The 280,525-nt window shown below is 49.6% G+C and overlaps 11 protein-coding genes and 2 long non-coding RNA genes across 31 annotated transcripts in view; 7 read left to right on the top strand and 6 right to left on the bottom strand.

The window, feature by feature from the left end:
- Positions 1-16,391: 16,391 nt before the first annotated feature.
- Farsa (phenylalanyl-tRNA synthetase subunit alpha) lies at positions 16,392-27,047 on the bottom strand. Its single transcript, XM_027406246.2, has 13 exons — positions 26,846-27,047; positions 24,232-24,369; positions 24,048-24,146; positions 23,835-23,953; positions 21,242-21,334; positions 21,032-21,160; positions 20,843-20,958; positions 18,183-18,267; positions 17,995-18,094; positions 17,740-17,908; positions 17,571-17,648; positions 17,305-17,419; positions 16,392-16,785 (listed from the first exon to the last, which is right to left on the bottom strand). The coding sequence occupies exons 1-13, from the start codon at positions 26,990-26,992 to the stop codon at positions 16,647-16,649; spliced, it is 1,527 nt and encodes a 508-aa protein (XP_027262047.1). The 5' UTR covers positions 26,993-27,047; the 3' UTR covers positions 16,392-16,646.
- Positions 27,048-27,085: 38 nt separating this feature from the next.
- LOC103161435 lies at positions 27,086-34,195 on the top strand. The gene is made up of 3 exons (XR_003483462.2): positions 27,086-27,370; positions 29,152-29,285; positions 33,814-34,195. It is a non-coding gene; the product is annotated as an uncharacterized LOC103161435 (long non-coding RNA).
- A 2,689-nt stretch (positions 34,196-36,884) lies between these two features.
- Calr (calreticulin) lies at positions 36,885-41,241 on the top strand. The gene is given in 9 exon segments (NM_001244122.1): positions 36,885-36,975; positions 37,326-37,427; positions 37,622-37,825; positions 38,615-38,709; positions 38,801-39,010; positions 39,097-39,210; positions 39,372-39,515; positions 40,860-40,952; positions 41,041-41,241. Coding segments are annotated over 9 exon segments (1,254 nt in total).
- A 710-nt stretch (positions 41,242-41,951) lies between these two features.
- Rad23a (RAD23 homolog A, nucleotide excision repair protein) lies at positions 41,952-49,051 on the top strand. 3 transcript variants are annotated; one of them, XM_027406242.2, is made up of 9 exons: positions 41,952-43,424; positions 44,923-45,084; positions 45,227-45,408; positions 45,534-45,589; positions 45,728-45,855; positions 46,075-46,153; positions 46,241-46,374; positions 47,993-48,157; positions 48,239-49,051. In XM_027406242.2, exons 1-9 carry the CDS (start codon positions 43,353-43,355, stop codon positions 48,350-48,352), a joined length of 1,092 nt encoding a protein of 363 aa, XP_027262043.1. In that variant the 5' UTR covers positions 41,952-43,352; the 3' UTR covers positions 48,353-49,051. The 3 variants fall into 3 exon arrangements, with proteins under 3 accessions (XP_027262043.1, XP_027262044.1, XP_027262045.1); XM_027406243.2 differs by having other exon boundaries at positions 46,244-46,374; XM_027406244.2 differs by having other exon boundaries at positions 47,993-48,092; positions 48,239-48,294.
- Positions 49,052-49,504: 453 nt separating this feature from the next.
- Gadd45gip1 (GADD45G interacting protein 1) lies at positions 49,505-52,433 on the bottom strand. Its single transcript, XM_027406245.1, has 2 exons — positions 52,050-52,433; positions 49,505-49,869 (listed from the first exon to the last, which is right to left on the bottom strand). Exons 1-2 carry the CDS (start codon positions 52,397-52,399, stop codon positions 49,551-49,553), a joined length of 669 nt encoding a protein of 222 aa, XP_027262046.1. The 5' UTR covers positions 52,400-52,433; the 3' UTR covers positions 49,505-49,550.
- Positions 52,434-66,484: 14,051 nt separating this feature from the next.
- On the top strand, positions 66,485-73,675 carry Dand5 (DAN domain BMP antagonist family member 5). Its single transcript, XM_027406240.2, has 3 exons — positions 66,485-67,219; positions 68,189-68,991; positions 72,507-73,675. Exons 2-3 carry the CDS (start codon positions 68,683-68,685, stop codon positions 72,750-72,752), a joined length of 555 nt encoding a protein of 184 aa, XP_027262041.1. The 5' UTR covers positions 66,485-67,219; positions 68,189-68,682; the 3' UTR covers positions 72,753-73,675.
- Positions 71,889-73,287, bottom strand: LOC118238586. Its single transcript, XR_004769243.1, has 2 exons — positions 72,992-73,287; positions 71,889-72,915 (listed from the first exon to the last, which is right to left on the bottom strand). It is a non-coding gene; the product is annotated as an uncharacterized LOC118238586 (long non-coding RNA).
- Positions 73,676-113,672: 39,997 nt separating the features above from the next.
- On the top strand, positions 113,673-182,619 carry Nfix (nuclear factor I X). Of its 6 annotated transcripts, XM_027406234.2 has the most exons (11): positions 113,673-114,677; positions 115,719-116,250; positions 158,900-158,962; positions 159,132-159,206; positions 159,554-159,674; positions 161,126-161,262; positions 163,936-164,058; positions 166,160-166,335; positions 171,574-171,721; positions 173,713-173,804; positions 178,668-182,619. In XM_027406234.2, the coding sequence occupies exons 1-11, from the start codon at positions 114,675-114,677 to the stop codon at positions 178,680-178,682; spliced, it is 1,485 nt and encodes a 494-aa protein (XP_027262035.1). In that variant the 5' UTR covers positions 113,673-114,674; the 3' UTR covers positions 178,683-182,619. The 6 variants fall into 6 exon arrangements, with proteins under 6 accessions (XP_027262035.1, XP_035298438.1, XP_027262034.1 ...); XM_035442547.1 differs by lacking the exons at positions 113,673-114,677; positions 171,574-171,721 and adding an exon at positions 115,014-115,088; XM_027406233.2 differs by lacking the exon at positions 113,673-114,677 and having other exon boundaries at positions 115,680-116,250.
- Lyl1 (LYL1 basic helix-loop-helix family member) lies at positions 182,611-184,604 on the bottom strand. The gene is made up of 3 exons (XM_035442548.1): positions 184,260-184,604; positions 184,077-184,168; positions 182,611-183,424 (listed from the first exon to the last, which is right to left on the bottom strand). Exons 1-3 carry the CDS (start codon positions 184,583-184,585, stop codon positions 183,012-183,014), a joined length of 831 nt encoding a protein of 276 aa, XP_035298439.1. The 5' UTR covers positions 184,586-184,604; the 3' UTR covers positions 182,611-183,011.
- A 2,694-nt stretch (positions 184,605-187,298) lies between these two features.
- Trmt1 (tRNA methyltransferase 1) lies at positions 187,299-199,686 on the bottom strand. 8 transcript variants are annotated; one of them, XM_027406225.2, is made up of 17 exons: positions 199,548-199,686; positions 196,510-196,701; positions 195,848-195,903; positions 195,475-195,617; positions 195,029-195,216; positions 191,776-191,891; positions 191,564-191,676; positions 190,132-190,280; positions 189,893-189,979; positions 189,739-189,808; positions 189,513-189,647; positions 189,341-189,426; positions 188,791-188,899; positions 188,614-188,690; positions 187,813-187,932; positions 187,596-187,725; positions 187,299-187,477 (listed from the first exon to the last, which is right to left on the bottom strand). In XM_027406225.2, exons 2-17 carry the CDS (start codon positions 196,650-196,652, stop codon positions 187,322-187,324), a joined length of 1,878 nt encoding a protein of 625 aa, XP_027262026.1. In that variant the 5' UTR covers positions 196,653-196,701; positions 199,548-199,686; the 3' UTR covers positions 187,299-187,321. The 8 variants fall into 8 exon arrangements, with proteins under 8 accessions (XP_027262026.1, XP_027262023.1, XP_027262022.1 ...); XM_027406222.2 differs by having other exon boundaries at positions 196,510-196,787; XM_027406221.2 differs by lacking the exon at positions 199,548-199,686 and adding an exon at positions 196,971-197,575 and having other exon boundaries at positions 196,510-196,787.
- On the top strand, positions 198,392-216,726 carry Nacc1 (nucleus accumbens associated 1). Of its 4 annotated transcripts, none has more exons than XM_027406231.2 (6): positions 198,392-198,584; positions 209,714-210,622; positions 210,712-210,885; positions 212,156-212,261; positions 212,361-212,458; positions 213,857-216,726. In XM_027406231.2, the coding sequence occupies exons 2-6, from the start codon at positions 209,722-209,724 to the stop codon at positions 214,138-214,140; spliced, it is 1,563 nt and encodes a 520-aa protein (XP_027262032.1). In that variant the 5' UTR covers positions 198,392-198,584; positions 209,714-209,721; the 3' UTR covers positions 214,141-216,726. The 4 variants fall into 4 exon arrangements, with proteins under 4 accessions (XP_027262032.1, XP_027262031.1, XP_027262033.1 ...); XM_027406230.2 differs by lacking the exon at positions 198,392-198,584 and adding an exon at positions 199,078-199,189; XM_027406232.2 differs by lacking the exon at positions 198,392-198,584 and adding an exon at positions 199,672-199,808.
- Positions 216,727-222,954: 6,228 nt separating this feature from the next.
- On the top strand, positions 222,955-225,246 carry Ier2 (immediate early response 2). Its single transcript, XM_027406220.2, has one exon. It carries the CDS (start codon positions 223,600-223,602, stop codon positions 224,494-224,496), a length of 897 nt encoding a protein of 298 aa, XP_027262021.1. The 5' UTR covers positions 222,955-223,599; the 3' UTR covers positions 224,497-225,246.
- Positions 225,247-255,242: 29,996 nt separating this feature from the next.
- Positions 255,243-280,525, bottom strand: part of Cacna1a (calcium voltage-gated channel subunit alpha1 A) — a 233,803-nt gene continuing 208,520 nt past the window's right edge. The window contains exons 38-48 of one of the 2 annotated variants that reach the window (XM_035442551.1): positions 277,573-277,678; positions 266,329-266,436; positions 266,149-266,249; positions 263,042-263,151; positions 262,805-262,943; positions 262,585-262,698; positions 260,786-260,821; positions 259,714-259,900; positions 256,664-256,917; positions 256,121-256,258; positions 255,243-255,971 (exon numbers count right to left, since the gene is read on the bottom strand). In XM_035442551.1, coding sequence (XP_035298442.1) covers positions 255,759-255,971; positions 256,121-256,258; positions 256,664-256,917; positions 259,714-259,900; positions 260,786-260,821; positions 262,585-262,698; positions 262,805-262,943; positions 263,042-263,151; positions 266,149-266,249; positions 266,329-266,436; positions 277,573-277,678 — 1,506 coding nt within the window. In that variant the 3' untranslated portion in view covers positions 255,243-255,758. Of the gene's footprint in view, positions 256,259-256,663; positions 256,918-259,713; positions 259,901-260,785; positions 260,822-262,584; positions 262,699-262,804; positions 262,944-263,041; positions 263,152-266,148; positions 266,250-266,328; positions 266,437-277,572; positions 277,679-279,748; positions 279,846-280,525 lie in introns of both variants that reach the window. The other variant, XM_035442550.1, reaches the window with a different exon arrangement.

Raw genomic sequence — 280,525 nt, forward strand, 5'->3', positions numbered from 1 at the left:
CTAGTACTTCTACCTCCCAAGTGCTGGAATCATAAGGATGTGCCATGATGTCTAGCTTCTTTTATTTATTAAAATGATACAAATGTGCCGGGCGTTGGTGGCGCACACATTTAATCCCAGCACTTGGGAGGCAGAGGCAGGCGGATCTCTAAGTTCAAGGCCAGCCTGGTGTCCAGAGCGAGTGCCAGGATAGGCTCCAAAGCTACACAGAGAAACCCTGTCTCAAAAACACCAAAAAAAAAAAATTGAAAAAAAAAGATATGTTCAATTGGTTCTTCATCTTAAATCTAGGAATGATTAAAAATCATTTTACAGGGGCTGGACAGATGGCTCAGTGGTTTAGAGCCCTGGCTGTTCTTCCACAGGACCCAGGTTCAATTCCCAGCACCCACATGGCAGCTCACTACTGTCTATAACTCCAGTTCCAAGAAACCCAACACCCTCATATAGGCATACAGGCAGAACACTAATGCACATAAAATAAAAATAAATAAAAATTATTAAAAAAAATCATTTTACAGGAAAAGTAAAATCTGTAGGAAATCACGTGTAGTGGTACATACCTGTTATCCCAACCCTTGTAGAGGCAGAAGGGAGGGTCTCCTGGGGCTATACATTGAGTTCCTGGTCATTTAGAATTACATAGTAAGATCCTGCCCTAAAACCCCAAAATAATTAAAATGTACAGAAAGACATGCATTGTTCTAGGCAAACACTACCTCATTTGAATGAGAGACCTGAGCACTACTTGTGAAGACTAGCATCCATGGGGTTCTGGAACCAGTCCTCTTATTTGATACTAAGGAAAGACTATCCTTAATTAGAAATAGAAAAGGTCTGACTGAGGGCAAAGACCAGTGCAGTTCTTGGCTCTGCTGGCTATGCATTCTCAAGCAGCACCAGGCATAGCCATGGGTACTTGCATTCCAGCAAGCATACCGTGAGGCATGAGCTCCACACGTGCTGTAGGACCAACTACTTCATCTCAGACCACAGCTACCTTCTAAGGACACATGGGTAAGAGAAGGCAAACCATAACCAGGCCTGTCGGAGCAGGCTGTAATGCTAGCCATTTAGATAGCTGAGGCAGGAGCAGTTACAAGTTCAAGGCCATCAGGGCAAGTGAGACCCTGCTTCCAAATAAAGCATAAGGCTCATGGTTAGTATACTTATCTAGCATGCTTAAGACTCCTGAGTTGGATAGATCTGGGTTCCTGAGCCTTGCTTCCTTACTTCATTTACCATTTTTTAAAAAAATATGAGTATCTTGCCTACTTCTCTGTCTGTGTAACGTGTATACCTAGTGACTGTGACAGAAGAGGGCATCTGATCTACTGGAGCTGGAGTTATGGTTGTAAATTACCTGACATGGGCGCTAGGAGTCAAACTCGGTCCTCTAGAAGAGCAGTAAGCGCTCTTAACTGCTGAGCCATCTTGAGCCATACTTGTTTTTAAAAATTTTTGAGACAGACTCTCAATATGTAGCATGGTTGGCTTGAAACTCACTCTGTATGCCAGATGGTGGTGGTGTACACCTTTAATCCCAGTACTCAAGAGGCAGAGGCAGGTGGATCTCTTGTGAACTCAAGGCCAGCCTGATCACAGAGTTAGTTCCAGGAGAGTCAGCACTACACAGAGAAACCCTGTTTTGAAAAACTTAAAGAAATTAACTATGTATACCAGGCTGGCCTTGAATGAACAGATTCGCCTGCCTGTGCTTCCCAAGTACTGGGATTAAAGATGGAACTACCATATATATGTGGTTTACCACCTAAAAAATTTTGTGTATGTATGTGTGTGTAAATGGGCATCAAACCAATAGTTGTTTTCAGTTTTCTACCACTAAGCAACACACACATCCCAAATCATTCATTTCTGAGCCCTAGATTTCTCATTTATTTATTTGTTTCGGTTTTTCAAGACAAGGTTTCTCTGTAGCTTTGGAGGCTGTCGTGGAACTCGCTCAGTAGACCAGGCTAGCCTACTCACAGAGGTCTGCCTCCTGAGTGCTGGAACTAAAGGCATGCACCACTACTGCCCAGCATAATTTCCTCACTTATGGTATGAGCCCAGTCTATTGACTATTCTAGAGTAAAATGAGAACTATGTGCAAAGTGCCTCGCAGGGTCCCTAGAACCTAACAGATGTCAGACCATAGGTCCTTCCTTCCTCTGAGGGATTGTCACCTTCATCTTCAGGCTGTCCCTGAAGTTGGTCATAAGTGCATGGTCCTTCTGTCTGCTCTCATTGATGTTTTCAATCAGCTCCTGGGCTTTCTTCTTCAGGATTTCAATGCTAGAGTCCAGAGAGGAGAAGGGTCCTGGCAGCTGGTAGTTGGCACTAAGGTGGAAATACAAGGGTTAAACTCTGACTTCTGAAAGTACTGAAATTAGCATCATGTTCTCCACAAAGTGGCTGACCTGCACTGGAACTCAGTGATTAATCGAATAGCATACACACACACACACACACACACACACACACACACACACACACACACACAGGGCCAGGGAGAATGTGACCTAATTAAGCTGTGTGGTATAAGTGAGGAAGGAGGAAGGTGTGAACTGCCTTTGTGGGTGACACCCAACAATTTCCCCATTTCATTCCTACCTTGAGACATGGGGCAGCCTCCCAACCCTTGTATAACACAGATGAACTAGGGTGTAAGCCTAACATGCCTGCAGTTCCAGAACACAATCTGTGCAGCCCAAAGCCACTGTTCATATGCATGAATACACCACTGGCTACTCTGAAGTCAGCATTATGGTAGTTTGAATAAGAACCAATACTCCCCTCCACCCCTGGGTACAGGAGAAGGGGAAGAAAAGGGCTTATATGTTGAATACTTTGGTCCCCAGTTGGTGGGACTGTGTGGGAAGGATTGGGAGGTATGGCCTTGGAGGAGGTATGCCATTGGATTTGATGTTTCCAAGGACTGGCACCGTTCCCAGTATGCCCTCTCTGCTTCCTGTTTTTGGGTCAGACGTGAACACTCAGCTGCTGCTCCAGCACCAAGCCTGCCTGCCACCATGTATAACCTCTATGGATCTTCACTACTGTGTGCTTGTCATGTGTGATCAGAAACCTCCTAGAGGACTGTGTCTTAGCTGCCTCTGTACTCCAGCATGCAGCTTTCCTTAGCCCGTTTTGTTGTTGTTGGTTTTGAAACAGTACCTCATTCTCTTTTTTTTTCTTAATTTTATTTTTACATTCCAATCCAGTTCCCCCTCCCGCATCTCCTCCCACTCCCCTCACCACCACCCCCACCTCCTCTCTGCTCCTCAGAGAGGGTAAGGCCTCCCCTAGGAAGTCTACTAAGTCTGTCCCATCATCTCGTTGAGGCAGGACCAAGTCACCTCTCCACCCCCACACCCCTGAGCAAGGCCCATATAGAATGGGCTCTACTAAGTCAGTTTGTGCATTAGTGTTAGGTCTTGGACCAGTGGCCTCATGTATTGCCCCACTCACACCATTGTCACCTATATTAAGGAGTCTCGTTGGGTCTTACGCTGGTTCCTCATGTGTCAGACCTGAGTCCCTGGTCTCTCACTAGCCTATCTGTCTGTATGTGCATCATATGCAAGCCTGGTGCCCACAGAGGACACAAGAAAGTATTAGATCCCCTGGAACTGGAATTGCAGAGTTGTAAACTGCCATGTTGATTCTGGGAATCAAATTCCATCTTCCTGAAGAACAACAAAGGCTCTCAACTGCTGAGTCAGCTCTCCAGCTTCTGCTCTTTTATGTTTAGCCTGTTTTAGATTGGCTTTTTTCTCTCTCCTTTGCTACTTCAAATCTCTTCCATCTTTAAACCATCTCTTTCTGTGTATCTCCTACTCCATTGCAGACTACTCTCATCCAGCCAGTTTGTAGAAAGAGCTACGTACACAGCTAATATGTATTTTCCAATCTCCTATTCACTGGCAAGGTATCCAGTAAGGAGACCCTGCAGTTAGACCCTAGCACATTCCACACTAATTCCATTGGCAACTGCTGCCATGTGTCCCTGTGTGGGCCCACACCACCATACACATCTGGAGGCCAGAGGACAATTTCCAAGAGTCTGCCCTCTAATTCCACCACGTGGATCCTAGAGATCAAACTCAGGGCACCACGATCAGGGGCAAGCACCTGACCCCACGAGCCATATCACTCACTGATTTTGCAGTCTTCTAACTGCTGATGTTCCTATCTATACCTTCAGGCCTTTCCAGCTGTTTTCCACAGTTCAGGCTACCTGCCTTCAAGGGCATCCTGATAGTGTGGGGTGCCCAAGCAGTACCTTTCTTACCTAAGTCCTGGATTCTCTAGAACAGTGGTTTTCAACCTGTGGGTTGCAACCCCTTTGCAGGTTGAGTGACCCTTTCACAGTGGTTGCCTAAGACCATCAGAAAATGTATTTTTATGATTCATAACAGTAGCAAAATTACAGTTATGAAGTAGCAACAAAAATAATTTTATGATTGGTGTCACAACATGAGGAACTGTATTAAGGCTCACAGCATTAGGAAGGTTAAGAACCACTGCTCTAGAAAGAACTCCTGGCTGGCCTTAGTGCACATATCACTTACAGTGTTACTGTCTTTGTCTATAACCCAGCCAACTGTAGACTCCCGGAGGACTAGGGCCTCATAGAAGTCATCTTCTCTATCTCCATGTGCAACATGCTTGTTGTTTTTGTTTTTCAACACAGGGTTTCACTATGTAGCCCTGGATATCCTGGAACTCTGTAGACCAGGCTGACCTTGATCCCAGAGATCTACCTGCCTCTGCTTCCAGAGTGTTGGAATTAAAGGCAAGGGCCACCAATGCCCAGCCCAAATGAATGATTATTAAATTGGGTGTGGTGGTACATTTAATCCCAGCACTTGGGAGACAAAGGCAGGTGGATCTCTCCAAGTTCAAGGACAAGTTGGTCTATATAGAGAATGTATCTCAAAACAAACAAAAAAATGATTGATTCTTTAGGGCTTTCATTACCACTGATACTTCGGTTACCCCAAAATTTATTCCCAGCCTATGACTCCCTTCTGATCTCCCACCAAAATGTCTCCTTCCAGATCTCTCTGCAATGCTATCTCATGGCATTTAAGTTCCATCTTTGCCCACCAATTAGCATCTCCCTTCTCCCCCTACACAAGATCCCATCATCCTTCCTCTTCGTAAATGATACAAAGCCACCTGATCACCACACTGGAGACTTAGCAGTCAGTCTAGAGTTGGATTTCTCTGGCCCTCCATGTCCTATGAAGAAACCTTCTAGTTTAAATCTTTCTAATCACTCCCCACCCCCCTTTGCAGCTATGTTTTTCATTTCTCACCTGGACCATTGTGACTTTCCAAACCAAAATCTGATCTCCTAATCCTGTATGACAGCCTAAGAAAGACCCATGGGGCCACAAGGTCAAATCTAAATTCCTTGTATAGTAGACAAGGCTTTCCAGGACCTGGGCCTGCACCCTTTTCAGCCTTATTGTTTTGTTTTCTATGTGGGGATGAGCCCCAGGCTCTGTACATGCTAGTAAGTGCTCTGAGCTATACCCTCTGACCCTTTAACAAAAAATTTCCCCAAAACCACCAGCCTTCTGCCAAAGCAAGACCTAAACCTCCCATCCTGTTCTCGGTCATGACTCTCTTAGATTATGCTTTTTGCGCTCATGTGCTCATGGTGGGAACAACAGTTTTCTTCTGTGCTTTTCAGCACTTCAAAGGCTTCACTATGCACAGAATTCCTGAGTGTTCTTCTGACAGAGCTACTCTAAGATTCCTGCTCTCATGCCTTCTTGCACTCAGCTTGTCTCACCCTCTCCTGGATCAAATCAAGTTTCAGGATTTCAAAACTAGACTTAGGGCTAGAGATGGCTCAGAGCACTGGCTGCTCTTCCAGAGGTCCTGAGTTCAATTCCTAGCAACTAAATGATGGCTCACAACCATCCATTATGAGATCTGGTGCCCTCTTCTGGTGTGCAGATATACATGGAAGCAGAATGTCGTATACATAATAAATAAATAAATAAATAAATGAATAAATAAATAAAATCTTAAAAAAAAAAACTAGACTCAATCTTGCCAGGTGTTTCTTTTTGTGTAATTCTCTGCAACCTGACTGAATTTCTAATGGCTCCAAGATGCTCTACTCCAATACTCAAGAGATTAGGTGAAAAATCACTTGAATTCAACTAATTCAAATTTTGTGGGGGGACAAAGGCCTGTATCAGATGTCTACTGAAAGCTCTTTTTTATTTTTCCAAACCCATCTTTTGTGGATTTCAGCTTTTCCATTTCATTTTCTTAATACTTAGCAGCTGCATATTAATCAAGATGCTAATGAATCTTCCCTGGGTCTGCACTCACCAATTAGCTTTAATAAACAAAATGTGTGGTGTCCTCTCTGTAGGATTTCTCACTTCCTGGGCTGAGGCCAGAGATGGAAAAGAGCCCATTACAGTTTCAGGGTGTGCTTGGCCTGTGTGGGGCTTGGGATGGGGACTTGTAAGCATATCGATGCGCACATCTATTTTGTCTGTCCTTTTAAGAAGCCCCTAATCAGTTCCAAGAATTAGAAGAGTTCCCAAGCAGGGCCCAAGCTGGCAGGGGGCCCAGGAAATAGGTCTAAACAAAGAGACCATCTGTTCGCTCCAGGTAAAGCTATGATTGGCAGGCGTATGAGCCAGAGCTACCCACTGATGGGGCCTTTCTTCCATGGCCTCTCACAGATAACACAAGTAAATAAGCCACCAGCCACTTATGACCCTCTTGGGGGGCAGTCCCAGGAGAGGGACCCACAGAATCTGGCACTCAGGCAAGGCAATGTTTTGCTGAAGTCCTGCCAGGAAGCGGGAAGGTTTGAGTGGAAGCTGATGAGCCAGTTCCTCACCTACCTCCCCTCCAGAAATGTGTTAATATTTCAATCATGTTGCTGAGTGTTGGCTGTTGAGTGCATTAACTGGTTCCTGTGATGCTTTTCATCCATCTGGTTTTTGGCTCCTGTAGTTCTTCAAGTCTGTAAATGCTTTCTTTGCCTGTGACTGGTCACCACAGAGATTCTGGTCTAAGTGTGCTATTTGCAGTACATTTATCAAACGAATGATTCACTCATATCTGCCTGTTTTCCTGTTTCTGACTAATAAATAGTACAGGTCTAGAAAGCATTCCACCCTGTGGCCTGCTTTCCTACTGAGAGACGGGAGAGAAAAGGGAAAGCTGGCTTTGTCTGGATCCTATGGCTCTGGCCTCAAGTGCACTCATTCAGTCCACAACTGTCATCACAACAGCAACTCCCACAGCATCCTAGCAGTTCCTTGTACTATACCATTTTGAATTCTAGCTCAGAAATCCCAGCTGCCATTTCTCACCTTGGCTGTACATAATCATGAAAATGTCCCCTGCCCTCCCCCCACATCTCAAAAAAAAAGGGAGGAGAATGTAAAATGGAACTTAAGATCTTGCCTCTGTTCTAGAAGTCAGCACCTGTGGAAAACCATGCCAAGCAGATAGCAGTGATGTCCTGGTAAGCACTGAGCTACTACTGGCTCTCTGAAGGATGGGGGAAAGCCCTGATTTGTAGTTTGCCAAATGCCTCTGTGCAAATATTCCCACTATAGCAAACATCAAGCTTCCAACATAAACTTGCCAAATTGAGAGGGATATATAAAATCAGTTCTTGCAAGCCAGTAGGAGCTTGCAAGATGGGAACAATCTTTTTCCTCTTGCCTGTTCCCCAAGGGCTTTTCCCAACCTCTCCTGATAAATGGCACCCCAGACAGAACCCCCAACCTGACCCATGTCCACTCACAACTTAAAACCATCTTCTACATAGTACCCAGGCCCTTTCTTATTTATTTATTTATTTATTGATTGATTGATTGATTGACAGTCTCACTATGTACCTCAGCTGTCCTGAAACTCACCATGTAGACCAGCCTGGCCTTGAACTCAGATATCTGCCTGCCTCTGCCTCCTGAGTACTGGGATTAAAGCTGTGCACCAAAACCAACCAGCATCATATTATAACAGGAACCTGAGTCTGTCACTTCTCTGGCCCAGCAGTTCCCACTAAATATAACCACCTTTCTCCTAGTACCTATTAAGATAACTAAATCTGTGGATACTCATATATAGACCTTCTGTAAAATGGTGTAGAATTTTTTGTTCATTGTTTTGATCATGAGGATATTCATAGATGTACATGTCTCCAGTTTACTAAAATTGTATACTGTAAACATATTCACTACTATGTGCAGCAAGATTTGTCTGAAAATGTGAGGAAGGTTTTTAACAAGGAAAAAACTTTGTCAGTTCTTTTCAATTTAAATTACTTGGACATTTTCAAATTTTCAAGTAGACCAATACATACCAATTTACAATGGAGTACTGTCTGACAATTTTGTGTGTCCATGAAGTAACATTTGCAAGAACCTACACATATCCTTCTGTTGCAAGCCAGGAGTGGTGGTGCATAGGAGGTGGAAGCTGCAGCATCAATTCAGGACAATTTCAGCTATGTATCAAATTCAAGGCTGCCTGGATTACATCAAAGACTTTAAAAAGGACAAACAAAGCCTAACAGTGGGCCAATGAGATGACCCTATAGGTAAAGGCCACTACTAATCAAGCCTGGAGACATAAGTTCAATCCTAGGAACCCAGATAAAGATGGAAGGGAAGAAATGTGCCAAATCTGTTGGGCGGCCTGGCAATTTGGAATCGGAATATACAGAAAACTATATATACTATATCCCTATAAAAACTTGTATATAGATGTTCATAGCACCACTACATATATTAATTATCAAACATCCATTTGTATATTGGTAATAGACAAAATGTGACAGATTCATAATATGTAATTTTATTCAGCCACAAGGAGGACTGAAATTCTGATAAAGGCTATGGTATATAATGATATGCCAAGTGAAGAAAGCTAGACCCAAAGGAGCACATGACATATGACTCCATGCCCATGAGATGTCCAGAATAGACAAATATATGGAGACAGAAAGAAGATTAGTAGTTACAGGGAATGGGAAAGAGGCAGGGACTGGGAGTTAAGGCTAGGAGGTATGAGACTTCCTTTCAGAATGATGAAAGTGTCTTGAAGGTGACTAATGATCGCTGTATGGCTCTATGAACACGCTAAAAACTATTACAGCACACGCTTCCACAGGTGAGTTGCATGGCTCTATGAATACACTAAAAACTATTACAGCACACGCTTCCACAGATGAGCTGTATGGCTCTATGAACACATTAAAAACTATTACAGCATATACTTCCACAGGTGAGTTGCATGGCATGTCACAGGATGAGCATTCTTAATCCCAGCACTGAGGAGGAAGAGGCAGGCTGATCTGAGTTCATGACCAGCCTGGTCTGCAAAGTGAGTTCTAGGAGCCAGAGTTACATATTGAGACTTGGCCTTAAAAAAAAAAAAATAACCCCAAAACCAAAAGTGCATGACGCGCAGAAAATTTCAGATAAGCAGGATGGCACATGCCTATAATCTGAGCACTGTGGAGGCTAATGCAGAAGGACCTTGAGTTCTAGGACAGAGCTGAGCTGTACAGCAAGACCCTGCCTGAAAAAAACAAGGGCTGGGTGTGGAGACTGGATGAAGTCCTGAGTGAATGTGCATTGTTGACACACAGTATTGAGAACTTCAGTCTCAAATTCCTAGGAATGGCAAAATCTTCCCCTAGTCTATCTTCAGATGTTGACAGTGTCTGTAGAAACTATGGACCACAGTTGTTTTCCCTCTTGAATGTTTACAGCCTGAGACCTCCCCTACAGAAAATGGCTAAATCTGCCTCCTCAATATGCACCAAGTTTCAGAGCTGCTGCTGGTGTGCCTCCAGAGCACATAGCCCACCCAATCCCAGCTTTTCTGTACATGCACCTGTCCTTTCTTCATTCCTTTGTCACACCAGTTGGGTTCAAGTTCAAAGTGCTACAGTTTCAGCAACTGGAAATGTAGACTCAGTGACAGGGTGCTCATTTACCATGCATAAGGCACTGGGTTCCTTTCCCAGTACAGCAAAAAGCAAGAGAGTAAACAAATGCAAGATCCCAAAACTAGAATGTAGGCGAAAATCTAAGTGACTTTGGTTTTGGGTTTTTTTTTAACTTTTTTTTTTCTTTAAGATTTTATTTATTTATTATGTCTTCTGCCTGCGTGCCAACAGAGGGCACCAGATCTCATTCAAGGCAGTTGTGAGCCACCATGTGGTTGCTGGGAATTGAACTTAGGACCTCCAGAAGAACAGTCAGTGCTCTTAACCGCTGAGCCATCATCTCTCCAGCTCCTAGAACTCACTTTTTTTAAAAAAAAAAAAAAAAAAAGAAAAGGATTTTATTTATTTATTATGTATACAGTATTCTGCCTGCATGTACCCCTGCAGGCCAGAAGAGGGCACGAGATCTCATTACAGATGGTTGTGAGCCACCATGTGGTTTCTGGGAATTGAACTCAAGACCTCTGGAAGAACAGCTAGTGCTCTTAACCACTGAGCTATTTCTCCAGCATCTAGAGCTCACTTTGTAGACCATGCTGGCCTCAAACTCAGAGATGAGCCTTCTTCTGCCTCAAAGTGCTAGAGTTAAAAGCATTCACACCACTATGCCCAGCTTTTTTTTGGGGGGGGTGCTTTTGATGTCTTAAATAATACATACACACAAATCCATGAAAAAACAAATTAAGAATCTGGACTTCATTAAAATTAAAAACTTAGAGCCAAGTAGTTTATAGCTGTTTTATCCATAACTCCTAAAACTTAGAAGCAATAGAGATGTCCTTCAAAAGTGAAATGGATATATACTAGGGCATATCCACACAAAGGATATTATGAAGCACTAGAAACAAATGAGTTGTGATGCCACCAATGAGCTATCACAACTCCATACTGCTAAGTACTAAGGAACCAGAAGTGCTGGTTTGGTCATTGTTGCATGCACACTATCTAGACCCTAAATAAACATTTGGTGAACAAAAGTGCAAGGAAAAGACATTTTTAAGTTATCCTTGACACCTGCTTTCTTTCACTCCAGAATCTAATCCTCTATCAATTTTTCAGGTCTATCTTCTTAAGTATTTCCAGCACCTGACACATCTCACGGCTTCAACATCACCACAGACCAAGTATACGCATCTTGGATTATTCACGTTGCTTCCTCACTCCTGTCCTCCTTCATGACACAGTAGCTGGGGGAGCCTTTTACTACTTTCTTTCAAAGAGAATAAACTTCTATAAAGGGCCAGACAGTAAAAAAAGAAAAAAAAAATTGAGACAGTCTCTGGCTTGGAACTCAGAGATCCATTGGCCTCTGTATCCCCAAAACTTTTTAATATGAAGTAGTCAAATGGTGTCAGTCCTCCCATTTTTAAACCTCTGGGAGGCATCTAAAGTCTGACTGCAAAGCTAGGGATGGAGTTCAGTTGGTAGAGTGATTGCTTAGCATGCACAAAGCCTGGAGGTCAGCCCCAAGCACTGTATAAACCAGATGTGGCAGTATAAGCTATAACCCTAGTAGTTGGGAGATGGAGGGCAAGAGGGTCAGAAATTCAATTCAAAGTCATCCTAGCTACATTGCCAGTTTGAGGCCAGCCTGGGATATGTAAGACCCCACTGAAGGAAGGAAACCAAAAAGAAGGAAGGGAGAGATGAGGTCTAATTGTGTCTCTTACTATCTCCCTCGGTTTTTTGTTTGTTTGTTTTGTTTTGTTTTGTTTTGTTTTGTTTTTTGAGACAGGGTTTCTCTGTGTAGCTTTGAAGCCTATCCTGGCACTCGTTCTAGAGACCAGGCTGGCCTCGAACTCACAAGAGATCTGGCTGCCTCTGCCTCCCGAGTGCTGGGATTAAAGGCGTGCGCCACCAATGCCCAGTTTATTATATCCCTCCTAACCGGTACTGTTCAATAATCTCTGCTTTCTAGTGGGACCTCCATATCCATGGATTCAAACCACAAGTCAAATTTAGAAGAGGTGCTGGGGATGCGACTGGTACTGAGAATAGTAAGCATTACCAGTGTGTGGTGGCCTACGCCTTTAATCCCAGCACTTGGGAGGCAGAGGCAGGCAGATTCCTGAGTCTGAGAACTTGGTCTACATATTAAGCTCCAGGCCAGCCAAGCATACATATTGAGACTCTGATTTGAGAGGCGGCTGGAGAGATGGCTCAGTGGTTAAGAGCACTGCCTGCCCTTCCAAAGGTTCTACGTTCAAATCCCACCAACCATATGGTGGCTCACACCCATCTATAATGAGACCTGGTGCCCTCGTATGGCCTGCAGGCATACATGCAGACAGAACACTCTATACATAATAAATAAATCTTTAAAAACAAAACAACCCCCCCAGAACAGTATGAGATAACAAGAGTCATGAGGAATGAGATAACAAGAGTCTAAACATGAGGATATTATGTGGTGTTATGGAAGGGACTGGAGCATCTGTACATCTGGCTTTGGGCGGTGGTGGTGTTGGGGGACCCTGAAACTAAACCTGATGCCTATCGAAAGGACAGCAACATATTGCCTGAACCCAGAACTGTTCTGGGCACCTGGAAGGTGTTCTATCACCTGTGGATCAAGGCCAAGGGCAGACCTCGTAAAAGGAACCACACAAACAAGGACGGGCCCCGGAGTCCGAAAAGACCAGTTGGACCTGTCACTCCTCACCTTGCCGCCACTGCCTCTTCCTCGTGGTTCTCATTCTGCTGATGCTCCCCGCTCTCAACAATGTCCTGGGGTTCCTGGTCCCTTAACTCCACGGGAAGTGCGTCCACCTGCGAGCACAGCCAGCTCTTGAGGGGGGCGTGGGAAGGCGCCTTCCTTCACCTGCGTGTCTGGGACCCTCACGGGGACGCGCTGACAGGGAGGTGAGGACGCCTGAGGCGCGCTAACACCTTCGGGCCGACTGTGAGAAAGACCAGGCGGCGCGCGCCTCTCGTCCCCTCCCCAGCCTCGGGCGGCTGAGGCAGGAGACGGCTGTGAGTTCGAGGCCGGCTTGGTCTACACACTACAGAGTAGGCGCACCGCACCCCTCCCTCACAGCCTTCTCCATCAGGCCCCAGCGCTTCCGTTAGAGGAAATCTCGCCTGGCCTGTCAGGAGGCGGGACCAACAGTGAGGAACAGCCCCCGGACTCAGGTGTGTGTGGGCAGTGGCGGACCCAGCCCGCCCTTGGCCGCCCTTCGCCGCCCGCCGAAGGGGAAACAACGCCTCACGTACTCCCTGGCGCTCCATTTCGTCTTTTCCCGCCTCGGCCTCCCGCCCGCTGCGCACGCCCCGCTCTCTGCGCACGCGCCGTCCCGCCCCGCCCCGCGCACGTGCTGAGGCGCCCTGGCCCCGCCCCTCCCGCAACAGCTCCGCTCGAAGCCCTGCGAGCGCTTAGGGGCCGTGGTTGGGCTACGCCGGTGGTGCGCGCAGTGGCTGCCTTGTGCGTTTGTGTGTGTTGCAGGTCTAGGTGTGCGTGTCTAAGGCTATAAGGAGCATTTGCGGGATTCGGGGGTCATCTGTGGCACTCATATCACAGGGAGTTTGATGAATTCATACTGTGCATCGGAATTCCACCCCTCTGCACTACATTTCTTCCCCCAAATTCTTTTGAAACAGGGTCGGTCCCATTATGTCCTGGCCTAGGATTCTTTGTAAACCAGGCTGGCCCTGAACTCACAGATCAGCATACCTCTACTTCCAGATTAAAGGCAGGTACCTCCCCCCCAAAATTAAAAAATTAAAAAAAAAAGGCAGGTACCCTCTCGGCTAGTGACAGATAACCTGCAATATTTATTTTTCAAGAGGGTTTCTCTTTTTTTTAAAAAAAAAAAGATTTTATTTATTTTATTATGTGTACAACATTCTGCTTCCATGTATATCTGCACACCAGAAGAGGGCACCACAACTCATTACGGACCTCTGGAAGAGCAGTCAGTGCTCTTAACCTCTGAGCCATCTCGCCAGCCCGAGGGTTTTGTGTGTGTGTGTGCGCGCGCGCGCGCGCATGTGGGGGGTTCGAGACAGGGTTTCTCTGTGGCTCTGGAGGCTGTCCTGGAACTAGCTCTTGTAGACCAGGCTGGTCTCGAACTCACAGAGATCCACCTGCCTCTGCCTCCCAAGTGCTGGGATTAAGGCGTGTGCCACCACTGCCCGGCATGGAACTCGATTTGTAAATTAGGCTGGACTCGAACTCAGAGATCTGCCTGCCTCCGGGATTAAAAGCATGCACCACCACACCAAGCTCTAATTTTTATTTACATTTATAAACTACTTTTAGGCACCTGCCAGCTAAGGCCAGAAGAGAGTGTCAGATTCTTTGATTATAAGCCTCTTGGCATGGGTGTTGGGAACTGAATTCCTGTCCCCCAATGCTCTGAATTCATGAGTACTGCGTTTTGTTTTTATGCATTTAACCTATTTTCTGTGCGCATGCACTTCTGACTTCCACACAGAGAGGAAGTCCAGCTTGGAGGAGTCCACTACTTCCTTCCAATTTGTGGGTCACTGGGATGAAGACTAGGCAAGTGCCTTTACCTCTGAGCTGTCTGGAGGGACCTCTTTTTTTTTTTTAAGATTTTATTTATTTATTATGTATATAACATTCTGCTTCCATGTATATCTGCACACCAGAAGAGGGCACCAGATCTCATAAGGGATGGTTGTGAGCCACCATGTGGTTGCTGGGAATTGAACTCAGGACCTCTGGAAGAGCAGTCAGTGCTCTTAACCTCTGAGCCATCTCTCCAGCCCTGTAGGGACCTCTTTTATCTTTAAATGTTTTCCAACTATTTAATTATGTGTATAGATGTTTTACTTGCATTCATTTCTGTGCCAGGTGTATGCCTGGTGCCCACAAAGGCCAGAATAGGGCTCCAGATTCCCTGGGACTGGAGTTACAATGGTGAGCCACCATGAGTGCTTGAAATTGGATATGTATCCTCTGGAAGAATAACCAGTGCTTAGCCACAAAGCTATCTATTCACCAACCTCCCACCCCCTCTTTTTTTAATGCCACAAACCCAGCAGCTTGGGTCCTGGAACCCTGGCTATGTAAGGGAATGAAGAATGGTCAGGTAGGGTTCTTTAGTGCTATGGGTACAACGGGAACCTCAGCTATTTACTATGTACAGCATAAGAGTTAGCTATTCATTTGTGGTAGGAGGTACCTGTGAGTGTTCTTAGCCTGTAAACATCAGGAGAGGAAGCCAAAGCTGCTAATCTTTACACACACACACACACACACACACACACACACACACACACACACACACAGTCATACTGGGACTCTGGAGGAAGGATTTGCCATTTCTCTAGAGCCTGGCCCATATAGGTAATGGCATTGACAGTTTCCAATGGGTCAATTGGTCTTAGACTCCTCCATGCCCACGTCAGAATACATAGAAGTTTCAGCCGGGCGTTGGTGGCTCATGCCTTTAATCCCAGCACTGGGGAGGCAGAGGCAGAGGCAGGAGGGTCTCTGCAAGTTCAAGACCAACCTGGTCTACAAGGGCTAGTTCCAGGACAGCCCCCAAAGCCAAAGAGAAACCCTGCCTCACAAAACAAAAATAAATAATACATAGACGTTTCCTGTATTTCCTTCTCTATCTCTCTTTTTTGTTGTTGCTGTTGTTTTTGAAGACAGGGTTTCTCTGTATAGCTTTGGAGGCTATCCTGGCACTCCCTCTGGAGACCAGGCTGGCCTCAAACTCACAGAGACCCACCTGCCTCTGCCTCTCGAGTGCTGGGATTAAAGGCGTGCGCCACCAATGCCCAGCTCACTGTTTATTCTTGACTAGACAAATGCTCTACCTGAACTAACTATATCCTTATGGTTAGCCCACCCCCTCTTTAAAACAGGGCTTCTGTGTTGCCCAGACTGGCCCCAACTCCTGGGCCTAAGCAATTTTGCCTCACTGTTCCTAGCCTCAGGATTTTAGATTGGATTTCTTCTTGAGTCTGAGTCTGCCCATTTTGTTCAAGTTGGCTTGAAATTGGAGATCCTCCTGCCTCAGCCTACAAATGCTGGGGTTACAGCATGGCCTGAGCTACATATTTTACTTGAAAATGTAGGGACCCGGGCAGTAGTAGCGCACATCTTTAATCCATGCACTCAGAAGGCAGAAATAGGTACATATCTGTGAGTTCAAAGCCAGCCTGTCTCAAAGGACATGGACAGTCTTCCAATCTTGGGTGACACCCAAGATTGTTTTTCACATGTCCCTGAACAGAGACCCACATCCATTAAAAATGTTGAGTGGAGCCATGGACCTGCTTAGGCTGCCCAGGACCCCTGGGAGCCCAGAACTGTCACCCCATTTCCTCCCCACCAAGCACTGCATGGCACTGGAAGCGAGGCAAGGCCCACAAGTCACCTATTGAAATGAATAACAGAGAATCCTAAGGAAAGGAACCACGTGAGGCAAAATGCCCACTTTATTACAGCAGATGACCTGCAGGGCCCAAACCCACCTTTCAAGCATACTATAGGCACCACTAAAGGCCAGCACAAGAAACCTGCTTCCTGTCCTTTGGACCCTGCTCCTGTGTGTGTGACGCAGAGGAGTGAGCTGGCCTCACAGAGGCCTCTTAAATATCAGAGGTCACTTCTGGGGGATACACAGGTACTGGACAAGGCTCTCCAGAGCAGCCTGTATCAGGCAGCCTCCTGTGTTTGTGGGGACCTGGGCTCAGTATCCAGGCGGCACACAGGGCTGTCATAGACCATCTGCAGGTTCACCTTGTGGCCCACCAGCTCTCGGATGTTATTGATGCCATACTTGATCATTGTCGGGCTGAGAGGAGGAACAGAGTTTAACGCTAAGTCAGATCAGGCTATCTTTTGCTTCTCACAGGCTTCTATCTTTCTCAGAATGGATATCAAGGTCTTCCCCACGGTGAACAAGATGTTGCACCATCAGCCCAGACTTGTCTCCCATTTTCCCCTCTGTTCCCACACCCCATGCTTAGTCTAGCCTCAGAGTCTTTGCTCTGGCTGTGCCTTGTGCCTGGCACACCCAACTAGAAACCTTCACTGTTCCTAGGCCTCCATGAAGCCTTCCTGATCAGCCAGTCTCCTAGGTCGTACTTTATCCTCTCTAAAGCACTTCCTGCCCATCGACATTCTGGCCTTCTGAATTTCCTTATTGGCTGTGTGAGCTGCCCTTCCGTCTCCACTATGACCCAGGTTGCATGGTATTGGGGAAATATGCTGTAGTGTTCACAGCTCAGGGCCAGGCACAAAAATTGGTCATTCCAACTAAAGAATTGTCAGAGTCATCCCAATCAATACAAGTTCCAGCCTGGGCACTCACCGCTCCAGAGAGAGACCCCAAGCAATAACAGACACATTCTCGGGGAGCCCCATAGGCAGGAGCATCTCAGGGCGGAAGACCCCAGAGTTGCCAACTTCTACCCACTTCTTTAGGCCTGTGGGGATAAAGGGGAGGCTAGAGCACACATGTGGGTAACATTGTCCACAAAGCATGGGAAGATGGGGTAGGAGCTCAGCAAAGAGGATGACCCAGGCCAAATGTGAGGCCCCCAGACCTCCCTCTGTATCCAGTTTCCCATCCCTGACCTTGGTGGTAGCTGAACACTTCCATGCTGGGCTCTGTGTAGGGGTTGTAGGCTGGTTTGAAGCGCAGCTGGGTGATTCCTATAGGGGTTGGCCAAAGCCGGTTGATGACTCCAGAGGCACCCTCTCAGGGACCCCAAATGCTGCCTACCGTAACGGTTTGCCTGCTCACCCAGCTTGGTGAAGAACTCCCTCAGCACACCCAGGAGGTAGCCCAGGGTCAGCCCACGGTCAGCTATGACACCCTCAATCTGGTGGAACTCGGCCAGGTGTGTGGCGTCCAGCGTCTCATTCCGGAACACACGATCAATGGAGAAGTACTTGGCAGGTGTGAAGGGCTTCTGGGGAGGAGGGGTAACAGCCAGGTCAGGGTCAGAAGGTCTACAGGACAGCACCACCCACCCACCCTGACCAGGCTAAGCTGAACCTTCTGAGCTAAGCAGTAGAGAGTTCGGGCGCTGGCTGCTGTGGTATGTGTGCGAAGCACGTTTTTCCGGGCCTCTTCTAGCTTCCAGGTATACTTGTAGCTTCAAAAGAAAAAGCAACAAGTTTGCCCTGTGGTCCTGGAACCCCAGCCTCCTGACCCACCCAAGCCCAATCCTGCTTCTGTCTCACCCCTGTGAGCCATAGCCGCCCTGGGAGTGGGTCCGTTTCACCCGCTGGACATAGTCCATTGGGAGCTGCAGGGCTTCAGCGGGATCTAGGCAGGATAGAGTCATGTGGTCAGTGCACATTAGTCAGGCATGGCACCATGGAAGCTCCTATGCCCCAGCGATCAAGGTACCTGGCACTCCTCAGGTGATGACATCTCCCTCTTCACCCAGAGTCCCCAGTCCCCCACGCTTTCCTCTTCACTGTGTGAAAGCCCAAGACTCCCCTGGCTCTGACCCGTCACCTCCTGTCTGGTCTCCTCTCATGCCTACTTGACCATGTCCTGCAGTCGCAGGGTCCCCAGCTGACATTTCAGCCTAAGAACCTTTGCACCGGCCACTGTCTCCAGCTACAGCATTCATATAGCTCTCTCCCTTACTTCCTTGTCTTTGCTTAAGACTTAAAAAGAAAAAAAAAAAAAAAACTGGAATAGACTGTAGTTCTGTAGTTCAAGGCTAGCCTTGAACTCAGATCCACCTGCTTCTGCCTCCAGAATGCTGAGATTAAAGATGTGTGCTATCACGCCCAGCCTTGCTTAAGATACACACCCTCCCTATCCCTGGGAGCATACCCCTGTGGTTCTTAACCCCTGTCCCACTACAGATTCCTCAGGAACTACCTAGTCAGGAAGAGGACCTCCCTAGGGCAGGGACTTCTTTCCTACTTAGGGATGACTCAGGGTTAGCAGCAATCTTGCCACTCAGGAGGGTCTTCAGAGAGACCTTGCTCAAGAAATACGTGACTCTCCCCCAGTGCTTCCTGGAGCCCAGGGTCTTCTTCAGGGTTGACAAGTGTTCTAACACTAAGGTGCACTCTCAGAAGCAAATAAGCAAAACAATTTTTTCTCCTTTTTTTTGGGAATGCAGAATTTCTCCCACTCAGCATCCAGAGTACTGGTGACAGGTAAGAGCTCCCACACCCAGCTCAAGCATGTGAATTCTTTGGGAATATTAACAACATAGTTTTGGTACTTCGTCATAAGTCTTTAGTATGTACGAGCTGTGTAGCCCTAGGCAAATGATATTCTTTCTGTGCCTAAATTTCCTCAACTGTAAATGAGGGGCAAACAGATCCATTTTCCTTAGTTGGAAGGTTTACAATAAAGTAGATGAGTTTTGGGTATCATGACAACAGCAACATCACTGCTATTAAATTGGCTATAGGCACCTAGAGAGCTCATCTGCTCACTTGAGCGGAGAAGACCACCACTGTGAGAAGTCACTCACTTCAGAGGGATTAAGGACGGAGAAATAGAAACTAAAGGGGCTGGCCTGTGACCAGTGACAGAGAACTTGCTAGAACTAGCAGCAGCAACAGCACGCACGCGCACGCGCACACACACACACACACACACACACACACACACACACACACACAGGAAACAAACAACTGGCCATGGTGGCTTGTAATCCCATCATGCAGGAGTGAGGGCAAGACTGAGATCAGTCATGACCACATAGTGACTTGCAGGCCAGCTTAGGCTGCAGAGTGGGACCCTATCTCTAAACAAAACAATAGTAAGGCAAGATGGTCTTAGCACTTCAGAAGCTGAGGCAGGAGGACTGACACGAGTTCAAAGCCAGCCTAGGCTACAGTGGAAGACTCTATCTGAGAAAAACAATAATAATGAGAGACAGAGTGAAAAAGAGACAGACAGGGAGGAGGTAATGGACAACATGCTTCTATTTAAAGATTTATTTTTTCTTTTTCAATTATGTATATGCCTGTGTATCTGTATGTAGGTTATGCACATGAGCTTAGGTGCCTGAGGAGACCAGAAGGCATCAGATTCCTTGGAGCTGGAGTTGGAGGCTGTTATGAGCATCCAATATGGATGCTGGGAACTCAGTTAGGGTCATGTGCGAAAAAGCAGCAAGTGCTCTTAACTGCTAAGCTTTTCTCTAGCTCACATGCATGCCTCAGTTTAGTGAATAGGACTCTAACCCCAAATAAACCCTTGAGAATTTAAATGATGGTGTGAAAGGGGAAGTGACAGAGTCAGGGTGGCATTTGGTTATTTATTTATGCCATACTGGAGACAGCTAGGACCCAGGTTCCCATATGTACTAAGTAAGTGCATTAAAAATTTGAAACACGCTAGGCATGGTAGCACATACCATTAGTCCAAATACTAGGGAGGCAGAAGCAGGTAGATCTTTATGAGTCTGAGGCCAGCCTGTTCTATATGGTGAGTTCTGAATAAAATAAACATCTCTGTGCTTTGTGGCATATGCCTTTAAGCTCAGCCTTAGCAAGGCAGAGGGAGGGGAACCCCTGTGATTCCAGGCCAGCCTCGTCTACATGAACTCCAGGCCAGCCAAGGCTACATAGTGAAACTTTCTCTCTAAAACAAACAAACAAACAAACAAACACTGAAATAAAACAACTCTGGGGGGTGGCTAGCACAGACAAAGGCCCCAAGGCAGGCAGCAGCCTGGCATGCTGATAGCAGGGAGTAGGCACAAAGGAGAGAAATTCACTGGGTGAACGGGACTGGCTGCCAGGCCTTACTGGCTACACTGAGGGCAGATCTCTTTTTATGAAATGAGATACCCCCTTCCTTAAAACTTTCCCCAGGCCTGGGACCTCTGCTGCCACCTTGGCCAGGCTCCCAGGCTACCCACCTTTCAGGAAGAATGTATCATGTTGGTCACGTGCTGGGTGCTGCTGAGGCTGGAAGAGTGCGTCAAAGTTCCAGAAGGAGCTCTCAATGAAGTTGTCGGTAGGCATCTCAGTGAACCTGCAGGAGGCATGGGCTGAGGGCCCTGTCTGTGCTAGTAGCTGCCACACCCATCCCTAGGCCCTGTGCTCACCCCATCTCCAGGAAGATCTGTCGGAACTGGGAGCGGACCTTGAGCAAGGGGTGCAGGTGGCCACTGTCTGGGAGCACACCTCGGGCAGAGAAGTTATAGGGCTTGAAGGGCCTGTCCCTCCAGGAGCCACTGTGGGGAAATTCAGGGAACAAAGACATGAGGAGGGCTGCCCAGCCCTCCCTCACAGCCTCTACCCTTTCCTTACCCTACCTGGAGATCATCTCTGGGCTCAACTCTGCCTCCTGCTTAGATATGCTTGTGCTGAAGGCCTTGCCCTTGCTCACCCAGTAGGTTTTCAGGGTCCTGTGAACAGAGGAAGAGAAGGGACATTGCTGCCACCTCGAGACCCTTCCCTTGATCTTCTACTGGGTGGGAATCCCAGAACCAACCATGGACTCTGGTTTTAGGTTGTTTATTGTTTTAAAGGACTTCATGTATCCCAGACTGACCTGGAATTTGCTATATAGTCACGAATGATCTTAAACAACTCCTTCCCCCTCCTATATGCTGGAATTAGTTTATGTGGTGCCAAGGATCAAACTCAGGGCTTAGTGCATACTAATCAACCAAGCTACATCCCCAGAACCTGCTCTACTTATTTTTATTTCTTTGTTTTTTTTCTAGAGAGGGTCAAGTTACATTGTAAAGACTGAAATTAAAGGCCTTAGGCATTGCAGTCCAGAGTGTCCTTATTGGGTTTGCTTTTTTTTTTTTTTTTTTTTTTTTTAAAGACAAGGACATTATGGAGTCATGGCTGGCCTGGCCTTAAACTTCCAAAGATGCATTTAATCCTGTGCTGGGATTAAAGGCATTCGCCATTATGTCCAGCTGCTTTTTTCTCTTTGTGGTGGTAGACATCAACACAGGGTCCTTGGGCATGCCAGTCAAGTATCCTACAACTGAGCTACATCACCAGTTTTGTTTTTATTTATGTGCATTTTATGTCTGTATAAATGTATATCATGTATGTGGGTGCCTGTGGAGGCCAGAAGAAGTTATCGGATCCCCTGGAACTATTCCTAACAAGGGTACTGGAACTAGAGTGACAGGCAGTTGTGAGCCACCCAACATGGGCACTAGAAACCTAACACAGGTCTCTACAAGAGCAGCAAGTGCTCTTAACCACTGAGCCATCTCTCTAGCCCCTCCAGCTTTTAAAGTTTTTTAAAATCATTACTTTTTGTTTGTTTGTTTGTTTTGGTTTTTCAAGACAGGGTTTCTCTGTACTGTTTTGGAGGCTGTCCTGGAACTCGCTCTGTAGATCTGCCTGCCTCTGCCTCTGCCTCCCGGGGGCTGGGATTAAAGGCGTATGCCACAAACGCCCGGCCCAAAAAACATTATTACATTCATTTATGTGTGTGTTTGTGTGTGTGCAGGTACGCACATGCTGCAGCTTATATGTGGAGGTCAGAAAACAACATCAAGAAATCAGTTCTTTCCTTCTACCATGTGGGTCCCAGGTGTAGTAGTATGAATGTAATTGGCCCCCATAATCTCATAGGGGGTGGCACTATTGAGGAGGGGTGGCTTTGTTGGAGTGAGTATGACCTTGTTGGAGGAAGTGTGTCACTCTGGGGGCAGAGGCAGGATACTGCCCAGTGTCTCAGTTGACTTCCTGTTGCCAGCAAGACAGAACTCTCAGCTACTACTCCAGTACCATGTCTGCCTAAGCCGCCATGCTCCCCCATCACAATGATAATGGACTAGACATCTGAAATTGTAAGTGAGCCACCCCAATTAAATGTTTTCTTCATAAGAGTTACTATGGTCACCATATCTCTTCACAGCAAAAGAAACCCTAAGACATCAATCAGGCTTGGTGACAAGTATCTTTGGCCATGAGTTATTTTGCTGGCCTTCTTTTTTGTCTCCTTTTTTTGACTGTAGCTCAGGCTGGCCTTGAATGCCTAATCTTCCTTCATCCATTCTGCTTTATCTATTGTCTTGAAACTGTCATTTGAAATTTTCTTATGGGGCCACTACCCATCTACCTGTTCATGCATTTATTCACTGTATAAAAAAACACTAAGAAACTAATTTGTGCCAGGGTCCATTCAAGTAGTGACACATTCAGATGGGCATGATGATATTAGGCAAGTATTGAGAGTTACTTTGGGTCAGGATCTGTTACTTCACAACCCTAAGAGAAGGGATTTTATAAGTAAGAAGCTGAGGCTGGGGAAGGACAAGTTGTAAACTTTAGCTAGCCAAGTGCAGAGCCTAGGTTTCCATCAGTAGTCAGTCCTATAACCCCAGGCTTCAAAAGGGCCTATGAGCAGGTTTTGCTTTATATGCCAGAGTGGCCTGGAATCCACCTGTCTCCATTGTATAAGTATGCAGCACCAAATCTGGCTCAGTGTGGCCTGTCTTGAGTGACACATGAGCAGGATTTTAATTGGCTGACTGCCTGGAAAGGTATATAGGAAGCCATTTCTCAGTGGCCAGTGTAGCTACAGCAAAGGCCCAAGGGCTGCCTGAGCCCAGCACACTTACTCAAAAACCCTGGGGCTAAATTCATGCCTCTGATCCCAGCACTAGAGAGGTAGAGACCAGCAGATCTCTGGGAATTCGAGGCTAACCTGAACTACATAGTGAACTTCAGGCTAGCCAGAGCTACATGGAATGACCATGTCTCAAAACCAAGGAACCAAACAATTAAACAACAGTAACAAAACCCTGTATAAATGGGGTAGGTCTGGTGAAGACTAATGGCAGCAGCAACTGGATATGGGCTAGGTGACTCCCTTCCTTAGTTCTCACAGTACCACAGAGGTAAAGAGGCTTAGGCATTGCATTCACGCACACTTCAGTTAGCAGCTTCCTCTTCCGGAGCTCATTCCTTTCCTTTTCAGCCAGCTTCTCAGCCTGGCCTGCCTGGACCAGCTGCAACCGCCTCTGTACTTCATCCTCTATACTGTCCACCTGGCATAGGACAAAAGGAATGAGGGATAGTGTCTGCCCCACTAACCCTTCCATCTGCCTCCAGCCTGCCTGGTCATTTACCTACAGGACTTACCACTTGGAACACCCGGGGCCCATCAGCTGTATTCTTGTCCACTCGGATCCACTTGTTGGACATGGCTTTGCTGAAGCCCACCTTGCCACTGGGCAGTCGCTAGGGAAGTGGGATTGTGATGAGTGCTATATGCCAGGGCTACCTGCATTCCATTACCTCCCTGGAACCCAGCCCTGGGCCCTACCATGAGCTCACTCTGCACCAGGCCCTCGAGAGGGATGCTTCTAAACACACGGGCCTCATGGCTGCCCTCCCGGGCAATCTCCTCACCCTCAGTAGTCAGCTCCCAGCACTTGGTGGAACGAAGCTCAGCCTCAATGACCTGCAAGGAAAGAGTGGCACAAGTGTATGTAGGGTTTAAAGCCACCACCACCTACAGCACTGGGACAGAGAGTCAAGGACAGCCTCAGAGCTAGGGAGATGCCTCAGCAGTCAAGAGCATGTGTTGCTCTTACAGCACATTGGGATAATGCTCTTGTACAGATTTGTCACTTGTATTGGTGGCCAGGCAGGAAATATAGGTGGGGCTACCAGACTAGGAGAATGCTGGGAAGAGGAAGGCAGAGACACAGAAGAAGCAAGATGAGAATGCCTTACAGAGAAAAAGTACCAAGCCATGTGGCTAAACACAGGTAAGAATTATGGGTTAATTGTAAGGGCTTGTTAGTAATAAGCCTGATCAATAGGCCAAATAGTTTATAATTAATATAAGCCTCCGTGTTTATTTGGGATTGAACAGCTGCAGGAAACCTCTGTCTACACTACATAGGGTGGCTCATAGCCACCTCTAACTCTAGTTCCAGGGAATCTAACTTCTCCAGCTTCGTGGAGCATCTGCACTCACCTGTACTTACACACACATGCATATAAATAAAATAAAGCCATTAGTGACAGAGCACACCTTTATTCCCAGCATTAGGGAGACAGAGGTAGGTTCATCTCTATAAATTCAAAACCAGCCTGGTCCAAATATTAAGTTCTATACCAGTCAGAGACAAAATGAGACCCAACCTCAAATATAAACAAATCAGGCTGAGTAGTGGTACACTCCTTTAATCCCTGCACTCAGAAGGCAGAGGTAGGTGATCTGTAAGGCCAGCCAGGCTAAACAGAGAAACCCCATCTTGATAAAACAAAACAAAAATAATAAATTAAATTAATTTAGCCTCATAGCTATGTTACAAGTCAACTCAACTATACCATTTTCCATTGGGTGGGGGAAGAGAGAAGAGAGGAGAGAGGGGTGATGTGGGGGGGGTGTTTCATTCAGGATCATGCTTTGACATATATCCCAGGAGAGATTCAAACCTCTGGACCCATGTAATCTTCCTGTCTCATTTTCTCCAGTGTTGGGACTATAGACATATACTAATGTCCCTAGCTGAAACAATTCTTTTCTTTTTTCAGATTCATTCATTCATATTTATTTATTTGTTTGTTTATTTTTGAGGCAGGGTTTCTCTATATTGCTCAAGGTCATCTTCAAACACTTCAGAGATCTACAGAATATGGCATTTAACATGTTTTAATAACATAGTTTTTTTTTTTGTTTTTTTTTGTTTTTTTTGTGTTTTGACAATGAGACATGTCTGCTCCTGGAAGCAGCAACCTATGTTACAGAAGATGATGGGCATCGAAGAAACTCCACATGGAGTTTTAAGTTCTTTGTGGTAAAACTAAGTAACTGGGCAAGAAAAGTACTATCACCTCAACTGCTGAGTTTAAGGCTAGCCTGATTTACATGGTGGGTTATAGGATAGCAGGGCTATATAAAGAGACCCTGTCTGAAAAAAACAAAACAAAAATAAAAACCCACTGGGGCTGGAGCAGTCAGTGCTCTTAACCACTGGGAGGACCCAGGTTCAACTCCCAGCACCCAATGGCAGCTCACAACTGCCTAACTCCAGGATCCACCACCCTCACACAGATGTACATGCAGGCAAAACACAAAAGCACACAAGATAGAAATAAATAATTTTTTAAAGAAATAAAAATCCACAATAAAATAAAATGTGGGCTGGATAGGTGCTTCAGTGGTTGAGAACGATAGCTCTTGCAGAGGAACCAGGTTCAAATCCCAGCACCTCTATGAAGCTCACAACCATTTGTAACTTAGGTTCCAGGGGAATCCAATACCTTCTTCTGGCCTCCTCCTCAAGCAGGGACACACACACAAAAACATAAAACTAATATGGGCCAGGTATTAAAGGCGTGAGCCTTTAATCTCTCAGCCCTCTGGAGGTAAGTGGATCTAAGTTGGAGGCCAGCCTGGTTCACAGAGCAATTTCCAGCAAGGTCTGGAGCTATATATCGGGGTACAGCTTTTGCCTAGGGCACAAGGAGGTCCTAATATGGAGATGGGACGAGGGAACCTACAAGTCTATACAATTCTACCCTGATGGCCACTGCGGCCTGTAATTACGATACCAAGGAATGCCTGGGCACTGATGTCTCGAGGGCCACCCTTTTCTTACACCGGACCTGACTCAGTTATCATTTCCACCGGATCCCGGCTCTATCCCCAGCACTAGGTCAACTGTCACAGCTGGTTCTGCGCCTTCATTCACATCACTCAGGTCATTTGCGCCTCCTCATTAGATTGCAACCCCTTTCCGGGCAGCGATCTCGTCTTGTCGCAGCCCTACATGGGCCCTGCTTTCGCCTTCATCGGCATTGGTTGCTTGAGTAACATACTTCCCACTTGCGCACCGCACGGTGCGCCTCTATCTAATTTCCCCTAACCAGCCAGAATGGGCTCCAGGTGTAAAAGCCAGGCCGGCGGCACGCGTGGAGCTCACCTCACCCAGAGCCTGCAGGCTCTTCACTGCGCCCACCACCACCTGGTGCTCCACGCCCAGCTGCGTAGCCAACTCCGCGCTGTCCAGGCCGCCATCCGCTGCCTCCAGTCGCCGCAACAACAGCTCCAACACAGGATTGTCGGCCATGCCGGCTCTCAGTATGCTTGGGCGTGCAGGCCGCCCGACGGACTGGGGAACCGGAACCGGAACCGCGAGAACGCGTGAGTCGCCATTTTTAATGTGGCGTACAGTGCGATTTGGGGGCTGGCCGTCGCCATCTTAAATGTGGCAATTAAGCCCCAAATGAAACTAGGGGATTCAGGATGCTTTAAGTTGTTTCGCCCCAGCGGCCTTTAGTTAACTAGTGAGGTAAATTTGATGGCATGGAGGTAGTTTTCTTTTGTTTGTTTGTTTTTTAACGTTTGTTTTATATCGTGAGACATGTCTTATCTAGCACAGGCTAGCCTTGAACTCCTCATCTCCCTGTATCTCCCAAGTGCAAGGATTACAGAGAAATACTATAAGGTCTGACTAAAAATAATTCTATCGATCCCGCCCCCCATAATTTTCTTATTTTAAAAAATATTTTTATGTGCATTGGTGTTTCACCATGGGTGTCGGGTCCCCTGGAACTGGAATTGCAGACAGTTGTGAGCAGCCATCTGGGTGCTGGCAATCGAACACAGATCCTCTGGAAGAGACAAAGCACTTGGTGGTGGGCTTCAGGCATGGTCATTCTACTGATTTTTTTGTTGTTGTTGTTTTTAGCTTTATTCATTTTATTTTATGTGTGTTTGCCTGTATATATGTCTGTGCATGATGCCCTCAGAGGTCAAAAGAGTCATTGGATCACCTGGAACTGAAATTATGGATGGTTGTGAACCACCATGTGGATTCTGGGAATTGAACCGTGGTCCTCTACAAGAGGACTTAACAGCTAAGCCACTTTTCCAATTGCTGACTCTGGGGATGTTAACTATTGTTTTACAATGAATGTCCAAGGAAATATGGATAGGGACCATACCCATTTAGGGAAACGGGATTCAACTAGGAACAGTTACAAAGTGTGCTGGCCTGCATGGAATACTTCAGGTTTTTTTTTTTTTTAAGTTGACCCCAAAATTCATAATATAGTTACTATATAAATCTTCTTCCATTTCACAGGAGAAAAAAAAATGAGGCTCAGAGGCAAAAATGACAACCAATAGAGAATTGATCAATACAGCCAGAAACATTATAAACCCTCCAGCTGCCACACTTTCCTGTGCTCTCGGGAGATCAAGACAATAATATCAAATTGATGCTTCTTTAAAACTGTGGGTCCCATCCATATGGGGTCTTGTTACTCAATATAGGGCTTACCAAAAAACTGGCAATAGTAACAATAGGTTTCTGAATGTTCAGTGACGAAGTGAACCCAAGGTGTGTCAGGCGGCACTCGGACATGCTGAACTGTGCTATCACTTCGTCCTTGGTTCTTTCTTTGCTGGCTTATGTTTTTTGACAGGGTCTCAATATGTATGTGTGCATGTGTGAATACAGGCACTTTCATACCATGACACACATGTGGAGGTCAGAGGCCAACTTTTGGGACTCAATTAACTCCTTCTGCCCTGAGTTATAATTTAGTTCCTCAGGCAACAATACTTCTACTCACCAAGCCATCTTACCAGCCCTAGCCTTGGTTCTGAACACAAAACATGCACACTGTGGTGTGAATACTTCATGTCATACCACACAATGCTCAATAGATACTGCATGGTGGTGGCACACGACGTTAGTCCCTGAATTCAGGAGGCAGAGGTAGGTGGATCTCTGTGAGCTTGAAGCCAGTCTGATCTCAGAGTGAATTGTGGGAAAGCCAGGGCTACATAGAGAGGCCTTGTCATGAATAAACAAAATAAAAGGAAAATAAATAAAATCTATTAATGAATAAAAATACTGCTTGAAATTCCAAAACTTGGGGCTGGAGAGATGGCTAAGTGGTTAAGAGCACTGGCTGTTCTTCCAAAGGACCTGGGTTCAAGTTCCAGCACCCACATGGCAGCTTACAATGTTATGTAACTCCAGTTCCAGGGGATCTGACACCTCACACAGACATACATGCAGGCAAAACACCAATACATATAAAATAAAAAAAGTCACTTAAAAAAATACCAAAACTTTCTCATGTTTGAGACTATACTGTTTGTTGTGTTTTCACTATGTGTACAAAGTTTTCTGCTCTGGTGGGAACATAAAGTCTTGACATGCTAAACAGGGGCCTTTAAAAGGTTTTAATTTTTATTATTTCAAATTAATTGTAGGTATGTATGTCTGCATGAGAGTTCAGGTGCTCGAGAAGCCAGAGACATCGGGTCCCAAGAGCTTCAGTTACAGCTGGTTATGAAGTCACCTGATATGGGTGCTGTGAACTCAACACTAGTCCTCTGGAAGAGAAGTAAGTGCTCTTAACCAATGAGCAATCTCTCCACCCTTGTTTTGTTTGTTTGTTTGTTTGTTTACAGGTCTCACAATGTAGACCAGGCTGGTCTGAAACTCACAGAAATCCACCCTACTCTACCAAGTGCTGGTACCAAAGGCATGCACCATACCTTATTTATTTTATTTCTGTGTGTATAGAGAGATGTGCACATGAATGCAGGTGCCTGCCAGGGTAGTGGCATTTGGTCTCCTGGAGCTGGAGTTACAGATAAAGTTGTAAGTTTCTCAATACAGATGCTAGAATCTGAACTTGAGTCCTCTGCAAAAGCAACAAGCTCCCTCTGATTTATTTTTATAAATGTCTTGCCGGGCAGCCAGGTGGATGGTGGCCCACGCCTTTAATCCCAGCACTGGAGAGACAAAGGCAGGCAGATCTCTGTGAGTTCGAGGCTAGTGTGGTCTACAAAGGTAGTTTCAGGACAGGTTCCAAAGCTACACAGAGAAACCCCGTCTCAAAAAACAAAACAATACAAAATAAAACAAACCACTTGCATGCAGTGCCAGGAGATGCCAGAAGAGGACATCAGATCTTCTGGAACTGGCAGTACAGACAGTTGTTAGCCACCATGTGGGTTCTCGGAAACAAACCCAGGTCCTTTGCAAAAACAAGCATTCTGAACTACTGTGCCATCTCCTCAGCTCCAGAAAACAACTTCTCCCTTCCTTCCTTCCTTCCTTCCTTCCTTCCTTCCTTCCTTCCTTCCTTCCTTCCTTCCTTCCTTTTTTCAAGACAGGGTTTCACTGTGTAGCCCTGGCTGTCCTTGAACTCATAAAGATCCACCTGTTTCTGCCTTCCAAGTTCTGGAGTTAAAGACATGGGCCACCACCGCCCTGCAAAAACAACTTTTAAATTTTTCCTATTATTCTCAAGTACATAGGAAGTTAGTGTACCTTCGGTTATATTGCATTAGAAGTCTTGATTTTAAAAATTGCTCTTTGGGGGCTGGATAGATGGGTGAGAGAGTAAGATCATTGGATGTTTTTCCAGAGGGCCCAGGTTTAGTTCCCAGCACCCACATGGTGGCTCACAACCATCTGTAACTCCAGGTCATAGGGATCAGGTGCCCTCAGAGGTCAGAAGAAGGTACTGGATCCTATATAGCCAGAGATATATATTGAGACCTTGTGCTCAGAGATGGAGTACACACTGCTTTATAAGAGCTCTGGGAACACCTCCTCATTTACAATTACCTAGCATATAGAGTTCACAAAGCTCTCAAAGCCTTAGACAACCACCATGCCCATTTTTATGTGCTTACATCTAACCATAATGGAGACCCTTTGTGCTGAGCACAAAAATCAACCTAATTAAGATTGATTACAACAGGAAACAAGGTAAAAGGGTAAGATTCCGTAGCAGGCTTTCTTGAACCACTAGCCCCCAAATCATGACACAGAGACTTATTATTAATTATGAAAGTTCTGCCTTAGCTTAGGCTTGTTTTGTTGGTTTGTTTGTTTTGTTTTTGTTTTTTTGAAACATGGTATCTCTGTAGCTTTGGAGCCTGTCCTGGAACTCGCTCTGTAACTATAACTATGTAATCTTCAACTCCATCAAAGACCCTATAAGGATATTATATTACCCAAGTAAACAGGAAGTGCAGTTCAAGCCACTTCCAGAACTATAGAAATGACAAAAACAGCTGGCTGCCTGGACAGTTACCCAGGCAGCCTCTGCAATGTTGGGGCATCCATCTTCAGCCCACAGGGTTAGAATATCTGCCAGACTCTTCTATGAAAAAGGAATTTTTGAAGGACTGTCCCATCTTGTCTTGACAAAGTTAGGCAGTTGCTTTCCTTTGTGTCCTGCATGTCCAGTTTGGATGGCATACATCAGCAGTTGAGGCAAGGGCAGTTTCTTGCCCAAATGGCTAGCTATGAAAGAAAACTCCATATGGAGGTTCTTCAATGCCCATCATCCTTTTGTAAAGTAGATTGGTACTGCCAGGAGCAGACGTGTCTCACTGTCATAAAAAGCTTTAGGTTGTTAAACATCTTAAAGGCCATATTCTGTAGGTCTCTGAAGTATTTGAAGATCATCTATCTAAAGTATATCTGTTTAACCTCGAAAACATACCTAACATGACTACAAGTTTATTACAGATGACTAACTGCTAACCTTAATTATACACTATATTTTAAAATGAGCTGCATAAGCACAATACCCCAAACAAGAATAGAAACATACATACAAAAATAACTTTAAATTTATATCAATGTAGGCAGATTATATACCAACATCCTTATCAATGTAAAATATTTGAGGTTGTTATCTTTTTATCTTATATTCCTATATCACCCCTAAACAATGACAAATATCCATAACCCACCAAATGACCCCAAACTACCCACCCCACCTCTTGGGAATGTGGGCATTGTGTTGTCTAGACTGCTTCCTGCTGCTGCTGGGGGGGCGGTGACACCATCTCCAGGAGACCCCAAGGAAACTGAGATAATGGTCAAGTCCTGGGAAAACAAGTAGTAACATTTATTATTGAGTCTCAGAACTGACCCTGTACAGAGGAATTAGTATATATGTCACCTGTCTTGTAGTTTTTTCTTGTTTTATTTCTTTATGTCTGTAGTGAAGATTTTTCAGGGTATTTCCCCTGATCAAACCTAATCTCAATTAACCTTGAAGGAATCCATGGCCTTTTCCTGTGGAAACACAATCTCCTCCAATGCAATACATTTTCTGAATTCCATTTTAAAGTTAAGACATAGTTAAGGCATGTAGGCTGGTTTAATTCAGCAGTCTCTTTTACAATTCATTGTCTTTTTGCAGCTGGCATTCACTCATGGGCATACAAAAAATTCAAAGTCAACATAACACCATATAGGATCCAGACTCCCTGTCTATTTCCTATCTTTACATGTCTTATTTTTTTTTATATTACTTGACTCTTTCTTTACAGACCTTATTATTTTAAACTGTTTTTTCCTGTGACTGTCTATTCCCATTTTCTTGTCTTTCTTAAGCTTACTCACATTTTTTAACACACTGTAACCTGTTTAGAGGTTTTTTCCCCCATCTGGAACTTTAAAAAAAAAAAAAGATTTTATTTATTTATTATGTATACGACATTCTGCTTCCATGTATATCTGCATACCAGAAGAGGGCACCAGATCTCATAATGGATGGTTGTGAGCCACCATGTGGTTGCTGAGAATTGAACTCAGGACCTCTGGAAGAGCAGTCAGTGCTCTTAACCTCTGAGCCATCTCTCCAGCCCCCTGGACCTTTCTTTTTGTTTGTTTGTTTTTTGTTTTTTGTTTTTTTGAGACAGGGTTTTTTTGTAGCTTTGGAGGCTGTCCTAAAACTAGCTCTTATAGATCAGGCTGGCCTTGAACTCACAGAGATCCACCTGCCTCTGCCTCCCAAGTGCTGGGACTAAAGGTGTGCCCGCCCCCCCCCACCACCTTTATAGTGTGTCTCTAGCCTTTTCTGACAGCATAAACCAAACCTTAAACTGCCTCTGCTGGGACTCTGGTGGCTGGCCCCGCCCCCTCTGCCTGTCCATGAGAGCTGAGCCTTAAGCCTATTTAAGAGTGTAACTACAGCCAGGCGGTGGTGGTTGTCTTGGAACTCACTAAGTGCTAGGAATAAAGGCATCTGCCACCACCACCTGGCTGATAACAATAATTTAAGTGTGGACCATGCCTTGGACTTTTTTCCTAGTGTATGAATGGAACCCAGAACCTCATGCTTTCTAGGCAAGTTATCTATCACTGTAGTGCATCCCCAGTGCTGAGACACTCTAATCAGTAATGTTCATCAGCATTGTTGCTTGAGCCTGTTACACGTCAATTCTAGTACTTCCCTGTTCCAACCTTACAGCAAAGTCCTGCATTCAGGATTCATCCATTTAGGCCCTCTCTCTCCTCAGTTCAAAACAACTTTTTTTTTTTCCCTAAAGCTTATGTTAGTTTTTTTCTTTTATGACAGGCTGTCACTATGTAACCCTGGCTTACCTAGATCACCAGGCTGGCCTGGAGCTTATAGAAATCCACTAGAGCTCCTGCATCCCAGTGCTGTGATTAAAGGTCTGCCACCATACCTGGTTTTTCTTAATTTAAGAAAAATGTTAGTCTAGTTTCTGTGCACCAGAGCACATGTGTGAAGGTCAGAGGACAACTCTGAGGACTCGGGTCTTGCCTTTCACCTTACCTGGAGTCGGCTCTCGTTCTTTTTTTTTGCATGCTAGCTGGTCTGGAGCTTCTGGGTGACTCTCCCGTCCCTACCTTCCGCCCCCCTGCAGTAGTGCAAGCTTGACAGGTGTGTATCACCACATTCAACTTCTTTTTTTGTTTTGTTTTTCGAGACAGGGTTTCTTTGTGTAGCTTTGTAGACCACCAGGCTGGCCTTGAACTCACAGAGATCTGCCTGCCTCTGCCTCTCAAGTGATGGAATTAAAGGTGTGCAGCACCACTGCCTGGCCACATTCAACTTCTTTAAAACGTTTGGTTTCATTTTGTTTATATAGGTATTTTGCTGTGTGTGTCTCTGTACCACTTGCCTGCTTGGTGCTCACAGAAGAGGCTGTCAGATCCCCTAGAACCGGAGTTACAGAGGGTTGTAAGGCTTCATATTGATGCTGGGAATGGAACTGGGGTCATTTGGAAGAGAAGCCAGTGTTCTTAACCACTAAGCCATCTCTATAGCCCCCATTTCTGGTTTCTGGGAATGAACTGGGGGTCCTTAAGCTTTCCTGGTTAGCACTCTTACCTACTGTACGGAAAAGGGGCCAGCCAAAGAAACACACCCTGAGCAGAGCCAAAGAAACACACTTTGGCCCTGCAACCAGAAACAAAGAAATGTACCCTGACCCCAAACCAGTGCCAAAGAAACACACTTTGTCCCTGGAATCAGAGCCAGTGAAAGAAATATACCCTGGCCCTAAAACTAGAGCCAAAAGGCTAAAAAGGACCAGAGGAAGAAACATACTTTGGCCCTGAAACCAGAGCCAAATCTTACCCTAAACCTGTGCAGAAAACTAACCAATCCCTGAGCAGGGGATCTAGCCATCCTGAGCTCAGGGATTGAAATCTGACCAATCCCCACCCTGGAAATCTCCCTGGAAAAACTCGGCCCCCTAAGAAGCCCTATATAAACCCTGTGCCTGTTCAGCTTCTGGCTGTTCCTGCTGCCTGGCTAGCCTCTGCCATTCTGGCAGAGGGCAGCTACTCTCCTGGATTCTTCCCTCCCAATAAATCTCTTGAATAAAGTTTGGATGAGACCTTCTTTTGCTGGGGCCGAGTGGAGCAGGGCTCCACTTTGCCCTCTCCTACCAGAGCAGAGCTGATACACTGGGGAAGCCTTTCCCTGAAGCAACTATGCTTACTGTGACCTGTGGTATTCCTTGGCTCCTGATTGCCAGAATATCTTTCCATCCCAGCTATAACACTCAGTATTCTCTGGCTCCCAAGTGCCATAATCCATCCCATCTCTGACCATTCCATCCCATCAGAGTGTCAAAATGCTTATACCTACTGCACCATAACTCTGGTTCCTAATTTTCTTTTTTTGAAGTATTTTCTTGTTTGTTTCACTATGTAGCCCTGGCTGACCTGGAACTCAGAAATCTACCTGCCTCTGTCTCCTGAAATTGTGTGTATGTATGTATGTATGTATGTATGTATGTATGTATGTATGTCTATAGAGGCCAGAACTTTTGATCCCTGCTTCAACCACCTGAGTTTCAACCTGAGTGCAAGGCAATAGGCACACGCCACTACATTTTGTTTATGCAGTGCTAATGATGAACCCCAGGGCTTCATGTATGGTAGGCAAGCACTTTACCTATTGAAATACACCCCCAACTCTATGTAACTTTTATTTTTTGAATGTGTGCATGCATGTAGAGGCCAGAGGTTGACCTCAGCTGTTGCTCCTCAGATACGTCTAACTTTTTGTTTTTGAGACAGCGTCTCACTTTGTAGCTCTGGCTGGTCTTGAACTCAAGAGTCTCCTTGGTCAGCCTCCTAAAAGCTGGGATTACAGATGTGCCTTTGAGGGTAGTATGGGTTACCTTCCAGAGTAAGGAGGTATCTTAACCCCTAGAGCGCATGCACAAATTCCTGGGTTCCATTCCAAGCAACAAGTGTGTTAACCATAAAGCAGGAGGCATCAGGTGTAGGAGTCAGCGGCACAGGACAGGAGGGAGGGTCAATCACAGGTCTGTCAAGATCATTCTGAACTTGGGTGTCCTCCAGAGGGACCAGCAATACTTAGTTATGTACACTGCCTGGGGGATGGGGTGGAGCTCCAACTTCTTTATCTCAGTGTCATTCCTTTCAGAGAAGGAAGCTCTCCGCTTTTGGAAGGATCCCCACGCCCCAGTCCATAGTCTGTCCCAGTGTTCCCATTTCCTCAGTTTGGAAACACCTCCCATCCCCCACCCCCTACAGGTGCTGTCCTTCCTCCTAGCAGCAGGCAGGGAGCTGGCCACAGACACATGACTTGAGTCAGAGAACTCAAGATTCATGGGTCTGGCTTATCGGCCTAGGGCTCTATCACCATAGCCATCTTGTGTCCTTTTTTTCCTCTTCAAACCGTACCCCTAGTCCTCTGCCTATAGCCGTTTAATTGCAAAAGCCAAGTCGTTTGTGGGAGACCACAAAGAAGTGACTCCTTTCATTTCTCAGCTCAGAATAAAAAAAGATAGTAACCGTACCTCTCACCCGAGGAAATACCCTTACGGCCACATCTCTGAGACCTCTGTGTTTCCTGCCCTCAAACCGTGGCTAGCCCTAGAAGGTTTAAAAGCATTTCTGCCAGACAGCTCAGGGTCACCCTTTTGGCCTCGGTTAATTCAGAGAGGCAAAGCAATTTGCATCATGCCACACAGTAATCTGACAGGTTTCTAGGGCACTACGGGACAGAGTAGGAGAAAGCTGACACTTTCTCTACTGGCCTGGACAGCTGTGACACTAGAATGCAGCACAACGCCCTAGCCCTTAATTCTTTACAGGAAAAGCTCGCTCGGGTGGGCGTTCCCTCAGAGCAGGACAGACAGAAAGTGGCGAGGAAGCCTCCCTCCGGCCCTGTGTCCGGAGGGGATGGGAAGTGGGCGAAGCTGAGCCCGGGTGTGGGTCCCTCACGGCTGACACCTGGGCTGGCTCGCGCGGATTCTTTAAACGACTCGAAGCAGAGCCAGGGAGTCGCACTAGCAAGGGCGGGGTTGAGCGGAGGTCCCGTCACGTGACCGTATCTGAGTGGGCTCGCGGCCCCCACCCCACCAGGGGGCGTCCCCCACAACGCGTGGTCGACCCTCATTGGCCCGTGGTGTGACCAATAGAAATCGGCCATCTGGGATCCCAGCGTTCCGAGCCACAGCCTAACGTGCTGAGCCGGCTAGGATGCAATGAGAAGGGACGGCTGTGGGGCTAAACCAGTCAAAAGGGCCGAGGGGCGGGCTCAGCGGCTGTGTCAGGTTGGTGTGAGAGGTGGGTGCATATAAATCGGAGCCGCGGCGGCCGCATCCGTCAGTACCGCAGAGCAGCTGCCTGAGGATCGTTTTAAAGGGCCCGTGCGCCGCCGCCCCCTCGGCCCGCCATGCTCCTCTCCGTGCCGCTCCTGCTCGGCCTCCTCGGCCTGGCCGCCGCGGAACCTGCCGTCTATTTCAAAGAGCAGTTCTTGGACGGAGGTAAGGTCTGGGCGCGCCTCGAGGCCGCCTCAGCGACGGCTGGGCCCCGAGCCCGTGTCTGCTTCGTCGTGTGTAAATGTAATTACGGTTCAGAGGGCCAACACTGTGGCCCCGGGGGACTAGAGCCGCGGGCGGTTCCTGCTGTGCGTCCTTGGGGGACGTGGAAGGCACAGCGGCTTCCCGCGCCCGGAGTTGGGGTTCGCGCAGGGACCTGAAGCGAGGTGTCAGGATCGAGGTTGGGATGGGAATCCCCTCCCCCGCCCCCACCTGGTTGTGACTTCTGACAGACGTTGGGTATGGGGGCGGGGGTCAGCCGGCCAGCTGATCTGACTCTGTGCCCCCCCCACCAGATGACTGGACCAACCGCTGGGTCGAATCCAAACACAAGTCCGATTTTGGCAAATTTGTCCTCAGTTCTGGCAAATTCTACGGGGACCAGGAGAAGGATAAAGGTAAGAGGCAGGGAGTGGGATGTTCAGATTCAGGGCGACTTCCTGGAGGAAGCTGTAGTCAGCACTCAGGACTTGGGCTTTTCCCAGCAACACGGGAGCCAAGGACAGGTGGTGGAAGGAAGGGGAGGTCATCTGTGCCCCTTGAGGGCTAGGGCACGTGGGGTCCACCTGACGACACTCCCATCCCATCACAGGGCTGCAGACAAGCCAGGATGCCCGATTTTACGCGCTGTCCGCTAGATTCGAACCCTTCAGCAACAAGGGCCAGACACTGGTGGTACAGTTCACGGTGAAGCATGAGCAGAACATCGACTGTGGGGGTGGCTATGTGAAGCTGTTTCCGGGTAGTTTGGACCAGAAGGACATGCATGGAGACTCGGAATACAACATCATGTTTGGTGAGGGGGACCCCCAACCAGTGCTGATCTCTGTACAGTGGGCACAGACTGGTCCCTTTATACTCAGAAAGCTGATCTTCGCAACTATAGAAAGCACTTGGATGATGAGGATTTTTGTCCTGAAGGGACAACTAAAGGGTTTAACTATATGAGCTGTAGGTTTTATATTGTTCATTTGTATGATTGTTTCTAGATGTTTCCTAGTGTTAGAAATTAAGCCAATGACCCAATCTAAATCACAGGAAAACCTTTTGAGTTCATGCATATGTATATGTATGTATGGGCGTGCTGCTGTGAAGGTCAGAGGACAACTTCAGAAGTCTCTTTTGTCATCTAGATTCTGGGATTGAGTTCAGGTTGTCAGGCAGGCTTAGTGGAAAGCACCTGATTTACCGCTGAGCACTTGCCTGCCTCAAAATGGTGATCTTTTTAGATTTGTCCTGAGTGTAAGAATCAGGTCTGTTTGAGCCTAAAGTAGTAGCACACACCTTGAATCCTTGTACTGGGTGCAGTGAAGGCAGGTGCGTCTTTGTGGGTTCCAAGACAGTCAGGGATATGTAAAGAGAACCTGTCTATGTTAGAGACAAAATAGGTGCTATAGAGATGATTCAGTGGTTCCAGAGAACGTCAGGATCCATTATCTTTCTGGGTGTCGATCCAGTGCCCACTGCTAACCTCTGCAGGCTCCTGCATATGCATGATACATGTATGCACACATAAATAAATAAAGTTAGGTCCCTCTTTTACAAAGAGGAAGAGGGATAGAGCCTGCATTTGTTTCTCACATAGGTCCGGACATCTGTGGTCCTGGCACCAAGAAGGTTCATGTCATCTTTAACTACAAGGGCAAGAATGTGCTGATCAACAAGGATATCCGGTGTAAGGTGTGCCTGGGGTAGTTATTTTAAATTGCTATCATGGGAGGCCCAGGCAGTAGCCTGGTGGGAGGGGCTGCTCACCACCTTCCCTCTTCAGGATGATGAATTCACACACCTGTACACGCTGATTGTGCGGCCAGACAACACCTATGAGGTGAAAATTGACAACAGCCAGGTGGAGTCAGGCTCATTGGAGGATGATTGGGACTTTCTGCCACCCAAGAAGATAAAGGACCCTAATGCTGCCAAGCCAGAAGACTGGGATGAACGAGCCAAAATTGATGACCCCACAGATTCTAAACCTGAGGTTTGTGCTGGGACAGTGGCTCCACTGCCATCATAAAGTGGAGTACACTTGGGTCCACTCTGACCTCCATGTGTGTGTACTCCTAGGACTGGGACAAGCCTGAGCACATCCCTGACCCTGATGCTAAGAAGCCTGAGGACTGGGATGAAGAGATGGATGGGGAGTGGGAACCACCGGTAATTCAGAATCCTGAATACAAGGTAAGCTTGCATGGTGGGGTGTGGCTTACTGGTAAGATGCTTCCTGTGTGCTGTAATTAATATTGCATCAGAAACAAAACAAGATGGGCTTTGGGATTCTAGGCAGAGTTGTTTGTACTGAGGAATATGTCCACCTCTACTCATGTGGTTGTCTTCTGCAGGGCGAGTGGAAGCCACGTCAGATTGATAACCCAGATTACAAGGGTACCTGGATACACCCGGAAATTGACAACCCTGAATACTCCCCAGATGCCAACATTTATGCCTATGACAGTTTTGCTGTACTGGGCTTAGATCTCTGGCAGGTAAGGCACAGGAAAGACAAGGATCCCTGCCAGACCTAAGTTGTAGGATCACATTCTCGAAGATCTGGAGGGAAAAGCAGGCATAGACACCAACCTCAAGGTGACCAGATTCCAAAATGGTACATTTTATGAGACATTCCTGTATTATCTCCTTTTTCTTCACTGCACAAAAGAAAGTTTCGGGGGGAGGGTTTCTCTGTGTAACAGCCCTGGCTGTCCTGAAACTCACTCTATAGATCAGGCTGCCCTCTAACTCAGATCCGCCTGTGTCTGCCTCCAGAGTGCTGGGATTAAAGGTGTGCACTACCACCTGGTGAGAAAGTTGGTTTTATTATCAACACATTTTTACTTAGTTTGTATTTATGTGGGTGTACATATGGAGGTCAGAGGAAAACTAAGAAAGACTCGTTTTCTTCGCCATATGTGTCTTAAGAATCAACTCTGGCAGCCGGGCAACGGTGGTGCACGCCTTTAATCCCAGCACTCGGGAGGCAGAGGCAGGCAGATCTCTGAGTTAGAGACCAGCCTGGTCTACAAGAGCTAGTTCCAGGACAGCCTCCAAAGCCAAAGAGAAACCTTGTTTCGAAAAAACCAAAAAAAGAAAAAAAAAATCAACTCTGGCAGCAAGTGTCTTTATTTACAGAGCTGTCTCTCTCTGGTCCAATGAGCACCTTTCTTCAGGGCTACTTGCCATGTGCTGCTGATCCTTTGTTGAAGTACCTGTGCAAAGTTAGCTCAGGTCACCCTATTAGAACTCTGACTGCCCTGGCTACATAATGAAACAGGAATTTAAAAAAACAAAAACAAAAAAAACATTGGTACTGAATTTTTGTCATTGGTGTGTTTTTCTGCCCAGGATGGTTCTTGGCATGTGTTAGGTTGGTACCTGGAAAAAGAAAGTGAGTTCCTATTATAGAGGGAGTTGTATGAAAAGTGAAGTCACTAGGGCAGAGGTTTGAATCCTGAAAGCATGGCTTTTGAATGGTGTTACATCTTTTTTTTTTTTCCTTTTAAGAGTTTTGAGGCAGGGTGGTCTTGGTATGTGTCCTTGGCTGTCTTGGAATTCACCATATATCCAGGTCTGGCCTGGGATTCCCTTCTTGCCTTCCCACTGCATCAACATACCTGTCCCTCCCTCCCTTTTTAAAAAAAGTTTTGACAAGAGTTTCACTGTGTAACACTGGCTGGCTTAGAACCCCACAAGTGGTCTGCTTCCTCAGTGCTGGGGTTAAAGGCATGTCCTGCCACCACACCTGCTGCCCTACAGGGTGGAAGTAGAGTCCTGTCCAGAGCCAGGGCTGTCAGAAGTTACTGCTGACCATATGTCTTTCCATTCTTCCCCAGGTCAAGTCTGGCACAATCTTTGACAACTTTCTCATCACCAATGATGAAGCCTATGCAGAGGAGTTTGGCAATGAGACATGGGGTGTCACCAAGGTGAGCTGGGTTCCTGCTTCACTGGGGGTCAACTGGGAGAACAGGCAGGCAGGCAAAAGCCAGGTACTAAAAGGTGTCTGTGCCACAGGCTTCAGAAAAGCAGATGAAGGACAAGCAGGATGAGGAGCAGAGGCTGAAGGAAGAAGAAGAAGACAAGAAGCGTAAAGAGGAGGAAGAGGCTGAGGACAAAGAGGATGAGGATGACAGAGATGAAGATGAAGAAGATGAGGATGAGAAGGAGGAAGATGAGGAGGATACTACCCCTGGCCAGACCAAGGATGAGCTGTAGAGGCCATACCACCTGCCTCCAGGGCTGGACTGAGGCCTGAACACCCCACTGCAGAGCTGGCTGCTCCCAATAATGTCTCTATGAGACTCAGGAACTTTTCAGTTTTTTCCAGGCAGGTTCAGATCTGGGGTGAATTCTGATTTTGTTTCCCTGCCTCCCCCCAACCTCCCCCCTCCCATTTTTTTCTTTTTTTACTGGTGTTTGTCTTAATTCTCCTTTAGCCCTCAACCTCCTGGCTTCTCATTTTGAATCAACATCTTTCCCTATGTCCCTTTTCTCTATCCAACCCCTGGTCACAACCCTCCCAACTTCAGGAACGGGTGTGGAGGAAAAGTCCTAGGCTTGAGATTTCATCTGCTCTCCTTCTTGGATCTCAGAGGAGTGCAGGAGAAGGGGGTGGTGTATCCCTCCCCCAGCACTGAGGAAGAATGGGGGTCTTCTCATCCCCGTTCTCCCTTGCCCCCAGGACTGGGCCACTTGTGGGGCAGCCAGTTCTAGCACAGCTCACACTGAGAGTGTAAGAACTACAAACAAAATTTCTATTAAATTAAGTTTTGTGTCTTCCCTATCGTGTCTCCTTCTCTGGGAGGATTACGTCAGGGAATCAAAGGTGGCCTTTTGAGGTGCTGGTGGCTCATGTTTGAGCTATTGGAGTTGGCGGAGTCCAACAAAGTGACATGGCTGCATATGATATGTATCCTGTAATCTTAAGTAGGAACGCAGCTGTCAGGTTTTGATGCCAGGTCTCCCTGTAGTAATTCCCTTGTCCTGGCAACAGACATGTGATTGACAGCCTGGTGCTGACTACTGGGGCGGATATTTGAACCTTAATCTTAACCATCTATTGTTGGTTTCCTTTCTGAAACTACTACATAAGATAGTTGGGCAAATTCAAACCTCACATTAGTGGAGTAAATGCTGGTAGCTCATTTTATAGTCAAAGAACTAAAGTCAAAGATAGTGAGTGGCTTAACCCAGCGGCCAATATTTCTAGGACTAAGCTGATAGAAAAGGGATTGGTTTAAAGATTGGGTTGTGTTCCGTTGGAGATGGCTTACCTGGCATGCCCTACCACAGGAAAAAAAAGAAAATGGGATTCGGGTGACTGATGGGGTCTCAAGGTTTCCATTTTAAGCTCCACTGAGTAGGTTGGAAGGTGGGCAGGAGGCCTGTGTTATTAGAAGGAAACTGATTCGCCCTTGGCAGAACCTTGCTCAGGTGACCAGAGGGAGGCAGGCCTTTGGCAAGTGCTTTGTCACTGGTGTGGCTAGAAATATGGCAAAGCAAGCTCCAAAGTAGTGAGTATTAAGTGTTGATGCCTATGTTGTATTTACTGAGAACTTTAGCTTCTTAAGTCACCCTCAAGATGCCCCAGCTTCCCAAGTCTGACATTTCATTACCTTTTAGTATGTGGTGGTAACCTAAGGCTTGTAATACCCCTTACCTCCCAGAAAAATAGGTGCAAGCAAGGAAAGTCTATGGGAGGAAGAATGAAGTATTTAATACAAAGGAGCCTTGCACATATTAATACTTTTGAGGTGTTTAATAGTTATTGCAGGACCATGAAGAGGTAGGGGACCCATGAACTAGAAGTCAAAGCTTATTCCAAAAGTGATGATAGTCTTGAAAATGGAGCCACATAAGTTACCATTTTTACCTTTGAGATTTATAGTAACTTCACTTTCTTCTAGGCTTGAGTAATTAACAGTGCTCTGTGGGATTTTTTAAATTTTTGCCATGTCCGAAATAGGTCAATAATCCTATAACAAATACCTTAAAAACTTGGAGGTGGAAGGGGGGTAGCTCAGAAGCCATTTTACAGGCATATGACATCACTATTAGGCATGACATCACCCAGACCCTATGATGTCTGTTCCCACAGCAAAAGCTCAAAGCTGAGTTTGCGCATGTCTAAGGTAAGGAAGCGTTGCCGCGCATGCTCTAGAGGTCGAGGGGGTCACAGGCGGGTCATATACACTGACGATTTGCGCGCGCTTCCCTCTTGTCCCGGAAGTGCTTTCCCTACGGCACAGCTGGGCGCTAAGATGGCGGCGGCGTGAGTTGCATGTTGTACGAGGATCCTGGGGCTGCCGCATTGCTCCGGCCCCGCCATGGCCATCACCGTCACGCTTAAAACGTTGCAGCAGCAGACCTTCAAGATACGCATGGAGCCTGAGGAGACGGTGCGGGCCGGAGCCCGGGGGCGGGAGCGACCGGCTGTCGGTCGGGGTGGGTGGGGGCAGGGAGGCCCGGATCCAACGGGAGGGGCGGGGAGGACTTGCGGCCGGGCCCTGCTGCCCTTTCCCAGCGACCCGACCTCCTCGCACCCCCCTTCCCATCGCCCCTGCCCTGCCCCGGGGCTCAGGCGCCCTTCCCGGGTTGGCCCCAGGGCGAGTCCCCAGTCCCGCTCCTGTGCCAGCTGCCGACTCCGCATTCCCAGCCTGCAAGCCGCTCGGGTGACCACGTTTGGCGTCAGTGGCCAAGAGGTGCCAACTGGTGACAACAATGTTGATAATAATAAATGGTCTTAATCTTAATAGTTTTGGTGGTCCGTGTTTGTTGGCCGTTTATTCTTTGCCAGTGTCGTCTTGCTGAATCTGCAAAATAGTGTTGTCCTTTGGGGACTCCTAACTTTCCCCGTTTGACAACCTCAGAGTTAAGGAAGTTTGCCATGGTCACAGCAAGTAATGGAAGAGACGGGATTAATTTTTTTTTTGTTGTTTTGTTTTATGTAACAGACAGCAGCCTAAACTTGCTGCATGAACTTTGTTTGCTTTTGCTTTTTGAGAGTGAGGTCTTGTTTTGTTGTCCAGTGCTGCTTTGAATTTCTGGGCCCAAGTGATAGGTATTGCCTTAGCCTCCCAAGTAGGTGATACTATTGTTTGAGCCACCTCCCCTGAATCTTCTCAAATATACTATGAAGCCACTGCTATACCCTTAGTGAAGTCTAGGCATAGTGGTCATGTCTATAATCCCTGAACACTGAGGCCAAGATGGGGATTGTTTTAAGTTCCAGACCAGCCTGAGCTATGTAGTTAGGCCAGCCTGGAGTGCAGAATAAGACCATTTCAAAAAAGGAGGGGGTAAAGGATTTCCTCAATAATTACAGAACAGTTAACTTTTTGTGGCCAGCAGTGGGTATACCCTTTCATTTCCTTTTTACTGTTTCCCTTCTCAACAACATGACATCTGAAATACAAGTTTGCTTTTTTTCTCACATCAAGGTCTTCTCCATGAGAACAGTGACTGAATTCTGTTTTGTTCTGTTCCACAGGCTGTTGTAAAACAGGGTTTGGGATGGAGCTCTTGTAGAACAATTAGGCCACCACAATCACACGCACATACACACACAACGAGCAGCATAAGTGTCTGGCCTGTAATAGATTGCTGTCGACTGGCCACATTGAGTAGGAGTCTCTTATGATTGAGAGCAAAGCTTTTCCCCTAAGGTAAAAGGGTCAGGAAAGGTGTCTTTATTTTATCTGAGACAGTTTCACTATATAGTCCTGGCTAGCCTGGAATTCAAAGTGATCCACTTGTCGTTCCAAAGTACTGGGATTCAATGTGTGCACAACCATGCCTAGACTTCACTGAGGGTATCTTAGAGTGTTAGTGCTATGTGTAAACATACACATCACACTATTAAAGCCGTGTTTTTAATGCCTGTACTCCTTATTCCAGGTGAAGGTGCTGAAGGAGAAGATAGAGGCTGAGAAGGGTAGAGATGCTTTCCCTGTGGCTGGACAGAAACTCATCTATGCTGGCAAGATCTTGAATGATGATGTCCCCATCAAGGAATACCATATAGATGAGAAGAACTTTGTGGTTGTAATGGTGACCAAGGTGGGTAGATTAGCTGGGATGCTGGCAAAGGGCTTGTGTGCCCAGGAGAGATTAGCCATAGGCAGGGTGGGGCTGTGATGGGGCAGGATGTTGAGGCTTGATAGGGATGCTGCTGCCTGATCCCTTTTTCTTGCTGCCACAGGCCAAGGCTGGCCAAAGTACCCCAGCACCCCCAGAGGTCTCACCCACTGCTGCCCCAGAGTCCTCCACACCCTTTCCTCCGGCTCCAACATCAGGCATGTCCCATCCTCCACCTGCCAGCAGAGAGGACAAGAGCCCATCAGAGGAATCAGCTACTGCAACATCTCCAGAATCCATCTCTGGGTAAGGAAGGGGCAGTAGCCTTACCTGTGCCCTGTCCTCTGCACTTTCCAGTGTGGTCCCATGCACTTGTGGGGAGGGCAAGCCACCAGAAGCCAGGGTCCGATTTCTCTCTCTTGAATTTGCAGCTCTGTTCCCTCTTCAGGTAGCAGCGGGCGAGAGGAAGACGCAGCTTCCACATTAGGTGGGTGGGTGGTCCTCAGGGCAGAGGCGACTGGGAGCCCCAGCCATCCGCCTTTGACAGCCTTGTCTGGGTATGGGAGGGTCTGGGAGCAGCCCTTCTGTGCCCCTGGTGACCCAGGCCCTGCTGCTCCCTCCACAGTGACTGGCTCTGAGTATGAGACGATGCTGACTGAGATCATGTCCATGGGCTACGAGCGGGAGCGGGTTGTGGCCGCATTGAGGGCCAGCTACAACAACCCCCACAGAGCTGTGGAATACTTGCTCACGGTGAGGGAGTCTCCAGATCTTGGTGCCTCAACAGGCAATGGAGGTGGAACCTACCCCATAGGCTCATGGGTATCACGTGTTGCCACTGAAGGCTTCTCAAAGAGGCTGTACGAGAGTGTGGAAGGCAGGCATGAGGCCTTCCTGTCTCCTGTCAGGCTGATCAACTGGGAGGGGGAAGTGGGTCTGTTGGAGAGAACTAAAAAGCAGGATCCCTGACAGGGAATTCCCGGGAGTCCTGAGCCGGAACATGGTTCTGTTCAGGAGAGCCAGGTACCAGAACAGCCGGCCGTGGAAGCAGGTGAGTAGGATGGATTTGCACATGTGGGTATCTACAGTAGACACAGGAGCCCTGCAGGGCTCTCACCACACCTCTTCCTGCCACCAGCAGGGGAAAACCCCCTGGAGTTCCTGCGGGACCAGCCCCAGTTCCAGAACATGCGGCAGGTGATCCAGCAGAATCCAGCCTTGCTCCCTGCACTGCTCCAGCAACTGGGCCAGGAGAACCCTCAGCTCTTGCAGGTGCGGCCCAGGGTGAGGGAACTGAGACAGACACCTTTTCTAGTTCTTTAGGGGATCACCCAGGGACATAGCTTTGCTCTGAGAAAGCAGAACTAGCACAGGCCCAGCCCCTTGCTCCCTGATGACGGCAAGGTTATGTGTAGTTGGACTCTCATGAGGTATGGATGTTATTGACATCCACCTGCTGAAGGTCAGGCCCAGAGCAGGTTGCCGTATGTCTGGGTCCTGGACTCTGGTCACAGCATTTTTGAGTGCTTGCTCCCCTTCCTGCTCCTCAGTCCTGGCCTTCTTGATCTGACCTTCACCTTTTGACCCTCTGTATGGTGACCTATCTGAACCTGTGTCACCAGAACCCTTGGAACCCTCTCATCTGAGCTATGAGAGGACTTCCTGGACCGATGAGTTCTTAGGCCCGTTTGATTCTAGTTGTATTTCTGCACTGAGCCTCTGGTAGCCTTGTGGGGACTGTTTCTCTGTTTCTACCCCTATGGCAGCTACTTCTCCCTCCCAGTATCCTGGCACCCTCCTCTCATGTCTCCTAATTCTGCACAGTGCCCCTGGTGAACTGCCCACCAAGAGGCTAGATTGCTGAAAAGGCCCTTTTTAATGTGAAAATAGTCAGAAGTCTGCAGAAACAAACGGTTGCTTCAGAATCTCTGGATTTCCAAGTAGAGTGTATTTAATAGATTCTAGAGCCGAGTGTGACAGTGCATACCTGTAAGCACAGCACTTAGGTGACTGAGGCAGGAGGATCACTGAACTTGAAGACAGCTCCTTCTAATAGTGAAATCATTTCAAAAAAGAAAGAAAAAAGATAAAGGTTGCACAGGCTGAGTGTTACTCAGTAGGGAGTGCTTGTGCTTAGCAGGTTGAGACCTGGGTTTACTTGCAACACCACAAAGAGAAGGACCCAAGCAGCACTGCCTTGTTTGCCACTGTGGCTTCCCACTGCCACAGGAGAAAGGTCTTCCCAGACTTTCTGTGCTGTTCGTGCCACTGAGCTCTCCCACCCCTGGGCATTTTCACTTGGTACTTGTTTTAGCCAGAGGCAAGCCCCCCTCTTCCTGCCCCAGACAGTGGGTCCCTCCCACAAGGCCTCAGTGATTTAACTAGCATATCTGCAATTATTTGATTTGAACTTTTTGTTTTTCTTCAGTCTCACTATATAGGTTAGGCTGAACTATATGGTTTCAAACTCATGGTGATCCTCCAGCTTCAGCCTCCTGAGTGCTGGGATTAAAGGAATGAACTGCCATGCCTAGGTTTGGTATATTTATTTACTTCTTTGTTTGTTTGTTTTATTGAGACATTTAATTGAGACACCATGTAGCCCTGGCTAGCTTGAAACTCCTCTGTAGACCAAGCTGGCCTTAAACTCTGATCCACCTGCCTCTGCCTCCCAAGTGCTGGAATTTAAGGCATGTGTCACCAAACCCGTATTCCCAGCTTGGCATCTTAGCCCCACCTTGACAGTTTCTTTCTATAGCTACATGGCTGTTTGGCCAGAGCAGGCACCTTCAGAGTGTTTGACAATTTGATGTGTATGCAAGGGCTGTAATGGGACCTGGGCATATTTGTCAAGGACTGTGGATTGTCATCTTTCTCGTTCTTCTCACAGCAAATTAGCCGACACCAGGAGCAGTTCATCCAGATGTTGAATGAGCCCCCTGGGGAGCTGGCAGACATCTCTGATGTAGAGGGGGAGGTTGGTGCCATAGGTGAGGAGGCCCCACAGATGAATTATATCCAGGTGACGCCGCAGGAGAAGGAAGCTATAGAAAGGGTAAGAAGCCTGGCTAAAGAGCCACTCATGGTGGGCAGCCCCATGCTTCCCTCCTTCTTACCCCTGCCCATCTTCCCACAGCTGAAGGCACTGGGCTTCCCAGAGAGCCTGGTGATCCAGGCCTACTTCGCGTGTGAAAAAAATGAGAACTTGGCTGCCAACTTCCTTCTGAGTCAGAACTTTGATGATGAGTGATACTGGGAGGCTAGAACGCCCCTACCCCACTCCACAAAAGTTTTATAAAAGAAAAGGTGTGTGTGTGTGTGTGTATATATATATATATATACACACACACACATATATATACATATATATATATATACATACACACACATATATATATTCATGTTTATTTAAGAGGAAGAAAAAATTAAAAAACTATTAAAAAAAAAAAAAAAAAGAAACAACACCTAGGCCAGATTCCCACCTTTCTGAAGTGGCCCCTATTCCCATCTCAGTCCGACAAGACCTGGGCCAGACAGCTGTCCCCATCCTCTTAACAGAGCCCAGCCTGCTCAAAGTTGCTGGCAAGACCAGGAGGTGACAGATGGGCCCCTCTTGGCCTCTGTCCCAGCTCCCTGCAGCCAGATGGAGAGGCGCCTGCCTGCTTCCCCATCCCCTGAAGCATCCCCAAGGACAACCCACCTCCCTCCTCCATGATGAGGGGAAGCTGGAGCCCTAAACTTTTATCCTCCGTTGGAGTGGCCCAAATCTTTCCATCTGGAGCGAGTGAGTTCATTAGAAGCCCAAGGCTTTCTCCCTAGTCTGGCCTTGGCCTCCAGCCTGGAGAAGAGGTAACATCAGCTCTGAAGGCCAAGGCCACCCCACCCCAGGGCAGAACCACATCTCTGATAAAGGTTTTGAAGTGAATAAAGTTTTAAAAATGAGCCCTAACAATGGTGCATGCCTACTGGAGCTTCTCACACCAGCTTGTGAGTCTGTGAGCTAGCTGGGCACAGGTGACATGGGCATGCTGAGAACTGGGGAAGAGGCCTGAGCCTCACAGATGGGGGCCCCAGCGTCTCCTCCCTCTGGAAACTTGGGCCCCTGCCCCAGCTCAGCCCTAGAAAGGGCTGCTGCTCCCTCTCATGCAGTCTGTTTGGCTGTATTCCCCCCTGGTAATTGGCTAATTACTGGAGATTAATGTTGGTAAACAGAAGCCTCCTTCTCCACTGCCATCTGCTCCTTCATTATTTGCCCATCCATTCCCCTTTCTCTGTCCCTGAAGCCCCAGTCATGGCATGGCTTAGTGTCCAGGTGTGAACAAAGCCCAGCAGAGGATTCTTCCACCCCAGGTATTGGGGAATGAGCCAAGGGACCCAGGAAGTCACAGCTTGAGGGAGAATATGTAGATTAGGGGCTGTCAGCAGCAGGCTTTATTGGGAAAGGGGCTTTAGGAGCTGGCTTCCCCAGACACTGCTGGGTCCTGGGCTTTAGCAGAGGCCATAGCAGCGTCTCGCGCTTCCTTCTTCTGTCGCTGTCTCTCCTCCTTGAGGCGCTTGCGTTGCTGCTTGTCTAGGTCCTGTAATAGCTCCTGGAATTGGGCACTCCTTGGGTCCACATGGTAACCCAGGCGCTCCTGAGCCTCAGCCTGTAACCGGGCCCTCCGCTCCTTGTCAGCCTGAGCTTTTTCCCAGCGTTCCCGCTTCTGCTGTCGCCAGTTCTCAATCATTTGTGGCATCTTGGCCATGCACTCTGAGATATGCTGTTCCCTGCAGAGGAAAGCAGACAGTGAGGCAGACCAAGTCAACCCTGTCTACTAAACCATCCGCATGCCCATGTCATGGCTGTCCAAATTTAGACACAGAAACAACTGGATGGATGTTTCCTTCCAGCCTGGTGGATTTGTAGACACACTCATCATATCTTCAGTCTTGAGACAGCAAAACTGAAGAGAATCAAGCCTTAGGAAGAAGAGGACCATCCAGCTAGGGTGAGACAGATGGGGAACCAGCTCTATCCTTCAGTGCCAGCATGGCCCTGGACAGCTGACTTGGCTTCTTCAGGCCTCCGTTTCATTTGTAACAAGGGTAATCTTGTCCTTCCAAAGTTGTTGAGAGGACAAGCTTAAATACCAGGAACACATTCATCTGCCCCCAAAATGGCATCATCCAAATGTCTGTGTGGCTTGCCTTCATTCCCCTCAGATCTATGATCATTGACTTGTTCCTCCTTTGCTGACATCTGCCCTGGACTTCACAGCCCAGCACTACTCTCTTCTCCCATTACCCAATCACACCGGCCTAGTGCCTTCTTGGGCACACTTCTAGACATTTTTTTTTTTAAGATTTATTTATTTATTATGTATACATTGCATGCCAGAAGAGGGCACCAGATCACATTACAGATGGTTGTGAGCCACCATGTGGTTGTTGGGAATTGAACTCAGGACCTCTGGAAGAGCAGTCAGTGCTCTTAACCCCTGAGCCATCTCTCCAACCCACTTCTAGACATTTTTTAAAGTTAATTTCTTTCTTTCTTTTTTTTTTTGGTTTTTTGAGACAGGGTTTCTCTGTGTAGCTTTGGAGCCTATCCTGGCACTCGCTCTGGAGACCAGGCTGGCCTGGAACTCACAGAGATCCGCCTGCCTCTGCCTCCTGAGTGCTGGGATTAAAGGCGTGTGCCACAAACGCCCAGCAATTTCTTTTTTCTTTCCTTTTTTTTTTTTTGTTTGTTTTTTTTTTTGAAACAGAGTTTCTCTGTGTGGTCCTGGCTGCCCTGGAACTTACTCTGTAGTGTAGAGACTGGCCTTGATCTCAGAGAGCTGCCTGCCTCTGCCTGGGTGTTGGGATTCAAGGCGTGCATGACCACTGGTCTGACATTTTCTTTAAAGATAGGATCTAGACTGGCCTCAAAACCCAGTAATCCACCTGCCTGTGGTTCCAGATGGCTAGGAATAAAGGTGTGCTCCCATCACAACCAGCTTGCTTATGATCAAAGTTCTCACTGAGTAACAGCTGTGAGGGCTATCTTCAAAATCAGAATTTCCACTTGCCTCTGAACCATGTCTTCGCCAAGTTAGAGGCATGTGCCACTCAACCTCAGGACCTTTGCACCACCTGCTCCCTCTACTGGGAACTCTCCTAGAGATGTTTCCAGTACCTACAACTGGTTATATGGGGCTTTGCTTAAATATCACAAGGGCATAATCCCAGAACTTGAGAGGCAAAGGTGGTCAGAACTCTGATCTACAAAGTGAGTTCCAGGACAGCCAAGACTGTTACACAGCGAAACCCTGTCTCAAAAAACCACACACACACACACACACACACACTCACACACACACACAACCATCACAAGGGCCCCCCTTTTGTTTTTTTTGTTTTTTTTTGAGACAGGGTCTCTGTGTATCCTTGGCTGGCCTGGAACTCACCGAGATCTTCCTGTCTCTGACTCCAGAGTGTGGGGATTAAAGGCTTGCACCACCACTGCCTGGCTCCAGCATGCACTCTTAACTGTGTTTTGTCTTCCCAAGGGTCCCTTATGTGAAATTCTTGTCTGTTTTGTTCCCTTTCGTGTGGATCCTTAGATTCTTACACAGAATATTCAGTAAAAATAAAATAGTTGAGGCTTTGTACAGGCCTGTAAACTCTCAGATATTGGGAAGGTAAAGACAGATGGATTCTAGATTCAGGGCAACATGAGTTAAGTAAGGTTAACAGTGAGACCTTGTTTAAAAAGAAATACAAGGAGGGCGGGCTAGTGATACAGCTCAGTGGTAAAGGAAGAGGAAAAGTAAGGACAGACACAAAAGCTGCAGTTGAGTGGCTACAAGAATTTACCCACAAGTTTGTTTTTCAGCCAAGTGAACAAGCAGGCCTGTTAACCCTGCGCCACAAGGACTCCGCATGCCTCCAACGGGAGGACTCACGGTTTCGGGGCTGTGGGTTACCTGGCACGACGCCTCGCCTCCTCGGCCTGCTGCTTCGCGCGCAGCGACTCTTGCATGGTCGCTAAGCTCGGGTACCATTCTCGCTCCTCCGCCTCCAACTCGCGAAGCTGCTCTGGCGAGGGCCACAGGGAGGCGGGGGCCACCCCAGAGGCGGCGCCGTGCCGCGCGAACTGCTTGGCCGCGTACCGCGGGCCTAGCTGCCACCGCGGGCTCAGCAGGTTCTCCGGGTCTGGCCAGTGGGGTCCAGGGCTGCGGCGCGGGGGCGGCGGCGCATGGTAGTTGCGGGACCTGGGACGCAGAACCGCAGAGAGCCGCAGTGCGCCGCACGTCCGCATCGCGGGGGCCGCCATCTTGGCTGTGGGTCCTCGCGGGCGGCGGGCTGGCTAGGGCGCTGCCTGCGCGGCCGAAACCTCGGGGCCTCGGTCAGGGAGCCCGGGGGTCAAGGGGTTCAAGTAACGTCGGTGCATGCCCGGCAGGTGGTGGGTTCTTAATGTTACATGGTGCACGCCTTTAATCCCAGCACTCAGGAGGCAGAGGCAGGCTGATCTCTGTGAGTTCAGCGACGGCTATGACCTGGTATCCAAAAGAAAGAAAAAAACATTATATATACATGTAAGATTAATTTCTATATTGGAAGAGGGGAGTGTGAGTGACCACGTGGAAGTCAGAGGACAACTCGGGGAACTTCTCCCACCATGTGGGTTAGTTATAAGATGGAATTCCTTCATCCCACCTGGTGGCAAATGCCCTGAGTCTTCCCACTCTGTAGCCAGGTCAACCTGGAACTTCTTGGGTAACTCAGGATGGCATAAAAGTGACAGTTCTCCTAGATCAGTCTCTTCAATGCTGGAATGGCTAACCTTTAATGAGCCAGTTTAAAACAAAACTGGCACGCTAGTAATATTTAAATTAATATAGTTAAACAATGGAATATTTAGTTTTGAAATCTTGATGTTTTAAATACTTCCATTTAATTTTATTGGTTTTGTTTTTGTTTTTTGTTTTTTTTCCCCGAGACAGGGTTTCCCTATGGCTTTGGAGGCTGTTCTGGAACTAGCTCTTGTAGACCAGGCTGGTCTCGAATTCACAGAGATCCGCCTGCCTCTGCCTCCCGAGTACTGGGATTAAAGGCATGTGCCACTACCGCCCGGCTTAATTTTATATTATTTTTCCCACATATAATGCCTTTTGATCTAATATATTAAATATTTCCATTTTAATAGCTATAGCTCATGTTGCCTTTTAAATCTTTTCCTTCCTTTCCTTTCCTTATTTTTTTTTATTTTTTATTTTTATTTTTTGGGGGACAGGGTTTCTCTGTGTAGCCTTGGCTGAATTGAGACTCTGTCTACATGTAGACCAAGCTGGCCTCAAACTCGGAGATCCACCTGCTTCTGCCTCCTGAGTGCTGGTACTAAAGGCGTGCACCACCACTGCCTGGTGCCTTTTAAATCTTTTTGTTGTTGTTGTCTTGTGGTTTTGGTTTTTTTTTTCACGGCAGGGGTTCTCAGTAGCCAGTCCTGGAACTCACTGTATAGATAAGGCTGGCCTTTAACTCACAGAAATCCACCTGCCTCTACCTCCCAAGTGCTAAGTGCTAGGATTAAAGGCATGCACCACCACCACCCAGTTTAAATATTTTTTAAAAGACCATTCTTTGTGTGTGTGTGTGTGTGTGTGTGTGTGTGTGTGTGTGTGTGTGTGTGTGTGTGCGCGCGCGCGCGCGCTTGCCACCCATGGCAGTGAAGGCCAGTGAAGGGAACCTAACTCAAGTCCTCTGGAAGAACAGGAAGCACTCCTCCTTACATTCCATCTTATGTGGGTTTTTGTTTTCTTTCTTTCTTTTTCTTTTTTTTTTTTTTTTTTTTTTTTTTGAGTCTTGCCATGCAGTGCTGGCTAGCTAGAATTCATTGTGGACTAGGCTGGCCTCAGACCCGCAGCGTTCTGCCTGCCTCTGCCTCTGCATTGCTGAAATGAAAGACCTGAGACACACACACCCCCATGTCCATTTTGCCTTGTATTTTAAACATTTAAGATCTACCTTATGGGATTTGGTTAAGTGACTCAGTTGTAGTGTGCTTGCCTAGCAAGTACAAAGTCGTGGGTTTTATCCTTGCACTGTATAAGCTAAGCATGTCTGTTAATCCTGACACTGTCGAGGTGGAGGCACGGGGATCAGAAACTTAAGGTAAGCCTGGGTTACATAGCTTTGTATTTTCCACCCTCCCCCTTCCATTCTACTAAGATAGGGGCTCAGCAGCTCAGGCTCGGCTTGAATTCCTATCTTCCTGCCTCTAGCTTTAAAATGGTAGCATTACAAGCATGCTTCACTACATCTAGCAGATTACTTCAGGCCTAAGGTTTTTGTCCTATTGCTTTTTGGATTTTTTTTGAGATGCAGTCTCATGTATCCCATATTGGCTTCAGTTTTTTTGTTTTGTTTTTCAAGACAGGGATTCCCTGTGTACCTTTAGAGGCTGTCCTGGAACTAGTTCTTTTTTGTTTGTTTGTTTGTTGTTTTGTTTTTCGAGACAGGGTTTCTCTGTGTAGCTTTGGAGCCTATCCTGGCACTTGCTCTGGAGACCAGGCTGGCCTCGCAGGTGGATCTCTTAAATTTGAAACTAGCCAAAGCTATGTAGCAAGAATCTGTGGTGTCAAAACAACAACAAAAATAGAGTTTCAAGTAGACCAGGCTAAGTAGCCAAAATTAACCTTGAATGTCTGGTCTAACTCCACCTCCCAACTGCTTGGATTTGTGGCACTAAACCCAGCTCTTTTTCCTTCCTTCCTTCCTTTTCTTCCTTCCTTTCTTCCCTCCCTCCCTTCCTTCCTCCCTGTTTTTTGAGACAGGTTTTCTCTGTGTAGTCTTAGCTGTCCTGGAACAGCTGGCCTCAAACTCAGAGATCTGACTGTCTCTCCCTCCTGAGTGTTGGGATTAAAGTCACGCATCACCACTACCTGGCATTCTTTTTCTTTACTTCTGTGCTGTAACAGAATGTTGGGACATGTTCTGTAAATATTCTACTATAGTAAATGTTTTGCTCTTTACTCTTTTTGTTCTGAGGGGCCCAGCTCCCAAATAATCTCACACAGAGTCTTATTCTTATTTATGAATGCCTGGACTTAGCTTGGCTTGTTTCTAGCCAGCTTTTCTTTCTTTCTTTCTTTCTTTTTTTTTTTTTTTTTGTTTTTTTCGAGATAGGGTTTCTCTTTGGCTTTGGAGGCTGTCCTGGAACTAGCTCTTGTAGACTAGGCTGGTGTCAAACTCACAGAGATCTGCCTGCCTCTGCCTCCCGAGTGCTGGCATTAAAGGTGTGCACCACCAACACCTGGCTTAGCCAGCTTTTCTTTCTCTTTCTTTCTTTCTTTCTTTCTTTCTTTCTTTCTTTCTTTCTTTCTTTTTTCAAGACAGGGTTTCTCTGTGTAGCTTTGGAGCTTATCCTGGCACTCACTCTGGAGACCAGGCTGGCCTCGAACTCATAGAGATCCATCTGCTTCTGCCTCCCGAGTGCTGGCATTAAGGTGTGCACCACCAACACCCGGCTTAGCCAGATTTTCTTAGTGCAGATTATTTCATCTACCTTTTCCCTCTGGACTTTTCCTGTTCTCTTTTGTAAATCTTACTCTTACTCTTACTCCATGGATTACTGTGTAGCTGGATGAATGAGTGGCTGGCCCCTGATGTCCTCTTCTCCTTGTTGCTCTTTCTTTTCCATTTCTCCTTCTGTTTATACTCTCTGCCTGCCAGCCCCAACTATTCTTGCTCCTGCCTTGCTATTGGCTGTTCAGCTCTTTATTAGACCATCAGGTGTTTTAGGCAGGCCAAGAATCACTGCTTCACAGAGTTAAACAAATGCAGCATAAACAAAGGTCACACACCTTAAAATAATATTACCCAACATTTCCCCCTTTTGTCTAAATAAAAAGGGTTTTTAGCAGGGGCTGGAGAGATGGCTCAGAGATTAAAAGCACTGACTGCTCTTCCAGAGGTCCTGAGTTCAATTCCCACATGGTGGCTCACAACCATCTATAATGAGATCTGGTGCCCTCTTCTGGCCTTCAGGCATACATGCAGGCAGAGTATTGTATACATAATAAATAAAACCTTTTAAAAAATGTTTTTTAGCTTCAGTATAATAAAACTATATACAACAAAACAGTTATCAAATAAGATTAATTTACAATATTCAGCCCATTTGCATTTAGCAAATTCAGAGAGAATACTACATTACCTATCTTAGTGAATCCAAAGTTTTTTGTTTTTTAATCCAAAGTTTTATACCTAATTTACTTTCTATTATATCTAAGGAAAACTGTAACTATAAGTATTTAGTCTTCAACTCCATCAAAGGCACCAGAAGGATATAATATTTACGTAAACAAAAAGTGCATTGCAAATGACTTCCATAAATTCTAGTAATGACAAAGACATCTGACTTCCTGGACAGTCACCCAAAGTTCCTCTGCAACATTGGGGCGTCCATCTTCAGCCCACAGGCCCATAGTAGCTGGGAGACTTTTCAATGAAGCAGGAAATTTGAAAGACTGTCCTGCCTGTATTGGCAGTTTGCCAGTCACTTTCCTCTGTGCCCTGCAGAATGTTTGGCAGTTTCTTCTGTGAAGAAAGAGCCCTGAAGGACTATTTCATCTTGTTATGGCAAAGTTCAATGGTCATTTTCCTGTGGGTCCTGCATGTCCAGTCTGCACAGCACACCCTAAACAATCAAAGGCAAGAGCAGTTTCTTTGCCCAGTGGCTAAACTTGCCACAATGAAAGAACACTCCATAAGGAGATTCTTCAGTGTTCACCATCTCTGGAGTAAATTGGTGCTGCCAGGAGCAGACATGTCTCATTGTCATGAAAACCCCCTAAATTAACAAAACATTTAAAATGCTATATTCTGCAGGTCTTTGGAGGGTTTGAAGATCATCTGAAATATATCTCTATATGATTTGGAAAACATGCCTAATGTATCTACACATTTGATTGGTATAGATGACTAACTACTGACATGTGTCTCTTGATTATCCTAAATAGTTCATAATAGCTTTCAAAAACTAGAATTTTACCTACATTTTTAAATGAGCTGCATAGGTACAATGCCTTAAACAAGAGTAGAAACATATATACACTATGTTGTAACAAAAATAACCTTAAAACTAGGCAGTGGTGGCTCATGCCTTTAATCCCAGCACTTGGGGGGCAGAGGCAGGTGGATCTTGAGGCCACCTGGTCAAAAAAGCTACACAGAGAAACCCTGTCTTGAAAAAATAAAAAACAAAACAAACTAAAAACTTAAATTTATATCAATATACAAAAATCTTTTAAACAAGAGTAGATATATAGTGTATTGTAACAAAAATTACCTTAAATTTGTGTCAGTATACAAAAGTCCTTTAAACAACAGTAAAAACATATACCCAGTGTAACAAAATTGACTTTGAATTTGTAGCCATATACCAAAACCCATGCCAAGGCAAAATACCTGGGATTAATATTTTTTATCCTATATTCCTCCAAATTATAACAAACATTCATGACCCACAAGATAACCAGAGACCACCCACACCCCCTTCTCTCTTGGGAATGTGAACATAATTTTCTCCAGACTGCTTCCTGCTGAATGTGGGTGAAGTATCTTTAGGTTCCCAGAGAGAATATTTGAGATAATGGCCAAATCCTAGGAAGACCAGTTATAACCTTTCTTGGCAAATATCACCTGTCAAGTTTCAGGCAGTCTCCCTTGATCAGACCAGTTCTATATCAACCTGGAAAGAATCTGCAGCTTCTTGGTTCCTATGGAAACAAAAGCAAAATTACTTCTCCAAAGCATTTTTGATTTCCATTTGACCAATACAATTTTTGACTTTTTGTTTTGTTTTGTTTTGTTTGAGACAGGGTTTCTCTGTGGCGTTGGAGGCTGTCCTGGAAATAGCTCTTGTAGACCAGGCTGGTCTCAAATTCACCCCCATTATGGTCTTGACTTTGTTCATATTATCGCTCCTCCCTCACTTTGATTGTACTCCAGGAGCTTGGCCCATTGGTTAGTTGTGGATTTCTGCATCTGCTTCCATCAGTTTCTTGAAGAGGGTCCTAGCTTCTCTGGGGTAGTCGATTGTAGGTGGGTATCTTTTGCTTTATGTCTGGTATCCACTTATGAGTGAGTACATACTGTATTTGTCTTTCTGGTTTTGGGTTACCTCACTCAGGAAGTTTTTTTTTTCCTAGTTCTATCCATTTGCCTTGAATTTTAGGATGTCATTGTTTCTTACTGCTGAGTAGTGCTCCACTGTGTAAATGTACCACATTTTCTTTATCCATTCTTCAGTTGAGGGGCAGGCATCTAGGTTGTCTCTAAGATCTGGCTTTTATGAGTAATGTTGCTATGAACATTGCTGAGCAAATGTCCTTGTGGTGTGAGTGTGCCTCCTTTGGGTATGTGCCCAACAGTGGTATTACAAGGTCTTGAGGTAGGTTGATCCCTAATTTTCTGAGAAATCACCATACTGATTTCCACAGCAGCTGTACAAGTTTGCACTCCCACCAGCAATGGAGGAGTGTTCCCATTCTCCACATTCTCTCCAGCATAAGCTGTCATTGGTGTTTTTGATCTTAGCCATTCTGATCGGTGTAAGATGGAATCTCAGAGTGATTTTGATTTGTATTTCCCTGATGACTAAGGATGTTGAGCATTTCCTTAAGTGTCTTTCTGCCATTTGACATTGTTCTGTTGAAAATTCTGTTTAGATCTGTACCCCCATTTTTTAATTGAACTTTTTGGTAGTTTGATGTCTAGTTTCTTGAGTTCTTTGTGTATTTTGGAGATCAGCCCTCTGTCAGATACGGGATTGGTGAAAACCTTTTCTCATTCTGTAAGGAGCCATTTTGTCTTGTTGACCATGTTCTTTGCTTTACAGAAGCTTCTCAGTTTCAGGACAATTTATTAATTGTTGCTCTCAGTGTCTGTGCTACTTGTGTTTTATTTAGGAAGTGGTCTCCTGTGCCTATGCATTCAGATGTATTTCCCACTTTCTCTTCTATGAGGTTCAGTGTGGATGGATTTATATTGAAGTCTTTGATCCATTTGGACTCGAGTTTTGTGCATGGCAGTAGAGATCTATTTGCATTCTTCTACATGTTGACAGCCAGCTATACCAGCACTATTTGTTGAATATGTTTTGTTTTTTCCATTTTATGTTTTTAGCTTCTTTGTCAAAAATTAGGTGTTCATATGTGTGTGAGTTGATATCAGGGTCTTCAATTTGATTCCATTGGTCTACCTGTCTGTTTTTATGCCAATACCAAGCTGTTTTCATTACTATAGCTCTATAGTAGAGTTTGAAGTCAGAGATGGTGATGCCCCCAGGCTTTATTGTACAGGATTGTTTTGGCTACCCTGGGTTTTTTGTTTTTCCATATAAAGTTGAGTGTTATTCTTTCAAGGTCTGTGAAGAATTGTGCTGGGATTTTGATGGGAATTACATTGAATCTGTAGATTACTTTAGGTAGGGTTGCCATTTTTACTATGTTGATCATACCAATTCAAGAGTATGGGAGATCTTTCCATTTTCTGATATCTTCTTTAATTTCTTTCTTTAAAGACTTGAAGTTCTTGTCATACAGGCCTTTCACTTGTTTGGTTAGTGTTACCCCAAGATATTATATGTTATTTGTGGCTATTGTGAAGGGTGATGTTTCTCTGATTTCCTCCTCAGACTGTTTGTCATTTGTATATAGGAGGGCTACTGATTATTTTTTGAGTTAATCTTGTATCCTGCTATATTACTGAAGGTGTTTATCAGTTTTCGGAGTTCTCTGGTAGAATTTTTGGGGTCACTTACATAAACTCTCATATCACCAGCAAATATCAAGAGTTTGAATTATCCTTTTCCAATTTGTATCCCTTTGATCTCCTTATTGCTATAGCTAGAACTTTGAGTACTATATTGAATAGATATGGAGAGAGTAGACAGCCTTGTCCTGTTCCTGATTTCAGTGGGATTGTTTTGAGTTTCTCTCCATTTAGTTTGATGTTGGCTGTTGGCTTGCTGTATATTGCCTTTATTATGTTTAGTATGTTCCTTTTATCTATTCTGTCCAAGACCTTTATCATGAAAGGGTGTTGAATTTTGTCAAAGGCTTTTTCAGCATCTAGTGGGATGATCATATGGTGTTTTTCCTTTCAGTTTGTTTATATAGTGGATTACATTGATAGATTTTCATATGTTGAAACATCCCTGAATCTCTGGGATGAATTCTACTTTGTCGTGGTGGATGATTTTTCTCATGTGCTCTTGAATTCGGTTTGCCAATATTTTGTTGAGTATTTTTGTATATTTGTTCATGAAGGAAATTGGTCTGTAATTCTCTATCTTAGTTGTGTCTTTGTGTGGTTTGGGTATCAGGGTAACTGTAGCCTCGTAATGAGTTTGACAATGTTCCTTCTGTTTCTATTGTGTGGAATAATTTGAAGATTATTGTTATTAGATTTTCTTTGAACATCTAGTAGAATTCTTCACTGAATCCACATGCCTTGGGCTTTTGTTGTTGTTGTTGTTGTTGGGAGACTATTGATAACTGTTTCTATTTCCTTAGGGGTTATAGGTATATTTAGGTTGTTTATCTGTTCTTGATTTCATTTTGGTATGTGGTACTTATCTAGAAAATTGTCCATCTCCTTAAAGTTTTCCAGTTTTGTGGAGTACAGGCTTTTGAAGTATGACCTGATGATTCTCTGGATTTCCTCAGTGTCTGTTGTTATGTCCTCCTTTTCATTTCTGATTTTGTTAATTTGGATATTTTCTCTCTGTCTTTAGGTTAGTTTGGATAAAGGTTTGTCTGTTTTGTTGAATTTCTTGAAGAACCAACTCGGTTTTTTTGTTTTTTTGTTTTGTTTTTGTTTTTCGAGACAGGGTTTCTCTGTGGCTTTGGAGGCTGTCCTGGAACTAGCTCTTTTCTTTTCTTTTTAAGATTTATTTATTATGTATACAGTGTTCTGTCTGCATGTATGCCTGCAGGCCAGAAGAGGGCACAAGATCTCATTACAGATGGTTGTGAGCCACCATGTGGTTGCTGGGAATTGAACTCAAGACCTCTGGAAGAGCAGCCAGTGCTCTTAACTTCTGAGCCATCTCTCCAGACCCAAGGTGTGTTTCTTATATTCAGCAGAAGGATAGATTCTGTTTTTATATTCAATCTGTTAGCCTGTGTCTTTTTATAGGTGAATTGAGGCCATTTATATTAATGGATATTAATGACTAGTAATTGCTAGTTCCTGTTATTTTTGTTTTTGTGGTTGGTGATGGCATTGTGTGTTCAATTCCCTTCTTTGGGATTTGCTGCTGTAAGCTCGTCTATTTCCTGTGTTCTTGTGGATGTAAGTAATTTCTTTGGGTTGGAGTTTTCCTTCTAGTACTTTCTGTAGGGCTGGGTTTGTGGATAAGTATTGTTTAAGTTTGGTTTTATCATAAAATATCTTGTTTTCTCCATCTATGGTTATTGAAAGTTTTGCTGGGTAAAGTAGTCTGGGCTGGCATCCGTGGTCTCTTAGTGTCTGCATAACATCTGACCAGGACCTTCTGGCTTTCATTGTTTCCATTGAGAAGTCAGGTGTAATTCTGATAGGTCAGCCTTTATATGTTACCTGGCCTTTCTCCTTTGCAGCTTTTAATATTCTTTCTTTATTCTGTATGTTTATTGTTTTGATTATTATGTGGAGAGGGGACTTTTTTTTTTTTTTGGCCCAGTCTGTTTGGTGTTCTGTAAGCCTCTTGTATTTTCATGGTGTAGCCAGCTTTTCTTAATGCAAATTATCCCATCTACCTCTTCCTCTGGGCTTTTCCTGTTCTCTTTCTTCTGTGAATCTTGCTCTTACTCTGTGGATTACTGTGTAGCTGGACGAATGGGTGGCTGGGTGGCTGGCCCCTGACACTCTCCTCTCCTGGTTCTCTTATTCCTCTTTCTTCCTCGTTTCTCCTTCTGTTTATACTCTGTCAACCCCAACTATCCTTGCTCCTGCCTCACTATTGGCTGTTCAGCTCTTTATTAGGACCACCAGGTGTTTTAGACAGGTACAGTAACACAGATTCACAGAATTAAACAAATGCAGCACAAACAAAAGTCACACACCTTAAAATAATATTCCCCAACATTCTACCACTGCTCTAGATTATCAGGCCTACAGTGTGTGTGTGTGTGTGTGTGTGTGTGTGTGTGTGTGAGAGAGAGAGAGAGAGAGAGAGAGAGAGAGAGAGAGAGAGAGAGAAATGTGGATTTGTCTGTATGCATATATGTTCATACCTGAGCATGTAGAGATCAGAAATCAACTTTGGGAGTCACCCCTCAGGCACCATCCATCTCAGTTTTGGCCTCTAATTGACCTGGATCTCTCTAAGTAGGTTAGTCTGGCTGGCTAGTGAGAGCTAGTGAGACCATGGTATGCTGTCTCAGTCTCCCCAGCATTAGGATGACAAGCATGAACTATTATACACACTTTTTTGTTTTTTTTAAGTAATTTTAAAGATTTTTAAAAAAACTATGTGTTTGATTGCATGAGTGTATGTATACTAAGTTCATTCAGGAGCCCACAGAGACCAGAAGAGGACATCAGGTCCCCTGGAACTGGAGTTACAGTTGTTTGTGAGCTGCCATGTGGGTGTGGGAACTGAACTGAGGTCCTCTGCAATAGCTGTAGCTGTTCTTAACCTCTGAGCCATCTCCCATATACATCTATGTCTATGGATGGAAAGACAGACAGACAGACAGACAGACAGAGGGTTTTCTGTTGGCTTAGCAGGGGCCTTTAGGTCCTACAGCCTCAATATATAGGTTTACACTAAGTCTTTATCATTCTGTTTACCAACAAAGACTTGGAAGTCAGATGTGGATGTGAAAATGGCTAGATCAGAGAAGCCAAGGAGAATCCAGTTGACCTTACTTTTTGGCTGGAGATCCAGCAAGAAACATGTCTCTTCACTCATCCCAAACCCAAAAAGAAGCATCAAACTCAAGTCCTTCCCCTTTCCTTCCTGTGCGGCTTCTCTATACAAATTTCTGGCTTCTCTATGGCCAATTCTGGTTGGCTTGTCATTAGCTCCACCCCCTGATTCAAGGTAAACTTTGAATATGGGGAGTGTCAAGTGTGATCAAAATTCCCACAACAGATACCGGGTAGCCCTGACTAACCTCAGACTCACTATAAAATTGAGTCTGGCTTTGAATTCTTGACCCTCCTACTTCCACCTACTGGGATGAGAGGTATTTGCCACCCACTTGGCAATTTTTTCAGTTATATCCCTCATCCATCTATCTATACACAGGACTCACTATGCAGCCCTGGCTGGCATGGACTTGCTGCCAGACTGGCTTCAAATGCACAGATCCTCCTGCCTCTGCCTCCCAAGTGCTGGGATTAAAGGCATGCACACCAATGTGTCTGACTTACAGAATTTTTATTAAAGGAACTCGAGGGATAACTCTACTGTTAAGAGATTATATTGTGCTTCCAGAACATTTGGCTCCAGCTTCCACCACCCATGTTGGGCAGCTGAACTGCCCATAACTACAGCTCCAGGGGTCAGTCTGACGTCTCTGGATTCCATGGGGACCCACACATAGACACACAGACACACACAGATAGACATGACTAAAATTTAAACTTTTTTATTAAAAAATTTCTGGCCAGCTGGGCAGTGGTGATGCACGCCTTTAATCCCAGCACTTGGGAGGCAGAGGCAGGCTGATCTCTATGAGGTGAGACTGGTCTAGAGGTCGAGTTCCAGGACAGGCTCCAAAGCTACAGAGAGAAACCCTGTCTTGAAAAAAACTCCAACCCCCCCCCAAAAAAAGCCAGGTGGTGGTAGTGGTGACAGTGGTGCACACCTTTAATTTCTGGGAGCCAGAGGCAGGAGATCTCTAAATTCGTGGCCAGTCTGGTCTATGGAGCTAAGGACAGCCAGGACTACCCAAAGAAACCAACCAGCAAACAAAAAATTCTGGGCCTGGAGAAATGGTTCATCAATTAAGAGCACTGGCTGCACTTCTGGAGGACCCTGATTTGGTTCCAGCACCCACGTGGCAGCTCACAACTGTCTGTTACCCCGGTCTCAGGGGACCCTATGCCCTCTTCTGTCTTCTGCTGGCATTGTTCACACCTAGTACACAGACGATACATGTAGACAAGCTACCCATATTCATAAAATAAGAATGCATAAATCTTAAAACACTTTGACCTGAATTCAATTCCCAGGGCACATGATGGGAAGAAAGGGAAAAGTCCTGTGTGTTGACCTCTGACCTCTACACATGCACCTCAGAGTAACACATGCCCACACATACACATAATAAACAATCAGTAAATAGTGTAACTAAAATATGTAATTCCTTTAAGTGAAACCTCCATTTATTCTATTTATTTGTATTTATTTATATTTTACTTAAGAATTTTTTTATGTGGGGCTGGAGAAATGGCTCAGTGGTTAAGAACACTTGCTTTGAGCTGGGAAGTTGTGGTGAAAACCTTTAATCCCAGCACTTGGGAGGCAGAAGCAGGCAGATCTCTGTGATTTTGAGGCCAGCCTGGTCTACAAAGCTACACAGAGAAACCCTGTCTCGAAGAACCAGAGAGAGAGAGAGAGAGAGCACATTAACTGCTCTTCCAGAGGTCCTGAGTTCAACTCCCAGCAACCACATGGTGGCTCACAACCATCTATAGTGAAATCTGGTGCTCTCTGCTGGCATAAAGTCATACATGCAGACAGAACACTGTACAAAATAAATCTTTTTTTTTAAAAGATTTTATTTATTTATTATGTCTGCACACCAGAAGAGGGCACTAGATCTCATTACGGATGGCTGTGAGCCACCATTGGTTGCTGGGAACTGAACTCAGGACCTCTGGAAGAGCAGTCGGTGCTCTTAACCTCTGAGCCATCTCTCCAGCCCAATAAGTCTTTTTTTTTTTTTAAAGATATTTTATGTGTGTGAGTATATTGTTAGCATGTATGTGTGCATAACATATTGCGCCTGGTACCTCAGGTGGCATTGTACCCCTGAAAAATGGAGTTATAGGGGCTGGAGATATGGCTCAGGCGTTAAGAACACTGACTGTTCTTCCAGAGGTTCTGAGTTCAATTCCCAGCAACCACATGGTGGCTCACAACCATCTGTAATGTGATCTGGTGTCCTCCTCTGGCACGCACTGCATACATGATAAATAAATAAATCTTTAAAAAAAAAAGAAAAAAGAAAAATGGAGTTATAGACTGTTGTGACCCCCCATGTGGATATTGGGAATTGAACCCAGGTCTTCTGGAAGAGCAGGGAATGCCCTTAACCACTGGGTCATTTCTCCAGCCTTGTGTGTGCGTGCGGAAGTGTGTGTGTTTGTGTGTGAATTTTTTATGGGGTGGTGCACACAACCCCATGTGTATGTATGTGCAGGTGCATGTAGAGGCCAAGTTTTTGTTTTTGTTTTTTGTTTTTGTTTTTTCAAGACAGGGGTTTCTCTGTATTGCTTTGGAGTCTGTCCTAGAACTTGCTCTGTAGACCAGGTTGGCTTCAAACTCAGAGATCCACCTGCCTCTGCCTCCCCAGTGCTGGGGTTAAAGGTGTCTGCAACCATGTGCAGTAAACACATGATTTTTAAATGAAAATAAGAAAAGAAAAAAAAAGCTCCTGTGAACCTTCCTTCCATAGGAGTATAGCAGGAAATAAATGCAGGATAGACAAAAACTCATCTCACTAATTTCTTGAATAGTAATTCTTGCAGTGATTCACAATGAGGGAGACACACAAGACAAAAATAAACAAAGATGGGCTACAGAGAAAGCTCATTGGCTAAGAGTGTGTGGTATGTTTCCCGAGTGAGTCTCCAGCACCCATGTATAAAGTCTCATGACCACACGTAATTCCAGCTCCAAGGGGTCCAATGGCCTTTTCTGGCAGCCTGGCCTTCGAGGGTGCCTGCATACCTCGATTTTCTGTTGCTGTTGGAGGCCTGTGTTTAAGCAGTGAACATATTTAGCACTAAAACGGTTTCGTTTCTGTTGAATGCCTATCTCATACTACAGAATATTGAAGATTTCAGATGTATGTCTATAAACATGATGTTGGTAAAAGTCAAATATAGGAGCCATGTCTATGGTTCAAAAGTGACAGCATGTTGGTTTACACAGCATTTTGGTTTAACATGTGAGTGTACATTTTCTTTTTTGTTTTTTTTGAGACAGGGTTTCTCTGTGTAGCTTTGGAGTCTATCCTGGCACTCGCTCTGGAGACCAGGCTGGCCTCAAACTCAGAGATCTGCCTGCCTCTGCCTCCAGAGTACTGGGATTAAAGGTGTGTGCCACCAACACCTGGCCAGTCTCTCATGTTGTGGTGACCCCAACCACAGTGTTATTTTGTTGCTACTTCATAACTGTAAATTTTGCCACTGTTAAGCATCATAATGTAAATATCTGATGTGCAGGGTTTCTGATCTGTGACCCCCAAAGGGTTCTCAACCCATAGTTTGAGAATAGCTAGTTACCCTAGATGTTCAAGCCTCTCCTATAGGCGGCATAGTAAAGTCCAGAGTGGAAATGCTTGCCTTCAATCCTAGCACTCAGGAGGCAGAAACACATGATCTCTGTGAGTTCGAGGCCAGCCTGGTGTACATAATGAGTTCTAGGACAGCCAGGACTACATAAAGAAACCCTTTCTCAAAAAAAAAATTAAATTGAAATAAAATGTCGCAGCATTTTCAGAGAACCTACCGGGAGTCACCACTTGATGACATTAGGCCTTTTAGGTGTGAACACCTGTATTGTCTAGATAGCCGTAGCCTGATGACATAGTCCTTAGATTGGGATTGATTCCATCCTTGCATTCACTATCTGTGGATACAGAACACCAGTTGCATAGCATCGAGGTATTGTGGGACTCTGTCTGAGAAGTTTGGAAACAGCTGCGAAACTCTGGCTAGAGTGAGAAAGCGGAGGATGCTTAGGCGAGGGTGAGAACACGGGTTCCCCGTGCAGGATTCGGTAGGGCTTGGGAAGGGAAGGTCTTTAGACTGCTCTAGGAGGGAGATGAGTATCTTGGAGCGTTGTGAGCAGAGGGCCTTGACCCGACTGAAGTACCCTGAGATGCTGCCTGGTGGCCTCGAACGAGCAAGAAAGTGGGAGGTTGAGGTGAGTGCGCTCATCACACTGGAGAAGTGTGGTGGGAGTGAGAAGTGTGTGTGTGTGCAGGGGAGGGGGGTTCTGGAGAGACCCCGCTGCAAACCAGACTCGCTGTGGAACGAGATTAAGTGGGAGATGGCAGAGAAAGGGTCGAAGCTGCTTCGATAGTTGGAGCTTCAGTCTCTGGCAGAATGGAACTGGCCTTGGCTGGAGGATAGCAGAAAGGATGGATGGGTGGGGATAAGCCGCCTGGAGGATGGAGTCCGGGCGCGGCAGCCACGCAGTCCCGGGATCGGCCGCCAGATGGCGAGCGCGCCGCGGGAAAGACCAAGGCCGCAGCTTCTCACGCTCCAGCGGCCTGGCCTTGCCCTTCCTCACCTGGGTGTGAGATGGACTCCTCTGAGGTGCTAGAGCTGGACCTCCCAGGTGTCTCGAGGGTCCCAAAGCCTGGAGCGCAGTCTCATATCTTTTGTGTACTTCCCACCATTCTGTTCCCAGGATCTCAGGTCTCTGCAACAAAGTGTCACCTTCTCTGGGGGTCTTCCCTGACTGCCCTGGGATCAGAAACCCATACCCTGACTCCTCTAAAGCTCATTCCATTCATTTTATTTTCTCTTTGAAACATCATCACTCTTTAGCCCAGGCTGTCCTTAAACTTCTCATCTCCCTGCCTCAGCCTCTTACTGTGCTGGAATGACTGCCTTGGGAGTTGTGGCCAGTATCTGTAATCTCTGCACCCAGGAGAATGAGGTCGAGCAAGCACAAGCACAAGATATGGCCAGTCTGGGCAGAAGGAAATCATGTCTCTACCCTCCCACCCAGTAACACAACAGTAGTGGTCATATGAATTCATTACTGCTTGGGCACAGGTGTGTTACAGGGCTACCTGATTGTCATTCATAGGCTTCCCTTCTCAGAGCAGGAAGGAAAAAGCAGCATGGGTTCATGAGACTAACGTGTATCAACACTTGTTTTCAGGTCCTTGTGAGTCCTCAGTACAACCTCTGAGGTAGAGACTGTTAGAGGCATCGTACTGCTGAAGAGGAAGCTGAAGCCCAAAGTGGTTATCTTGCATCAGGGTGCACAGCCAAGAAACTGCAGGACAGCGCATGAAACCCTAAAGTCCCACTGAAGGGAGCAATGTCACTGAGTGGATAAATGAGGGTCTCAGGATTAGAAAGACTCCTGAGCCTCTGCCCCCTAGACCTGCCTTCCTTGATTCTCATGGTCCCCATCGAGCAGAGTCAGCCCCCACTGGGACTCCCAGCAGGCTGGGAGGAGCTGTGGGATTGGCCAGGTCAGCTTGCCTTCCTTCCCTGCTGTGCTCCCAGAACCACCCCTGGGCTGCCCAGGAGGGGATAGTGGTGAAAAGCAGGTCTCTGAGGACCCAGACTGACACTCTAGACAGCAGGGTCCATTTCAGAGGACCCTGAGCCCACTCTAAGACAGACGGACAACTGCACAGCTAAGTGATGCTCCGTGGCCAGTTAACCACGCTGCTGGGTCTGCTCAGTGGGGCGTGGCTACCCACAGCCTCAGGGAGGCCTGGGCCCCCATCTACCCCTGCTCAGGCCTGGGCCCCTGCCAATCAGAGCTGGACTCTGGATCCTCTGGTACCAGCCTTTGCCCTGGGTAGCTGGAAGGCCTTCCTGGGCCTGCAAGACAAACAGCAGGGTGCGGTTGGACCACAGGGAGGGCAGAGAGTGGCTGCTGGTGTGTCTTTGCCCTTGCTCCCCCAAGAAGTACTCCAGGAGACTTGTAAGATTGTGGCCTTTGTTCAGGTGAGTCGGTAGTGGTGGTGTCCATAGTGTCAGTGATGTCTTTGGTGGGGATGGGCACACACTGCTTTGTACAGAGCACAGGTTATGTGGCCTAGGGCAGATTTGCAATCAAATCTCAAGTCCTGAATCTTCTATTTAAATGCCTATGAGCTTGAGGTTCCTTGTCATCTCTCTATTTTCTTTCCCCCTCTCCATTTTTTTTTTTTTTTTTTTTGGTCTCTATGTAGGTAAATGACCTTAAGGTCCCACTTCTGACTTCACCTCCTGTGTGTTGACATACAGGCATGTACAACCACATCTGGTTTAAGGAACCCAGGACTTCATGCATGTGAGGAAGGTAGTATCAGCTGAGCCACATCTCCAGCTGCTGAACCTATTTGCCCAATTAGCATCCAGGAAGAGATGTTGACAAATACATATCCCCTGCTCCCCTCCAAACCATTATGGCTCTCACCTTTTTCTGAACGGAAGTTCAGGTTCTCAGAGCCCACAAGGTTCTACATTCTTTGACCTCCCTGATTTGATTTTGGGTAATGTCACTCTCCTCACTTCATTCCAGACACATGACACACTGTGTGTGTGTGTGTGTGTGTGTGTGTGTGTGTGTGTGTGTGTGTGTGTGTATGTGTTTAAACGGGGTTTTGCTATGCATGGAAGACTGCCCTCTAGCTCAGCAATCCTTCTGAGTCACCACACCCATCTTGGAGCAGAGGTTTTGTTGTTTTAGCCCTGGTCTTAGGGAGCTTGGGGCTGGCTTTGAACTTCCTGCCTCTGCCCCCTGAATGTTGGGATTACAGTTGTGCACCACAGCCCAGATTGTGTGGTGTTGGAGGTGGAACCCAGGACCCCAAGGATGCTAGGCAAGTACTCTACCTATTGAGACACACCCCCATTCAGGTTATCTGAGTTTGTTCTTTCCAATATTCCTGTCCCCAAGCCCTACAACAGGGCCAGGCACACAGTGGACGTTGTTGAATGAATGAATGGAGTGAATGAAGCATATGCCTCTCTGGGCTGTGGGGCCACTGAACAAGAAACTATCTCATATCTGCATTCAGTTGGTATTCCAGAAGGCTTTGGGAATTTTTATTCTGTGCTGAGTTCAAATTCTGATTCATTGTTGGTGTCTGTAGCTTGCCTTCTCTAATCTTTCCTAACTCCCATGTATCAGAGGAAACAATCCTGGGTTCCTGCAGAGTGCTTCTAGCCATGATCATAAGGGAACCACTTCCCAAACCTCCTGGATTGGTATTTGCCTATCAAGTCTTAGAATTCAGGAGACCCAGATTGATCTGTCTCCTTTCAAGATAGGTCTCACCAAATAGTCCAAGCTGGCCTGGAACTTGTGGTCCCATGCTTCTGTGTACTGGGGTTACACATGCCACATGCCCACTCCACAGTCTGCATCTGCTGCCGACCAGCCGATGGCTGCACCTAACAAAACTCAGCTTTGAGTCCAGGGCTGCACCTGCCCCACAGGGCACGAGATTGGGTTGGCAGCCTTCCCTGCAGCTGTGTGGTCTCAGGCAGCCCAAGCCTCAGTTTCCTCATTTGGAAATAGGGATGTAGTAACATTGGCCCCAGCATCACAGGGAAGACAGAACATCAAGTCTGGGTTTAGCAGGGGACAGCATAGCGGTTAGGGATTGTCTCTTTTTTTCTCTAGTGCTAGGAGTGAAACCGAGGGCCTTGGATATGTATAATGGAACACTCAGGAGGCGGAGGCAAAAGGATAAGGAGTTCAAGGTCAACCTTTGCTAAATAGTGAGTTTGAGGTCAGCCTGGGCTTACGTGAGACCTGTCTCAATAACAATCAATTTTTTAAAAGGCTTTAAGTAGCTGCTTCTTTTTTGTTTTAAAATTTTCTTTACAATGCTGAACATGCTTGGGAAGCAGAAGCAGGTGGTTCTCTGGGAATTCCAGGCCAGCCTGGTCTACACAGCAAGTTCTAGATAGCTGGGGTTATACATAATAAGACCCTGTCTCAAAAAATGTAATTACACTTCCTTGTGGGTACATGTGAGGACAACTTATGGGAACTGGTTCCCTTCATTGTGTTGGTCACAGGAATTGAATTCAGGTTATCAGATTTAGCAGAAGAGCCTTTGCTCACTGAGCTATCTTGCTGACCCCTATGTAGTGTGGTGTGTGTGTGTTTAGACAGTATTTCAGAGGGCGGGCAGAGGAACGGTTCACAGGTAAAAGCACTTGTCAGCAACCCTGACTATCTAAGTTTGAGTCCTAGGATCCACAGAGTGGAAGGAAAGAGGTGCTCTCCACTTCCACATGGGCACCATGGCACATGAACCTCACCCCTCCAACCCAGACAACATACACTTAATTTTAAACAATAAAAACAGAGGTTCACACTACAGCCCAGGCCAACATGGACCTGTGTAGTCAAGGTTGGTCTTGAACTCATGGTGATCCTCCCTCAGTTTTCCAAGTGCTGGGGTTACAGGTGTGAGTCACCATACCCAGCTTGACTTAAAAATATTTTAATGTGTATGCTTTGCCTACAGTTAATATTTATAACAGGTATGTCCCTAATGCTTGTAAAAGCCTGACAACGGTGTCAGACCCCCCTAGAAATGGAGTTATGGGTGATTGTGAGCTACAGCCACAGTGTGGGAACAGAGCAGCCAGTGCACTAAACTGACGAGTCCTCTCTAGCTGTCCCCTTTGACTTTTCACTTTTCTGTGGTGCTAGAAATGGAACCTGAGCCTTGTGCATGTTAGGCAAGTGCTCTACTCCTGAACTACACCCCCTCAATCTTGAGACCCCCAAATGGCTGTGATGTATATGGTTGCATCACCAGGCCCAGCTTTCCAGTTTTAATTTGGAGGAGTTTTTTAGGGAGTGTGTGTGAAGATGCACATTGTATAAAGGACAGAGGTTCAGTGTCCTCAACTGCTCTGTTCCTTTAATTTTTTTAAAAAAAATTTTGGGTATTTTGCTTGCACGTATATCTGTGTGCTACATGCATGATTGGGGCCCAGAAGAGATAGTTGGATCCCTGGAGAAGTGGTGAGTTACCATGTGGGTGCTGGGAATTGAACCCAGGTCTATCTAGAAGAGTAGAAGGGTCTATCCCCAGCCGCCTCTCCAGCTCCCCTCTCCAGCTCCCTCATGCCTTGTCTGATCCAGCAGTTCATCAGTTCAGCTAGGCTGGGCTGGCTAGTAAGCTCCAGGTCTGTCTTCACTTCCCTGTGCTGACGTTAGACATGAGTCCCGCTTTACATGAGTACTGGGGATATGAACCCGGGGCTTCATGCTTGCACCCCATCATTTTACTAACTCTCCACAGCCCTGGATTTGGAAGATTTTATCTAAGAAAGATGATTAGAAAGGTTGAATAACTTGCTGCAGGCCACACAACCAGAAGGAGGAATCAGAATTGAAACCCAGGCCACCTGCTTCTTTCCATCAGGGGTAGAAGTGGGTGGTAACTACTCTCATCCTCTGGCCCTAGACTACCCAGTGCTGACTGTCCCGTCTCTGCTTCTGCTTGCAGGTGCTTTCCAGGCCAGGCTGCACAACCGCCAGGGTCCTTAATCATCTCTGTTTCGGTCACTGTTCCTCCTTCTACATCCCCAGTTCGGATCCCACCCCAGAAGTCCTCTGCAACAGCTGTATGCCCGCTCAAAAGCGCCGGACTTCGGTGGTGCTGTGGTGTGGAACTGGCCACACAGCCTCCCCTCGGCGAGTGAGGATGTCCGTCACCCTGGTGCAGAAGTGTCAGTGCCGTCCGAAGCTGTGAGCTGATCAGGAGGACTGCACAGCACAGCACATGGGAAGAAGCAGGAGATGCGGCAGAAAGACGTGACTTGAATGATGTGCATCAGGTCAAGAGAGCAGGGTTAGAAGGACAGATGGACAGGTCCACAAGATCCTCATCTTGATCCTGGAACACGAGTCGTGGTCTGCCAGTCATGGGTTTAGACCACTAATAGTCATAGCATGTGGGCTGGGTTGTTAAGTCAGCGGGAAAGGACTTACCTACCATGCGTGAAGCCCTGCGTTCCATTCTTAACGCGGGGATGTGTGGCGGGAAAAGGTGACGACTGGCTGTAGTGTGTGATTCACAGGGCCCTGCAAGGGAAGGGATACTCCTTCCACAGGCGCTAACTCACAGCATCCTCAAAGATCAGCCCTCAGTGGTTCCACAGGGTAGGATTTCACCACAGGTCGTTTTGCAGATGAGGAAACTGAAGCCATTGAGGCATTATCACCTGGGGTGGGGAGTGGGGAGTGGGGGATGGAGGGGCGTCGAGACACAGACCTTGCGCACGCGCAGCACAGCTCCCCATTGAGCCCCCTCCCCCAGCCTGGGTTTCCGCTGTTGACCACGAGGTGGCACTGCATCTCTCTGTCCGAGCCAGACACTTCTGCTAGGAAGGATGACAGCAGCACCCAAACCCAGACACTCAGCAAAGATGACCCCGTTCTAGGGACACCAGAAAAACAGCAGCAGCAGCAGCAACAACAACAAAAAACCATGGCAGGCAAGCGGGAAGCAGCTGCTGGGAAACTTGGCCCCAACCAAAGGCGACCCCGAGTGTGCGCAGCTGCTTCTCTCATTGACAGTGGCTGGGGTTTCCCTTATTGCCCCATCCGAGTCCCCGCAGCAGCCCCACGCCCAGCCTGGCATTCCACGGGAATCATAAAGGTTGGCCAAGTCCAGCTGTGCGTGCGACTCTCTTACTAGGGTTTCCTGGGTAGGGGGCTCCCTTCTCAGCTAGGGGGCAGGGTGTGCAGCAGCCAGGCGGCCTAGCTTTGGGCGGCTGGAACCAGGGCTCTGGCAGATGGGCCCGTTTGGCAGAGACTCAGAGACATGTGGAAGCATCGCCTCCAAATGCCCCCAACCCCCAGTGCAGTGTGGAGGGAGCTGGTCAAGCGCCCCCCCCTTCCTGCCTCAGGAAGGAAGGCACCAGGTGAGAGGAACAGGAGGGCCCCCTACAAGGAAACAGATGGGACAGCACTGCATGGGAGCTGCGACCCCTGACCTCACAGGCCTGAACAGAGGGGTGGGAACCTGACTGGCTGCCAGCTCCCAAGAGCATCCCAGAGGGAGGGTCATGGAGCCCTGGGGGGTGGGGTGCCCTCCTGCCTGTCCCTAGAGCTTGGTGGCAAGCCTCATGCAGTGACTGAGCTGGCAGCTCAGCCCTGGCACCCCTTTTCTGGCGGGCACAAGATGCCTGCATCCCTCCACCTCAGCTGTGCCCACCTCCTGCCAGCTTGGAGAGCCAGCTGGGAACCTTGATGCCAGGGGGGCCCAGAGTCACTGCGCCCTCCCAGGCAGTGCCAGTCGGCCTCCGCTGCTGCCCCCCAGGCCCAATAATGGGTGGGTAATGAGTGCTGGGGGAGCGGGGGGGGAGGGGCAGGGAGGCAGGTGCCACAGGCTCTGGCACCGGGGGCTGCTAATCAGGTTTGCCAACGCCATCTGTCATCGTGCGAGCATCTGGGGCTCAAGGTGACCCTGTCACCCTCAGTTACAATTATGAGTTTGGCATCTGTATTAAAGCCCGCCAGCCAGCCAGGCAGGGGAGGGCTGGGGTGGGTAAGGGGGTGCATGGTGAGCCCCATCCCTGGGGTCTGGTTCCCAGGGGTTGTGTAGCTGCCAAGGCATGAAGCTTCTCTGCACTGTGTGTGTTCTCACACAATGAGTATACACGCACCCGTCCTAGCCTCCTTAGCTAGTCTCCCCTACTGTGTCTGGGCACAAGACTGGATAGTCTTGGGGTTTGCTTTTGAGTGGTGACTGTGTGTCTCAGAGTATGGTAGGCTGGGAGGAGAGGAATGGATATGACACAATGGGTGTCCAGGTAAGCATGAATGTGGGTATGCTAAAGAGGACCGGTGGGGGGTACTTAATTTGCCTTTGGATGGTGGTGTGTGTTAGGGTGTGATGGAGTGTGTGTGATTGTGGGTGTGCGTCAGACAACATGGAGTACTGTAGCTCTTACAGTCATAGACTGTGTGTGGTGGGATGGGAATCTCTCCTCTCTCTCTCTCTCTCTCTCTCTCTCTCTCTCTCTCTCTCTCTCTCGTGTGTGTGTGTGTGTGTGTGTGTGTGTGTGTGTGTGTGTGTGTGTGTGTGTAGCAGCAGCAGCTGGCAGGGGCTGTGGACATTCACCCCAGATTCTCTGCTGCCCCCTCAGTCTCTTCCTGCTCTCCACAGCCCAGCTCTGATCCACAGAGTTCTGACAAAGACCCAGGACATTGCAGGCCTGTTTTTGGTTTCTCTGTTCTTGGAACTGTACTCTCAGTTCAAGATTTCAGTTCTGAACAATGGAATCTAGATTTTTTTCCCCTGAGACAGGATTTCTCTGTGTAACTGCCCTGGCTGTCCTGGAACTCAGTAGACCAGGCTGGCCTCAAACTCACAGAGATCTGCCTGCCTCTGCCCCCTGATCTGGCAGATCTAGACTCTTGGACTCTAGATTCCAGAACGAGAGTCTAGATTTTAGATTCTGGGTCCTGCATTCTTGGATCTGGTTTTCTACATCTCAGCATCATTGGGGCCTAGAGTCTTTTCTTCTTCCTGATTCTGGAGATGGAACCTGCACATACTAAATAAAAGCTCTACTGTTCTGCGTTGCCCCCAGTCTCTCATTGGAGGATTCGAAGCAAGTGCTTTAATGCTGAACCAACCCCTGTTCCCCAGAACCTATGAATTCTAGGACGTGGGTTACATAGGCTGAGTCTGGTTCTGGGCTCTTGTCTCTGTGTGCTCATCCTGGACCTGTCTCTCAGCCTAGGATTCCATAATTAAGCCTTCAATCACAATCCCTAAATAGCGGTGTAGAGACAACATTTAACCACCAGAGGCCGCCATTGGTCTAGATTTGGGCTAGACGGACCTAGCTGTGGGGCCACAAGGACTGGCAAGACCCAACTTTTTGAGAAAGACTGGGAGTAACTTCCTTATGAGGACTCATGCCTTTCATCTCCCACTTCCCAAATCTGGATAGTGAGGCCAGTGTCCCAACAGTCCTACAAAAGTGTCTCTTGGATAGGTTGTAGTTTGTTGAAGATCTGGGAAGGAGATGGTGGCCCTTGTGACAGAGGTCCCTGTAACCTGTAAAGGTAATTTTTTTTTTTCTTCTTGAGACAGAGTCTCCTTTATGTATGTCTGTCTTCGAACTCACCATATAGACCAGGCTGGCCACAAAATCACAGAGATCTACCTGCTTCTGCCTCCAGAATCCTGGGATTAGTGTGTGTCACCATGCCTTGGTCACAAGGTGTGTGTTTTTATCTGATCACTGGATGATTGCAATGAAGTCCAACATGTTCTCTGACTGTGTCTCTGATATAATACTCTGACATGCAGTAGGAGTCCCTATCATATTTCATATGTGTCTGTGATTATGCCAAGTGTTTGCCATGGGTGTGCCCATAAGTACTGTAAGGACTATAGTGTGTCCCTGAGAGAAAGATTTCTAGAGTGTCAGAGCAGTATTGGAAGGCTGTGTCTCTGTGTGACTGATGCCTTATTAGCAGGACAAGGTAAACATTCTGGGAGTGTCAAATTGAGCTAGTGGAGAGGGGATACAGCAGTGAGCACTAGAAACTTGAAGCAGGGGTCAGAGGTGAATCTCTAGGCCTCTCTTGGGACACTTCCTGTGTCTGGATACATCTGGCCCTTCATCTGTGAACCCATGAGCAGACCCACCAGTCTCTCTGAACCCAGATTTTTCTAAATTGTGTTCTCATCCTTGCCAGGCACATCAAGGGGTTCAGTGAAGCCCCGAGTCTCAGTGTTCTCTTGTTCAAACTCGTTCGCTTTCCTCTTTCTCACTGGCTCTGCTTTTGCTTGGTCTATCCCTCTATCATTCCTCCTGTGTCTCTCTATCTCCAGAATGTCACTTATCTCTCCATCGCTTCCTCTTGTATTCTAAATATTCCTGCATCCATGTCTCTCTCCTACCTGCCCCTTCCTCTAGCATACACATGAGCTCGTGTGCGTGCGTGCGTGCGTGCGTGCGTGCGTGCGTGTGTGTGTGTGTGTGTGTGTGTATGTGTATGTGTATGTAGGCCAGAGGTTAACTTCAGTTGTCTTCCTCAAGATTCCCGACTTTCTCTTCTCAGACTGGATGTAGCGTTGTCTGGCCTGAAACTCACTGTGTTGACCAGGCTGGCCTGGAATTCGCAGAGCTCTGCCTTCCTGTGCTGGGAGTAAAGGTGCAAGCCACCACACCCAGCTTCCCATCTTATTTTTTCGACCCAGGGTCTTTTGCTGACTCAGGAAGGGCTACATGGCCGGAGTCCCCTTGAATCCACCTGCCTCTGCCTCTCCAGGCTTAACAGGACTGTGCCCACGTGCCTGCCTGCTTTTTCACATGGGTGCTAGGGAGCAAACTCGGGCCCTCGTGATTGCTCTTTACCATCCAAGCCACTCCCTGCCTCACCACCCATCCTCGCCCAGCGGTGTAACTATCATTGGCCTAGAACTCATGAGCCTCGGCTGCCCCTCTAGGATTACGCAGCTGTGTTGGTCTGTCCCCGTTCTCTTCCTTAGAAGACCTATTTCTCCCACTCTGCCTTCTCTTTCTGCGTCTCCCAGCCCTAAGTCTTGTTATGTCTCTGTCCACCTCTTCCTTCCTATCTTCATCTCCGCATTTCTCCCTCTGTCACTGTCTCCATATTCATTTCACTTCATCTCTGGTGTCTTTCCTTCTCTCCATCTCTGCCAGCCCGGGTGGGTCCGGGTGGGTCCGGGTGGGTCCGGGATAGCCCAACCGGGGCGCCTCGGTGAACAATGCGGCATTCAGGAGGCCGGCCGGCGCCATGGCAACGCGCCCGCCCCGCCCTCCCCGCGCGCGGGCCGCGCGTGCCAAGAGGGTGCCATGGTTACATCAGGCGCGTGCCCACCCCGCGCGCCGCCGCGGCCTCGCACGCTCTTTCAGGGCTGGGCCAGAAGGGGGCGCCCGGCCGTAGCCTCTGCCTGGAGTCAGGAGGGGCTTCCATCTTCAAGTCCCTTCAGCCCTCTGTGCCTTGGGTTTTCCCACCTATGAAGTTCGGGGTGGGGAAGGGGGAAGAGATGTGGGAGGATGAAGGAGAGTGGGGAAGAGGGAGGGGAAGAGTGTAGGGTTCGGGGGGATAGTTCTGTACTTGTGCTTTTGTATTTGATGGTTGGTGGAACTGTATGTACACTTGTGCAAATTTGTGCCCCAATGCTTGGACACCTGTGTGTTTTTCAAGAAGCTGCTGGGGAGGACACTTGGTAGAAGGAGAATCTACTTCCACAAGTTGTCCTCTGATCCCCACAGGCTTGTGACCACAAGCAAATGCCTACACATATATATACACAGAAATAATAAAGGCAATAAAACGTAAAAGGAAGTTGAGTGAAGTGGTTAAGGTTTGGCTTGTTTAGTCTGCCTGAGGCCTTAGGTTCTGTCTCAGCACCACACACGAAAAGCTGTTGGTTGTTACCTGAAAAGGTTACACTGTTCATAAGTTTGGAAATGTGTCTGTTCTGGGGGTTGCATTTCTGCCTGTGATGGTGCGCGTTGGAGACGTTGTATTGGTGTGTCTCTGTGTTTGTGGTCTTGTGACTGGGTGCCCATGTGGCATGGTTGTGTGTGTGGTAGGTGTCTGTAGTTGGGGTACTGTGGTGAGTTCACGTTGCCTATCGTTATTCTTGGTGTGTACTGATGGATAGCTGTGTGTTAAATCAGGTGTGGTTTGGAATTTGCACGTCTGGGGTCCGTGTACTCAAACCCATATCATATATACTCACAGTGGAAATGGGTGTGGGTTCCAAGGACTGCAGAGTTCTGGCATAGCCCCCTCACCTGAGGGCCTCCTGGCACAGAAGGGGGTGCCCAGCTGCCTGGGACCTTGGGCTCCCTACAGGTTCAGGAGAGACCCAGCTGATGAATATTCATGAAGGGGGGGGCTGGCACCTACTGACAACAGCTGCGCTTCTATTAGTCCTCCCTACTCTGCCTGTTCCCAGTAGAGGAAGGGAGACAGGATTTCAGCCTGGCTGTCCCTGTCTCCAAGGCTCAGGTCTGGGGAGTCCTGAGGACAATCATGGGCCAGCAGTGTCAACATGTTAACAAACATCCCAACAGCTTGTTGGGATGGCTAAGAGGCTGTCTAAATGTTGTGACAGGCTGTGGGAAGGGGGATTGTTGTATGACAGGATGTCCTTGTGGCTGTGGTGTTTCATTGTAGCTCTGTTCAGACTGTGGGCAGGGTGTGACACACTGTGAACGAAATGGGCAGCTGCCACTTGCAGCAGAGCTGAACAGTGTGGCCTGTAACACACTGGCGGCCAGCTCCATGACACTGGCTGCAAAGCTGTATTGTGTCATCAGGGCCACCTTGATCCGAGGACAGCTGTGTGCCCCACCCTAGGAGTGCAGGGATTGGACCTGCTCCTTTTGACTAGGACCGATTTGGGGCAGTGACTCCGTGTAGCCACATGGCTAGGACAGCTGCAGGGACATGCAGATTGAGCGTGTCAGAGTGACATTGATACAGTGTGGGGTCAGATTGTCAGGGCAACTGAGAGGATGAGTGAGATTGTGGGGTTGATCACACACTACTGGAGTTGTTGGGCGTGGTGGTATTTCTGTATGTGACAGTATGACGGAAGGTATGGGCGGGTAGTGTAGCTGTGCAGGTGACTGTCTGACTGTAGCATGACATTGATTGTGTTTGAGAATATGAACCAGAAATGCTATGACTGCCAGATTCTACCTTCAGTCTACACAAGGAACAGAGGGAGTTCCTTTTATGGGGCATGCAAACGGGGTGTTCTCATCAACATTCTCTGAGATGTGGACATAGGCTGGGGCTAGCATTTCTGTCTCCTCTTCCCCTGGCTGGTTTGGGGAGAAGCCTCTAGAAGCAACAGAGATGAAGTAGGATTCCAGCTGTAGTTAGTTGGCCCCAGAGGCCTCAGATCCAACATATGTGGCTCAGTCAGTGTGGCCTTACCTCCTCTGACACCTCACACTCTGGCCCAGTTGAGTGCTGCTGCTGGCTGCCCTGGAGGCAGCACAGAGGCTCTATTCAGGACCAGGGACCAGGTTACTAGGGTGGGTGGTTCTCTGACCAGCTGCAAATGAAACATTTCCCTAACCCTACATGAGCAGGGACTCCAGGAGGCCTGGCCAGGCTGCACCATAGACAAGCATGGGTGTGTGTGTTGCATCCTGGGAAGCTGTTTTGGGAGGGTGTAGGGCTCCTGTGATTCAGGGATGTATCTGTCTGTGGATGTGACCAGAAGTTATGCTCTTGCAGGTTTGGTTTGTTTGTGTGGGTGTGTGCTCATGTGTGTGCACTGTGTTCCCTCACTTATGGAGGTCAGAGATCAGCTTTGTCCCTCAGGTGTCATATACTTGGGTTTTGTTTTTTACAGTTATGCATTGTGTGTGAGTGTTTTATCTGGCTGTGCCATAGCATGTGTATGGGTATCAGAAGACAACTTGGAGTGGGTGGCTTTCTCCATCCATAAAGTGGTCCCAAAGGTGGGATTTAGGTTGTTAAGTATCTTTACCCACTGAGCCATTTTGCTGGTCCTCTCTTCTAGAAAGTTATATCTACTTATTTTGTATGGGGAGGGCACATGCGTGACATAGCACACATGTGGAGCTGGTGCCACGTGCCTTTAACTAATGAGCCCTCTCGCTGCCCTCTATTTCTTCCTTCTTTCCTTCCTTTCTTTCCTTCCCCCTTTAAAGGATTTATTATGTGTATGAGTATTTTGCTTGCATGTATCTGTGTATACCATGTGCGAACCTGGTCCCCTGAGAGGTCAGAAGAGGACACCAGAACCCCTGGAGCTGGAGTATGAATAGCTGTGAGCTGCCATGTAGGCGCTGCGAAACAAGCCCAGGTCCTCTGCAAGAGCAACAACTGCTCTTAACATTGACCCATCTCTCTAGTCCGATTTTTGTTTTTTGAGATAGGGTCTCTTACTGGCCTGGAGTTTGGCAAGTACACTAGGCTGGCCCGGCCAATGAGCCCCAGGGACCTGCCTGTCTTGTTTTCCCGGCGCTGGGATCACAAGCGTGCACCACTATGTCCAGCTTTTTTTAATGTGGATTCTGGGAATTCAACTCAGTTCCTTATGCTTTCAGAGAGAGGGTATTACCAAATGACATCTCTGCAGATAACCCCTAGCCCCACTTTTTGTTTTTCAAGACAGGGTTTCTCTGTGCAGCCCTGGCTGTCCTAGAAGCTGCTCTGTAGACCACGCTGGCCTCAAACTCACAGAAATCAGCCTGCCTCTGCCTCCTGAGTCCTGGAATTAAAGGTGTGTGCCACCACCACTCAGCATCCAACTCTCTTCTTTTAAAGATGTTTCCTTGGGTTATCCAGTCTGGCCTAAAATTCCTTCTGCCTCAGTCTTCTGGGTTTTGGTATTACAGCCCCAAGCCTCAACTCCTGACATCCATCACAGTGTGTGTTTAATTTTTTAAAAACTTTTTTTGAGCTGGGCGTTGGTGGCACACGCCTTTAATCCCAGCACTTGGGGGGGAGAGGCAGGCGGATCTCTGTGAGTTCGAGGCCAGCCTAGTCTACAGAGTGAGTGCCAGGATAGGTTCCAAAGCTACACAGAGAAGCCCTGTTTTGAAAAACCAAAACAAACAAACAAAAAACAACTTTTTTTTGAGACAGTGTCTTGCTATGCTGCCAACTCTAACCTAAAATTAAAAATCCTCAGGTCAGATGATGCACACCTTTGATTCCAGCATTAAAGAGGCAGAGGCAGGCTGAGCTTAGTGAGTTCAAGGCCAGGGTGACCTACATAGCAAGTTCAAGGACAGCTAGAACATAGTGAGACCTTGTCTCAAACAAAACAACACAGAATGGAACTCATGACCCTCCTGGTGAGTGGTGGGATTCTGGATGTTGCCACCATGCCTGATTCTTGTGTGGTTTTAGTCTATCCTGATTCATCAGTGTTTTGTGTAGCCAAGGCAGTCTCCAAATCTGCAATATAGCCAAAAATGATCTTGAACATCTGACCCTCCTACCTTAGACAAGGCCGCCACATCCAATCTATGAGGTGCTAGGGATTAAACCTAGGGCTTTATGCTAGGTTGCATTCTTCCACCTGTCTTACATCCCCTGTATCCCCCCTCTTTGACATTTAAAAATGTTTTTATTTTATTTGTATGTGTATGTGTGTCTGTAGTATGTAGTCTTGTGTGTGCAGTACCCACAGAGGCCAGAAGAGGGCATGAGACCACTGGAACTAGTGTTAAAGGTGGTTGTAAACTGGTGCTAGGAACTCAGGTCCTTTGGAAGAGCAGCTGCACTCTTAACTGCTCCATCATCTCCAGGCTCTGTTTTGCTTTTGTTTTAAATCTCATTCATGTGTATATATGTGTGTTTGCATGCTGGAGTAAGTTCTTTCTTCTCAACATGTGGGTTTCAGGGTTCTAACCCAGGTCATCAGTTTTGATGGCCAGCAATTTTACCCACTGTACCATCCTGCTGGCCTCTCATGCAGCCTATGGAGGACTCAAGGTCATTATGTAGTGGAGGATGGCCTTGAACTCTTGATAGTCCACTTCCCAAGTGCTGAGGTGATAAAATAACCTCCATGCCTGTTTTATGAGGTGCTGGGAATGGAAGCTGGGGTTTAATGTATGATAGCCGAGCCCTTTGACAGCTCAGCTAAGTCCCATGCCCATCTGTATTTTTATGTCTGGCTTATGCCTGTGTGTTTCCATGGTCCTGTGTGAGTAATGGTTTTCAGCTATACAGCAGACAGGTCTTCAGCTATAATCTCAGAAGTGGGGAATCCATGAGTCCTCACACTCAGCCACAACTCAGAGTTCCCAGCCCAAAGAAGTGAACATAACAGCAGTCCCTCAGAGACCAGGGGTGACCCTGCCTGACAGGCTGGACATAGGATTAGATTGTGAAGAGGGGACCCCATCTTTCCAGGAGGACCCAGAGCACCCCTTTCTCTTTACCTGACAGCACCCTCAGGTGAGATCCTTACCTATCTTCTGTGCTGGGTGTATATCTATCTTCCTAAGAGGCCCACCCAGCTGTCAAGCAGCTCTGGAGCCCGGTATTGCCCAGCCCCACCTTCCATGGCCCAGGATGTGGCTGATGAAGCCCAGATGTTTAAGCCCTCCCTCCCCCACTACTGCCGGCATCCTGGCAGGCAATGCCATGAGCTTGCTTCTCGCTCTCCAACACCTGCATGGGAAGAACACACCTGCTGCCAGCTGTAGCCAGGTGGGCAGCTGGCAAGGAGGAATGTGGGGGATTCCAGCTGTGACACCCCAGCTGTGCCCAGCCCCCTGGTAGTGCCCCCTCCTTTTCAATTTCTTCAGGGCCAGGTGTGCCCTCAGATCTGGGCTCTGGGAGATAGGAAGGCTGGGCTATTCTGCTTCCCTGTGAGAAACACCCTCCTCCAGCTGCCAGCTGTGAAGGCTCAGAACATGGTGACTCTGTATCTGTGTACGTGTGGGGGTGCACTCCATATCAAGGATGGGGTCTGAGTATGGGGTAAGATGAATGCAAACGTGTGACTGTACGGCAAGAACTTGGGTTCTGTGGGTATAGATGGACATAGTGAGTGTGTGAACCTAAGGAAAAGTATGTAATGTGATCACAGGGAGGTGTTATGGTATGAGTTTCAGTGTGTGGCTGGAAATAGGGATGTTGTGTAAGAGTGAATGAAAGAATGGACTGTGGGTGTGAAGATGAAAGAGAAAGTGTGTGTGTGTGTGTGTGTGTGTGTGTGTGTGTGTGTAATGGATGCCATGTGTCTAGATGAAAAGGTGGCTATTATGGGTGTGTGTAAGGTTTTGTGTGTGTAAAGGAATGGACTATGTGTGTGTAAAAGAGGGCGAGCGCAGGGAGGGATGTTTCGGGGTGTTTGAGGCTGTAGAATGATGCCTATGTGTGTGAATATAGCACTGGTGTGTGAATGAAAGGTGGGTGCTATGTGAGAGTACAAAATGGGTGCTGTGTGCAAATGAAGACTAGAGTGTGCGTGTGCGAGTGGAAGGGTGTGCAAAAGAAGGATTAATGTGTGTGCGGTGTGTGTAAAAGGCTGTTTGAAGTGTGCGTGTGAAGAGTTCATGTTATTTGTGTGTGTGTGTGTGTGTGTATGTGTACAGGGTTGGCATTGTCTAGTGTATGTGCAGAACTGATGGTATGTCATATGTGTCTAAAGTGTTGATGTGCATGTGTGTTTGTGTGATGGGTTCATGTTGTCTAGTGTGTTTGCAGAGTGGATATTGTGCAGTATGTGTGTGTGCAGGGTTGATGTCTGGTGTGTGTGTGTGTGTGTGTGTGCAGGGTTGATGTTGTCTGGTGTGTGTGTGTGTGTGTGTGTGTGCGCGCAGTGTTGATGTTGTCTGGTGTGTGTGTGTGTGTGTGTGTGTGTGTGCAGGGTTGATGTGTGTTGGTGTGTGTGTGTGTGTGTGTGTGTGTGTGTGTGTGTGCAGGGTTGATGTTGTCTGGTGTGTGTGTGTGTGTGTGTGTGCGCAGTGTTTGATGTTGTCTGTGTGTGTGGTGTGTGTGCAGGGTTGTGTTGTCTGTGTGTTGATGTGTGTCTGGTTGTGTGTGTGTGTGTGTGTGTGTGTGCGCGCAGTGTTGATGTTGTCTGGTGTGTGTGTGTGTGTGTGTGTGTGTGTGTGTGCAGGGTTGATGTTGTCTGGTGTGTGTGTGTGTGCAGGGTTGATGTTGTCTGGTGTGTGGAATGGTGATGTTATTTAGTAAGTCTGGGAAGTGTTGATATGTGCTGTGTGTAGGGTTAATGTTATTGATTGTGCTTCTGTGAAAGGTTGATATTGTGTAATGTGTGTGCAAAGGGTTGATAGTATGTTATATGTGTGCAGGACTGTCGTCTGCTGTGTATGGTTGATAGTATGTTATATGTGTGCAGGACTGTTGTCTGCTGTGTATGAAGGAATTGACCCCCACCCCCACCCCCGCACACACACTAAAGAAAGATCTACCTCCCTGTCTTTTTCCCCAGCCACCCAGGTCCTGGATCTGCTCAGTCCTGGCCCCTCCTTTGTCCATCTGTCCATCAGACAGCACAGCCTCTCTGGGCTCCCCTTTTCAGAACTATCCTCTTTAGTTCCCAAATCCCTGTTCCTTCCAGCAGTCCTCTCCAGCCCCTGGTTCTCACTGTACCCCTAGCCCCATATAGCCCCTCACTTTTAGCCTCCCTCTTTCCTTGAAGCCCCTCCCCCTCCTCTGTAGCAGTCCTGAAACTGTAACCCAGTGTTAAAAGTCTCTGTTTACCAGAAGCCCTTGAATTTTTAAGGGCATATCAATTCCCTCCCTCTGCCAGGGCCTTGCCTCCTACCGCACAGGCAGCCACTGTGAGTGCAAGGGAAGGCCTGGATCAACGGACAGGACCCCAGGGTTCCATGGCCCCAACAGACATGACAGCCATATTTCATCCCCAGATGACTTCAGGCACAGAGCCCCTGCTTCCTGACACACAGGCACACATACCCATCTAGTAAAACAGAAGAATACAGGCTGATGTCATCAGGCAAGCATATCCACCACAGACAGACTGTCCTTCCCTTGTGAGTGCACATATGTACACATACATACATACATGTATGTGTATATATGTGTATATACACATGTATGTATGTATACATGTATGTGTATATATGGGTGTGCACAGGTATACATACACATGCACACCATTTTAGCTTTTGAGATAGGGTCTCATATAGCCCAGGCTGGCCTCCAACTTGCTGTGTAGACAAGAATGGCCTTGAACTTCTGATCCTCCTGCCTTTCTCTCCAGCATGTTGGAGACAAGTGCTTGCCACCAGGAGCGGCTTATGGAGTACTAGGGATTGAAGCCAGGGCTTCATGCTAGGACCCAGTTCTGTCCTGTTTCATATACACAGACACAGAAGCACACACACACACACACACACACACACACACACACACCAACCATACTCACTGACACACATGGAAACATACTTGACACACACTGACCATACACATGGCCATGAGCTGTGTAGACCGGATGACCTTGAACTTGAACATACGGATATATTCACACAGACATGCACTAATACAGAGGCACATACCTGACAAAGACAGACAACTAATGCCTGATGGACACACATATACACTCAGATCCAGTCAGGCATGTTGGCATGGTCTTACATACACTTACTGGCATGGGCTGACACAGACCCCCCACCCCTGACCCACTCTGGTACATCAGCTCTTTTCCACTGACTGGGACCCACAGGAGGGAACATGCACAGTCATGGTCACACTCATGTGCTGGTCATGCACACTCAGGGACACATAGGGAAACAATGTTACAGATATCCAAGGTGGCCACACTGACATGTTTGATCAGTGCTGACATACTCACCCAGGTGTCACACTAAGATTCCCATCAGTGACCGGTGCTCCCTGTCCCGCTATGTCCCAGTGTTTGGTATAGGGAGTGGAAGGTACCTTTGCTGACTCACAGACACCTCCATGAGTACAGCCACACCCATGTCACTACTCAGGGTACACCGAGAACAAACAAAAAAAAAAAAAAAAAAAAAAAGGCCTTGCGAATCCCACACTAGCCCCCCCCCCCCCCCAGGCACATCTCCTGTCACTCTGTCTCAGGTTTTAGGGCAAGGAGCCAGCATTCAGGGACATTTATATGTACACATCCTCACGCCTGCTAGCCCCTACACACTCACCCACACAAACCTGGGCACCTATTCCACCCCGAGTGGACAAGGCATTGCTGAGAATTGCCACAGCTTCTTGGCCCAGGAAGCCCACACGGTGCTGGCTGCACCTGGCAGTAGAAAGGAGCTTTGTCAGGAGCTGCCTGGGGACTGCAGACAAAGCCTCCCCACCCAGCCTGGGGTCACCCAAGAGTTCTTACCCTACTCCAGGGTATCCAGCACCTAGCTACTCCTCTGACCTCCTTCTTCCTTCTCTCTCTCTCTCTGCGAAGGTTTTCCCTTTCTCCCTCTGTTGTTTTCTTGTTTGTTTTTTGAAATAGGGTCTCACTACACAGGCCAAGCCAGCCTCAAACTATGTAGCCCCAGGGGCTGCTCTACAGTTCACTCCTGATCTTTCTGTTGTGGCTTCTGAGTACAGGGATTACAGACACAGGCCAACGCACCCATCGCATTCCCATCTGCAGTGGAAGTGGGGAGTCCTGGGCCTGCAACAGGGGCTGGAGCTTCATCACAATACAGATAATGTTTCCAAGTCCCAGGACACGTGCAAAGGTACGGGAGACATGAAGCACGTGTGTGCATGTGTGATACTGAGAAGAGACTTTAAGGTTTGGCTATCAGGATTGTAGATCAGCATGCCGTAGGCCTGGGGTATATCTGGGTAACACAATGTGTGATGTGTGTGCCCCTGCACAGCGATACTTTGTGTCCTTTGTATGGGGGTTCCAATGTGTCAGTGCATCCTTTTCATCAGGGTCACACCGTGTCTGGGTGGATTGCCACAGCTGTGTGCCAAGATATTTTGGCTTGACTGTGTGTTGGTGTGCTCTTGTGTGTCTGGAGTGTGACAAGGTATGGTTGTGTACATGTGTCAGTCGGCAGGAACATGTGTGGCACGCGTGTATGTATGTATGTTAGTGTGGCTCTCAGCGTTGGTCTGCATTGGGACGGCATGTGACAGTAGGTGGTGTGTGGATCTTGGTTGTGTCTGTGCCGGGTGTGCACCGCCGTCTAGTGTGACTCCATGAGGAATCGGTCCTATGTTCCTCCATGACATTTGTGCCCGTCCAAGCCCTGCTGTGTGTCAGCGTGTGTCGGCGCCCGAACGCCGGCCAGCACGTGTCGAGGCGGCCGCATCGGTGTGCGTCCCCGCTCGTGTGTGTGTGTGTGTGTGTGTGTGTGTGTGTGGTGTGTGTGTGTGTGTGTGCGCGCGTGTGTGCATGTGTGTGCGCGCCGGCCGCGCTCACCCGCCGCCCGCCCCTCCCGCGCCCCTCCTCCCGCCCCGCGCGCCCGCCCGCTCCTCCCCGGAGTGCGCCGCTTCCAAACTTTGTCTAAACTTTCACTTTCACAGCGCGGCGGCGGCGGCGGCGGCGGCGGTGGCGGGCGAGGGGCGACCGGCCGAGCGGCGGCGGCATGGAGTAGACGCGCGGCGGCGGCGGCGGCGCGGACGCGAGAGCAGCGGCGAGCGCGGCGGCGGCCCGGAGCCCGCCGGGGCCGAGCCTGTGAGCGCGGAGCGGGCGTGGCCGAGCGGGGCGCGGCCGGGCCGGGCGCCGCGCGCGGCGGAGGCCGGAGCAGCGGAGCCGCGGAGCCCGAGTGCCAGCCAGCGCGACGCCGCCTGCCGGGCCTGTTCCTCGCCGCGGCCGGCCTCCGCGCTTCGCGCCGGGCGCCCAGCGATGTCTCCCCGTACTGCCTCACCCAGTACGGCCGCCGCCCCCCGCGCCCCGGAGGGCCGGGGGGGTCCCGCAGGCGCGCGGCTGCGGGCGGGGCGCGCGGGCGCTGCCTAGGGCGCGCGGCGGGAGTGCGTGGAGAGTGGGCGAGGGGGGCGAGTGCGCGCGGCGGGGCGCGGCGCGGCGGACAGTGGACCCCCTGCTGCTGCGCGGCGGTGCGGCGTGTGGCGGCCGCGGGCAGGCAGGGTGACACGGCGGCAGGAGGCAGAGTGGCCCCGGGGCGCCGGGGAGCGAGCGGCGTTCCCTGAGCGCAGCGCGGCGCGGCGGGCGGCCCCGGGGTGGCAGTAGCGGGCGTGCGGGCAGCCGCTCTGCGCGCGGCTGGGGTGCCCCGAGCGGCCCGGGCGTCTCCCCAAAGTCTTTGTTCAGGCCTCGCATGGGAGCGGGGCTGAGAAAATGGCGGGGCTCCCAAATTTCGGAGGGGCAGGGGAGGGGAGGGAGGGACGGGCGTGCTGCCAGCCCGGGCCGCGCCTCTCTGCGGATCCTGGACGTTTGCAGACGCGGCTCCCCGGCCCCAAACTTTCCTCCATGCAAACTTTCCGGTCTCAGAGACCCGGACCGTCGCGGTGTGGACCTGGAAGTGCCCCAGGGAATCCCGGCCGGCCACCCGCAGGCGGGAAGGGCGGGAGCAGCGGTGGACACCACAGGCCGATCCGGTGGGGATCAGCCGTCGGGTCAGCCTCTGGCACAGCAGCGCCGACCTTGGCGTGCTGCGGGAGCGCGAGCGCGAGAACGCGTCCCGCCTCCAGCGAAGTTCCCTGCACAGTGTAGCGGAGGCTGAGGCCTGGAGCATGCCTGGTCCGCCACCCCACTCTTCCCAGCCCTGACTCCAAGCTCTGAGAGGGCACAAGCTACCCTGGCCCAGAGGGACCCTCACAGCGCGACCTGCAGGACCAGGCCAGGGCAGGTGACAGACTCGGCAAGCAGAGGGGATTTGTGGAGGTTGCTTAGTCTTGCCTTGCCTTACCTTGCCGGCCAGGCCTATCTTTGGGAGCTCTCTAGGCCAGCCTTGAGTCCCTAATGGCCCGCGCTGCTAAGCCAGAGCTCTATCAGACAAGTGCTAAATGTGTCCCACCTTAGAGTGGGAGCACATACCCATGGTGCATCTATGTGGCCAGGTATGTGAGGAGCATGTCAGGATGTTTGGAAGGGAAATATATATATATATATATATATATATATATATATATATATATATATATATATATCCTTCGCAGTTCCATCGACACAGCCCTCTTGTATTCCCACGTACTAGTATGTGTTTGGGAGTTTAGAATCTATGTGTGGCCCCTGTGGGCCGGTGGTGGCCAGGCTGTGTGGCACAAACACAGATGACCAGGAGAGATGGTCTGTCTTCCAGTACAAATCACATGTGTGTGTCAGCGGAGGAGCCCATGCACGCCTGCCCCACACAGTGTACACACATGCAGATGTCAACAGGCGACCTGACCATCACAGCAGTGTGGGGCTGTACCTCCAAGTTGTCAACTACTTTATATTGGGTCCCCCACAGGAGGACCTTGTCAGCTATCTAGATCTAAGCTGTGGCTACTTTCAGGGTGATTTGCTGGCCTTTGTAGCTGGTGTTTGAGGCCTAGTGGGACAAAGACCCCATAGTCCAGCAGCCACCTTGTCTACCAGGCTGCTAGCCGGCCTCCAAGACAAGCTTGTCAGACATCTGAGCTTGCCCCCTCCTCACCCCATAGGTCCAATGAAGAACCCACCCCTGGAAAGAAAATGCCAGCTGATACACTGGTGACAAGGCTATGAAGGGACTGGGATGGCCCCCAGAATTGGGGTGATGGCCTCGGCTTGGCTCTGTGGCACTCCAGAAGGGAATATGGGCTCCAATCTGTGCGAGTTACATCTCGCACGCGCCAGGCTGCCTGGGAGGGGAGTGGGCACAGTCTCACCAGTCTGCCAGCCCTGCTTGGTGGGCAGGGAAACCCCTTTGCTTAGGGTCCTTGGCAGCCTTCGGTCAGCAGGGTCTGGCTGCCCATGCCTTTCAGCCACATCTCTTTTCGGAAACCTTTCTATCGCCACAGTGTGCCTCACATTGCTGCTTTGCCAACAACCTCCTGCGCTGGCTGCCTTTCCTCCCTCCCTTCCTCCCTTCCTCCCTCCCTTCCTTCCTTCTTCCTCCCTCCCTTCCTTCCTTCCTTTTTTCCTTCCTTCCTCCTTTTTTCCCTTTCTTCCTTCTTTTCTTTCTGTTTCTCTATCTCTGCTTTGTCTGTTCCTTGGCATCTCTGTCTTTCTGTACATCTAGCTGTCCCTCTGTCCCTGTCTCTGGTCTGGCTTTGCCCTTCACCTCTGCTGCCCCCCAGTTCACTCTCAGCCTCTCTCTTTCCCCACTCATTACCACCCACTCTCCCTTTTCTTTTTTTCAAAACCAGGATTGGCTTCAATTTTAAAGTCAGTAAACGATTGAGCAGAGCCAAGCTTGGATCCCAGGGCCCTGGGGGTGACAGGGGAAGGGTAGTGGGGGAATCTCCTTCTAAAAAAGAGAAACAGTGGGGCAGTTGCTGGAGCTGCTGAAGCCCTTTATAGCCGCTGGCCTGAGTCTCAGGTGGACATCAGGAATGGGGTTGACTCAACAAACAGAGGCACATACATGTCCTATCACCACCAACAGGAGGTCATAAACGTTGTATTCACATTGACATCCAGGCATACAACTCTTAACATACTCCTCAACACACATGTGCCCCTAGAGATGGGAAATGTGTATCCATGTAAATTCAGATATGAAAACCTCTCTGTTACATAGCCATTAAGGCCAACCCATGTGCCTGTATTCATAACCACCAACACATACACACATCACCCCCAAGACTGGCTGTATGTGGACATGTCAGAGAAACAGTGGTAGCTCCCAGAGTCATGGATCCCTCAGCGCAAACTGGGCCACAGCAGTGTAAATGTGCACACAAAGCTGAGGACAGATGGGCAATGGACATACATCTTTACATAATGCCCTTGGTTTCCAGGTTGTGAGTCTCTAATATATGTGTAGATACACACCCATGTCTTCCCTCTCCTGGCCACAAGAACACATATGCTAATAAGCAGATTATTTATGAACACACACAAAGACACACATGGATGTCCACAGGTAGGATCACCCTCAGACAGGCCCCTGTGCCAATCCGCTGTGGTCATGGAACCTTTGATCTTACATGGACGGACATACATATGCTTGAAGGTGAGCTTATGTCTCTGTGCCATTTCTGTAGCTTTTCCTGGCTTACTACGGCCACTCTTCTATCCCTGTAAACTACAGACAGCCCTTTGTTCTTGAACGAACTGATACTCACATTTTGCCTTTTCATTTGTTTCTTAAGACAGATGGAGGCCTTGCCATGTATCCCAGGCTAGTCTTGAACTTGCAGGGGCCATCTTGCCTCTGCTGAGTGCTGGGATGATAGGGTTGAATCACCATGTCCTAGCTTGGTAGTCTTGCTTTTTTGTTTGCTTGATTTTTTGAAACAGGATGTCATATAGCCCAGGCTGGCCTTGAAGTTGCTCTGTAGCAGAGGACAAACTCCTGATCCTCCTGTCTCCACCTCTCAAGAGCTGAGACCACAGTGGTGAACTGCCATGCCTGGAAGTGCTGGTTTTTCTCTCTGGTTTTGGCTCTGGTTCTGGCTCTGGCTCCGCACACACCTTCTACCCCTAACAGAAAAATGAAACAAGCACAAGTTGGGTTACTTTTGGGACCACATTGGGGTCCTGAGAGAAGTTCCAATGGTGGACCTGGCTGAGCTCAGAGCCACAGCTCTGCTGGGTTAATGCATCTCCAGAAGGAGCCTGGGTTCTTGACCTAGACATGAATGTCTCATGTAGTTTCCATGGCTGCCAGATGGAGGCTGTGAGGACAAAGGTTGAACTAGTCAGCAGTGGGTTTACGCTCCCTCTCTTCATCTCCCACTCCTGGAACTTTAAAATGGTGGGGTTTCTTGGTCTGTGACATACATATGTATCTTTTGGTCCTGTGATGTAACTCACTGTCATGCTGGACAAGTGACATGTGCTTGAGAAGTGCCCCTGTTATCATATTGGTTGTCACCATGTGAATGTTTCCAGTATAGAGAAGGGTGGTCATGAAGGCAAGAACATGGCGGCAGTCTCAGTGTACTGCCTGGAGGAGGAAGCAAGAATTTGGAAGGACAGGACTCAGCTCTTTTCCTATTATTGGGGTCCTGTATGCTGAGCAGAGAGTGGCAAACTTCACAGTGGGGTGAGGTGACTGGCTTGAGATGAGGAATTAGCCTTCCCTGTCCCATGGGAACCAGGTGTCTCTTAGTAAGGAGTATATGGGCACATTTGGGTCTGTATCGAGCGGGACAAAGCATAGAGACTTGGTTCATCCTGATAGTGACTTTGTGATGTCCCCACTGCTCCAGAGTCACTTCTCAGTTTACATATGGGCATTTATCATGATGGGGACTCACTCTAGAGCAGGACCCTATGTGAGCACTTGACTGAAACAAGCAGGCTTTGTGGGTGAATGTGATGGCTGTGGGAAAAATCCTGGGGTGAACCTGGTTGGACTGCAGACCTCCATACGTTTTGAACTGCTTGGATTCTCTGTCCCCCAGGAAAGGGGCTAGAATTTGGGGTGTTGCAGCATTCACCCTCCAGTTTCATCAAAGCAGGTAGAGGAGGCCCCCACCTACTTTCTCCAACTTGGTACTAGAGAGGCAGCTTCAGTCCCTGGTAAGCTGGGTCTAACAAGATGGGTGTCTCTGCTGCCCTGCTGTGTTCAACAAGATGGGTGTATCTACTGTCCTGCTGGGTCCAACAGGAGGGATGTCTCTACATCCTGTTACCAAAGCCCTGGGCGTGGGGTCCTGAGGTTGAAGGGATGGTTATGGTAGGCCACTATGCATTTCAAGATTCCAGTATCTTGATGGGTATGCTGGGTGGTTTTACAGGCACCGTGTCCTCATGGACCCCTGTATGACCATGTATGTGCTCCTTTCCATTTGTCACTTTAAGGACTGTCACAACACTCTCTCTTATGTATTTAGTGACAGTGTAGTTGGGGTGTGCATTACCATGAATGTACATGTCCTTGTCCAGCTCTTGGGTAGCACTGAACCTGTTACTGTCACTGTCCTTTTGTCTGTGCTTCAGAGTGGAGTGGCTGTGTCACAGTGACATGTAGATCCTACCATAACAAAGAATTGGTCTGTATTTTTCTGGAAGTATAGCAGTCACAGCTAAGTGTGTATTCATGGCTCACACACGTGTTAGCATGTATGTGTCAACCTGCAATCTCATACATGCCAGTATGTGTCTCTGTGTGCCAGCCCTGCCCCCACGTCATTGTGCATCTTGGGTTTGTCCCTATGACTGTTGTGTCTTACCACATGGCCCTTCTCTCAGGCTTTCCTTGGCTTCTAGGCATCATGCATGATGTCCCCCGGCCGAGCAGCTGGAAGCAGACTGGCCTGTTGTCCCTTCCCATGAGGTTGTGTGACCATGGTGGCCCTGCTGAGCCTCTGCCTGTTGTGGACAGGAGCTCATTGTGTGGGCAAGGTGCAGTGTGCCGGGGCAGCCCATAGACCTCCCTCTGTCTGCTCAATGTACATTGATTTTGGCTTCTGCCTGTGGCTGCCCTGGCCTGGCCAGCTGGGTGTACGGCTGTCTCTGTGGGCCTGAGCCCACTGTTCCTATTGTCCTCAGCACCCATTGCCAGGCTTGCCCTGGGGTCCATGCCCCAGAGCCACCTGATATCCCGGGGAGGCTCTGAGGGTTCAGATTTGGAAACTGAGGTCCCCTTTCCTTCCCCCTTTCTCTAGCTCTTTCCTTTCTCCCTCCTCCTCTCCTCCCCCTCCTGCTCCCTCTCTCCCTCTCTCTCCTGCCAAACGCGTCTTGGCTCTCTCTGAATATCTCTCCTCCTCGATTTTTGGCTCCAGCTCTGGGCTCACTCACTAAAGGAAGAAGGGCTAGCTCCCCACCCCCCACCCCTTCCTCAACACCTCCCCCTCCTCAGGAGCCCCTCTGAGGGCGGGAGCAGCCTCTAACAGGGGCCTGGGCCCCAGAGTAGGCTTGGCCAAGGGGGGCCCAGGCCCAGAGGGTGAAGGGATGAGGGGGATTGGTCCTGGCAGCCTTAGGGGACAGTGGGCAGGGTGACTATGCTGCCAGGCTGAGCAGGCGGGCAGGGAGGGGTCGGGGGCACGGAGCTGGGGTGTCTGGCTTCTGGTGGGGCTGGCAGGCCTCTGTGAGGCGCAGCTGTGCCCAGAACTCAGAGTTGCGTTTGCCACCACTACCGATGTGGCTGCGCCAGCCAGAGAGGGGAGGTGGGTATTGGGCACTGCGGCTCTGCGCAGCCAATCAGAAGCTGGGTTGCACTGGGGAGCTTTCTATCCACAAAACCCCACCCTGAGGGGTGCTGGGGGTAGTGGCCAGCAGTGGGCAGGGGCCAGTGCTCACCTCCATTGCCTGGACCCAGCTCTGTCTCCTGAAGTAGAAGACAGCATTTCTAGCATAGGTTGGACCAGAGCGGAGTCTGTCTGTCCCCATCCGAATCTGTAAGCCAAGCTGGAGGAAGGGACGATTCTGAGGTACATTCAACACCATGTCTCAAGAGGTGACTTTTCATCTGAAGCACAGGGGAGAGGGGCACAAATCATCCAGGTGTGTCCAAGGAAATGTCAGCTTCGATTCGGTCATCTAGCGGGGGAGTCTATTCTGGGTACATCTCACACAAAGTCATACACTTGCTGGCACAGGCGGGCACAGAGAATCACATTGGCAATCCAAACCTCTCTCCATCAGGCATAAACATGTGTGCACACGCACACACAGAGACATGTACATACAAAGAGACTCCCCCCTCAGACACCTACAGATACCCAGCCGCACCCCAGCATACCAATGCGCATGACAGGCAGGGAGCCACGCGTGGGTGGAGATGCACAGGACTCATAGTCACACAACCACATGCCATGAGGCACAGTCCAGACCACCACCCAACACACAGGGACACATGGAACCCACAAACACATGCACACACGAGAACACCCCTCACCCCCACGCCAAACACAGGAACAGGCCTGAGCACACACATGCAGTAGCATACTCTTGGACACACTGGCAGGTATATATCCCTCAGCTCAGGACTTCCAGGGTGATTTTACCCAACAGGAAATGTCTGCAAACACATTTGGTTGGCACACATGAAGGGGTATCACAGGCAGTGAGTGGGTGGAAGCCAGGGATACTGCACAGATCACCCCACTACAAAGAACAATGCAGCCCCAAATGTCAGCGGTGCTAAGGTCTGAAACATCACCTTGCAAATACACTCGGTAACAAACACATGAGTATGGCTAATGCCTGACATCTGTAACACACCTACACATAACACGTGTAAGACAAAGGGCTGGCTAGAACGGGGTCACACACAGACCTGGACATTGTCCATGTGCTGCCACACATATGTGAACCCAGGTAGAGTGACATCTGTGTATTAGTTTGCACTCGGCCACAGCCGAGTTAGAAATAAGAGTACCCTTATTGGAGCAGTGTCACTGGCTGACTGAGCCACTTGGGCAACCCTGAACTGTCCTGAGAGATTTTGGAGCCCTGGCTTTCTGGCCTGGCTTGTGGGACATACCCATCTGTGCCCAGGACTTTGCTGGTTTTCTGGACCCAGCACCTGAGGTCCCTCCCCTCACTGTCCAGCAGCTGTAGAGAATAGGAAATTGGACAAAGCTACATTCTGAGACCTTTGTGAGGCTCTAATCTTTGGCCTTTATGCCTTTTCAGTGCTGGACTAGACCCCAGGCCTCATGAACGCTAATGCTGAGCCGTGCCCTCACTCCAGCCCTTTAGCTTTTGGTTCTTTACTTCTGACCCTGAAAAAAGAGAAGAAAGTCATAGGTGGCTGAATAGTCGTGAGAGGAAGCCTTTTGTAGAGTGACAGCAAAATGAGTATTTGTCCTAAAAATCATAGCCAACAATTAGTGTGTACAGAGGGCTCGGCTTGTATGTTGGGTCCTGAGCTAGGCACTCTTGGGCATATCTCCTTGTATTCGTCTGTGAGAGACAGGGCTTGTTATTAGAACTGTAAAGCCATCTTTCTAGGTTTGAATCCCAGCTCTGCTAGGCTAGGCTCTCATTAGCTACACTCAGCCTTTCTGGGTGGCCAGCATGAAGGTGAACTGCGCTGATTAAAATATTTATTTATTTATTTAATCTGTATGAGTGTTTTGCCTGCATATATACTTGTGTACTACGTGTATACCTGATACCTGAAGAGGTTATAGGTCAGAAGGTGTTGAATCCCCTGGCACTGGAATTAAGAGTGGTTGCAAGCCACCATGTGGGTGCTAGGAACTGAACCTGGGTCTTCTGCCAGAGCAATCATTAAGCCAACTCTCCAGCCCATGGAGGTGAACCCTAGTACTTGGGAGGCTGAGGAAGAAGGATCAAGAGTTTCAGAGCAGCTTGATTTAAATGGGCCAGTCCTGACTCAAGAATAACTTTTTTTCTCTTTTTTTAGCTGAGCATGGTGGCTTGCCCTTAATCCCAGCACTTCAGAGGCAGAGGCAGGAAGGTCTCAACCTGGTCATCTCGGCATGGTGTACATGGAGAATTCCAGGCTAGTCAAGATTATATAATGAGATCTTGTTTTGAAAAACCATATTAATAGTAATAAAACAAAAGCTTGAAAGCGAAGACAGAAAGTAGAGCTGCAGCATTCAGAAAAGGCTCTGAAACGGTGGGAATGTGGACACGTGCACTTGATTTTCTATATGATAAGACAAGATCCAGAGAAGCTGGGTCTTATGTAGTTCTAGGGTCAAGGGCAGGAGGCCTATGGTCTCTGCTGGGTTCCTGCTCACTACTCCCTTGAGTCCTGGGAATGAGGCAGGACTCTAGCCATTTTCTTGGCCTTTCCCTAATTCCTGAAGTCACAGCATGATTTAAAGTGAGGCTCAGTCCTGGTTGCACCTCTTTCTTATTCTGACCTTTAAGATCTTCTGTTTAGTGCCGTAATAAGTGTGGTCTCCCATGTTTGCACCCCACTAGTCAGGCCCCTCCCTCAGCAGAGTAGGCCCACTGCCCTCTCCGCACCTTGCTGGGCACCCAACCGGAGCCTGCGCATTAGGGGTGCTGCTGGGGGGGTGGGCTTTGCATTCTTTGACAAATATTTACCAGGCACCTCCTGGGTGCCAGGCCCTGTTCTAAGCCCTGGGGGCTCGGCATGGTGCAAACCCAGCAAAGGTGCCAGCCCCAGTGGGAAGGCAGACAGTGAGCCCGATAAACAAGGGTGTGTCCTGTCCTTGGGACTGTGCTAGGTGCTGTGGGAAAGAGCTCAGCAGGGCCCTCAGAGTATAGGCAGCTGCAGGATTAGCAGAGGGGGCCTGGATACCGGTTTCTGCTACCCCATCACCCTTTCTTTCTCAAATAAGAAGCCTGGGGCTTCTTAAAGAGTGTGGGGCTCAACATCTGTCCAGAGCCCAAGACGATTGTCTGTCCTTCTGTAATCACCCTTCTTGCATCTGTGTGGTACAACATGCGGTGTCCACCTAAGACCTGGGGATATAATGGCTGGGTCCTCTCCTGTACAGATCGGGGCCTGGACAGGCACCGAAATTCTCGACTGTGGCACTCTGAACTAGGGGGGCAGGGAAGGGGCAACTGGTAGCCCAGAGATGCACTTCCACCTGGAGCCCTAGATTTAGCTCCTGGGGGTGGGCCTGGTTTATTTTTACCTCAGCCTGTCACCCTGGCAGCACCAGGCTACACCATCTTTACAGAGTCTTGGGGTCTTGCCATACTTTTGGAGGGACCTGGCTTTGCATGCCAGGCCTTGGACTCTCACTAGGCCACCAGACCCCCGTATCCATAAAGTTCCTGAATCAAGGGTTCTAGGCTGGGGGCCTAGAACAGGATCAGTGCTATAGGCTGGCAACTGCCATACCCAGCCTGCTGGCATTTGGTTTGGCCCCCTGCCTGCCCCCACCCCCACCCTGTGCCTGGGCAGAGCTGAGCGGCTGCTAGTGCCAGTCTCCATTTCGGAGTTTGCAGTGGGGGGGGGGAATACTGGGCACCTTCAGTCCTCTGCCTGTCCCGTGCATCCTGGGGCCTGTTTCCCCCTCCCATGCCTACTCCTTGGAAGGGCTTGGGGCTGCTTTGCCCGCTGCCCCTTTGCAGCCTGGAGCTTGGCGAGGATGTCTGCCTGGCTTCCATCTTTCCCTAGTGCTCTTTCTCTTTCTTCATCCTTCTCTGGCTGCTATGGCTCACCATTTCTGGCATCACCTCCCTTCCCCCTCCCGTAGGCGCCAACCTCACTTCCAACCCCGCCATTGTTGGCTCTCTCAGCCTTCTCTGCTGCCTAGGGCTGGGACCAAAAATGGGGTTTGGGAGGTGTGGGCATGTGGGCATCAGGGGCTTGCTGGTTGCTTATCTGCATGTCTGGAATGGACCTGTTCTCTAAGCCAGTTGGCTGACCTGCCTCTTCTTTTAGCCTCAAGGTGGGCAGAGCTAGGCTTCAGCAAAATCAGGGATTCTTTCATTTCCGAAAGCCCCCTAAGGCCTTGTGCAGGCCTCTGGACATCCATGAGACCAGAGTGGCCGTTATCCGCATGCTGGGTGTCAGCAGGCAAAAGTGAGTCTTCATGGATAGGGCACCCACACCCTCCCCCTCAGGTTCCTCCCAGAACTACTGGGTTCCTGCTGTTCTTCTCCAGAGCTGAGATGGGGCTGACCAAGCCTGGTATTGGGCACTTGTGCCCCCAGAGGGACAACGGACTTTGGAGGAACCGGTTTATGGCCCCCCTCCCCCAAGCCTGCTGCCCGAGTCTCTCTGCACTAAACAAAGTTTGCTAAGTAACTTCAAATGTTATTTGAGGACGGCCTGGCCTCAGCCCAAGGCGGCCCTGTGGAAACTTGTTTTTCGCTGCCGAGGCTGCAAGTATCAAAGACACACTTTCGGATGAGGGGGGTGTGCTTCCATGCCTCTCCCCCTCTGTAGCAGGGGCTGGCCCTGACTGGACACTCAGAGCAGACACACTCAGGACACACATATCTTCCTGGGGCATGTACAGCAGAGACAGCAACAAGCCAGCCATAACATGCAACACATACACTGAAACACGTGTGCCTTGTATGAAACACAGGGTAGTGACCATATCCCATGTCTCCAGAATTCTTCCATCTGGTGAGGGTTTTGTCTCTTTGTGCTTGTCACACAGTTCAGATGCTCAGAGTGATTTTTGTTTTGGGTTCTGGGGCATAATTGGGTAAGTCTCCCCAGCCTCAGTTTCCCTACCCATAGAGGGAAGCCGGGTAGTGGGAAAAGCTGAATCCCACACTGATTATAATTTCTGAGTTATAGCTAGAATTCCTTGGCCTGGCTATTTTTCCACTGTGTTTGGGGTGCCTGGTCCCACCTGAAGGGTTGGGGCCTGTTGTATGAGTGCTGCTTATAGAAAGTGTCTGGCATTAATGCCACCCTGAAGGTGTGATGGTGTCACTGTGGGACATGATGTGCACTGGCCCCACCTGGAGTCCCTAACACCATGTCTTCAAAGCCCCCTGGAATAATCTGTGTCACCCTTGCTGACTTGATCTCCTCTGGCCTTCCCTTCTCCCTGGCTGCTTGCTTTCTTTTTCTTTCTCTTTCCATTTTTTTTTTTTCAGTGCTGGAGGATTTAACTCCAGGGTCTTTAGCAGGTTGGGTCAGTGTTCCACCACTGAACTGCATACCATCTCTTCTTTTGTCCCTGTCCATGTCCTCTGTCCTCAAATCTCTTTTCTTTCTCCTCCAGGTCTCCATGCCTTCTGCTAGGAGGTCAGGAAAAGAGAGAAATGGTTACAGGGCATTTATCCCTCACTGAAGCTAGCCAGGCCTCAGGTCCTCCATTCCTGGAGGTCTCTAGTCACTTTCCTGGGGCTGGGGGTCACCCAATTCCCAACAAGGACTGAGCTCTTGAACTGACACAGTGGGGAGGCTTTGTCAATGATCTTCTGTTCTGTCTCCTCTGAAGGTTGCAGACCCCCTAGGATTTAATGGAAAAGCCAAGATTTAACGGGACAATAGTATGCCACCCCCCCCACCATGAGAGCTTACCACTCCCCCTGTCAAATATATCCTCACTGAGGTGGGTTTGTAGGGTCTCCCAGTCCTAGCCCCACACACTGCTCATCTCTACTCACAGTCAATGCCCGCAACACCCGCCACCCGCAGTCTGTCGCGCGGTGACAGCCTGTCACAGGCACTGCCGCACACCGGCACAATCTGTCGTCCACGCACAGTCTCACACACAACCTGTCACACACACACACACACACACACACACACACACACACACACACACACACACAGAGGCACAGTCACACAGCCAGCCTCATGCGATCACACCAAGCGTCGCAGCTTGTCACAGACATAGATTCCTCACAATCAAAATAACAGCTACGGACCCATCTCCATAGCAGTTACACAGGGCTGGCGGGCAGACAGGCGAGGTGCCTGTGACCTGCCACCTTCCTAACAGCCCCAGCTATGAATAACCTGTTTACAGAAAAGAAAATAAAGGCCACAAGGCCAGATACCCTTGTATCTGGGCTAGGAAGAGGGGTTAACCGGGTGTCACACCTCACTTTTACAGCCCCGCTTCTATCACCCCCCAGACTCAATTCCTCCTAGGAATTCCAGGTGGGGGGAAAATGAGCTTCCCAAAGCCTGTCTCTGAAGCTGTGGCTCTTGCTTAAGGGTCATCAGACTATCCGTAGCGGGGACAAATTGAAATGCACTTCTAACCCAGATTCTCTCTGGTTCCAAATGGTGCTCTGGTGGGCAATGGAATCCTATGGGGTTCCACCCAGGGTGGTGTGTGCCTGTAATCCCAATACAGGAGGCAGAGGCTGAGGCTGAGGCTGGAGGATTGCCACAAGTTTGAGGCCAGCCTGGTATTCATAGTTCCAGACTAGGCTGGACTAGATTGAGAATCCTGTTTCAAAAAACCAAAACCAAAATCCAAACCAAGAAACCTAACCAATCACCCCCCCCAACTGAGAAAAGCAACCATAGCAACTCAAAAATCTATTGGGGCAGTGTGAGGCTACCGGAGGCTAATGTGTGTACCATGGGCACTGAGTTGAGGGTCTGATATGTATATGTTTAATGTTATACTGGGGTGGCCATGTAGTCTGCAGTGGTGGTAGTCTGTGGTCCTGTGGGGATTTGGTTGGTAGACTCAGGTCTGGCAGCAAGAGATCTGTGCCTGCCTTGTACACGTGGCTGCCGTGGCACTGTGGCTTCTAGGTCTCACCACTGTGTCAGGCCAGGCCCTAGCATCTCCAGGCATCTGCACCTCTACCCCTGGGGGCCCTTTGTGTTCCAGGGCGCTTCATCCTTTCAGCCGCCTTCTTTAGCTTTCCCCTTCTTTGTTCCACCCCCGCCCGACTCCAATGGGGCTTCCCCCATTGGAGTTGCTTCGGCCAAAACCAACACTGCTCCAACGACAACCCTCCGAAGCCTGCAGGGTGAGGGCCCTGCCCCTTGGCCCACTCAGAGCCCAGATCCCAGCTTCTCTGGGTCGAAACAGCAACCAGCGTACACGTGGCCGAGTAGGACCTACAGGAGGAGCAACGTAGGCTCCTGAGATACCTCAGTTAGGAAAGGTACACACCTCAACAGGATCCAGCTGTGAGGCTCCAACTAGAGTCCCCAGTCACCTTGGATCAGGAGCTCAATCTCCTGCGCATGTCTAGGCCTACCACCCCAGAAAGGCTTCAGGGGGGCACAATACTCCTAAAGAAGCAGCCTTGGGCCTCGGAGTCCCAACAAACTCAATGTCTCCCCTGCGCATGTAGAGATGAGGGAATCCTAGCACGTGTGCTACAAGGCGCTGTACATGAAGGTTCCTGACTCAGGTGGTCCCTGTGCTTGCAAGATCCTCTAGTGCCCACGCTTGGGGCTCCAAGCGCACTGGCACGCATCGCCTCAGCCTGCACACGCGTGTTTCACGTGAACCACACACCTGCCAGACCGCCTAAGGGCACCTGGCTCCAAAACCTTATTCAGGCTGTTGGGGGGAAGGGGCCAGTAGGGGAGGCCTAATTCGCACCTCTCCCTTTCTTTTAGAACATCCGCTCCCTCAAACGCCCCTGGGGCACAGGTGAGACGCCTCAGAACAACTGCTACCCAGTGGCTATCCTGCCTGTGATATATATATATATATATATATATATATATATATATATATATATATATATATTAATATTATTCCCCCTCGCCCTTTCCGCTCCCTTTGTGCTAGGACTTTCCACTCCCACTAGGTTCCAAACCAAACCTGCAACACCCCCCCCGTTTTTTTTTTTTTTGCCTGAGATTAAAGCGGGATGAGCTCCCCTCTCTACTGAGGATGCCTCACATTTTTAAAGGCCGGGGACCTTTTTTAAAAGGCAGAGGTCAGATTGGGCTGCATGTTTGGATCCTTCAGCCCTCCCGAAACACAGTCCCCGTGGTGGTTAAAGGAGGCCAGGGACTCTCTCCTCTCTCCTCTCTCCCTCCCTCCCTCCCCACAAAGAGGCCATTTAATGTCCCCAACACCCACCCTAGGCTAAATTGCCACCAGCTAGCAGAGTCCAGTGGGGCCGCTGGGGCTGCGTGCTTGCAAGTGCTTTGGGTGAGTCCTGCCTGGCCGGGCGTGCACGGCCGGCCGGCAGCGGGACTTCTGAACCCTAATGAGAGTGTCTCAGAAGGAGCGCAGTGGGGACTCCCTAGAGAGCCCGACGTCCTGTCAGTGCCGCCCTTTGTGACCTTAAGTCCAATGCGATGGACACCATCCCGTGCCTGCTTGCAGCCCCAGCTCTGTGCTCCCCATAGGTGCCCACCACCCGCCCACGGGTGCCTTCCGTGGTAGCCCCCGACTGATCTCTTGGTATTGCAGTGTGTGGCATTCCCCGACCCGCTGCTGCTACTACTTCAAGACCGAGCAGGGGGCAAGTGTGGGTGGGGGTGGTGATGAGGTCTCCGGAGGGCCCAGGCAGGGGGAGGAACAACAGCGCTGACCGTCGCACCTTGCATCTGGCACTGTCCTAATTGCACCGCGGATCTGCCTAGTGGGACGGCGGGGTCGCACGGGCCACAGCGGGCGTTGCGCACTGAGGCCAAAAGGCGGGAGTGGGCGTCGAGGCCCGGTAGAGCAGTGCACCTGTGGCACTGTGGCTGCAGGGGACTGGAGTGTGTCTTGCCGGCAACCGTCTCGCGGGCAGCGAAGGGGACTAATGTGAAAGGAACCACGAGCACCCAGACCGGACGGTTTACACCGGCTAAGCCCTGCTTGGGTTGGCGTTGCGAGCCTTCCGTGGAGCCTCGCCGGTGCGCAGGCGTTTCCCGGCTCCCTACCCGGGAACTACCCAAGCGACCCCAAGCCGCATGCCTCCAGGGTCACTTCCAGGGTGCGGGCTGCTGTCCAGGGCTGCTTTGCTGCTTTGCCTCAGTTTCTCCGCTCGCGTTTAGCCTATGGGAGCCCGGTTGCAACTGTGGCGCTTGCTGCTGGGATGTTTTCCTAAGAGGTTCAAAAGCCTAAGTCCACCCCGACATCAGTCCGGCTCACAGCCCTGAGGCAGCAGGAGCCGAGTGACCCTCCCGAAGCCGTCGTTTTGTAGGGAGCACTGGTGGGAATTATCCCCGGAGATTTTTGTTCCGAGGCTTAGTTGGGGGCGTTTGGCCTGCAAGGAGCGAGGGGAAGAAATGTGACCAAGTGGCAGAAAATGCGCTTCCACTGTCCTTTGCTTTCAGGCTGCGGGAATCGAGTTGCCTTGTCCAGCCTGGTTTTTGTTGTCTTTGTTTTGTGCTGCTTAAAGAAAAAAAAAAAAACACCCTAATTTAAAATTTTTATTTTGTCCCCATGGTTAACATGATTTTGTCTCTTGGGACTGACTTCTTGAATTTGGGGCGCCAAAGGCTACCCAACCCTTTGCTACCAGCTCTGTCGTGGGAGGACGGGAAGAGGGGAAAAGTGGGGGGGTGGTGGTGGAAAGATAACCTGTACGCTGATACGCTGAACCTGTTGGAGAAGGGAGCTGATATCCATGAGCCAGAGCCACCCCCAGGTATTCCAAGAAAGCATGCCAACTCCTAGTCCCCCCAACAGTCTTCTGAAGCACTTAAGTGCGCTTATGTGATGGCTCCATTTGGGTCTCCAATTGAATGTGACTCAACTCGCTCCCAGTTGCTTTCTGTGGGGAGGTGCCCCTAGGCAGTGGCTAGCCCCTAGGCTTGCACTGTGGACTCTGGACCCCAAGACGACTCACCTGAGCTGCAAATTTTCCTCCCACTTCATTTGAAACACCCCTGAACACACTTAGCGCCTTGTTATAGGTTAGATCCCCCCTCCGCATTAATTTTTTTCATTTAAAGTTTTATTGCTACTTTTTTTAAGTGTGCAAGAATGAGGCCGAATGGTAGAAACAGACAGAAAGGAAGGAAGAAGGAAAATATATGAAAAATGCAGGTGACACCCGACGGTGGGGCTGGTGACTGTCACCACTCCGGTCTATGCTTCCAGTGGCTGATGTCCCTGGTAGGACCAGGCATGAGGCTCCTGGGATGCCCTCCACTGAAAAGCCACTATAGAAACGCAAGGCATTATTTTGATTTTAATAAAAACTGTGTCTCATTTAAAAGTGCACTTTTGTGCTGCCCCTATAGACAGAACCTGGGTTTGCCACGGCAGAGTCTGTAATCAGCGAAAAATACCAGCTTTGTTGGGGGATAGAATATATCATTGGCTAATGTAGTGGTTTAAAAAAATAATGCTAAGCATCGGAATAATTAAAGAGTGAGGAATAACTCATGTCTTCTCTCAACTCTCCACTCGGCATTGTCTTATTTAAAGACTGAAAGAGTGCTTTTTGGCCAACCTGGTTAGTTTTCATTCCTGCGCCCTCTCTCTCTCACTCCTTTAGCACCTTCCCCTTAACTCTGGTCTGATTTGAAAATCCCTAGACTGGCACAAAGTGGGAAAGCTGCTGCTGGGAGGCAGTTCTCCTAGAGTTGGAGACTCTCCGCCCTGGGTCCCTGACCCGCTGCCTGGTTTGCAGTAAGTAGCATGATTTTTAAAAAGAAAGGAAGAAAGGAGAGGCTCTGGTGCCCCATGCCAGTGAGGGCACCTTTCCCAGCCTGCTGGCCAGCCTAGGGAGAGCCAACCCGGGTATATGGAAGCAGCTTCACTGTGTTTTGTTTGTTTTTGTTTTGTTTTGTTTGAGACAGTGTCTCACTGAATTGCTCTCCTTGGCCTGAACTCACTATGTAGACCAGGTTGGCCTTGAATACTCTGAGATCTGCTCATCTCTGTCTGCACTGTTTATCTAGCAGCCCTCACCCCAAAAAGGATCAAGTGTTTTTAAAAATTACCCTAGGGGAGGACTTATTTCAAATTAAGCTATATAGTTATTTTTTTTTCACCAGCCCATGTGCAATAAGGAAAGTGTGGTTCCGGAGAGCTGTCTTGGCAGTCCTGTGTCCTTGGAGGTCCTGTGCCCTTGGTAGGGGAGACATCTGTCTGCTTGGACTGGACCTGGCGTCTTGTCTTGGGCAGTTCAAATGCTGCTACCCACAGGCCTGGATTCCAGAGGAAGAATGCACAGAGGCTAGGCACTGCCTGGGGAGATGTGGGAATTGGGGATGAGGTTGTAAGTGGGGCTGTGGAGGTTTGCATTGGGCCTTAGGCCTTCCCCCAGGAGTGGGTGGACCACTTAGAAGGAAAGGGCCTGCAATGTTATTAGGGGAGATTGTGACTCCCAGGGAGAATGGGAGGAAAGTGGGCAGGAAGAGATGGTGAGGGGCTCATCCCACTGAGTGCCTGCAAGCTGCAGCGGAGTTATTTATTATTTACTTATTTGCTTCAGGTGTTTTTAATTAAATGTGTTTCTCTCATTTTCCTGGTTATTTGCTGCTCAGACTTTTCAGCGATCCCTTGCAGCCATCTTTTTATATAAGCAGCAACTTTTTTTTCCTCCTTGGAGAGATGTCGTGGGAGGTATTTTGCCTTTAGTGCTTTCTCTTTCCTGGTTTTTTAAAAATTTAATTTTAAAATTATAAAGTAAATTTAGTGCTAGTGAAAGTGTGGGGGGGCAGCTGGGTCTAGTGAAGGGGTAGGCAGACATGTAGAGTTCAGCCTTCCTCCTCAAGGGCAGCCTAGTCCTAGAACCCGAAGTTAGCCAGTAGCTGCCTGCTTCTCCCTCAGCCTCTTCCTCCTCTGCCCTCATCCCTTCATCTCCTGGCAGGAATCTGGTGGGTATCAGTGAGCACTGATTTGCCTGGAGGGTGTTCATTCACACCTAGGAGCTTCCTGACCTACACACACACACACACACACACACACACACACACACACACACACACACACAGAGGCTCCCCCATTCCTGCCTGTGCTTGCTGGCAGGGTAAGAGGGGGGCCTTGCTCCCCAGTCACTAAGGCTGTTGGCTTTTGGCTCCATGGGTCCTGTCCTGCCCCCCATGTCCTTCTAGTTTGCTGAACTGCTGCACAGTTGGATGCCCTGTTGATAGGATCAGTGTTGGGCAGATACAGAGAAAGACTCTCTCCCCCCTGCATTATTGAGGAGAGGGACTTCTATTCACCATACATTTCTGTGCTCACTTGAGTACACATCAATGTTCACTTTGAGGCCTTTGGTTTTTGCAAAACTATTCTTAAGGATTCCTAAATTATGGAAACTCTATCACTTAAAAATTTAAGGCCTGTTTAGTAATACTGAAAATGTTTCTTTTTAAATCTGGGTGGAGTTCCATGGGTGTGTTCTCTTTGTGGAAATGTATGGAGCAGGGTACTCAAAATGTGAGCATTCTTTATATACAACTGCTTCTACTAAAAAGTTTGTTTTAAAAAAGAGAAAGAAATCCTGGGCCCCAAAGGTAACACCCATTAAAAATTTAAAATAAAAATTTAAATAAAAATGCACTGCAGCTTGCTTTACTCAGATATTTCTACTTAGGTTTGTAAAACTTAGTGGGCTGATAAAAAGAAAACAAAAAACAAAACTCAATGGCCTGTTGTCCTCACAGCTTCCCTACCCATCCACACATGAGGAGGCCGGTAGGCTGCCCGAAGACTTAGGTGTAGAAGTGGATTTAGTCTCTAAACTAGGGGATGAGAAGTTAGTACAGAGTACCTTCCTTGCCAATTACATTTTGCTGTCAACATCTGGAAAGCAAAATTGCAGCTGTTCTCCCTGCCCCCTCCATTACCACCTCTTCTTTTTTCTGCACTTAAATTTTTTGTGCGCTTGCCATCTATACTTCAACTTTTCTGTAGTGTAAAAACATTTTCACGGCTGTGTTCAAATTGAATTTTTAGATTTGGACTTTTTTAAAACGTGCATCTTATAGTCTGACAGTATAATTTTTGGAGCAGTGTGTTTGAACAGGCCAATGACAGTCGCCATCCTTTGCCTTCTCTCTCTCTCTGTAGTCAGCTCTGGCCAGAAGCACGAGGGAGGACTCTCAGCAGCCCTGGACAAGCTCCCTCTTTTCGCCTCTGAGCTTCTTGGGCAGGTAGCAACTGCATCGCCCTCCACCCCCCACAGCCCTTCTGCGGTGTTTTTGTTTTCTCTTTGCCCCCCAAAAATATTTGAACCAAAAAGCCTCTCTTTTTTTTCCTCCACCCACAGCAAACTGAAAGGACTAGTGAACCGTGATTCAACAGAGCGAGGGCGCCTCTTTTCTTCCTAGCATTAATTAACTCAAGTTCGTTAGGACGTTGGGTCTGTCGCCCACAGTTTTCTCTTGTGTGTGCTGAATCGGGTCATAGAGGGAGACTTCCCGTGCAAACAGTTTGTGTTGGAGCTGGAGGACGCAGAGGGGGAGAGAGGGTGAGAAAGAAAGGGAGCCCGGGAGGGAATGAGCGAGCGGGCGGGCGGCAGAGGGTGGGCACCGGCGGCCGAAGTCCTCCAGGCCCTGGTGCCAGCCTCTCTCTGCAGGGGCTAGGCACCAGGGAAATGAGGAATCTAGGGGTTCCTTGGCAGTGGTCCTGATCATAAAATATTTGGGGAGCAGTACATTTTTAGGGATTGGAAAATGTCTGAAACTGAACATTTGGAGTAAGCTGTTTGCCCAGGCAGGGCCGGCCCAGCTTTCCCAGAACCCTTGAGCAGTGAAAACCCTAGAGCTCGGGGCTCTGCCTGTTGCTGCGGCAACTGAAGAAAGGAGGCTCCCTTAGGGCCGAGCATGCCAGGGTGCAGGCTGCCTGGGCACAGGGATCTAGAGACGCTTGGTTGACCTCTCCGTAGAGGAAGCACAGAGAAGCAACGCAGGGGGTGGGGGTGGATCCTGTCAGAGCTCTTGGGGGCCAGGGTGTCTGGGAGTGCCACAACCGGTCAGGCGGTGTCCCTGAACTTAGTGGAGCTCTTGAAGGAGGGAACCTACTGCTGCAGCACCTATAGGCAGTTCCAGCAGTTACCCTTGCCCCGGCCTCCCCCACACCGCAGGTTTTCTTGTTCTGGATGCAGGGAGCTCACCTAGGGCGGCCTTTTTTCCTTCTCTCTCCTTTTGTCAGTTTTTCTGTTCTTTAGAGAAAGTTGTGAAGCTGGTCTGTGTGGTTCCTCCCTCTTCCTGGGCCCTGGGCCACTGTGCAGTGACACTTCCAAAGCCAACCAGGTGGGTGAGGCACCACACTGCCTTTGGCCCTTGAAGCCTTTGGCTGTCACCTGTCCTGCTGTTCTTTGAAGGGCCCCATCCCCACTCAGCTCATTGACTAGAGGAGAGTGTTCTGGCCTTCCCAGCATTTACTTGTATTTGGTGACACGGAAGTTTCAAGCTAAATAATGAATTAAAGACTAGGGTTTTGTTTCCTATTCCCCATAGAAGACAAGATGAAAGTAAACAGTTTCCAGAGGCACTGGAGAGAATAGATCCTCTCCTCTAACACCCGTCCCTACCCTAGCTTGTTCTGTGCCAAGAGGGTGAGGGAGATGTGCCTGGAGCAGGGGAGCGTTCCAGCCTGGAACGAGGCTGCTTGTTGGCCCCGTCCCAGGCCACAGCTCCGGATTTGTAGAAAGGAGGAGAAAAGGCAGTGTGTGGGGGTGCCCAGGGGCATTTTACAGGAGTATTATGTGGCCTGGTTCTAAGACAGACCCCAAGAGAGACCCAGCTCCGGTGTGGGCAAATCCAACGTCTAGCCCAAGGACATTTTTCACATAAGCCCGGTGGCTGCTGTTCCTGAACAGAGGCCTAAATCAGCCAAAACCCGCTTTGTCCAAATTATCGGGAACCTCCTCGGAAAGTGTATTTTCCAGTTTCCATTCCTAGCATTTCCAGACTCTTGGGTAGTTTCAGGGAGCAGCAGCAGAGCCTCTTCTTGCCTCCCCCAGAGAGGGAGGCCCCACCCACCCCTAGGACAAGCAGCTAGGTCTCTTCCTTTGCCAGCCAGGCCAGAGTCTTATCCACAGTGTCTGCCCATGGCCTCTCCTAGCCTTCTGAGGGAGAAGCAGATCTGACAAGATGGGAGGTGTGTGTGTGTGTGTGTGTGTGTGTCTATATATGAAGCTGTCGTCTTTCAGTCCATACCCAGGCAGAATTATAAATGCTAGGAATTAGGCAAACTCACAGGGGCTCTGTTTGTGGCCTTTCTAATTTCCTATATCTTTCCCTACCTACTCTGCACATATGCCATAGTAAAATGGACCCTGGAGTATCTGGTGCTTTCTACTTAGAGCATGGCCATGTGCTTCAACTGTGGGTACCCAGGATCTGAAAGAATATATCTAGGTCCAGAAGCTTGGGGAAAAATACAATTTTGTTTTTAAAGATAAAGAGACCTACCGGTGGCTGGTTGCTTAAAACAAGGCCTCTTGTGCTTAGGAACTGTCTCACTATCGGGAGGCATATCAGTTTTGGGAAATTATTTTGTTTCCTGGAAGAATTTTTAATATTGCACATGGAAGAGAAGGACTGGGTGTGTTCCCTATTTCTCCCAAAATAATCCACAAGGCCTCAGTTCACAGGACTGCTCTGAAAGCCGCATGGTTTTCATCATTGGGAGCCACCATAGTTTTCTTTCTCTTTTCTCCCTCTTGTCTTGGAGCCTGTCTCTATTTTCTGGCTTATTTGTCCTCCCCTGCTCTCTTTCTCTTCATCTTTGTCTTTTTTTTTTTTTTTTTTTTTTTTTTTTTTTTTTTTTGCAGCTTTGAGCCCAGTTTGGTTTGCCCTCTGCCTTTCTTTCTTTTCTCCCCTTTGCATTTCTGTTTCTGTGGCCTGCTTAATCTTTGTGGGGTGGGGACACATCCGTCTCTGTGGTGGCTGACCAGGCATCAGAGTCTAAGTGACAGTTCAGTAGAAACTCTTGATGCTTTCACCAAATTCTAGCTTCTCAAAAGTAAGAGAGGCATTTCTTTAATGAAATTGAAAATTTCTCCCCCCCCCCAAAAAAAGCTCCGTTCGTCAAAAGTATTATCGCTGGCTTCTTGACTTTTCTTGCAAATGGAAAAAGTACTCACACTCATCTTCTTTCTCTCTGTCCTTCCTGTTGCCTTTCCACTCCCTTGTTACTTGACGCATCCCTGGGTTCCTGTCCCATTGGTTGATTTTTTCTTTCATTTTCTTTCTCTGTTCTCCTCTTCTCTTCCTCAGCAATCTGTAGGTTCCCGAATTTGCTCTTTCCAACCCCTGAACCATCATTGCTGTTTGAATTCAGACATGGAAGCATCTTGTTTTCCAGTCTTGGCTTGGGTCTGGGTATATCAGGGTACAGAAGTGTGACCTCCAGAAGGAGGGTGAGACAGGAAAGGAAGGAGCTGGGGCAGAGACAGGTAATCTTCCAAAGGGTGCCTAGACTGTCTCCTAAAGAAAAGGAGAGGTTCTCTTTTGTTTGGGGATCTACACACACACACACACACACACACACACACACACACACACACACACACACTCGCGTGAGGAAAGGCTGTTTTCTTTACAAGGATGGCCTGCTTACAGGAAGGCAGCAGATTCTGCTGGCCACAGCAAGACACAAGGACCTTCTGCTTACCTTCAAGGTTATAGCCCCCAGCCAAGAGAAGGACAGTTGACAATTGTTCTCCTTTCGAGATCCATGAGTAAGGGCCTGTTGCTGTTCTGAGAGGCTTCCTGCACACACTCCACACACTCCGTGGCCCTGCCACTTCTCTGATCAGTTTACCACTCCAGGGACCTTTGACCCTTTCCTTCCTCAGTTCCTCAGGGACTGACTCTCACACTTTCTCTAACTTCTGTGGATTTTCTCCTAGCCATGGAACTGTTGCTCCCCAACCCAGACTTCAACTGGATTATCTCACCACACTAGTCATGAAAAGGAACAAGGCAGGATTTGCTATAGAGCAATATTGGCTGTTTTCTTTTTAATATTTAAAGCATAATCAGAATAGCAACAACATCCCCACCACCTTCTAGACTGCCAAATACAAACTCACTTGCAGCTTTTATGACCTCATCTTGACTTTAGAAAGTGAAATTGCTTCCTCAAGGTGGAGAAGGTAATGTTCATTTAGTACCTTATGTCACTAGGCGCTAAGCTAGCATCCTTGGCTGGTTGGACCAAAGACAACCTGTCTTTATTCACAGGATGTAAATTATTGAGCACCACCCTAAGAGGCCTGTCTGTGATGGCACCTGCCTCCTGCACTGCTCTCTCTAACTGTGCTGTGAACTCACTCCACTGGAGTTGCCCATTTAGGGTATGGGGTCCCAGGTGCTGGATGGTACTTCCCATTGTCAGGGGGTGGATCATTGGGGTGGATTTGTTTTGGCACACTCCAGAAAGGCCGCAGAGCACAGGGTTTCAGCTGGTGAGGAAAGGGCATGAGTGAGCTGTGACCTTTTTCCTTTGCCCACTTAGGGTTGAGCCTGCAGAGAGGGTGGCTATGGGGACTATGAGCACTGGTCACTCAGCAAAATCTGTTGATGTCCTACCTTTGCTCTTCCTCTCATTTCCTGTCTTCCTACTGCTTTCCAGGAGGCCTAAGGCAGCTGTTCTGAACCCTTTCTGGAGAGTCCTCCTGGAGGTGGGGCTGTCCTGAGGAAGTGCCTAGATAGGGACCTGGAGAAGGGACTTAGCGCTGTCACCTCCTATGTCTGTCTGTGGTTCCTGAAGGCCCCATGCCTTCTGTTTTGTCATATCTTTTCTCTCCATCCAGGCTTCTTGGTTTATGCTTTTTGCACCTTGCATTTTAGTCTGATTTGAGGGACAGGTAAGAAAGCTAACACAGGGTGAGTAGCCAGGGTAGGAGGGGAGGAGGCATTGCACTGAGTGGGTGGTGGTGGTTAGGGGAAGTAGTGCCAGTCTTTGAGCCTCTGTCACTTCTCCCAGGGGCTGGCTGTTGTGTTTGTAGCTGCGTGTGGTGCTTGCCAGAGGAGTGCTGTGACAGGAGGCTATTTTAATAAACTTGCAGTTTCACGAGCCGAGCTGCATTGCGTTGGCATCTCTCGTCACCACTAATGGAGTGTGCGTGGCTGGGTGTGGGCCGAGAGAGGCTGTGAGCTTACTGGGGGCTGAGGGGAAGGCGAGGAGGTGCAGGGTTCAGTCCCCTTGTTTGGGAATGCTCCTGAGTCCTTCAGGCAGCCCAGTCTGAGGGACCAAGAGGTGGCTATCTCAGCCAGCGTTCTGGGCCCTGACAGTGCTGTGCTGGCACGGACACTTTCTGAGCTCTTTCTCCTATTCATAGTTCTGTAGGCTGGTGCAGAGTGGAGGAGAAAATGTCCACTCGCCCCACCGTGCTCCATTAAAAAAAAAAATCTAAAAAAAAAAAAAAATCTAGAACCAGAGAGTGTGCTGGCCTGAGAGAAAGACTGAAAGCGGAGCACAGAGAGAAGGCGCAGCTGCTTCCCCAAGGCCTTCTGGGGCTCCCCGCCCAGCCGCCAGCCCGCCAGGAGTCAGGCCTTTATTTATTTATTTTCTGGCTTAAAAAAAAAAAAAGTCCGAGTCTTCCTCAATCCTAGTGTTCCCACCCCCCAAGTTTGCTGGGTGGCTGCTGCCAAACAAACCCAAGTGGGCGCCTGGGATGAAAAATTCATAACTGCTGGACTTTGCTTTTGCGTGTTCATTAGACATGAACTTGTCGATTGGGCAAATTGTTTTTGGTCTCCAACTGCCGGGGGGCTCTCCCCACCCTCTCAGCTAGCCCAGCTCCCTCCTCCCCTTGGACTCAGTCATTGGCTGCGTGAGGATGCCTCTTTGCCAAATAGGTGGATCCCCCCACTCTCTCTCTCTTTCTCTCTCGCTCTCAATCTCTCCCTCGCTCGCTCGCTCATTCTCTCTCTCTCTCTCTCTCTCTCTCTCTCTCTCTCTCTCTCTCTCTCTCTCTCTCTCTCTCCCTCTCTCCTTCTCTCCTTTCCTCTGGCTGTCTCCCTCCCCCTCTTTTACTGACTTGGCACACGCAAATGGATGGGGATTGAGCATGAACGGGGAGGGGTAGTTTGAGAGAAAAAAAGGATCCACAACCCCCCCCCCTAGCGGTGCTGGTGCACACACACCCTCTCCCGCGCGCGCACATTCACATGCGCACCATCGCACACCCCATCCCATCCCTGTCTTCCTGAGATCCTCGCTCTCTCCCTCCCCCTCTTCCTTCCCTCCCTCGCTGGCTCCCTCTCTCCCTTTTGCTGCGTCTGCCAGCAACGGTCTGCAGCCGGTCAGAACTCGTCCTCTTCCCCGAGAATCTGCGAGCTCCCCCTCTTCCTCTGGTCGGGTGGAGGGAGCAGCTCGAAGTTTACACCCTTGTGCCGCTGCCAAAGCCGAAAGCCTTTTCTTCAGCTGCTGCTTTTTCCCTCCTGGTTTTTGTTTTTGTTTTTCCGGGAGTGGGGGGTGGGGTAGGGTACCGTTGTTGTGGGTGAACGTGGGGTGGTGATGGTAGGAGGTTGGTTTTGATCTTTAATTTTGCATATATTTTTTGCTCTTTTATTTTAAACTGCAAGAGGATGCACCGGGGGAGAAATTGAAACAATTTGTTGGCTTTTGTTTACCTGGTGTGTGTAAGAAGCCACCTCGCTCCCTCTGCTCGCCATCCCTGACCTTTCTTTTTACTCCTTAAAAAAATTAATTTCCCTCTCTGTGCAATGGAGCATGGGGGGTGGAGGGGGAAGGGTTTGAGAATCCACCCAAGCCCGGCCCCTATTCCCCAGAACACCAATAATAACCCCTTTTAAAACATTTACCTTCCTCCCCTGCTCCTCCTCCTCCCCTCGTCCCACCACCCCTAACTCATAACTCTGTTGAGTCCAGAATCTCAGAATCAGGCGTTGGCTTTGCCGGGTGCTTCAGATCAATGGTAATTATTTGATTTTTTCCAGCTTTATTTTTGTAAAAAGAAATCAATTATTATTTAAACTTCAAACAAGCAAACAAGCAAAAACCAAAAAAAAAAAAAAAAACCAAAACAAAACAAAAGGAAAAATAACTGAGAACCCAGCCCTCTGTCACCTGATTGAGGGTGAAGGGTTTGTGGGAGATTGGGGAAGGGGCCGCAAGACGACCCATGTAGCTTTTAACCCTAATGTGGCTGAGAATACCACCTTATTTGGGCTAACAAGAAGTGTTTTGTTCATTATTACTGTGATTAACATTAGTGTCGGTGCCGATAACAAAGCTGAAACCACATATTTAGGATTTAGGTCTGATTTAAAAATGCTGGGATGGATGTTCCAACTGGATCTGGAGAAAAGAAAATGCAAACAGCCTGGTGAGAGAGGACCTGAAGCTGCTTCCTCCATCTCAGATGGCATTTTCTGTCTTCTGGGGGGGGGGGGCAGCCAAACATTGGCCAGTCGGGACAGGAGGACAGAAGGCAGCAAGGCAGTTCTTGCTTGCCCTTCCGTCTGCACCCTCAGGCAGCGGGACACTGTGCTGGGACCAGCTGACCCTAGTTCACAGCTGCCGTAGAACATGGAGATGTCATGGGTGCGACAGAAACCGGGGGGGGGCAGCAAGCCGTGGTGTGTGTATTTGTGTGCACGTGTGTGTGTGTGTGTGTGTGTGTGAGAGAGAGAGAGAGAGAGAGAGAGAGAGAGAGAGAGAGAGAGAGAGAGAGAGAGAGAGAGACTAGGTGTGTGAACAGGCTCCCCGTGCCTCTGTTTGGTTGCTGAAGCTGAGATGGGAGCAAGTGGCTGGCGAAGCTGGTGGTGGCTTCAAACCACACTTCAGTAGAACAATCTTAAGAGAAAATTGCTGGGGGGAGGGAGAAGGAGGAGAAGGCGGTTTTCCTAGTGCCCCCTTCTAACGCTGCGTTTCTCCTTCTCTCTTTCCCCCTCATCCCGTCTTCCCCTCCTCCCGTCCTCCCTCGCCCCGCATGCTCCCGGCTTGCCGCCTGCAGGATGAGTTCCACCCGTTCATCGAGGCGCTGCTGCCTCACGTCCGAGCCTTCTCCTACACCTGGTTCAACCTGCAGGCGCGGAAGCGCAAGTACTTCAAGAAGCACGAGAAGCGGATGTCAAAGGATGAGGAGCGCGCGGTGAAGGACGAGCTGCTGGGCGAGAAGCCTGAGATCAAGCAGAAGTGGGCATCCCGGCTGTTGGCCAAGCTGCGCAAAGACATCCGGCCTGAGTTCCGAGAGGACTTTGTGCTGACCATCACCGGCAAGAAGCCCCCCTGCTGCGTGCTCTCCAACCCGGACCAGAAGGGCAAGATCCGGCGGATTGACTGCCTGCGCCAGGCTGACAAGGTGTGGCGGCTGGACCTGGTCATGGTGATTTTGTTTAAGGGGATCCCCTTGGAAAGTACTGATGGGGAGCGGCTCTACAAGTCGCCCCAGTGCTCGAACCCCGGCCTGTGCGTCCAGCCACATCACATTGGAGTCACAATCAAAGAACTGGACCTTTATCTGGCTTACTTTGTCCACACTCCGGGTAGGTTGTTTTCAACACCCCCTCCCAATTTTATTTCACTTACTGGCATTTGTTCTGTTTATTGTTCCTCCTTTTTCTGACAGTATTGCCTAACTGGTAGCTCATCCTATACGGCCCCTGTTTCACATGTGCTGCCCTCTCACTTCTCCATCCTTTCTGTCTGCCCCTACCCCTTCTCTTCTCTTACTATGACACCCAATGTGGGCATCTCCGTCTTTAGTAAAGATGCTGTCAGTTTTAGGACAGGCCAAGATGCCTCATAATCTCCCATGAGGGTAAGAGTTTGACACAAACGACGACAACGTCAACACTAACCACTGCTGATACAGAAAATAAGACAGAAGTGCTAAGGGCTGGAGAGAAGGTGCAGCCTCCTGTAGCTTTGCTTCATCCCAGGAAATCTGAGTTTGGTAGAATCGGGGTGGGGGTGGGGGTGGGGGTTGCAGCAATCCAGGAGAAAGGGACATGTGGAATCTGGCATATGGGACTGAATGACCTGGGAAGAGGAGAGCCAGCAGTGGGGTGATTCTGAGGTAGGAGCTGCTGTGGCTGGTGTTTGTTTTGTAGAGAGAGAATACAGTAAGATTCCTTACGTTCCCTGTTCCAGGACTGAGACAACCCGTGGTTGCTCCAGTGGTTCTGTGCCCCTCTGGAGCAGAGGGGCTTTGTGGGGAGCAGGCCTGCCAGGAAACAGCTTGCTGTAAAAGAAGTCTTAAACAAAACCCGCAAGAACCTTTGCCCTTTTGTGCCCTGAGTGTTTCCCTAGTCACCTTTGCTCTTCTATGCCCTGTGTCTGGCCTGGGCTAGTTTAGTGCTCTGACCTTGCCTGCCCCCCCCATCCCCATTTTTCTTTTTCTTTTCATAATTTCTTTCCACTTTTGTTTTCTTACAAATTGAAACAGAGATGGCTGGTTAATTTTTAGCCTCCACTCAGCTACGCCCAATTTACCGCCGCCTTTGAAACCTAAACGGGCCGGTACTCTGTGATTAAGCAAGGCAGAAGTGTGTTTACATTGTGCCCAACCAACTTGTAATGAGAGGCTACCAAACCTTTGTGTGTGTGTGTATGTGTGTGTGTTTCATCTCCAGTATTTCAGCATTTCCCCCCTCATTTCTCTCCTTCCTCTTCTTTGTGGGAATGTGAGAGAATGTGGCTTTACTTAAGCTCAGGAAAACTGAAAACCTGTCTTTCCTGAGACAGTGCCTCTGTGTCTTCCTTTGTATTCATTCATAAAAAACGAAAGGCAGTTCTTGCCACTGTGGTCACCCCCTTGCCTGTTGGGAAAGTTGGGAGGAAGTGGTATGAGTGGATCTAGGCACACAGCTGGAAGATACTTCCAGGAGGCCGTCTTTCTTACAGAGAACAGTGTTGAGTATATGTTGGAGTGAAGAGAAGTGAATTCAAGTCTCTCTGCTTGCTCATTCCCTGTCCATCTGGTCGGAGGCAGTGGGCACTGCCATGGACCCTCCTACTCTAGGCTTGCACATGGCCTTAAGTGACCCCTCACTTAGAAAGGCCAGTTTCATGTCCTTCCCTCGCTCCCTGCAGCTTGGATTTTCTCTTATCTTTTTTTCGAGGGGAGGGAAGACAGTTAAGGAGAAAAAGTTATCCCAAATTCTCTGTCTGTACAGCAAGCCAGGTTATGAAGGGTGAGATCCTGTCAGTGTTGTGGGTGCTGGGGGCTGCTTGGAGCAGGAGACTACCACCATATCTATCCTATAGCTCCTTCACTTGGGGAGTCTGAGCCTTCTACTCCTAGAGCTTGGAACCCAAGAATATCTTAGGGAAAATCAACATCCATCTTCCTCCTAGACTGCCTCATCTTCTCCTCTTCCTCTCTTTTCCTGATGTTTAGACTCTGATAGTTGTATTGTTTCCCTGGCCTTTTTTTAAATTATTATTTTAAGCCATTAGTTATTTGACAGGTACTTACTATGTAACTCTGACTGGCCTAGAACTTGGTATACATCAGGCTGGCCTTGAATTCATTACAGATCTGCCTGCCTTTGCATCTGAGTGCTGGAATTAAAGACAGGACCAACCAGCCCTAGGCCACATTCTTGACTTCTGCCAGTGTAGGGCTGAGATGAGATGGTGTGCATAAGGAAGGAAACCATTTCCCAGCCAGCCTCCTGGCTTCTGCACTGCTCTGGCAGGTGGAAGGGGAAAGGGGAAGGAACAGGGCTTCCTATCCCCAGCTAATGAGATCATTCGCCCAGGAATATGGGTGAATTCATAGTACACTGCATGTTGCCAAGGCTACTTCTGGCCAGGCTCAGGCCGAGTCTCCTTAGCAGATACCAGATACATAACTGAGAACATATTCTTTGCAATTCAGGCACAGACTTTAGACTGTAACTATGAATGTTCAGGATTTCTTGCTGAAATGGCTAGAATTTCAGGGTATCTTTCTGAAGGAAGTCCAGGGCCACTCATAGGGCCTCATTGCTTGTTTCTTCCTAAACCATTGTGGTGTGATTTGGAATGTCCTGTGACTGACATTGATTCTGTGACATTACCTTCTCCACTGCCTCCCCTCCCAACATGTCCAATGAGCCACAGTATAAGAAACCAGGCCTGGGGTTGGGAGCTGGAGAGATGGTCCAGTGGTTAAGAATACTTGTTGTTGTTCTTCCAGAGGACCTGGGTTCTGTTCCTAGCACCCACAACACATCACAACCACCCATAACTCCAGCTCCAGAGAATCCAAACCCCCTCTTCTGACCTCTGCAGGCACAGACATGTAGGCAATACACTCATACACATAAAAATAAACAAATCTTTAAAAATAAAAACTGGGTGGGGCTGAGCTGGTGGTGCCAGTTTTTATGACCGAGCTTGAGACAGCAGGAGGTGTGAGGGCATGACTTTGCATCTAGGTTACATCTGTCACCCAAGCCCTCACAGGCTCTTGTGCCCAGAAGATTCAAGAGATGACATAGTGAGAAGGAACAGAGAGTATGCCTAGGTGACTTCTAGAATTTGGTTCTGAAAGGCTGCCACAAAGCCACCCAACTGCTCTGAAGGAGTGTCAGCGTGTGTCTGTCAGCATTCAGTGGAGGACACTGAGGCAGGGCTGAAGCACAAAGCCCTGTCATGGAGAGGAGGATGTCCAGAAAGGTTGTCCCAGGGCAGATGATGTGGCAGGGACAGCAGGAGTGGGGGTAGGAGCACTCTGTGGTGTGGAGAGGTACAGCCAAGTAGGACTAGCAGCCTTGCCTGCTGTCTCCAATCCCACAAGTGCTCTGAAAGTGAGAAGAGGCATGGATAAACCCTCAAACCTTGGTTTCAGTCTAGCAAAGAAAACGATTCAGAACTGTAAAAATTCTTTACCTGTTGGTAGACACCCCCACCTCCTGCACCCATCACAGGACCCACGGTCTTTGACTTAGGCTAGGCTTGAATCATGCATGTCCCCATTGCCCACCGGCACTGGGCGTCATAGCCCATCCTTGTAAACATTCTGTGTACATCTCTTAGAGAGGTAAGGCAAATGCTACTATCACAGCTGAGATTTCAAAACACATTTTTTTTTTGAGACAGGGTCTCACTATGTATCTCTGATTGTCCTGGAGCTCATTATAGAGACAAGCCTGGCCTTGAACTCACAGAGATCCATCTGCTTCTGCCTCCCTAGAGCTGGGATTAAAGGTGTGTGCTCTACTGCATGCAGCTCAGTTGTCTTTTGTACCATGAGATATCTAGCTGATACCCCATTTCCATAATTATCAACTTGTTTTTGTTTACAGTTCATCCAAACCAGAACCCAAATGAGACAGTTCATACACCACCATGGTTGATCCAACTCTATCTAGTGGTGGTCATTGCCATGTCATCACTGTCCTCCTCCTCCTGACCTTCACGACTCTCCTGTCAGTTTTTGAGGAACTGGGCTGTTCGTTCCTCCTGTGTGGTTTCCCATGGGACCTCTACAGGCTTCTCACTGTGGTTCAGTGTGCCATCAGACCCTGGGGCAGGCAGGCTCAGCCTTATTTGTCATAGGAGATTAGCTAGTAACTCAGGCTTTGCCTAAAGAACTTCAAGCATGAGATGTTCTTCTGGTTGACTCCACTCCTTCCAGGAGTTGGGCTTAGCAGTTCACACTGGCTGTGAAGCCTGAGCAAAAGGACCTACCCTGTCCTTCACTGGTGGTGACTATTGCCTGTTCCTGTCTTCCTAATGCCAGTGAAGACCCCTAAACCTTTTCTGGGCTCCCAACCCTTCTGGTGAGTCTGGTATATGTGGGAAAGACTGCCAGAGTATAACTCCCTTTCAGGGGCCACCCTGAACATGGATGGTGTGTCACCCACTTGTCTATGTCTTTGAGGCAGCGCCATCTGGTATCAGGGTTGGCAGAGACCACGGGGTCTAGTAACACAATTAGTGACATTAGCAAGATCTTTGGGTTATTTTGTGATGCACTGTCAGTCCCCTTGAGACTTTCCTATAAGCAGTGCCACCATTGTTTAGGTGATTCTAAGTCTTATTATTTCCTCTGGCTCAAGGTATATGCTCACAGGATAGAACCAACTTATACATCATAGGCTTATACATGAATGGCAGTTGCCACAGTGTCTACTATTAAGATTTACTGAGCCTAGCATGGCTCCCTGTCTCCTTCACTGTTGTCCTGGGACTGTCTAGGTGGAAGCAGGTTGTTCTGTACTGTGGTAGTTCCCATCTGAATAAAGCCTCTGAACTCACCTTCCTCCCTCTTTTCAAAGTGTCTTCCCTAGTGTCTTCAAACCTGCCAGAGCTCTAGTGCACTTGCCACCTTCAGAGGGGTCCAGCTACATAATAGGAAGGTTCCAGAACAAAACAGCAGTGCATGGCTCCTGCCCACAGTTATTAGCAACTGTAACATTGTAAAAGCAGAAGAGGCATTGAACCAAGTGCAGGGCCTGCTGCACTGTGCACTTGTGAAGCAGCGCGTGTGCTCTGGATTGTCGTTTACTGTGTGAGCCTTGGGGGTCCTGGCTGTGGACACATTACTCTGACTCCTACTCAGGTGTGGGCTTATTTACTGAGCTCCTTGACCCCTTGCTCCTGTCCTCTTTGTCCACAGGGCTGCCTGCTCAGCCAGGCAGGAAGCCCACTCCTTGCGGTTCACAGGGGTCTTGATAGTGTTCACTAGGCTGGCCAGGCTGGAGCTATAACACAAGGGAAAAAATGAAAAGTCCTTGTCTGAGCTGATGCTACAGAGGTCGGATTTTTGAGGAGCCAAGATGGCTTAGATGGTCCAGTTAGGGGCAAGGTGACCAGCTGTAGTCTTTCATCAGCCCAGAACTAGTGTTCTGCAATAGGCATGCTGGGGGCTATCCACCAGAAGGACTTCCCAAAGAGTTGTTTTACTTTTTGGCACTGCCAGCAAGGGTGGAAGGATGTCCTTCATGAAGTGCATCCTTAGCCTATGGCAAGTAAGGCCCTGGTCTTGGGACTCCCAAATCTCTGAGGAAATCCTTCTTGTGCCTAGCAGGAAAAGGCCTGGTGATGGCTTCTAGAAAACTCCAACCAGAATGCCCAGTAGGCACGAACCTAGAGTAATTAATTCTTGCTGGAAGGAGGCAAGGCCCTCAGGGCTTCCTTGGGCCTTGGGCAGCTCAGTTCACAGTGGGCTATAAAGAGGAGTCAGGGCCTTTTTTGCAGAGATGGGTTGCAGACAGGCAGTGAGACCCATGTTCCAGTATCCTGTGGTAGCAATTGTCCCCACTTTTTTCCTTGAGAAGGTGGCTGCCTCCCCAGCCCTTTCTGTTCCCCTCCCCAAGGAGCTGCCACGCTTAGGTTATTTTATCCTTCACTGTCCGATTCAGACGTCTTTTCAAAGGCTCCAGCCGTGTCAGTGCAGGGCTCACACAAAAGGCCTCTTTGATTTCTTGTTTGTTTTCATTTGCCAGCAGAGGGGGAGGGGGCAGGAGAGAAAGAGCTTCTGGGTTTTGAAATTTTTATTTGGGTTGTTTCATTCTCAGAACTGGCTCTCTGGAATTCCTGTCTGAGTTGGGGGCTTGGTGGCTGGGCAGAGGGTACCCAAAGCCATGGGAGAGTGCCTAGGGTCCACGGTGTTCATGTTACAGGACAAGGCTGATAGGCTATGCTTGGGGTTGAGGCCCAAGGGTGGAAAGGCTCCTGTTGAAGCCTGTGTCTTGAGTAGTGAAAGGTCTCAAGCCTGACATGCCCCTGTTCATTGTGTCCCCAGAGGACTTGAGTGGTTGTAAATCTTGACTTTGCCATTTTCCCTTTTTTTGCTCCCAGACTCCACTACTTGCTTCTTGGTTCCTTGGACAGAGAGTGGGAATCCTCTAAGACAGGAGCTTCTCACTTAGGGATTTTGGTGTCTCCAGATTCATGCCAGAGAATGGAGTGAGGGATGTGAGTCTACTGGGTGACTGGTCACCTTCCTGGGAATGGCATGTAGAGGCCAGGCATGCACATGTATAAGGCTTCGGGGAGAATGGTACTGCTGAGGCAGAAAGGAAAGGAAATGGAGGATCATCTTGGTCCACAGATGCAGACAAGGGACACTCAGGCCAGCCCTTGCCAAGTGCACGTCTGAAACCCACGTGAGTGTACCCAGCACATCAGGGAGAACAGTATTGCATACTGTCAGGGCCCTGAAAGGGAGTGGTGGAGACTTAGGCTTGGGCAGGTGGTCACAGTCATCGGCAACAGGGACATGTGCCCACTGGGTAAGGGGGGGACATGCTGCGCAGGGCCTGCGTGGCAGACGGGAGGAGGAGGCTGGGGGGCTGAGAGATAGATAAATATAGCTGATGGCATTTCTGATGATAGGTTTTTCTTGGCACTGAGGGCACCGTGGAAAACAGCACGACAAACGCCCGGCCCTATAGGCCGCCATCGCCATTTTAAGCATGTTTGAGCCGAAGGGCTGTTGGCATTAGGACAGGGTCCCAGAAGGTGGAGGGGCTGCGGTGCGGTAATTTGGCTGGGTCAGGCTTTCCCCTCCCCTCTTCAAGGGTGCCCGGGTCCCTTACTTTATCTCTGTAGATACTCACACCTGGCTTCTCTGATGATTTAAAAAATACGTATGTTTGAAGGTTGCCCTTTGTACACCTGTTTCCCAGGTGCCCACCCTCACCAGATGCCATTGCCAGGCAGTAGGAAATATTCGGTCCTTTTCCCATTTTTGATGTCTTAGTGATGACGCAGCATGCCACTGCCACCCTCAGGGTTAGGCCTCCATTTGTTGGTATTTGGGGATACCCAGTAACTTAAGGGTACTTGTCTACCAGGTCTCCCAGAAACTTTTGTCCTCTATGATGGAGGAAGGGGATTGTCCCCCTCCTTTAATTCCAGTTTCCCACTGAAGATCCAGAATGGCATCAACACAGGGCTAAGGAAAGATTCTCCCAGTAACCTGCTTTAAATCCAAGGGATGCTCCTGGCTGGGTGTGTGTGTGCTGCTCTGGTAACATGGAGAGAGGCCAGACCTATACTCAGGGACCAGGATGGATGACCTCCTTGCTCCACACAGGGAGGGGTTAGTGCATTCTGTCAGCTGACTGAGCCAGCCTTTTCACCCTGCTTTTGGGGGCTGACTTCCTCCTTTCAAAGGCTGACTGATACAGGCAGGCAGGTGTTGTTTTATCCACTCTGTAGAGGAGGGAACTGGAAGAGATGTCAAAGGACTCAGGTCATACTATGAATTTCTGGCAGAAGAGGTTCCAGGTCACCTTGGCCAGAGGGCCTCTAAGCTCCTTAAACTTAACCAAGATTACTGGCCTTGGTGGGGTCTCAGAGGAGAAAACCTCATGAGTCCCTGTGAGAGTCAGTCCCATCCCGATAATACCTGCTGCAGCCTGGAAGGGGCCAGAGCCCCGCTGGTAGCTCAGCTCAAGGGCTCCCCCAGCTGCTAAGCAGGAGGGGAAGAAACAGCTGACCCTGTTCTCAACCTTGCCCACATCTCATCTTCTCTCTCTCTCTCTCTCTCTCTCTCTCTCTCTCCCTCTCTCCCTCTCTCCCTCTCTCCCTCTCTTCCTCCCTCTCTCCCTCCCTTCCTCCCTTTCTCCCTCCCTTCCTCCATTCTTCCCTCCCTCCCTCCTCCTCTCTTCAGGAAAAGCTCCCTGCTTCTGAGATCTACATAGATAGGAGACAGGAGCTAGGGCTGGGGCTTCTGCACCAGCCAGCACAGCTCTTATCACACCTCCTTGGGACTCAGGGGAGATAGGTTGCTGGGCCTGGACTGGGAAGTGTGCAGGGGATCCAGGTACAGGGCCAGGCAAGCAGGATTTGGGATCCATAGTCCTTGCCCTGCCACACCCTTTCCCTGGGAGTCTACTTGGGGTCATAGTTTGAAATAAAAAAATAAATGTAATTATCCTAATTAACCAGAAGATTGCTGGAAGTTTTATAATAGTCAACAATTCGTTAGCTTTTATGATCCTTTTCAGTGGTTCTCAGCCTATGGGTCACAACCCATTTGGGGTCAAGTATCAGATATTTACATTGCAATTCATAACAGTAGCACAATTACAGTTATGAAGTAGCAATGAAAATAATTTTATGGTTGAGGTCAACTCTCGGAACTGTATTAAAGGGCCCCGGCGTTAGGAAGGTCGAGAGCCACTGCTTTACATGAATGCACCAGTCCTCACTTTTTTTTTCTTATTCTGTTTTTGTGGTGCTGGGGCTGAAACCTAGGACTTTGCCCATGGTATGTGCTTTGCCACTGGCCCATTCCTTACCCTTTACTGCTTTCTGGACATTTGAAAAGTCTGGCACTGTATATATAAAATCTCTCCTAATATACCAAGGGCTAGGCTACATGAGAGGCTGGCACCTGGCTCAAAATCCCCCTCTGCTTTTGTGGCTAAGACAGGGCCTGACGTCTCACCATTTGTATCTTCTCCCCTACCACCGGCTTCCCAGACATGCCAGTTAACATTCTAGCTAGACCATCCTGTGCCATGGGAACGACCCTGAACGCCATCAGGGACCTAGCAGCATCTCTGGCCTTGGACTCCACCCCCACCAGCTGCTTGTTATACCTCCCCTCATCCAGGTGTGACAACCAATTGTGTCCAGATGTTTTCTAGTGTTTTCTGAGGACAGGCTCACCCTTAGCCGAGAGCCTCTGTCCTGGAAGAAACTGGTTTCAGCTAGAACACCACCTGTACCTACCTCTTGCCTCCTTTACCCTTGCTCCATGGAGACTGAACCTCTGAACCCTGACTTTTCTCCTGTGCTCTCCCCAGATGCCCGAGCAGCAGGACCCTCAGGTTGAAGTGGGGCACAGGATCCGCCTGTGTTCTGTTCTAATGAGAATTGCTTAGGGTGCCATCTTGATTTCTTGTGTTTAGTTTCTCTGTGCTGCGCTGCTGATCTGGTGAGTTCCAGGACTGTGTTGTGAGCCAGTGACCCTTCCAGACTGTCCGTGGTCCTGCAGTGTGGAGTTCAAACCAGAATTGTCATGGCAGGGTCTTGTTGAAGTGAGCATTTGATTTTCTATATTACAGAGAAAAATACTCTGAAAATTTAGACAATGGAGAAGCAGAGAGGATTGCTTTCTCAGTCCACCACCCCATGCCTGGAGGTTCACTTCACAGATCTTAGTGTGTGTGTGTGTGTGTGTGTGTGTGTGTGTGTGTTTAACATCAATTCATATATCAAGTAACCTTTAAATGTAGAGATATCTGTTTTAAGAACAGATGGTATATTTGGGATATTGAATTGGCTTTATCAGTGCCACTGTGACCTTAACTCTTCCCACTTCTCTGTTCCTGTGCCCCCTTGTCAGAGCCAGTGTTCCTGACCCTTCCCCTCCGTTCCCCCAGGTGACAGTTTCATCTTGTCCTTCCTGGGAGAAAGGTGACCAGCAGATCATACATGGGTATCTAAGTGGCCCACATCCTGCTCTGTGTTTGTGGGGAGGGTATTCCTAAGCCAGTGTAGCCCCGATTACCATGTAAGTCAGGAAAGCAACCTCCCGTATTTGGGCTCTTCCACCTGCCTGAAGGACCTGAGGAAGGAGAGGAAGGGGCCTGACTGAACCCAGACAGTCACATCTGACTTTGTAAGCCTTTCTTAGAGGGTGAGGGCACTCTAGTGTGTTATGTGATGCCATGAGTGTACTAAACACTAGTGTGGGGTAGATCTCCCACCAACTGGTCTGGCTTCTTTGAGGCTTCCTGCCTTAAAAGGGTTGAAAGCCACGGAGATGTCAGTCACCTCTAGAGTTTACTCCATTATATTGTTGTTTCAAGCTTAAAGGAGGGGAGAGAAAGGCATTCTCAGGGCAGAAGTAAGGATGGCAGCATCAGACACCAAGACTTAGGGAGAAGCCAGGTCTGTTGGTCTAGGGAAGAAGGCCCTTGTTGAGAGACTGAGGGACAGACAGTATGCTGATACCTGAAGACTCTCCTAGACTGGGTGGAGCCTCATGAAGAGATCAGGAGATTCCCCAGAGGCAACTTGCAGGAGGCCGGCTGGCCCAGTGCAGCCCTTGGGGAGTGTGTCCTTATTATGCCTGCAGATTATATCCCCATTAGTGCATAATTATTATATAATGGGCATTATTGCATAATGGCGGTTATATAACAGGTGGCCCAGAATACAGACAGGGGGTATAATAAGTGTGTATCCTTTGGCTATAAATAGCCACCAGCCCCACACTGAATATGTGGTCACACCAGAGCCATATTATAAATACCCGCTCTGGGCTATAAATTTCTGAGCAGTGACGTCAGTGGCCATGGTACCTAGTTAGGGGGTGGTAGGAGGGACCTGATCCCCACTAGCCACATGACATCATTGTTTCCTTAGTAACAAGACCGCTCCCCAGGGGACCAAGTGAGGAGAGGCCTTTAAAGGGAGGCAGCAGATGGGTAGACTGCTTAGGTGGGGGTGATGCTGAGCCTGTGACTGACCAGGGTAGGGTTCCCAGGGTGGGTGTTCCACCCATCTGCTGATGGGGCAGCAGGCAGGTCGGCCTTAGGGGCTCCTTCTGTGCAGGCAGCACGCAGGTTGGCTTTAGTCTCATTTCAGAGAGAAAAGAGGAGCCGAGTGGCTTCTTCTATCTCTAGGTCTCTCCATGGTTTGGGGGACACTTGCTGAAGGGGAGTTGATTGTGGACAGACCCAAGCTTCGTGTTGTTTTCCTAGCTGAGGTTTTAGGTCAGCATCGAAAGAAACATGCAACCTTTTGACCCAGGCCTGAGAGCATTGTTGCAGTGATGGGGAGACGGCAGCAGTGGAGAGGAGACAGGACAGTGTCCTGATCCCAGGAGAAGCTGTGAGGTGGAGAACAGGAGTGGGAGACATGGTTCCTTATAGAATGACAATGAACCAGTCCTGTGTTCCTGCATTAAGGAGGTTCCTGTTGTCAGCTAGGCTGGTAGTGAAGTTAGTTTGGGGCCTTGTGCAGGGAAATTTGTTCCCTTTGCTAGGAGTTCCCTGATTGTAGTACTGCCCTCAGGAAACCCCTCATTCCCTGGGGACCCTGTGCTTGAGCACCAGTGGTTATTTTGCTGTTTAGAGACATCGGGGAATCATTGTAGATCCTTTCCTTTCTTTTCTTTTTCCTTTTTCTTTTTCTTTTCCTTTCCTTTCTTTTTTTCTTTTTTTTTTTTTTTTGAGGCAGGGTCTCACTATGTATCCCTGGATGTCCTAGAACTTGCTATGTAGATCAGGCTGGCCTTGAACTGACAGAGATTTGCCTGCTTCTGCCTCTGCCTCTGCTGCCTCTCTCTGCCTCTGCTTCTGCTCTGCCTCTGCCTCTGCCTCTGCCTCTGCCTTTGCCTCTGCCTCTGCCTCTGCCTCTGCCTCTGCCTCTGCCTCCCACGTGCTGGGATTAAAGACGTGCACCAGCACTCCAGGCTAGTGCTACTTTTAAAATATTACTGTTATCTTGTATGAATGTGATGTGCATATGTATATGTTTGCCCCTGCGAGTGTGGAGGTCAGGTTCTGGGGTCAACACAGACCATCAGGCTTCTGCAGCAACTGCTCACTCACCTCACCAGCCATGCACATGCTTCTGTTTGCCCCACACTGGGTAAAATCTAGTGCACAGGACAGTCCCTCCAGAACAAAGAATCAGTGGTCACATGCATCACCAGTTTGGAGACTGAACAACACTGCCTTGGCGATGGAGGAGGGGCTTTGGCAGGCCTTACTGTAGGCTCTCTTCAGGATGTCCCTTGTCTCTGCTGGTGACAGAGCTACTCAAGTTGCCTGTGAATTTCTTTAAGTTGTTCCCAGTGCTTTGATTACATGTGGGGGGTGGCACAAGCCCCACCCCCAGTACACAAATCCCAGAGTAAGGAGGACTCATTTTTATGAAAGCCAGTGTCCTAGACCCTTGACTGGGACAGCGCCTCAGAGAGGCTTCACCTGATGGGACAGATGAACTGACAGGATAGGGGACTGACAGTCCTACTGTGGCATGTGAGGGTTACAGAAACCTGTGTAACGTCTAAGCTGTGTGATGTCATTTGTATGTGAAGTGCAACCACAGATGCCCTGCAAACACTTTCTTCTTCACCTGTCTGGTGTCTGTCACTCACTACCTGGCTTCAGTCTACTTGGCGCCCTCTGCCTATGACCACATGCATAGCATAGCCAAGTGGATTGTGGTTTCCACTGGCCTGAAAACTGGAACCCACCAATAATGGCCAGCATGGTGGTGGCACATTGGTCTAGTCCTCAGAGTGGGGAATCTGCTTGGTGGCAAGCCGAATCTTGTGTGTGAGACCTGACTTTTGCGTTTGGATCTGGGATTGGAGAAACAGGGTGCAGGGTCTAGTGATGGGGGCTGCCTGCAAGGCAAAGCGAGCTCTGTGGGGAGCTGTGCTTGGCTACAAACACAAAAGCCCATGCTCCTTGGGGCAGTAATCCTCGGTATTGCCAGCCAGAGAGATAGGGGCAAGCAAGCTGCCCCTCCCTGAGGACGGGCCTCATTCCTTTCACTTATTTGTGGTATCGTGGCTTATAAAGTAGGCCTCGCACACAGAGCTCTGGGCATAGTTTCAAATACATGAATTTCTTTTAAACACCACACACACATTTGTTGCTGTCTCTGCTTGCATGTGTTCATGCACACTCGGTCTGTTCAAGCCATGCGCTGCCCAGAAGTGTTTGTAGCCATGTGGGACAGTAACTGAGAGTGATGGTACCAAAGCCACCAGCTAATATTAGATTTTATAACTCGGAGATTCATTAATATAATTACTCACATGCCAGCCTGACTTGGCAAGGACTCTTGAATTATGTTCCTCTCCAACAAAGTGCTCTGGCTGCAGGGATGCCCTGGTGAGTCTGAGCCTGTTTGTGTGTCGGCAGAAGACATGCCTCCCTAGTTACACTTTCCCTGGGAGAGGCCAGGTACTTCATGGTGGCCAGGCCTGATTTTTTGTGTCTTGCCAGGAGACAGGCCCCCTCTGGAGTGGCTGTGGCAGATGCAGGCAGTCCAATGGGAGAGATTCAACTCTGAAAGTTGGACTGGGGTGTGAGAGGGTTATTTTCCTCCTAAGTGACCCTTTGCACACTGTGGCATGGACTTCTCTTGCTAGCCTTCCATCTTGAAGCTGGAACTATTTTTTTAATAATTTTTGCCTTCCTGTGTAATTTTTAACAGCTCACAAGCCCATTTTGAACACTGATTCACTTTCCTTGAGACAATACAAAGGCCTTCAAGTGGCATAAAAATCAGGAGGGAGGCTGAGGGACAAGGGGAGTAAAAGTAGAGAGAGCAGCAGGCACTACAAGAGAGGATCCTGTCAGCGCTTCAGAAACACTAAAAGCAGCCTGCAGTGGATTGAAAAGCTGTGTGTTCATGGGCTGAGAGGAAAATGGCCCTCTTGTGGCCCCTCTACCTGATCATCTTGTTGCAGGTGCCACTGCTCAGTGTGTATTCTGGTCTCAGATCAACTGGCTCCACCCTCACCCACGCCACCCCATCACTGCATGGTTATTTTTGCAGGTAGAGGCTTCTAGGCGTAGATAAGACATAGTCTCCAGTCTCTGTCTTCCCTAGTCAGCCCCAGGACCTCCACTGGTGGCCTCACTCCCTTGCCAGATCTGCACACCATTCTAGCCTGGTCCCACACTAGCCTGGTACCCTGTGGTTTGGATTAACAAGGAATAGTCCTGAGCCCAGTAGAATGTGTGTCTTCTGTTCAGTGACTCCTCCTGGCCTCCTGACCCTTCAGAGAAGCACTGTCCTTCAGTCTCCTCCTGCAGCAGGCTGGGGAACCTGCCTTCCTGCTCTTTCCCCTAGGAACCGTTCTAAGCCAGGGCTTCTCTGGCCAAAGACAACTGCTGTCCTGTAGCTGGGACACATGCTTCCAGATCTGGAGGCTGGATTTGGTTATTAACGATGAATTATGGAAGGAATGTGAGCAGCTCCAGAGGGAGGTTTGTTCTTCAACTTGGTATACATACACACAGTCACTTCTCCAGGCCAGCCCTGCAGTTGGCCATGCTGCCACTGCCGCCCTCACTTGCCCAGACCTAACATTCCACATTTCCGCTTTAAGAGTCTCCAGGGGCACTTCTTCCTTTTTTGCCTGGTCCCGAACTGCCTTCCTCGGCCCCTCGTGCCCATCCTTGACTTCAGAAACCTGTTTTTCTTTGCAATGCACTCCCTTGTTTGGTGGAAAGGCACAGGGACCTCAGGCTGCTATAGCATGACTGTAATTTAAAGGCTTTTCTCTCCAGTTGCTTTGTTTTCTGAGAGAGTTTCTCTGTGTAGTCCTGGCTTCCTGGGACTCTGTAGACCAGCCTGGCCTCTAACTCACAGAGACCCACCTCCACCTCCTGAGTGCTGGGATTAAGGGTGTGTGTCACCCCCAACCCTTCTAACCTACTCCTACCCCAACCCCCAGGCCTCTCCAGTTGTGTTTTGTCATTTGGGATGGAGTTTCTTAGAGAACAGAAAAAAGTTCAGTAAGCTAAACCTGCCTCAGGCAAATTTGGCTAACTTTGCAGGGCCAAGGATTTGCCTATGTTCTGTGATTCCTAGAGAGTGCCACATGCTTATGGCTTCTCATTTGCTTACCCACTCCATCCATCCATCCACCCATCCACCCATCCATCCATCCATCCATCCATCCATCCATCCATCCATCCATCCCTTCACCCATCCATTCATCCATCCATCCATCCATCCACCCACCCATCTATCCATCCACCAACCCATCCACCAACCCATCCATCCATCCATCCATCCATCCATCTAACCCATCCATCCATCCACCCACCCATTCACCCATCCATCCATCCATCCATCCACCCATCCATCCACCCACCCACCCATCCATCCATCCATCCATCTACCCACCCATCTATCCATCCACCAACCCATCCATCCATCCATCCATCATCTTTCTATTTCTTTCTTCTTTTTTTTTTCAAGACAGGGTTTCTCTGTGTAGCTTTGGAGCCTGTCCTAGCACTCGCTCTGGAGACCAGGCTGGCCTCAAACTCACAGAGATCCACCTGCTTCTGCCTCCCTAGTGCTGGGATTAAAGGCATGCACCACCCATGCCCGGCTTGCCAGGCTGACTTTGAACTTGTGGCGATTCCCTTGCCTCAGTCTCTGTAGTGCTGGGACTGTAGACAGTATCTGTTTTAAAAAGTTATTTATTTATTTATTTATTTATTTATTTTTAAGCCAGGCAGTGATGGCTTGGCGCATGCCTTTAATCCCAGCCCTAGGGAGGCAGAGGCAGATAGATCTCTGAGTTCAAGGCCAGCCTGGTCTACAGAGAGAGCTCCAGGACAGCCAGGACTACATAGTGAGACATTTTCTCAAGCAAACAAACAAAAAATGAAAGAAAAAAATATTTACCTACTTAAAATATATGTAAAATAAACATTGTTTAGAAGAGAAAGGAGAATCGTTACAAGTTTCCAATTTAACTGCTAATCTTTGATTACATTTTCTAGAGCTATTCATACATATTTTAAATTTTTATTTAAAATTAGATGATGCTTTCATTTGGAGTGTTTTGTTTGTTTTTATTTTGTTTTGTCTAGAGTCAGGGTCTCACGATGTTGCTTCATCCTTGCAAAGCTCCAGGGATTCACCTAACGAGAGAGGTGAGGGGATGAAGCAAAGACACACACACAAACACACAGAGACGTGGACACACGAATACACATACATAAAAGCCCGGACTGGGTAGGCTGTGCTCTCTGATGGAAAAACCACAGCTCTCTATCCCAAGCCCAGTGTGTTTTTTATTTATGTGTTTTGTTAGTTTGTTTATTTTGTGGTTTTTTTGAGACAGGTTTTCCCTGTGTAACACGCTGGCTATCTTGGAACTTGCTCTGTAGATCAGGCTGGCCTCAAACTCAGAGATCTGCCTCTGCCTTCTGGGTGCTGGGATTAAAGGCGTGTGCCACCATGCCAGGCTATATTCAGTTGAACTAAGAGTCAGATTTATTGCATACAGCTGAATGGGAGGCAGGTTTAGCTAACTCTGTAAGAGCAGGCTCTATAGGGAGAAGTCATCAGGCTATCAATATTTGGAAGAGAAAGCTGTGGTGGCCATTTTAGCCACACTGTCAACATTCTCACTCAGACCCAAGAAAGGCCATGAAATCTCTTTTATCCTCACTTGGGGAAGGCTTTGACACTCCCACCGGGGCTGACTCATTGGAGTCCTTGTCAGGGTCATGCTCACAACATCACGCTTTCACTAGATACTTCATTCACTCTGAGCTTCCTCTGCTCACACACTGTAGTCCCGGCTGTCCTTGAACTACCGGAGACCTGTGCCTCCGCCTCCCAAGTGCTGGATTAAAGGTGCTGGGGCGCCATTGTGCGTCTGCATCACTATTGGGATGCTTTGCATCTTTCCTTATTAGTTGTGTTGCCCTTGATTTTCACCATTTCTGATGGCATCTGTTCTCTTTTTCTTTTGAGATGTAAGTGTCATAGGTACTCATTGTTTTAAAAAATGAGGAGCTGAAGAGATGACTTAGCAGTCAAGAGCACTGGTTGCCTTTCCAGAGGGCCTTGGTTCAATTCCCAGCACCTACATGGTTGCTCACAACTGTCTGTAGCTCCAGTCTAAGGGTTCTGGCATCCCTTTGAAGCACTCTTGTGGCTCACAGACATATATGCAGGCAAAACATCCATACACATTAATAAAAATTAGATAAATTTTACTATAAAACTAAATTAAATAATATTCACTATAAGGTTAAGGATGACCCCTGATCCTCTACCTCTCAAGAATAGAGATTATGAATGTGTGCTATTATGTTCAGCTTGCTTATTTTATAAAGAATTAATATAATTAAAACAAAATTTTAAAAAATTCAGCTTATATGGTAGAATACATGTATAATCCCAGCACTTGGGAGGCTGTGGCAGGAAGATTTTGAGTTCAAGACTAGCCTGGTATATATACTAAAAAGAAAAGGTAAAACACATGCTTTTTAGGACTGGTGATGTGGTTCAGTTAATAGATTATTTGTCTGAGTCCCTGGGCTCTATCCCCAGCACCACATAAAAACCAGGCATAGTGTACTCACAAGGAGGAGGCCGGACCAAGGTCATGAGGACATGACAAGCTCTAGACCAGCCTGAACTACATAAGATCCTGTCTCAAATATGAACAAACAAATAAACAAGGGGCTGATAAGATGGCTCGGTGGGTAAGAGTGCCTGCTGTGTAAACTGAGTTCAGTCCCCAGATCCATGGTGAAAGGACCCAGCTCTAAAGGAGGAACTTCTAAAAGTTGTCTCATGTACACACACTATCTGTATCATACATAAAAATTTAAAAATTGTGTCAGGTATATTTTTTAAAGTATGCTTTTTATACAGCATCATGAAATTTCATGATGTACAAATTGATGTAACCTCAACCCTTTGCAGATTCAACCAGGATCTCCTCGAGGTGACAGCTACTTACTAATCTCAGGTGGCGGTGCTTCCTAGGGGCTGAGTTTCCAGTTGAGCTCTGTAGACTCTTCTGAAGATTTTTCTCCCACTTCGGTGCTTACTGTGATGCCTGTATTCTGACACTAAAGCCATTAGAGCCAAGTTAATCATTACACTCTGACTGACCCCTGCTTACATGGCTTTGAACCCTAGAAGGATGCTGCTATCCTCATCTGTGCTTGGGCGTCATCTCAGCTCGCTCTCACAGTGTGTGCACCCCTGTTATTCTCTACTTCAGCTCCCACCTCTGCTAATGGGCACGCTCCATCGCCCTCTGTAACTCCATCAGCCCATCCGCTCACATTCTCCAGCTGTGCTTTCACGGGAATCTGTGGTACCTTCTTCTAGGCCTCTGTAGTGGCATTCCTCTTTGGACAGTCCTAGAAGAGGATGACCCTGGACGGTCCCGGCTTCTGATCCAGGGACTTCAAAGTGGCTGGTGGTGAGCAGCTGCTGGCCAGGGGCTCTCTCTAGTGTGCTCTTGATCTCCAGAGGAAGTAGGGCATCTCTGACCTAGCAAGTACAGCCCATGTGGCCCAGAGGTGGAGTTAGGAGGACAGAATCCTCAGCTCTGTACTTGAGATAGTTTTTGTTCTCTCTTCTCTCTCTCCTCTCTCTCTCTCTCTCTCTCTCTCTCTCTCTCTCTCTCTCTCTCTCCTTTCTCTCTTCCTACCCCCTCCCTCTCTCTTCTTGAGACAGGATTTTGCTTTTTATACATGGTTGGACTAGAACTCAGTATGTGGACCAGGCTGGCCTGAAACTTGTGATCATCCTCCTGCTCCTGCCTGCTGCTAGGGTCACAGGCATATGGTTCTTGCTATGATATCCTAGGCTGGCCCAAAATCTGCCTGAGTGGCAGGATTCTAAGCCTGTGACATCACACTCAACTTTACTCAGGGATCTGACTCCTCACAGACATCCTCACTCTTGCTCTGCACTCAGGACAACATTCCCCTGGGTACCACATTGTACTTCTTATTTGGCCACTGGAAGCTGAAATGTCTTGGGGTTCCTGTTGTTCCCTCCCCCATTCCTGTGTGATGTTCTGCTTGTCTCAGGCCCTGGAGGGTAGGAGGCCCAGGGGCCTGGCAGGAAGTTTGTGAAGTGCGGCACTGAAAGGGGCTAATTGCGTGGGACAGACGGAGGCAACAGATGCTGTCTTCCCTTCTGTCAGCCTGGCAGTGAAGCACCGTCCACCCCTCAGGTGCCTGTACCATGGTGGTCAGATAAGTGTGTTTCTGGAGCTTGGCCTGTTCTATCTGTAGGTGTTCATTACTAACTTGTGAGTGTCTGCTTGCATGTGTGTCAGGAGGTAGGTGTCTGTGTGCAGTGTGGATCAGAGCACGGTGTGGAGTGTGTGTGTGTGTGAAATCATACCCTGACACATTTCTCAGGTTTGGGGGTTTAGATTCTTATGAATCTGTGCTGACTTGGAAACCCAGAGAGAGTGTAGTGATCTTTGTCATTCCCAGTGAGCATGGACACAGCTGGTGTGTCCCCCGTTCAGCTCCCTGCCTGGTGCCCTAATGGCCGCAGTTTCTCAGTTGGGATGTGTGTTTGCTGAGAAGTGTCAGGCTCTTCACACCCGCTCAGCAGCTGAGCAGTTCCCTTTTGGGGCTCTTTGTGAACCTGCCTCACTATTAATCTACCTGTTAGTAAAAGAGATTACAATTGCTGTAATTACAGGGCGCTATGTCTCCAAGTCAGGAGTAGGGCTGAGTGAGTGGTGCAGGGTGGGGGTGGCAGAGCCAGCCCCACAGGAAGCAGCTATTAAAAGATTGTGTTTGGAGTGGTGCAGGGACAGCAGCCCTTCTGAGACGTGAGACCAGGGCTGGTCAGGCCTGGGACCGGGCGCCATGGCACCTGTGCATTGTAACTGAGGGCATACACAGCAGGTGAGGCTTCCAGATGGCAGACACCTCTAAGCAGCACAGGCTCCATGATGTAGCTGCCTCTGTGACTGGAGGGGCCTCTCGGGCATAGACACCACCACACTGAGGTATTCCTTGTGTATGAGGTGTGGTGGGGGATTCTGCTGGGGCCTCTAACAACCATTGCTGCTTACTTGAATGGGCACATGGAAGGAGCTGTTCTGTGTTCAGCCTGTCTCTAGGAGCGTTGGAGCCGCATGACTGAGGTGCTTCTGAGGGAAGGGGTGTGGGTCCTCTTTATAGCGTAGGCTTTTCAGGTGGCAGCTTTTTTGCCCCCAGGGGTGTTTGGCTGTGTCTAGAAACACTGTTCTGTGGGGGATGCTGCTGTTGCCCAACAGATGGAGGCCACGCTGTACAGGAGCAAGTTCCACAGCAGGCGTACCCTGGCCCTGGTGTCTGAAGTCTCAAAGTTGAGGAATCCTGAGCAAAGCAGAAAAGAGTGAGGGCAGGTCAAGCTGAAGGACACCCTAGGGCCTCCCTAGTGGAGGCTGGGGTGCTCCTGCTACCTCTAGGTGTGGGGCCAGGGAGTTGGGAAAGCAGTGGCAGCTACACCAGGGTGACAATTCCCTTGCATTGACTCCACGGCTATGTCATGGGTCCTCAGGCCAAGGGCTAACCCTTCTTGTTCTATCAGACTCTTCCCTCTTGCAGTGGCTGAAGCTAGACCTGAGGTTGGAAGTCTGTCCATCTCACCATCTGGGATGGTAATGTCTGTTTTTGAGACAGGGCTGTACTGTGTAGCACACACTAGCCTAGAGCTTACAACCCTTTCTCAGCCTGCCTTCCTTAACTTCCTTAATTGCTGGGGCCACAGGTTTGTGCCAACATACATAGATAGCCAGCATGTCCTTACTGCCTGCAGAGGCACTTGCATTGAGGGATTTCGGGACTTATAGATCCTTCTGAGCAAGAAGAGCTGACACCTTCCACTGCCCATCCTGAAAGGACACTGGCCACACGTGGCCTCCCCCGCCCATGTCTTCTGATAACTGGACGGGCCCCATGCAGTGGAGCTCAGTGCAGAGGAGGCTGGCCACTATCCAGTGTGCTGCTTCCTGAATGGCCCTGAGCCTCCCCCTCCACTCTTCTGTCTTGATCACCATGGCACCCTGTGGGCGCTACTGTTCCCAATGGGCATTATTCCTTCCATTGCCATTTTGATTCCACCCTTGACCCCTGTTGCATGGCCCCTGGGAGAGGACCCAGGACATGGGTTAGGGTAGTACAGTGTGTGTGTGGAGGGGGGAAGGCAACCTACAGTGAAGTGGGTGTAAGCACCTGGTCCTATATTTTTAGGGTATGTGCCAGGCTTGCTTGCCACATGTGGGGGCTTCTGTGCCCTCTTGCCGTTGGGCCGCGATGTCTTACGTTTTCTGCAGACAAAGCCCTGGCTTTTCAGCTGTTGTGAATGCTAACATCTCACAGCAAGTCCCTAATAGCGGAGTTGCTTGCATTCCCCCACCTCTTTTCCCCTCTTGACAGCTCCAACCTTATAATTTTACCTTCTTTTACCTCACATTCGCTCTTTTTCTTCCCCTTCCTTTTCCTGGGGCTTTTGCTGCTCATCACTGGGGACCCCCTTAGGAGGGAACACTCCTGACAAGGGAGGAGTGGCTCCCTGTCTAACACTGGGGGTTGATATTTTGTTTGGTGAAATGTCTGTAAATAGGCTGTGAGGTAGTGGTTCCACATAGGGTCCTGTGCACACAGGATCTTTTTTATCTGTGCATGTCTCCACACTTCTGTCAGGAGCAGAGACAGTGTGACTGGAATAGGAGGAAAGTAGAGTGTATATTTTCTGGGGTCAGGATTGTAATCTGTGATGTAACCTTCATGAGAGTCCCAGTCCCTGACCAGGAAAGGCGCTGTCTGAGCTGGCTGTTTGAGAGCTGAGATGGGACGGCAGGACTGTGAAAACAGCTGGTACCTGACTTCAACATCCAAATCCCCCAACTCTCAAAGTCTTGAAGGTCAGTGTTGAAAAGAGTTCCTCTTGCACAGTGCCTGGGCCTAAGATTGTGTGAGCCCATTTCTTCCTGTGGCTGGCCTTTCCAAGGCTTTATCCTGCCCTTGTTTTAGAAGGAGAATGTCTATTGCCTTCTTTGGGCCCCCTTTCTACGCTGTAGGCAGCTTACCTTTCCTGGGGTTGGCTTTCAGCATTCTCTGTGGAGCCCCCGGCCGATTTGATTTTATAAGCTCGGCCACATCCGTTTCCCCCACCATTAGCTTTCCAGACCGCGGAATGCTCTGCCTGGGAGCTGTTCCACAGCCGACACCCTCCCTGAATCCATTTTGAGTTGCTCTTCTCTGGCCCCATTAGAAAATGTCGGCTCCAACTACACTGCGCTCACGAACAAAGGTGTGGAACGATTTTGGCTGCTTTGTCCAGGAAATAAATTCCTCTCGGGTGCCAGAAACCAGTGAGTGGTGCCATGTGCTGAGCCACAGGGCCCAGAGCTGTATGCAAGGTTATTGCACAGAACAGGTAGTGTGGAAGCTGGGAGTAGGAGCCCCTGGGAAGAGACCTTTGTACGTCTTGTGTTAGCCGCCTGTGACAGGCTGGTCCCCAAGCCTGGGGAAGACCGAGCTCCATCTCAGGAAGCCTATGGTAACCTAGTGCACCGGGCACTGTGTTTTGCCTGGAAGCTGAGTGTTTGAGGCCTGTCTACAAGATGACACACTAGCCAGAAACAGCCCCAGGGCTTGTCCCCATGCTGTCTGCCACTGACCACTAAGCAGTCCCAATACCTGATTACTCCTAACTCTACTTTCCAGCTGTGCACACCAGTGATCTGTTTGGCCACCTAGCTTCCCTTTCTCTCTGGTTTCCACCCCCACCAGTGATCTGTTTGGCCACCTAGCTTCCCTTTCTCTCTGGTTCCATGTCTTGCGAGAAGACTACCATCTAGCCTAGTATATGAGACTACTCCCCTCCTGACCCTGCACAATGACCTTCTAAATTCTACTTCTCACATCCAGATTGCACTGCAACTTACATTATAGAATTCACCACCAGTGGTCTCAGGCTTACAGTGATTTGCTGGACTTAGGAATTTTTGAGTTTGTGATGGGTAGAAAACATAATCATATAGCCATTCTTTATTATTGGTGCATTTGTTTATTTGAGGGAGCAGGAACACACGTGTACCATGGCACACATCTGGAGGTTAAAGGACAGCTTTCAAGAGTTAGGTCTCTCCCTCCACCATATGGATCCCAGGGATCAAACCTAGGTCATCAAGCTTGGCGGCCAGCACCTGTACCTGCTCAGCCGCCTCACCAGCCTTCATACAGTTATTCTGTTTTTCATTTTCAGTGTCATATTCAAGAAATTACACAAAGTAGTCAGTGCTTTATTATAAAATAGATTCTGTCAGAGATTTACCCTACTGCAGGCTAATGTGATTGCCCTGAGCACTTATTTTTTTGTTTTATTTAATTAGGCAGGATTTCACACAGCCTAGGCTGACCTTGAACTCCTGATCCTCTTGCCTCACTTTCCAAGCTCAACCCCATTCCTGGCACAAGTACGTTTAACGCAGGTCAGGCTAAGCACTGATGTTTGACACGTTAAATGCAGTCTCAACTAACAATATTTTCAATTTCTGATGTGTTTGTCAGCAGACAAACCTATTGTAATCTGAGAAGCAATTACAGTTATTCTTAAAACTTGTGTTATTATTATGTGTGACAGAGAGTACATGGTGTGTGTGTGTGTGTGTGTGTGTGTGTGTGTGTGTGTGTAGGTCAGAGGACAACTTTATGGAATTGGTTTTGTCCCTTCACCTTTATATGGGTTCCAGGGATCCAGCTCAGGTCTTTAGGCTTATACAGCTAGCACCTGAGTCACTGAGCCAACCCTCTGGCCTGCAAGTATATTTTAACATTAAAATTCTGTGACAGTTAGTAGGTTCACAATGCTGTGCAGTCATCGCCATTCTCTAATTCTAGAACAATTCCATTTTCCAAGAAGAAACCCCACATCTGTAAGTAGTTAGTCTCATTTCTCTATCTCTCCCAGCCCCTGATAACCACTTTCTTCTCTATGGATCTTCCCATTCTGGACATTTCATATAAATGGAAACATACATATGTGGTCTTGGTGAGTGAAGCATAATTATTTTCAAGGTTCATCCATGTTGTATGTTGTAGCCTGTATTAATGGTTTATTCTTCTGAGTAGTGGATAATATTTCATATCATGGACATGCCGTGTTTTGATGATCCGTCCACTGATAGATACTTGGGGTCTTCCCCTGCCCCCCTTTTAAGGCGGGGCCTCACCATGTCACCCTGGCTGGCCTGGAACTCTCTATATAGCCTTGATCTCACAGGGAGCCATCATGTAAATGCTGGAATTAAAGGTGTGTGCCACTGTGCTTGGCATGTTTCCCCTTTTGGGTTGTTGTAAACAATTCTGTAGTAGCACTGATGTCCATGTGGATATAAATTTCCATTCTCTCGATACCTGAGAGGGAAGGGCTGCCTCCTAGGATGTGCAATTGCATTTGACTGGCAGCTGGTCCCACATTCTCCCCCATCTGTGTTCTTGACCCAGAACAGTTGCTACCTGCTTAGGCAAGGGTTGTTCATGGCCGAGTCCCCAATGACCCTTCCATTGCTGCATCCCTTGCTGCCACCACCCCCACCCATGCCCTGTATGCCAGCATTAGCAGCTGTCTGCAAGCCACAGCCCAAAGTGCTGGCCTGCCTCTGGACTGGACTCATATTTCTCTGCCTGGCCTCTCTCTTTTCTCTTATGTTCAAGTATCATCATCTCTTGTACCCTAGCCTAGCTGTCATCCCACCGCACTTCCCATCCTCAGATCCAGTCCTCCGTCTCCATGGTGTACTCAGCTTCCAGGGGCTTTTGTGTAGGCCAGTCTACAAGCACACATGAATTTGTAAGACAGTACACAGGATTTTCTGAGTGTGTGTGTGCCACTGGACTAGCTGTGACCCATGCCAAGGCCCCACAGACATGCAAATGAATACAGGATTTCGGTGAGCCTTGGGATATACCCTGGACCTCTGGGTGTCAGCTCTCTGTGGCCCCATGGAGCAATCAAAGGTGTTGAATATGACAGAGCTTCAGAGTGATGCTGAATTCCAAATAGGTGACCTGCTCTTATAGACTCCACTCCAGCCCTCTCTGTTCCCTCCTCCCATAAGGGAGGAGCTGAGCAGCCTGAGGACAGATGGGGCCGGAGGTGGCACTGGGCAGAAAGCAGGCAAGCCCTGAAGCACCTACCTTGGGGCTACCTGGTGATAACTGGAGAGAGGTAGGGTTCCCTTCTTCCCACACCCTAATGGCATAGAAGCAGCTACCCTACTGTTTGAGTGTTGTGTTGTGGTCCTGTAGCCCATGGTGGGTTGAAGCTACCCCATGGGGTTGGGGACACTGTCCTGTCCTGCACTAACTCCCTTTAGAGGCAGCTGGTCACAAGTGAATCACTTAGCTCAGCCTCTGCCAGATGGCCTGAGGTGGGTGAGTGCTGAGGTGGGCACAGTGCCACTCACTGCAGGCTTGGGGAGGAATAGGAATGTGTCTAAGGGGCTCATGGAGATGGGGGTAGAGAAACAGAGAGGGAGTGATGTCTGGCCCAGAAGAGTATGTTTAATCAGGCATGGGTAGCCTTTCTTCCTTTTCTCATGGATCTTCCCTGGCTTTGCCTAACTGGGATTCTAGCTCTGATCAGCCAGTCACACAGACACACAGACACACAGACACACAGACACACACACAGACACACACACACACACACACACACACACACACACACACACACACACACACACACAGAGAGAGAGAGAGAGAGAGAGAGAGAGAGAGAGAGAGAGACAGATAGACAGACAGACAGACAGACAGGCAGGCAGACAGACAGCGCTTCTTCTTCTCCCCAAACCCCAAGCCCAGCAGGTTCAGGGAGCAGACAGACAGCAGCAGTGGTAAGACTTGCTGAGAAGCCCTCCTCCGCCCCCTCCGCCCTCCTCGATCTCTTCTCCCTGGGCCTCTTCCCCACGTGGCTCATTACAACTCCAGTTGTTCAGGTCTTGACCTCAAGAGCCTTCCCTATTGACCCCTGACCAGTGATACTAATCTGTGTCAACAGGCCCCAGGGGTTAAAGAAACACAACCGGTTGCTGCAGCCTTAGCAGGTGCCTGGAGGGGGCAGGGCTGCTCTGGAAGCTGCTGGACACAGAGGGACAGGCTTAGCGCCCCACCCCCCCCCCCACCCCCACCCCTGCCCCCGCCCCGCCCTCACCCCCACCCCAGTTTCTACTCTTCCAGCTCCTTCAATGCTCTTAGGCTTTCTCCTCCTTCCTCTCCAGCACAGTCTTCCTCCCCAGCCCTCATCTCTGGCTCCATCAGTTGCAGGCCACCACTTCCTTTCTATCTCTTTCCTTCAGCCTCCACTCTGCTGGCAGGATTTGAGACAAAGTGCCTGCTGTCATCCAGGTAGTGTCCAGGCTGATCCCAGGTTAAGTAACTGGCTGCCCTTGTACTGCTGGTTGGCACACATTTTCACTCTCTCTACTCTTCCCTTCTACTTAAATTGTGCTTGGGGCTGCTCCCCCAACCCTGGCATGGGGCTACTGAACACACATCCCCACCCAGCAGTTGTCTGGGGTCCTGTTGGGCCAGCCTAGGCTGCTCCTGCTCTGAGGCTGAGCTGGCAAACCTGTCCACACTCACCAGAGGAAGACAATGGGGACCATTCCTGTGTCTCTTCTGCATGGACATCACACATTCCCTCACAGGAAGTGGAGAGCCACTGCGGTCACCCTGCCCCATCCTGTCTTTAGCCTCCAATCCTTAAGATGGCCTTTCCTCCATGGTGCTGATGCTACTCAGGCTGCTGGGGAAGAGCACAGGTGCCAACTGCTGGGTGCAGGGTAGTATGGAGCAGGACGATAGTGAGAGCTGAGTGAGTTTGTGTTGGTTCTCTCAAGAACCTCAGATGAGAGCCAGACTAGCTGTGGGGCACCCCTGGGCAACCCCACTCCTTCCTGAACGCTTCGTCTTGCTTCTGATCTTGTCTCCTGTCCCCACTTGGCTACCTCCGTCACTACCCCACTTCCCTCTTTCTTCTTTCTGACTCCAGCTCCCTGGCAGGCTAGAAAGCAATAGATAAACTCTCCAAAAATTTTCTTAAATTTCCCAAACTTTTCCAGATGCCAGAGAAACCCTGCAATTGCAGAGCAGGGGATGGAGGGAAAGTGTCCCACCTCCTGTCTCTCCCCATACAGGGAGTGGCATGATGTCAGTGCCAGTAGGCAGTCCATCTTGGAGGTCAGTCAGCTACCAGCCCAGGGAGATGGGGAGCCTGGCCCCAAGGGTGCCCTAAGTTAGGCCTGACAAGAACCTGCCACTGCTGGGCCTGATGTGTGTATGTGGGAACCAGAAGAGGTGGGCACAGTGTAGGGATTGATCCCTCTGTGCTCCCCCAAAGGGTACTGCCCCCACCTCTGCTGTTCTGTCCATCCACTCCCTGGACACCTCCTAAAACAAAGGCCTCTTTGTGGTCCTGGCCCACTGGCCTGCTGCCAACTGCATTCTTTGCGTGTTTCCTGAGCAAGGATCCTGGCTCAGTGGTAGGCTCCTCCCCCACCCAGCTTGAGCCCCCCCCCCTTGGTGGTTTCTCTAAGTCCCCTTTCTCCTCCCACAGTTGCCATCTTCACTATGGGTAGATCCACCCACCCTGAGGAGGGAGACCCCCTAGGAAAGAACTAGCTAAAGGGTTCAGCCAGTCTAGCTGAGCTGGTGGTTTCTCCGTAGAAGCTAAGCACTCCCATCTGTATGTACAGCTAGGGACAGCAAGTCCGCCCCCCCCAACACACACACACTGGCCAGGCAGTTTCAGTGTGTGCAGTATTGAGAGGCCTCACTCTGGTTAGGCAGGGGATGGAGGAGCTGGGCAGGGCATCCAGAACCTTGGGCGGTATGTTTCCCTGCAATTCTAAGGCCTGTTCCTGTTGCTGAGGCTGTCACCCTGGGGAGTTCTTTCCCTCAGGGATGGGGCTGCATCCTTAGCCTGCCCCATCTCAGATCTGTTTCTGCACATATGATCCCCTCCTGGCACCTATCCACTCTCCCCGTGGTAGCAGGGGCAGCCTTCTCGGGCAGGCACAGTGGGTGGGGGTAGCCTGACTTTGGAAGAACGTGTTGGAATATAGGCAGATACACTCTTCAGTCATCAGTCACCGTGGTACATGGTTGCAAATGCATACTGTCCTAATGAAGTCCTAGATCTCTCTCTCTGCTCTGGGTCCCTTCCTCCCTTGTTAAAAAAAAAAATGCTCATAATTTGGAAAGAAAAGGAACTTTTTACAAGCTGGCGGATCTAGAGAACTTTCCATCAGTTTTTTTTTTTTTTTTCCTGGCCTCGTGATGGGTGGGGCCCATTTTTCCTTCCCTGCTCTTCTCATAATCTCCCCTTCCCGGCTCCACCACACTCACTCACTCACACACACACTCACACACACACCTTAAGGAGACCTCTAACACCCATCACTCCAGAAAACCTAGAGGGGGTTGAGGACCTGTCTTTACCCTCCTGGGCTGGATCCAGGCTTCCTACCCATGCCCTAGAGGCTAGCCCTACTACAGACCTAGACTCTCCAGAGTGCTACAGAGGCTGTGTCAAGCAAGACCCAGGCCCAAAGCCTGCTCACCCTCCCCTGAGAGCGTGTTGCACACTCCTGCTGGGCGGGGGCGTGGGGGGTCCCCTGGGTCCAACCCTGCCAGGGAGGGAGCGGGTGCTGAGCTCACTACTTAGGCATCTTCCCTCCCCCCACCTCTGGTGTGAGGGCCAGCCGTACTCCGCCAGCGCCTTGCTCCCTAATAGCTTTTTAAGTCCAACCACATGTGTCTGAGGAGCAGAGCGGTGCCGCCCCTCCTGCCTTAGCTCTCCCCCTGCCTCTGTGAGACCACCCTACACTTACTTACAGCACCTGGGGCTCGGAAAAGGGTCTGCTTCCCAGAGCCCATCTGCTTGCCCCAGACGCATCTGAGCAAGACCGGCCGTGACTGGCCTGAGAGTAACTCAGGAGGGTCATGTGAGGGCAATACTCCATCTGGTCCTGGAGTCTGGGGTCCCCTTCTCCCTGGGCTGCTTGGGTGCTCGAGCCATGTTAAGATTCCTCGTTTATACATATGCCTCAGTGCTAGGGCCGTGTGTCAACGCTGCTCTCCTTGAACCCAGCCCCATCGGAGTGACCCCACAGTCGCCTCTCTGACTCAGTACACGTGCGCGGTTCCCTGTGCGTGTGAGTGGTCTATCGGGAGGCCTGTGGGGTGCGGTTTCGCAGAAGGGGAGTGAGGGTTGAGAACAGACCAGCAAGCAGGCCTGGGGTCCTAATGAGAAAATTGCTTCCAGCCAGCAAGCCCTGCTCTGCGGCTGAAATTGCATCCAGCCCCAGCCAGCTTGAGCTAAAGAAGACCCCGCCCTTTGGCAAGAGTTTGGAGCAGCCTGTGTAAGACTGATTCTGCCTGCCCCTGCCCCATGTACCTACATTGAGGCAACTTAGCCCTCCCCCACTCGGTCCGAGCTGGATTCTGGATCCAGCCACCCCATCCTCGGGAGGCAGAGGAGGGAAAGAACGGTGGGATCTCCTCCTTACCCTGACACGCAGGTCTGCTGCAGTTACCCAGTGTGTGCAGAGGGCTCAGAGAGGTGGGCTGGTGGAAGCAAGGCCACCTGCCAACTGTCATTTAGCTTACAGGGAAAGGGATCTCCAGCAGCCCAGGCACAAATCTGCCTGTGTGGAGTCCCATCTTCTAGGCTGCCTCGTTTGGAATATATGCCTCATGAGCTCAAAGTTGGGCTCCTTTGTACTTTGAGAGCTCAGAGCCCTACCCGAGGCAGGACAACCCAGTGGGTGCAAGGCTGACTTAGCTGGCTTTCTTTCCCTCTCTTCCTCACTCATTTGGTTTCTGAGCAGAATAAGCTACAGAATTTGTGGGGCCCGAGGTGAAATGAAAACGCTGGACCTTTTGTTCAAAAGTTAAAAATTTCAAGACAGTGACATCAGAAACCAAGGCCACACAGGCAGCTGCATGCTGTTCAGTTTCTGAGGAGAGCTGGTACTGCATATATACTGCTAGCTTGGGACACTGGCTCTTCCTGACTGGACCAGAAGGTCCCTTACTGGTGATGATGAGCTGTGAGGGAGACCTGTGGACTCTGGTGTGGGTGGGAATCTTTTCTTGACTTCAGGCTTTGTTCTCTGCTGATGCAACACACCTGCACCCCAACTTTTGGTCACCCTTTTAAAGATAGTGGTTAGAAAGGAGGGGAAGAGGACCTGTTACGTCCTCAGTGCGGACAGCCAGAGCAAGGCTGCCCTGGTCACCCTTGGAGCTGCAGAGATAACAGAATCACAGCCCCAGGCCTGGGTAGCCCTGAGTGAAACCTGCAGTTTGCTGGGCCCAGGAGGTATCAGGTTGTTCAGGGCCTTCCTGTACCCCTGGGTGGAGCCTCCTGTAGCCACAGATTTCAAAAACTGTGGAGGAGCAGGGAGCTAGCAGGAGTGTTCAAGGGTAGAAGGCATGAGGAAGGAAACAGCCCCATTGTCATCCCTAAATTACTGGCTGGGATGGCAGGGGAGGAGGCGGAAAGCCGACATTGTTTACTTAATTAAAAGTAAACAACAATTTGCCGCTGCCAGCCTCCCATTAGCTGTGTGTGGAGCCCTAGAGCAAAATGGAGGCTGACTTTAGGCTTTCCTCTCCCACCAAGCTGACTGCTGATGTCATACCCCTTGCCTTGGCTTCTTCCTTCCTACCTAGATCCTGTTCCACTCAGGCCCAGGAGGGAAGGTGAACCAAAAAACTGCAGGAGTACTTTGTGCCCTGTGGGTCAGAGTATGTGTATTGAGATGGTGTTTCAGGACATAGTGAGGACCCCAGTCTTTTCCCATAGAGACCCTGCTATGTGACACAGCCAGCCCAGCTTGTCGTGGGGAGGGTGGAACAGAGGCTACTCCCAGGCAGATGCTGTTCTCTGAGCAAAGTGCCAGGCCTTATGACCTAGAGGCCCAGTCCATACTACCTGGAGGCCAGGGGCCTCTCTGCCCTGCCCCCACTTTTCCCTTTTAGCAGTTTATAAACATCCTTCTCCCATCTTTTTGGCTCTGCTCCCAGAAGGGGGTTGTTCAGGGCCCCTGGAGGGCTGAGGAGAAAGTCAAGCTCCGCAGGGGTGGTAGGAGAGGGCTGCTGGACTGTAGCTTTATTTCAGGCCAGGACAGCTGCAGGTAACCTTGGAACTAGGGAACTCTTCTAAATAGGGATAGTAAGTGTGAAAGGTTTGGAAGCTTCTGCTGGCCTCTGGGGCTCAGGAAGAACATCTTCCCAAAGCCTGTCGCCACCTTTCCTGTGGGCCTGCACAGTAACATAGAATGCAGGTTTCAGCCTGGATCTTGCTCAGGCATGACCTCAGAGGCAGGTCACCTGCTGGGACGAACCCAGGGCCTTGTCCTTTGTAGATCCTACTGGCAGGTGGGGTTGTGGCTCAGAAAGAGGCTGGCCAAGAACACACATGCAGCCCAAGAGGCAGACATTAGAAAGGCCTTTTAGAAAGGCACATGCATGGAACCCAGGATTCAACAGCTGCCCTGAGAGGCTAGTCTCAGAGCCAGCCCTGTCCCCTGGGAACCTTTGTAATTGTGGAGACATTTTGGTTGGGGCTTGCAGGAGGCTTAACACCAACTGAGTAAAGACCTGGTGTACTGCCTGACCTATGGAACATGGACAGCCCCCAGACTGCACCTCACACAGTGTGCTTGTCTCTGTGTCAGGGTGTGAGGGTTTAGAAGCCTAGTTTGAGGTTTGGTCTTCCAAGATTTGTTTCTGCTTCCCACCATCCCACTATTCTACCTCTTTCTTTCCCCACTCCTTTTGCCTCACCTCAGACTCTTCCAGCGTCAGGAAATGTGTGTGTGCACGCACACACATATACCCTCATAGATCCCAGGATTCACACACATCAGGACATTCACAGGCACTGGCATGCAGAACAATCTGGGAAGTCGGTCCTGGCGCTTAATTGAATTAAGGGGCTGGGTTTGGCAGTACATTGTGTATCTGAGCTGCAGTTTCTTACATGAGGCAGGAGGCAGCCACTCAGGCTTCCTGTGCAAGCTCTCCCTGTAGCTGGTTCCCTCCAGTCCCCCACTTCCCATGTCAAAGATCATACATAGGGACAAAAGGACACAGATAAGCCCACTTTGTGGTTTGCTTGCTTTCTCCATGTTACCTCCTAATGTTCAGCTGGTGCTAGTTGAAGGCGAGGGCCTCCTGAAAAGGCGCCCCCAGACTGAGGCTGGGAGCACTGTCATGGATAAAAGGGCCCAGGTCAGTCTCTCCTTCTGGTTTTCATCCTGTACTTGCATGGGAGCTGCAAGGTGTTGCTGATTAGAAGGGGAACAGTCTTTGCCAACTTTAAACCCCCAGCATCTAACTAAGATGTAGGAATGGTTTGCTCTTGGTACTCTAAGCACCCATAAGCATGGCCAGTAGCTTTAAGGATGGATACAGAGCACACCTATGGAGGCTCAGGGTGCTGGGACTGAAGCCCTTTCCTACCTTAACCCAGGGAGTGGGTTGCTGTAGAGCTTTGAATTCTTAAGAGTTCTCTCTTCTCTAGCCTCCATGCACTGCAGCCTCTGCTTTGGCCAGGTCTGGGGTGTCTCACCTCAACCTCTATGTGACAGATCAACACAGTGAGGGTGATCCTAGCCCAGAGCCGAGGCCCAGTCTGAGAAATCCTCAGAAAAGCCTAGCTTTGGTCACTGGGAAAGGCTCATAAGGAATAATACTAGAAGACCATTAGGCCAGCCTCTCCTGAGCCATTTCCCAGCATAGCACATGCTGGGTCCTGCCCCTGCTCTGCCCCAAATCCACAGCTTAGAAGAAGCCTGAGCAAGCTCTTTAACTGCTGGCTGTGAAGGTATCCACAGAGCCACTGGTGGAATCTCTGCCCTGCCTAAGCCCACTGGGTAGGGGCTTCCTCCTTTGACTACTGTATGCTGGGGTAGAGGACTGGCCAATGGAGAAGGGAAGCAGCCAGCCCCAGCCAGACCCTTCGAAGCAATCTGCACTGCCCAGGGTCAGGGGGCCTGCAGGGCAGCCTCACCTCGGCTAACCTCTGGGCAAAACAAAGGGGCCTTTCTCTGCCCGCAGCCTGGGAGGGTGTGCCTGCAGGCTTCTGCTGCCATTGCAGCCATTTCAAGCATTAGTGTGTCGAGGTTTTTGGTTTTGTTTGTTTTTATTCTTTCTTCCCCGCTCTCTGTCTGACTTCTCCATTTCTCTCCCTGTCTGAGGTTCCTGATCTGGCTTTCAGTCTCCTTTTTTTTTTTTTTCACTCCTGCAAGACAGTAGTAGAGGGATTTTCCTTTCCAAGCTTTACCAAGTGCAGAGGCAAGTTGGCATCACCAAGAGGTGAGGGTGTCTGTAATTCAAATAAAAAAATGATTAAAAAAAAAAGAGGTGAGGGTGTCTGGGAAACTTGGGAGAACTCTCAGATGGAAGGCAGCTTCCTAGGGCTAGGGTGGGCCTATAGATTACACCCCTGTGGACCAAACACCTTGCAGCCTCATCTTTCATTTCTTCTCTCCCCCTATTGGAGGCCTCCTTCCATCAGTTCCCCACTACAAGTTGTTTCTAGTCAGTGTGCCTGTGGAACTCAGCTCCGATCATATCCTGGGATGTGCTTGGCAGGGGCAGCCATGGGAACCGCGTCAGGCAGCTTCATTCCTAGTGCAGATGCAGGGTCTGGTGGCTACCCTGGATTCTTGCCCTTCCTGCTGGGCACTCCGAGTGTTCAAAGTGAACCCTGTCCCTCCTTGGGACTTCTAGGCCAACAGCTAGCTCATGGGCTCGCCCTGCTGTGGCCAGCAGAGGGCAGCTAGTGTTAACTTGCTGCGCCACCTAGCTACTTTGTTAGGGAGTGCAGCACGATGCTCCTTGAGCCCCCACGGGGTCCTTGGGGACCTGTGGCACCTGCTAGCCAGAGTGGATAGATGGAAAGGTCATTGTGTTTCTTTGTATATGGGTAGTAAGTTCTGTAAAACTGCCTTTCTTAGTGAAAGTCAAGTCCCCACCTACATCCCATCTGCTGAGTAGGTCCAGGCTGTGTTGCACCAGGAGCCCAGAGAGACCAACTAGAGAGTCTAATGGCAAGGCTAAGATTTGGACCCCAGCTTGTGAGTCTAGACCATAGGTCCAGCCTCCAGGGCCACATTGGCCTTGTCCAGGATCTTCAGGCTCTGATTAGAAAGTTGGAGTTAGTGGGCATGGTGGCACACATATTTAATCCCAGCACTTTAGATGCAGAGACAGGTGGATCTCTGAGTTTGAGGCTACCCTGTGTACGGAGGGAGTTCCAGGACAGCCAAGGCTACATACACAGAGAAACCCTGTTTCAAGAAATCAAAACAAAAACCCAAAACCAATCAACAAACCAAACAACTAGGCTGAGAGGACTTCTGCTCTCTTCTTACACTCTCTTCCTCCTCGCTTGCTTGCACAGGAATCCTGGTCCTGTGGCTTCCCAGCTCACTCTTTCAGCGTTGTTTCTCCATGAGCAGCACTCTGCCGCTGCCCTTTCCACCTGCCTCCTACAGCCACCTCTGGCTCTTTTGCACAGGCCTCCCTCCCCAAGCTGCTCCCTCTCTGCTTTAATGTTCCTAGACCAGGGTTTACTGACTCCCCCTCCTTTGGAGCTCCCCTGGTCCGAGGCTGTCACTTATATGACCTTCAGAGCCTCTGTTGCTCCTCTCATCCTAGGGCTGGGTATTAGGAACTGAGTACTCCTTTCCTTAATGAATAATTAGACCAAGGGCAAATGTTTTTGGCTGGGGTGGGGGTGGGGGTGTTGCCCAGCCCCAGGAAGGGGAAACACTATTAATAGCCCCAGGAGCAGCTGGGGATGGGGGTGGATATCTGGCTAGGCTGGCCTGGCCTGGGCAAGTCAAAGGTCCAAAAAGGGCAATGCTAGAAATAGAGAGAGGGAGTGGGGTGGGGCTCAGCTTTACAGGCCCCAGGCTGGGGTGGGCACATGCTTCCCTACCACCACCACTCCTGGATTTTCCTGGCCATGGTATATTGAAGGCATTCTCCACTGTCAGTTTCTATCCATCACCCTGAGGAGGGGTAGGTTCTTAGGCTAGGGGCCACTTGTCTGAACCCCACTGTCATGATCCCTGGATCCCGGCCCTTGGAAATGCTAGATGCAGCTGCTGGCAAACTGGCCCTAGCCAACACCGCCAGGACTGGATTATCTATAAAGAAGGCAGGGCCATGGGCAGCAGGAGGTATGCCTGCCATCCTGGGCCAGGCCTGTGCTTGAGGTGTGTTCAGTTCTCTGAACTCCAACATTGAGCAGGGAAATACAGAACAGGTTGTTGGGGCTGGGACCTCAGAATCCAGGGACAAGCAGTTTCTTCCCTGCTTCTCTGTGGGCCTTGCCCATTTCCTGGTCTCTATCTCTCCCCCATGTGTTGAGCAGCCTCAGACCATTTTCTAATGATCACTGTTGGGAGGACACACCTGTATCAGGGGTCCTTCTGGGCCTGCCTTTTAGTGGCTGAGGAACCCCCTCTGCTGCTAGTTACAGAAGGTAATGATCCAGGCCCTGCTTCTCTCACTACTGGGGCCTCTGGGGCCAAAAGCTACAATCTCAGATGTATTTAGTGTGTCACCAGTGAGCTGAAGTGGCATCTGAGAAGAGCCCAGTGGGGGTGGGGGTGGGGGTGGGGGTGGGGTAAGCATTTCAGCAAGTGGAGATGAAGAGAAATGGCAGCCAGACATAACGATGGGCCAGTGTTCAGGGAGCAGCTACTCAGAGCCAGGCTTTGGGCCAGGGGCTATTGTCCACTTTCTCACCTGCTCCTCATCCAGGGACCCAGTGGGTAGGTGTTACCTTTACTTACAGCCAAGGAACCAGTGTGAACTTTGCCACTGGACTGGGAGGTTCTGGAACATGGATCTTACTTGAGTTGCTCATGCCATTGTTGCCTGCCTCCTCCTGTCTCCCTTTGCCTATATGTTCCCCTTGTCTCCCTGGTGCTAGGATAAAGCTAGGGTCTTCAGATTGATAGAGTACCACACAATTCTCCTGTGGCTTCAAACTCATGGGAAGGGAGGCAAGCCTGGGTCAAGTGACTCCTGTCTCTCCTCAACTACCTCAGAGTCTTCAGCAGCCACTGTACTGTCGCCTATCCATTGTCTTTGATGGGAATTTTGTTCTGATGGAGTCTTGCCTGTGGAGCCTCTGAGACATCCCAGCGTAACCAGTCTAGCAAGCGCTGAGTCCACTGTTAACTCCAGGTTCCTGAGCTGCTGGGTCAACACTGGGCTTGCCCATGTTTCCAATGTTGCTAAAGCTCAGGCTCTCACAGCCCATTCAGTTGGGTACCTTTGCCTGAATTCCTCACCGGGTGCTTCTGTTTGTGTCCTCATCTCCTTCCTCTCCTCTGCTGGCCTCAGCCCTATCATCCCCAAGCTCCCAGTTCCTTGCCAGCTTGCCCTATTCAGTGCCCGCCCATCTCCATCACCCATTTTCTGGAGGCCTCCTGGCAGTTGGCAGATACCTGGCAGGGCACCTCTGGCAGCTCATGCCAGGAGAAGACCTCCTTGCAAGGCCAGACTGTTATGGAGGTAGAAGGAGATAGAAACCCCACTCTTGCTCTCTAGAAGAAAAGCATGAGTTTAGGAGCACCGTTCTCCTTATGTGGAGTGGGGAGTCTTGGTGGCTGGCAGGTTTCTGATTGGGGTTCCATTTCTACAACATGAAGGTGGTGATCCTCACATAGGCTTGAGGCCCTGGCTTCAGAAAGAAGGTATGCCAGTGGTCTTCCTGCTGCCATCCCTGCTCCAGTGTGGTGCCGATGAGGCAGGGAGAGAGGGCAGTGTGGAGGGTGAAATGTCACTTCCCCATGCTAGGTGTGACCCACCTGCTAGGTGTGACCTCTGTTGTCCAGCCTGTCTGAGCATCCACCTCTTTCCTTGCACCTCAGCCTACAAGTAGACATATGTCCCTGTGGTTATGTCTTATTTCCCTCCGGTACACCCCCTACTCTCCTTGCAGGTGACTCAAGCCAAAGCCAGAGCCCTTTTAGCTCAGGCTCTCACAGCCCTGTAGAGTACCACACAGTTCTCCTGTGGCTTCAGACTCATGGGAAGGGGAGGCAAGCCTGGGTCAAGTGACTCCCGTCTCTCCTCAACTACCTCAGAGTCTTCAGCAGCCACCGTACTGTCGCCTATCCATTGTGAGCTGGGGTGAAAGGAGAGGATGGCCAGTTGGTAGAGACATAGCATATCCTCCTTATCCACCCACAGCTCCAGGAATGCGGCTCCTGACCAGGCTCCTGCATCTAAACCGTGAAAATCTAGCAGTGACAGGAGGGAAGTCCTAGCCCCTGGGCAGCTTGGGGACAGGTGGGAAATACCAGGAAGGAGAGGGAGACCTGAGAAGCCCCTTGTCTGCCCAGCCCCACCTCCTTCTGCCCTCTGGCTGCCCTGCCCTCTCAAGGACTTCCTCAGTCCAGGTCCCCAGTGTCCTGTTTGCTGAGACAGGCAGAACCCCTTTGTGACCCTTTCCCCCTCCCCCATCCATTGCGGCCCCCTCCTCAGGGTGTCTCAGATTCTCTGACTTGAGTTTCAGGAGGCACAATAGTCACATTCTGCAGCTCTGATTGCTGTAGGCTGGGCCTCTGGCTCTCCTTGAGATTAGGTTTCCTGTGCCCTGGACACTCCGGAATCACGGGGGGGGGGGGCACGGCAGGCAGATGAGATGCAGCACTAGGGAGGGCAGGAATGGGATCTGGAGTCACACCCCTGCCTGCTCTGGACCAACAGTTTGCATAGTTGAGGTATTCCTTTCTGTGGCTCTGGAGGCTCCACCTTTCCTTGACTCTAAGGAAGGACTGGTGGCACCCACAGGTGACTTGTATGGCTGAGGGTATGACAAGTGTACTCACTGAGTGTATCCACATGCCTAGGTGTGCTCTTGGAGTATAACTGAGGCTGGTCTGTGCACCCCTCCTGGCCCCTAAAGAATATGTTGGGTGAAGTCCATGGAGGCAGCTGGCCAGTGAGCTACACGCAGCTGCCCCCTTGCAGAATGAGCTTGTTTCGCGTGGGAGCTATGGAGTGTTGGCTATAGTGAGCAGGAATTCCTCCCTCACTTGCTAGGAGCCATAAATACATCCTTGTCTGTGGTTGGGGATATATATACACATACATACACATATACCTCAGGGTTTGGGCAATGCTGGGTTCTGGCTATGAGAGCTCAGCTTAAGAGGCAGTCTTCTCAAACACATACATGCACATGTGTGCAAGCAGACAGAGCGAGGAAGAAAGGGACAGAGAGAATGGCAGAGGGTTGGGACCAAAGGAAACTCAGAGATGGAGTTCAGGAAGAAAGCCAAAAACACAGTTAAGACTCAGGGGCTGAGAGGACGGAGCTAAAGTGAGGTGAGAAGGGCAGCTTTATGGGGAGCTTTTTGTCTCTCCCAAGAGACATTTATGAACATGTGGAAAGGAGGGACCCATGCTGGCTGCATCAGTTACATGCCATCTGACACCTGTTGTCTATAAGCTGTTACAGCAGGGATGGTCTGTGGTTTAGGAGTGACTAGAAAGCAGGTAAGAATTTACAGTCAAGGCCCTTCTGTGAACCCACTTGGGCCCATGCCCAGTCAATCCAAATTTCTCACCTCACCTGCCCCTTCATAGTCCTGCCCTCCACAAACCTTGCAGGGTACCAGGACCACTAGCAGGAGTGGTCTCTGCCTCAGAGATATACCTTGTATGAACAGCCTGGGTCCTCAGAGAAAGATGAGAGCTGTGCACTTGTGTGTCACCAGTGAATGGCCTGACAGATAACCACCCAACAGTACTGAGAATGAGCTCTGAGATTCTCTCTCTCTCTCTCTCTCTCTCTCTCTCTCTCTCTCTCTCTCTCTCTCTCTCTCTCTCTCTCCTAACCTAACCCAAGCTACCCGCCCTTCCAGGGCATCCATCAGACATGGGTAGGGCTTGGTTTTCAGGTATTTGCATTGGAAGGGTAGAGTGGGAGACACTTTAGAGCCTGGAGGAGAGTTTTGTTCGTCAACTCCAGGACTTGGAAGAGCATTGAATTGTCTTGGTTTGGGTCGAGGGAAGGTAGTAGTGAACCCTTTGTCCTGGTTCCTCCTCTTAGGGAAGTGGTTGGAGCCCCAGACTCTTTCTGTAATGTGGGTGCAGGGAGGAGCTTTTTCTTTTCCCAGCCTGGGCCAGACTGCCCTGACACTTGGACTGGAGCTATAGCCCTCACTTCCATGGCAGCCAGGCTGAAGACACTGAAGCAGAAACAGCCCCCAGGGGACATGGCACCAGCAAACTGGGGAAGCAGGGTGACAGTGTCCAGTGTGGACTGGGCAGGACAAGATGAGAGATGAATCAGCACCTGCCTGCCTTGTATGAGCCAGTGCCATCTCTGTCCCTCTGCTGTTGCACAGGCCACCAGCTGGCCCATTGTCCCCAGTGAGAAAGCAGACACTGAAGGGAGTTCTGTGCAGGCAGGAGCTCACTGTCTACCCACTGGCAGGGGCTCCTAGAGAAGAGTGGTGATGGGCTGGGGACAAGGAGGGAGGAAGGGAGGTGGTTCAGGCAAAAAGGCAGACAAGGCAAGGCCAGATTCCGGAAGACCACCCTCCACCTTCAGAGCAGAGGACTCGGCCCCCACTGCACGGCCTCAGGTTCCCTCCTGTGCTTTTGGCAGTGGGCAGTGTGCAAGGCCTGTGAACAGCAGATAAAGAGTTCAGGCTGAGTATTTTTTCTCACTAACCGTGGATTTGTGTGTTTGTTCAGCTGGTGGCTCTGATAAGCCCCATTCTGCCAGATAAAAGCCAAGCAGCTATGAGGCGGGGCCAGGGAGGGGTTGTTGTAAAGGGGCCTTCCTCCTCTCTGTCTGAATCCTGGGTTATAACCTCTCCCAGGAGTCCCAGGCAGAAGAGGGGTCAAGGTGCCTAGACACTGTGATGTGCTGCTGGTCCATCCCTAGGGGTGTCTAGAACTGGTACAGACCTTGTTTCAAGGCATCCCAGAGAGCCCACCACATGGGAAAGCTGTCCTCCGGCTCCCATCTCTGGATGTCAGGATGTCCCTTGGCTGACCTCAGAGCCTGACCACTGAGGACCCAGTGACCTGTCTGGTTCCCTGTCAACCTCCATCTTATGTCTGTCAGGATGTGTTCTGAGCTCTCAGGGTATTAACATCTCTTACTTCCGAGATACCCTTGGCCCTGTTGGGCAGGGGGTCCATTCTCGCTGAACTGTTAGGTCCTTGGACTTCACGACACGGTACTCAGAGCATCTGCTGCCTTTCAGCAAAGCCAGGGTACCAGCTTCATCCCCCCTGCCTTTTCATGGCACAGGCAAGGATCATAAAAGCTGAGGTTAGTACCCTGGCTGCAGCTGCCCTTGCTGTGGGGCTGACTCCTCTGCCTGTGAGCCTAGGTCCAGACTTCCAGTGTTTCTGCCTTTTGTCCTAGAGCTGAGCTGAGCTTGTTGGGGGCTGGTGGTGGCAGCATTGTGGCAATGCTGGCTAGGGACGCCAGCCATAAGATGGCTGCCAAGGTCTAAAATGGCTGCCAGCAGCGCCCAGAGCCACGCCTGGTGGCGCGTGGCAGCCGGCCTCATCCTCCCAGCCTCTCCTGCTTGCTCCTTTAATATGAACTAATAGTAATAACAGCAGCACCCTTTGGGGAAGTGTCCCGGTTTAAAAGGATTTCCTGTCTGTCACACTCTCCTGGAGCCCCATTTGTCTCTGCCTTAGTCACTGGCGCACCTCCATCTCTTTGTCACGTTCTCTTCTCATTCTGTCCCTTGGCTGGGTGTGTGCACACCCACTCACACATGAATGGACATGCAGCTCTCCCTCTCTACTTGGCCTTTTGCAGTAGGCCAGTTGCATTCCTATGGGGTAGATTCTGAGCCCCCTCAAATTGACCCAGGTCTGGAGGCCTTTGGGGATGTGTTGACCCCAGGATGGGTGGAATTCATCGAAGTCTACAGAGCAGCATGGCATGTGCCACGCATTCTTCGATGGACTCTGCATGCCAGTTCGAGGCTATGCCCTTCTTCAGCCCCATTTAGATATAGAGGTGGCTTCACAGTGGGGTTTCAAGAAGGCCCTAGCATAGGTCACCTAGACCCCCTCCTTGGCTTCTGCTTGGGCTGGCATGAACTTGAATCAAACCCAGGGATCCAGAGAGGGAGAAGAACATTCATACTGTACTGTGTGATACCAGGGTACAATGAGGCCTCAAGATACAGTCCATGATTGGAGGAGGAGGCTGTAGGCTCCCTCCATAGCAGAGAATGCCAAGCAAAGAGGTGACCCTGCGTGGCATGGAGAAGGGCACACCTTAGACTGGAGAGGGAGCTGCTGAGCACTTTCCTCATAACCTCTGTTCTCTTAATTCATAACAATTAAAAAAAATTGAATGACTGGGGCTGTAACTCAGTGGCAGAGCTCTGGCTCTAAGTTCAATTCCTAGTACTGGAGACAGACAGAGACAGAGAGAGAGAGAGAGAGAGAGAGAGAGAGAGAGAGAGAGAGAGAGAGAGAGAGAGCACAGATTGAACAAGATGAAAGAAAAGGATAGCAGGCCCCAAAATGTGACATACCATGAACTAGCCCAGGAGCTTGGCCAGTGCTCCCAGACACAGATGTACAGAGCCTTGACTCTTAGTAAAATCCTCCTGGGAGACAAGCAGGACACGCATGGAGCTGTGGGTGAATTTGGGGTGACTGGGCCACTATGAGGAACCCAACAAAGCCTTGGCCAGAACCAGGACACAGTGTCAGATGCCACCTCTGTGGTCCTTATGAATAGCTGAGTCTTCACCAAGTGCCCTACAACCTACCCCAGCACCCCCACCCTCTCATCAGCTGTCATGCCCAGGCAGGCATTCTGAAGGTCCCCATCTTGCCCCTGGCACACACAAAGCTTTGGAGGACCTGGGGGACGGAGAGTGGGGGGCTTTCTCAAGCTCTGCAAAATATTCGCACACACACTCCTCCCTGCCCCCAGCCCTCTGTGAGCTTCCACCACACAATAGGCCCTTGTCTCAGGGCTCCCTCTGAGCAGCTGTGGCAATGGGGCATGAGACAACCCAGACAGGCTGGCACAGAATGGGTGGCAGCAGGGCACACCTCCCCCTCCGGGTTGCCAGGCATTGCTTGTAAGCATAAAGGTGAGATGGAGGGGGCATGAGCCCACAGAACAGCATTAATTAATGGACTTAGGGAGGGGAATACCCCTCTGGGAGAAGGAGAGCCCTGGGGGTCTGCCTTGTTATTGGCAATGCCCAACACTGACTTCTTCCCTTGGTGCCCCCCTGATTTCTGACTCTTGATCAGAGCTACCTAACCTGTCCCTCAGGGCGCACTGAACAGTTTCTAGAGGAAGTTTGCGTTGTCACAACTAAGGTGCTATTGGTATCTAGTGGGTAGAGACCAAAGATGCCACCACACCCTGCCCAGGATGCCCTCCCCCTGCCTCAGTGACCAATCCAGTCTAAATGTTGGGAGTAAAGTATGCACTATCTTCCCTCTGCCTGTTAGGAAAACAGGGCTAGCCCTGGAGTCTAGGCAAAGGGGTCTATTGCCTGGTATAGGTCCCCAAGGCTAGCCCTGGAGCCTGGGTGAAGGGGTCTGTTGCCTGGGATGGGTGCCCAAGGCTGGAGGGTCAGGTGCTTGGCTAATGGTTTTATGAAACTTTGCTCCTGATTCTTTTTCCCTTTTGTTTCTCCTGCAGAATCCGGACAATCAGATAGTTCAAACCAGCAAGGAGATGCGGACATCAAACCACTGCCCAATGGTCAGTGCCCCACCCTCTCCCCTTCACTCAGCTGTCCAGTGACCTGGGCTGTCATCCAAGGAGGGAGGTTCCCCTGGTGTATGCTCCTTTTTGTGGGAAGAACTTTGGAGGAGTGGGTAGGCACCCCACCCTGATCTGGCTTCACTCACCAACCATTTTCTTTCTTTAGGGCACTTAAGTTTCCAGGACTGCTTTGTGACTTCCGGGGTCTGGAATGTGACAGAGCTGGTGAGAGTATCACAGAGTAAGTTGTACCCTGTCAGGGCCAGGGACCAGGACTAGGATGCAGAGGTGGTTTTCAGATTTCACAGGATTATACTGATGACATTTTAGGGACTCTCTGCCCATTTGGCCTTGAGCTGGGTGGAACAGTTGTCCAGAGGATACTGTCCCTAACCTCTGCTATGGGGCGGGGAACTCACAACCAAAAACTCTCCCGTTACCACCCACCCAGGAAAGGGGTCTTCCCAGCAGCTTAGACATCACAGTGAGCTCTTCCTGGGCTTCTAGGAAGTGGTTTATGGCAGCATAGTTGGCCTGTGGGGATTACAACAGCATATCCCAACCTCACCACCCTCTCTGTCTTCCCAGCTCCTGTTGCCACTGCATCAGGGCCCAACTTTTCGCTGGCAGACCTGGAAAGCCCCAGTTACTACAACATCAACCAAGTGACCCTGGGACGGCGGTCCATCACCTCCCCTCCTTCCACCAGGTAAGCCGGGACAGTGGCCTCCTCACCTTCCTAACCACCTCCCTATGGCTTCAGCTGCTCTGCTTCCTGGGCTAAGGTATTCCAGGGTGTCATCATGCTCAGCCACCCATTGAGCTTCCTGCTTTATGCTGTCATGAAGCACAACAAGGCATGGCTATGCCTGGAAGTGAGGCTAAGAGAAGGCCTATTATCTTGTGGAGTTGGCATTTGAGCCCAGACAAAGCTAGTGGGGGGAATCCACCTGGAGACTCCAGGCAACCTTCCTCTCAGTCAGACTTGAACAAGTTGTCAGGACTAGAAGACTTTTGGACTCTTTCAGGGGATTGGGGACCACTGGAGGACATGATGGAATATGCATTCCAGAAAGCTCCCTCCAGCCACAGCATGTGTAGCAGGGCTGACAGCAGCGAGGCCACTGCACCAGGATGGAACAAAGGAAGGCCTGCACAGGGAGGGCAGTTTGCAGAAAGAGAGAAATGCCTGGGAGAGAAATCCCAAGGTCTGAATCTGAATCAGACTTCTTCTGGGAAGGTTGAGTCTTTGCTTTTTTTTTCCTAGACAGGGTTTCTCTGTGTAGTCCCAGCTTTTCGTAACTCGCTCCATAGACCAGGCTGGCCAGGGACTCACAGAGATCTGCCTGCCTCTGCCTCCTGAGAGCTGGGATCAAAGGCTTGCATCACCACTGCCCAACTGAGTCCTTGCTTTTTAACTGGAACATTTTGTTCACCATATAGCTTTTCCTTTGGAATTTAAGTTGTTTGTTTTTGTTTTTGTTTTTTTAAAGTCAGGGTAGCCCTGGCTGTCCTGAAACTCATTCTGTAGACCAGGCTAGCCTGCTTGCCTCTGCCTTTTGAGTGCTAGAACTAAAGGTGTACACTATCATGCCTGGTATGGGTATGGGTATATGGCCAGAGGCTTTGGAGCTAGTATGACAGTTCCCTGACATGAGTGGTGGGAATCAAACTCAGGTTCTCGGTAAGAGCAGTGCATGCTATTAGCCACCAAGTGTCTCTCAAGCCTCTGGTGTTTGTTTTTAATATTGCATTAGAATATTTTTGTTATTTATTTATTTATTTATTTATTTTTGAGACAAGTCCAACTAGCTGGTCTGGAATTCACTGCAATCCTCCTGTGTCAGCCTTCTGGGTACTAGGGTTACAGATGTGAGCCACCACTGTTAGTTTACAGTACTTTTTAACGAATAAGTTTCATGACACAACTGAGCTGATAGGAAATAGTGACTGAGCCACAGAAGGCAGATAAAGGTTTTGCCTGTTCTTTGATGGGTACTCAGTGATCTAGTAACCTGAGGGAGAGCAGGTCTGAAGATGTTCTGCTACAGGAACTGGAGTGCTTCTGTGGGCTGGTGCTCACCAGTGTACAGTACCTGGGCCTCAGTACCTGGTGCTGCTTAGACCTTTGGCCCACTGGCCTCCTCCCGTCTTCCTCAGCACCACCAAGCGCCCCAAGTCCATCGATGACAGCGAGATGGAGAGCCCCGTTGATGACGTGTTCTATCCTGGGACAGGCCGCTCTCCAGCAGCTGGCAGCAGCCAGTCTAGCGGATGGCCCAACGACGTGGATGCAGGTATGGAGGCGGCCGTCACAGCGTTGCAGCCTGTGTGTCCCTGCAGTCTTTTTTGTCAGGTGGCTCTTACAGACTCTTGGTCCTAAGGGGACAGACGATACTGAAGCAGGGGAGTGAGGTAAAGAGCTGAGCCTTCCAAGTTGGTAGCTAGTTTGTGGCCATGGTGGGTAGAGCAGATGGCTACCAAGCCTATAGTGCCATTTTATTAAAGGCATGGCCTCTTTTTCATAGATCCCTTGCCTCTTGAGACCTGCCCAGCCTCGTGGTTCCCTGGATTAAACCACTTTTCCACCTGGGCCCAGGGTTGTATTTGAGGCCTCTTGGCTTTCTGAGGCAGGCGCTGCCCTGGTATTAGAAGGCATTCAGCAGCATTCCTGGCTCCACCACTAGATGCCAGTAGCAAACATCTACCCCTTTAGTCAGTTGTTTTGAGACAGAGCCTAGCTATGTAATAACCAGGCTGGCTTCAAACTCCAGCCGCCTTTATTCCACCTCCTGAGTGTTGGGATTGCAGGCTGCATCATCACTTTCGGCCACCCTATTTAGACGACTATAAATGTCCCCAGACATTGCCAGATGCTCTCAGGAAGACAGATTTGAGGTGGCTAACCCTGGCCTTGGAGCCCAGCTTTACAAAGAGGCTCAGAACTCAGGGTGGAAGGGCAGAATTGTCTTGAGAAGCTAGCAATGAGCAGAGAGTCTGAAGAGCCCAGAGGAAGCAGCCCAGACCTTCCCAGTCCTCGCTGAGATGGTTTCCGGTTGAGCCAGCCCTGGGCTGCTCCAGTGCATGCTGATGGTGTGGGCAGCCTGAAAGTCCAGAGGGAAGACTGCACATAAGAAGCTATGGGTGTCCTTGAGGCCCTAGGACTCACAAAGGCAGGCCAGGCCTACTTTGTACAGTGTGCTTAGAACTTGCCTGCTCTAGATTGAGCGAGGGACACTCTAGATGGGGCTGGAGACTGGGCTTCATTGTTTAAACCAGGGTCTGATCTGATGGCAATTTTTCAGGTAGAGACCCAGCTGAGGGAGCCAGTACAGACCCTGGTTTTGACTCTGGTTCCTGTGCAAAGACAGCAAAGCTTACCTCGTGGGCTTGGGCAGAGAGAATGGACTTGGCACTCTCTAGAGCACCAGAGGAGACCGTGCTTTGTGGAAAGGCACCCCAGCATGACTTGGAGGTGCTGCTCAGGGCTTCCCTGTGGCAGACAGGGCCTGGGCCTGTGTAACCTACACATACCCTTAAGGGAATTTCTGGAGATGGATAGAGAGGGAGTTGGAAGGTTGGATATCACTATATCCTGGATCCCAGCTGATCCTGGCCTTGGGCAAGTGACATCTTCTGCAAAGACTGCTGCTGGGGTACCTTGATGACCTGTTGAAGCCAGTGACTGTCCATGTTCCCAAGAACCTACTCGCCAGGCTTCTGCAGTCCTCCCTCCCTGTCTGCTCTACTGCCTGCCATTTCTGTTGCTCTGGCAGCCCTGCCATGCACTGCGCCCCCAGGATCCCTTACCCCCCAACTTGTCGTTGTTTCCCTGGGCTGCGACAAATCGCCAATTAAGCAGCCCAGCTGCAGGATAGGAACAGCTGGGTAGGCACTGTGCAGCAGCAGGGACAGCTGTGCACAGCTGGTGAGGCACTCCCCCCTCCTCACCGTACCAGCTATCAGGTGGCACACAGCTGCCATCAGATAACACCTCTGCTGGTCGCTGGGAGCCCCCACCCCCACCCTGCCACGTCTCTCTGTGGTTGAAACTCTGGTTTTCTGTTCTGCAACTCTCCATTCCCATCAAAACCAGTAAGATTCATCCCCCAAAGATGGCAGCTCAGCGTCTGCCTCATCCCCACCTTGCCTAGTTAGCCCAAGATAAGAGACACCAAAAGAATGTGCCCCTGGGAGCCCTGCTTACCAGCCTGTTACTTGGATGCTGTGCACACTGGACAGGGATGACATTGGCTTGCAATCCCAGACTCTTAGAGGCAAAGCCCACACAGGATGTTTTTGTGCCCCTGTCTCTGGCTGGATGCCACCCTTGCCTTTGGGCACCAGGGCAGAGAAGAACCCCTCTCTCTAAGCCCTGTGGCCTGGGCAGTCCTTGCCCTCTGGCTCATCCTCAGTGTCCTCCCAGCTCTCTGGCTCCTATCTTTGTTCTCTTGTTGGATGTTGTACCCTCTGGAGGCTCTTAGCTATGCTTTCCCTTTTCCTTCTCTCCAGAGAGGCAGAGCTGACTTCCTCAGACTAGAGTGTCCTAGGTCATCTTGCCCCAGGTCCCAGCCTGTGCCTCCCACCCATGTCCCTCTGGCCCCTTTCATTGTCTACAGGTCCTGGCTTGCCACCTGACTCCTGTGGGCTCCTCATGCATCCCTTCCTAGATGCTAGCCCTGCATCCCATTTTATCCCTTTATCAGTCAATGGTCAGGGAGCAGTATGCCTTCCCTGCCCCCCTTGCCCCGCATACTCTCTCCATGTTACCAGGGGCCTCATTTTACTCTTTCAGAAGCAACCATAGCCAGATTGCACCCCTGAGGTCAGGCCATAGAAGGAGCAGAGCAGGGCTGGAGGTGGAGGAAGGGCTGCTGGGCGCTGGGGAGAGAAGGAGCGAGGAGCGGGCTGCTTTGCTGGCTTCCCACCCCAGCCAGCTAAACCTGCGTGTCGCTGCTTCCTCCCCCCAGGCCCTGCTTCTCTAAAGAAGTCAGGAAAGCTGGACTTCTGCAGTGCCCTCTCCTCTCAGGGCAGTTCCCCACGCATGGCTTTCACCCATCACCCGCTGCCTGTGCTTGCTGGAGTCAGACCAGGTGAGAGATGGAGGCGGAGGCGGGCTTAAAGGGACACTGCGGGAGGCAGCCACCACCAGGGGCAGCTGGCCAGGTACAACAGGGGCCAGGGCTCACTCTAAGTGACAGATCTGGGCTCCTTGAGTGGGGTCATGGCACAGCAGTGGGGTGGCTTGGGACGGGCAATGTACCCCTGGGAACCAGGCTTGCCCAGTCCGTTCCTAGATTCCCTCGCACACGCTAACTCTGGCTGTGTAAGTCTATGTTGGGTGCATGTTTTGCACATGCTCACTGGGAGCTGCATGCAGCCTCCACCTCCCCCACCAGCAAGTATTGAGCCAAATTGCTCTCCTGTGGAATGCTCAGCAGTTCCTGGTGTCTGTCCTAGGGCAAACTGTCACCTAGTCTGGGCTTCTCTGCCTTTCCCAGAAGCAAAGGGGTGTGTTCAAAGAACAAGTGGCCTGCTGTGGAAAGGACTGTCCTGCTTCTTTGAGGGTACATCTCTTCAGGCCCCGAGAAGATGACGGATCTTCCCGAGGGTGGGGCCAGACGAGAACACATGGGACCCGGCCCCCTCTTGCTTGCTACTTTCCCCCCTCGGCACCCATCTGGCAGTAAAGGCCTGGCTTTTGTTTGCACACGGCCCATGTCTGCCATTCCTCTCTTCTCTTCTGTAGGGCACAACAGGGAGGTTTACCTCCCAGCTTCCTCCTTGGGGCCTCCTGGCTTAGAGCCCAGAGGCAGCCAGTACAGGGGCAGGGTGTGGTGGCCATGAGGTGGGGGTGGGGAGCCCAGGCCTTGTGCCGGCAGCAGGAGGGAGGCAGGCTCCACTGGGCTGTACTCCATTTTTATGAACTTCAGTGAGAAGCCAAGTTTCCTCAGCCCCCTAGTGAAACAGAGAGCAAGAGTGAGCTGATTGGAACCAGACGGGAGGGAGAGACCATGGGGAAGAGGCCTGAGCAGGGGTGGGAACTGTGAGCACACAACCCATGAAGGAGGCCTGTGGATCCTACTTCACTCGTGGAGTCGTGTGTGTGGCAGGTGCCCGCCCTGCACAGGCAGGACCTGTCCATGCAGGGGCCCTGGAGCCATGGCATGCTGGTGTCTGCCCTTCAGGCAGGCTCACATCTAGGGCAGGGCAAATGAGGTGTTTACAAAGGGTGCAAAAAGGAAAATGTCAAAAACTCAATCCTCAAGATAAGTTATCTATTAATATATTATTTCTTTTTTTAAAAGATTTTATTTATTTATTATGTATACAACATTCTGCTTCCCTGTATATCTGCACACCAGAAGAGGGCACCAGATCTCATAATAGATGGCTGTGAGCCACCATGTGGTTGCTGGGAATTGAACTCAGGACCTCTGGTAGAGCAGTCAGGGCTCTTAACCTCTGAGCCATCTCTCCAGCCCTTAATGTATTGTTCCTAAAAAATGAAAACAGTTTCAAAACAGGATGAGGCCAACACTTGAAATCCCAGCATACAGGAGGCTGGGACAGGATCAAGAATTTGAGTCTATGTGACTCTGTCTCAAAAAACAAATAAGAGCAAAAGCTTATGACAAGCAAATATGGCAGGAAGCTTGACTAATGTAGACCCCTGAGTTCAATCATCAGTACTGAAAGAAACAAAAGAAAATCTACCAACCAAAACAAACAACAGTAAAAAGCAGCCAGACACACGCCTGCAGTCCACGCATCAGGGAAGAGACAAGAGGATCGGGAGCTCAAGTCCAGCCTGGGCGACAAGAAATCCCACCGCAGCAAACAAACCAACCAGAAAAACAACTTGCTGGCAATTTTAAACAGATAACACCCAACCCTGCACTTGTAGCTGTCCACCTGCCTCAACTACTCCCTCCCCGCAGCTCCAGTCAAACATTATTTATAGAAGCAAGGCAGCTGGCCCTCAGGTAGTAGTCTGCCAGTTTAGTTTTTATTGCATTTGAATGTTTTTTTTTATTTTTTAATTTAGATGACTGAGGGTTTTTGTGCCCTGACACAGAGCTTCAGCCCCACTATGCCTCTTCCTGGGGATCCTCAGCCTGGCCACTGCCACATCTTTCTTCCCCATGTGACTGTCTTTACAGCCTTTTCTCTCTCCTGCTTCTGTGCACACAGGGAGCCCCCGGGCCACAGCATCAGCCCTGCACTTCCCCTCCACGTCCATCATCCAGCAGTCGAGCCCGTATTTTACACATCCAACCATCCGCTACCACCACCACCATGGGCAGGACTCGCTGAAGGAGTTTGTGCAGTTTGTGTGCTCTGACGGCTCGGGTCAGGCCACTGGACAGGTGAGTCCAGAGGGCACAGGAGGCCTCATAGCCTCATATATTTGTCTGTCTGCCTGTCTGTCTGTCTGTCTGTCTGATTGTCTTTCTGTCTGTTTAAGGGCTCACGAGGAGAGGGCCAAAAATCAGGAGCATACATGGAGTTGGAGTAGCAGAGCCCATAGACTCTATCTTGTGAACAATTTTAGTGGGCTTGGGGCCAGGGTCTGCATATTGTCCTAGGGTCTGTCTGTTAGGGACTGGAGAGGTAGGGCAGCTGCCCAACCCTCCCTTCAGGGGCTGCTTCCCTTCCTGTTGACTCTTCGTTCCCAGTAGAAATGAACATATGATTTGTGCAATCTAGGCCTTGGACCTCTACCTCTCTAAAATCTAGGAGGTCAAGGATTTGACAGATTGTGGACCTGAGTCTGTCTGGCTCATTACTTTGGACTGCTGATTCTTGGTGGTGTGAGGCTGTCCTGGACTCGGTGGGAGGCAACCCTGGCCCCCATCTAACAGATACCTTCTCCTTCTCAGTCATGGGTGTCAAATCTATCTCCAGCTTTCCAGGGTCCCCACGTGATGCCTGTGTGAAGATTCCTATACCAGGACTCTTACCATAACCCACACTGTTATGGTTCTAGAACAAAGCCCTTCAGATCCACAGCCCCTGTGGAACACAGGGGTTCCCTGTGGGTTCTTTTCCACCAGCCAGCCCTGGGGCCTGGTCCAAACTCAGGGTGCTCTGCAAAGGGATTATCCAGGAAGATAACCTGCCAGAGATGCTGGCAGAACATGCTCAGGCTCTAGGGGTCACTTGAGAAGGGATATGGTGGTCCAGACCTCTGAAGAGTTTTGTAGCCCAGCACCGTGAAGACTCCCCCATTCCTGGGCCAGTGCAGGTAGCCTGGCTGTTAGAAGTCATCAGGAGGATGCTCAAAGGGCTTAGAAAGCAGGTTGGGAGAGGTGTTCTGGAAGTTCACACCAGAGACAGTCCAAGGGGAGCAGCAGGGATCCCCTGTTGTTCAGCCACACTGCCTTGATGTGCTCGAGGAAGAATGAGTGGTTCTGGCATATGGCTGGGCTGGGTTCTCTGTCCACCCTGGATCTGGTCCTGTTTCCTCTGCTTGCTCACCCATCCCCGCCCTTCCACTGTCCTCATCCTCTTCCCTACTTTATCCCACAAGGGTTTTCTCTTGCCGACTCTCTAGCTCCTTAGCACTTGGTGGCCTTCCTGCCTCTCTATAAACACTGTCTGTCTTAGGAGGGTGGGAGGGTAGAACCCTTATTACCACTTCAGAGATAGAGCAAACTCCAGAGAGATGCTAACTTGCCTTTTCACCTCAGAGACAGCCAGGCTTGGAGTCTAGATGAACAGGACCTAGGAACCAATGCAAAGAGTCATCTCTCCCTGCAGGACCCTGAAGAAAGAATCAGTTGACCCCTGCCTCCTGAGGGCTGGGTTCTGAGCCTCACCTGTGACCTAATATGTGTAACATGGACTGTCCTAGAGTTATTTTCTCAAGACAGGTACTTATTCCATGAGATGCAGACAGAGGTGTAAACAGACACCTTACTGAGTGTAGCTAACAATGGGGAGTAGGGAATCCTCTTAGGACTTCCTCTGTGACCTGTAACTGAGAGAAAAGCCTGCTGCAGGAGCTCTTGTGGGTCTGAGGGGAGATGCACTCATGTTGGTGAAGAGGGTGGTTTATCGATGCTATGTTCTACCCCACCACCACCACCCTGCCCCTGCTGCCATAGAACAGCAGTCCTCAGAATTAGTATATGCAGAGTCACCAGAAGCTTTGGCCTGCAGGTTGTTCCAGCAAAGGTAGAGCCTAAGAACCCAAGTGTCTACCCAGATCTTGCTCCTGGACTGCTGGCTACACTTTAGGAACCACTGGCCTGGAGCCTAACAGAGCACCTCCTAAGCACCTCACAAATCCCAGGTTACAGACCAGCTTTTCAGGAAAACAGCCATGTAGGGAAAATTGCAGACCATTACAGAGGACTTCCCAGCACCCTAATATTTTATCCTTCCATCCCAGCCTAGGGCACTTCTTTGGAAGGTCACAGGGAGACAGCACTTAAGGTAATACAAAGGACAGGAGGAAGGGTCCTGGCTAGCAGTGTTTCAGGGGTAGAGAAGCCAAATGAATATGGTGAAGCTGCAGGCCCAGTGGGAATAATGACTCAGGGAGGCAGGAATGCCACCGTGGGTAAGAGGCAAGTGATGTGCTGGGCCAGCTTGTAGACTCCTTCCAGTCCCTGCCTCAGCTCCTAAGGTAATGCAGAGCCACAGACTTTGATATTTTAATAACTTGACTTGTATCCTAGCCAAATCTCAGATGCCCCAGGCCTGATGAAAGTTGTGACTAGCCCCATCAGGTGGGATTGTCCTTTTAGACACTCTTGCAGGAGGCAGGCCCTGGAGGAGGCAGAGGCTTCCATGCTGTGTCCTAGCTGCTCTGAGCTCAGAGAGAAGCCACGAGGCTGTGATCTGTGGGACTGCTCCATTTCCTGTCTGAGGGAAAATGGGATGGGAGCCAGACAGGCCATAGACATGAGGGGAGAGGCTACTGCTTGGCTCTCAGTGGCACCCCTGCAGAGCTGCAAAACTTGCTCTTTGGTCCTAATGCTGCCTAGAACCAAGGAGTCTCTCTAAAAGGGTACCTACCACAAAAGACTCCAGTCTGGGTCACAAATAAGAATGCTGGGCAGTTGTTTGGCCAGATGCTTCTCAACTATCATCCTAAGCGTGTGCAGGAATGGTAGAAGCAACCTTGTAGGGGCATAGTGTGTCAGATCTGGCAGGTCATTAGGGGTAAAGGCTGCTGGGTGGAAGAAGCAGAGCTCTGGGTAAGATGTGACTGGAGAGGAGCTGGGCATGGCAGTACATGCCTGTAGTCCCAGCATTTGGGAGGTGGAGGCAGGAGGATCCCATGTTCAGTCATCATTGAGATTAAAGTACTTGCCACACAAGTTTGATGACCTCGGTTGATTCCTGGAGCCCACATGAAGATGGGGGGGGGGGAGAGACAGAGTGCAACCAAAAGGACAGTGCAGCCCCCTTGGGCTGTAGGACTTGAGTGCTGTTGTGAGTCTGCTGGCGTGCTGGAGCCCTGCCACAGCTGTTTCCATGACTGAGGGAGGGCCAGGGTGTCTAAGAAGTACAGGTTAATGAGAGACTAATACAATTCAAAGAATCTAGCTGGTCCTCCTGTGGGTGTGTAGAGCAGGCCTCAAGGGGTGCAGGGAGGAGCTCCAGGTAGAGTACTCTGCTGAGCAAGTGTGCACTCTGACCGTGCCCTCAGCCTGAGTTCTGAACATCCAAGGGGTGAAGAATGGGAAATACCAAGCAGAAAAGATAGGGTGTGGGGGATGGGGACTTGAGTGCTCCTTGGGGAGAGTGCATCTAAAACAGTGGAACATTTTCGAGAAATCTGAGCTAACTTGCACTTGGGGAAGAGGGCCCATGAGCCTGCCCAAGGCTCTTGGGTCAGACAGGTAGGGCTCTGCCTCCAGGCATGGCCAGTGTAGCAGGTAACTTTGCATGAACCACTCACTTCCTTGCACAGAATCTCACTGGATTCAGGTATTGAATGGGTAGAATAAAGCTTCCTTTGCACCAAAGTTTCCCAGAGACAGTACTGTTAGCTCTGAGCGGAGGGCAAGCTTTCATCCTGTGGGCTATTGGATATGGATTTGTAGCTACCCACTTAATGCCAGTAGCATCTTTGAGACCTCAAAAATGGCTCTAGATGTTGCAGTGTTTTCTAGGATGGGGAGGCAGAATGGCCCTGAGGTGAGAACTGTTCCCTTGTGAGTAGCTGGAAGGTCAGACCCAGCATGGATACAGTGTCTGGGCTATGGCTGGACAACCAGAGCACCGAGCTGAACCACTCGTTTTCAGAGCAGAGAGGTGGACACCCCCCACCCCCCACCCCCGCAGGCTCATTGTCGTCAACCAGTGAGATGAGTGAGGACAGAATGGTAACTGGCTGGAGACATCAGATGGGCTAGGTTTCTGGGCTTTGTCTCCCATAGAAGGAGGAGCACTGGCCAGGTGTAGTGGAGCTTATAATTCAAGCACTCAGGATGTCAAGGCAGGAGGATTGCCAGTTTGGGGGCAGCCTGAGAGAAAAAAGACCTCCCTAGGACTTGGGCCTGAGTGGCCAGAAGGGCTGAAGTTTGCTCCATAGGAAAAGAAGAGCTGGGGCCAGGCCTCCTTGCACCTGAGCTGCAGCAGGAAGCATGCTCCAGGTCTCTCCAGGGATACTGCGCCTGCCAGTGGCTGGGGAGCCTGTGGTGTGTACTTTCTCTGACTCCTTGAAGCTGACCCAGGCACGATCAGGCATGAGGCCTGACGGAGAAGTGCAAGTTTGAGGCACAAAGGAGAAGGAATGAATCTTGGTGGCAGCATGTCCTTGACTCCTGAGGGTGTACGTTATCCAGGGAATCACTCTTGAAGAACCACACAGAAGTTGGAGCCACCGATGGCATATTTTCCTCGATGGCTGATTTTTATAGAAAAGGCCAGCGCCCCACTGTTCACAGGCTGAGAACGGGATCTGCTGGAGATAGAATGGATGGAGGGTGAGCGTCTCAGTGCTGATGGCTTCCTGGGCCAGGCTGCCCATGGGGTGGATGTTGGCGGGCCTGTGGGGCTTGGCTAGGCAGCCAACCCCAGCCAGGCCTTTGGAGGTGAGCTGGCTTCTCTTTCCAGGAGCACGACTGTTCTAGGTGCAGAGTGTACATTGCTAGGTGGTTCATTTCTGTACCTAGAACATCTTGCTTAAGAATTAACGAATTAGCTGGGTATGGTGGCTCACACCTTTAAATCCAGCCCTTGGGAGGCAGAGGCAGGTGGATCTCTGTGTTTTTGAGGCCAGTCTGGTCTACATGGTGAGTTTGAAGCCAGCCAGAGCTACACATTAAGAAAGACCCCGTCTCAAAAAAATAAATAAAAAATAAAAAAAGAAAGAAAGAAATGATGAACCACCCGTCGGACATCCCCCCTTCTTCCCTCCCACTACTTCATAAGAGAGAGGAAAAAAGAAAGAGACAGAGACACCCAAGAGACCAAATAGAGGCCTTACACCTCCTCCATCATGTGCCTAGAGGAAAGGACCCTCCCTCCCACTCCTGCATCTTCCATCGGGAGCGCCTGCTCTCTGGAGCAAGTGGCCGGCCGCGCAGGGGAGCGTGTGTCTGTGTGTGATGTGCCTTCATGCGTCACTCTATTTATGTTGTTCGCAGCCCAACGGTAGCGGCCAGGGCAAAGTCCCGGGGTCATTTTTGCTACCGCCGCCGCCTCCAGTGGCCAGACCTGTGCCCCTTCCTATGCCTGATTCCAAAACCACCAGCACGGCCCCAGACGGCGCCACCTTGACTCCTCCATCACCTTGTAAGTGGACGATGAAACCGAAACCACAGCGCCCAGCATCCCTGGCCCATCTACACAGTCTCCACTGCAAAAAGAGGAGCGCCCCCTCCCAACAAAGCCCCTACCCAGAGCGCCTCAGAGCCTCCCACCGGATGAGCAGGGTTGAGCCCTGGCCAAGGCCTCCTGGGCCTCAGTTACACCAGCCAGCACCCCATGAGCCCTGCCCACTGCTCCCAGCCAGGCCCTGGCCCAGGCCCCCCTGGGGGGCGGGAGGGAGAGTGCAGTGGGGCACTGGGCCGGGGGTGCTGGCGCGGGTGGGGGGGCGGGAGGCACAGCCATGCCATCTTCATGCCTGATTGCTGCTTTTGTTTTTGTTTTTTGTTGTTTTTTTTTTTTCTTGATTTTTTGGTTTTGATTTTCAATTTTTTTTGTTGTTGTTGTTTCGTTGTTCCCTTACACACACCAAAAGAATTAAATGTGATCACAAGGTGATGCCACCACCATGTTATTTTTGCCTTGTCCCCCACCTCCATCTGGCCCTTGGGCCTCTGAAGATGCAGGAGGCTGCTTTTCCAACCCCTTCTTCCCTCAGTTTCCCATATGGTTTCTCGTTGTTCCTCCCCCCCCCTTTCTATCTTCTTCCCATCCTCCTATCCTTTCCCTTCTCTCTCAATTCCTTTCCCAGGTTGTAAGTTCCAAGGAGAAGGGAGGGCACTGGGCCCTAGCTTACTTCATCTTTCTTTTTCTTCCTCCCACCCCCCCTCTCTCTCCTTCCTTCCTTTTTTCCTTTAAATCCAATGATAAATGTTGCCAAAGGGAAGAGAAGAAAACTCTTAAGTGGAGAGGTCCCAGCTATACCCGACGTGAAGGACACTAGAGGCGGAAGGCGGGCGGCGCGCTGTCTTGGGCTGGCACAGGGGTGGGCAGGAATCTGAGCTGGAACTGGGCAGCAGTGTGTGGGAGGGTGGCCCATGTCAACACTCCTGTCCGTTTGAGCTCTCTGTTTCTCCTTCTCTCCCCCTCCCTGCCCTCTCCATGTCATCTCCTCATTTGCATATGCCATTAGACATGATCATAGTCACTGGAGGTGGGCAGGGTGGGGGAGGGAGCCAGGCTGGAGCTCACTTCTGGAGAGGGGACAGAATCTGGTGAGCATGTCCCAAATGTGTCTGGTATAGGGCAGGAGTGAGCTTCCCAGGTGAACTGTGACACTCCGTTTTCCTCTGGGGACTGCTTCCCAATTGTCAGGTTCAGTTGAATACCCCAGAAGAGCTCACGGGTGTTGGATTCATTTGTTCCCTAGGGCACTGGACAGCCGACCCCCAGGTGGCTGAGCTTTGGGGCTCTGTCTATGGCCTCTTCCTTTGTCACCTGGCCTGATGTATTGCTGGCAGATAGTAGCATGGTTCTTGGTGTTTCTGCCACAGCATGCCCCTGGCAGCCAGGCCACGGGTTCTTTTGTGACCACTCTTGCTGGTTTAGTTTTCCACTGAACCCCTGTGAGTTCCTAAGCCACTTGCTAACTGGTGGGACTGCCCAAGGTGGTAAGTGCTGCAGCCCTCAGTGAGGCTGTGGGGCTGGAGAGCTGACCTGGATGAGAGGACCATGCCCAGACAGGCTGGTCCAGGCTGCCCAGCTCCCACCTTCAAACTGCCCCTCTACAAGTAGGAAGCCAGGGCCTCCACTGGTGAACCTAATGCTAACCATGGTCTCAGTAGGGGACAGGACTAGGCCCTAGGGACTTCAGCTGCAGCCTCAAGGGCCCTTCCTTATCTCAGCCTTGACAGGCTGAGGCAGGAGGGTACATGTGTGCTCCTGATCAGTGAGCAGAAGGGCTTGCAGCCTGGCCTCCCAAACTATAGCCCCTCACTCATCCTTCCTACTGCCAGCCCCCCTGCAGCACTCTAACCTAGCCTCTCCCTTTCTCAGCTGCCCAGATGGGCAGTGCCCAGGTGGGCCTCATAGCCTGACCTGGTCTTTCCCTCTCTCCTCACCCCCCTGTTCCCCCACAGCATTCACAACGACAGGCGCCTCCTCTGCCAACCGGTTTGTCGGCATCGGACCCCGGGACGGCAACTTTCTGAACATCCCACAGCAGTCTCAGGTAGGAGATGCCCCGGTGCGGGTAGAAGGGCAGATGGGGGCACACCTCAGGATGCATGGCCTGCCGAGGGCTGTTCCTAGTGAGTTGCATGCCCAGGCTTCTGCCCAGCTGAGCAGCCTCCCTAGGCAGCCTCAGGCTCCCTGGCTAATCAGCTAATTGGATAATTAGTTCTGACAGCCCTGGACCTGAGAGAGGCAGAGACCTCTGGGCCATCTTAGCAGAGCACAGAGGGAAGTCCCAGGCACTGACTAGGAAGGCAGTCCTATCCCTGGGTCTCCTTCTACTGTGGCCAGCTCAAGTAAGCCTCGGCCTTCCCCATCTCCCTGGCACTGGATGGGCTGGAGGAAGGTGGGGAGGGACAAAGGACGTCTGGTGGGCAGCATGCCCAGAGACTGGCATCGAGGGCAGGGCTGACTACTGCCCTAGAGGCCCCTCCCCTAGGTCCTCATAAGTCCCATTAAGAGGAAAGTCAGACTGCTGGAGCCCTCAACCCCCACTGACACCACCCTACTTCCCAAAAGGAGACAAGCCAAACTTGCCCTCCAGCACGAGGTCCCCAGACTGCCTTGAGAATGCATGTGTACATGTGCACTCATGGATGTCCCTCATGTGCCTGTATCTAGAAAGGGTGAGAATAGCAGGCAGAACCCAAGGCCCTTGGAACTTAGGGGGAGAGCCCACGTCAGGAACAGGTCAGGGGCAGCTGCCGGGCCAGGGTTTTCAGAAAAGGCACACAAATATTCTTCTTTTTGTTCATGTTATTAAAGAAAAAAAAAAAAAAAAACACTTCCTTGCCGGCTTCCTCAGCCCTGGGAAATCCACCCCTGCTCAGAGCTTCAGGGCCACCTCTGCTGGCTCCTGCCCCGCCTCTACTGAGGCCCCAGTCCAGAGAAGGTTGGTGGATGGAAGTTTCGTGTGTGTGTGTGTGTGTGTGTGTGTGTGTGTGTGTGTGTGTGTGTGTGTGTGTTTTAAGGGTCTTTTTTCTTTTCCTTTAACATACACACACACACACACACACACACACACACACACACACACACACACAACTTAGTCAAACTTCAAACTTCAGAGCTCCCTAGTGGTGAGGAGGGGAGGAGAAAGGAACTTCAGCCCCCTCCAGCCTCCCACCCCCTTTCCCCAGAGTCACGTCTGACCCGTCTGGTTTCCAGGAGCAACCAGACATGATGTAACACCCAGATGAACTTGAACTTGGGGGTGTTGAGAAGAAAAACAATGGCTCTGAGCAGGGTCTGGAGCCAGCCCCCTCTGCTCTGTGCCAGGGAGGCCGAGAAAGCCCTGCTGGCAGAAGGTGGGAGGGGGTGCCAGAGGAAGGGACAGCAGGCGGCCTCCCCTCCCAGCTCTGGGCTGGCACCAGGAGCAGGGCTTCATTGCTCCCTCCCTCTCCCCCTCCTGCCACTCCTGCTCTACAGTGCAGTGTGCTCGCTCCACTGCTGCTGAGAGCCAGCCTCTCTCTCTCTCTCTCTCTCTCTCTCTCTCTCTCTCTCTCTCTCTCTCTCTCTCTCTTGCCTTCTTCACTTTCTCTGCTCACTTTACTTGGATGTTTTGAGGCCAAGTAAGTCAGAGTTTGAGGCAAGTTTGGGAAACAATTTGTCTCTTTCTTCCTCACTGCTTTACATTGCAGGAGGGGAAATGAGTTCTAGCCTTGACCAGGCAGGTGTGTCTGGGGATTGTGGGGAAAGGAAAGTTAGATACCCCAAAGCAGAAGCCCTTGGGCCTGGGGGCAGGCAGGCGGCTGTAAGGGGACAATCAGGAGTGGTTTCCACAGTAACCAGTGACTTTAGCTGATCCTTGGAGCACCAGATGGAGACAGAACAATAGAAGAGGGAAGAAAAGAAAATTTTAGCAATTTTATCATTCCCTAAACAGTGCTTTTTACTTCATTTTAATCAGTTTTGGGTCTGGCTTGGGAAGCAAGAAGGGGGTAAGCAGAAAAAGCAGTCTGGGCTTGACAACAGACCCCTGCTGCTGTGGCCTGTGTGGAGGCACTACTAAGTCCCCATTCTAGGCCTGAAACTGGAGTCTTCATCCTCTAGGGAGCCCCCACTCTTGAGACTATAAAGCTGCACAGTAAAGGAAACTTCAAGGGGCCAGTTTGGACCTTGGTATGGGGGCTCCCATGTTCCGGGTGTCCTCCATTCACCTGTGTCTGTTAGGGAAGCTGAGGAGGGGTGGCCTCCCTGGCCTGGAGCAGTGGTGTAGGAGCCCATGTTAGCCATCCCTTGGTTCCCAGAGAATAGCAGAGCTAGAAGCTCAGGGCTCCACTGACTGACATCACTCTGGAAGGATGCTCCACCTGGCTTCCAGCTCAGCTTCCCAAGCCCTTACCTGAATTTTTTGTGAATGGACTTTTTAGTTAGTTGGGCTTTGGGCAGCTGCCTGAGAACTCAGAGAGGGAGGCAGCCCTCCTGTGCACATCCTTCCTAGCACCCAGAAAGCAGTCTGCATCACTAGCCAGCTGAGTACCCACATTCCCAGATGTCCATCCTTTGAGATTCTATTGTCCTGACCACAGGCCACATGTAGTGTTGTGCATTGAAATTGATTAGAGAAAAGTTGGGGCTGGAGAGAGAATTCTGTGGAAGCACTCTCACCTAACATTAATAGCCTAGGTTCAATCTCCACACCTTATTCCACAGTCCCCGTTTCAAGTGTTCATGCTTATAAACCATGCTATCAGTGAGATTCCATTGCCACAGAAAATTCTAGAGGATATATGAAGCTCAAGCTTTAATTTTATTTGTGTGTGTGTGTGTGTGTGTGTGTGTGTGTGTGTGTGTGTGTGTGTGATTTGCATAGATGGGCTTCATTCAGGCGATTCTCTCCTTCCACCCTTATGTAGGCTTAGGGGTTAAATTTAGGTCACATGGCTTGTATGCTGGGACTAAAGGAGCAAGACACTGGTTCTCTGACTACATTGCTAATTCTTGTATTTAGTATCTCTATTTCACAGGGGGCACTTATTGCAGCCCAAACCAGAGTTCGAGGGACGGGGTCTAGCATGACCTGACCAATATTGGAATATTAATGGTTTTGTTTTTTAATAGTTTGAGCCCAGAGCTTCAGACATGCTAGGCAAGGCTACACCCCAGCCAAATAGTGGTGTGTTTTCTATTTTTGTTTTGTTTTTGAGCCAGGATCTCTCTGTAATATAGGTTGGCTTCAACCTTGATCCCCTTCCATCAGCCTCCTGGGTGTTGGAATTACTAGCAGGTTTCAGCATACCTGGATCCAATAGTACTTTTTGTGTGTCTGAGGTATGAGACGGGATCTTGCTCCTTAGCCTATGCTGGCCTGGCACTCTCTGCGAAGTCCTGAGTGTCTTCAAATTCCCAACAAACTTCCTGCCTCTGTCTCCTAAATGCTGAGATTACAATCAAAAGCCACCAATCTGCCAGTAGTGTGTGTGTGTGTGTGTGTGTGTGTGTGTGTGTGTGTGTGTGTGTGTGTGTGTGTGTTTGAGACAGGGTGTCTTAATGTAACCCTAGTTCTGCTGGAACTCACTATGTAGACCAGGCTGGCCTCCAGATGACAGACATCCGCCTACTGGGATTAAAGTCATGAACCACATGCCTGGCTCTAGTAGTATTTTAAATATTGGGAAAATTTTATGTTTCTGGCTTTTTTGAAAAGCTGGCCCCTGCAGCTGCCTGGTGCCTTCACCCTAACCTAGCAGGGTGACTCTAAGCAGAGCACAGGCATTCCCAGCCACCCCTGCCTCCTCATGATTGCTGCACATGCAGTAAAGGGGGGCACAGCTCTTAACCACTCCCCAAATCAGAGTTCCATTGAGTCATCTGAGGGTTATGACCTCAAGCAAGTCAAGGTCACCCATCCTGTGTGTACCTCGAATCAGTGTGGGCTTGGGACAAGGATAGAATGAGGCAGTATCTGGTGTGTATGATCTGCAGCTGGCACTATCTGGTCCTGTAGACACAAGTCGGTGACACAGCTGCAAGATGCCCCCAGTTACAACATCAGGGATCCTCATTTTGTTGTGAAGGTACTGCCAGGTATAACCTAAGCAAGCGAACAGGTCTGGAGAAGAGTCCTCCACTCCCCCCTGGGCAGGAAATCAGAGTGGAGCCTTTGATGGAGGGCGTTGCCAAGCAGCCAGCCCCAGGGGTCCACCCTGTGTGTTCGGAGTGTTCTCTGTCGGAAGGGCCCTATATATGGGAAAGCAGCGCCCCCTGCTGGCTTCCTGGGACAAGCAATGCCCATCGCAGGGAGCTTCAGGCTCTTTCCCCAGTCTTATTCCCTGAAGGCCCAGGATTGCTCTGGGTGGGTGGGCTCTGGCCCCCTCCCCCAGGCCTGGCCCCGTAGGAACTGAAGCCATGTGGTTCCCTGCCCCCAGCCTTTCAGCGTGAGGGACAGGACGTTGGCTGGGATGTACAGACGTGAATTTCTGCTTTTAATCCAAAGAGACAGAAAAGAAAACTCAGCAAGAACTCAAGCTGGGCCACCCCATCCTACTCCCCCAACCCCTGTGGGTACAAAAGCCCCAGCCTGGCATCCTCCCCACCTTCCAGGTCCCACACAAAACCTAAACAATTGCAAACATGGCCAGATCCCAGGTCTTTGCCAGTGCCAGCCATGGGGGTCCCACCCGCTGGGCACAGTGCCCACGGGAAGGCCAGCTGGACTCTTGCACTGGGGATTGGGTCTGGGGGGGGATTCCCTCAGAGGGTGGGCAGAATGAGGGTCAGTTGCCCAGCACCCTGGCTCCTCCTCTTGAGCTCACTGTAGAGGTTGGGGATCATAGAGCCAGGTGGGGGTGAGATGGGGGCTGGGACTTGCCCAGCTGTTCTCATTGTCGACTTTTTTTTCCCCCTGGTCCCGTTTCAGTCCTGGTTCCTCTGAATAACATCAACAAAGAAACAACAAAATTAAAAAAAAAGAGAGAGAGAGAGAGAGAGAGGTTCCTCAAAAGGGGGGAGAAGAAATTTTGAGACATGGAAATATCCCCCAGCCCAGCCCCACCGAAAAGCAAAACTTAGACGTCGTCAGCCACTCAGCCCTTCCCTCCTCCAGCCCGGGTACCCCTGCGGTCCAAAGCAGCCCATTTCTGGGAGCCCTCGGAAGGGGTCTCAGCGGAGCTGTACACCAGCAGCCAAGCAGAAAGAAGCATGCTAAGCGGATTCTGCTAAGCAAAGGACAAACAGAAAGGATGCAACAAGACTGCCTTCCTCTCACCCAGCCTGGCCTTCCTTTCCCGGGAAGGAGCAGCCAGTTCGCTGGCCTGCCACCCCTGCGGTTCTTGGGAACCCCACCCTCCGCTGGACTTAAGCTTCCCTAGGAACCCGAGGAACAGCTCCTAAAGATGGTGGGAGTAGACATTGGAGCTCACCTCTGGACTTCGCCCCTCCCTCCTCTCCCTCTCGCCCTTCCTGGGAGCCTCTGCTCAGGCTTCTGTCCCCAGCTGCTCTGGACCAGGCGAGGATTGCCCCGGGGTGGGCAGGGGATGTTCCTTGGCGCTAGCTGAATTCAGCGTTGAGGCCAGAATGGAGGGTGTTCTGCCACCGCACTCTGAACCGCACGGGCAGTTCTCGGGCTGGACCCCCTCTGTACAGCACACAGGAACAAGTCAAAATGCTCTGGACTGGACGCTCAGCCCGGCACAGGCACCCTCTTCCATCCCCGCAGGCCGCAAGGGCTGCCCTCTGCCACGCCTCTAGTGAAGGGAGTCGGCCCCAGGTCGCCCCGCACCCCAGCACTGCATGCAGGTGCCCTCGCTCCGCCCCTCTGCCCTGCCCCTGCCCCTGCCGCGCACAGCCCTCCGGGGGCCGGCTGAAAGTGGAGCAGAAAGGGCCCTGGAGCCGAGCGAGGAGGACAAGGCAGCCTCCACCTGCGCTAGGTAGGCATCCTGCTCTCAAGACTTTCAGTTCCTGTGGAGGGTGGAGGGTGTCATCCTTTTAAAAGAGCGTTCTGGAGCTTTCTGGTCCCCTTCCCTTCCCATCACACCCATGGCCACTTCTCCCTAGATTTTAGCTGTAATGTCTTTCCTCTCTTTATTTAGGGGTGGGGCAGTCATTGTTTGGGTCTTTCGCTGTTGCAGTTGGGAACTCCTCCTCTGTTTGAGCAACTTGGGAACAATTTCGTAACACACCACAGGAAGCAGCTCTCCTCCCAGTCCCCTCCTCCTGCAAAGGATGGTGGAGGCTTGTCCAGAGGGTCTTGAGAAGCCCCCTGGGAGGGAGGGGAACGCGAGCACACCAGCCCCCCTCCAGGGTGACTGGACCCCTCTGGCTTGTCTTTCTGTGCCTTAGTCCTCCTTCCCTGCATCTCCCTTCCCAGGCCCATTCTCAAGGCCTTGCGCCTCTCCCGTATGAAAACACAAAGCACAGGTCAGGATCCTCCGAAAAGTCAGTCCAACATTGCACCACGTGGGGGTGGGCTGTGGGCTTTATTTATTGAGAATCTAGTTGGTGAGGCTGCGGCCTTGAGCAGGCGAATGGCCGCGTGCAGGGAGCTTGGGGCTGAGAGCCGGCTGTCTAGGCAGGTGCGCTGTATGCAAATTGAGTGAAGCCCTCCCCTGTGGCGTCGAGGGCCCGGGTGGAGATCCCGCGGGGGGGGGCTCCCTGTGCAAGGAGAGGGAGCCCCAGGGTGGGGGGCCGGGCGGGCCGGGCATGACGCGCGGTCAAAGTGCAATGATTTTTTTCAGTTCGGTTGGCTAAACAGGGTCAGAGCTAAGAGCTAATGAGAGGGTCCCTGCCCAGCCGCGTGCGCCTCTTCGGTTGGTCGAAGACAGTCGGGCTGCCGGAGCTGTGGGTTTGCGGGGCACACGCCCCGGGCAAGGTCAGAAGCTGCAGGCCAGCTGGGCCGGGGGCCCAAGGTGCCGGGCGAGGTACCCCCGGGAGGACCACCGGGGTGGGGTGGGGGTGCGCTCCTTTCCCAAGTGGTGTTGTGAGGGACAGGCTAGGGACGATGAGGGCGACAGATGTGGGGACGTGTTAGGAGAGGAAACAACCCACAAAAAATATAGGGGAAATTAACATTTTTTTGTTTTGTTTTCATTGAACCAAGTGCAATGCATCAGAGAGTTTTCCTATCTTTGTATGTTAAGAGATTAAGAAAAAAATTCTATTTTTGTTGTAATGTCCTCGCGGCTCTGGGGACGCTAAAAGAACTGGGCCTGCCCTGCCCTTAGCGGGGATGAAAGCTGAGTGTTTTTCCTTTTTTTTTTTTTCTTTTCCTTTTTTTTTTTTTTGATAGTTTTCTGGGTTTTTTTGTTTGTTTGTTTGGTTGGTTGGTTGGTTGGTTTTTTGCCGTTTTCCTGCGTTGACGAGGATAATCTGGGGTTTTAATTTGTTTTGTCGTTCCGTTTCGGTGGGAGGGCTGAAGAAAACGTTCACATTTTATATTTAAAAAAACACCTCGACATTGAAAAGAAAACCAACACAAGATCAAAAGGAAAAGGACGAGAGAAAATTATTTTTAAGATAATTAAACATAAAAACCCTGGTGCTTATTACATTATAAAGTACGTTTTTAAAAAAAAACCCACAAACTATTATACATACGTTTATGAATCAATTAAATATTCTGCACTTGTTAGGAACACGCATATCCCTTCTTTGTTGAGTTTAACGGAACGGGACAGCGGCGTGCACCCCGCAGCTGGGCTGCTCTGGCCGCGGGTCTCCCTGGGCGCCCCCTCCCCTTCCTCGCCCCCTCCCCCTCCGGGCACTGGGGCGCGGCGGGGGTCCCCGGCCCCCTACCCCCGCAGAGGTCAATGCCAACGAACAAACGTCCCTTTTCCCTTCCTCCCCCACTCCGAGCGCCCTTCTTTGAGCCAGACGCCAACTTCACCCTCACCAGCATTAATCAGGAGCGCGCTCAGCAAGTTGGTAGTTTCCTCCCCAACCCTATCCCACCTAACACCGCTCTTCCCCTCCCTCCGGGAGGTTCGATGCTCCAGGACAGGTCCAGCCACACTGACAGGTCGATTTGCCCAGGCCCGCGCACGCACGCAACGCACGCACACAGCCCGGCACACATCCCCACCCCACCCCGCAACCAGCCCTGTCGACTGCCTTACACACCCGCCCCGCGCTGGCCGGCCGACCTAGTGCCTTGTTCTCACCCCCGTGCTGGCGGAGCGGACGCCGCGCTCTGGGTCCCAGAGGGGCCGGGTGGCTCAGACGACCCACCGCTTCCCCACCCCGACCGTGCTGAACGGACCCCCCACGAGAGAAAAATAAAGGAGCAATAAAGTTATAAGAACTTTTGTCCCCCAATCGAGAGCCCTAGGGGCACCCCAGCCCCACCTCTGCTCCCCCACCCCATCCACCCTCGGGGCGACCCCCCCCCCGCAAGCCAGCCGGGGCCAGCCCCCGCTTGGCCCCTCTTGGGAGATCCGTGCGCCCCACCAGCACCAGCATCGCGGACCGCAAAGGCCGCCCGTCCCGTCAAACAAGTTTCTTCTTAGGCTAAGAAACGCAGTATATACGAGTATCTCTATATATAGTACTAATGGATTTGGTGTGCTTCCCCCTTAGCGTCCCTTCCCTTTGCTCCTCTATCAGCCTGGTCTCCCTTCTCTGCCCTCCAACCCCCTCCCCCCGTCTCTGCACTGAGATACATAAGAAACAAGGGTAGTTTACTGTCTGTTTTGTTTTCTGGGTTTTCAGTGTCCTAGCGGAATGCAAGTAGGCAGCCAGCCCGTCTGTCCCCTCTCCGCCCGCCCCGCCCAACCCCCGTCACTGCGCTTCTGTTATACCATCTTTGCCTGACTCTCTCCGGCTTCTCCATTGAATGGCTAATGTGTATGTGAAATAAAGAAATAAAGAAAAACACATGTAAGAGTGCCTGAGTCTTCGTTAACGCGGTTAACAGGATCATGGATCAAGTTGGGCGCAATGGGGTGGGTCTTCCCACACACTGTCCAGGGCGTCCGGCCTCCAGCAGGGGGCGCGGATGAGAAGGCTTCCAGACCCTTCCCTACCCCTCTGAGCACCCCTAAAGATCCCATAGTCACTTTGCTTTGTCGATTCTCTAGCCTCGGCCAAGGAAAGAGGACATTGGTAAGGCCACCTCAAGAAGCCTGTGGAAATTTTTTCTTAAAAGTCTGAGGGGCCCCTGAGTCGCGGGTCACCTTTCCAGAGCCACAGGGCGTTTCCTGATCTGGGCGACCTCAGTCCCTTTTACGGGGAGTTCACTGCGCAGCAGGCGAGGCGCCACTGCCTTGGGTCACCGCACCTCAGGACTCAGAGCTGTCTGCTCCATCTTGATGTGTCGCACCGACCCACTGGGGTCGCCATCGCAGTCCCCAGGAAGCACGGGCTGCGAGCGCGCAGACCCTACCCGGTGTCGGGCCCCACAGCGCGCACCACCCTCGATTCCCCGGTGCGCAGGCAGCTTACGCGGCCCGGGAGCGCTGGAGCCCGAGGCCAGCACAGCCGCCTGGTCTCGCAGCAGCCGCACCAGGAAGCCGATGTACTTCATGGCCAGGCGCAGCACCTCGTTCTTGCTCAGTTTCCGGTCGGGCGGGTGGGTGGGCAGCAGCTTCCTGAGCTCCGCGAAGGCGCCGTTAACGTGCTGCTGCCGCCAGCGCTCTCGGCTGTTGGTGAACACGCGACGAGCCACCTTCTGGGGTTGGTGCCCTGAGGACCCGACGAATAGCGTCAGCAATAGAGACCTGAGGGCACCCACTGCTGTCCTCAATGAACACCATCAGCGCCCACTTGGGCTTGAACCCAAGGGTTGCTGAAACTCCTTGATGACAACGACGTGGTCCCTTAAGAAGTCTATCCTAAGGCTTCATTCCAAGCGAGCCTGTTCTGGGTTTTCAGAGGTTCTCTTCTCACCTGCTGTGGGCCTGTGGCTGACTGGTAGCCTATCTGATGGCTGTGGTTGTGTGGGTTCATGCCATGCGGTTGTGGCTGTTGTGTGTGTGGCTGAAGTTCTGAGGTTGACTGTAGTCTCATAGCTCTGTATGATCCTAGTCCAAGGTTGTCTCTTTCATGCTATGTTTTCGGGTTGTGGAGTGTCATCTTGTGGCTGCTATGTCCTGTTGTGACCATGACTCTAGCTATAATGCTTGGCTTGTTGGGACTCAGGCTGGCCTCTGAACTTACTACTCTCCTGCCTCAGTCTGGATTACAGGGGTAAGCCACCAAGCCAGTCTCAATACTGTGGCACTTCTGTGAGTTGTCCTGTGTTGGTGTGAGTGTGCACCCCACAAAACACCTCTCCCTGTGGTAGAGTACAGATCAATCAGACATGGGCTGCAAGCACTCACAAGTACATACTTACCCTCAGCCAAGTCCAGGTCACCATGGCTTGGTCTTCGCTTCAGCCGGCTGTTAGGGAAGATGCTGAAGGGTCCTGCTGGCCCAATGTAGACGCTGGAAAGGGTTGTGTGCCATGAGCACCTTGTAGGCAAAGACCCTGACTACTCACCCTTAGCACTGCCCACAACCCCAGCTCCCCACTGACCTGTTGAGGAAGGGGTGGGGGTGGTAACGCAGGGCCAGTGTGGGCGGAGCTGTTCCTAAGGCAGCTAGCTGCAGCAAGGAGGGCCGAAGGGCACTCAGCTCTGTGGTGGCCATGGCTGCGCCTGTGTGCCTGGTATGACCCAGGTTTATCACTGGCACACCTGGCGGCAACCAGGGGGTGCACGTGTTTTGGTGCACCTCTACAGGAGGGGGCCCAGGTGAGGCGGGCTTAGGGAGAGGAGCAGGCTCTGGGTTGGAGGCATGCGTCATCTCAACTTTCTCCGTCATGGCGGAACCCACCTCTGCCTGGGCCTGGGGTGGGCACATGGACCCCAAGGATGGAATGCTAACCTGTGGAAAGGAGTGGAGTTACTGGGAAGGCCAGAGCCCATCTTTCTCCCATGTTTTGAACCCAACTGAGCTCTCCAATATGAGAGCACCTTGAGGAAAGGAAGGGACTGGGAGTTTAGTAGTCAAAGGCAGATGAGTGGAACTAGCAAACTGCAAAGATGTGAAGGGGGGACCTCCTCCACAAGAGGGGGGTATCTACTAGGTGCTAGGCAGCACTGGCCCTGTGAGTGCCTGCTCAGGGTTGTTTGAAAAGGTCTCTTGCCTCTGAGCCAATTCCCCATCTTTCAGAATCTCTCCTACCTACAGTTGGGGTACAGCAGGGGGTTCCCTAATTAACTCTGAGACCCCCTGAAACTCCAAGATTCACCCTATGCCACCTCTCCATGGTTGTTCCAGGAGCCTCTACCCTTGCTGGAAGTTCCTCTCACTAACCCTAACCCCATCAGCATCCAGATTTTTGCACCCTACTTAACATGCTTGCTGGGATCCAGGGTGTAGGATGTCCTGCCAGTGTGTGACTCCCCACCTCTCTGCCCTGTCTTCCCCAGCTGGAGAAGCTTCTCTGGTTCTTCACTTAGTGTGTCCCAGCTGATGAATGAATAAATAAACTAATAAAGGCAGAATGCAGGCGCAGACTCTCCCTCCTAACTTTCAAAGCGTCTTTCTTACCCTGTAGCAGTTCTCGCTGCCTGGAGTGCTGTGTGGTCAGGGCTGTCAATCCAGGTCAGGAGGTGGTTTCCACTGTCTAGTCCGGCTAGTGTGTCCCAGGTGGTCCCGTTGGACCTCAGAGCTGGGCTGCGCCACCTCCCGGGCTCTGCAGGGCCTGAGCAGTCTAGGAGGCGGCGTGGTGGGTAACCCCAAGAGAAAGTGAGCAGCTCCTGGACGGACCCGCCCTTTCCCCCGCCCCCGACAGCCTGGCTTCCTCCCTCTTACCCCCTGGCGCAGAGGCCAGAGGATGCTGGGCCTGTGCAGATAAGGGTCTGACTGCCTGGCCACGCCTGATAAGGAGTTGTGCTGACCCCGGAGGGAACCAGCAGGCAATGATCACAGAGCGCGCACCTCCTGGCCCACCCCGGCCAGAACACCTATCAGGGCTTACTACTCCCCTAGGCACTGGAAGACCCTGGAACCAAACTCATTGAAAGAGGAAACGAGGCAAAGCTGTCTCTGGTGTCCTCTGCGGTTATTCTGGCTTTGAACCCCACCCTTGCCCAGTGTCTGTGCTGATGGGGGTGGAAGGGGCCTCTTTCCGGTTCTCTGAGGCCCCATGACCCAAGGGCCCCAGCCTCCAGCCTGGTTCCTCTTTTTTACACATCCCCTGTGCTGCCCCCCCCCCCCCCGCCACACACACATACCCAGGAATAGGGCTCCAGGAGACAATTCTGGCAATGTGGCCTTACTGTGTCCTGACACCACTGTACAGGTGTCCTGAGCCCTGTGACACTTTCAAGATATTTCCAAGCCCAAGGGGTGGGTTTGAGAATGTCAGCCATGTGAGTTTCCCAGAACCTGCTCCAAGGCTCTGCAAGATGCCAGATCACTAGGCCACACCACAGCTGGGCAGTGTCCCTTGCTGGTAGGTATTCTGGAGTGATATTCTGAATTCTGGAAACCTGGGAACTGGAGATGGCTCAGTGGTTAAGAGCATGTGTTGGTCTTGCAGAGGGATCAGGTTCCTTTACTCAGGTTCCATTACCAGGATCCTCATGTTGATCACAATCATCATGCTAGCTCCAGTTCTAGGGGATCCTACACCTGCTCAACTCTAGTGGGTACCAGAGAAGCACATGGTGCACATACATACATGCAAGAAAAGCCATGTACATAAATATCTTTTTAAAAATCCTGGAAAGCCTGCTGAAAGCTCCCAAGAGGCCCAGGCATGGTAGTACCCACTTTTAGTCCCAACACTTGGGAGGCAGAGGTAGGCAGATCTCTGAATTTGAGGCTAGCCTGGTTCCAGGACAGCCAGGGCTATACAGAGAAACCCCATCTCTGTTTTGTTTTTTTTTTTTTAAATAAAGGCTTCCAAGAGATGCTGAGCTCTAGGTGGTACCATGTAATGTATCTGGTTATTATAGGCACAATCAGGGAGGTGCTCAGTGGCTATCCAGCCTCATTAAAGTGCTGAGGTCACTACCCCCTCTGACTTCCTACAGAGGATCTTGTTATAGTGGGCCTCACTTTATAGCTGGTGAAGGGTGCATATGCCCCCAAGACTAGTTCAGCATTATTAACCCTCTACTCTAGGGGAGGGGGATAGTCTCTGGGTGTCCAGGCAGCTGCCTGCTCTGCCTGTGTTCTCAGCAAGCAAACCCCTATTGAGGAGCAGGCAGGGCAGGAAGCACCTGGTCTACAGCGGATGTACAGAGTGCCTGCTTCCGGTTTGGTTTCCGTCACCACACCAAACTGGAGAGAGCTGGGCCCAAGAAACCAGGCAATAAGAGATTGCAGGGGACTTGTGCCGTGCTGGGGTAGTGGGGGAAATGCCTGGATAGACAGCAGGTTGACAGGCAAGCATGCTTGCAGATGCCGCCCTGTGGCCATCTGATGAACTGCTCTCCTGAACTGCCAGTTCAGTTTCCATTTCAGACAGACAAAGCTGCAAGTCAGTCAGGAACAACCCCCGCCCCCCCAGACAGGCAGTCCCTCAGACAGGCAGCCTCCCCACTCAAAATGACAACCAGCAGAAAGTGATATCTCTTTATTGTTTCAGTCCACACCTGACCCAGCAGGGCCTCCATCAGCAGCCTCTGGTCTGGGGGAGATATCGGTGATGGTCTCTGGACAGTCCATGAGGGGAGTATCAGCCACAGGCGTAGCAGGGCTGTGTGAGTAACAGCACTGGTCCCCTCGCTGACAAGTACCCTAGGGGGAAAATGGAGGGTGTAAAGCACCAGGCTGTGAGCACACGGCTGGGTTTCTTTCTGTGCTAGTCAGCCTGTCCTTTGGCTCGGTGGCCAGGAGGGTGGAAGAAGAGAATCACCTCCTTGAATCGTTTGCAAGGAAATGTCTTGAGGCGAGCTGCCCTCTGGGCTGGGTCCTCAGCTGGCTCCTTCCGTTTATTTTGTAGCAGCCTCCGCCTCTCCTCCAGATCCTTACTTGCTGCCTTGCCCCTGTGCAGAGACAAGGGCTGGTATCCTATTTCGTCTTTACCCAAACTGGCCCTAGCCAAGCCCCACCTCTGCAGCATCACCACTTACCCTGGCCGGGCACGGGGCCGGGGACCCCAGTTGGCTTCTGGATTGGCCTGGAAGCGCTTGAGTCCTTGCTGGCGCGAGCTGGGATTGGCGTCTCCCCGGATGTTGAAGTTGGCCTTCAGCCTGTAGAAACGGGCGGAGGCTGGAGGTAGCAGCCATGCAGGGCGAACACAGACAGCCCCGGAACCTGCCCACCCTGAGGCAGCAAGACCACAGGTCTACCAAGCTCAGAGTTCTTCCATTGTAACACCTGAATTTCCTAGTGAATTTCTGACCAAGTGGCCTGGATCTGTCCTGTGGAGCTGGTTTTACAGACAAACAAGACAAATCAGAAGTAACTAGGGCTAGGGGTATGACCCAGGTAGAGAGCTTGCCCAGCATGCATAAGGTTCTAGGTTCCATCCCTAGCACCTCAAAGAAATAAAAATAATAAAATCATACTGTGTCAGAACATGCCACTCAGTGACTGTTTTGGTAAAAGCTCTAAGTCAGGATACAATGCTTGACAGGGTGGCCCAGTCCCCAAGGCTTCTCTGAAGTGACAGGGAAGGGCCCAGGCAAAGCCCCAGGCGGGACAGACTGTATGCTGGGTTCAGGCTGCTATAAGGAAAGAGCCAGCCAAGGAAGATCTATGCTCTGTCCTCTGACCCAGACACTCACAGGTATGTATGGCTGAAGAACAGACGGTACAAATAGAGTAGGAAGGGCACAGGATAAGGACAGAAAGTACAACAGTGATTCTGGATTTCCCTTAATAGTGTCTGACTTCTGTATACATGTGCCTGTAGGGCAGTCTGTCCATACCTGGGCTCCACAGCCAGAATTCGGAATGCTGGGCTGCTTTCTGACAGCCGCTCCCGTTTCACTGGACACTCCTTCTCCTGGGGACAGAGGTCAAAGAGATGTTAGACCTGAGGTGCACCCAAGTCACCATCCCTTCCTTGCCCTCCTGCCTTGAATCAAGGGGTCAACTGCCCTCACCCAGCAACGCATGATGTCCCAGAGGGCTAGTGGGGGAGCATCTGTCTTCACTGCATTCTTACAAGCATGGGAGAGAGAGACTCGGAAGCCAGCGTGCAGAAGAGCTGACCTGGATGAACAGAGACCACAAGGGGTGGCTAGAGCCCAAAGCAGGTCACGTGGCATGGCATGTCTGTCTGTTTTTTGTTTGTTTTTTTTTAACAGGAAAAACATGTAGTGACTGTGGCATCAAAACCGTCAGCTGGAGGCAGGAGAGATGTCTCGGTGGTTAAGAGCACTTGCAGCTCTTGCAAAGGACCTGGATTTGGAACCTAGTATCCATATCACAGCGCACAATCCTCTAACTCCAGTCAGGCTTGGGAATCTGACACCCTCTTCTGGCCTCCTTAGGCACTGCATGCACATGGTGTACTTATACACATCCATAGGCAAAACACACATCCATAAAAACTAAAAAGCAAAGCACCTACTGGAGGGTTCATGTCCTCTCAGCTCTGCCCTAGGCACACACTAGACTCTGATGGTCCACGCTGCCCCCAAAGGCCCTCACCGAAGCTGCAGAAGGCTGGGTGTGTTGCAGTGGATGGTGCTGCTCAGTTGGTCCAGTGTGTAGTAGAGAGGGACGTCGGGAAGTTCCTGAGAGGTAAGGGTAGACTAGCATGGAGTGCTGGCAGGAAGGTGAGCACACAGGGGTCCCCTCCCTGTGTACATCTAGTTCATACCTCAGTAACAACACTCAGGACACCTTGGATTCGCTTGGAGGTGTGGAAGCGGCCAGGATTAGTGGTCACTGCCTCAAGAACTCGGCCCACAAAGTCCAGGTCATGGATGGGGTCTGCCCATATGGGGCCTCCAAGCTGTGAACACACAGGATACAGACGAGCAAGGGGAATAAATGCACGAGCTCTGGGGCCCTGGGCCCGCTGCCTTTCTCTGACCTGGGCCCACCTGGTGTCGCTGTCCACAGTGTTCACACTCAGGGGTCACTGGAGGACCACAGGCTGCAGAGAACTTGGTCCTGTAAGAAGAGGCAGTTTGAGGAGAAGCTGCTGGAAGAGAGGGGACCTAGGACATCCTTCCAATCCAAAACACCTTTGTTCACCTGCCACCAGGGTCTCTCGACGCTTTGCCAAGGCGTTGCAGGTAGAAGGCTCCACAACCCACACACTGGAACACCAGGGCCTGCTTGCTATAGAAACCCAGGAGAGGCCATGAGTTCCTGATGTGGTTACTACATCTCAACTTTTCCCTCAGATCAACAGTGTCATTTCAGACACCAAGGTCCCCTAGGGCAAGACTTAGCTCCTCCATTAATTCATCAGGTCCCCTCTATGGGCTTACCTGGCTGAGGACTTAACCTTGGCCTGGCCTGTGAAAATGCGCACAAAAACCCGTACATAGAAGTCGGCACTGATGCTAAGCAGCGGTACCACGAAGCGCTGGTAGCAGTTGGCATGCAGGTCCAGGCTATGCAGCACAATTCTGAGGGCCTGGTGGCAGGGGTGAACATTAGCACTAGGAAGAACAAGCTTGGAAATGGTTGAGTTTAAGCTCATGTTTCCTGGCTGTGTGAGACTGGCAAACAGTGTTTTCTCTTCCTCAGGTCCTCCATGGTTTCTGCGGCTGGTAGCAGGTACTATATCTGGCTGCAGGCTGCACAGGTGACTTGAACCTACCCAGGAGCTGAGAGTATGCCTTCACTATAGACAATGGAAGTGTTATCAGGGGCAGCTTCGAGCCTCTGACATGAAAAAGGTGGTGGCACTGTACAGGCTCACAAGAGACAGCAAGGGACCGTATGGAATAAGGACAGAATGTCACCTTTGCCTCCCCCCACCATTTACTTTCCCATAGTACCGACACAGGTAGGTGCCATGACCACCCCTGTTCTGAAGATGCAAAACTAAGGCCCAGAAAAGTCAGAGTCACCAACTATGCCAGGATTAGAACATTTGGGAGGTGGAGGTGGGAGGATCTGAAGTTTAAGGTTATCTTCAGCTACATAGCAAGTTCAAGGCCAGTTTAGGCTACACAAGAGCCTGTCTCAAACCTCTCAGCAGCTTAGTGGTAGAGCATCTTGTATGCACAAGGCCCATTTCCAGGCACAACATGAAAACCTAGTTTCATTCTGAGTGTTATACCTGTAATTCAGCACCTGAGAAGTAGCTGCAGGAGGATCCCTGCTGGAGATAATTAGTATCCTCATTTTGGGACGGCAAGATGGCTCAGTGGGTAAAGAACCTGCCACCAAGACTGATAAGGACCCAAATGGTGAAAGAAAATAATGGACTTTAGGATGCTATCCTGACTTGCATGTGTTCACTATGGCACACAAGACTCCCCAACAAAAAAATAAAGTATGTGTGTGTGTATTTGTATGTAATATATATCACATAACTTTTTTTTGAGACAAGGTTTCACTATGTAGCCTTGGCTGTCCTGGAACTTTCTATTTAGACCAGGCTGGTCTCACAAGAGATCCACATGTCTCTGCCTCTCAAGTGTTGGCGTACACTACCATACCTAACAAAAAAACATTTTTTAAGGTTATACTATAGAACGCTAGAAGGAAGAAGTGATTACCTTACCACCCCTGCCTTAAAGGATGTTAAGGATCTGCTTGCCAGTCATATCACAGCTTGTGATAGACCAGTCCTGGCCATCCCAGGGCACTGAGCAGGTCATCAGTATAGGAAAGTATGCTAGGAGGACCAGGGTAGGAATGCTCACAGCCTGTTCCCCAACCCCCTGGATGGCTTGGGGGGATTCTCACCATTTCATGGCAGGCCCGGCTCTTGAGGGCCATGGCCCCATACTTGCTGTAGCACGTCTCTCCGTTGTTGCCTGCCAATACCGCCATGTCCGTGCAGGTGACACACAGAAGTCCTGTGGGGAAAGGAGGGGAGGGGAGGAGCAGTGATGATCCTCCAAACACCCTGACCCTACACCTGTTTGGGCATTCTAGATACTATGGGCTAGCCTCACCTCCATCATTCACAGCCTGCACTGCTGCATCCAGGAAGGGGGCGGGGCTGCCATAGGGGTCCAGGTCAATGACATCAAAACGCTCAGATGCCTTCTGGTGTTGGTACATCAGCATCCTAGATGTGAGGGATCCAGGTTCTCAGCCTCTTAAACCAAGCCCCTGCCCTATCCCCTATGGCACAGTGATTCTGGCCTTCAATTTGAGGCCAGCTTAGCCATTTGGGGTTTTCTTTATATTTTTTAGCCATAGGGATGGAACCCAGAGTCTCATGCATGCTAGGCAAGTGTTCTAATGCTAAGCTAAACTCCAGCCCCTTTAGTCATTTTCTTGTTTGTTTGGTTTTATTTTATTTGAGACAGGGTCTTACTATGTAGTTCTGGCTGTCCTGGACTCTCTATGTAGACCAGGCTAGCCTCAAACTCGCAGAGATCCACCTGCCTCTCCCTCTCTTTAATACTGGGATTAAAAGCATTCAAAACTATACCTGGCTTCCTTTGGCCATTTGTTAACCAAAAGATTTTTCTGTTTTACACAGGTCTCAGTCTCCCCACCTATAACCCTGACAAATAACAGACAATATGAAGGACAGTCCCTTGTCTCTTGTAGCCATAAAGAAAATATGCTGTAGGGGCTGGTGATATGGCTCAGTAGCTAAGAGAGAAAGCTGCTTTTATAGAAGACTCGAGTTTGTTCTCAGCACCCATGCTGAGGTTACTCAGCATGGTGACCTTGCACACCCTGTTCTGACCTCTTCAGATACCTGTGCTCACAGGTCTCTCACACACACACAGAATCAAAAATTTAGATGGCTCAGCAAACAATGACACCTATCACCGAGTTGGACAAACCAAGTTTGATCAACATATCCCACGATGTGGAAAGGAACTGCCTCCCACAAGTTGTTCTCTGACCACTACTTGCCTGATATAATATACATATGACCACACACAAACTAAATAATGAATGAATGAATGAGTAGCAAGAACTTGGGTCTGTGCCAGGCCTAGTAGTGTAGCCATAACTGTGAGGCTGAGGCAGGAAAATTCCAAGTTCAAGGTCAGCCTGGGAAACTGAGACCATGCCTCATGCAAGCCAATAGCAGCAAAAATTCTATTGAATAGAACCAGTTTCAGTGATACATACACTTGTAAATTCCAGGGAGCTGAAAAAAAAACCCTGACCTGAAGGCCAGATCAACCAACAGCAATTAGTTTCTCTTACCGGGTGGTATTTTTTGAAAAAAAAAATCATTTATTTTTTAATAATGTACAGGTGTTTTATCTGCATGAATGCCTGTGCATCATTTACATGTTTGGTGTCGTTGGAGGACACAGAGGGGAGTTAGACCTCTGGGGCTACCTTGATATTGCTGGGAACAGAACCAGGTCCTCTGGATGAGCAGGCAGTGCTTTTAACGGCTGAACTCTCTCCCCCGTACTACCCATTGACATAACAATCTTCACTTGTGTGAGTATATGCCACAATGTTCTCTTGACAAAAGTAAATTATGAAGCCCAGCAGTACACCCATACTGTTTTGTTTTGGTTTTTTGTTGTTTTGGTTTTCTGAAACAGGGCTTCTCTGTGGCTTTGGAGGCTGTCCTGGAACTAGCTCTTGTAGACCAGGCTGGTCTCGAACTCACAGAGATCCACCTGCCTCTGCTTCCCGAGTGCTGGGATTAAAGGTGTGCACCACCACCGCAAGGCAACCCTTACTGTTTTTTGTTTGTTTGTTGTTTTTTATCAAGACAGGGTTTCTCTGTGTAGCTTTGGAGCCTGTCCTGGAACTGGCTCTGTAGACCAGGCTGGCCTCAAACTCACAGACAACCCTCTGCCCCTGCCTCCCGAGTGCTGGGACTAAAGGTGTGGGCCACCAACACCTGGTCATACCTGGCTTTTTAAACCCTTGGGCAACACATTTCTATTATAAGAATCCTGCTATGGGCCTGTGTGGTAACTCATACCTTTAACCCCAGAACAAGGAAGACAGAAGCAACTGAATCTCTATGACTTTTAGCCATTGGGGCTACAAAGTGAGACCCTGTTTCAAAAAAATAAAAAACCAAGAATGCGGCAAATCAAGCCTGTAATCCTAGCACAAAGGTGGAGGCAGGAGATCCGGAATTCAAGGTCACATTACACAGTTAACTAGAGACCAGCATGAACTGCATGAGAAGGCATCTCACCCAAGGGGGCTTTGCGTGCTAGGGATGAGGTTCCCTTGGCAGAGTGCTTACCTGGCTCTAGGCTCCATCTGATCCCCATCACTAAATGAACCAGGTGTGGTAATGCGCACCTGTCATCCTAGCACTGAAGTAAAGACTCAAATATTACAAGTTCATAGCCAGAGCCGGGGTGGTAGTAATCCCAGCACTTGGGAGGCAGACCACAAAGTTTCGGGCCAGCCAGGGTACATAAGGTCAGGACCACCTAGGACCAGAGTTTTATCCCTGGACCCACATATGGAGAGACAGAAATGACCCCTGTAAATTGTATACACACACACCCCTAAACAAATAGATAAATAAATAAATGTAATTTTAAAATGTGAGAAGGGCCAGAGAATTAGCTCACTGGTTAAGAGCACCTGTTGATCCTGCAGAACACCCGAGTTCATCTCCTAGCACCCACACAGCTCACAACTAACTGCAATTCCCTTTCCAGGGGTGTCTGACACCCTCTTCTGATCTTGGAGGGCACCAGGCACACATTCATAGGCTAAATACTCATTCATATATATATATGAATTCATATATATATTCATATATATATATATATATATATATATATATATATATAGTGAAGTACATCATTTTAAAAAATTATAAAAGGTTCAAGGTCATCTTCAGTTACAAAGCCAGTCCTGGACTATATATTTCTGCTACACGACAGGCTCAGAAGACCACCATCCAGATGGCTGAGTGGGTACAAACATTTCCAACACAAGCCTGAGAACCTACTGGTGCTTTTTCAAACACAGACAAATAAAATAAAAATTAAAAAAAAAAATAGAGTGTATAGCCCCTGTAAAAATCACTATTCTTTTAGAAACAAGGGAAGGGAGTTCAAAGAGGCTAACCCACCCAGGGTCATACTTGGAGGCTAAACAGGGCTGGGGTTGTTTCCAGGGAGCCCCATTCCAGGTGTAAGTTGCAGGCTCTGGACAGGCCTGACTAGCACCTACTGGGTTATTGCTTAGCATGGGTGAAGCCCTGGGTTCCATCTTCACCACCACCCCACAATGACAACATACCGGGCATCTGCCTGGTTGGGCTGTACAAGATGTGCCACACCATTGAGCTGCACGTTTCTGTCTATAAGCTCTACAGCCCGGGCAGAAGCATCATTGGCAACCACACACTGGAGGCCAGGAACCTCTAGGGCAAATCGGATGGAGCGTAGTCCGGAGGCTGCCAGGCCTTCCAGCACTCGCAGACCTTCCTGTTGGAAGTCAGCAAAGATGTATCTTACTTCTCTTTAGTGAGTCAGTTCTCTCCTTCTACCATGGACTCTGGGGATCAAACTCAGGTCTCAGGCTTTCTTGGCTTGTGCTTTAGCAGGGAGCCAGCTTGCTGGCTGACGCTCAGGTCTCCATCTTTCTTCTGGGCCCTCATGGATCTCCCACAACTGCCCTCTATAGCTCCTCAGCTCCTTCCTATCACCCAGACCCCCAAGCTGCCACCTCTTCCTCAGTCCTACCTCACAGATCTCACCAACTGCAGCTGTCCGAGTCTGCTCTCTTGGGGCCAGGTTTTCAGTCTCTTTCTGTTCAGCCTTTTCCTCCTCTTGCTCAGACAAGTTCTCAGACACTTTCTGCAAGTCCTTCTCTCTTGGCACCTTGACTGCAGTCACCCAGGCAAAAACCAGAGGCTATCAATGCTCCTTTTAAGAAATGTCACCTAACTTTCAAATTGTCAAAATCCTGACAATACACGCAATAAAGTCTTTCCCCAAACCCCAAGAGAAAGGCAGAAGGAGCCTGGAGCCTTTCAGGAGTCCAAAGAAAGTGGAGTGGAGTGGGAAATGAACTTTATGTGCCACTCCCCGACCCCAGGCCAGAACCTCCACTTACTCTGTATTCCCTTGGTCCCAAGATGAATTCGAGCAAATTCAGTGATCACAGCACATCTGGAGAAGGGGATGGGGGAGGGGTAGTCAACTTGCAAACTCTTTGTTTCAAGGTCTGATGTTTTCCATTTGACATTCTTAAAAGGTTGTTGTCCCTCCCTAGTGCATAAAGTCCTCTCCCTGCTGCACCAAATTCTAAAAGAGAAACCCCACCTCAAGGGCTAAGATGTTAACTATTTTATCTTTATATTGTTCAACCCAGAAAAGCTAATGGTGACCTGTTGAAGGTCCGCCCTCAGTCCTTAATTCAAAGCATGTAAATTGGTGTGAAATTTGACTTGCAGAAAAGTAACAAAGTTTGGGAATGCTACAGGAACCGGCTCTTGGTAGTTCAAGTCCACCACAGAGTTGTAAAGAAAAGGGCAAGGGGGAAGACAGGGGCCTTAAATGCCCAAGAACACTAGAATGTATAACCCTGCCCCTTAACAATACCGCCCCCCATCTCCTTTCATCTTTCAAGATGCTGGCCTTCCATTAAAGCTGACTCCTCCTTAACAACTCATCTATCTCTTCGAGTAGCACGCGTCCCAGGCCGATATTTCCCTAACATCTTCTACCTCACTGAACCACTCCCCTTGGCCAAGCTGACCCCTGAGCCTTGCTCACGTCAGGTCCCGGTTAAACTCCTGCACCGGGTTGTAGAAAACCTCGTTGGCGTTGGGGAAGACGATCTTGGCGGCGCCCTCGGTGACAGTCGCCGCCAGAGCCGAGGGTGGGCGCTCTTCGCAGGGCCGTGCGCCGTTCTCCATCGCGGGCGGAGAGGGCGGCCCCTGGGCCTTATGTTGCGTGAACTGAGCTCTACAGAGAATGCGGGCCAGACGGAGAGGGCGGCTTAACCATAGAACCGTCCTCGCGTGGGGCATCCACGGACTTCAATCCTCCGGCTGTTTTCCAGGGCAGGGGGAGGGCACAGGGAGGTCAGAGTGCCGCATTTGGGGCAGGGGTACACTACACATCTATAAAGTAGTAACTAAAACCCCGTGGCCTTGATCAGGCCTGCGCTTCCAAAGGCAGTGGACCCAGCAGAGCCTGAGGCCAGCGGCGCAGATCCACCCACCCACACATACCCGGACACGCTTCACCTCTCTGCTCACAGGATCCAACAAGTCGCTGCGCACGCTTCGCGCATTAGGACCTGGGAGCCGCCATGTTGGCGAGGAGGGCGGGCCGTCACATGACAGTAACTGACCAATTAGCGATACTACTCACGGTGAGCGACCAGGATCAATATTCTAACAAGAAAGGGCGCGCACCGAGTTTGCTACATGGGTAGTTTTCAAAAGTGCAATTCTTCTCAAAGGGAATTTTAGTGCTGTTTATTTCAGGATCCCCCCAAAAAAACCTCAACAACAACAACAACAAAAACGAAGAAACTTGGCACCTTTAGCTGTCTCCTGTGTGCACCTTGCAGGTTAACTCAGGCTCTGGAATAGGATTCTCTGGCTTTGAATCTCAGTCCCACCACATACTCTGGGCAAGTTACTTAAAATGTAAGGCCCTCATTTCCCTTACCTGTAAATAAGAATCTTAGCTTCCAAGAAAGAGCAAAGATTCAAAGACCGAATGCCTGTAAAGTGTGCAGAGGAGCTACTTAGACAGTAAACCCTCAGAGTCTGGCCTCATGTATGAAGGCAGGACAATGTGGCCATCCGGGATGGGAGCTGTACCAGCTCGCCTTGCAATCTCTCTCTTGCAATCTCTCTCTCTCTCTCTCTCTCTCTCTCTCTCTCTCTCTCTCTCTCAATAGGGTACTCTTAGTACTCTGTTAGTTCTGGAACTCACTGTGTAGCCCAGGGCAGCTTCGAACTCACTAACTACCAGGCCCGGCAGGACTTGCTTTGGTTTAGACTGTATTCTTACCTCTGTGCATGTGTGAGGGCATTTGTGCTTGTGTGCAATTCCCCAAAGACTAAGGAAGTGGTGGATCCTCTGGAACTGCAGTCAGAGGCAACCGATGTGAGCTCCCTGCCGTGGGTGCTGGGAACTGAACTCTGTACTGCCGGGCACTACACACTCTCACTCGCTGAGCTGAGTATTCTCCCCAGTCCCCATCCGAAAAGCAGTCAGGCTGCTTTAACGTCATGAAACATAATGATCCGAGTTAGGGCAAAATGCTAACAGAACTTGACATCGCGTAAGCACCCTACGTCTTAGCTTTGTTGACCTTTTGAGCCTAGGTTTAAAATCTTAGCATTCAGTCACTTCCCTGTGTATGATCTAGAGCAAGTTTCCTCAGTTCCATGAAATCTCATTTCCATAAAGAGAAATTTTTGTTGTGTCCGGAACAACAAAAGTCGTTATTGTTTTCCTTTTACAGGAAGCAGAGCAACCTGTCCCATAGTCACGCAACTAACTAGACAGTCTACAGAACAGAGACCCTGAAGGAAGAAGCCGGTGAGAACTATAGCGCTCGGAGTGCAGCTAAGCTTGCCTAAGGGGCGGGGCCGAGGCCGTTTCCTCCCTGCCGGCTGCGCCGTGCGCTTCCTCGGCGCTCGGCTGGGGCGGCCTGGCCCACAATGAATGGCCGCCGCGGCTACCACTGCTGCTGAGGCGGAGGCCGCGGAGGCCGCAGAGGCGGAGGCCGAGGCCGAGGCGCAGGGGGGCGCGCCCCGGGCCCAGGCCCGGCCCCAGCTGCCGCTGCGGAGCCCGCCGGGAGGCCCCGGAGCGCGGCCACAGCGCAGGTGAGATGGCCCGCCCCAGGCCTAACTAATTCCGGCCTCCTCCCGCCGGGGCGGCCCGAGGACATCCGAGGTTCCGGCCGAGGGCCGAGAGGGGAGGCCTCGGAGCGCCCGGCTGGGAGCGAGAAGCCGAGTCCGCGATGCTGACAGCGGCGGGAGGGCGAGGTTGAGGTGGCCGGGCCTGGGCTGGCGGCCTATAGCGTCCAGCCCCGGGCCTGGCCTGCGGGGCTTGAGGGCGGCCCCAGGGAGGCGCTGGTCGAGGGCTCCTGGAAGTCGCAGGGCCGGAGGGGGTAATTGTGAGGAGGCGGCGGGCGAGGCCGGAGGGGGAGGGGAGGCCTCAGGCTGGCGGCGGCACCGCCTGAGGGAAAGGGCCTAGAGGGGACCGGGACTGCGGGAGCCTGCAGGTTGGGAGCACAGGGGAGGGAGTGTGTGGGTCAGGTTACAGGCCTTGAGCGGCAGCAAGGAAAAGCCCGGGAAGTAGGACTCGGTGGGTGTGGGCGGAGCCTGCTCGAGTGGGGGCGGATTGGAGATCCCAGGGATGTTTGCAGGGGGTCACGCGAGGTCAGGACTCAGAGATATGGGGGTAAGCGACATCCGGGGGGCATCAGGTAAGGCTGGGGACTACGACGGAGTGTTGGGAGTTTGGAGGAGGTGCAGGGCCTATGGGCTAGGCTGGTGGGGATGTGGGGGCAGGTGAGGGAGAACTAATGTGACCTAAGGGATCTGCCCCCCCCCCCAATTCCCCAAGTGTTTGCTCAGGGTCAGAACCTGGGGCTTTCCTCTTTCGCACGCCTCTTCTCTGAAGCCTAAGCCAACAGCTAGCTGGGGCCCGCCAGCGGGTGGGTGGGAGTTTGCGGGGGCTGCACCGGATTCCTAGCTCAAACATCGTGTTTTCCAAATGGGTGGCCCCTGTTCACCCCACCCCCACCCCGCCCACCCTGCTTGGAGACGGCCCAGCGACTTTACCTGAGTGTTTTAGAGTCCTGTGTTCGTTCTCAGCCTTCTGGCGCCGGAACCTGAGGGCTCAAGTCTAAGAGACGAGACCTCACAGCCTGTCTGTGCTTCCTAGCTTTCCAGGCCCCACCTGCTGCTCGGACCTTCATTCTATGTCCCCTGAAGCTCTGTTGTATCTTTGAGACCAAACAGGCACCTACACATCCTGACTTTTGCCTTAGGAGCTCCTGATCCCAGAACCCATCTCCCTCCTTGATGCTCCTTCTAAGCCAGGTAGTATGTTAAGCTGCTCCGAGAGAAAGCTCATTGATTGCTCACCACCGCTGGGTCTTAGGCTTTCTCTTTTCAGAGAGAGAAGCTGAGGTTCAGGGCGGGGCTTGTCCCTGGTCATATGACTAGACTGTGGCCTATGCCTAGTAAATTGGCCCTCCTGGGGCACCAGCAGAGAAATTCCTACTGTTCTGATTCCCTGTTGGTGGACTCTTCTTGGACCTGGCCTTTTCTGGGCTCCCTGGAGAGGCTTAATCAATCCCCTTTGCAGATGGATCAAGTTTCCCTGGAGTTCAAGGAACAGTATGTGGGCTTCGTCAGTCGAGACTTGCTCATATTTTCTCTTCCATTCCGCATCTGGGACCCAGGGGCACAGACTATAGGAGGTGCTTATAAAAGTGGATCTTAGTGGTTTGGGAGTGGGATTTTGTTTTGCTTGCCTAGGCTGTGTTCTCCCTACTTCGGTTTCTAATCAGACTGTTACAGTTCAGGGCTGATTGCAAGGTTAACGGTGCATTTCTGGGCTGTGTGTGTGTGTGGGGGGGGTTGTTTTAGGTATCTCTTGGGTTAGGGAGGGCAGTGACAGTGTTACTCTAGCTCAGGCTGACCTTGAACTTACTATGTGGCCTAGGCTAGACTTGAACTATGGCCCTCTTGCCTCGGCATGCTGATGCCGAGATTATATGGGCATGAGCCATCACACACAGGCTGCCCTGTGACTTTGGACATCCGCAGCACCAGAGGCAGGAACCACAAACTTCTGGGTGACTGGTGCCGGCCAGTCCTGGGTTTAATGATGACTTTTCTCCCTTTCCCTCATCTCCTTGGAGTTTCCTGACCACCACCACCAGCACCTGATACTGCCCTGATGTCTTGGTTCTGTTGGGCCTGGGGACTGGACCAGCAGCCTATGTAAAGAACTTGGTGCTTGCATTGTTCTTTCTACTTTGCTGCTGCTCCTCTCCTTAAAGCTCTGTCCCCAGGAAAAACCCCCCCTCCTGCCTCACCAGCTGTCTGTTACTTGGACTGGTATCACCTCAGAGCCTTTACAACTGCCTTTATTCCCACCACCGGCTGCTGCTGCAGTCTTGTGCTTTGGCTGTTGAGGGACTGTTTACTACCTGGTTGAACAGGGGAAGCTACTGGGGCATAGACTGACTGCTCCCAGGCCTTAGCTGGGGTGGGTTTTGAGGACAGATGGTGTCAAGTAGTCACAGCTGGAATGCAGAACTTGTAGGAGTTAGTTGGCCTTGCAGTATGGAGGCAGAAATGGTCAGACAACACCTCCACCTGAAACTAGAACAGAAGGTGAACTGGTCATATCTGTTTTTCAGTGAGAACCTGAGGCAAGCACAACAGGCAGACAGGCTAAAGTGGACAGCTTGATTTCAGTGCTCTGTGCCCATTCCCTCCTGGGAACTGAAGAAGCAGCTCTGAGTAACACATTCAGCAGGAGTTGGCTCTGGCAATTCTTGTTCAGATGGTGACCAAACTTAGACAATGGTCTCCTGAGGTACAGAGCAACTAGGCTGCCCTGTTAAAGAAGATGGTATATCTAGCAAGGCAAGGAGGTGGTCAGTGGTGTGGGGGCAGAGAGATTTCCATTGGGTAGTTAAAGAAGGGCCATGATCTGAATAAGAAAGAAGTTAGGTTGGGGATGGGTGTTCTGGATGAGAACAACACATTAAAGCTCTTATTGAGTGTTTGCCAGGCTCCTGCTGAGCTACCAGAACATTTGTCTTTGTGAGAGTAGAGTGAGAGATGACCCTGGTGTGGGGCAGAAATCCTTCATGCTGTCCACAAGAAAGAAGAACCCAGTCAGAGGGTCTCATGGGTCTCCCTAGCACCCCAGTTCAGATCCCTTGACTTATATCCAGAGTCCAGTCCCATCCCGACACACACACACACTTTTTTTTTTTCAAGACAGGGTTTCTCTGCAGTTCTGGCTGTCCTGGAACTTGCTCTGTAGACCAGGCTGACCTCAAATTCACTGAGATCCACCTCTGCCTCCCAAGTGCTGGGATTAAAGGCGTGCAACACTATCTCCTGACTATTCAGAGTCTCTTTAATCTGTCTACCACCACCCACCTCAGGTTCATGAACTGGGCTTTCTGGAAATCTGTGTTTGGGCTGTACAGGGCCCATTAGAAGGCTGGCCAATGAGCTCTAACCCAAGGGTTCATTGCCAGAGCTAGTGAAACAGCACCTGCCTAGCCCAGCTGCACACCTGAGCAGAGCTTAGGGCAGTTGTTTGGCAGTTTGTCCCCTTGTTGTGTCTCTCATTGTGAATTCCTTCCCCTCCATACTCGGGCTTCTACCTCTGGGTTATACTGCACGCCTCTCTGTATTTGAGCTCATTCAGGCCCATGACTAGCCAACCCTGTGAGTTTTCATCACCTGGCACATGAAAAAGCCGAAGCAGTCCTGTCTTCAATATTACCCTTTTCTCTGAAACTTGCAATGGTGGCCTGTTGCTAACAGTGTCTTCCCTGAAGTGCACTGACCCTGCCTGTGGACAGGTGGGCTTGGGAAAGAGAATCAGGCAGGTCAGAAGTAACATGTTACAGTTTGTGCTCCAAGGATTGTGCTTGTCATCCTATCTGCTCTCCTTTATGCTGCCCTCAGCAGAGGTGCAAAAGTTAGAACTTGTGGGCCTTAATGTGTTGTGCCTGGTGTTTTCTAAGTAGAACAGAAGAGATGAGGATGAGTGACCATTATGATGGAACTTGTTATAAGTGGATTTGGTTACCTGGTGTCTGGTTGGGGGGTGGTATGGGAGATTCCTGTTGTCTGTGCGTGCTATGTCTGTGTTGTGCTGGGATGTGAAAGTGCTGAGGAACCCTTAGGGATTCCTGCCTGATGGGTAATCCCTGCAAAAGTACAGGTTCCAGGAAATAGTGAAAGGCATAAGATAATAGCATTTACAGACAGGAAGGTGCACAGGAGACAGTACCAATAATAGCTGGTGGTGTTGATGTCAGCTAGGTTCTGTTGTTAGTCTCACCCACCCCTTTTTTTCCCCTTAAAACATGTTTGTTTTCGGGGCAGTAACTTTTTTTTTTTTTTTTTTTTTTTTTGGTTTTTTGAGATAGGGTTTCTCTGTGGCTTTGGAGGCTGTCCTGGAACTAGCTCTTTTAGACCAGGCTAGTTTCGAACTCACAGAGATCCACCTGCCTGCCTCTGCCTCTGCCTCCCGAGTGCTGGGATTAAAGGTGTGCGCCACCAACACCCGGCTTCGGGGCAATAACTTTTGAGAGTTGGTTCTTTCCACCTTGTGGATTCTGGAGATCAAATTCAGGTTGCTAGGTTTAGCAGCAGGTGTCTTTACCCACTGAGCTATGTCACCAGCCCATGTGTTAATCCATTTTATAGACTGATATCAAGCCAGTAGTACTCTGCATTACCAGTGGCAAGCACTGTCAGAGATTTAAGCTTAGTGGATTACAGAAATATCTCTGTTTGCAAGTTCCACATCTCCATACTTAACCATAAATTGAAAACTATTCAGAAACAGTGTTGTGTCTACATTGAATATGTACACACTTCACTGACTTTGTTTTTGTGATTTTAAGGATGGAATCCAGAGCTTGTGCCTGCTGGGTAAGCACTCTACCACTGAGCCGCAACCCCTGCCCTGAACGGACTTTTGTTTCTTCTCTTTATCCTCTCAACAATAGAGGTTTGAGACAGGGTCTAGCTACAGATACGTAGTCTAGACCAATCTTAAACTAATGATTCTCCTGCCTCAGCCTCCCAAATGCTGGGATTAGTAGGGAATATAATTAGCCTATTTGATTTATGTATTTACTTTTTTATTAAATTTTAATCTATTTATTTGGTAGGGCATGGAGATGAGAGGACAACTTTGGGGAGTCAGTTCTCTCCTTCTACAATGTGGGTCCTAGGGATCAAACTCAGGTCACTATTCTAGAGGCAAGCTTTACCTAGTGAGACATCTCGTTAACCTTGCATCTAACTGGCTTCTTCAACATCTCTCTTTTTTTTTAAATATTTATTTATTTTATGTATATGAGTACTCTATATGCAGGTACATCTTTATGCCAGAAGATGGCATCATATCCCACTATAGATGGTTGTGAGCCACCATGTGGTTGCTGGGAATTGAACTCAGGGCCTCTGGAAGAGCAGCCAGTGCCCTTAACCTCTGAGCCACCTCTCCAGCCACTCAACATCTCTTATGTAGCATTTTTATTAGATTTGGTGCTAGAAGCCATCTAGAGATTTGAGGTCTAGAAGCACTGGAGGTGTAGCTCAGTAAGGAATGCTAGTCTGGTATGCAAAGGTCCTAGGTTCTATCCCCAGCACAACCAAAAAGGAAAAAAATCTACCAGAGAATGTGTTTACCTTCTATTTACTACTATCCCGGTCATATAAGGGAATTGGGGCTTCTATGTTTTAAGGGATGTGGTTCTCCAGGCAGGTCTTAGTTTTGTTGCTTAGTTTGTTTTGTCATAGCATTGCTATGTAACCTTGAACTAGCTTAAGTGGTCCTCCTGCCTTAGCCTACCAGGTAGCTAGGACTAAGTCTCAGTTTTCTTAATTGATAAATGGGGAGAAATAGTCATCATACTTGATCTGCAATTGCTCTCAGCCAGGATCCGTGGCCAGGCTGGACTACCTACTTGTACAAAGACTGTCTCAAAACAAACAAGAGTTAATATGTTGTCTTGTTAACATGTGTGCCTTTGCTGGTACTATGGTCCTGCATGGTCTCTTGTACATCTCTGCAAGGCCCATCTACAGTGGAACCATTCTCCCTTAGCTCCACCTGTCACCTCAGGAACTTTGTTCCCTCTGCTCTGTTGTTTTGGGTCTGAAGGCACTCAGAGTGCACTGTGACTTAGAAGAAGAGGCTTAAGATCTGAGCTGGCCACAAAGACAGGCAGCACAGTGCTGAGCTCTGTAAGGATCTGGAGCTGCTGCAGGCAAAAGCTAGGGAGCAGGGGCCATTTAAAGCAAGGAGGAACAGGTAGCAGACAGAGATGCTCATTCCTGGAGATGCTGGTGGAGGAAGAAGATGGAGGGGCGTGGGCAGGAGGAAAACCAGATCAGACTCACCTTTGGAGGCTCTGTGGTAAGGGCCTTCAGGTAGCCAGCAGATACCTTTTCTGGATGGTGAAGCTTGGCCCATCCCAGGCTCCTGCTTGGTACTAGCATTTCCAGTTGTGACTGCCTCAACATTGTCTACTTCATGGTCAGGATTCAGGAACAAACTTTGTATGATCCAGGCCACTATTTTTGCTTCTCTGACCTGTTCTCCTGAATCAGATGTTAAGAAGGCTCATTTCATCTCAGGAAATATCCTAAGAAATGAGATGGTCTTGTCTGAGCTGTTACCAGGCACTGTGAAAGGGAGCTGCTATTCATCCTATTATTGCCATGGGTTTAATGACAGTTTTCAAGGAAAGAAAATAAAGTGTGTGTGGGGGGGGGGTGCCCCAACACTTGGGACTTGAGAGGCAGAGGCAGGCAGATCTCATAGAAATAGATGCTAGCTGATTGTGGTGATACCCATACTTGGAAGGCTAGGGTGAAAATTCAGTTTCATCCTCTGCTATCTACTTATTCAAGGTAGAGTCCAGTCTGGGCAACTTGCAACCTTTCCCAAAAATAGCAGCAAAAAAGCCAACTATAGGATACATACAAGTAGACTAATTTTCTCTTTACTGTCAGAATGTTTATTACTTTTCCTTCATTCTGTCTGAGTGGAAATATATGTATCATCATTGGTTCTGCTGAGGTTGGAACCAGAGACTTTGCCATTGAACTGCCCCAGCAGAAATTTATTGCTCAAACTGAGGAGGCTGGAAGTTCAAGATGAAGGTACTGCAGGCTCAGTCTCCAAGGTTCACTGAGGGCCATTGAGGGTGGCTGTGGAAGGGATGAACAGACTTCCTTGGGTATCTCATGAAGGTGGAAAACCATGAACTAATTACTTCCCAAAGGCCTGTCCCCACCCTCCATTTTTTGGAAACAGGGCCTCTTTTTTGACCTACATATATGTCTGCAGTATGTGCATGCAGTGCCTACAGAATCCAGAAGAGGGCATCAGACCCCTAGACCTAGAATTGCATCCAGAAGCTGCCATGTGGGTGCTGGGAATCAAACTAGGGTAGCTATGGAAGAGCAACCACAGTGCTCTTAACTGCTGAACCGTCTCCAATCCCAGCTTCAAACTTAGGTTTTGACTCCTTGCAAAGAGAATAGGTGTTTATCACTGTGCCTGCCAAAGTCCTGCTTAACACTAGAAATACATTTTGGCGGGCTGGAGAGATGGCTCAGTAGTTAAGAGCACTGCCTGCTCTTCCAAAGGTCCTGAGTCCAATTCCCAGCAACCACATGGTGGCTCACGACCATTTGTAATGAGATTTGGTGCCCTCTTCTGGCCTGCAGGCATACATGCAGGCAGAATACTGTGTACATAATAAATAAATCTTTTTTTAAAAAAAGAAATATATTTTGGCGTATAAATTAGTTTATTTTTTTTCCTTTCTCTTTTTTGTGTTTTGATTATTTTGAAACTGTTTCTCTAAGACTCAGGCCAGCATTGTTGCCTCCCTCATATACCCTGTGCTGAGACTACTGATATGCACCATCATACTAAGCTGGTTTATTTGCTTGTTTTTGTGGTACAGGAGTGCAATCCATTGCCATTCCTCTGTGACCTTGGTGGGGCCCAAGTCTGTTGTCCAAGCCAGTGAGTCAACAGCAGTATGACAGTCTGAAGCTCAGTGATATCAATTCCCAGGTTTGATTCTAACTTCTAGCTGTCTTGAGGTCAGCTGTCAGAAGAGCCAAGATAATGCTTCAGAGCTCTCACTCTTGTTTTAGACTTAGAATTAGATTTGAAGCAATAGGAATGATTATTGAATCTTTTTAAACAATACTGTTGGTGGGGGGTTATATTTTATGTGTATGAGTATTTTCCCTACATGTGTGTGTACCAATGGGCACGCCATGCCCAGGGAAACCAGAAAAGGGCATCTGAATTCAAGGAACTAGGGTTAGAAACAGTTGAAATCGGGTTTATGTATCCCAAGCTGATCTTGAACTCCTGTGTTCAGGCTATCCTTTCACCTCAGCCTCCTGAGTAGCTGGAACTACATGCCTGGTTCAGTCCTAGGGCCAAGGGACACAGTGGTGAGCTGCTTGGATAAATTTGCTGCCCTAATGGGGCCTTCATGAAGCACAGACAATGCCATTTTGTTAAATCTTCAGATTTGTCTCACTGGTGAGATGGCTCAGCAGGCACTTGCCAGGCCCTCAAGCCTGGAAGCCTGAGTTCAATCTCTAGAGCTCACTCACATAAAGGTGGAAGGAGAACTGACTCCATAAAGTTGTCTTTAATTGATTGCCATGCATGTGCCGTGGCATATATATGTACACGTGCATTAAGGGGCGCGTGCGTGTGTGCATAGAGGATGGCTCCGCAATTAAAAGTTACTTGTTGCTGTTGCAGAGTACTGGGTTGGACTCCTCGGTGGTTTACAACCATCCATAACTCCATTTCCCTCTCTGATCTCCAAGGGCACCAAGCACACATATACCTGCAGGCAAAACACAAAGTGAATAAATGTAATAATAATAATAATAATAATAATAATAATAATAATAATAATAATAAAAAGTCCAGAGTCATGGTGCATGTCCTTAATCTCAGCATTTGGGAATAAGAGCCAGGTGGATTTCTTGTGAGTTTAAGTCTAGTCTGGTCTACATATTGAGCTCCAGGCCAGCCAGAGTGTCATGGTGAGACTTTGCCTTAGCCTATCCTCTGAGTGCTGAACTATGTGGGTGTTAATTGAGCCATTTTCTTAAAAACCATTTAAGCAAGCAAAGTAACTTAACCTCAGCACTTGGAAAGTAGAGGCAGGTAGATCTCTGTGTGTGAGTTCAAGACCAGCCTGGAGCTGTTTAATGAGATCTTGTTGGGGGGGTATGCATTGGATCTGGATGTATAGGCTCCCCAGCACTGAGGAGACTGAAGCTAATCAATGCAAGCTCAAAGCTAGCCTAGGTTACATTTAGCAGAAACCTGTCCACAAACAAAAAAGTAGTAAGAAGAATTTTTTTTTTTTTTTTTTTTTTTTTTACAAATGAACAGTAGGCCCACAGGGCACAAAATTTAAAATCAGAAAAATGTACTTTGCACAGCTTCCCAGTTTTGTACAGAGGAAACCATTGCAGTCTCCTTTTCTGTGTGGGGGTGGGGACTTGGCAGGGCAGAGCCCTGGCCTTCTGTAGGCAAGTGCTATATCCCAGCCCTGTTTGTTTTTTTTGTTGAGATAAACTATGCACTCTACCCCTTTAAACTGTAATAGTCACTTATTTTTGAGATGGGGACCTATATTGCCTAAGCTAACCTCTATGTTTAGGCTCAATGAATCCTCCCCTTCTCTGCCCTCCAGAGTTGCTAGGACTACCACACCTGGCTTTGTAGTAGTCTTTCATATCTTCAGAGTTAGGAAACTTTCTATCAGTGATTGATCGTTGTTAACTTTTTAAAGTTATTTTTATGTGCATTGGTTTTTTGTCTGCATCTATGTCTGTGTGAGAGTGTCAGATCTTGTAGTTACAGATGGTTGTAAGCTGCCATGTGGGTGTTGGGAATTAAACCAGGGCCCTCTGGAAGAGCAGCCAATGCTTTCAAAATTGCTGAGCCATCCAGCCCTGATCATTGTTAACTTTAAGTGATAGTTCATTACACCAAGAATAAGCATACACCCCTTTGCCCTAAGCAAGCCTGTTTCTTCTTTCCCAGCTCCTTGAAACTACCTATCTGTTTTATGTTTTAATGGATTTGCCTGTTTTGGACATTTCATATAAATGGAATCATATGTCATGTGATCCTAATAAGCTAGATGGCTTTTTCCTATCATATGAAGAACCTTGAGACTTTCCCCAAATACTTTTCCCATACTGTAATCTTGCCAGAGTGTGTAAGAGTGCAGAGTTCTCACTTTTGGTACTACCTGCTGTATTTGACAGTGGGATGAGGTGGCTGAGCTTAGAGCCTTGTTCACACAGCCCAGTCTTTTTTCCTGCTTTCAAGCCTACAGTATGAGGTGATGCCTGTTTTGCATTGTGTTTGAATGTGCACTTCCATGACTAGCAGCATGATCAGTGAGTGCCAAGGGTCATATTCTGGGCTGCAGACAGTGGTACTGACACACCAATAGCCGTTCTTACATAGAGTGTAAGAATGTTGGTGTGGTATGCCTGTGTCTTCTCATGTGCAAAGGACTGATCTTGGCCCTGCTCTCAGAGACTACAGGTCCCACATCTTCATATTCAACCAACCATAGACCCACAAGGAGTTCCTGTGATGGTGAAACTCAGTGGTAGAGCATGTACCTAGCTTATGTAAAACCCTGGGTTCCATCCTCAGCACTGTGCTGAACATTTTAAAAGATTTTTTTTAAGAGTTACAAGTCCTCTAGAGATCATTTAAAATACATAGAGCCACATCAGTAACCCCAGCACTCTAGAGGTGGAGGCAGAAGGACCAAGACTTTGAGGCTGGCCTGAGTGAAGTCTATAAGCTTAGTCATGGAGCACTTGCCTAGCACACTAAAGACCCTGGGTTCCATCCCTGGCACCACAAGAAAGCAAAGGAGCTTGGTGGCTGTAGATTCCAATATCTATAATGTCCCTGAACCAGTTCCCTTCAGATGTCCACAGGATGACTATGTCATAAAGGCAGGGCTGTGTAGGGGCCGGAAGTGGAGGTGGCACTGCCATCCTTAGATGTAGCACAGATTTCACCATGTGGATGTTGTGGCTACCACACGCTCTCCTGCAGGAGGTGAGGTTGCTGAGGCAGGGCAGGGCCTATGTTGGTTCTGCCACCTGACCTGTCCAGTGTTTTATCTCCTGTCCTCACGCAGCTGCTGCCATGGCGCAGACCCTGCAGATGGAGATTCCAAACTTTGGCAACAGCATCCTTGAGTGCCTCAATGAGCAGCGACTGCAGGGACTATACTGTGACGTGTCAGTGGTGGTTAAGGGCCATGCCTTCAAGGCCCACCGTGCTGTGCTGGCCGCCAGCAGCTCCTACTTCCGGGACCTATTCAACAGCAGCCGCAGTGCTGTGGTAGAACTGCCAGCCGCTGTGCAACCACAGTCATTCCAGCAGATCCTCACATTTTGCTATACAGGCCGGCTGAGCATGAACATGGGGGACCAGTTCCTGCTCATCTACACAGCCGGCTTCCTACAGATCCAGGAGATCATGGAGAAGGGCACTGAGTTCTTCCTCAAAGTTAGCTCTCCAAGTTGCGACTCCCAGGGCCTGCACCCAGAGGAGGCCCCATCTTCAGAGCCTCAGAGTCCTGTAGCGCAGACACTAGGCTGGCCAGCCTGTAGCACGCCACTGCCCCTTGTGTCACGGGTCAAGACAGAACAGGAGTTGGACTCCGTGCAATGCACACCCATGGCCAAGAGGCTGTGGGATAGCAGCCAGAAGGAGGCTGGAGGCAGTGGTAGCAATGGCAGCCGCAAGATGGCCAAATTCTCCACACCAGACCTGGCCATTAACCGGATGCCCCAGCCAGTCTCAATGGCCACAGCTACAGCAGCAGTGGCTGTGGTTGCAGTGGGGGGATGTATGAGTGGACCCAGCATGTCAGAGCGGACCAGCCCAGGTACCTCCAGTGCTTACACCAGTGACAGCCCTGGCTCCTACCACAATGAGGAGGACGAGGAGGAAGATGCAGGCGAGGAAGGTACAGATGAACAGTACCGTCAGATCTGCAATATGTACACCATGTACAGTATGTTGAACGTTGGCCAGACAGGTGAGTGCCACCCCTCCCTCATGAGTGTGCTCGAGTGTGTGTGCGTGCATGTGTAAGTAACATGAATATATTTGCCCTTGTTCCCACAGTTGAAAAGGTAGAGGCCCTCCCTGAGCAGGTGGTCCTCGAATCCCGAAGTCGAATCCGGGTACGACAAGACCTGGCATCTCTCCCAGCTGAACTTATCAACCAGATTGGCAACCGCTGCCACCCAAAGCTCTATGATGAAGGTGACCCCTCTGAGAAGCTGGAGCTCGTGACAGGTTTGCTGGTTGTGCTTTAGTCCCCAATTCCCGTGTTCTGTAACCTCTGGTCTCGTGTCACAGTTATTACTAGCTAGTGCCCTACCTATGTGATATTCTCCTTAGTTCCCATTTGGACAGCTTTTGGAAGCAGCTGTCCTGACAAGAAAGGTATTGAGTTAAATGAGTTTGGGCTGGGGACTCAGTACCTATCATAAAGCCCTAGATTCCATACCAAGTCCTGCATGAACTAGGTATGGTGATACACATCTGTAATTTCAGCACGAAAGAGGTAGAGGCAGAAGGGTCAAAAATCATGCTCAGTCTTGGCTATATAGCAAGTTTGAGGCTAGTCTGGGATACATGAGACCTTGTCTCAAAAAGAAAAAAAAAAATTAGTTGAGCTTAAGGCTGGGGTCTGACTCCGTGTAGAGTACCAGCATGCTAGAGAAATCCCATGTTTTGGAGTTGTTTTTGTTTTGTTTGTTGTTTTTGTTTTCCTTTTCTTTTTTCTTTCTTTCTTTTTTTTCTTTTTTTTCTTTTTTTCAGAGACAGTTTCTCTGTTTTGTTTTGGAGGCTGTCCTAGAACTAGCTCTGTAGACTAGGCTGGCCTCGAACTCACAGAGATCCACCTGCCTCTGCCTCAAGAGTGCTGGGATTAAACGTGTGTGCCATCAACGCCCAGCTGTTTGGGGGGTTTTGTTTTTTTGATTTGTTTTTGTGTGTGTGTGTTGGGTTTCTTGTGTGTGTGTGTTGGTTTTGGTTTGGTTTAGTTTGGTGTTTTGAGACAAGGTTTCTCTGTGTAGCCTTGACTGTCACTATGTCGACCAGGCTGACCTTGAACTCAAAGATTCGCCTGCTTCTGCTTCCTAGATGTTGGGGTTAAACGCTGCTGGGCTAGATCCCAAAAGGGAGGTAGATGAGAAGAGTGGTACCAAACTATCTTCAGGTGAGGTGGAGCACATCTGGGACCCTAGATTCAGAGTTGAAGCAAGCATGGGCTACATAGAAAGACGCTGTCTCAACCAAAAAGAAAGGGAGAGGGAGGAGAAAGAAACTGACTTGCTTCTCATCAAAGATCAGTCTGTAGGTTTCTGGGCCATTTGGGGGGTGGGGTATGTGGCTGGGCCAGAAGGTGGGAGCTCACTGCCATAGGGGCCTAGGGGTACTAGTGTTTCAGGGCCTCTGCCATCTTGTTTTTAACTACCTAGGTATTTATTCAGCGTGCCTATGGGTGTTCAGACTGGGTGAGTTGAGATTTGGGTCCAGATCATGTGACTTTTCTTACTAGGCACCAACGTGTACATCACAAGGGCACAGCTCATGAACTGCCACGTCAGTGCAGGCACAAGACACAAGGTCTTGCTGCGGCGGCTCCTGGCTTCTTTCTTTGACCGGTGAGGTATACCCCAGAGCCCCAGGGTTGGGGGACAGGTTGTCCCTTCACACCTCTCCCAGAGACTCTGATGCCCTCCATATCTCTACCCCACCTCCAGGAACACACTGGCCAATAGCTGTGGCACTGGCATCCGTTCTTCCACCAATGACCCCAGACGAAAGCCGCTGGATAGTCGAGTCCTCCATGCTGTCAAGTGTGAGTGTTCTGCTGGGGCCTGGGGTTAGCAGATAACTTTCATTTGGGGTGGGGGGGGGCGGAGTTTGAGACAGGGTTTCTCTGTGTAGCCCTGTCATGGAACTTGCCCTGTAGATCAGGCTGACCTCCAACTCAGATACGCCTGCCTCTGCCTTCAAAGTGCTGGGATTAAAGGCCACCACAGCTCAGAGGGCTTTTGTTTTTTCCTTCAGTGTTTGACATGACAGATGGGTAGAGTTGGGTTTGGTTGGTTAGTTGGCTTTTGAAACAGGGTCTCTACATAGTCCTGGCTGGCCCAGAACTATGTAGATCAGCCTGGCCTTGAACTCCCAAGTGTTGGGATTTAAAAGCCTGTGCCAGCATATAGGGCTAGGAGTTGAGTTTTGAGATGGCTCGTGAATAAAGTGCTTGCCTCATAAGCATGAGAACCTGGCTTCAGATCCCTAGCATTCACAGTGAAAGCTGGATACCTAAAATCCTGGGGAAACAAGACAGGAAGATCCCTAGAGCTCACTGGCCCTTCGGCCTAACCAATTTAAAAGGGTTTTGTGTGCAGGCATGGTGACATACACAGGTGACAGAGGAAGGTGAATCTCTTGTGAGTTTGAGGACAGCCAGGGCTATGTAAGAGACCCTGTCTGGAAACAGGAGTTGGGATGTCTGGACCAGTGAGGTGGTTCAGCAGCTGAGCAACCTGAGTTTGATCCCCTGTGTCCCTTCTATAAGTTGTTCTCTGATTGCCATATATCCGAATAATAAATTTTAAAACTTGAAAAGGATTCTGGCCAGACAGTGGTGGCGCACACTTTTAATCCCAACACTCAAGAGGCAAAGGCAGGTGGATCTCAGTGAGTTTGAGACCAGCCTGGTCTAGAGTGAGTTCAGGACAGCCAGGGCTGCACAGAGAAACCCTCTAAAAACAAACAAAAAAGGTTCTGACCAGCACTCAAGAGGTAGAACAGAAGCAGCAGGAGTTCAAGGTCAGCCACAGCTACATTGGAAGGTGGGGGGAGTGGTTCTGAGGTTCTTTTGCGGCTTATTAGGAAAGAGGCTACAATTAGGGGTTTCTTCACATTTGGCATATGGTATGGAAGGGACCTGAATGCCTTTGTCATAGAGGAGAATCTCAAATCCAGAGTAGTCGAGAGAAGATTGAGGTGGCCAGACCTGTCAAAGGGCAAGTCTGTGACAGTGGCAGCCACTTGTCAGAGGAGGCTTAGGTTTGCATTGGCAGCCTCCCAGGCTCTGAATCCTACAGCACTGCATGTCCCTGCGTGGGTGGGAGCCCAGGTGAGCAGCAGAGTTTGGTATAGTTAGTGGTATCCCCTGGACATTCATAGAAGCTGGGAGACTTAATAGGAGGAGTCTAGGCCCGAGCTGCCTACTCTACCCCCACAGACTACTGCCAGAACTTCGCCCCCAACTTCAAGGAGAGCGAGATGAATGCCATTGCAGCTGACATGTGCACCAATGCCCGCCGAGTGGTACGTAAAAGCTGGCTGCCCAAGACCAAGCCACTGCACCTGGTAGAGGGTGATAGCTACAGCAGCTTCATCAGCGACGTTAGCAAGATAGAGCCGGACATGATGAGCATGGAGCACAGCTTCGAGACAGCCAGCCACAGCTTCGAGACAGTCAGCCACGATGGCGAGGCCGGCCCTTCGGCTGAGGTTCTCCAGTAACATATGTGTGACACACACACACCCCTTACAAGATGTCACACTCCCCTTCCTATCACACACCCCCACCTACCACCTGGTCACGATCTACTGTCTGTCCCTCCCCAGGACCTGTGAGGGGCACTCCATGCCCTCTATCACGATGCAAGAGCTGGCTGACCAAAGCCAATCCACTGCATCTAGCAGAGGACAGCACCTACAGCAGCTTTCTCAATGACAGTGAGAAAGAGCTGAACACGATGGGCATAGAATACAGCTTCCAGATAGACAGACAGCCCCCTCAGAGGAGGTCCTCCAGTAACCACCTAGGACCCTCCCATGGATGTCACACTCCCCCTCCTGTCACACACATACCCCCACCACCTTAGTCACGAGCTACTGTCTGTCCCTCCCTGGAACCTGCAGGGGGTGCTGCATGCTTCCAGCCTCTCTGCCTCCCTGTCATCCCACACCTTATCCCCAAAGCAAGCTGGGCTGGGTCAGAAGAGGACAGGCATCAGGTGGGATCTGTGACCTTCCTCAACACTCATGGGGAGCCCTGGTTCCCCTTCCTCTTAGGCATTTCCCAGCACCAGGCCCGGCTAGGGGATGGGCAGAGCTCAAGAAGAGCCTGCCCCTCACTGTGGCTGCTTGGGACTCCATGGGCCCAGGGGTTCTCAGGACCCCTCCCACCACCCCCAGTGCTTCCATGTCTCCAAAAGCGCCTTCCTGTCCCTCTCGTCTGTACCTGCACCTTGGGGCTGGGGTAGGTGAGGCCAAGAGGGACTGTCCACTTTATTGCTAAGGAAACAAGCCCAAAAGGCTTAGAGAAATTCTAGAACTGACCCTCTGTGGCAGCCTCCATCATACCCCTCTAAATCCCACCCTGCTCTGCCTCTATGGGTCCCTCAGCCCAAGAGGTTGGTTCTAAGAGAGCAGTGCTCCTCCTGTGGGCAGGCGAGAGTCTCAGGACAGGTTTCCAGTCTGGCAGAATTTGTGGGTGTGCGTGTGTGCGTGCGTGTGTGCGTGCGTGCGTGCGTAGAGTGTTTGCTTTTAAAAACATGAAGATCAAGAGGCAGCAAGACCAGGGTCGGAACCAGGGAGCAGGCTGGGAGGCTGCTGCCCTTCTCCCATCCGACCCTGGGCAGGGCTCCCAGCCCCCACCCCCTGTACATAACTTTTTGAAACATTTTTTTAGCGAATGAAATATTGAAGTATAAGATTTCCTTTTATTTTTCAAATCAATGGGAATGTGTCTGAGGTACCCTGGATCCCTGGGCTGTGGAAGGCAGAATGCAGGGAAACTGTGTGTGTGTGTGTGTGTATGTGTGTGGAATGTAGGTGCATGTTTCCACAGGGGCTCAGTCCCAGTGCCCCAGGGCTCCTGTGGATCCAACCAGCTTCCTCTCTCCCAGGACTACAGTTTAAGGGTGTTCACAGGTCCCAGTTGGCTGAGCCCACTCTTGGGGGATGAGACAGGGCAGGGTCCACATCCATTGTTGGTGGTTTGTGGAGCTTTCTCTGGCTGTTTCTTTCCACTCTTAACTCTCCAGGAGCAAGCTCTTGGGTTTCTGAATTTAATATGTGAGCACAGGGTTTCTGTTACTCCCCTGCATTAACGTCATTTCACCATCTCACTGGTTCTGTTCTAGCCCTGACCTCCCTCCCTCTCCCCAACTCTGCATTCTAGCTGCCTCTTCAGAGGCACGGGGTTGCAGGATTGGAGAGGTGGGATGGAGCCTTTTGAGTCAGATCTGGAGACTTGCCTCCAGGCCAGCAGCACCCTCTAATCTGCCAGGGTCCCTCTTAACATCTGATGGTGAGGGTGGGGTGTTGGGTCTGACTTGACCCCAGTACCTTAGCCATGGGTGGCCAAGTGGAGGGGAGTTGACATCCCTAGCTAAAGCACAAGCACCTTAGTCATACCCCCTCCCTCCACCCTTGCCCGGGCCTGTTGTCCCATCTCCCCCAGCAAAGATCCCAAAGCACAATGTCCTGGTAACTTGGCAAGCAGCTGAGCCTGGCCATGGTGAGGACAGGCTGTGCTCCCTGCCCAGACTTAGTAAGGGGGCAGCTCCACGGGACTGAAAGGTCTTGTGGTAGAGTGGGCAGCAGAGCCCATTGGTTCCAAGCACCTCAGGAGGTGGCCCTGACTCCCGGGACTTGGGGTGGGGGAGGTATAAAGCCAGGGGTACAGGGGAGAAAACTACTCACTAGGAGAGCCAAAGACAGGGTTGTGCCTTACCTCAGGAGCCACCCCTGCACCCCTCCTCTGGAGGTCAGCTGCTTGCCCTGCCCTCCTGAGAGCTGCATGCTCCCCACCCCAAGCATCCAGGAGAGTGAAAAAGTAACCCACCTGGCAGGAAAGACAACTAGGGGCAAACCCAGTGGCAAACCCACCCATCCATGCCTCTCATGGGGACAGGCCATCACCCACTGGCCCATGTGAAGTGCCAATGCCCTCCCCACCCAGAGCCAAGTCCCCACCCCTCCCAGGCCCACAAGTGAGATTGCACATTAACTACTGTACGGAGAGGAGTGGTGTTGGGAAATGTGAACCCTGAGAGTCAGTGATGCTGATAAGAATAAACAAGACGCCTTTGTAACAGCCCTGCTGTGCTCTGCTCACTGGAGAGGGACATGCTGGCCACCCATCAAGGTGCACACCTGCCTTCTAACAGTGTGCTATGTGTTGGAGTACTTGTGCTGCTCCCAAACTACAGTTCAGCCTGAGATCACACGTGCAACTGGAAAACAGGCTGTAGCAGCAGACAGCACTGAGTCCCAGAGCCCCAAGGACAAAGCATGGGAAAGTGGTGGTGGCTTATACCCAGGGGGATTGAAAGTCAGACCATTGGGAGTTAAGTTATATGGCAAGTCTGAGAGTAGCCTGGGCTATATAAGTCTGTCTAAAGAGGAAGGTGGGAGTTGAGTGCTCAGGTCTCATCAGGTCACTGGCCTTCACTGTGCCTTCAGACAGGCCTAAGCCCACCCCTCTCTGTGAGGAGTATGTCTGTAGAGGTAACATCCTTGTGAAGATAATGAAAATTAAAATCTTAATTCCCAGGACTACCTGGGATTAGGTGGTTGGTTTGCTTTGTGGTTTTTGAAACAGCTCCCTAACACTGCTTAGGTTGGCCTATGACTTGGGACCCTTTTGTCCCTGCTTTCCAGTCCTGTGTTTCACTGAGACCAGGAGCTGGTGTTTTGGTATGGTGAAAAGAAAGCCCATACTCAGCCTTCAGAAAATAGGATTTGAGGCATATGAGATGGCTCATCAGAAAAGGGTACTTGTTGCAGAAGCCTAGTGAGACTGTCTTAGATCCACAGAATCCATGTAAAGGTAGGAGAGAACTTGCTTCACAAAGTTCCTTGCCCTTTACATGTTCCGTGGAACATGTGTACTAACAATAACAACAAGTTTTTTTTTGTTGTTTGTTTTTTAAGGAATAAGAACAAAGCCAGGCAGTGGTGTCAGTCACTCGCTTTTAATCCCAGTACTTGGGAGGCAGAGGCAGGCGGATCTCTGAGTTTGAGGCCAGCCTGGTCTACAAAGGGAATCCCAGGACTGTTTCACAGAGAAACTGGGGGGGGGGGACGACAATAGAATCTTTTTTTGTATCAAATATTGGCAGTTGAGTTCCTAATGTACACAGACACCTGAGCCCCTGAGAAGGTGAGCAGGAATCTTAGGGAAGCCATCCAAAGGGATTGGCCAAAGCTTAAATCAACACCATACCATACAAATTTGTTTATTGCTGGGTTTTATGTCTATTGGCACCATTAGAAGGCATAGGGGGATGGCTTTGGGGCAGAGTTTGTCCAATATCTTCCCAAATCACCCTATAAGAGCACTTGAATTGGGACGGTGGCAGAAACTTAGGTACCAACTCAAGGTCTAAAAAGATCCTTGGGTAGGCTCTCCAGGTTCACTTCCTTTCCAGTAGACACATCCCAAATTGGAAAAAGGAGTAAAATCAGGACCAGGAAATGACACCCATGAGCACTACAATGGCATACCATTGTCTGTCTGAAGACAAGTGGCAGAAGTCAAGAGCACTAGCTACTTCCCTCCTACACTCACTCCAGGCTTTAACTAACCTACCAAAGAGCACTCGCCCCTCATGTGGGACCCTTTAGCTATCTTTCTGAAGACCTGATCCATCTGAGACTGTGAACCAGTTCTTTAGTAAAGGTATCCAGTATGCTGCCAGTACCATGGTGGAATCAGAGCACCTGTGCACCAGAGAAGCCAGAGGCATGCCCCCCAATCCCTGGCCTTATATGCTCGCTCATCTACTCCCAGACACCATTTCTAACTGTTGATCCTAGTGGTCCATCATCCAACTGCTGAGTGGAAAGGAGCAGCTGCTAGAAAACCTGAGGATTCCACAGCCTCACCCTGCCACGCCTCCCCAACCCCCACAGACCTGGGTAGCTTGCTGTTCCTAGGTGTGGAGAGGACTGAGGCTTCTAGGCCGCTGGCAGAGTTGGAGCGGGATACTGTCCCAAAGCAGACCCAGGGTGGGTTTGTAGCAGATTGACTGGACAATGAGACTGGGTGGGCTACCTCCCCAGACTTGCCACTTACTAACAAGGAGGCCCTAAAGCCATGCCACTTGATATGGCTCAGTTTCTTCATTGTTTGCTGGTTTGTTTTGAGTCAGGGTCTCACTATATAGCTCTGGCTGGCCTGGATCTCTACCTCTGCTTACAAAAGGCAAGTGCTACCCAGCTTGAGAGCTATAGCCTTTATTCCCCAAGATTGGAATGCAGATCATTAAATTCATAAACAATATGTTAAGCTGGGCAGTGGTGATCACTGCACTCAGGAGGCAGAGGCTGGTGTATCTCGTGAGTTCAAGGCCAACCAGAACATCAGTGAAACCTTTCTTGAAAAACAAACAAACCTAGACTAGGACTCAACAACAGAAAATGCTACTACACTTTGGCTTCTCTTTGTCTTTATTGACATTTATTTACTTTATATGGATATACACAGTTGCATGCCAAGCACTTCACTCAGGGCAGTGTGGCACCAGCCGTCTTTGTTATGTGCACTGTAGTCTAGGCAGGCCTTCGACTTAAGTACTTCTGCTTTACCTTAGTCTCAAAGTACCTAGGATTACAGGTGTCTGCCACCTAGCCTGTTGTTTGTTTTTAATTCTGTGTACATGCCTGTGTGCAAGTCCACACTTCATTTAGGTTTTGAGATTTTAAGATGGTGTCTGTAGTGTTCCCAAACTCCTTGAGTACCTGAAGAGGACCTTGAACTTCTGATCCTCCAGCCTGTTGGTGAGTGCTAGAACTGCAGGTATGGAGTGCTAGGGCACTAACCTACAGCTTAAAACATGCTAAGCAAGCAGTCTACCTACTTAGCCAGCACGTGGTGGTAAACTGCATTTGGGAGCCTGAGGCAAGAGGAATGCTGTGAGTTCAAGGCCAGGCTGGGCTACAGCATGATCCATGGCCTGGATCAAGACAAATCCAGGAGCCTTGGACACAGATTTGCTGCAGGAGGTCTTCTGGACTCCTGGCCCCCCTTGATAGGAGGCTACAACTTTTTTTTTTCTTTTTCCCAATATTCCAAGGCCCCTTTGTTTCTCAGATTGGGACTGGTCCCTGATACTAGGAGGTCAGATGGCAAAATTGTCTTTAGGCTAGGTGGTTAATATTTCTATAGACCTTACTACATTGTTTTGTTCATTTAGTCAGCGGGGCTGTGGGAGTATGGGTAGGGTAATGGGTGGGATGTTTCATGGTACAGCTTCCACACAGTGAGTTGAGGGAGGGCAAGATGTGGAAGGGCTTTTTGTTTTCTCCTTTCTTTCTTTGAGACAGGGTTTCTTTGTGTAGCCCTGGGCTGTCCTGGAACTTGCTCTGTATAGACCAGGCTGGCCTTGAACTCATAGCAAGGCATGTGCCAATAGGCCCACCTCTTTTGTCCTAACCCCCAGACATGTTTAAAAGGACTAAGGAGAAGTGTGTAAATGTACACAGTCAAAAGGTGTCTTATTGGTTGGATGTTTTTAATCCCAGTGGTCTGGAACATCCGAGCAAGCAGATCTTTGAGTTTGAAGCAAGCCAGCACTACATAGTTTGACCCAGTGCACAACAGTGAAAAAGAATGGGGAAAAAAAAAAAAAAGTGAAACCCTGGGGGCTGGAAAAAGAGCTCAATGATTCAGAGGGCTCACTGCTTTTACAAAGGACCCATGTCAGGCAATTTACAAGCTCATAGAACTCCAATTCCAGGGGATCAGATGCTTTAGGACCTCCATGGGAACCCACATGCATGTGTACATACACAAGATATATAAGTCAGGTTTTTTATTTTTGTTTTTGTTTTGTTTTAAGGAATAGACAATCTCGAGCTGATGAGATGGCTCAGTGGTTAACAGCACTGTCTTTTTCCAGAAGTCCTGAGTTCAATTCTCAGCAACCACATGGTGGCTCACAACCACCTGTGATAATATCTGGTGCCCTCTTCTGGCCTGCAGGCATACATGTAGGCAGAACACTTCATAATAAATAAATAAATAAATCTTAAAAAAAAAAAAATCTCAAAAACCAAAAGACAGAGACTGAGGCTATGATGATGGCTTCAAGAGTGAGGACACTATGACGCCTTTAATCCCAGCACTTGGGAGGCAGAAGTAGGTGGATCTCTTTTGAGTTCGAGATCCCCCTGATCTACAAGAGATAGTTCCAGGACAGCCTCCAAAGCCTCAGAGAAACCCTGTCTTGAAAAACCAAGAGAGAGAGAGAGAGAGAGAAAGGACACTTGATACCAAACCTGATGACCTAAGGTTAATCCCTGGGATCCACATGGTGGAAGAAAATCAACTCCTCTAATTTGTTTTCTTCCTCCATACATGTACACTTAAATAGATAAACAAGTAAATGTGAAAAAATTAAGATCCTATCTAGGCCTCATTGTCCTAGAACTGCTGAGCTTCCTGTATCAGCCTCTGAGCTACTGGATTGGGGAGGAGGCATGAGCCACCTCACCAAGCTTACCATGAATGTTGTTTTGCTTGAGATGGGGTTTCTGTATATAGCCCTGGCTGGCCTGGAACTTGCTATGTAGACCACAATAGCCTTGAACTCACTGCAATCCTCCTGGGTGCTGAAATTAGAGGTATAAACCACCATGCCCAACTCACCATAGACTCTCCTTATCTCTCGATCCCCACCCCCACCCCACCCCGTGTGTTTCAAGAGCACTGAGGACAGCAGGTCATGCCTGCTAAGTACAGGCACACATCATTTAGGTAATGAGAGCTTAGGTGTAGATATTTATAAAGAGGCGGGTAAATAACCAAAGAATGTACAGGGGCTGGAAGTTGACACAGAAGGGCAGGTTCACACATACAGAACATAAAACACACAGGGTCAGGCTGACGGAAAAGAAACACCTCGTGATACTTGGCCACCATCGAGAGCCCAGCCGACAAGAGCGGCCCTAGAAGGCCAAAGCGTGTGGACTCCCACCTGCTCCTCGGCCATGCTGGTTGTGGGCGTCCAGTGCACAAGCCTCACCCCTCACGCCCTAAACCCTACAGAATTGGGTCGACCCTCACTCAGACTGGTGCTGCGGAACTTCAGTTTCCTTTTAAGCCAGCATCAATAATCCTAGTTTTCCGGAAACTCATGAGATCACAGCGGGGTAAGGCGCTCATTCGATCGATGCATTAAAGTTAGCTCAGCAGCTAAGAACATTTACTGCAGCCTGACATGGCGGTGCACGCCGCTAATCCCAGCACTTGGGAGGCAGAGGCAGACAGATCTCTGTGAGTTCGAGGCCAGCCTGTTATAGAGTGAGTTCCAGGACTACATAGAAAGAAAGGGTCCTGGAGAGACATATCAGCTCCCTCCCCCAACTCGGCGACTGCGGTGAACCTCAAACGTCCCCAGCAAAAAGAAAGCACACAGGTTCGGTTCCCAGCTCCTACATAACAGCTCTGGTGCCTGCCCAGCGATCTGCCGCCCCATTCTGACCTCCGCTGCTACTGCAAGCACGTGGTGCACAGGCATGCAAGCATTCTTGGAACACACACACACACTCGGGAGGCAGAATGCAGTCGGATCTTTATGAGTTCCAGGGCAGTTGTAGCTATACAAGACCCTGTTTCAAAATACCAAAAATTAGAAGGCCGGTGAGATGGCTCAGCGGATAAAGGACACGTCCTGAGTATCCGGGCAGCTTCCCCTGAAAGATGGGAGGAGGGAACAGACCCAGACACAGTACTTCGCCCTCTACACCTGCGAATGCAGGAGAGTTTTGAGGCTCACTCCACGCAGACTCATCCCGCATAACGATGCCGCAGCGTGGGCATAGCATAAGAAAAGGGAAACGTAGCCAGTGGAGCGACGTTGGGACTCTAAGATGACCGCCCAGAGGACGACAGTAACAACCGCAGAAGTAACCGCGACAGCGCTGGGGGGGGGGGGGAGTGCCAGAAATGAAGGGGTGTGGTCTGCGATGGAGGCTCCGCCCCGGAAGCCCATTTGCTACGGCCAAGACGGTCGGCCCTCATCCTTATATGGACATCCGGAAGTAGTTCGCGGCGCCGCCCTACGTCACTACATCCAAATTTAGCCAGGGAAGTCGGCCTGCAGCAGTGGCGGGAAGTCTACGCTTTGGTGTGGCAGTGTCCCTTAAAGGGCAAGCACCACAAGTGAAAGGCAATGTTAGAACGTTTTTACCCCTTTGCCCCGAGACTCAGGTTTTCCTTGGCGAGTGGCGCAGGTTGGAACCGACGTCTGTGTGTGTGTGTGTGTGTGTGTGTGTGTGTGTGTGTGTGTGTGTTTTTTCGCGTGCGCGCGCGCGTGGAAATCGAACTCAGGTCGTCAGGCTTGTCGGCCAGTGATTGTACCCCCTGAGCCTCCTCGATGGCCCAGATATGTTTCTTGGTGCGGAGGCAGAGTGTCTGCGGGACTCCCACGGCGCTGGGCCCACGGCGTGAGCTCAGCAGTCGCTACGTGGATACCGGCGGCTGTGGGGTAGCTCCCTCCAGGGTCAGCCAGCCTCGTCCGCGCCAGCTGTCCACCCGTGTCCAGAAGGACAGAGACAGGAGGGCTGGAGGCTTAAGGTGTCCTTTCGCCCCAGTGCAGTCATTCGTTTGTTTAGTAAACATTAGCCAGGTGATTGCCTCAGGTGTCTCACTGTGCCTTCAGAGGAGTGAGGATGGGGAATCAGACACGGAATAAAGAGAAAGCTAACAGCCCTGGCGTGTTTAGAAGTAGCAGCGTTCTTACTGTTCAGAAAACATGAGTTAGCCGGCTGGTAGGCGCAAGGAACCGTGCCCTCGGGGAACGGACCCCTTCCCGGGTCTTCCCGCCGCAAAGGAAGATTACCACCCACCACCCGTGGCTGGCCCGCCAGGGAGTCTGAGAACCCAGACCAACCCAGGGGCTCGAGGTGCAGCGCGGAAAGTTCTTCCTCGCCAGGAGCTAAGTACCTTCTTCAAGGCGTAAATTCATGTCTATTGCTTTAAGGAGTCTCTGGCCACTGTGGAAAGCCCGGATGAGGCCTTCTGATTGGGCGTGGCGTCTCCGTGACGTCATCCCGGCTCTATTAAAAGAGCGCCGGCGCGCTTCTCCGGCCGGAATTTGTAGCTCTGGACCTGCTGGTCTAAGTTTGTTGTCTGGGCAGCAGCCGCAGCCGCAGCCGCAGCGCCCGTCTGAATCCGTTCCCGGCTCTCGTCAAGCAAGCATGGAGGCGCAGAAGGAAGCGCAGCGCATCATGACCCTGTCGGTGTGGAAGATGTACCACTCTCGCATGCAGCGAGGTGGCTTGCGTCTCCACCGCAGTCTACAGCTGTCCCTCGTCTTGCGTAGCGCTCGGGAGCTCTACCTTTCAGCCAAGGTAGAGGCTCAGCAGCCCGAGTTCGCGCCATCTGACAGCACTCTGGACCCTCGCCTGCACCCGCCGCGGGCGGCCGAAGCTGCGGGGAGAGCGGCGCCCCCCGACGCCGAGCAGCAGCTCCCGGAGGCCATGGACACGCAAGAGGAAGCGCTGCGAGGCCAGGAGACCCCCGCGCCCTGCGACCCGCCTCCCGCCAGAGCCAGCCGCAAGCGCCGGGGCAGCAGCCACCCGAGCGACGGCGCTGACGCCGGGCTGGTCCCAAGCAAGAAGGCCCGCCTAGAAGAGGTGGAAAGGGAGGAGACGTCGGAGGTCGCCGATCGCCTGCAACTTACTCCCGCACAGGCCGAGGGTGCCTTCCCTAGCCTCGCCCGCGTCCTCCAAAGGCGCTTCTCCAGTCTGCTGAACTGTGGGCCGCCCCCGCCGGCGCCCCCCGCCTGCGAGGCCACGCCAGCCTGCCGCCCGGCCGACAGCATGCTCAGCGTGCTGGTGCGAGCCGTGGTGGCCTTCTGAGGAGTCCGAGCCGCGTCGCCGGAGCCGAAAACGCACACCCGTGGCCAGGGCCGGCTGGGGAAGGTCGGCGGGACCGGTGGAGAAGAGCCGCGGCCCGGGCTGCCAGAGGCCCGGGGAAGGACTGAGGAGCTGAGGGCGCGGGCGCCTGCCTTCTCCCACAGTGCGTCCACAGGTGCTGTTAAGGACTGTCCCCTCCCTGGCTGGGAGAAGGGACACCTGGATCTTGAATCTCAGGGTCGGACTTTCTTGGCCCGGCTGCCCGTGCAAGGCCGTTTCACTAGCGTACGCGCTTCGGGCCCTACAAGTGGCACGCTTGTGCAAGCGCTCGTGGTTGCGTCATGGGGCAGACGCGGTGCTTCCTGCTGCCTTGCGTGGGTGTGGGGCCTGGGAGGAGGCCAGGGTGTGGACCCGCCCTGGGGACCGGGAAGTGATTTGAGTCACCTCGCCCCCACAGGCTGCTGTGGTTGAACCGGCCCTCGGCTAAGAGCCCGGACTGGACCGGTCAGTGAGTGGAGCGTCTGGAGACCCCCGGAACCGTCAGCCTAGACGGATCGCCTGGCGTGGGCCAAGGCGGGGAGGAAAGCTGGGTGGCTGGTCGCATTTACTGTCGTAGACCCTGTCTCTTCGGGCAGGAAAGGAATTCTTTTGCCAGCGTGTTTATGAAGTCTGTTTACCTTTTCCCATGGTGGGTTGTATTAAACTCCCATCTACTTGCTCAGCTAGGAAAATAAAGACCTTCGGAGTAAAGATCGCTGCTGTCTGGCTTGCTTCCTTGGAGGGAGGAGGTGGGGTTAAAGGGTCAGAACTGGTTTGCCTTAAATTTACAGGCTGTTTCTTAAAAGCAACCCCGTGATTTGGGGGTCCCTTGGAAATTAACATACACTCTGGGGACCAGCGAGTGTAGAAAGTTCACAGCCTTTAAGAGCTGTCGGGTGCAGTGTTTCAAAAGGAGCTGGCTAATTTTAAATGGCGTTTCTGTCTTGCCCCCTCGACTGGGACTTGTGTAGAGCCCCCGCGCGTGGAGTGGCGATGACTGAATTTTGAACATGCCCTTTCCAACTTCTTAGCTTTGTGGCTCAGGCGGAAAAGCGAATGCTAACTTAAGTTACCTGTCTAGGAAACTGGCCTGAGCCGGGCGTTGCGGCACATACATTTGAATTTCAACACTAGGGAAGCCAAAGCCAGCCTGCTCTACAAAGCGAGTTCCAGGACAGCCATGGCTGTGAGAGAAACGCTGTCTCGTAAAAAAGAAAGAAAAAGAAATGGGCCTATAACCCTCTTCCGCAGCACATTTAGGCTTTAACAATGCTCATGTTTAATCCAACCGGTAGTGTGAAGACCAGTCCAAGAAACACAGCAAGTCGCCAAATTTTTGTGTTTTGTTTAAAGCCGGGCAGAGAGATGTACACCTTTAATCCAAGCAAAAGGAAGGCAGAGACAGGCGGATCTCTAAATTAGAGGCCAGCCTAGTTTTCGTAGTTAATTCCAAATCCACACAAACTGAAGTTAGCCTTAATTTTATCCAGCTGCGCGCTATGCAACCAACGCACAGTAAATAATTCCTCTCACTTTGGTTTCCGACCAGCTTTAGGCGTAACCTAGGGGCCGGGGTGGAAGCTCGAGGCCCTAAGGACAAAAGAACCGCAGGTGCGGGAGGCATGCAAGGAAAGCGCAGGCCCCGCCCGCCCGACAGCTGCCCCCACCCCCTCGGGCCTCTCCTGACCCCAGGGCAGAGGGCAGAAGGAGGGGATTGCCTCCTGCTGACTGCGGAGCTCCCTGGAGCACCCCAGCCCCCAGCTTCTCCCTCCTGGGAAGTTAGGGTAAAAGCGCTCCCAGGAGACCCAGCCGAGACTATCTCCCGGAACTCCTGATTCCTAGTTGAAAACCTGAAGGATCCCTAGCCCTGCCCACTGTCTAGACCCTTGAGTTCTGGGGGATCTTGGGCACACAGGGGCATGGCCAGGCCTGGGAAGTCCCTAGTGGCTAGGGAGGCGCCCTCGGTGCACATCCTGTCCCAGGAACCACAGGGCCCTTCCCTGGGAAGTGGCTTGTCCGACCCCCACCCGAACTCTGGTTTCCGGTGCCGCAGCCACTGTAGGGTGAGGGACTGAAAATTCCCTGCAAGTGCAAACTTTCTCTTAGGAGAGAACGAACTACATGAGAAACGCACAATCGAAGTCTGCATTCCGGACACTTAACGTGAAGCTGGAGGGTTAGTGAGTTCAAGTCTAGCCTGGGCTACACAATGACGCTGTCTCATAACAAAACAGTATTCAACAGGGTGTGAGTGGTAGGTAGCCCCATAAGTTCCAAGCCGTGTGATGAATGAGGAAGTGCTGGATGGGTACCCTTACTTTGAGAAAAACTGCCTGCTTACAAAGAGTAGTCTGAGAAAGTCATCTGAATCATAAACACCCCTGAATCAGCACCCTCCCCCACCACCAAAAAAAAATACAAGACTATGCACAAGGTCTGCAATCAGCCCTTTTGTTTCAGTACAGGGTCTTTGTATTAAACTGTTTATTGTAGAGGTGTATTTAAGAGATAATGTCTCTGCCTGGAGAGATGGCTCAGAGGTTAAGAGCACTGGCTGATCTTCCAGAGGACCCAGGTTCAATTCCCAGTATCCACATGGCAGCTCACAACTGTTTGTAACACCAGTTTTAGGAAATCTGGCTCCCTCACTCGGGCATGCCTACAGGCATAACGCCAAGACACATAAAATAATAAGTAAATTTTAAAAAGAGAGGGAGACTGTTTCTTGTGCCCCAGGCTGTTTTGGAACTCGGAGGATGACCTTGAGCTGGGCTTTCTCCCTCCACCTGGGTATTGTGATCAAAATGGCCCATCTGGGGATGGAACTCAAGCCCTCTTGCTTACATGTAAGCATTCTGTGGACTAACCCATTTCCACTCAGATCCAAATCATACAATTCCATAGTGATACAACAATTATCCTTACTAGTTTCAAAATCTTCCAACCCCTTTAGCAACCACTTAGCAACCCAGCCTCCAGCCACCTAGAGTCTACTTTGTGTCTTGCCTATTGTAGACAACTCAAATGAGGGGACTCATTCACAATTCAACCGTTTTAAGTTAGACTTCTCCCTGGCCTCATGTCTTCTAGGTTCATCAATGTCGTAGCACATACACAAAAGAACCACTTTGCTCTTTTATGGCTTCATAATATTCATGTGTATAGGTTCACATTTGTCTCCCATCTGCCTGCTGTGGATATTTAGGTCATCTCTACTGGAAAATGTTGTGAATGTGCTATGAACATGTGTGCAAAAAGGTCTGTATGAATGTCTGCTTCTAATTATCTTTTAAAGATTTATGCTTATGAACTTTAAAAGAATTTTTAAGATTTATTTTCTTTGTATGAGTATTGCCTGCATGAATGTACAAATACGATCACATGGGTACCTGGTGTCCTAAGAGGCCAGAAGAGAGCCTCAGATCTCCTGTAAGTGAAGTTATAGATGTTTACAAGCAGCCATGTTAGTTCTGGGAATCAAACTCTGGTCCTCTGTAAGAGCAGATCTTAACTATTGAGCCCTTTCTCCAGTCCCTACTTCTAACGATGTGTGTGTGTGCATGTGTGTGTGTGTAGGGGCCCAGACAGGGATTCTCTGTGTAGCCTTTGCTGTCCTGGAACTTGCCCAGTAGATCCTGCTGGCCTCGAAATCTACCTCACAAGTGTTTGTTTTATAGGTCTAGTAGGATGGCTCATCAGGTAAAGGGACTGCCAGCAAGCGTGAGTACCTTAGTTCCATCCCTGGAAGTGGAAGGAGAGTAGAAGGAAACAATAGACTCCTCCAAGTTGTCTTCTAATCTCCACACGCCCTTGCACATAAATATACATATAAAATAATTATTTGGGGTGTGGCAGCAAGTGTTCTGAGTTCAGAGGACAACTTTATGGGAGTCAGTTCTCTTCTCCCCCAATGTGGATTCTGGGATGGAACTCCTGTCTTTTTTTTTCTCTGAGACTGGGTTTCTCTGTGTAGCTTTGGCTGTCCTGGAATTCATTCTGTAGAGCAGGCTGGCCTCAAACTCATAGAGATTCATCCGCTTCTGCCTCCTGAGTGCTGGGATTAAAGGCGGTGCCACCACTGCCCTGCCTGTCCAGTACTTAACTCCCTGTCTTTAGGTTTGTCAAAATCAAAAAGGCCTCAGCCACCTGCCTAGCTAGACTTGTTTCCTTTTTTACAGCAGTATCTCACATAGCCCAGGCTGGAAACTATGTAGCCAAGAATGACTTTGAACTTCTGGTCTTCCAGCCTCACAGGGACCCCTCACTAGGAATGATCCTAGCCAGGCACTGGATCACCTGAGCAACACTGCCGTCCCTGATCCTGTGCTTGTGATCTGGGTTACCTGGTACATAAACCACGAGTGCTCAGGAAGTGATTAAGGGCGAATTAAACACAATCATTACTAATGATCATTACTGGGGGCTGGAGAGATGGTTCAGCAGTTGAGTCTTCCAGAAGACCCAATTTTAGTTCCCAGCACCCATATCCCCTGTAAGGCAGCTGACAGCCAGTTTTATTTAACTCCTGTTTCAGAGGATTCCATGTCTCTGGCTTCTGCAGGTACCTGCACTCACAGAAACACACACACACACACACACACACAATTTAAAATAGTAAATCTTTTTTTAAAAAATGATCTAGCTATTCATCTCAGAATGCAAAGTTGCTTTTTGTGAATTAACAATTCATATGTAACTTCCTTTGAGATTTGTCCTTTTAATGTTTTTCTTGGTGTTTTTGTGTTTCGTTTTTTGTTTTTTGTTTGTTTTTCGAAGGAAGCTCTGGAGCTATGAAGTCACAGAGATCAGTGGGACTGACTTCTGAGGTTGAAGACATGGGCCACCATACTTAGCTTGTTGTGATGGTGGTTCTTTGAAACAAGATCTGTGTAACCCCAGCTGACCTGGAATTCCTTATCTAGATCAAGCTGGCCTTGAACTTGCAGAAATCCACTTATCTTGGCAGATTTTAAGTGGGCCACTACTGTCAACTCTGGGGTCTTTTTTGCTTTTATATTTGAAACAAGATCTCATGTGGCCCAGAGTAGCCTGGAATTCATTATGTAGCTGAGATGAACTACTTACGGTCCTGTCTCCACTTCCTGGTACTAAGATTACAGGTGTGCCCAAGACTCAAGCATACTAGGCAAGCCCTTTAACTGAGACTCACATAGGGTCCTCTCTCAGGGCTTCCCACATTCTAGGTAACAGATCCACACTCAGCTATATCCCTAGCCCCCCCAGTCTCCCTCCTTTATTTTTTGCAATTTTGGCTTACTAAATTGTTCAGTGTAGCATAGGTGACCAGTGTAGCTGGTCCCTTCTGCCTCAGCTTTCCCACTAGCTGGGATTACTGGTATGCAGTCGCCATCACACCCGTCTGATACTCATTTGAATTATTATTGTTCATGCGTATAAGTGTACCTGAGTGTATGTATGTGCACTGTGTGTTTGTAGAAGCTCTCCCAGAAGTCAGTAGAGGCATCGGATCATGAACTGAAATTACAGATGTTGTAAGACGAATTCGTCCTTACCAAGAAAGTGCTTCGCTTTTTTTGGGGGGGGGGGGTGTCGAGACGGTTTTTCTGTGTAGCTCTGGCTGTTCTGGAACTCCACTCTGTAGACCAGGCTGGCCTTGAATTCACAGAAATCCACCTGCTTCTGCTTCCCGAGTGCTGCGATTAAAGGTGTGAGCCACAACCGCCTCGCTCCTATCTCTCAGCACATTGATGCCCCCCCCCCTTTTTTAAGTAGATGAGGAAACTGAGGGAGGATCTCCTTGCAAGAAAGCAAGGTAATAGACGTAGTCCCCCTCCCCTGTTCAATGAATAGAGGTCCGCTTCTGCAGCCTGGGATGGGTCAGACCACAGGCCGTGACTAGTCTGAAGGAGGAAGTGTCCAGACCGGTTTCCAGAGCTCTGGGACTCCGGCGAGACCCACTGCCCTGAGGCGGGGACACTGCAGAACCTTGGCCTAGCAGGTTCTCAGGGTGGAGCCAGGACTAGACTCCAAAAGGAAACAAGTCAGGGGCGGAGTTCCGGAGCCCAGTAGCTGCCGACAGTTCTAGGCGGCCGCTTACGTCAACCGGAGACAGGGTGGGACGTGCAGGCTTCACCCTCGCGCGCGGCGACCGGCGCCTTCTGGGAACTCGTGGCCCCTCTTGTCGAGCGGCTCCCGCGGTGGCCCGGGATCCCCCGCTCCCCACGAGGCTCTTCCCACAGCGCGGGGAGAAAGGTCTGGAGGCCCAGGGCCCCGTGTCGCTTAGAGGGCCGCTAACGCTCCTGACCGTGTGTCTGGAGGAACAGAGTGTCACACCTGTGTTCGGGACGGCTGAGCCCGCACTCGCCTACGAGAGTTTGCCACTCGCTCGTTAAGCTGAGCTTGAGCTTCCTCAAAATCGTGTCCAGGGACGCTAAGGCCTTACACATCGTGCTTTCCGTCTGACCTTTCCAGCAGCCTGCTTCTCCCAGTTCACCGCCCCTCCCTGCGTCTGGTCTTCCCACAGCCCTCGGTTTCCCGGCCTGTGGGCCCCAAGGCCACCCCTCCCCCAGGGCCCTCCTTCCCAGCCCGCCGCCGACCCAACTGGCAGCAATTAATTTCCTCCCCAGCCGGGCCACTCACATCTGGCCTCCAGCTGCCAGCCCTGGCCCTGCGGGTCTCTGGGGGTTCTCCGAGACACTCACAGCTCTTTCCCCGAGCCCACCCACGCGCCTAGGCCACCCCACTGGGTCGGCGGGCCCGGAAAGACTTGCAGATCTCCAGAGTAGAGGTCTGAAGTCGGACCGAAGAGGTGCTAAGCTTTCGGACCCACAGATGCATGGTGGGGGAAGGGAAAGGGCAGGTTCTCCCGGGTACCTGAAAGCCACAGACCGAAGCCTTCTGGCTTCCAGATGGAAACTGGGGGAGGGCCCCTCCCCCGGACCATGCAGTGACAGCCGTGCCCCCACCTCCCCGGCCCGCGCCTGGCTGCTGAGTTTCCTCTTCCTGTTTGCCCTCCCCAAGGGCTGGCCCGGGGAGAGCGCGGGGCCCCTTTGAAGGGGCTCCTGGGAGGGTCTTCCAGGAAGAGGGGGAGGGGACAGGCTGGAGAACAATGAGGGCTCTGTGGCTGGCCGGTGGAATGCCATTCGCATCCTGTTAACCCTTGCCTCGGAAGGAGGCCCCGGGCGAGTCCCTCCAAGGCCTGGCCTCTTTGGGGAGGGGGGCTCTTTCACATCTCGCTTGTGAAAATGATCGGGACAAAGGTGCCTGCGGTTAGCTGGATTCTCTTGGTAGTTTCGGGCGGGAAAGCAAGTCACGAGAGTATCTGCACTGGGCTGGGTTTGTAGCTTGAGTTTTAGTGCAAAAGTCCGGACCTTGCAACCCCAAGTGGCCAGGCTCAGCCATCTGTCTCAACATGATAATTAAAGCAGTGAGTAGAGGCTGTGGAAATGGCCCAGCGATCTCTGGGTGCAAGCATACGGACCCGAGTTCAAATCCCAGCACAATGTAAAAAACAGGGTATAGCTGGGCAATAAAAAGCTGGAAATCTGCAGCATTCTAAGGAGTGAATAAAGGGGAGACCCCTGAGGCTGACTGTTCGCCAGCCCAACTACAGGTTCTCGAGAAACTGTTTCAAGAAAATAAGGTTAGAGTATAGACTCCTCTGATGTATGTGTGATTTGCATAGACCACACATGGAGAAGGGATTTAATTACCTCACTGAAAAGAGCAAAGGGTCCAGGAACCATAAATTCATGAAGACACCAGGCACCAGGCCCAGCAAATTTTAGGCTTACATACAAGAAAAATTGGGGCAGGGGGCAAGAGGTCTTCATGAGGGAGTGGTTCCCGTCAAAGTGTGGCCTTTCTGTTCTTTGTCTCAGGTTTTTTTTTTTTTTTTAGATTTATTTATTATGTATACAGCCTTTTGCCTACATGTGTGCCCGCACACCAGAAGAGGGCACCAGATCTCATTGTAGATGGTTGTGAACCGCCATGTTGCTGGGAATTGAAATCAGGGAGTCTGAAAGATGGCTCTTATCTCTGAGCTATCTCTCCAGCCTCCCTCAGTACTGTTCTTATCACTTAACAAGCAGTGGAGCTGTCACTCCCAGGGGAAGTGTCTAGGTCCTTGTGTCCCAGGACCAAGTTCACAGGTTAGAAAAAGAAGACAGCTTATTAGAAATAAAAAGAAAATGGGCTTCAAAGACAGTTCTGCAAAGGACCCCCAATGCTTTTTTTTTTCTTTTTTTCTTTTTTTGGTTTTTAAGACAGAGTTTCTCTGTGTAGCTTTGGAACCTGTCCTAGAACTCGCTTGTAAACCAGGCTGGCCTCGAACTCACGGAGATCTGCCTGTCTCTGCCTCCCGAATGAGTACTGGGATTAAAGGCGTGCGCCACCACCTCCCGGCACCCTCTGCTATTATAGAGAACCTGAGTTGAGGTCACAGCTCTCACATGGCCACTTACAACTGCCTGTAACAGGGGGATAGGTCTGTCGCCCTCTTCTGGGCCTGAAGGGCAACTACACTCTCCCAGAAACCTACACACAGACACACATTTACAAACCGAAAATCCCAGCACAGCAGATCTCCAGCAAGCTGGAGGAGAGGGGTCCAGCCCTGTCTGCAACTCCAGTAAACTCTAGTCATGCCTCATATTGAAAAAGAACTGTAACATTTCTAACAGCTCCAGAAAGAGATCATGTCAACAACAACAACAATCTCTCAGAAAATGCTGTTCTGTTCTTCTCTTGCATCAGTTCTGGGGGCGAGTCTCTAACACTAGCCATATATAATGCAGAATACTTTAATGCCAGTACTCGGGAGCCAGAGGGAGGCAGATAGGCAAGGCCAACCTGGTCTACAGAGCAAGCCAGGGCTACAGAGTGAGATCTGTTAAAAACAACCCTCCAGCTGGGTGGTGGTGGCAGACTCATCTCTGTGAGTTCAAGGCCAGCCTGGTCTACAGAGCAAGTTCCAGGACAACCTTCAAAGCAATACTGAGAAACCCTGTCTCCAAAAAAAAAAAAAATAGAAAAAGGAAAACAAAAACAACAAACAAAACACCTATGTCGGACTGGAGAAGTGGCTCAGAGGTTAAGAGCACTGACTCCTCTTCCAGAGGTCCTGAGTTCAATTCCCAGCAACCACATGGTGGCTCACAACCATCTGTAAGAGACCTGGTGCCCTCTTCTGGCCTGCAGGCATACATGCAGGCAGAACACTGTATACATGATAAATAAATCTTAAAAACAAAACAAAAAAACCCACCTAATATCACTAAACATAAAACATTTCTTTCTGTTTTTTGACACAGGGTCTCACACTGTAGCCCAAGCCTAGAATTCCAACATTCCTTTTACCTTAGCATCCCAAAGGCTATAATTACAGGCTGGAACCCCCATCACATTTAGTCCCATTTTAAAGGTGGTAAGTACCAGATCAGCAAAACCTATTAATTCTTCACCCTCTTAGATTCAGGGTAAAGTCGGGTGCTTGGTTCCCACCAGTGCAGTGCCTGCAGGCTCCTTGTTCTGACTCTCCTGGTTCTGACCTGTGTGCTGCTGAAGTCTCCTTTGCAAGCTGGTGTGGTTCTCACTAAGGCTCTTCAGCTTCAATTCAGGTTTTCAGTCAGAAAAGCACTTTTGCACTAGAGGACGCCTCCTCTTTCTTCCTCTCACTCTCTACTTTCTTGCTTAGATCCCTAGGTACCTTAGTTTCCACAGGGTAAAAACCTCCCACGAGGCCAATTTGTGCACACACAGCCCACAGGCCCAAAGAAGACAAAGTTATTTGTTGAGTGATCGCTATTTGAGTAAAACCAAACTGACATGGCTGAGAGCAATGGCACCACAAAGAGACAAAATTAAAGAAAAGATTTTCAGAATTTGGCAATCGTGAATAAATCCGCTACGTATATTTTGCGTGCAAAAAAAAAAAAAAAAAAAAAAAAAAAAAGAAGAGAAAATTATGGTTGAGCCAGGCGGTGGTGGTGCACGACTTTAGTCCCAATACTCGGGAGGCAGAGGCAGGCAGATCTCTGTGAATTCAAGACCAGCCTGGTCTACAAGAGCTAGTTCCAGGACAGCCTCCAAAGCTATAGAGAAACCCTGTCTAGAAAAACAACAACAACAACGAAAGAAAGAAAGAAGGAAAGAAAGAAAGAAAGAAAGAAAGAAAGAAAGAAAGAAAGGAAGGAAGAAAGGAAGAAAGGAAGAAAGGAAGAAAGGAAGAAATGGTTGTATCATCCCAGCACTGCAGGAATGCACACAGGAGATTCTCTACTTCAAGGCTAGTCTGGGCTACATAGACCCTCCTCCAAAAGAAGCAAACCAGGGCTGGGAATATAGTTTTGCTAGCATCTATGAGGTCCTAAAACGAATTGCCAGCACTGCACACCCTTAAGAAACAAAACAAGGGTGGTATGTGTGTGGCAGGTGTGGAAGCTCACGTCAGAGATGCAGCATTCAGGAGGCTGAAGCAGAACTACTTGAAGTTCCAGAATAGCCTGGGCTAATGGCTGAAATCCTGTCTCAAAAAAACAAAATGAAAACAAAAGAGAGAGAGAGAGAGAGAGAGAGAGAGAGAGAGAGAGAGAGAGAGAAATGAAAGGGGAGCTAGAGAGATTGCTTAGCAGTTATGATTAAGAGCACTGATGCATTTGAGCCTGGCAGTGGTGGCTCTGGCCTTTAAACTGAGCACTAAAGGAGGCAGAGTTTGAGGTCAGCATGGTATAGAAAGCGAGTTCCAGGACACTCAGGGCTGTTACACACAGAAAATCCTGTATTGAAAAATGAAACGAAAGGAAGAAAGAAAGAAAGAAAGAAAGAAAGAAAGAAAGAAAGAAAGAAAGAGGGGGAGAGGGAAGGTGGAAGGAACGAAGGAACGAAGGAACAAAGGAAGGAAGGAAGGCAAGACTGAAAACATGTGTGGTGAGGAAAGCCTCTGCTCTCGGTACTTGGGGGTGTAGGCAGGAGGCTCAAGTCTTCAAGGCTCAGCCACATAGTGAGTCCCAGGTCAGCCTGGGCCACATGAGACCCAACCTCAAAAAACAAACAAGAAGGACTAGAGACAGGGGCTACCGCTTTTCTCATCCTTGGTTGGTGTCTAGGAATCGGCCTAGCCCTGGCCTGCCACACAGGAAATCCCACATTCATTTAGTTGGCCCATTAGACCTGAGAAACTGGACTGCCATGTGCACTTCAGGGCTTAGTTGAGGTCTGCTCCCTCCTGACCTCAGGTCACCTGATGAAAGGGGTAAATTAAACTCAAGGCTCCACTTCTAGGAATGAAGGGACCAGACCCTCACTCAGCCCCTGCTTTAGCAGCCATGACAGGCTACAGAAAAGACACATAGGCCTCTGACACAATGAAACTCCAGATCCTCTGGCCTCCTGGAGCCTAGGGCCAATACTGAACACAAAGAAAACTCCAGAACCCCTCACCCCAGACCCTCACCCCAGCCTCCTAGGTACTTGATACTTTGGCCACAAAAGAAACTCAAGAGGAGACCAAAACCTCCCCTGTAGACTCCAGGATATAGTTCTGAAAACTACTGGTATCTATGTACAACAGGCCACCTGCAAGTAACAAGACAAAGCCATAGAGACCACAGAATGTCCCCTCTTAGCACTGACTAATGAGAATGCCTGGTGCACAGGTATTTCATGCCAAAATATGACTTTGAGAAATTCTCTTGATTGTTCCCAAATGTCAACCAATCAGAAACCAACCCGTACCTACTAATGTAATTCTGTAACTTTTGTGTTTAAAACCTAGCGGTAGACAGGGAACTTCACCCCCTCTGGAGGCTGCTGCATCAGCTTGCTAGACCGGGTCTCTCCCGTGGTAGGATAGAACAATTAATAAACCTTGTGCATTTACATCAGTGGTCTGTCTCCCTGGTCTCTTTGGGGATCCTAGTGACTTGGGTACAACACTGAGGGCTCTTGGCCACTGTTCCCTCATGAACCTTGCCTCTTGGTACCCAGAAACTGCTGTGAGTTTGCAATTACAGTTGAGTCCCCATGGAGCTGTAGCTCTCTAACTAGGGTGGGGTGGGGTGGGACTTCAGGGACTTCAGGGACTCTTTTACCTCTAGGGCTATGTGCTGGGAGGGGCATCAGAGCTACTAGGTAGCCAGAGTCCCAAGGTACTGGGGACTTTCCTGAAGACTGGCTTTACAGTCATCTTCTGGAATTTTCTTTCCCTTCTCTCTTCTTTACTGTATTTTTTTCTTCCCAACAGAAATAACAGTTTATTTAGTACAGTGCCTGGGGCAGTGACTGTCAGTAACAGGAATGATACTACCAGAAGCATCCTGACCCACTACTACTTTTTTTTTTTTCAAGACAGGGTTTCTCTGTATAGCTTTGGAGCCTATCCTGGCACTCGCTCTGTAGTCCAGGCTGGCCTCAAACTCAACAGAGATCCACCTGCCTCTGCCTCCTGTGTGCTGGGATTAAAGGCGTGCACCACCAACACCTGGCACACAACTACTTTCTTTTGTTTTTGTTTTGTTTTTTTAAATTTTTATTATGTATACAATGTTCTGCCTGCAGGCCAGAAGAGGGCACCAGATCTCATTACAGATGGTTGTGAGTCACCATGTGGTTGCTGGAAATTGAACTCAGGACCTCCGGAAGCGCAGCCAGTGCTCTTAACCTCTGAGCCATCTCTCCAGCCCCACTCTTTCAGTTTTAGATTTTATTTTTTTATTTTATTTTAGAGATATGGTAGCCCTCGCTCATTTGGAACTCTGTGTTGTGCTTGGTTGTTTTTTTGTTTGTTGTTTGTTTTCTGAGACAGAGTTTCTCTGTGTAGCCTTGGCTGTTCTGGAACTTGCTTTGTAGACCAGGCTGGGCTTAAACTCACAGAGATCTAACTGCTTCTGCCTCAAGTGCTGGGATTAAAGGTGTGGGCCACTGAAGTTGGGGTTTAAATAAGTCCAACAGATCCAAGATAAATGATAATTAGGGCAGCACTTACACAGACAAGAGTAAATAACCATGTTGGTCTTCTTGCTCCAGAAGATGCAGTTTCTGCCCTTCTGATGCTCTCCACAACCTGAGAGAGCACGAGCCAGTCTCTCCTCTACCTCATGAAACCATGCCCAAAGGGTGTGGTCGCCACCACAAGTTCACTGGCAAGGCAAGATGCCGCTACAATTGCCCTTTTGTATAAATAAGAGGGTTTTAAGCCTAATACAAAAACTATATACAATGATAACAAATATCAATTATATTCCAGGAGAAGGAAAGGTAAAAACATACACAAATTAACACCTTCGACCAGCAAGAGCAACAATGAGCAATAGACACATTCTACTTGTCCAGTCCCAGGGTAATGGCATATAACAGAGATTACTACGATTGCTGTCCTAATCTGGAAAGTTTAAGTCTTGTACCTAGTATTTACTATCTAAGATAAGAAAGGATATTAGCTGTGACTATCTAGTCTTCAACCTCATCAAAGACCTGAGAAGGAAAATAATATTACTAGGATAAGCAGGAAGCAAGCATGTAACTTCCTAAAGGTGCAAGCGAGGACAGGAACAGCAGGCTACCTGGATGGTCACCCCAATGTCTCATAGTAACATCAGGGCAACCAACTTTGGCTAAGCCTAGAGTATCTGACAGACCATCTCAGAAGCAGGAAAACTGAAAGACTGTCCTACCCTGACTTGGCAAGGTTCAGCAGTCTCTTTAAGTTTATTTCCTGCTAGCTCAGTTAGGACAGCATGTCCAAAGTCAGTGGTGGAGGTAGGGGCAGTTCTTTGCCCAAAAGGCCGGTATAGCCAAGAAGAAAATGTACTCCAAATGGAATGTCAGCATTGCCCATCATACTCTCAGGAATAGCTCACTGCTGGCAGGAGCAATTGTGTCTCATGTCAACGGAGTTCCAAATTATTAAAACATTTAAATGCCATACTCTGTAGGTCTTTGAAGTGTTTGAAGATCAAATAATCTATGTTGGGTACATCTCTGAGCATACACAGAATCTGACATCATTAGGTATAAGAAGCATGGGTAGCTATAATCGTAATTCTTAGAAACATAATTGCTCAGTGACTGAAGCTTCCCAAATATAATTTAAACAATCTTTAAACTGATGTGTTGCATAAGAACATAAGAACAATGACCTCAAATTGGTAATATATGTATATATATATGTAAATCTCTAAATCAGAGGTAGAACTGAAATGTCTTGACCAGAGGTAGAACTATATAAATATCCTAAATATATCCTTAAATTTTATTTTTGGTTTTTTGGAGACAGGGTTTCTCTGTGGCTTTGGAGGCTGTCCTGGAACTAGCTCTTGTAGACCAGGCTGGTCTCAAACTCACAGAGATCCGCCTGCCTCTGCCTCCTGAGTGCTGGGACTAAAGGCGTGTGCCACCAATGCCCAGCAATTGTATCAATATACAAAATATCTTAAGCATATGTAGAAACACATATCCATGGAATATGATAAAGATAGTTTTATATTTGTGTGCAAAAACATAAACAGAAAGAGGAGCCTGCACAGTATAATGAATAAAATTTCAAGTTTGAAACAATATACAAATTATCAAAGACAGTAATACAAATTTAATTTTATGTAAGTTTCAACATACAAGAATCAATAACAATGTGAGTTGTCTATAGCTAATAGTTGCTAAAATAGTTCACAAGAAGATATATTAATCTCTATTACAGGCCACCACTGCCTGGCTTGTTTGCTTTTAACTTCAATTTCATTCTGTGTGTATGGATATTTTGTTGAATATATGTCTGTGCATCACTTGCATGCCTGGAGGCAAGAAAAAGTCATCAGATCCCCTAGAACTGGAGTTACAGATGCAGACCTCTGTGAACTGCCATGTAGGTGTTGAGAATCACATCCTGTCCTTCGGGAGGGCAGCCAGTGTGCTTAATGACTGAGCCGTATCTCCAGCCCCATTTGCTTGATTTTTGAGCTAGGATCTCATTTAGCCCTTCAAGTCTCTATGTCAAGAATGACGTTGAACATCCTCCTGCCACAACCTAATTGCAGGGATTACAGGCTAAACCAACAGGACTCCTCTCACTATGTAATCCAGTCTGGCTTTAACTCATGGCCATCCTCCTACCTCAGATCCACAAATTCAGAGATTGCAGGTAGGCAACACCAATTCCAGCCATCTGCTAGAATTTTCAAAGTGTTGTCATGTGGAATTTCCTTCAGTCATGAGATGGCTAGGAAACCAGGTCCTAAAGACACCCTGGGAGGAAGGAGCACTCTGAGGCTGCCCTGGCTGCTGCCCCAAGAACCCAGCATCTGGCCCAGGCTACCAATGAGCACCTCACTCAGTTTTGCTTTACACAGCTGTCCACTGTTGAAGTGAAACACTTTGTGGGAGGGGCTAAGGGGAAGCATTCAAAGCAAGGCCTTTGTTTCCATACTTTCTCCATTTTCAAATGCAGCCTGAGACTTCATTAAAAAAAAAAATATTGCCAGGTGTGGTGGCACATGCCTTTAATCCCAGCACTCGGGAGGCAGAGGCAGGTGGATCTCTGTGAGTTTGAGACCAGCCTGGTCTACAAGAGCTAGTTCCAGGACAGCCCCCAAAGCCACAGAGAAACCCTGTCTCAAAAAAAAAAACAAAATAAATAAATAAATAAATAAATAGAATAAAAAAAATGTTATGGGTGGGGGCTGAGGGAGGTGTGCACATGCGGTGGTGTGCACCTGTCAAGGCCAGAAGACAACTTTCTCCTTTGTACACACACACACACACACACACACACACACACACACACACAGCTCTTAAAGGGTCTCCACAACTTTAATCCCAGCACTCCATAGGAGTCTCTGAGCTCCAGGCCAGCCTGGTCTACAGTACGAGTTTCAGGACAGCCAAGGCTACACAGAAAAACCCTATCTCAAAACAAACAAACAAATAAATACCCCCCCCAAAAGAAACCCTACAGCTCTCACCTCAAACAGGTAAGAGAGTTTATTTTGGAACCAAATTTAAGTAACCATGGACCAGGAACATATATTTATGCTTCCCCAAATATAATGTTCGAGCATGGAAGTAACTTCATGGAGTCTTTATAATAACAGAACAAGGAAAGTTATTAATCAAGGCACTTTCGAAATACTTTGGTGATGGGGCTGGAGAGGTGGCTAGAGTGGTTGGGAGCACTGGCTGCTCTTCTGGAAGAACCTGGGAATTTAATTCCCATTACCTACATGGCAGATCATACCTGTCGGTAACTCCAGTTCCAGGCTGATACCCTCACACAGACATACATGAAGGCGAAATACCAATGAACACAAATTATATATTTAAAAAATACATTGATGAGGTGGGTGATTAACCCCAGCACTCAGGAGCTGAGTTTGAGGCCAGCCTGATCTACAGAGTGAGTTCCAGGACAGCCAAGGCTACACAGAGAAACCCCGTCTCAAAAAAACAAAACACAACAAAAAAAAAAAAAACAAGAAAAACAAAAACAAGAAAAACCGGTAGAAACGTTAAGTAGGCAGTTACAATAGGTGGAGAAACCTCAACCATAGGCCTCAGATGCTGCCTGCCTGGTAACATTGTAGTCCTTTGATTGGTGGAGAATAGGCTTTTGTTAGTTATACATTCTAAAGGTTTTTATCTATTTGTCCAGTGTTAACCCTGACACGGAGGTGGGTAAGAATAGCTGTTTGGTAGGCAAAAGATCACTCAAGATAAATTGTAATTAGGCTCCCTCAGTATTCCAAACTCTGAATAGACGCTGATGTTTTATCAGTTGAGCACTGCCTATCAGACATTCTTCTTTATAGGAATTCTCTCTTATACCTTCCACCTTTAATGTGAGTTTCAGGGACTGGCAAGTACGTTCACTCACTGAGTCATCTTGTCTGCCCTGACACCTTGTTTTTCTGCTTGTACAAGGGACTTAATAAGACCCACCCAGAGTTAACATCCTTGGCATTTAGATCTCTTTGTACTGAAGCGCACTGAAGGGCTCAGAACTAAGGTTTATCTGATTTTAATAGGCCCTTAATTCCTTCTCAAGTAGGACCTATAAAAACATTAAGTAGGGCTGGAGATGGCTCAGCAGTTAAGGGCACTGACTGCTCTTTCAGAGAAACCGGGTTCAATTCCCAGCACCCACTTGGCAGCCCACAGCTGTCTACAACTCCAAGATATAACAGCCTCACACAGACATATGCAGGCAAAACACCAATGCACATAAAATAAAAATAAATAAAATTATTTTTAAAACATGAAATATAAGTCTTTTCTATCAAATATTATAAAACTGCCCCCACTCTCAAGATAGGGCTTCTCTGTGTAGTCCTGGCTGTCCTGGAACACACTCTGTAGACTAGGCTGGTCTTGAGTTCAAAGATCCTCCTGCCTCTGCCTTCCAGGGCGCTATGATTGAAGGCATGAGCCACCAGCAAAACTTTTAAAATAAGGAGTTCAAATGTTTTTATCTTGTCACTTGTAAAGTCTTTTTACATTTTTTTCTTTTCTTTCCTTTTTCTGTTTCTGGAAGAGGGCTCTAGCTTCTCTGGGGTTGTGAATTGTATCTGGGTATCTTTTGCTTTATGTCTGGTATCCACTTATGAGTGAATACATACTCTATTTGTCTTTCTGGTTTGGATTACCTCACTCAGAATCCTGCAAATTTTAGGATGTCATTGCTTTATACTGCTAAGTCTTCATTATATAAATATACTACATTTTCTTTATCCATTCTTCAGTTGAGGGGCACCTGGGCTGTTTCCAAGATCTGGCTATTATGAATAATGTTGCTATGAGCATAGTTGAGCAAATGTCCTTGTGGTGTGAATGTGCCTCCTTTGGGCATATGCCCAACAGTGGTACTGCAGGGTATTGAGGTAGGTTGATCCCTAATTTTCTGAGAAATCCACAACTAACCTTTGGGCCAAACTCCTAAAGTACAATAAAAGTGAAGGAACAAAGGAGTCAAGACCATGATGGGGAAACCCATAGAAACAGCTGACCTGAGCTAGTGAGAGATCACTGACTCAGATCTGAAAAACGGGGAAACTCTATAAGACTGAACTAAACTCCCTTAATATAGGTGACAATGGTGCGACTGGGACAATATATGAGGCCACTGGCAGTGGGTACAAGATCTAACTCTAATGCACAAACTGACTTAGTGGAGCCCATTCTATATGGAGAGATACCTGGCTCAGCCTAGATACAGGGATGTGTGTGGGGGGGTGGAGAGGTGCCTTGGTCCTGCCTCAACTAGATGATGGGACAGACTTAGTAGACTTCCTAGGGGAGGCCTTACCCTCTCTGAGGAGCAGATGGGAGGGGGAGGTGGGGGGGGGCAAGAGGAGAGAAGGGAGGGGAACTGGGATTGGAACACAAAAAGTAAATTAAAAAAAAAAAAGAGTTACTGTGGCCAGGAGGTGGTGGCACAGGCCTTTAATCCTAGCACTTGGGAGCCAGAGGCAGGTGGATCTCTGTGAGTTTGAGGCCAGCCTGGTCTACAGAGTGAGTTCTAGGACATTTAAACTATCACATAGCCCAAGCTGGCCTTGAACTTATGATGGAGCCAAGAAGATTTTGAGTTTCTGATCCTCCTGCTCCTCCTTTCCAACTTCTGGGATTACAGATATGTACCACTGCACCCAGTTACTAGAAGATTAGCTCTCCCTTGTTCCTTCTCCGTTGTGCCTGTGCCTGTGAACCTAGCACCCTGGGCTGCAGTATAAAACCTTGACATTAGGTGGCGATGGCCCATGACTTTAATCCCAGCACTCGGGAGGCAGAGGCAGGCGGATCTCTGAGTTTGAGAACAGCCTGGTCTGCAGAGTGAGTTCCAGGGCAGCCAGAGAACCCTGTCTCAAATGACAAAACAAAACAACAAAAATATATCAAAACAAAAGAAGAAAAAAGAAAGGAAGGAAGAAAGGAAAGAAGGAAAGAAAGGAAAGAAAGGAAATAAATAAATAAATAAATGATTTTTCTTCTTGAAGGGGAACGGTCTAACATCCCAGAGTGGGCGGGACTTCTCCCTTTCTTTTTCTGACCACCCTGTGGACCTCCCCAGGTGGTGGTGGGTACACACTCTGCCTATCTGCTAACTAACCCTGCAGCTGGGGCTAGAGAGGCTGAAGCTCAGCTCCTCCCTTGTAGCCTTGAATCCCAAGCTCACACTTAAGCCTCTGGTCAAACCAGGCAGGCAGGCTCAACCTCCCATAGCCCCAGCATGCCTCAAGACTCCAAGCCTGGGAAAAATGGGCTCTACCCTCGGGCTGCCCCCAGAGGACACAGGCTCCTCTGCCACACTAGGTTACTTGGCATACAATTCACTGCTCTGTTTTTTCTTTTTGAGACGGGGTGACCTCCAGTTTGTGATCTTCCTGTCATAGCCTCCCAAGTTCGAGGAAGACAGGCAGCCCAATATACTGGCCAGAGTCCGTTCGGCTTCTAGCTTTTGCTTCTTTTCTTTCTTTCTTCTTGAAGTTCTTCTCCTCCTTCCCCCTCTCCTCCTCTATTTCTTCTTCTTCTACGGGGTCTCTCTATGTAGCCCTGGATGGCTTGACACTGTTTTTGTAGACCAGGATGGCCTCAAAGTCAAAAAAGAGATCCAGCGGTCTCTTCCTTTCAGGTGCTGGGAGTAAAAGTGAGCGCCACCACACACAGCCCTTTCTTTTTTCCTTCCTTCCTTCTTCTTCTTCTTCTTCTTCTTCTTCTTCTTCTTCTTCTTCTTCTTCTTCTTCTTCTTCTTCTTCTTCTTCTTCTTCTTTTTGAGACAGGATTTCTCTATGTAGCCCTGGCTGTCCTGGAACTCACTCTGTAGACCAGGCTGACCTTGAACTTGGAGATCTACCTGCCTCTGCCTCTTGAGTGCTGGGATGAACGGCATGTGCCACCACCACAGATCTTTCTTTCTTTCTTTTAAAATATTGTATTAGCCTGGGGGGTGGGGGGTGGTGGGTGGTAGTGGTTCACATCTTTAATCCCAGCTTTCAGGAGGCAGAGGCAGGCGGATCTCTGTGAGTTCAAGGCCAGCCTGGTCTTTGGAACTAGTTCCAGCATAGCCAGGGCTAAACAGAGAAACTCTGTCTTGAAAAACTGAAAAACAACAAAAATCAAAAATATTTTTTTAAATTATTTACTGACTTGTGGGGGAAGGGACACAACACGGTGTGCTTGTGTTGAGAGCATGCTCAGGCTTGAGTTCCAGTCCTGGTACTGAAGAAAAGAAACAAGGGCCCCAGATGACTCAGCAGGAGCATTTGTCACCAACCCTAAACACATGAATTGACCTGGACCCACACAGCAGGAGTGAGCTGGCTCCACACCTTGTCCTTCGACATTCACACGCATGTATAATACAAGTTAGTACTTGTGAGGGCAGGGACCTAGAGACCAGAGGCATCCTGCCTCTCCCAGTGATAGGTGGCAGGCCTCCTAGTCTGGGTGCTGGAAGCTCAACCCAGTTCTCTGAAAGAGCAATCTGCACTAAGCCATCTCTCTTTGTTTTTGTTTTCTTTGAAATAGGATTTCTCTGTGTAGCCTGGGCTGTCCTGGAACTCATTGTAAACTAGACTGGCCTTGAATTCAAAGAGATCAGCCTGCCTTCTAAGTGCTGGAACTAAAAGTGTGTGCCCACCAAGTTTGCTTTATATTTTTGGTTGTGAGCCTAATCTTTAAAGGCTGAGCCACCTCTCCCACCCTGTTTAGTTTTTGTTTTTTTATTTTGCTTTTTGTATTTTTTTTTTTTTTGAGATGGGCCCTCACTATGTATTCCTGACTGTCCCTGAAATCACAGAGATCCACCTACCTCTGAATCCCAAGTGCTGGGACTAAAAAGTGTTGTTGCTGCTATGCCCAACAACATGAATATTATTTGTGTGTGTGTGTGAACCTGTGCCACATGTATGTGGATTGCCCTTGGAGGCTATAGGAGGGCATTGGATCCGCTGGGAATGGATACAGGCAGTTACAGGCAGTTACAGGCAGTCTCACAAGCTTTCCAATGTGGGTGTTGGGAACCATACTCACATCCTGTGGATAAGCAAGTACTTTTAACCTCGGGACCATCTCTTCAGTCCATTGTTCTTTGTTTCAGTGCCTTGTGGATTTAGGACACCCCCCACCCCAGTGTGTGTGTGTGTGTGTGTGTGTGTGTGTGTGTGTGTGTGTGTGTGGCTAGGATGGACCCAGGGCCTGACATATACTAGGGGTTCTAGCAGGGCCTGTGTGGCTGAGTCAGCCCCTTGCCCCATCTTGGAAGACTGGACATTGCGTTTGGCTTTACTCAATTAGATGCCAATTACAAGTTCATCCCCTGCTGTGACAACCAAAAATGTCCTTCAGAGGTTGGGGTGGAGTGGTCAACATTGTTTTATCCACCCTCCACGTGACAACCAAAAAGCAATACTGTGTTTTCCAAGCATCACGGGAAGGGATTGCCAAGACAGATTGAGACATGAGCACTCCTAGGTTGAGGAGAAGGATTTTATTGTAGATATGAGAGAGAGAGAGAACAGCCAGAAGCATCTGGAAGAGTCCAGACTAAACAGGGCCATGAGAGGAGGGAGGGAGGGAGGGGGGGAGGAAGAGAGGTAGCTGAGAGCCAAGAGAGTGCTGGTTTATTTAGGAAAGAGAAGCTATGGGGAGGGAAGCCCAGCCTACATACTCTGGCCCCTTCCCTAAGCCACATGCAGTTAAGGGTTTGCACCTGTGTTAACCCAGTGTCGCCTTTTCTGAACGTAGGCTACATTTCTGACCATTAGATGGCTACACTATGGGACTTTCCTGATTCTCACGTGGGCACAGCACATTTTACTTGCAACCCCAGACTGTTCAGGGAAGCACCCACTGCTATCCACTTCATCATCTGCCCCAGTTCTAGACGGCCAGCATCCCTCCTGACCTCCACTCACCCCGCTCTCATGAGAATGGAGAACAGGAGATCCTCGGTAGTGGATCTCTTACCTGAAGACGATGCAACATAGCCCTTTCCACTTCTGCAGTTACCAGAAAACTGCTGCTCTTTCATTAAATCCAAGCACCTAGTGTTGGGGTTTCTCTTCCCATTGCTTGTCAGAAAGCTGGAAGTTGACTCTGTGCAGGTCTGTAGTTATGTTCTGTATATTTGTTTTGGGGTACATCCCAGCACCATCTTCATGGTAGCAGCCTGAATAGTCCCTTCTCTTTGTTCTATTGGTCTTCTTGCATTTGGCTCTTCTATTATTAGCTGTCAAAAATTCTTTGAGGGAGCCAGTCTGTGGTTGCTCATGTCTTTAGTCCCAGCACACGGGAGGCAGAGGCATACAGATCTCTGTGAGTTCGAAACCAGCTTGGTCTACAAGAGCTAGTTCCAGGACAGCCTCCAAAGTCACAGGGAAACCGTCTCAAAAAACCAAAACCAACCAAACAAAAAGACTGCTTTCAGTTATTCATGCTAAAAGTAATTTATCAGAAACAGGAATCTGTGATATGACCAGACAGGAGGCTCCTGTTCCTGGCTCCAGGGTGGTGCCCTGGAAACAATTACATCCATGGAGAGGGCTGCTGCCTTGTATTTTCATCACTGGGCGGCTGGGCTATGTGCCTGCCAGACATGACCACTCCTAAGTATGGTTGAGGAGAAGGGTTTTATTGTAGAAGTGAGGGAGAGACCAGCCAGAGACATCTGGAAGGGGCCAGACTGAACTAGGCCATAAGAGAAAAGAGAGAGAGAGATAAAGAGAAAGGAGAGAGGAGCCAAGGACCAAGAGGCCAAGAGCGAGCCAAAAGCCAAGAGAGCACATGGCCAAAATGGCTGGTTTATGTAGGAAAGAGAAGCTGGGGGAAGCAAAGCCCAGCCCCTTGGCTGGAGAGGGTTAGGGTAGGGGGTGGGGTGAGAAGAGCTGGAAGGAGCCACAGGTACTGAGTGAGCCTCGTCTAGGGTTATTGTTATTGTTATTATTACTATCTGACATCATCATTATTACTCTATCTATCTATCTATCTATCTATCTATCTATCAATCTATCTTTGAGACTGGGTCTCATCTACTAGTCTAGGCCTACTGGCCTCAAATTTGTTAGGAAGCCAGATATGACTGAGCTTCTGATCCTCCTGCCAAGTGAGGAGATGACAGGATCATTGGCCTGCATCCTGCTTTTTCAGGCTTGTTGGCAGTTGCACTACTTAGGAACTGCATTTCCAGCGGATTTGCTTTTCTGCTCTGACCAGGCTCCTTCCCAAGTCTCCCTTCCTTCCTTCCTTCCTTCCTTCCTTCCTTCCTTCCTTCCTTCCTTCCTTCCTCCCCGCCCCTCTTTCTTGAGACAGGGTTTCTCTGTAGCTTTGGAGCCTGTCCTGGCACTCGCTCTGTAGACCAGGCTGGGCTGGAACTCACAGAGATCCTCCCGCCTCTGCCTCCCGAGTGCTGGGACTAAAGGTGTGCACTACCCCCCCTCTTTCTTTTTTCTTTTTTTAAGAGCCCTATGCCCAGCACTTTTCTCTTCCTGAGCCAATGACCTTACTACTCAGCACAGCCTTGTGACCTTGTGACCCCCACTTCCATTTCTGCAGTAGCTGGTGGTCTGGGTGGGTACCCAGCCTTCAGTGGGTCCTAATGTTGGCCTGTATCTAGGTGGTGCTGCACAGTAGTGGCCAGTGCAGGGCAGGAGTGTGCCCAGTCCCCACTCCTGTTGCTCCTGAGGCCTTGCAGCATCCAGGGCCTCGATCATGGTTGAAATGACATGAAAAAAGATGGCTATAATATTTTAATGGATGATAAAAGGCAAAAGTCTGGCAGGCACACAGCTCAGTAACCCAGTGATGAAAATGCAAGGCAGGTTGGCCAGACTTTGAAATATACTGTTTTATATCCACACACTCTTGTTTTGTGGTGAGTACACAAAATCCATAATTTTAAAATTTATTTTGAGATAGTTTGTAACCTAGGCAAGCCTTTATCTTGCAGGGAGTCTCCTGCCTCTGCCTATGCTGGGATTATAGACAGTGTGTTACCACTCTCTCTCTTTCTTTCTTCCTTCCTTCCTTCCTTCCTTCCTTCCTTCCTTCCTTCCTTTCTTTCTTTCTTTCTTTCTTTCTTTCTTTCTTTCTTTTCCTCCGAGTCAGGGTTTCTCTGTGTAGCTTTGGAGCCTATCCTGGCACTCGCTCTGCAGACCAGGCTGGCCTCAAACTCACAGAGATCTGCCTGCCTCTGCCTCCGGAGTGTTCTTTCTTTTTTTTCTAAAATTAATTAAACTATTTTGTTGGGCAGTGGTGGGGTCCACCTTTAATCCAGCACTTTGCAGACAGGCAGGCAGGTCTCTGTGAGTTCAAGGCCAACCTGGTCTACAGAGCAAGTTCCCAGACAGCTAGGGTTGTTACACTGAGAAATCCTATCTCAAAAAACCAAAGTAATAATAATTGTTTTATGTGTATAGATGCTTTGCTTGCATGTATGTCTGTGTACCATGTGGGAGCCTAGTGTCCAAGAAGGCCAGAGGAGGGTCTCAGATCCCCTAGAGCTGCATTTTGCAGACACTTGTCAGCTGCCTGTGGGTGCTGGGAACTGAACCCATGTCCTCTGGAAGAGCAGTCCATGCTCTTAACTGCTGAGCCATCTTCCATTCCCCATGTGTCTTCTTTGTAACCATAATAATAATAATAATAAAACCTAGCCAGGGGGTGGTGGCACATGCCTTTAATCCCAGCATTCGGGAGGCAGAGGCAGGCGTTCCCGAGACTAACGTGGTCTACAAGAGCTAGTTCTAGGACAGTCTCCAAAGCCACAGAGAAACCCTGTCTTGAAAAACAAAAACAAAACAAAAAAAGTAAATAGAACCCTATTTATTATGTGTATGTTGTGTGGGCGCATTTAGAGGTCATAGGACAGGAGCCAGTTTCACCTTCCACCGTGTGGCCCTGGGGACTGAACTCAGGTAACCAGGCTTGTTGGCAAACTACTGTCCTGGCATCTCACACACCCCATTTCTGCTAACTTTGAAACAGTTCCCCTGAGTGAACTTGGATGGCTGTGAATTTGAGACTCTCTTCTGCTTCATCCCCCAAAGTAGTATAGGACAGTTTGTTTGCCCAATATGTGTTGATAGGCACATAGGCTGTTTCCATCTTGGCTAGAAGCTTTGTTTTGGGGTAAGGGGAGTTAAGATAGGGTCTCTCATCTATCTCTGGCTAGCCTCAAACTGGTTATTTTCCTGTCTCAGCCTCCTGAGCATTAGGATTACAGGTATGCATCAGTATAGCAGGCCACTCACTGGTTAGTTTTTGTTGTTTTTGTTTATTTGGTTGGTTTTGGTTTTTTGAGACAGGATCTCACTATGTAGCTGGCTATCATGGAACTTGCTCTGAACACTAGGCTGGCCTTAAACTGGTAGAGATCCTCTTGAGTGCTGAGATTAAAGGCAGATATGCTGCTGGGAGGTGATGGTGTGCCAGGAGGCAGAGGCAGGAGGATCTCTGCGAGTTCAAGGCCAAATTGGTCCACAGAGTGAGTTCCAGGACAGCTAGGGCTGTTGTTTTTTCTTTTTCTTTCTTTCTTTTTTAAAGATTTATTTAGGTATACAGTGTTCTGTCTGCATGTATCCCTGCATGCCAGAAGAGGGTGCCAGATCTCATTACAGATGGTTGTGAGCCATAGTGTTCTTAACCACTAAACCATCTCTCCAGCCCTCTTTTCTTTCCCTTTCTTTCTTTCTTTCTTTCTTTCTTTCTTTCTTTCTTTCTTTCTTTCTTTCTTTCTTTTTATTTTTCTTTTTCAAGACAGGGTTTCCCTGTAGCTTTAGAGGCTGTCCTGGAACTTGCTCAGTAGACCAGGCTGGTCTTGAACTCACAGAGATCTGTCTGTCTCTGACTTCTGAGTGCTGGGATCAAAGGTGTGCACCACCACAACCAGCTAGGGCTGTTATACAGAGAAACCTTGTCTCGAAAAACAAACAAACAAAAAGGCATGATGATGTCACTGGGTTCAGCCCTGCTTTTTGTTTTGTTTTGTTTTTTTTAGACAGGGTCTCCTGTAGCTCAGGCTGGCCTTGAATTCTTCATTCTTTTGCCTTTACTTCCCAACTGTTGGGATTTACAAGAGCATGCTACTACACCTACCTTAGGTTTTGTTTTGTTTTGAAATCATGGTTTAAATCATATATTACAGTCTGGTCTAATGGTGTCTATAATCTTAGCTGTTTAGGAGATGTTAAGAGAACTGATAGGTGAAGCCCAGTTTGAGCTATTGAGGAGATGGGGCAGCTGCTTAGCATGCAGGAGGCTGTTGGTTCAGCCCTCAATCATAATTACAAGCCTAAACAACAAAAATATATCACATAAAATTGGCCATCTTAGGAGCAGGTGAGATGACTTAGGAGTGAAGGTGCTTGCTGCCAAGACTGACAACCTGAGTTGGACTCCTCAGACCTACTTGGAGGAGAGAACTGACTCCCACAAGTTGTCCTCTGACTTTAGCATGCCTGCTGTAGGATGGGTACATCTACACACACATTTGTAAACAAACCTAAAAAGAAGTGAGCATTTTAATCACTGTTAGGCTTGTTCAATGACATTAATCACATTCTTTCGCAACTTGTGTCCTGTCCTCATTAAACATCAACTTTCCTGTTTGATTCTCCATGTCTCCAGTAACCCCTGCTGCCTTTCTGTCTCTGTGTTTAGATCAGTGAGTTTTCACAAATGGATATCTAAGCATGCCAGGTCTCCTGAGCCTTCAATGACCCCTACTGGCGTTGGGCTACAACAGAAGGAATAGCAGAAAATCTTAGACAAGTGGGCAAAGGAATTAATCAGTTACCTGGGTGGCTCTGGATGTGGGGATACCTCAGGTTACGGGGTGCACTGCAGTTGTGCAGTCTAAGGTGGGGGTGGGAGAATCTTGGAAGCAGGTACCTTGGCTCAGGGAGGTGGATTTCTGGACCAAAGTGCAGCTGTGTGGTATGGTACAGGAGGGTAAGAGCAGGAGCCAGGGTGACCCAGGGTCACAAACCTTCATTCTGTACAGACATTCAGATCCTGGCGAGGCCAAGCTATAGCTGGCACTCTGGGTGATGCTGGCAGCAAAATCATGGTGGTGCTGGTCTGTTAACCTCACAGAGATGTAACTAGCTGGGGAAACTCTGGACTACCTCAGCTGCAAATCTGCAAGCGTGATTTGGAGGGCCCCATATGATAAGGCTGCCTTCACCCTCCTGCTTCCGGCTCCCCCCTGCATCTGCCTGGGAGGCCCAGGGCACGGGTAGCAGCTACATGCATGATCAAGTCACTGTTTGGTGTAGTCTCAGCATTGCTCAGCAAGGGGATCCTGCCATACTCAGAGGCTCCTTTCAGAGCTCATATCTACAGAGTGGAGCGGCTGCCCAAATCTTCTGGGAAGGATGAAGGGGCACAGTGGCCACGGGCTTCCTTCCTTCCTTTGCTCCTGAGAAAAGGTAGTCCCAGTGCGGCCTTGCAACTCTGGATCATATTTACATGTATTTTGTTTTGTTTGTTTTCAAGACAGGGTTTCTCTGTGGCTTTGGAGGCTCTCTGGAACAGCTCTTGTAGACCAGGCTGGTTTCGAATTCACAGAGATCCACCTGCCTCTGCCTCCTAAGTGCTGGGATTAAAGGTGTGCACCATCAATGCCTGATGTATTTTGATTTTTAAAATTACATTTGAGCACATGGGAGGCAAAGGCAGGCCGATCTCTGTGAGTTTGAGACCAGCCTGGTTTACACAGTGAGATCCAGGTTAGTCAGGGCTACACAATGAGATTCTGTCTCAACAACAAAATTGTTTGTTTGTATGTATGTGTGGGGAGCATGCCACTTTGTAGGCATGGAGGCAAAGGACAATTTGTAGGACTCAATCCTCTCCTTCTATCATGTGGGTTCTAGGGATGAACTCAGGTCTTTAGGCTAGGTGGCAGGGACCTCTACCTACTGAACCATTCTGAGATGGGATCTTGCTGTGCTGCCCAGGATTTTCTTGAACTCCTCCTGAATTTTAAAGGCTCCTCTTGCTTCAACTTTCTGAGTAACTAAGCTCATGGACAGTCTAGTAGCACAGGTTCCTGACCTCATTTACTTGCTTATTTTAAAAGATGTATTTATGTGTTTATGTCCGTCCATCACAAGCCTGTTGTGCCTGCAGAGGCCAGAAGAGGGACTGGAGTTACAGAAGGTTGGGAACTGCCACATATGTGGGTGCTGGGAATGGAACCTAGGTCCTCTGGAAAAGCAGCTGTCAGTGCTCTAACCACCTCAACAGCCCTTCACACCTTTTTTTCCTTTGGTGTTTCAAGACAGGGTTTCTCTGTAGCTTTGGAGCCTATCCTGGCACTCGCTCTGTAGACCAGGCTGGTCTTGAACTCACAGAGATCTGCCTGCCTCTGCCTCCCGAGTGCTGGGACTAAAGGTGTGAGCCACCAACACCCGGCCCACACTGGCTGTTTTTATGAAAAGTTTTATCAGAACACAGAGCTCACACATTTGTATGCCATAACACACACACACACACACACACACACACACCACACACACACACACCACTCACACACACACACACACACACACACACACACACACACACACACACACACACACACCACACACACACACACACACACACACACACACACACACACACACACACACCACACACACACACACACACACACACACCACACACACACACACACACCACACACACACACACACCACACACACACACACACACACACACCACACACACACACACACACACACCACACACACACACACACACACACACACACACACACACACACACACACACACACACACACACACACACACACACACCACACACACATACACACACCACACACACACATACACACACACACACACACACACCACACACACACCACACACACACACACACACACACACACACACACACACACACACACACACACACACACACACCACACACACACACACACACACACACACACACACACACACACACACACACACACACACACACACACACACACACACACACACACACACACACACACACACACACACACACACACACACACACACACACACACCACACACACACCACACACACACACACACACACACACACACACCACACACACACACACACACACACACACACCACACACACACACCACACACACCACACACACACAGACACACACACACACACACACACAACACACACACACACACACCCACCACACACCCACACACCCACACCCACACCCACACACACGGCTAATTCTATTATCTCCATTTTACTAAATTGAAGTAGGGGACAGAACAGTTAAAACACATGATAAAGGTACAAAGCCAGTGATGTTTTAAGAGTGTGATGACAAGGACGGTGGTAATGACAGTCTCTCAGTCTAACGACTGTTTTTAAAACTGGGGTGTGGGAGGTGACTCAGCACTTAAGAGCACCAGCTGCTCTTCCTTCCAGAGGACCCAGGTTCAATTCCCAGCAACCACATGGTAGCAGCTCACAACTGTCTTTAGCTCCTGTTCCAGGGGATCTGACACCCTCACAGAGACATATATGCAGGCAAAACATTAATGGACATAAAATACAAATAATTTTTTTAAAGTTTATTAGAAAAAAAATTTTTAAAAATTGAGGTGTGATTGGCTATGGTGATGAATGTGTTTAATCCCAGTACTTAGGAGGCAGAGGCAAGCAGAGGTCAGCCTGGTCTACAGAAGGAGTTCCAGGACAGCCAGGGCTACATAGACTCTGACAGAAACAACAAAATAAAACAAAAGGTGGCTAACGATAAAAGACAACTAGTGTCAACCTGTGTGGCCTTCAAATAGTTCACATACATGTACTTCTGTATGTACACACGCACACCATACACACCCCAGATACATAACCAGAAATGGCCCTGTTAGGCCAGAGAAATTATCTTAGGGACCTGACCTTTGTGTGAACAGTCGCGACTTCCCACTCTTACTTTAGTTTTACAGGTACAGGCCATATTCACAGAAGTATTTTCCAAACAGGCAGGGGGGAGGTGAAGGGCCTGGGAGGCGAGGGCTGGGCAGGGGCAGCATGCTGCATGAGGGTGGACGTGTAGACGACAGTACGCTGGGTGAGGCAGGTGAGTGTAGGGTGAGGGGTCAGCGTAAGAATCCCGGCGGGGGTGGGGTGGGGGTGTCTCTGAAGTTAAGCGCATTATATTGCTCTTCCAAATGACCAGAACTCGTTCCCAGCACCCGGGTTAGAGGACTCACAGCCTGTAGCTCCGGCTGACTTGGAAGGCACTTTCACTTATGGGCAAATCCACGTATACATAAATAACATTTAAAAATCAGTCCTGGCCCCACTCATTGCTCTGACTGTTCGGATCTTTGACCTCGCCAGCATTTCTCCATGGCTGACATGGGTTGAGAACTTTTAACGAAAATTGGTTCAATGAGCCAGAGGCCAGGGCACAACACTTAACACAGAGGTGGGTGGCACTGGAGGCTGGGCACACACAGGAGGAGCCTCCGTTCTGTGGGGCCATCCTCTCAAGGGGACACAGCTGCCCTCAGCTGGGAGTGAACCCGGGGCCGTCCTTCCTGGCACCTGTGGGCTCTGCCTCCGAGCCAAATCCCCAGCGCTGTTTCTCTGGGAGCTAACAAACTGCCTACCCTCTTCCATTCATTTCCCAAGACTAACTTGCATGGCATGTTGGTCAAATGACAAAGACCACTCCAGTTCAGAAGCCCTTGGATTCAAGTTTTTTCGTTTTTATTATTTTTTTTGTTCTTTTTAATGTCATGCAATATTTCACAGTCCCAAGCCCACGTTTTTCAAACAAGATAGGAAAAAAGAAAAAAAAAGTTTTTAAAAAGATAAAGGAAAAAAAAGAAGCAAGGGAATCGGTGGTGGTGGTAAATTTTTCTCTTTTTTTCTTTTGTTATTTCAAGCAGGACCAAATGTCAGAAAAAAAAACGTTTTTCTCATTTTTTTTGTCCTTTTAAAAACCGTTAGTGTTATTTTCTTGTAGTTGATCTCTGCAGGCAGTAATAAGTTTGGCGCGGCCCGCAAGCACTCCCGTGGGTCGGAGAAGTGTGTGGGGCGTGCAGCCGTCCCTCCGGCTTGCAGCCACCTCGATTTCGTTCACCGGGAAAACAAAAGATTCAATTGAGATGATAAAACTCATCAATAGAAGCTATTTTTGTTTTTCTCCCCGGTTTTCGGTTTTAAAAATGTTATTGTTTATCATTGGCTGTGCGCCCGCACTATGCGGGCGCTGCGGGGAGGCGGGGCGCCTTAGCACCAGTCGTCCTCGCTCTCGCTGTACGCGTCGTGCGCGCCCCTGCGGGCTGTGCGCGGCCGCGGCGCGCCGTGCCCCGCGTAGTAGCCGTTGGGCAGCCTGCGGCCGTGGCGCGGTGACGCGCAGCCCGCGGCTCGCGGAGTCCTGGGAGACCGCGGCGCGGGCTCGTGCGCCGACCCTGGCTGCTCGCGCGGGCCGTCGGGCTCGGTGTAGTCGCGCCGCGCGGCCGCGGGCCCTCGGGCGCATGCGCGGGCCAGCGAGGCGCGCGGCGGCAACCCCTCGGCGAGCCGCCAGGGGGCGCCGCGGACCCGCGAGCCTGCGCGCCGCCGGCCTGCGCGGCGCGGGTGAGTAGGACACGAGCGGACGCGGGGTGCAGGGGGTCTGGGGGAGCTGGCGGCGGCCGCGCCGCGGCGTGCTGGTGCCGGACGTAGAGGGGGCTGGGCTTCCACTGACGGAACTACTGCCCTACACGAAAATCGAAACAAAGGAAATCAAAAGCAAAGATACCACGGACCAACCAGGAGCACACAGGGACACACAGACGGGAGGGCGGCGGGCGGGCGGCGGGACGGAGAGGCGGGGGCGGGGGGCGGGGCGGCGGGGAGGCAAACCAACACAACAGTGAGGAGAGAAACGAGAAACGAGCTTCGTAAGTTTCCGAAGTCACTCACAGGCGTCCGCAGGACACGAGTCGCAGGGAAGCCGGGCCAAGGGGAAAGCAAGAGCGGCGGGCTACCCGCGCCCTGCCCCGGGCGCCTCCAAGCCCCGCCCCCTTCAGCCCCGGCCCGCCCCTGCAGCCCCGCCCCCGCCCGCCTGCTCGCCCGCCTGCCCGCCCGCCCCGTCGATTCAATCTAGGCCGGCCACACGCACCTGTCTGTGTGTCGTGTGCTCCCGACCCTCGCTGGGCGAGCGGGACCAGCGCTGCTCCCGGGCCCGAGCCCGACCGGTGTCCGACCGCTCCTGTGAGTAGCGCTCCCGGTCGGGGGCCGGGGGATGGTGGTGGTGGTGGTGGTGGTGATGGTGCGGCCGATGCTTCCGGTCCTTGGGCCGGCCCCGGTCTTGGTCCCGATCTTTGGAGGGCAGGTCACCGGACTGGGTGGTCATGCTCAGGTCTGTCCCCAGACCTGTATGGGAGATGATGGTGAGAGAGGAAGAGGGGCCCAAGAGAAGGGGAGGCAGGCCCGGAGGGTCTCCAGGCCCTGGTTTCCTCCCTACCCAGGAACTCCCTTCACTTTTATTTTTACATTTCTTTTCAGCGTTCTCAGCCTCTCCGCGGTGGTACTCATCTGAAAGTGTGACCTTCCACGCTATGGGTTCCAGGAATCAAACTCAGGCTTGGAAGCAAATGTCTTTACAGGCTAAGCCATCTATCTTGCTTGGCCCCTCCCTGTTCTCAGTGTTGAGTATGATCGGTTTAGGACCTTGCACATGTTAGCCATACAACATCCCACTCAGCCTGGGGTGTTTCAGTCATGGGTAAGTGGTTATGCGAGTCTGCTACTCTTGCATAAGATCTAAGTTAGGCCGGACAGTGGTGGCCCACGCTTTTAATCCCAGTACTCGGGAGGCAGAGGCAGGCGGATCTCTAAGTTCGAAGCCAGCCTGGTTTCATCTAGTGTTACACAGAAAAACTCTGTCTTGGAAAACAAAACAAAAAAGACCTAAGTTAGTTTCTTGCATCCATGTCCTGAAGCTCATAACTGCCTGGTCCAGGGGATCCAATATCCTCTTCTGGCTTCTGGGACACCTGCATTCATGGTTGCATAACCAATCCCAGCACTTGGGAGGCAGAGGCAAGTGAATTTCTGAGTTTGAGGCCAGCCTGATCTACAGAGGGAGTTCCAGTACATCGAACGACTTCCAGTACAGTCAGGGCTACACAGAGAAACCCTGTCTTAGGGGAGAAAACAACCAACAAAAGACTCAACCAACCAAACAGCCAAGGCATGCCTTTAGTCCTAGCATTCAGGAGGCAGAGGCAGGAGAATCTCTGTGAGTTTGAGGCCATCTTGGTCTATCTAGTGACTTCCAAGCCAACTAGGACAACATAGTGAGATTTTGTCTTAACTAAATCTTAAATTTTTGTATGTAAATTTTTGTGTGTAATGATGTATGTGGGTGCCAGGCGTTGGTGGCGCACGCCTTTAATCCGAGCACTTGGGAGACAGAGGCAGGCGGATCTCTGTGAGTTCGAGGCCAGCCTGGTCTCCAGAGCAAATATCAGGATAGGCTCCAAAGCTACACAGAGAAACCCTGTCTCGAAAAACCAAAAAAAAAAAAGATGTATGTGGGTGCATGTGGAGGCTGGCACAATCTTAGATGTTGGCACTCGTCTTCTGTCTTATTTGAGACAAGGCCTCTTGTCTTGACATTGCTGTGCATGTCATGCTAGCTGGTTCAAGAGCTTCTGGGGACTCTCATCTCCCTTTCTCATCTCACCTTATGAGGGCCGAGATGACAGATGTGCACTACCCTGTCTGTCTTTACAAATGAAGGTCCTCATGCTTTCGTGGCAGCTGCTTTACCTTTGAGCCTCTCTAGCCCCCACTAGCCTGGAACTCACTGAGAGCTTAGACTGGTTAGCATGGAATCATCTGGGATCCACCTTCTGCCCTCTCAGCACCAGGGTTACAGATACACACTGCTATGCCTGACTTTGTACATGGGTGCTGGAGTCTTATGTCACTTTGTCATTTGTGTGAAGCACGTACTTTGCCCACTGAGATATAACCCAGCCCTCTTTCTTTCCTTTTTTAAAAAATATTTTAAATGTTTTATTTTTTTTTCTTTCTTTCCTTTTCAGACAGGGTTTTTCTGTGTAGCCCTGGCTGTCCTGGAACTCACTCTGTAGACCAAGCTGGCCTTGAACTCAGAGATCTGCCTGCCTCTGCCTCATGAGTGCTGGGATTAAAGGAGTGTGCCTGACACTCTCTCACTCTCTCTCTCTCTTCTCTCTCTCTCTCTCTCTCTCTCTCTCTCTCTCTCTCTCTCTCTCTCTCCTTCCTTTCTTTTTCCATTTTTTAATTTAAATTAGAAACAAGATTGTTTTACATGTCAATCCCAGTTCCCTCTCCCTCCCCTCCTTCTCTGCCCCCCCCCAACAACAACCTACCTATCCCATACTCTTTCTGTTCCCCAGGGAGGGCAAGGCCTTCCATGGGGAGGTCTTCAGAGTCTGTCACGTCCTTTGGGATAGGGCCCAGGCCCACCCCCTTGTGTCTAGACTCAGGGAGTATCCCTCTATGTGGGATGGGTTTCTAAAGTCCATTCCTATGCTAGGGATAAGTACTGATCCATTACAAGAGGCCCCATAGATTTCCGAGGCCTCCTCACTGAGGCCCACGTTCATGGGGTCTGGATCAGTCCTATGCTGGTTTCCCAGCTATCAGTCTGGGGACCATGAGCTCCCCCTTGTTCAAGTGATCTGTTTCTGTGGGTTTCTTCTTTCTTTCTTTCTTTCTTTCTTTCTTTCTTTCTTTCTTTCTTTCTTTCATGTTTTATTTATTTATTATGTATACAATCTTCTGCCTGCATGCCAGCAGAGGGCACCAGATCTCATTCAAGGTGGTTGTGAGCCACCATGCGGTTGCCGGGAATTGAACTCAGGACCTCTGGAAGAGCAGTCAGTGCTCTTAACCGCTGAGCCATCTCTCCAGCCCCTCTGTGGGTTTCAATAGCCCTTTCTTTTTTTCGTTGTGAGCCTAGCCTTTAATGGCTGAGCCATCTCTCCAGCCTCCTTCCTTTTTTAAATTGGGGTCTTACTCTATATCTTGGTTAGCCTCCAACTCCAGACCCTAACCTCCCCTCTCAGTGTCCCTCAAGCTGGCAATGGTCTGTCCCTACTTCTGTCCTGCAGCCTCCTCCTCCCTGACCTTCTGTTTCTTTGTGGTCCCTTTGTCCTGGGTCCTGTGGCAGCCTACCTGTGTCCACATCAGTGTAGCGGCCCAGAGAGCGCTCGGAGGTGCGGTGGCCACGGTCTCGGCGGCGTTGGTGGTACCGTTGATTCTCCTCAGGTGGTACCCGCTCCAGTGAGTAGTCATCCAGTCTTCGGGCTTTGGGTCCCAGCACAGAGGCTGAGCGCTTCATGGGGCTGGTATCAGAGATGGTCTGGGGGAGGGGATAGGTATGGGCATTGTTAATAGCCAGCACTTTTATGGCTTGCTCCTTCCATCCCTGCGACTGATGGGTGACAGAATCAGGGTATATGTGACCATCCAGGGACTGTGTCCAGGGGTGCAGTGGGGGTTTGAGTGTCTGGCTTGCTGGCTGCAAGGGTAGAGCCCTAGGGATACTTAAGTCCACTGACAGAAGTGTTGCTGCTGCTTAGGGTGTATGCTGGGCTTTGGCTAGAAGGCCCTGGCTAAGCCCTTGCCCCTCTGGAGTTAAGGCTGGCTGGCTGGCAGGAAGTATGCTCCACTTGCAGGGTGCAAGCCTGGGAGTCCTGCTTCTCCTTGGTCCAACTCTCCTGACCCTCATCCCCACCCCCCAAAGTCTGGTTCCTATCACCCAGGCCCAGCTTGGGCTGCCCTAGCAGTGGAGGCACTGGAGATCATCCTGAATCTGCATTTACTGTCCCACAATCCTTGGTCTTGCTCTGCCATGGACAGTCTTCAGTTCTCAGTAGCAGGCAGAAGAAGGAAGGCCCACTGGACCAGGCCTGCTCCAACTCTGATGTGCAGGGCCCAGCTCAAGGCGGGAGCTAAAGGGACTTGAGGCAGAAGGCCAGAGGTCACTGGAGGAGCTGGAGGGACAGACCCCCAAGAAAGGGGCAGGGTGAACAGGTTGGCCTCTTAGAGGCTCTGAAGACGAAGTGGGGTCAGCGTGGCCCCTGCATACACAGGACACAACACACAAGGAAGGGGCTCCATAGGGGAGGGGTGGGGTCTGCAACGAGAGGGTGGGGCGAAGGGCAGGGGAGATGGTGGATAGGAGCACACACAGGGCAGGGAGGGAGAGGGGGCTGGAGCCGAGCTGGCCGGGCGCGGTACATACACTGAGGTTATTCCCACGTGGCCGGCCCCTTCTCCTCTGTCCCAGCCCCACAGGGTGGCGCACACAGAAAAAAACAGAAAGAAGGAAATAAATATAAAAGGCAAAAGGGATGGTGAGGTGGTGGGGGCTACATGGAGGAGGGAGTGGCTAGAGAGAGGTTAAGATTTCCGGTGTTGAGTGAGGGGGCGCCCCAGGGCCCAGCAGGCTGTCCCCCACAACGGGCACAGAAGAACCAGGAGACAGACAGATGGCAGAGACACAAGACTGACAGATGGGACAGCAAGGCCACAGGCTCCTGGCCCATTTCATGCGATGCACTGCGGCCCAGCACCCCTCCCCCGCCTCACCCCAGCTTCAGCTCAAAGCTTCCAGGTGGCCATCAGCCCAGCTTGGCTCATCTCTGTTTTGGGGCCAGAAGGCCAGGCCTGACAGAAGGGACGGGGCAGCCACATGCACCCCAAGGTCACAGCAGCCAGAGGCCAGGCCCTTGGGCCATGATGACCCAGCCAGGTGCAGCAAATATGCTTCATAACACAGGGCAAGCTGCCCCAGCCAGGCATGCCGGCCCCCCTCCTCCTGCCCTTTCTACTTGTCCTCAGGGGTGCCTCAGTGGCAGCCTGGGCTTTGTCCCCATCTCTTACTGCGCAGTAGCCAGGCATGCTTTAGTTTCCTCTATCCCCATGGGGGTCTTGCCTTCCCTACAAGGGGCTGAAATAGCTAAGTGAAGCAGCCACACTGAGACACACATATCAGCTACACATCCCACCACCCCACCCCTCCCAGACATGTGACAGAATATGTGCCCCAGGCATCCCAGGCCCACCCAGACTCTGCCTTCAGCGTCCTCAGACATGCCCTGTTCCTGCAGGCAGCAGGACTGTGCATGCACACGAAGAGGCATGATGCCTATAGTGTAAACTGGGAGCACACAGGTGCGTGTGCATGTATGTACAGGCACACATGTAAAGTGTGTGTGCAAAGTGCATGGGTAGCAGGGACATTGTTCGTTGCTCTGATGGGACCCATGTTAGTCTGCCCATGCTAAGCATGGGGTATCATGAGCTCCACATCCAGCTTTAGTGTTAGGGTTCTCTTTTCTTTTTAAAAATTAGTTTACTGTTTGTGTATGTGTGTGAGTTTGTGCACTTGTGTTTAGTCCCGAGAAAGCCAGAAAAGGGTATTAGCCCCCTGGAGCTCCAGTTACAGGGGGCTGTGAGCCATCATTTATTGTGCTGGGAATCAGTCAGGCCTTCAAGACCATTGCAGGCTCTCACCCATGATCCATCTCTCCATCTAGCAGTCAGGAATCTTACGTTCTGTTTTGAGACAGGATCTCACATAGTTCAGGCTGGCTTCAAACTAGCTAGCTAGCAGTGTCTTGCCTTGGATTCCTCATCTCAACCTCCCAAGTGCTGAGATTATGGATGTAAGCCATGTTTGTTTTGAGATATAGTTCAGGTCTGTAGCCTATGGTGGCCTGGACCTCCTCTTCTCAGCCTCCTGAGTGCTGCTGAAGATGGGATTCTCAATGGCACCTCTCACCAGAGCTGTACCCACCCCTTCCTAAGTCCACCCCACTGCCCATTGTGTTCCCAATGGGTCAGAAGGAAGCCACTTGGCAGTGATGGGTACCCAGTCTCTAGCTTCTGGTAGGGAGTGATTAGGAGGGCCAGGCTCTGTGGGTACTCTGAAGGAGCCAGGAAACCTGCAGGAGGGACCACCTAGACCAGTGTCTCTAAAGGAGAGGTACATGGTCCTTAGGAATGTGTGACATGGCCCAGAACCCTGCAAGCTCTCACCTGGTTCTCTGCTGGGAGGCGGGGCATGGAGGCGGCCCTGGCCTGGCCTTCCATGGGGAGGTAGTGTTCGCTGTCTGAGTAGCCATCTGTACCCATTTCTCGCATCTCCACAGACTGTTAGGCAAAGGTTGGTGGGTCTGGGTAAGTCTGGGGCCTGATGATGTGTGTGGGAGACCCTTTCTGCCTGAACCACCAAGCCCGGGGAAGGGGGCAGCAGCACCTGCGAGTTGGGCTGGCTGTTAGGCATGTCACTGGGTGGCCCTCGCTCTGGGCTCCATGTGCCAGTCTTCTGGAACATCTCTTGGGCCCGCTGGGTCACCCAGGATGGGCTCTCCTTCATGCTGCTTTCTTGAGCCATCCTGTACCGGGGACAGAGGCCACAAAGGACATTATGTTCTCGGGGATTCAGGAACCTGGGGCCTGATACCCATCCACAGCTGCCCAGTTGGATACTCACAGGCCTCCTCCTGGGTCTAGCTGAGTAGAGGGAAGGGCATTCTGGCTGGGCCCTCCCTCTTGTGTTGGTGATGGAGGCTCCATGCGCTGGAACATGAGTGGTGTCCGGTTCTGGGAAGGCAAGAAAGCAGTGAGTGTCTGCAAGCAGGACTGGAAGCTAGCTAAGGCTGGCACTGTGATGCTTTGGAGCCTGCCCTGGAACTCACCCTGTAGATCAGGCTGGCCTCGAACTCACAGAGATCCACCTGCCTCTGCTTCCTAAGTGCCAGGACTAAAGGTGTGCACCACCAACACCTGGCTGGTTTTTTTTTTTTTTTTCTTTTAAGGATGGGCCTTTCCTGGCTAACCTGGAACTCATAGAGATCTGCTTGCTTCTGCCCCTCTAGTGCTCTAGTTAATTTTTATCTTTTACTTAAAATTATTCATTGATTTTGTGTATTATGTATACATGAATAAATAATTTATCTTTTGCGCACGCATACACGCCACAGAGAATGGAACTCAGGTCCTCAAAGACAAGAACCTCTACCCACTCAGCTGTCTCGACACTCTGCCAACTTCTGACATTGTGACAATGTTGTCATCTATAAAATTCATGTTGTAGACCCATGTAATCAAGTTACACACATGACTTCCACCCAAATTCATTCACAACTATCTACCCTTTACCATCTTCAGCCTCCTCATCCTCACCTCCAATCAGTACAGAAAAACCTCTCTATGTAGTTCTCCCATATACAGCCACCAGATGGTGCCAGCGAGCACCCAGTAGTACTTAGACCTCTCTTCTGCTCCTATGCCATTGAGTCCACCCTGCGGTCTCCAGGGTTTAATCCTGTACTCTCCATGCCCTTGTCTCCTCCCATGTTCTGTCTTGCTCTGTTCTGTCACCTTGACCTCTTCAATATTTCCTAAACTCATCAGGCAAGGTCCAGCCTTCGGGCCTTGTACAGGCTGCTGTGTCTGCCTGGAATGCTGTTGTCTAACAGTTTACTCTGATATTGAAACATTCCATCTTGCAGTGATGTTCTTTAAGGCACGAGGCAAACAACTCAAAATTAAGGAAATCCCTGAAACTGACCAGATTCACTAGTCCCCTCCCTGCCTAAGTAAGTAATAAAGACTGCTAAGAGTCAGTTGGAGAGGTGCCACACTGCACTTAAAACCTGAGATGAGAACATCTGCCTAGCTCCTTCTGCCATTTCTCTGAGGAGGCAGATCTCTTTTTCTCTTCACTCTCCCCCCCTCTCCCCTTCCACCAATAAAACTCCGTCCCATGTTTCAAAACAACAACAACAACAACAAAAACACAACTGCCTAGAAGTGGAAACCAGCTGAGCTGCCTGGAAGAGGTTTATTTCAACTGAGTCACTTGGAAAGGACACTTTCAAGCCCGTTGATGGTGGCACATGCCTTTAGACCCAGCACTTGGGAGACAGAGGCACGTGGATCTCCAGTTCAAAGCCAGTGTGAGTTACAGGATAGCCAGGACTACACAGAGAAACCCTGTCTCAAAAAAAAAAAAAAAAAAAAAAAAAAACCAAACAACCCCCCAAACAAAAACAAAACAAAAAACACAACAACAACAAAACAAACAAAAAACCCCACTACCATCAACAACAAAAAAACCTAACCCAAAAAACCTGAAAGACCCTTCCCATCCTGCTGTGTCACCTGTGCTCCAGGTCCTCAGCTTTTGTGAGCTCTCCCCACGCTGGAGTGGGTTTTGGTGATGCTCTGCCTTTGAGTTATTTCTGATTCTTAAATAACCCCAATAAAACTCATGTTCTCCAAGCTGAACTTTGGTCTGTCGTGGGCTCCCTATCTGGGGTGAGAGTTAGGCCTCTCCTGGAAAAATTTTGTCACACAACAAATGTCCCACCCTGGAAATAAACCCCCTCCTTCATTTATCTGGTTGAGCTTAAGCTCATAGAGGTCTGCTTGCCTCTGTCTCCCTCGTGGTAGGATTAAAGGCAATGGGCCACCATACTTGACCCTCCTTCATTTAAAAACTCCTTTACTGTTTTATGTGTATAAGTTTCCTGTCTGCATGCACCACGCGTGTACCGGATGCCTGAGGATCTCAGGGACTGGAGTTACAGTAGGCCACTATGTGGGTGCTGGGAACTGAATTTGAGACCTCTGAAAGAGCAGATGGTGCTTTTGACTGCTGAGCCACCTCTCCAGACACCCCCTCCCTCTCCTTTGGTTTTTCAAGACAGGGTTTCTCTGTAGCTTTGGAGCCTGCCCTGGAACTCACTCTGTAGACCAGGCTGTCTTCGAACTCACAGAGATCTGCCTGCCTCTGCCTCCCAAGCGCCGAGATTAAAAGTGTGTGCCACCATCACCTGGCTCTCTTTTTGTTTGAGACGAGGTTGTCTTGATGTGGCCTACACTCTTTTTGTAGACCAAGCTGGCCTGAAACTCATAGAGATCCACCTTCTGCCTCCCAAGTCCTGGGATTAAAGGTATTCATCACCATATTTGTCTTCCTATTTTATGTGTATGTGTGTAGGCCTAAGTGTGTATTTGTGTACTACACATGATCAGGTGACCACAGAGGCCAACGACCCCCCAAACAAAAACAAAACAAAAGGCCAGACGAGGGCTTCAGATCCCCTGGAACTGAAGATCCAGGTAGTTGTGAGACACACTGTGTGTGGTGGGAACTAAACACAGTCTCTCTGCGAGAGCAGCACTGGCTCTTAGCTCTTAGCTGCTGAGCCATGTCTTCAGCTGTTTCACCTCACCTCAGTTCTATTCAGGTGTCACTTCCTCTGGGAGAGTGTCCTTGACAGCCCATTTCACACCACACATATGTTTATATATAGCACTGTATGGTCTTTGGTTGGTTCTACTTTGCCCAACACACTATTTGCCACTATGAAAACCCTCATTTAGTTTTTTCAACTACCTCAAGGCAAGTATCCAGGCCAGGACCTGAAACAGTGACCTGCACAGGCAGATACTCAGTACCTGTTGGAGTTGAAAATTTTTCGAGGTTAGGTGTTCCTGAAATGTCCCACCCTCACCATGCTCCTTGTTCTGATTGGTTTCCACGAAGACAGACCTGGAACCCCGCCCTGGGCACCCCAGCAATGGGAGTACCTGCTCCTCTCGCATGGCCTGGAGCTTCTTGGCCTTGCTCTGCCGGTAGTACTCCATGATCATCATAGCTGCGTAGATCTTACCGACCGTCAGGTCTGTGGCTGTGGAGGACAGGCAAGCTCTCACATAGCCCTGGCCCCTCTCCGAGCCTCCCCTGCCCCTCCCTGGATTTGCTCTTACACTTGTGAGGTGTGACCAGCAGATCCAGGGTCTTCTGGGATAGGTTGGGCCAAATGGCCATCATCTCCTTTCGGAGCTCTGCATCCATTTGCTGTTTGTCGGCTCCGCCTACAATGTTGGGAGATAAGAGGTTGAGGATCTGCAGAGCTGGGGTCTGGGGCCACTGTGGGTCTACAGCCAAGACCCACAGGCTGGAAGGGCCAGAATCGCCATCCTGGCTTCCACTTACCACTGTGTTCCTAGGGTTGGCTGCCATTACCTCAGTTTCCCCATTGGTGAAACCATCAGGGTGGGTCACAGCACTTGCCCTATCTGGCTGTTTTCTGATCCAAGCCGTGTATGTGTGTGCCACCTTGGGACAGCACCTCCAGACCATTACTGTCACAGTGCTGAGGCTTTGACCCCTTGACCTAGGCTGGAGTTCAAGTCCATAAACTGGTTGGCATCAGAGTTTTGGGAGGGACTGCTTTGGGTGCTGGGGATAGAACCCAGGACCCTGCATACAGTAAGTAAGAGCCATACCACTGAACCATACCCAGAATGTCTGTGATTGAAGCAGCTGATAGTTGGGACCAGGAAAGTTTATCAATCAGGTTGGAGACATAAACGTCTATATAGCATATGTGAATGTGCATATTTGCTTGTGTGCACACATGTGGAGGTAAGAGATGAGATGAGCCTTGCCTGTCAGTCCTCAGTAGCCATCTACCTTGTTTTTTGAAACAGGATTTCTCACTGGCCTGGGATTCACCCAGTTAGGCTAGGGTGGCTTCAAGTGGAGACCCTGGGATTCATTTGTTTCCACCTGCCCAGTGCTGGGATTAGTATTTGCTGCTCTACACAGGTTCCAGGGACTCAAGGGATCCTCATTGTACAGCAAGCTTTACTGACTAAGCTGTCTCCCAGCCCCTAGTTTTCTGCTGTTGTAAACCTTTTTTTCACAACGTGTGTGTATGCATGTGGGGCTCCAGATTGGGACCGCAGGATTGTGGTCCTTCAAGACAGGGGCATGAGCATTTGGAGGATTCAGCATCCTCCGTGTGTCCCTTCACTTTGTCACCAAGGCTAGTGACAGTAGGGCCAAAGAGTATTTTTCAAGCCCATCCTCTTTTTGGTGTTTTGAGGCTGGGTCTCACTAAACAGCCACTAAATGGCCTGGAACTCATAATCCTCTGTCCAAGCCTCTGCAGTGCTGGTATCATCGTGCATCATGGCACCAAGCTTCCTCAGGCCTTTTTTTTTTTTTTTTCTTTTTTTTCTTTTTCGAGACAGGGTTTCTCTGTGTAGCTTTGGAGCCTGTCCTGGCACTCGCTCGGGAGACCAGGCTGCCCTCGAACTCACAGAGATCCCCCTGCCTCTGCCTCCCGAGTGCTGGGATTAAAGGCGTGCGCCACCAACGCCCGGCCCTCAGGCCTATCTTTAAGGGACTCTAGTCAACAGAGTCCCACACCACAAACAGGAGGTAGACAGCAGGGAAATGACCCATTTTTGTTTGAGCCACAGAAACCTTGGGACTGTTACAGTGACATCCTTCACCCTTCATCATAACTGACACCTCTGCCTGGCCCCCCACCTCTACCTGTGTGGCCCCCTGAAACTGGAGTGAAGTTCCAGACATTGGAGGCTCGGTGGTGTGGCTCCTTTAGTATCCTAGTTGTCAATTTGACACAGCCTTGTTATAGTCGCCTGAGAAGAGAGATCAGATGGGCGTAGGGGGCTCAACAGTTCCCCAGGCAGGTGATCCTGGGCTGTATGAAGAAGCCAGTTGAGGACTTAAGAGTTTGCTCATTGTTTAAGAGCACTTGCTGCTCTTACAGAGAACCCAGGTTCAATTCCTGAACCCAGAGGGCAGCTCAGAACCATTCGCAACTCCAGTCCCAGGGGATCAGATGTGCTTTTCTGACCTCTGCATGCAGGTGGTAGCCATACTTGCAGGCAAAAGACTTAGGCACATAAAATAAATAAAACAAGCCTAAACAAACAAACACTTAAAAAAGTAAAGAAGCCAGGTATGGTGACATACGTCTTTAATCCCTGTACCTGAGAGGCAGAGGCAGATGGATCTCTGAGTTTGAGGCCACCTTGGTCTACAAAGTGAGTTCCAAGACAGCCAGAGCTGTTACACAGAGAAACCCTGCCTCGAAAAAAATCAAAAAACAAAAACAAAAAACCCAACCCCCAAGCAAAAAACCCGAACAACAACAAAAACAAGCTTGCTAAGGTCTGGAGAAATTGCTCAGTGGTTAAGAACACATACTACTGGGGCTGGAGAGATGGCTCAGAGGTTAAGAGCACTGACTGCTCTTCCAGAGGTCCTGAGTTCAGTTCCCAGCAACCACACATGGTTGCTCACAACCATCTATAATGCCCTCTTCTGGTGTGCAGATATACATGGAAGCAGAATGTTGTATATATAATAAATAAAATCTTTTTTAAAAAAATAACACATACTACTTTTGCAAAAGACCCAAGTTCTGTTCCCAGGACCACAACTGCCTTTAACTCAAGCTCCAGGAACCCAAGGGATCTCATACCCTTTTCTAGCCTCTGCAGGCACTAAGCACACATAGGATGTGCAGACATACATGTAGACAAAACACCCATGTATAGTAAACAAATAAAAACTTGCCAGGTATAGTGGCACAATTTCACATGCCTGATGATGAGAGTTGGTTCACTCTTTCCACTATATGGGTTTGGGAAGCTGGACACTGATTTTCAGACCTGGTGACAAGCCCCTTTGCCTACTGAGTCTTCTCTCGCGGACACCACCTCACCTTTTGGGACAGGGTCTCTCCCTGAGCCCAGAGCTCAATGATTTGTCTAGACTGGCGGTAAAGTGGGTTCTAGGGATCCACCTGTCTCTGTTCTCCAGAGCTGTGTTTACAGATGTGCATCACCACATCCAGCTTTTATTCGGGTATCGAGGATCCAAACTCTGGTCCCCACGCTTGGGCGATAGACACTTTATTGACTGAGCCGTATCCTCAGCCATTTTTTCTGCTCCCCCCGCTCCCTGCTATGGTTCAGTCACGCTGACTCCATGGAGTTCCTTAGATGTACCAGACATGGCCCTGCTTCAAGGCCTCTGAACACGCAGCTTTCACTACAGTGACTGTTCTTATGTGTGGCCACCTCGTACATCTCTTTCAGGTCTCTGTTCAAATGTTTTACTAACTAAAAAGGCATACTGAGGGACCTACCATCTCTTTACATTTTACTTTTATTTTTTAAGAGGGTCTCACTATGTAACCCTGGTTGGCCCAGAACTTGCCATGTAGATCAGAATGCCCTCAAACTCACAAGATCCACCTGTCTCTGCATCCCAAATGCTGGGACTAGAGACATACACCACCACTCCAGCCTTTTAAATTATTTTTTATTTTGTGTGTATGATTTTCTTGTGTGTAGGTATGTGCATCATGAGTATTTCTAGTGCCTATGGAAACTAGAAGAGGGTGTCAGATCCCCTGGAACTGGAGTTACAGGTGTGAACCAAACCCAGGTCCTCTGCAAGAGCAGCATGTGCTCTCAACTGCTGAGCCATCTCTCCAGGCCTACTGTTTCTTGGGTTTGCATTTTGATGGAATTATTATGGAGCCATAGATGGCTAGAACTCATAGGTAGGCTACCACAGCATAGCAGACTTCCCCCTTTACCCCTCAGCTCCACTGTGGTTGGACAGAGTAACATTCATGTGTGGATAGAGCTGGAAAGGACTCTCTCTGGAATCTTCAGAAGAGCTCAGCCTAACTGACATCTCGACTTTGGCCTCGTTGGACACTGAGCATGGAGCCATGGTGCCTGCTTGTGCTAAAGTGCTATTTTTTTTAAATGGTATGTTTTATTTAATCTAGGCTGAACTTCAATCAAATTGATTCTATTCATTTGTGTGTGTGCCTGTGTGGGCTCTTGTAAGGTCAGGGGAAACCTGTGGGAGTCATTCTCTTTCTCCACCATGTGGATCTCAAGGATCAGACTCAGGTTGTCAGACTTTTAGCTCTTGTGTGTTGGGGTGTGCGCTCTGTGCACAGGTGTGTGGTGTGTGCTCTGTGTACAGGTGTGGGGTGTTGCTCTGTGCACAGGTGTGTGGTATGTGTTCTATGCATAGGTGTGGGATGTGTGCTCTGTGCACAGGTGTGTGGTGTGTGCTCTGTGCACAGGTGTGGGGTGTTGCTCTGTGCACAGGTGTGGGGTGTTGCTCTGTGCACAGGTGTAGCCCCCGCATACAGAGGCCAGAGCTGGATTTCTGGTGCCCTTCTCTAGTTGCCCTCTGTCTACTCTCTTGAGACAGAGTCTCTCTCTGAGCCTAAAGCTCACAGTTTTGGCTCTCAGGATCTGCCTGTCTCTGTCCAAGAATACATGAGCTATGACGCAACAGTAATGCTCTAGGTTTTGTTGTTTTTGTTGTTGTTGTTGTGTGTGTGTGTGTGTGTTTGAGCATGTGGATTTTCAGGTCCTTATATTTGCACAGCAAATGCTTTCATTCACTGAACCATCTCCCCTGCCACAATGCTTGTGTTTTAAGGCACAAAACTTGTTTTTTTGCATGTGACATAGCCAGCTGACACAAAAAGATTGATGTTCACAGAGGTTGAGGTCAAGGATGTGAATGTCCTACTTAACACTACAAAAACAAACACTCCCTTGTGTCTCCTGGGCTGAGACAGGTAGAGGTGATGTGGGGAGAACCTGGGTCCTAAACAGTGACACATCCAGCTGCCTACTGAGTAAGACCTGCTAGTTCTAGTAAGATCTAGAACCCCTGGTGCAAGACAAGGGTTCTTTCCTCCTCCTGCCCCCCTCTCACTGCTCCTTTCTCTTTCTCCACCTAACTAGACCAGGCTGGCCTTGAACCCTTGAGCTTCCTGTTTCAGCTTCCTAAGCACTGAGACTATAGTGTGTGCTAGCTGGCTGGCTACTCTATTTTGTATGATTTTTTTATTATAAGTTGTTACAGGGTAGGGTCTGAACAAAAGAGATTAGTCTCAGGAATACAAGAAGGGGATAGGTATGAGAGGATAAAAAGGTAGATTATTAAATATACTTACAACTAAAAAGCAATTATCAGTTTTAAATAATTTACATTGGTGTGGATTCTTGTATATTACTACAAATTCAAGATTATTTCTGTTATAATGTATATATGTTTCTACTTCTGTTTGAGATATTGTATATTGGTACAAATTTAAAGTTATTTTTGTTATACTGTAGATATGTTTCTACTGCTGTTTATGATATTTTTGTATACAGATAGGAATTTAAAGTTATTTTTGTATGCTTCTACTTCCATTTAAGATATTTTTGTATATTTTTACAATTTTGAGGTTATTGCCCTTATACTGTACATCTGTTTCTATTTTTGTTTAGGTATTACCTATACAGCTTGTTTATTTACACAACATGAAATTTTAGGTCTTAAAAGCTATATAGGTAAGAAAGAATTACAGGTTAATAGTCACCCATATTTGTCAACTTAGAGTTATGTTAGCTAGGCTTCCTAGGTGTACTGAGATATGTTTCAGATAGACAGGTGCTCTTCAAACACTCCAAAGGCCTACAGAATATGTCATTTAAAATGTTTTAACAACTTAGATTTTTTTTTTTTTACATGAGCCAGGTCTGCTCCTGACAACAATGATCTACTTCAGAGAGATGATGGGCATCAAAGAAACTCCATATGGAGTTTGTTTTCTTCATGGGAAAAACTGGCCTACTGAGTAAGAGACTGCCCTCGCCTCACTGCTGACGGTAAATACACTGTCAATTCTGGACAAGCAGGACACAAAGAAAAGTGTCTGTCAAACTTTGCCAAGATAAGGTAGGGAAGTCTTTCAAAATTCCCTGCTTCTAAAAAAAGGTCTGTCAGATATTCCAAACTTGTAGGCTGAAGATGGATGCCCCAACATTCCAGAGTAACTCTGGGCGACTGTCCAGGAGGCCAGCTGTTTCTATCATTTCTTACAGTTTTTTTTTTTTTTTGGAAGCCGCTTGCTCTCATTTCCTGCTTACTCAGGAATTATTTTTCTTTCTCAGGGCTTAGGTGGGATTGAAAACTGGATAGTTAGAGTCACAATCCTCTTGAATCTTAGCTAATGACATATTAAATACAAAACCTAGATTATTCAGGAAAGGACAACTATTGGAGTTATCCCTATAAATTTCCAATTACCTGTGATCCGTTGGGACATCTAGAATGTATTTCTTGCTTAATAACTGTTCTTGTTCTATGTAGTTTCATTTTTTAAAGGTTATTACTTTTTCTTTCTTCTGGACAATACTTGATAATAGTTCTTATTTTACATAGTTTTATTATGTGAGGATTAGCACTTTCTTAATTAGACAAAAAGAGGGACATATTATGGGAATTCTGTCACTGCTCTGCCAGCCAATTTTAAGGAGTGGTTTAGCCCAAAGGGTGGAGTTGTGTTGAAGAGTATGTGACCTGAATAAAAGGCAAGGCCACAGGTTGCATGCTCTCTTGAAAGGTGGATGGACTGGCAGAAAGGCATGGGAGCAATCACCATTGGTGGGCTTGGTTTAGGTTCCCTCTTCTCTTGGGAATGAGGAAGCAGCAGTGGCAGTGGAGAGCTGGACCCCCAGTGGGAGCAGTGGAGCAGCTGGTGACAGGGCCTGGATTCCTTATTCTGTCTTATTGTACACAGATTTTGCTATTAATCAAAGGTAACACAATCCCCTGACTTCCTTCAAGACAGGGTTTCTCTGTGTATCTCTGACTGTCCTGGAACTAGCTCTGTAGACCAGGCTGTCCTTAAACTCACATATCCACCTATCTCTGCCTCCTGAGTGCTGGGATTAAAAGCATGCACCACCACTTGGCTATTTTGTTTGAGTCTCTGTTTTTTTCCTTAGCCACCTTTTCTTAGTCTCTTGCAGTGATGGAAGGAACCTTGGGCTTGGTGTCCAGGGGAATTTATTAATTTTTGTCATTCTCTAGGGAAGGAACTCAGGGTTTTGAACATACTGGGACTTCTCTATCACTGAACTCTACCCAGTTCTCTTATTTTCAGAGTCTCACTCAACTGACCAAATTGGCCAAGGCTATTCTGTAGCCTAGACTAGATCTCCTGTGATTCTCCTGCCTCGGAATGCCAAGGAGGATAACAGGCTTGAGGCCTCTGGGTTCCCATTCATTGCCTCAGAAAGTCTTAAGTGCCCTCTCCAGTGCCTGCTTTCTTGCTGTGCCCCTTACTGGCCTCCTGCCCTTGGTCTCAACCTGCCCTTCCTGTCTCTTGTCTGTGGCAACTGTTCCATACTTTAGCTGCTCAGGCCTCAAGTCTGAGGGTATCTCTGGATCCTCTCTCCCTCACATCACAACACACATCCATATGGGAGGCATCCTGTCAGCTCAGTTCTCAGGCACTCAGAGTGAATGTTCCATGCCCCTCAATCCAAGCTGCTAGCCTGTCTTTACTTGGGTCGTGTAAACCTGCTATGGTGTGAACTGGGATGCAGTGTGTCCCCTGTGAATGGAAATGCCTCACTTGTGCTGAAGATTTACATACTCCCAAGATTGTGGAGAGTTGGAATGCTGCAGATCAAAAGCCAAAATTGTCTAGGGCTGTCTTTAGTCCCTTTTGTGGCCACTTGTCACTCACCTCTGTATTTTACCTGATGTCCTTTGTCATTTATTCTTTCTTGTTTGTTTTAAATTTTATTTTGTGTATATGGATATTTTGCTTCCATGTATGTCTGTGCACTTCCTGTGGACGGTGCACACAGAGGCCAGAAGAGGGCATTGAATTCCCTGAGACGGGTTATAGATAACTGTGAGTCACTGTGTGAGTGCTGGGAACTGAAACCAGCCTCTAAGAGTCAGGGCTCTAAAAGGCTGGGCCATCTCTCCCCCAGCCTGGTTCATTGGTATTTTCTGAGAAAGGGTTTCTTTGTGTAGCCATGGCTGTCCTGGAACTAGTTTGTAGATCAGGCAGGCCTTGAACTCAGGCCTTTACCTCCAAGTGCTGGTATTAAAGGTGTGTGCCAGGATGGAGAGATGGCTCAGCAATTAAGAACACTAGCTGGTCTTCCAGAGGTCCTGAGTTCAGTTCCCAGCACAACCATCTACAATGAGATCTGGTGCCCTTTTCTGGCCTGCAGGTATGAATGCAGACAGAACACGGTATACATAATAAATAAATCTTTAGAAAAATAAAATAAATAAAGGTGTGTGCCACCACCCATCCTGTCATGACCGGGTTGTTGAATGTTCTCAGCTGTGGATATGAAACATCCCCCATATGTTTGAACACTTTGTCACCAGCCTAGTGGTGTTGTTTGGGAAGGGGGGCGGCTGGGGGTGGGTCCCATTTCCTGTATTCCTCAGCTTCCTGGGTGTGGATGCATGTGGTCAGTCAGTCTCCTGCTCCTGTGGCTGTGTCTTCCTGCCCTCTAAAACTATGAACTAAAGTTAAAGCCTCTCTCCCATGTTCCTTCTGCTAGGTCATTTCCACAGCAACAAGCCCACTGCCCACTGTGTCCAAGTAGCTTCCCGAGTGTCTGCATCACAAGGGAAGATTTGCTGGTTCCTTCCCCTTTTCTCATGGCCTCTTTCAGTTCAGACAGCATCTGAGCCTGATTGTGCCAATGCCAGAGAAGAGCCATAAGTCCCACAAGTCCTGCTGGAAGTGTGGTGGAACTTCCCACAGCAGGCAGTGACCTCATGGGAGAGCCCAAGATAACACATGCCCTCCTGGCTCGGAAGGAATCTTACAGTGTTGCTTGTGAATACACCTCCGAGGTGATCACCCAGTGTTGTCCTTCATACTCCTGTCAGCATGCAGGGCAAACCCAAGACACAGTGGGAGAGCTAACCTTAGACACTACTAAAGGACACTACTTCTATCAAAGGACACCACTCTCAATAGGGCATGGTGGCCACACCTTTAATCCCAGCACTCAGAGGCTGAGGCAGGTGGATCTCTCTGTCAGTCTAGACTGTGGCCACCGTCATAGTGAGTTCCAAGATAGCCAGAGCTACATAGCCAGACCCAGTCACAACCAATCAACCAACCAACCAAACACAATAAAACCTGATTCAAAATAAATCCAGTTGGACATGGTGGCCATGTCTTTAATGCTAGCACTCAGGAAGCAGAGACAGTCAGATCTCTATAAGTTTAATGATAGCCTGGCATACAATAGCAAGCTCCAGGCCATCTAGGGCTGAAGAGTAAGAACCTCCCAAAAAGAAAAAAAAAAAAAAAAAAAAAAAAAAAGAAAAGAAAAGAAAAAAGAAACGAAATCCTAGCACCTGGGAGGCAGGAGGATCTCTGTGGGTTCAAGGCCAGCCAGAGTGAGTTCTGGGACAGTCAAGGCTACACAGAGAAAACCTGTCCTGAAAAACAAAACAAAGAAAAAAACAATGAAAAGAAAAAAAAAGAAAAAGAAAAACTCTACCAGCTACTATAAAATGTTGGAAATTTTGAGAAGAAACAAAAAGTGGAGAGATGGCTCAGTGATTAAGCACACTTACTTGCTGACCATGAGCCATGGGGTCCGTTTGTCTCCAGGACTTCATAAACCAGGTGTGGTGGTGCACACCTGTGATCAGGACATGTGGAAAGTGGAGGCAGGGGGACCAGACGGTCAAGGTCATCCTCAGCTACTGAGTAAGCTCGAGGTAATCTTGGACTATGTGAATCCCAGTCTTAAAACCAAATAAACAGACACTAAAATGTGAAACCTAAATTCAAAGGGGAAGAAACTATTTGGAAACAAAGGATCACTTGGCACCCTAGCTGGTTTTATTAATTTTGCTAATTCAGCTCTAGCAAGTTTTGGGAAAATGGGAGCTTTGTAATCCTAATTTTTTTTTTTTTTTGAGACAGGAGGGTTTCTCTGTGTAGTTATGACTGTCCTGGAACTCTGTAGTCCAGTCTGGCCTTGAACTCAGATATCTGCCTGCTGGATTACAGGTGTGTGCTGCCACCACCTCGTTTGGTTTGTATCACTAAAATTTTTTTGTCAGCACTAAAATGAAAGTACCCCCAACAGAACTGAGATGAGAGCTGGGCAGCCTGCTCAGCTGGCGATTAAGAGCATCAAACAGAATAAATGATGAAATTGTTACATTAAAAAAAAAAAAGACAGGGAACCAAGGGTCAGTCCCAGCACTTGGGAGGCAGACACAGGCAGATCTCTGTGAGTTCGAGGCCAGCCTGTTCTGCAGAGTGAGTTCCAGGACAGGCTCCAAAGCCACGGAGAAACCCTGTCTCGAAAAATAAAAAAAAAAAAAGTAAAATAAATGAATAAAAAAGAGAGGGAGAGATGTCAGAAAATAAGAAATAAACAAAAAAAGATAGAGGTTGTCAGTGAGCTGAGGACTCTCTAGCTTTTCTCAGCTGTCCACACTGTCTCCTCCGCCTGTCTTTACTCTTTTTTGGAATCTCCAAATAAACAAGATTCTGTTTCAAAGGAAAAGGTTGCAGAGCTCTGGTGTTACCCCAGCTCTCTGCGCTGAAAACTACGATGGGGTTTCTTGAGAGCCATCAGAACCCTGGGAGATTTCTTAAAATGATTTTTATTCAAGTGTGGTGTGTGTGTGGGGGGCATTACGCACTTATGGAAGGGAGAGCAGAATTTAGCAACTGAATTCAGGTCAGTCAGGCTTGGCGGCAAGTGCCTTTACTTTGGAGCCATCTGGCTAGCCTGCCTCTTTGTGAGCCCCAGCTAGTTCATGACAGTAAGTAAAGTCAGATTAACACAGGCCCTTAATAAGGAAAGTCAGATTAACACAGGCCTTTAATCTACCTCTTCCCACTGGGCTGTCTCTGTAGACTGGAGACATCATTTCCACGTGCCCTCTTCTCTCTGGACCCTGCGGGAATCTCCTCACTCAAAGGCCAGGTCAGCTCAGCACGACCTTCACTGTGTGGTTCCTACTCCTCGCTGCACTTCTTCCTCCTTCTCAGCCCAGGGTTCCTTTCCCCTATGAGTCCACACAACTCATTGTGCTACCTACTCCAAAGACTGGGATGTGTGTGTGCGCGTGCGTGCGTGCGTGTGTGTGTGTGCGCGTGTGCGCGCGTGCGCGCGTGCGCGTGTGTCCTTTGTAAGGAAGGACACACATCCTTTTGGTTGGAGGGTAAATGTTTACACAGATGCATGAATGCAAACAAGGACAGTGGCCCCTCTGACCACCACCAGCAGAGGGCGTCACTGACTGACCCAGCTTTCAGTCCAAGGCCCAATCTACCCCTCCCCTCAGTCTACAGCTTTCCTTACCCTTAGCAATCTTGATATCCAGGGCTGTTCGGATCAAAGCCATGAGGGTGGAGTTGAAGTGAACTGTGTTGTCATCCGCCACAGGCAGATCCATCCTTAAGAGTCTCTACAGAAAACCCCAGGTGAGGGCAGTCATTCTCGGGCCCCACAGCATCTTGCAAGCCAAATTCACCCAACCCAGGGAGCCCTAAGACGAACTCTGAAGCTGAGGCAATACCCCTTGTGGTCAGCGGTGCCAGGACACAATTTTTCATACCCCCCTATCTCTCCCCACCATGGAGCAACTAAAGAATCTAGGGCTTTCCCCACAACTGAATCCACCTACCCCCACCCCCACCCCGCCCCGCCTTTCTTTTTTTGAAGACAGGCTGTCCTTGGAACTGATAGCAACCCTTCGGCCTTGGCTTCCCGAGCATCTGGGATGCCAGGGCCTGCTGTTTTTCTGTTTTAAATCCCACCTTTGGTACTGAGGCCTAGGGGTCTAGAGTACCCAGATTCAAGCCCTGCACCAGAGTTCTTCTCAAGGGCTCCCTTTCACTTCCACCCAAAGAAAGAGCAGAAGGCAGATGTGTGCGTGCAGCAGCCTCGCGGTGGGGTCCACGGCCACAGCCGCCGCTCCCGCCCCCCACCCCCTGCTCGGCCCTGAATGGGCAGATGATGGTCACCCAGCCGCAGCATTCCATCCTCAGAAGCGGCAGGCACCTTCCCACGCAGGCCCCTTGTGGACATGCAGCGAGGCCTACACAGAGCGGTACAAACGGGCACATGCAGACGGAATCTCGAGACTCATTCATAGCTCCGTGGGAAGTGACTGTTGGGGCTCGCCGGATCATGGCTGTCTGTGCAGTAGCAGGGAGAAGGGGCAAGGGCATTCCTGAGGCCCAGGGAAGGAATTCTGTGTCCCAGGCAGGGGTTCTGCCTGCTCTGTGGCTTGGGCCGGGGAACGTTGGGCTTTGATGGGCTTGAAAGGGTGTTAAGGGCAAATCTGGGTTTCACCAGGGGATTCAGAGACAGCAGGGAGACAGTAAACCAATAAGGTAGGAAGTGGGATGCTGGGGTTGGGGCAGGGAGGGAGGCAGTAGAGAAACACAGATGAGGGCACTGTGTACAGCTGGGCAGGTGTGCACTGTACAGTGTTAAATATGACCACAACTTTTGCTTGCATAGTGAGAAAGTATAACAGTTTCCCAGCAGACAAAGTGTTCTGTGGAAAACATGCCATTTTAAATGTGCACAATGGTGCTGAAGGGAGCCATGGTGGCTTTATACAGACATCAGGCTGGGGAGGGAGAAGGAGGACACTTGTGGGAAGAGACTTAAATCTGAGAGGGACAGGGAAGCAGCCACACTGGGCTTGTGATAGTTGTAAAAGCAGAGGGATGGAAAGCTGGACACTGGGAGTCACTCTTGGGACATGGGGTTTGAAGGTCATCCCTGGCCACCTTGAGGATGAACTGAGGGAGCAGATGTCCTCCAGGGCCGGGGGAGATTCCAGGACAGAAGTTTAGAGGAGCAGCAGTCTCCTCACTCCCTCAGCTGGCATACACCCCCCACCCCCAGACCCCTCCAAGGCAGCGTGCAAGGTCTGATGGGTGCACCACGTTCGGGGTGGGGGCAGCGGCAGCCCTCCTGCTTGCTCTGAAACGATGGAGTGGAGAGGCACGTTGGGGCGTCTTGGATAGATGGGTGGTATGGTTCAGGCACTGGGGAGACATCTCCAGGGCAAGGGGAGGATGGGAGAGGGGACTCAGCTGTGGGAGGTGTCAGATCTCCAGGGCCCTAAGTCAGAGGTCAGCTTCAGATGTGTGTGTGGCGGGGAGGCCAGGGTTTAAGGGCTCAAGGCACAAAACAGTGTGGCCTGGGCCTGGGGGTATGTGTTTCTGGATGGGCAGAGACATACAATTTGGCTCCCCAGGGGGGTCATTTGGGTGCTGGGGACTGGAGCGCTCCCTCCCCCTCCCCGTGGCTTGCTGGCCATAATGGAGTCTCAGAACACTTAGACACTCATCAGAAAGGACACAGTGCGCTGCTGAGAGTCAAGGGACGCTCACGACTCAGTTACTCGAGAAAAGAAAAAAGAAAAAAGAAGAGATGTCGCAGAAGACTCGCTGGGTGTTGTGGTCACCACGGAAAAGTCCCCAGCTCTGGGACATTGGTGTTGGCAAAGATAGACTACCTTGTAAGCCACTCTGGCCGGGCACTTCTTCCCCAGACCCAGGGGTGGGGACATGTGTCTCAGCATCTGATACATGTCCGGGTAAGGCATGCGACCCCTGGCAGCACCAAAAACAAAAAACAGGAGGGGGTGGGTGGGGCAGAGAACCAAAAGGGTAGGGGTAGAGGTGGAGAAGAAACAGAAAAAGAAAAAAAGAAAAAAAAAACCAAAAAACAAAAAAACCACACGAGCCGAAAAAATAGAGAAAGAGGCAGAGAACGATAAAATAGATGTTTCAAATAAATGGAAAAGAGGAGAAAAAATGGAAGAAAAGGTAATTAAAAATGATTATTTCACTGCTTACAAGCAGGCAGAGAGAGAGAGAAAAGAGAAACAGTCAGATTCCACTTGGGCTCCAGGCTGTGGCTCAGGTGGTGCGGAGCTGGAGGGCTTTACCGTTCGAGGGGTCGAATACTCTGGCTTGGCTGAGGCTGGTCTCTGAGGGGGCCTGGGTGAGGAAGAGGAGCTGGACAGGGCATGGGGATGGGAAGGGGGGCTGGAGGCTTCAGGAGGCAGGGAGTGGTGGAGGAGAGAGTGGGAATAGGGAAATGCAAAATTACAACTCCCCCAAGGGATGCATCTGATTTTGGGGTGTCATTGAGACCACGGGATGGGCAGCTTCAGCTAAGAGCAAGCACAGATGTTCGGAGGGAACAGAGGTATGTCCCATGCTTCGTGGGGTCTGCATGGCCGCATTCTGGAGGCTTAGAGTTTGCTAGTGTAATGCAAGAGAGAGAG

This window comes from Cricetulus griseus, chromosome 3 (assembly GCF_003668045.3).
Source record: "Cricetulus griseus strain 17A/GY chromosome 3, alternate assembly CriGri-PICRH-1.0, whole genome shotgun sequence".
NCBI lineage: Eukaryota > Metazoa > Chordata > Mammalia > Rodentia > Cricetidae > Cricetulus > Cricetulus griseus.

Bases quoted from the DNA above. Each gene is read 5' to 3' on its own strand.
- Rad23a (XM_027406242.2), top strand. From the start codon at position 43,353: ATGGCCATCACCGTCACGCTTAAAACGTTGCAGCAGCAGACCTTCAAG. The intron at 45,409-45,533 runs GTAAGGAAGGGG...TTGAATTTGCAG, and splicing joins TCTCCAGAATCCATCTCTGG to CTCTGTTCCCTCTTCAGGTA. The intron at 46,375-47,992 runs GTGCGGCCCAGG...TTCTTCTCACAG, and splicing joins AGAACCCTCAGCTCTTGCAG to CAAATTAGCCGACACCAGGA.
- Gadd45gip1 (XM_027406245.1), bottom strand. From the start codon at position 52,399: ATGGCGGCCCCCGCGATGCGGACGTGCGGCGCACTGCGGCTCTCTGCG. The intron at 49,870-52,049 runs GTAACCCACAGC...TTTCCTCTGCAG, and splicing joins GAGGCGAGGCGTCGTGCCAG to GGAACAGCATATCTCAGAGT.
- Trmt1 (XM_027406222.2), bottom strand. From the start codon at position 196,766: ATGCCCCACGCGAGGACGGTTCTATGGTTAAGCCGCCCTCTCCGTCTG. The intron at 189,809-189,892 runs GTGAACAAAGGT...CTCTTCTTACAG, and splicing joins TCGAGAGACCCTGGTGGCAG to GACCAAGTTCTCTGCAGCCT. The intron at 188,900-189,340 runs GTGAGGGCCTTT...CTGTTCATCCAG, and splicing joins CCCAGCCTTCTGCAGCTTCG to GTCAGCTCTTCTGCACGCTG.
- Lyl1 (XM_035442548.1), bottom strand. From the start codon at position 184,585: ATGTGCCCACCCCAGGCCCAGGCAGAGGTGGGTTCCGCCATGACGGAG. The intron at 184,169-184,259 runs GTCAGTGGGGAG...AACCCTTTCCAG, and splicing joins CCCCACCCCTTCCTCAACAG to CGTCTACATTGGGCCAGCAG. The intron at 183,425-184,076 runs GTAAGTATGTAC...TCGGGTCCTCAG, and splicing joins TGACCTGGACTTGGCTGAGG to GGCACCAACCCCAGAAGGTG.
- Dand5 (XM_027406240.2), top strand. From the start codon at position 68,683: ATGCTCCGTGGCCAGTTAACCACGCTGCTGGGTCTGCTCAGTGGGGCG. The intron at 68,992-72,506 runs GTGAGTCGGTAG...TTCTGCTTGCAG, and splicing joins AGATTGTGGCCTTTGTTCAG to GTGCTTTCCAGGCCAGGCTG.
- Nfix (XM_027406233.2), top strand. From the start codon at position 115,695: ATGCTCCCGGCTTGCCGCCTGCAGGATGAGTTCCACCCGTTCATCGAG. The intron at 166,336-171,573 runs GTGAGTCCAGAG...TGTTGTTCGCAG, and splicing joins CGGGTCAGGCCACTGGACAG to CCCAACGGTAGCGGCCAGGG. The intron at 171,722-173,712 runs GTAAGTGGACGA...GTTCCCCCACAG, and splicing joins CTTGACTCCTCCATCACCTT to CATTCACAACGACAGGCGCC.
- Nacc1 (XM_027406229.2), top strand. From the start codon at position 200,077: ATGGATCAAGTTTCCCTGGAGTTCAAGGAACAGTATGTGGGCTTCGTC. The intron at 212,262-212,360 runs GTGAGGTATACC...CCCCACCTCCAG, and splicing joins CTGGCTTCTTTCTTTGACCG to GAACACACTGGCCAATAGCT. The intron at 212,459-213,856 runs GTGAGTGTTCTG...CTACCCCCACAG, and splicing joins AGTCCTCCATGCTGTCAAGT to ACTACTGCCAGAACTTCGCC.
- Farsa (XM_027406246.2), bottom strand. From the start codon at position 26,992: ATGGCCGACAATCCTGTGTTGGAGCTGTTGTTGCGGCGACTGGAGGCA. The intron at 18,268-20,842 runs GTGGGTAGCCTG...TATCCTGCCTAG, and splicing joins TGATACATTCTTCCTGAAAG to ATCCCGCTGAAGCCCTGCAG. The intron at 18,095-18,182 runs GTGAGACAGAAG...TTTCTTTTGAAG, and splicing joins GGCGGCTATGGCTCACAGGG to CTACAAGTATACCTGGAAGC.
- Ier2 (XM_027406220.2), top strand. From the start codon at position 223,600: ATGTCTATTGCTTTAAGGAGTCTCTGGCCACTGTGGAAAGCCCGGATG.